Here is a 288358-nt window from a genome sequence, read left to right on the forward strand (position 1 = left end):
AATATATCACAAGTGTACCAGATTATTCTAAATATATTAAGTGTACCAGATTATTCTAAATATATCACAAGTGTACCAGATTATTCTAAATATAATAAGTGTACCATATTATTCTAAATATATTAAGTGTACCAGATTATTCTAAATATATTTAGTGTACCAGATTATTCTAAATATATCACAAGTGTACCAGATTATTCTAAATATATCTCAAGTGTACCAGATTATTCTAAATATATTAAAAGTGTACCACATTATTCTAAATATATCAAAAGTGCACTAGATTATGTTAAATATATCAAAAGTATACCAAATTATTCTAAATATATCAAAGCTGCATGAAATTATTCTAGAAGTATTCTTTCAAAATTGTCTCACAAGGTTATATTTAAGCAAAGGTGTAAAAAAGACCGTGGCAACCACAAAGGCCTTTCCTATAGTCAATATCCAAGCAGACACCCTCATAAATGCTACGTGACAGAATGAACGTAGGGCTATGCATATTGAATCAGCAGTAAAGTGAGTCCTAAAAACAGTGAAAACTTAGAAACAAGACCTACCTCCAGGATAACATCAGGGGCATACAAAACTTACATTAGTGATTAAAATTAGTTTTTGTGACGAGTATAGGGCTATCTTAAACAAATCAACAGACAATAAAAAATTAGCGTTAAATTTTTAGTTGTGATATACGGGGCATCGTAGCAGTTTCTTTGTTTACAGCTAGCTTAGAGTCTTGACATCTTTAATGGAAAACCGAGGAATTTTTAGCATTACTACAAATATTTCTAATGCTCCTTCTGATCTCACCGGGACTGTCTACGTGAATGTTTCAGTACTCATGGTATATTCTAGAATGCATTCTTGCATATTCTTGCCAGTGGTCTATCTGACCTTAGAAACTATTAGAAACAGACTAGATTCAAGATCTCAATTTGTAGGGTTTGTCAAAACACTCAAAGCTTGTATACTAGCTAGAGATTTTAACGTTGTTCTAGAAAGACCTAGGTCTCATTTGCTTAACATCGTGAAAGAATGTGTTATTGATGTTTGTAATAATAAAAACTGTAGAAATGAATCATTGCAATCGGCGACTAATGAAGTGAAGAGGATCACTGGCAATAAAACTGGTTATAAACCTAACCATTATAGTAGCAGAATTAGAACACCCAGTAAGGGAAAATTTTGAATGATTACGATAAGGCGGAAAAGGCATTATGTTATGGAAATAGTATAATTCACGTGAGCATGGTAACTATGGCAGAGACCAGTTCTTGTCTGATTTTAGTAGGAAAAGTTATAGAAGAGATGAACCTAGAGCAGAAGAGATGACCCTAAAGCAGAAAGGATGACCATAGAGCAGAAGAGATGACCATAGAGCAGAAGAGATGACCCTAGAGCAGAAGGGATGACCATAGAGAAGAAGGGATGGCCCTAGAGCAGAAAAGATGACCCTAGAGCAGAAAAGATGACCCTAGAGCAGAAAAGATGACCTTAGAGCAGAAAAGAAGATCCTAGAGTGGAAGAGATGACCCTAGAGCAAAAGAGATGACCCTAGAGCAGAAGGGATGACCATAGAGCAGAAGGGATGGCCCTAGAGCAGAAAAGATGACCCTAGAGCAGAAAAAATGACCTTAGAGCAGAAAAGATGATCCTAGAGTGGAAGAGATGATCTCAGAGCACAAGAGATAACCCTAGAGCAGGAGAGATGACCCTAGAGCAGAAGGGATGACCTTAGAGCAGAAGGGATGGCCCTAGAGCAAAAAGGATGGCCTTAGAGCAAAAAAGATGACCCTAGAGCAGAAAAGATGACCTTAGAGCAGAAAAGAAGATCCTAGAGTGGAAGAGATGACCCTAGAGCAAAAGAGATGACCCTAGAGCAGAAGGGATGACCATAGAGCAGAAGGGACGGCCCTAGAGCAGAAAAGATGACCCTAGAGCAGAAAAAATGACCTTAGAGCAGAAAAGATGATCCTAGAGTGGAAGAGATGACCTTAGAGCACAAGAGATAACCCTAGAGCAGGAGAGATGACCCTAGAGCAGAAGGGATGGCCCTAGAGCAGAAAAGATGACCTTAGAGCAGAAAAGATGATCCTAGAGTGGAAGAGATGACCTTAGAGCACAAGAGATAACCCTAGAGCAGGAGAGATGACCCTAGAGCAGAAGAGATGACCTTAGAGCAGAAGGGATGATCCTAGAGCACAAAAGATAACCTTAAAGCAGAAAAGATGATCCTAGAGCAGAAAAGATGATCCTAGAGCAGAAAAGATGACCCTAGAGCAGAAGGGATGACCCTAGAGCAGAAGGGATGACCCTAGAGCAGAAGGGATGACTATAGAGCAGAAGGGATGACCCTAGAGCAGAAGGGATGACCCTAAAGTGGAAGAGATGACCTTAGAGCAAAATAGATGACCTTAGAGCAGAAGAGAGACCCTTGAGCAAAAAAGACAGATATACGTCCAAGCTAGACTTAAATGGAAACATAAACTCACGATGGCTCACCAGTGAGAGACAATATAAATTGGAAGAGCCGTTTCTCTCCTAAAGGATATTATGATTGTTATCCGTGTGTTAAACTTAAAGGTTGATTTGCAACAAAATTCACATTACAGTTATTTGATGTCAAAAGATTCACCATGTCTTACTCTGTTGTGTTGTAGGTGCCAAATATAAGGGAATATGATTACAAGCTCTTAAAAGCTAAAAAACGAACAGTTAATCGCAGCCACACGAGACTGCTGCAGATTGGATTCTCTTTTCAAAACGGCTCAAATGTGACGTAGCTGTGGTAGATGGTTTCTGTTTACACTTTCATGCAACCTTATTCGTCGAAATATGTTCACAAATATACTTCAAGCGTTCAATAAAACCATGTCTATTGTTCTTACGCATCTGTTTTATCGTCATTGTAATGCTGTCACTATTAGCAGTGATATCTTATAACTTACCGTAAAAATGCATTTAATTTTTTAACCTTATCTCGAAGGAGTACATATCATTGTCTGATAATCATGATGAGCCTGTTGGTCACCTGTGATAATCGAAAAGTGCTGCAAAAATTGTTTGCGAAGTATTAGGTCACATGATCAGATTACGACTTGCCGATTAGACCAGGCCGAAACAAAACTGTAAAGTAGCGAGCATCTATATTTGATACGGGGTCTTCGGTAAAACCCGAAGTGTTTGTCATAAACTAGTGCTACGATAAGTTTATATTGAGCTTTTTATTGGCCTTTCAATTCACGTGAGAACATTATGTGACAAGACAATAACCAAATTTCCTGGCAACGTCATCAAAATAAAGAGATTCCAATCTACGGCGGCTCTTCATTTCTGAGCTTTTAAGAGCTTGTAATCACATTTTCACATATTTGGCACCTACAACACAACAGAGTAAAACATGGTGAATCTTTTGATGCCAAATAACTGTAATGTGATTTTTGTTGCAAGTCAACCTTTAATCATAGAAATAAGCGTTGCCCTGATGCACATCCTATAATCGGGAGGAAGCCGACTGGCTTATCAAGCAAGCCAGCCGATTTAGAAACAGAGCCAACCGGATGTGACCCAACCGGCCCTCTAAAGAGGAGGAGAGAGATGGAGCCAAAGGATATGTGTGGCAAGTAAAGGACTGCGGTGCCGTCACTCAATGTACAGTTGCTAATAAGAGCATAAAAAAAAATACACAACCACCTATATTATACTTATATTCTTTATTGTAGCGTGACATCTTAGGAATAGTAAATACATATTTTTAGTGAGCTTGAAAGTGCTGGCTCTTCTGGTGCGGAGAGGTAAAGGATTGGATGGGATCCTTTACACTGGTGGTAGCAGTGGGATCAGCTATATCCCTGATCAACACCAAGCCAGTGAACCTCTGGATAAACTACCCATCTCTGCCATAGAAGTGGTAGTGAGAAGAAACCAGGATTGGAAAAAACCACGGTTTTTATGAAAAAACCAGGTTTTTTTGGTTTAAACCAGTTTTTATGGTTTAAACCGGTTTTTATGGTTTTTATAATTTTACCAAGGTTTTTGCAATTATAAGTCTAATTAACATCACCTACTATAGCTGCATGATTGAGTATTGAACATACATATGTGGAATCATCTGTTAAAGATGGTACTGTGGGAGTTGTTATGGGAAAAAAGAGAGAAAACATGGAAATTTCAGAATAAGTCTTAAAACAAACATGATCGATGAAATACAGAGCAGAAATCTTATCACATACAGTGAATATTTTACATACAGCTCTATGTATAAGTAGGAACTTTAATCCAAGTGATTAGTTGTGTGGTAGTGTAGAACAGAGCACAATGCAGATGCATTGCTAGTGTTTGGAGCCGTGGCAGATGACTCAACTTCTATCACCTGAATATTAGCATCACCGTCTAAATTGGTGTTTTCAGCTTGACATTTTGCTACGTGAGCTTTAAGCCTATCTGCGTGACCTCGCGTTACGACAGCACACCTATTACGTTTGGCCTTAAAACCTTTGCAATTTGCAGTTCGAGTGAAAAACTGCCAAATGGGATCCTGTTTGCGAGGCATGTTGGAAATTTGAGGCATAACTTTAACTTTCCAAAACACAAAAAACTTGATAAACTGAATTCTAACAATCTAACTACTTTGGCTTGTGCCCAATAAATGAAATATTAGTTTGTAAACTTGAGGCTTTTGCCCAAAAGGATTTTATTGTTTTAATTTCTAGTTATAAGTAGTCCTTTCTCACTGGCCAGACTTGAGAAAGTATTCATTCATTATTAGAGACGATGATTGGATTAGTATATTTTACATGGTTTTTATATTTCATCAGTAAAAAGATCATCATATCACTTAATAAAACCAATTGAAAATGAAATTCACTAATTCATTGTTGTGGTAGGATTTCATGTAGTTTCAACTTGAGCTCTGCCATCAATTTACTACTGTGTCCTAAATAAACTTCCACAGCTGATAATTACATATAATTGCATTTCTACCGCACATGAACCACTAGGAGCTTAAAATATTGTTTTTCACAAAAAATAATAAAAAAAACGAAAAAACCATAAAAACCGGTTTTTTCGGGCTGGTTTAAACCACTCGGCTTAAACCATTGGTTTAAACCAAGTGTTTCTTCCAGGGTTGGCTCGGTTTAAACCATTGGTTGGCTCGGTTTAAACCATTGGTTTAAACCGAGCCAACCCTGGAAGAAACACATGGATATTATCAAGTAATCAAGTAGTCCTTTCTGAAAAACGACAGGACTAAAGGCGAGGCATGAGGCTACAGGTGTATCCATACATCTCAAGACGCACTGTTTGTCAACTGCAGTCAATAGTAATGGATACCCAGTACTCAAAGCCGGATAATTGAAACTTCTGCCTCTCCAGCTGGTTGAAAGACTATTTAGAGTGGCTACTCATTTCTCATGGTAAATATACATGCAGATGATTTTCGGTCAAAGGCATCCTTGCATGGCAAGTAACTAAACTAGTATCAATAACATACTTTACTCTGAAGAACAAGTGCCTCTCTAAAAATCATAGGTATAAAAGTTTTATATAAATTGTATTTTATGCATTTTTAGATATTAAGGGCAACTGTTATAGTGAAAAATTTTTAGTGAGATGATGTTTCTCTTGTTAGTCCACATTCTGCAAACATAAAATTGGCTATCATAGACAAGGAGACTTACATAAAAATTTGAATAAGTTTTTTTTATGAAAAATCCATTGTTTAATTTTAGCACATGTAAAAACTTAGTAAACCCTGTCAAACTTGAATCACTCCCAAGATAGTATAAGTTGGGTACAATGTCCGTGTGATTCACACTTGAAATGTCATGTCTGTTAGCATTCACAGTCATTAACTATTCAAGTCAATAGGCCAGGAGGAAACGATAAAGAAATGGATTTTATGTGTTACGTTACATATGGTGACGTAAGATAATTCAATGTCAAACTTCATAAATACCTGCGTTGTGATTCCTTCCCCTTCAATAATGCTGAGTCGGTAATAAACTCAACTTTGAACAATTGTATTGTAAGACAATCGCTGTATTGTGTATTCAGTCAGTTCCACGGTCATTATAAGCTGCTGCAGCATTTTTTAAAAGTTCATCGTCAAAGCTTTCGCCGAGCTGACCGGCTTATAAGCTCTCAATTCAATAAAGATAAACACGAATGAACGAAAATGAAATTTTAAACTTTTAAATCAACAAACAGGAGAACGTTTGAGTTTGCAGCTTTTTGTTGTACCATTTGAGATGACCGGTTGTTTTTGATATTTATTGGTAGTATGTTTCAGCTCATCATACAGTACTACAGAGCTGTTCTCACTTGAAAATGATAGCACCAACTTATCAATGCTTCCATCCATTACAGCAAACGATAGGCGGCGGTGGAGAACTGCAGCTGATGAGCAAGTCAAGGCCTATCCATATACTGCATGTGGTAACCATGGCACCTGCCACTATTATTAAAACAAATTTAGCTTTTGGCTTGTTCCCTCCAAAGAGCTAGACTGGGAGTTACATGACCTGAGCCAGATATTGAAGGGTGCATCCTCATTTCAAAAGATCAGCAGGTGTAACATGTATCAAAAGAAAGTATAAAACTAAGGAGCCCTTTTTCATCTAGTCGGTTCAACGCTGTTACCCGTTACTGCTAGTCGGTTACACTGTTACTACACAGACAACTAAAATCTTAAAACAATTAATGCTATAATTACGCTCTATTCAAGTACAATGATGAGTTAGTAGTTGCTCAACCATAACCTATACCAGGAGTAAACAACTTCAATTATATTTTCCTTAGCTTATTTTGTAGCTTCGCAATTATTTTCACTGTTATCTTCATCTAAGAGTTGCCTCATAATTGCTCTAAGGTTTCTATACCTCTGTTGGATCCTCTAAAATTAAAATGGGATAGCAATTATGCACGGCATTTTGTCTACACTCCAATTATGAACTTCTGTTCTTATTAGATTAATGCTATGAGAGTGTCCAGCTCAAAGAGCTATCTTTGTATTAGCAGTGTAAACAGCGGTGCAAACAGAGAAAAGCGGATAGACTCAATAAATACAGGAAGATAAAAGCTCGACAATAGAGATTACAAACCAAATAGTAGACATACTACTACACAAGAGCCAAGTATGCCTTTGCGTACAGGTGACAAATCTAAAAATCACTTTGCTTTAGTGTTAATCGTTAGCAATTATTAACCTGATCGATTAATGTATGTGTGTAGTCAAGCGAACAGACTGTAAAACAGACGACCTCTACCAGTCATAGCCTACGATACCAACAAGCATTTTCTTGTAGTCACCACTTGTATCCTGTTCAATGAACTTGGCTAGAGTCTTCTGATACTTTTCAAAGAAGACCTTCTTTATTTGCTTCAGATCAATCTGCAATACGCGCAAAGTTGTCTTCTCTATTCACGTACTGGCGAAATATATGCAAAGTTCTCCTCTCTATTCATGTAATAGCATAAGATATAATAAGTTATATTTTCTATTTACGTAACATAATAATAGCCTTTCATACCTAGGTCAAGTTTGCTGCATGCAACCAAACACTCTTCTCGACCACAGGTACGGTGTCAGTAAAGATGAATCATCTCCAGAAATATTTTACTTAACCATGCATTAAAACCAGTAAGCAAAAACAAGTTATATTTATTCGAAACAATTTTCGTTTTATTTTATACCCAACAGCAATGTGTCTAATGAGACCATAGCAGTATTGAAGAAATTAGTTTGGGTAATAAAGAGTTGTCATTCCACTCACCTCTGAACGAGAGACGACGATTCTGATAAGGGTAGAATCATTGGTACCAGCGCCTTTCATAGACTTGTAGAGTTTGTCAGCAAAGTATTCTGGCCTATTTCTAGCACTCATCACTACAAAAAAGATAAAGACCAATATTGCCTAGTCAAGAATTTAAATAAAACAGTAGGATTAGACTGGTTGAGTGAGATTCCACAGCTACGGAGTTGAGAGACAAAAGCTGCATTGGGAACAGCCAATTAGCATGATGTAGAACAATAGTTGTGTTATCTAGAGCGGCGCTTTCTATAAACACTAGACTAAACATTTGTCAGCAATGTGCAAGCTAATCAGCATGGTAAACATGGATAATAGGACTGAAAACACCAAGTGTAACAGGAAGTGAGTGATATTAAATCATTGTCATAGATGGTATGAATAATCCAGTTTTCGCTGAAACCATGCAAAACACACAGCGCCATAAATAGATTGTAGCTTTGTATATACACCAACAATATCCTTGGGGATAAAGTTCAGCCTTGCCCGATGAGCGAGACACGGCCTGAACAGTATAGTATGCCAGGCCCTTGATGACAATATATACTTCATAATTATGCCTATATTGAAACAATCTGCATGAAAGCCCTCAACATTTTAATTTTTTTGAAGGAAAGTCTGTTGTTTTTTCTATCATGTTTTTTCTACCAGAATATCAATCCATCATCAGTAGGTCAAATTTGGAGTTGTTTGTACATGAGAGTAAAAAATGATAATGATTTGGTCGGATGGCTATGAGTTTAACATTTAGTCATACATTGATAGTTGAAAAGACGAGCTTTGTTTATAATTCTACAAATATAACCAATAGCACCAATATAAAATAATAGTTTAAAAAACTTCTAAACAAATAAAATGCTACACAAGCAGTACAAATGTTGTTTTTAAACATTGGTGTTTAGGTTCAGAGAAGAATATTACTTAATAAATTTACAAGGAAAGTGACACATTTAATAAATATTTCCTTACTGAAATGCTACAGCTTTAACAAAACTTTCAAACGTGCTGGAAGTAAGACAACTCCATAATTACATCCTTAACGTACGCACACACAATGCTCTCTAATTGAAGTCTAGCTAGCTAGCTATGTATTGTTTCTGGAATATAGCCACTGGCTGGCGCTCGCTGAACAACAGGTAAGATCTCTCAAGAGAATCCATGCCAGACGACAGCAATGGATTATTACGCAAGATGGATTCTGCCATCCTAGCGAATGCTCATAGAAATAACACAGGCATGCTGATGGGAACATTCCGACTGTCATAATTGTCACCAACCAGTGTAGTCTATTTATGCCAAAAAGCTAAAAGCACGCAAAAACTATTATTTGTAATGTACATGTCAAAACCACAGAATATCTCAACCAAGTATAATCCAGCCAGGTCTAGCGAAGTTACGTTTGTTTACTGTAATGTACAAGTATTTTATTAACATTTCAGAGCGACCTCTGGAGGAGATAGAAAATTACACAATCAAACATCAGCTGCTAATCACGTAGCAGTTGCCTCAAAGCAAAGCCACTACTAAAGATGAGAGAAAACAACTCCTCGCTTTACAGGCAAATTCTGACATGTTCAACAGTGTAGTTGGTTACAACGTTGAAATGATTCTAAGTTCAACGAAAGCATCGAATAACTATAAATTGGCGTCCCTAAGTTCTCAATCATTAAAGCTGTGACAAGTCGATTGCAGGCCTTCACCAAACATTGGTTAATAGAGTTACTCACAGGTAAATCTGGTACTTAAGATGTCTAAATAGTTACACATCTTACATGCACACTAACAGTGAGCGCCTTGGATTTTTCTGAAGTTATCAGTATTGCGATAAGCTGAACAGTTGCATTACATCAAACGCACATGTTAAAGGATTATTGAAGATAAACAATTAGATGCATTTTCATTGGGCTATTCAGGCAGCTCTGACCACTAGGAGCCGACCTTGCCATTTAAAATGCTTGTTACAAGGCAAAGACAACAAAGGATGGCATTTCAATACTGCCGCACGGGTTCCAGATCAATATATTTAAAGGAAATAGGAGGGAATTTAGACCTTCTATGCTCTATGGAATATGTGAATAATTGTGCTAGCAGAGTTAAATTTTCTTCGGAATATGCAATTTTTGACGTTTTTTGTGACTTATGCTTTACTAGAGAAGAGCATAGCTTGGGTGTATACAAATATGCATTTGAATTACGAGCGGAACACAAATACCTCTATCAATGGTGTCTAAAGATATTTTATTGCAGGTCTACTATCTTTAACAAAACATCTAATCTAATGCACAAAATTATAACCGACAGGCTTCTCCTGAGCATTTGTAACTGACGGGTTTTGCTCTAATTTATAACCGACAGGCGAACAATGGCACTTATAACAGACAGGCTAAGATCACATGGAAAAGGTTTTCCATAGAGTATTCTAGAACAGAAGCCTAAGACTAGCACCCGGTTGACCTTATCAAGGGCGTCGGACTTGAAGCCATGATTGGACGACAGATGCAGCTAAAGGTACATAGGCCTAAAAGAGCAAAAACTCTGATTAAAAGCAAAGGGGTTATTACAACGAGACTTCTCTCTACTATTATAGACAACAAATCAGTGTATTTAGTAGATGGGTTACCAACGATATAAAATTCTGAATTGATACATTTTCCCCCACAATTATTATTTACATATCCCTAGCAGCAGGCTGAATTGTAGGTAAATTTACAACATCCATATGAGACCAATGTTTCTGTTTTATACCGTGTACAAAATCCAAACCAACTGTACAAGTGATACTCATAATGGGAATGTGCTTAAAGTATATTTGAACACCTTCATAAAACAAAGCTAAATTCTCTGTTTTTCCTCAGTTGCTTATTGGTTGTATAAAATCATACAAGTTTAAATGGTATTGGCATCGGTGAGTGGGGTTCCGTGTGGTACGATTATATATAGCCAACGCTTTGTGTGAACATCGTTAGGCTAATATCAGTTGTTCAGCGGTGAGGTCTGCCTACCCAATTGTCCTGTAGAACTCTGGGAATATTTCTCTTATAAACAACTGCTTTTTGGGAATACTTTATTAGTGTTTACTGCGTTCTGATTTATTACTCAAAATGCATAAGATATTTTTCTATGGCCCAGTATATTTTAGTGACTGAATGTTCCTTCCAGTAATTTAACAAATTGCACATATATAGCAATTGTTATGTAAAGAATATTGAATCCATTTCATCACAGAGTGTGTGAATATGGCTAGCACTCCAGATGTAAATGAAAAAAGGGAAATAACAAGTTTTTTGCTCCGAGCATCAGAAGAGCCTGCATGTGGTGCAGGTACGCGACGAAAAGGTCAATACAGAAGATGCTGATATACTAATGCCTATAGGTTTTTGATCAGTACACCTTTCTCACTTAATACAAAACCTAGGTTTTATTCAGAGGCTACCATGTGATGCCTGGCATCACGTGGTAAACATCTGGTACACATAACCACTCCGCGTAGCACCCAACAAATGTCTTCTTGTCGTGACATCAGATTCAGTACAGAGTTTTTCAACCTGTGCTGGGCCAAGCTTTCATGAATAAAATTAAAAATCATTTGTTCTAGGCATATCTTACCAAGAGCCTTAAAACCAGACTCGAGATCGCCCGACATTTCCCGTCCTATCGAGTTGAGAATGTCTCTCTGCGAAACCTGAAAAATACAAGTAACGATTATTACCAGGGGGGCGCGATGTCTATGAAGTGTTTAGCCAGCACACAACAAGAACTTGGGCTATAAGTGAACAGGTAATATCGGTTGCTGGAAAAAGGCTATGGTATATATGATCATATGATATTGTAAGGAAACTAGTAGGTAATGCTGGCTCAACCAGTTAGCTAAATGGTTTTGTTTATCCACTTGAGTTCAGGCGAAGAAATGAAGCCTGCATCTCAGATGCCCCAGAATCTTAAGGTTAGCCATTGAATAGAATGCCTAATTAAACCACAATGGAAGCAGTCAAGTAGATATTGTGGGATTGGTAGAGGGCCCCCGAACTCTTGCAACGAGAGAGTTCATCAATGTCTGACAAACAGGAAGTTATCTCCCAACTCAAAATAATGTCAAATTTAAAGATATCCTAGAGAGAGGCAGTAAAACTTGTGCAAGTCGTATTGGTTGCATATGAACAGCATATGATGATTTACAAAGTAACGAGAATGACCTGTGACATATAATATATGTGGGCTATAATATACATACTCATGTGTGTGACACAAGTGCTACCAATGGCGAGGTACCACGAAATACCTCTATATGATGGGGTAGTTGACAAATTGAACCAGCTTGAGGTTTCAATCTGGTGGAAATAAAAGACAGCTTCCAGTTTAGCTTGAAGCTCGATAAAGGCTGAGTAGAGCAAATGTTTGTCATTTTAACTAATGTATACGCTTGTAGAGAGCGATGGTCAAATACCTCTATAGAAGAGCGGATATGAAGCACTAGCTAGGCTTCGTGAATCAATGAAATATGTTGCTAAGATAACAGTTCAAGAGAAGCTAAAAAGTCATCTTCAACTTGCAGGGTTTCCGATTCATATCAGACAATATTGCTCTGGCCCTGTACTCAACTCGTGAGCTGCGAGTGGTTACACCCAGGTTCAATTGCGATGGAGTAGTCCTGGTATATAGGTAGGTATGTCAATAGGTAAGCACATCTCTAAGCGACTACGTGGGAGGTCAAATATGGCAAGGAGTGTGTGGGTGCGACAGGCGTTTTGTTGGAGTGAATTGAAATAATATGCACTGTGTCTAACTATATGAATGAGTATTACAGCTGCTAGAAAACAGATTTAATAGAGAATAACACTAGATTAAAAGATTTAACAAAAAAGTTTATCTAATCTGGAAATAGGTAACAATTGGTAGCCATAGGTAAACGCCAATTGAGCAATGCGTTACAGTATAATAGTTACAGTATAATAGTTACAGTATAATAGTTACAGCATAATAGTTACAGCATAATAGTTACAGCATAATAGTTACAGCATAATAGTTACAGCATAATAGTTACAGCATAATAGTTACAGCATAATAGTTACAGCATAATAGTTACAGCATAATAGTTACAGCATAATAGTTACAGCATAATAGTTACAGCATAATAGTTACAGCATAATAGTTACAGTATAATAGTTACAGTATAATAGTTACAGTATAATAGTTACAGTATAATAGTTACAGTATAATAGTTACAGCATAATAGTTACAGCATAATAGTTACAGCATAATAGTTACAGTATAATAGTTACAGTATAATAATTACAGTATAATAGTTACAGTATAATAGTTACAGTATAATAGTTACAGTATAATAGTTACAGTATAATAGTTACAGTATAATAGTTACAGTATAATAATTACAGTATAATAGTTACAGTATAATAGTTACAGTATAATAGTTACAGTATAATAGTTACAGTATAATAGTTACAGTATAATAGTTACAGTATAATAGTTACAGTATAATAGTTAGAGTATAATAGTTAGAGTATAATAGTTAGAGTATAATAGTTAGAGTATAATAGTTAGAGTATAATAGTTAGAGTATAATAGTTAGAGTATAATAGTTAGAGTATAATAGTTAGAGTATAATAGCTACAGCATAATAGTTACAGGGGTTTGGGGAAGTCATGATGTTCAAGCTTTTGCACAACAAAACTTACGGTGTTAACTGAGTTGGAAAGTAAAAAACACAACCAAAAAATCTTTTGCAAAAAGTGACTGTCCAGACCAAATTATTTTTATGTTTCACCCTAGGTTTGTTGGAGATTATTTCTCCCGGAGCGAGGCATACTACTAACAGAGCAATGGTGGATGTGTGGTCTATGTACCAGCACTGTTGATAGGGTAACAGGGAGCGCCTGTCTATGCAGTCTCATCAGTTTCATACTAACCTATCCTCTATGGTCATCTGCCAGATGCGGAAGCACTTTGGAGTGTCAATTTGTTTTTGGCGAAACAATTTTATCACTAGGTACGAACAACCACTGCTAAATCTGGTAGCAACAATGCTGCGCACAACAATGTTATATGATTAGCTAAAAATAAAAAGCTTCAACATTACTATAACACGGCAGAGGTTTTCTGTTTGGTACGACAAATAATATACAGCAGTTGCTAGTCCACAAATCTCACATGACGTATATGCGTGACTGCTTTTGATCCTTGGTACGACTAGAACGTGTCCTAGTAACCACTTATCATCGTCATGATATTTTGCTACAAGCAATGATGCAATGGTACTCCTCCATAAAAGTATATAGACACCAAAATTTACCCAAACGGTTTCCGTTAACTTGAATAAATACATCTGGCTTTAAACCTATATTTTTAGCAGTACAATTAACAGAAACTCAATTACAAGTGATTCAATTAATGTTTAAGCTGCTCCGCAAGTTTTAAGAGTAACTTATGTTTACTAACAGCTTTTGTGTTAGTAGCTGTGTCTCTTGTGACACTGTTAGAGCTGAAATTGATTCATGCAAACCTACGGCTTATAGTATTTAGTATTTACTAACAACCTCGTAAAAAGCTTCATCTGGATAATTTTGAGAATTTATCTGCATTACGGAATATTCATTTACCAGTTTGTGAGGGTTGTCCATGAGCATTTAACTAGCATTACACTGTGATTTTAGCAAATGAAATCTCCAATATCAATTAAATGCTGGAGTTTGATAATATTTTAGCTTTTATAAAGGCCATCTTAACAACAATTTTAATGAGTCTATAGCTACTAGCTTTCTCTAAATCGTACGTTGTAAAAATTCAAGACACCAGATATAATATTTGTATCCCTTTCTGGACCTAATGCTTAGTATATATTGCAGTTCTATCTAAAGAGCTTCAAACAGTATTCAGTAGGTTAAGATTTGATAACCTCAAAGCTTGTTATTTAGAATACATTATTATTCGCAACGGACCACCTCTTATCTATAATAATATGTACTTCTTCACGGCCACGATAGCAGCTGTGGCTAGGCGTCTATGTCATTCTTCCTTTATTCATTCTAAGTAATGGAAAATTCCCACTTGTAATGTACGGTTTAACCGCAGGTTGTCACAAACGCCAGTACCGTAGTCTTTGAACGTCGTTAGCACTCGTCTGATTGGATAAGGTATAAAGTTCGCAGACGATAACGCATATAAACAGTGCGAGCGTCTAACAATCATGCTCATTGCTTCTTCAGCAGTCGTATCGAAGTAACGAGATGGCGCTATCAATTGGCTCTTTCGCTAACGTCTACCAGCTTGGAGGACTTCTATGCATCATTTGTAAGTGCGCTCATTCAAGCGACTTATCATACGCAGGATATTCATATAGGGTGTCAATCATTCAATATTTAGCACTTTAGTTTTTACTGTACTACACAAGTCCGTCAATTATTTGTTTGTCACCAGCTTATTAAAGCTAGTGACTAGCATCAACTTGTTGCCTTTTAAATAATAAATTTACATGTAATTTTAGATGGTACGATGAGTCAACCAATGCTCGATGTCCAAAGGCAGCAGCTACCATTCGGCGCGCTAGTGTTTCCTATTCCCGATAGGTTCCACTCAGGAGATCTGAATGGAACTTACGGAGCTGACACGGGCGCTCAGTCTAGTGGTCTCCGAGTCGACCTCCCTAAAATCAACGCTATGGCTGACTGTCACACTGACGATGGATCGGTTATATCAAGACATTACAGCGCAACATTGGTCGAGTCTGCATGGAGAAATCGACTGAATAATTCAACTATGGCATTTTTGTTGGAAAGCAGTAGCGTAGATGTTAGTGTGCTGTCGTTTTTTGCTGCCACATATTTGTCATCGATTATGTTGATGTCAGTAACGAGGACTCATTGCGTTTGAAGTATTCTTAAGTCCATGTGAAGCTCAGTCCATGTGAAGCTCAATTGCTGCTGGCAGTTTTATTTATTGTGAGAATTAGTCTCGATAGGCTGACATCTTGGTGTGGCAGACCAAGAAAAACATGCTAGTCAGGATTGATACGCTACCATGCTATACCAAAATTATGGCGTAGAGGTCTAACTTCGATTAGGTTAGTGCATTGAGAAATGTTCTTGAAAAATAATCTAACGTATGTTATGGCTTATCCTAGTCTTGCCCGCTTTTTCATGTTACATACTGTAAACATATCAGATCTCTTTGGAGCTCGGAAATGTATGTTTTGAGGCAGCTTTTATCAGTACATGATTATTGTGTAAAATTTCATGTGTGATGTTGAGAGGAAATCCGGGCAGCCAGTTTTTGTTGTTCATAGCTAGTAATGGCAACCTCTATTGTTATTTCATGCGAAGCTATGCAAAAATTGAATAAATTTATTCAATTCACTCACAACAAGATCTCATGTGTCATGATTAAGTCAGCTAGTCATTCGACTGTTAAATGATTTGTTAATACACTATACATGGGTAACATTTGCTAATGAGCACATGCTCCTCCTGCGACGCTTTGCAATTGGCAATGGTCCATCTTTTAAGCCTTTGTTCGCTGCAGAAGCTATATGTAAACTACTGCGTAATTACGCGCAGCGGTCTGAGCCAGTGTTCTCGTAAGGATACTAACACACGCTTGTTTACAACTCATCGAGTCGGTCCTTTTGCGGTTTGATAGTATTTGCTAAATACTACGCCAGACGGTTTCATTCATAAGCTTCTATTCTTAGCCAATCCCACTGCGTCCCTCAATTAATACTAAAGCATGACAATGCTGAGTGTCTATTGAATTAGTAGGCAAATGAATGTATACTACAAAATATGTGAAACTTTATACCTGCGCAACCATCCTAGTCAAAACAAGCAGCCTTCTTAGTCTAATGGTGTGTAAGGATAAAGTCAACCAGATGACTAAAACGTAGATAAACTAGAACAGCATGCCTACAAGCTAGATGTGGGCAATAATGCATCCAATTTGCATTACTGCTTGAACACCGATGGATGGTATAGTAAATGTTTATACGACCAAAATATTTTGTGCACATGAATTCAAAAAGTAAGATGCAAGTTAAAATGATAGAAATGCAATCTCATGGTACATTAAAATGATCACATGAATATGACTGCAAACCCGTTTTCAAGAAATGGAAATACTTGAAAGTTACTTTTTTATGACTTTAGGACCCAAACTCCACTGCATTTTCAGAACTCAAGTTGGCGTGAAACTTGGTAAGTGTCCAGCTAGCTAATTGGTTCATTTATGGTAAAATTTGGCTGATTACGCAGTAATCTCAAAACAATTGATATTGAAAGGTTTGATAAATTGGTGAGAGCAATTGGTTTATATGATCGCCCACCAATTCCCACTACAAAAATACTTATAACATTTAAACATTTACATTATATATTTGGGTTTTTAATGACTCTGTTATACCATTTTTTCACTTTAAATGTGGAACATGTTTTTTCGCCCTCGCATACAACATCGTTTTGCCATACGATATCAAAACAACTTTTTCTCGAAGTTTAAATTTGGCAGTTGGTATGCTAAATACGTGGGCATGACGACGATGCCGATAGTAAAATACAAAGTGAAACTTAGCTTTAAGCCTTAAACTATGTGCTTAGTAAGCTAAACTCATTGAAGTTAAATTCAACATTATTTTATAGGTTTAGTCTGAAAAAAGGTAAAAGCTCCCTACGGTACTTACTGCACGTAGTACTATGTAACGTTACATTTCATTGCAGATCCTAACCACTAAACACGCTAAAGTTACTGTAGGTAACGATAGTTGCCAAAGTTAACATATTTTGTCACTAATTTTTAATATGCACACATAAAATTTTGATGGTTTTTACTAAAGGGTGTTTGCATTAAATAATTACTATGGGTTTTATACTCCTTTATACGAAATTTTCGCCTTACATGCCAATACTGGAACAAGTTAACATCGTATGATGAGGGACGCCATCACACGCGATGAGGGACGCCATCACACGCGATGAGGGACGCCATCACACGCGATGAGGGACGCCATCACACGCGATGAGGGACGCCATCACACGCGATGAGGGACGCCATCACACGCGATGAGGGACGCCATCACACTCGATGAGGGACGCCATCACACGCGATGAGGGACGCCATCACACGCGATGAGGGACGCCATCACACGCGATGAGAAGGCAGCGCGGCACATCATCCTAATCATTGTGAGATTCTTTGGACATCTTTTGATTCAGCTTATTTCCAGTTACAGTTTGAGGGTGAGACTCCATTGTATGTGCAGAATACATAGAGAGATACTAAATGATGAGTATAGACTACAAAGATAGAAGAGTAAAAAAAACCGATGTTGCATTTGGAGCAAAATGGGGCAGTAGACCTCCCTGTTCAGCGCATCGGCAAGAGTAACAAACAAAAGCCAACTAATTACATGTTTGTGGCGAGCAGAATGTTTTCTGGCTTTTTGCGACCTCATTAGCTGTTGCATGATGCTATTCCTATCATTCAGATCAATTATGGCTCATGCTGTCTCTCTCATACACGTGGTCGCAATCATGTGCAACCAGAGACGATTTAACTAACTAATCAGCCAGGTTTGAGAATGTCGTTGCCAGAAAAATTGGTAGAGATCTGAAATGACTATGTTACATCAAATACTTCAAATAAATTGCCTAAGCTATTGGGGCCTCATTAAAAACATTGTGTTCAAAGGCTCTATGGAAACCGTTCCTGCTGAAGATAAACTTCAACTAACAGGCTGTAGTTGCTTTCAACATACTAGTGCAAACTCTAACACAGTCCTTAGAGTTGGAATGTGTATAGGCAATCCTAACAAAGTATCTACTAAAAATGTATTAAACAATTTACAAATGCGTAAAATTAAAAGGAAGCTATGACTAATAATAATGTATATATTATACATAATCATTATAAGTTATTTTTCATTTCTCAAGGTAACCACACTTTTTTACCATGTTAAGAAGTGTGATTATTTATTTTTTCCTGGTGCCACGAGAGGCAGCACATTTATGTAAATAGAACTATACTCAAGAGGTAGTTAAATATAAGACATGTGTGTTTCCTTCTTCTTTACTGTGACATGATGCTTGGGGTCAAACTTATAACTGAAAATAGCATCAAAACCGCCGATATTGGATACAATATATTACTTGCTTTTATAATTCAACAATTGAAGTAATGAATCAAACATGCATAGTTAGTAAGGATTTAATGGATAAAACAGTAAAAAGGAAGAATAATAGGAACCACATATCAATTTACCGTAAAACCTCTAATTGAACGCCACCTCTATTCGAATGCCACTATGAGAAAAGGGTTGAAACAGAGCACCACCCTCTATTTGAATGCCACCTCCATTTGACCGCCCCTTTGACTATCTTTGATCTTTATGGACCCAAAGTATCAAGTTACCAGTAGAAGTGTCCATAAAATCATATTAATAACGAATCGTTTACATTAATAACAATCAATTCTCTCATTGTCCAACTCCAAAGCTTTTCACGTTTTTCCGTTACAACTTTGAAAGCAACACCATAGAAATAATCAATAGGCTAATAGTAGTTCCTTGCTTAACGCAGTCTTACTACTTAGATGTTTCATATATAAAAAATGGTTTGCAAGTTTTGGGCTAAAGGTTACATTTAGCGAGCAAAACTTTTACGCTTTGCATTTGTGCTAAATGCACAGCGTAAAAGTTTTGCTCTGCCAAAAAATTGTTTGGACGCTAATTTGACTAGTTCAGCAGTGCGGAAGAAGAGTTGAGGTCAGAAAACATTGTGGAAGGTATCGGACAACTACATGTAGCAGGTGTTCGTTCCATCGAAAGCACCAATCAGAACGTAGCTATCCGAGCAAACGAAAAAAATATTTTTGTTTTCAAAACGCTAATTTTTGTTTCTGCATGTAATATAAATGTGATTCGTTTATGTCACTTGTTAATGAATATATATTTGTAGCATTTGGTGGATTATCATTATATAGCTTTTAAATTTCTAAATTTGTAGCATATTATTTGATAGCATATTATTTGATAGCATCCTTGCTGTTATATAAACTCAGCTTGAATGTAAACACAGCAATGCATCGATGCTCATACATGTAACTCCTCTTCTATTGCACATAAAAAGCTAGTTTTGGCTGCAAACTGTAGCAAACATATCAATGAGTACATGAGCTTTTATGAAACATTGTTAAATATGAATATAAAACGAAAATATGCCTTTAAATTTAGAATGAATTGAAAATTGAAAGTGCTTACAAATTGCAAAGAAGGACACAGGCTATAATATGAACGCAGATCAATTGCAAGCAATAGATACCAACTGGTAGAGGTATTTCTCTGTTTCTCAATGCATATTTATTAAAAGATCTTTGACAAGTTGGAGGTAAGTTAGCAGATTGATTGCACCCAAAAGGTTTAATATCGTCCACCGGAAAAAAGAAAGCAAAATATAGGCGACATTTGCTTCGTCTGTAATAGGGGGCCTAAGGCTAAATTTATCTTGCGAACGTTTTGACGAGCCATTTTCCAAAAGTCAAAATACACCGCCAGCCTGTATTTGAACGCCGCCTTCAATTGACCGCCACTATAAAGGAAGGGTTGAAAAATAGAGCATCAGCCTGTATTTAAACGCCGCCTTCAATTGACCGCCACTATAATGGAGAGGTTGACAAATAGAGCGCCATGGCGTTTAAATAGAAGTTTTACAATTAGAAGTTTTACGGTAATAACATTACATCATTAATAAAGTTCCCTAACACTCCTAACATAATATATATTATAATTAGGCCTACTACGATATGGCTAGAGTTGTCGACTCATCACTTCTTCACTTTTGTAACACATTGATTACCAGGAACCAGTTTTCAATGTTTGAGGTGATCCTGGCAATCGGATCACCTCAAACATCAAAAACAATCACGATTGATAGAAAAATATCGACACTTTCTGATGAATTCTACCAAAAACTGTGTAAGATTATTTTTTATTACTAAACTAAATTTTATAAATAACAATAATTTATTATTTAATGCTTAATCTGTGCTTAAAACTTGCTAACTGTAGATGGTAACTGTAGATGGTGAAGCACGTGTATATAACATTTTATTGCCATCAGTTATCATCAACAAAATGGTGTTTTTCGTTACTTGTCACAAAAAATGAAAAGACAGAATTTAGAAAATATTGAGTGAGTTGAACAAATGTGTTTGAAGAGCCAAAGGGCTGTGCTTCAGAAGATGTTGAAATGGATTTACATGTATTTTACGCTTCACAAAATCCCTATAATATAAATGTTCTCATATGGGTGATTTACTACTATATAGTAAAGCAAAGACTGTTACTTTTTAACAATTGATACCAAAGTGGTTTGAGTTAAACTTCATACTAATTTATTTAATACGGTTTTAAAGAATGAGTTTATCTGAAAGAACAGCTATGGCGGCTATGGCGGCCATTCAGATTATCACAGTAATATCCAAATATTGTTACTGTACGCACAACATAGCATTGTATTAATCACAGTTGCAGCATGGCCTCAAGGGTCGCACATCTAGGTTTAAAGGCTATAGCCCCATCCCTCTCCAGCCGTCACATCCCTGTTTAAATAAAACACTCTCAAGTCATTTAGAAGGGCCATCGGCTAAAGCATCCTGTTATGGAGTAGACAATGAGAGAAACGAAAACTCCTGTTGGGCATGCTTTGAATAGACTGTGGCTTCAAGTATGGCCGGATTAGAGTATTAGTGAAGATGCCAAGTGGAGGCCATGACGGAAGGGCAGACTGTGAGAGGGATATTAGTGATTAGCTCAGAGCTTGTAAGATGGAAAATTTCCAGATGAGTCTGACAAACAATGGCTTTATGGATGAGAAACGAAGTGATTTGAAATGCTGCGGTTGAAACATAATAAAGGAATGTTAGATAAAAAGAGGTAGGAATCCATGAAATCAGCATAAGCAGATATCAATTTTAATCACAGGCCAGTTCTGAGATGACATAACCATGCCTAGCATCTACCTAGATGTACATCTTCATCGTTTGTTAACAAAAACCAATACATCATGCGGTTGACCGAAAGATTTGATCCTCGATAAACATAATCTCGGATACATTTTATCCATTTTCAACTAATACATCTAATTGCTTTCGTCAAGATGATGCCAGGATTTAACACCAACAACTAGTGCTAGGACGATATTACGATATTTCGGTATACCGTCGATATCACTTTCTGATACCGACCGTACCAAATACTTTTTGCCCATATCGAAATATCGGATATCGTCGATATTTCACGATATCGTCAATATTTATATCGTCAGACTTCAATTGAATCCAACATCTTGCAAGCATGGCGACAGCAAAGAAGATGAAGAGCCCAGTCTGGGCTCATTTTTCCAAAGTAACGAGATTGAGGTTGTGTCTATGCCATCTGATAAGGTGAGCGAGTTCCCTATTTGCTGGTTCGATTGAATCTGTCGATGCTTTGTGTGGTGAATAAGCAATAGTTTAGTAGTCGTTGTGAGCAAAAAGATTATTATTTATTATTATCAGATTTTATTATTTACTTTTCTTTATTTCCTCGATGGATTGATTCCTCATCATTATGTTATTAATGATGAGGAACCAATTCATCACCAACTATTGCTACTCATCGTCTGGTTTGCTCATCATATATATACTACCCAGTACTCTGAATAACATACCCGATATTTCGATATATCGGTTGGCTACGCCATCATATCGTACCAAAATGAATTTTTGATATCGTCCCAGTACTACCAACAACTAGTTGAATATGAGCTCAATTTTTCTCACTTGTAACATTCTTGACAAGACTCCTCCTATATATTGAACCTGTACATACAAAACTAATCCTATATATTGAACCTGTACATGCAAAACTTTACACATTTTTGGAGGCAAGTAAATCTGTTAAAAGGCAAACTTGTTCAATTCATTTCATTAACTCAATTTATTTTTTCTTCGCTGATTTTTTGCAAACATGCAATGTTTTTGTTAAGCATAAAAATTCAATGCAAATATTTGTTATGATATTACAGACTAATTTTGGAAATTTTTGAAGCGTGAGGAATTTGGAAGCACTCCAAAATAAACCACAAGGGAGTAGGTTATATATTTATAAAATGTTAGTTTATAGATGTATTGTGTGGAATAAGCCGCTACACAGACCCTTCGGAGACCTGAAGCTTAGGATTAAGAGATATATTCCTTAATAGTGGAGACAACTTCTTCTGAGACATTTTCAGATATCGGAAGCTGAATGGCAGTTCTAGCCATTACTACGCCATGTCAAAAACCTGACGCTGCCTGGTTACAAAATTAAAAAAAGGGAGTGTTGAGGTAGTACACAGTTCATTCAAATTAAACAGGAAACCAGTATATCATCATAACAATATCAAAAAACAGCACAACTCTTTACTATTCCTTATTTCTTCGGTCTTACGGTTCAATTTTTTTAATGGGATTGACCGGTGCAAAATAAAGCTTGTATCATGTCAACTTCTTACATAGGCCTTCTCAGTTTCATTGTAATTTGTAACAGAGTGTATTTATGTACTCTGAAGACTGATTCAACATGCAGCCTGAGGTGCACAGCACTATCACTAGCGTTACAAAGTTTTGTCGTATTTTTCATCTTCGTAGCATGTGACTGGTTCAAAACGTCGCATCTTTAATTCTTCGAAGCGATTAAAACCTCCGTTTTAAGGGGGTATTTTGAAAACATCGTATGAACAACGAAGTACTGCGTATCATGTAAACATCGATATTCGTATTATTACACAAATCTTTGCGATTAGATGTTGGATTTTCATAGTTTTCATTAGTGACGTCCTTACAACATCTCTGTTTCTAATGCACGTGTTTTAAGAACATTATCTTCAAAATAAAAGAATATTAACTCCGAAATTTAAAGACAAATTTCTTACACGCTTTGACATTGACGTTTGACCTTAGACGCATTTTATGAGTGCCAGCCGCGATAAAAATTATACGCCCCATTGTGGATAAAAGCGCAACAGACTAATATAGAAAACGTGGTGTTGTACGACAATTTCTTTGTAGCACGTAAACTCATCAGCTACGAATAATTGCGAGCTGTGCGACCACTCCTGCGTATCATGTAAATTCGTCCTCCTCATTCCTACGATCGAAACGACAACTTCAAAGCTCAACAATTCGTAGCGCGTAACACTAGTGTATGACAAGTTTTATCCTTGACGGGATGTTTATTCTTCTACGAATGTGTGCTGCAAAGGAACCCTCGACAAATCGAAATGGTCATACTTAAGCGCTCTACTACTCCCTATCCAAGAGCACTGTTGTGATTTCAAGGTGTTGCTAGGGTCATTGCCTGCATGGAAACTTGCCCGAGTCTATGAAGGACTCTTACGAAGCGTGGAAGTGGATCGGTAACGAGAATAAAAAATTTGCGATTAACGAGTTGCACGCCTTAAGGCAGACAACACGTACCAGGAGAGTTGGCAGATGTTTTACTCAAGAATAAAGTGTATCAACACGCTAGTTGGTAGGACTTGTACCGTTGTCGATGACAATAGCTGATGTTTTACTATGAATAGTTCGTGGAACTTCAATCTATGTCTATGGTAATAACTCACAATCCGAATGATAGTTGCGACTCTTTTCTTTCACAAACCCTCATTGACAAATAATTTATTTATATTTAGTTGGTTAGAATGAGTGTTCCTCATTGCATAAAGTACAATTTCTATTGTAAACCGTATCTAAATTCTAAATAATCTAAATGGATTCGTTTAAGAAAACTCACAGATTCACAGCTAAAAAGTGACTTTTAAATCAATATTATATTGTCAGAAATGATAAAGTACAGTATGATGTCAAAGCCTTTTTTGTGTTCCCGTAGTAGTTGTATAAATGTGTCGACTTTCACTCATCACAAGTCCTGTACATGCAATCAAAGGGAGACGACTGAAATGTTGACCAATACGAGGTTCAAACCCATGACATACAGCTTATCAGACTGACGCTCTACCAACTGAGCTAATTCACAATCTTCAAAATAATTGTGCCAATCAGAGAATAAAGATTGTTTTGTGACAGAAAAAGTGAACAGACGCAGAGACAACGACTAATAATACTATTGATGGGGAAATGAAGCAGATGTGGTAAAAAAGCGCAGCTATTGGCAGCACACGTTAAACTAGCCGATAATTTTCTAATAGATCTCCTGCGATTTTTGTGTCAACCGCCATGCAAGCGAACGCATAGACAAAAAACGTAAGCTAGAAGCGTTATGCAGACTTTTCCTTCTTTCTTATTGGTTACATAATTCAAGTCTAGTTAGGAAGACAAGGGCATACATTTGAATAGAATGTTTTCAGTTGACACAACGCTGCAGGGGATGAAACAAACAAACAAGCCGCTCGAATATGTGTGAATCAATGAGCTGATGATTGTTGCCAGGAACTGGCATGATGAGCAGGATGAGGTTATTGACTTTCTCATAGATATCTGTGTATAGGAGCTCAACCAGTTTAAAGTGGTGGACAGAACTATGTTGGGCAAATCAAATGTTGCAGCTCCCCTTTTAAAAAATAATACACAACAAACTTTTTATACTATGCATTGATGAACCAACCAATCAACCATAGAGTTGAAGCAACTTCCTGCTGTATGTGTCCTTCGTTTGTTGACAGATATTATTAGCAGTTATTGTTTACAATTTGCCGAGTTTGTATTTTTTGAATTTTTAGCAGATTTTTAATCAACCCTTTTTGCTTTAATTCAACCATTTTCAGATTTTTCCTCTTTAATTTTATTATGATGGCCATAATGCGGGCAACCTAACTTTGCTGTGGAAGGCTGGTATAAAGAACTTTGTACCATAATTTGTAGCGGAACATGTTTGGTATTATATAAAACTGGATTGTAACGTAATAACAGACATCTGATTAACTCTGTGGATCAAGTGAACAACAGATGAGTCATTTCTGTTAAAAGAATAACGCTTGTGTTGCCACATCCTCACTGATTACTAAGCAGTAAATAAATCTCTTTTTATTTCATGGAAATCAAATAGTTCACTGAAACTGTAGCTATTCAACCCAGTTGAGCATTATGAGGAATTTATACAGATAGAATCAATACAACTGATTCTTACCTTGAATAACCATAAAATCCTATTAAAATCCTATTAAAATCTACTGCAAATAATTTGAAGTAAAATATCAATACATTGCTATAAGTAGTGAATATTCTCTAGTATAAAGCCAGGCTATTGTCAGTTTTAGCCACAATATATTGCTATAAGTAGTGAATATTCTCTAGTATAAAGCCAGGCTATTGTCAGTTTTAGCCACAATATATTGCTATAAGTAGTGAATATTCTCTAGTATAAAGCCAGGCTATTGTCAGTTTTAGCCACAATATATTGCTATAAGTAGTGAATATTCTCTAGTATAAAGCCAGGCTATTGTCAGTTTTAGCCACAATATATTGCTATAAGTAGTGAATATTCTCTAGTATAAAGCCAGGCTATTGTCAGTTTTAGCCACAATACATGGCATAAAATAAAACAGTGAAGAAATAAATCCCTGTTGCTCTATGAAACATATTTAAAGGTTGACTTGCAACAAAATTCACATTACAGTTATTTTGATTAAAAAATATGGAAAACAAACTTAACAAAAACTTAGTTTTGTTGCAAAATATTAGTGTAGTTTTTTATGTTGTTTCTCATAGAAAACTGCTATCAATAGAATTATCTATGAGTTGTGCTGCAGTAAATCCTTGACATATGAAGTTATAATCCATTCTGATATTTCCTTTGTAGCCTATGTCAAAACCGTCAGATTTGAAGCAAATATTTTTATGAAAAAGCATTTTATTTGTTTAATTATTTTAAGACTCCAAAAAACAATGGTGAGCGCTTCAAATAATTACATACAGCAGTGAGACAAAAATTAACCACTCAAAACTAACTCCATATTAATAAAGCACACTTCGTCATTGTCTGTCTGTTTGTAAGTCTGCTATGCATTTCCAAATTTTTGGCCAATTTTATCAAACTTCACGCATATATGCTCCATGCCTTCCCCCCCCCTCCCGGGTTGTTAAAAATATTTGGTTTCAAAATCTCATCTGGTTCCTGTGAATCAACCTCCTAAGCACCCACCTGCAGACTATCTGATCAAAAATGAAAGCAATTCCATGCATGGCCAGGCTTACTGCTATGACTACGAGTCATGCCAAGAGCATAAGAAGAGAAGACGATAGAATTAATCGAGCAATAATCAGTAGAAAAATGTTTCTATTGTTACTTGGCTATGGAGACTCATCCCCGGAAGTCTAGGTACAACGATGAGTATGTTGGTAGGTACAGTGATTGTTGGGAATGTGTCATATGGTTTACTATAATTTACACTAGATGTTAAGTTATTTTATGTATGTTTATTGTTTTCATATCTTACTTTTAATTCCTATAGCTTTTATTCTTTCATTTAAGAACTGTTGTTTCAGCAAACTTTGGACGTCACGTGTTGGAAATGACTGAGACAAATATTTGCTCATATCGTAAGGTTATATCTCATACCCATAGGTAGAAAACTGGTGAGTAGAGGTGATCATAAGTAGAGGTTTGACTGTACTTCAAAAATTCTCAAATAGCTTCAAAAGAACTAAGCATAGAAATATATGTATCGAAGAATAACCATCATTCATAGTAGATTATGCTTACTAGAACACATTCATAGTTCTATTGAAATATCTGGGAGTCACCTGGAAATATCCAAACAAACTTTTTTATTTTTTAACCTTCAACCAAACAAAAACTAATACTGAAGAGTTGATATGTCCTTATGAAAGGTAAGGGTGAAGGCAAGGTGACATGAGGCACATTCCTTGTATCATCATTTCAAGTCTTTATTTGTATTGCATAATAGCTGGTATAGTGATTGGCGGAAGTGTAATAACATACAATATGCTGGTGTGCACGTTGCTCGACGCCGAATCTCGTCATTCATCAGATAGGAATGTTGATGAAATTTTGATAGAGAAAGTAAATTTCGTAAACTGTCAGCTAGCTACCTGTATTAACTGTTGCGATAAAAACTTATTTTATTACTTGGAGCACATCCTACCCTGCTGCAAGCACTACACTCTGAGGCTCCGGGCCTCATAAAAGGTTGTATGAGGTGTTTCCAAACTGAAAATGAACTGCAGTCGACCTTTGCCATACGATTTTAATTCGTTCCATTGTTGGTGAGGACGAAAAATATCACATATCATATCGTAAGGCAGAAAAATCATATAACAAGGACATCGTATAACAAGGACATCGTGTAGCAAGGACATCGTGTAACAAGGACATCGTATAACAAAGACATCGTATAACAAGGACATCGTATAACAAGGACATGGTATAACAAGGACCCAAGGGCAACATCGTAACCCGAGGGTAACATCGTAACCCGAGGGCAACATCGTAACCCGAGGGCAACATCGTAACCCGAGGGCAACATCGTAACCCGAGGGCAACATCGTAACCCGAGGGCAACATCGTAACCCGAGGGCAACATCGTAACCTGAGGGCACACTGTATTGTCAATACTTTTGTTAGATTTTTGCTAGGTACATTTTTTGTACTGAACAAAACACATATGCGCAAACACAGGTCAATCAAAAAATGAATTTCCAATTGATGTATACTACATGTTTCTGATTTAAAATGGCTGTTAGTATATTTACACAAGGTAAACTCCATTTTTTAGTTTTGTACTAAGTAACGGTATGTGTAAAGAGACCAATCTGACAATTACAAGTAAAAACTCACAAAATCTACACTCTAGTAAAATTCACCGAAATTTTACTCAGGAGTGACCCTTTAGGTAGCCTGTCTTGACAAGCTGTTGTTTTTGCGTAGTTGTCCCCCCGTCGAGCGGCGAGCAACAACAGCTTGTCACAAGACGTACTGCACCTGATGCATCAGCTGCACTTATAGGGAGTTGTTCTCTTCAGTCTACGCGGCTTGGCTGCGATGTTATTCAGGTCACTCCATTGGTAATCATAACGGATTTCACGCAAAAATCTATGTAAAAAAATTAAAATAAGAACGTTTAACTGGCGACCCCTCTCTCCAGTAAACTTTATTAGAATTTGAGAACTTAGGCAACAGCAGCGACTAAACATGTCGTTATTTGTGCGTTCAGTCAGTTTTATTTCTATTTTTGTATCAGTCAGTTTTATTTGTTCTTATGGATTTTATTTTGAGTTTATTTTATTCTTAAGATCTACTAAAGTTTATCGCAGAAACTGGTCTTTGGTTAAACGTTGTAATCTTGTTTTTTTCTACAGAAATTTTTGCGTGAAATCCGTTATGATTACCAATGGAGCGACCGACATAACATCACGGCCCAGCCGCGTAGACGGAAGAGAACAACTCCTTATAAGTGCAGCTGATGCATCAGGTGCAGTACGTCTTGTGACAAGCTGTTGTTGCTCGCCGCTCGACGGGGGGACAACTACGCAATAACAACAGCTTGTCAAGACAGGCTACCCTTTAGGGAAAAGGTAGCACACTTTCACGCTTTTCGTTTAGCAGGAAGATCTAAAATAATTATGAGACATTTTCTGCTTGAAATTCCAGCTAAGAGCCGTACAAAACATTTATGATGAAAATAGCTACTATGGTTTTTCTATTGGGTCAGTAGCTGTTATACAAACCAATATTTGAGTGCAACTTGACTCACACATAAGCCTGCGGGATTCAACACATGACAGCTTACGTTGCATACACGTTACATACAGTCAGAGTTCAGACTGCTGGTAATAACAAGGTCTCGTGACTCTGGTAACAAGGTCTCAGGATGTACATGACTAATATCAGCTAGGTCTTTTTAAATAATTAGTTTGCCAAGAATATAAAATATAAAAAGCTACGATGTATGAAGTGACGATATATGTAGATTGGTCCATGACACTTGGTAAGAACATACGTTCATTAATCAGCTCTTGTACATCTCACTCTAGGCTTTGCTTCAAGCTGAAGTAATATAACTATATGGCCTTGCTAGAGATTGTTTATAACTATCACTTACAAGAACATTGAGTTCTTAATTTGTATTCACTATACTTATTGCTGTCCTACATTATGTTTTCCAAAGAATCAACATTTCAGTGTTGAATCTCTTCCCCAAGTAAAGTTTTCCATAAAAAAGGAATTTTCAAAATGTATAGTAACGATTCTCTATAAATCCCTATAGCAACTGACCCTATAAATCTATAGATCTATGTTGGTGTCTGTAAATCTATAGATATATATTTACTGATCTTCTAATGGATTGACCTTCCGTCGACTCAATTTGTCTGATGTCCCTGATTTACATAATCTTAGTTGTCACGAGTTACGGCTATGCCTCTGACTACGCACAACAGGAATGTAAAGCGCATACCCGAGCATATTCTTCAAAAGTAGCTCTCAACTGGTAGAAATGCCTGAGAGCCATAATTTTTAGGAAGGCAGACTCATCCGTCCCGATCTTCTTCTCTCCGGCCCGGTAGAGTTCCTCAGCTTCTTTCTTAGCGAGTGCCCTGTCAACCACCGACTCGGGTCCCTTTGTGAACACATCATTCCACTGCTGCGGTGTCAGCTCTGCTCGGTTGGCCTGGAAACAGTTTTAGAAAGCGAGTATTAGTACCATTTCCTAAATTATAATAGCAAACAAAGTGATGTGATGCAAGTTTTGTATATGAATAACAGTTAAAGTATTCCTGCTACAGCCTCCAGAGACAGTCTTCCACTAATCAAACTGTTAATTGACCGTGCTCAGTTCACTCCAGAACTTACAGATAATGTATATTATATATTTAGCAGTTAGGCTTCTCTAATAGCTCATCTCTGAGTTACCAGGTAGCTCCGCAGCGCTGTAAGCTTTCTTAACAAACTATCAAGATTCAAAAGATCATACAGTAAGTACAGCTTTTCACAAACCTGTCGGAGTGAATAAAGCCAAGTATAAATACATATTCAACAGTTTTGAACAGTTTCTCCGCATTCCCAATAGTGTTCATTGAACAAAGTAGATATGGCCACTTTCAGTAGAAGTCTAGCAAACCTGATCACTGGTTACCCCTTTTGCTACGGTATAAACTGAAACACTTATTGACATCGCCATCTCTTACTTACCTGAAATGTGTAACATGAAACTGGTACAAACCTGCTATAATTGTAAGAGAACAGTTAATAAACCCATTTAGAATAGTTAGAAGCTGTCCGACCACTATTCCAACAGTAGTTGGTAAAAAGTACCACTATTCGCTAGAAAAGTTTGATGTCGATGTCCTTCTGGTATGTGAAATGTGACCTAATACTCATCCTAAGCCTCAGCAGGTTACAAATGTCTTTTCCTTTAATCACAAAGTGAGCACTTAGATTGTGGCAAACTGCCTTTGCAAAGATTGGACAATTTTATGTCTTATAAAAACACTCAATGGGGTTTCACTGTAACTATTTTTACAAGTAGTTGAAACCTTATAGTTCGGCATAGAGTTACTCTCAGCGACTATAACAAAAAAGTATTACCATAATTATTAGCGGATAAAAACTTAATGTTTTGCACAAGTTGTTAGGATTTCATTCAGACTTTTGATTTATTTAAATCCCTCGAAGATTGCGTTGCACACGCATTTTAATGTCTTCTATAAAATTTAGCATTTAAACATTATTTTGCTGCTATTATTGAAAGTGACACACGCCTTCGATTATAGCCAAATAGAGTGTTGGTTTCAAGAATGTTTATACACTATTTTCTCTATGCGTGTAAATCCTACCCACATCTCAACTACATGTAGTACCAAACATAAGTTATGAATAGAAGATATGTGAATGTTGGGTGAAGTCATATCTGAAGAATGTCCAAGCTGTGAAGGGCTGATGGTATGTGAAATATAGGTAACTTAGACTCGTGTTTAGCATTTCTGGAGTTGCCCTCCTTGCTAATAGAACCAACCTTACATTATGTGGCAACATTGGTTACACCCAAGGTTTCTGCCAGAGCAGCTGCATTGTTGGTGATCTTGTGTTTATTTTCTCAATGAGCAGGAATGGAACTCCCTAGTACAAATGTCTTTATAATGTTTAGTTTCAATAAAAATTCTGAAATTCGCTTGGAAGCATTGGCAGTAATTAGCATTGTTAATGACGTAATGACTTCTGCTGCGTAGAGTGTTTATAGAAAACAGCAAAATATAAATTAAATTAATAAAGTGTATAAGATAAGACCTGACTACCTGACGATGAATTAAATTAAATACCTTAAATAAATGTCTGCTCACGTATCAGCCACAGTAAGCCAAGGAGTATGAGTGCAACGAATACGAGTGCTTTTTATAGTTGTTCACATATATTAACTGAACTTAAGCTTTTCTCAGTATGTTGTACAGTCGTAGCATTTTAAATAGTGTAAATAAATAAAACAAAAATTTAAAAATGCTGGTAACAACGATATGTGGCGTTGGGAGGCGTCCATGTTGCTACTGAGTAGTTTTGATAATGAGTAGACATGGGATAACCTGCAGTGTGGTAATGTAATACAGTCATACCTCAACAGGCGAACTTGATGCATATTGGGATGGAGCTCGTATGTCAATTGACTCGCATCTCAAGGCACTATTGTCCATATATAATAACTATGTACAATTTAATCCGTTACCACATTATGAAAAACTACCTAAAAAGGATATTACAATGAAAAGTGTGTTTGTAATCGTTATAATTCAGTACTTGAACTAAAATAGTAACAAATACTTATTTAATTGTTATGATCTGCAATTAAATGTGACATCACCATGTACATTACCGAATGGAGTTTTTTATCTTCGAGACAGACATTAAGGATCTGATTATGGATGTGGTCTGAGAGAGACTTGAGAGCGACTAATTTGGTACACTAAACTTTTGTGACCCTTTTGTGACCCTTTTGTGACCCTATGTGATGGAAACTTTGAATTTAACTTCAATAAATCTAGTTTACTAACTAATCTAACTACTAGTTTACTAACTAATCTAACTACTAGCTTACTAACTAATCTAACTACTAGTTTACTAACTAATCTAACTACTAGTTTACTAACTAATCTAACTACTAGTTTACTAACTAATCTAACTACTAGTTTACTAACTAATCTAACTACTAGCTTACTAACTAATCTAACTACTAGTTTACTAACTAATCTAACTACTAGCTTACTAACTAATCTAACTACTAGCTTACTAACTAATCTAACTACTAGCTTACTAACTAATCTAACTACTAGCTTACTAACTAATCTAACTACTAGTTTACTAAACTGGAAGTTAAGTTTGAACCTTTTATTAAACTTACTTTAATTTCATCTTAATTTTTTTAGTATCTGTTTCTGGTTCTACGCTTTTGCTTCGCATTCACTATAACTTTTAGCCAACCTGTTAAAATCCTTTTTCAAACTGATTCGAGCAGAAAGACCGAGCGATGCTGCTCTACATATACATATTAGCCATTGAGAACCGGCTCGTATTTCAAATATTACTCGTATCACAAGGAAGAAACTTGCTAGAAAGCCAGCTCATATCTCGAGTGTCTCATATGTTGGAGGTTCTCATATATCTCACAGTCGTACCTCTACTCGTATGTAGAGATACGACTGTACTCGTATTTTATAATGCTATGGCTAAACGCAGCTGTTATAATATATAATATTATTATTACATGCTGATGATATGAGTGTTTCTTAAAGATGCTGATTTCGGTGCTGTCTGTGTTTTGGTCTGTATAGTAGAAGAAATGACCTGTATGATAATGTGTAGCTGACAGATAACACACCCGCATAAGAGAAAGTGTACAACTCACGTTGAGCCTTTCACCGCAAAATCCTAAAACTATATACAGTGAAACTCGGATAACTCGCCCTCGGATAACTCGAAAACACGGTTAACTCAACGTATTTGTTTGGTCCGTTTCCACGCAATGATAAATGGCTTTAGATAACTCGACTGAAACTCTGTTAACTTGAACATTTTTTTGCCAAACGGCTACCGAGACAGTTGTTACTATCGCTTTAGAATATCACTTTATTCCAAGCCATAGAGATAAACATCGACTTTTAGTAGTTTTTAGGCCTCGTTATTACCAACATCGGCAAAATATTTTCATTAATGACTTTTCTAAAGGTTTGCAAAAATCAAATTTTACCAAACATCCGCTTAGCGATAACCCTCCGAAAGCAAGAAAAGCGAGGTAAAATTCGGATAAATTTAAAGTAAAATCGGCAAAATTGATAATGGGTTTTTAATAGTAAAGCAGTTTTGTAATAACTGACTTATTGCAAAATTGATCTTGGTTAAAACTCTCGGTAGAAAAATACGTATGTATTTTTTCTGAGCGTTTTAACCGCGATCAAGTTTTGCCAATTTTAATCTGAGAACCTCCTGGCAGTCACATCACCTAAAACAACAAACAAATCTGAAGTGATAGAAAAATATTTATACTTTCTGATTAAAAATATTTAAAACTTCACACGAGAGACCCTTTAACTTGCAACAAGCAATCTATGCTTTTGATTTATATATAGTTTGTATATGTACATGTATCTACTGATAAATACGTGCACTTATGACTGTCCTGATAACTTGAACACTCTAATAACTCGAACACTTTTGCTCGGTCCCTTGAAGTTTGAGTTATCCGAGTTTGACTGTATATGCACGTGAGATAAGATTTTTACCGCAAAATGCTAAAATCACATCCTTTGGGAGATACAGACTTGGAGTCACACTCGACGATACTCGAAAAGAACATGCCAGAAAGACGTGTTCATGGTGCAGCTTTGGCAAAAAAAGACTGTCGTGATGCTGAGATCTGACTGAAATGGAATGCGTCTCAGTTTTAGACACTAATGAAACACATAATAGGACAACACGCGCAGCGTGAGTGAAAGAATTTGAAACATGTGCCAGTTTGCTGTGGACAGCCGGCACTCGACTGGCAGTGGATTATGTTATTATGCTGTTTACCCGACCTCCAGCACCTAGGTAACGAACGCACGAAGCTCTGCTGACATGCATTGGCAATAAAACTTCCTACGTGTTGTTTAAGCAGGCAACCAGAACAACAAATGACTGGCAGCAAATGAGACTGAGCCCAATCTGAATTGTAAATGAGAGAATGAAATTTTGAGATAATTTGATTCCAATGGAGGAATTCAATAAACAGATGTCATATCCATGAATTGGAAAGCAAACAAACAACACATAGATAAATGAGATAAAAAAACATGGTGACGCAAGGAACCTTCAGCTGAGTTCAAGGGAAGGACAGCGAGAACATTTGAATTCGCCTATGGTCAAGGCATGACTGCGAAGGGCTATGTTTGATACATACTCCCATCTCACATCTTACTGCCTTATCCAAGCACACTTGAATTGAACACTCTCTGTGTAAATAGATGATTGATGACTGAGAGTGTCTATTGATGGATTAAAGGACAATAACTGTTGTGGTCAGAATTTATTGTAAATTTATATAATACTTCATAGATATCTGAACAAGTTGACTATTACGGAGACAGGACTATCTAAGACTTCATAGACATCTGAACAAGTTGGCTATTACGGAGACAGGACTATATAAGACTTCATAGACATCTGAACAAGTTGACTATTACGGAGACAGGACTATCTAAGACTTCATAGACATCTGAACAAGTTGGCTATTACGGAGACAGGACTATCTAAGACTTCATAGACATCTGAACAAGTTGACTATTACGGAGACAGGACTATCTAAGACTTCATAGACATCTGAACAAGTTGGCTATTACAGAGACAGAACTATATAATACTTCATAGATATCTGAACAAGTTGGCTATTACGGAGACAGGACTATATAATAGTTCATAGACATCTGAACAAGTTGGCTATTACGGAGACAGGACTATATAATACTTCATAGACATCTGAACAAGTTGACTATTACGGAGATAGGACTATATAATACTTCATAGACATCTGAACAAGTTGGCTATTACAGAGACAGAACTATATAATACTTCATAGACATCTGAACAAGTTGGCTATTACGGAGACAGGACTATATAATACTTCATAGACATCTGAACAAGTTGGCTATTACGGAGACAGAACTATATAGTACTTCATGGACATCTGAACAAGTTGATTATTACGGAAACAGAACTATATAGTACTTCATGGACATCTGAACAAGTTGACTATTACGGAGACAGGACTATATAATACTTCATAGACATCTGAACAAGTTGGCTATTACGGAGACAGGACTATATAATACTTCATAGACATCTGAACAAGTTGGCTATTACGGAAACAGAACTATATAGTACTTCATGGACATCTGAACAAGTTGACTATTACGGAGACAGGACTATATAATACTTCATAGACATCTGAACAAGTTGGCTATTACGGAGACAGGACTATATAATACTTCATAGACATCTGAACAAGTTGGCTATTACGGAAACACAACTATATAGTACTTCATGGACATCTGAACAAGTTGACTATTACGGAGACAGGACTATATAATACTTCATAGACATCTGAACAAGTTGGCTATTACGGAGACAGGACTATATAATACTTCATAGACATTTGAACAAGTTGGCTATTACGGAGACAGGACTATATAATACTTCATAGACATCTGAACAAGTTGACTATTACTGAGACAGGACTATATAATACAAATTTCAAGTCACCTGAGGCTACGGTGAAGCTTAAGTAAAAATTAATAACTGTTCGTTTTTGAGCTTTTAAGAGCTTGTAATCACATTTCCACATATTTGGCACCTACAACACAGCAGAATAAGACATGGTGAATCTTTTCATATCAAATAACTGTAATGTGAATTTTGTTGCAAGTCAACCTTTAAAAAGGCAGCCATTACAGACCCCTACCGTATTATATGTTGTTGTCATCATTTCATGCTTTCATGCAGTACTTTAAAGTACTTTCCACGCAGTGGAAATAGTACAAACCTATCAGATAGACTTGTAGATGAACCGTAGATCAACTACTTGAGTTCTCACATACCAAAAACATTAGAACTCTTAAATCCCACTAGCAATGAGAATAATGTAGAGCTTTAGTTGAAAGTATTCTTTAAGTGGGTGCACTTGATTACCTCCATCAGAGAGGTCTGCAAACACCGCCCACAGACATTCATGGTACAAGTCTTATAAAAAAACACTCTCATTGATGTCTCGCTCAAAGAACCGGAAGAGGCTAATACTTACAGCCAGACAGAATGCATAAAACATTCCCCTTACCAAGGGCACGCATGAGTCAAAACAACAGGAAATACTTTAATCCACAGAGGTGAACCAACTCCCTCAAAACATCATCCAATATGTAATACACTAGCCAGCTGCCCAGAGACATAGGTTGGTTCACTGTAGAACTAATACTGTTCTGACAGGCATAAGGTGAAGGCGTTGTGGCATGCACAAGGATATAGAAGATGATGATGCAGAATGGTAGAACATGACATATATTTGGTAAAAACTGCAATATTACTAAGACGTCAGCTCCGGAACAGAATACTTTTTTTGCATATTATGTTGAAGATGTTGATAGTCTTTGAAAAATACAGACGACTCTGTAAACTAAAGTCAATTATATTTGTATTTCCTTATCGACATTAGATTGTTTTTTTTGGTTCTAATCATGATTGTGATCGGCAAGACACTCAGAAAGACCATCAGGAACTTAAAAGAGCAAACAAAAGTCTACCCAAATCATTCACACATCCACCTTCCTCACCGCTGATCGTGGTATCCAATGCTAAACTTGTGACATGTTATTCTATTGCTACTAAACACATTACATAGGTACAGTTCATTACAACTGCATTCATGTCAGTCAAATTATGGCCTCTGACCTGTCTGATGCCATAATACAGGCCTATTGCAAATATAAACTCCTAAAACTCTGGCTAATATACGAAACCTGATACAAGTTGGGCATGTAGTTGTATTGAATACTCTAATTTTCTGTTAAAGCAAACACTGAAATAAATTTACCAGCCAATCATAATACATTACGGATTACAGATTACATTACATCCAACATTACAGATGCCAGCCAATAACAAGCCCATTACCAAGGCGTGCAACCATGGCTGGGTTACAACCATCTTTAGTTGAGAAACCTTGTCAGATAATGCTTCGGCGAAAGAATCTGAGGTTTTCAAAAAATGACAAACTTTAAAATGGTTGGCAAAATAATAGTTTGTGTAAATTATTGCTTGGAAAATTGATTTTTAAAAATTTGTATAGCTCTCAATTAGCTCTTGAAATGCGGTATTTAACCTGATAAACGTGTAGGCACCGACCTGGCTAGTTATAAAAAATTGACTTCATGAGTAACTATATTGTTTGGAGTAATTTCATTATTCATATATTAATACTCTATAAATGTAGGTTGCAGTGGTTTAAGATGATCACAATGAAAACTGGGCAGATGTAAGATAAACAGGAGTGGATACAGATTAAGGTAACAGATTTCACAAATTGTTCAAACACTGAGATGTGATGCTGCCATAAATTTAGCATACAGCAGAGTGTCTTGCACAATTACAGTGTCACAATACAGCACAATTGACAATGAAGTGAGTTTTACTCAGATTATCTAACTCAGTGTGACAAACCTGAATTTCCCATAAAAACATGGTAGTCAGGTAATATAGCTTTTTACCTTGGGGTATCAAAGTAAAAATTATGCGCACTAATAAAATATACAGATGTAAATTGTTTTTCCTAATTTAACCATTCCTGTAAAACCCAAAAGCAAAACAGAGTTAACACAACAACAAACAGGTGCTGTAAATAATGCGAAGTTAATAAAAAGAGCATTCTGTATTAGTAGAATCTGAGTTGGAGCAAGAGCAACAAGAAGAGAGTGCTGTTAAAGAAGGGAGAAAGAAGGTTTGTTCAGACCTAAAAGCTGTCTTACAGTATTTTTATAATTTAACATCACAATGTCTGATAACAGACCTCAACAGTTTAACATCACAATGTCTGATAACAGACCTCAACAGTTTAACATCACAATGTCTGATAACAGACCTCAACAGTTTAACATCACAATGTCTGATGACAGACCTCAACAGTTTAACATCACAATGTCTGGTAATAGCATTAGACTTTACTAATTGCCAATTCAGGAATTTCTGCAGTACAAAGTAGAATATGCAAAGAAGTTGACAAGACTTGCAGCATGCTGGAATGTAACAAACCCTTGACAACCCTTGCGGTAAATAGTATTTGACATGCAGTTTTACGGTCTTGAATAAACTGGAATAATCTCGTTCTTAAATCAAATTATTGGCATGAGTGGCTTCGGGTACATTGCCAAGATTTTAAACATTAAACCCCTACCGGTTTCAACAATCTACACCTGGTAAAACAGGATGGCAAGGTTTATTACGTGTCAAAAAAAGCGAGTGAGGCTGAATGCAATTTCAAAAGTTCGAAGTTCTTGCCTAATTTACTTATGGGAGTAAAAAGCTCATCTGCAAGAAATAATAAAAATAATAGTGTCAACATACGTCATGCATGCTTATTTCTGTTTGAAAAATTGTAATGTGAAATCGCCTAAGCAAAAGGTAGTTCTAACGCTGGTTGTTATAACTACCTTTTGATAACTACCTTTTGGCAAGCTATTTTTCTAAAACTGCCAACAGAAAGTTGGTAGTAACACTTTTACCTTACGCTGTTAGTAACATAAACCATCATATCATGGTGCTATTATAGTCCACACCTTTGCACACCCAACACTGCAACAAACCAGTACAATCAACTACCTAACCTGTCCAGTATAGCCAACTCACCTGACAACAGGAGACAAGTAGACGCTTGAAGTGCCCACTTGTGTCATCTACTATATCTCTCTCTAAATCCCTACGAAAGTCTGCAATACAACAGAGTCAGCAGCATAACACCAAGTGATGCCAGCATCTCTAATGTGTGTGTTCTACGAAGATACTGAAGTCTGAGGGTTTTCCAAATAGCCACAGACGGCGAGCGAGTGACTTAACAGGGTAAAACTTACGTTGCTTGTAGCATGAAACAATCTCCTTGATCTCAGCATTCGTCCTGGTGCAGAGAATTTCAATGAGAGGAGCCTCCTTGGTACCCAGACCCTACCAAAGTTCAAGAGCTGAGTTTACCATGCAAATACAGCGGTATATCTACTTACGAAATTAATTTGTACTAGATATCATTTCATAATGTGAAATCTTTGTATGTAAAAACAAGTTTTTTATTTTATAAATGTGCCAATCAGTTCCACGCCCCTTAAAAATGCCATTACAAAAACATCTCAACGCCTGTAAAAAATACATGCTAGAATTAAATTACTTCACTTTTAACAGCAAACTGAAAGTGTAGAGAATAAAGTTCTTTGTTTATCGTTTCTTTTGGTAGGTCTCTTCTTTACTTTAGTTCTTCTCTTATTTTAACCGTTATTATTGTTGTTATTGTTGTCACCTGTCACCTGTCTCATGATGCTTCTGAGTCAACGTCTACGTTCAGTGGACTCAGGGAGCAGTGAGTGGCAGTGAGTAGCAGCGCGTATTTGAAAATTTTGTCTATTTATCCTGAAAATTATTTTGTAACACAAAGCAATATTTTTCAGAAGAAGTGCTTTTGAACCTGAAAATTTTGTATAAAAGAAAAGGCAATTCTATGTTACAGGCAGATACCGAGGAGAGCTAGCAATCGCTCTGCTTTCATTCAGAGTAAGAATATGGGGCAGCAGTCATGCGATGGTGCAATGATCTATGAACTGAAAAGCCTTGCTCAGAAGCAATTTACGCTTAGCAGCAGGATAACTAGCATTTATTGGCATAATGGATCGGTTTGAGATTGGTTTAAAAATGGATATCATTGAAGTAAAGCATTATGTATTAAAATGCTGTGACAGTGGAGTCCATAGAAGCACTAGAGCAACTGTTTCATTTATAGCAATGCTCAGTGATCTAAGTGCAGGCGGTTACTTACAACCATAGCCTTATTCAGAGTCCAGGCATCATAGTAGGTGGTTGCCTCAAACAGTGCCATAATTGTCTCTCTGAAGTCACCGCTTAGCTCCCCATGGAGATCTTTGATCAGGTCCTTTAAACGAACCAAAAAGTGCACACATTATGCCAATGTCCGTGACAAATTGAATCGACAAAAGGTCGATACATTACAAGATCGACAAACATAAAGCCAAGGCTGACGGACTGTAAACGTGTCAGCAATGATCAGCATAAATTAGATTGTCACAATTTAAAAGATATCGTGAAAATACTGCTCATAAATAATGTAAGCTTTAAAACAGTCACCTTACAGTGCTAAAAACTAGCTGTAACTTTGTATAACAATAAAGATGGCTGACAATTTTCGAACACTCAGGAATATATATTTTAAGCATTAAAATGTTTTGATAGACGATAAAAATGGAAAATAATCAAGAAAAATAAATGCCTATAATTTCTGAGGTTTGCGTTACATGTTACCGACCTTGACATAGTGTATGCATGACTGCTACAAATGTTACTCCGACATTCACCAATACACAGAATGAGACATTATGGATCGTACTAAAATGATCGATCTTGCAGAGTCATGACCCAACGCGTATCGCCACTTTACATTTTTGTAAGATCAATCTTTTAGAAAATCTATCAAAATTATGTCAAGGACAGTGGCTTATTAATAACCACCATGCAACTGGATAGCGCTCATAGACCTAAACACAGATGTAACCGGCGCACAAAATAATAGTTTGTGTATACACAGTATTCAGTCTCAGCGATGGCGGCTATTGGAAGCTCTAGCAACGTCAGAAAATGATAAAAGTTTGTAAAGTCAAAGAAGAATATGACCAGGGTCAAGGGCCAACTACTAAGAAATAAAGTTGACATGGAACATTCTATAAGATATAATTCATGTGAACTTCCTTTCGACAGGGTTCTTTAGGACATAACCCACTAATTATAGTGAAATTGCTCAACAATATCACTAATGTGGCATTCAATGCCTGATGTCATTATACCACGAGAAGTGGTTGATATGAAGCAAGCCCATCAAAACCTTAAAGTGGAACACTATGATAGTAATAAGAACAGGTAAGTGAGGTAACCCAGCAGGCAGCTGTGACACAAGGCTATTGTGAAACGCTGACACATCTCCTAACACTTCAGACTGATTACTAAGTTTATTTGTATATCTACACGCACATGGCAAAATTAAAAAAAAATTCAAACTTCGGTGAACTATGGCGATACATTACAATAATGATATTATTACGGTTAAACTAATTGATAGAGAATACATTACAATTGTGATATTATTGCAGTTAAACTAATTGATAGAGAATACATTACAATTGTGATATTATTACAGTTAAACTAATTGATAGAGAATACATTACAATTGTGATATTATTACGGTTAAACTAATTGATAGAGAATACATTACAATTGTGATATTATTACGGTTAAACTAATTGATAGAGAATACATTACAATTGTTATATTATTACGGTTAAACTAATTGATAGAGAATACATTACAATTGTGATATTATTACGGTTAAACTAATTGATAGAGAATACATTACAATTGTGATATTATTACGGTTAAACTAATTGATAGAGAATACATTACAATTGTTATATTATTGCAGTTAAACTAATTGATAGAGAATACATTACAATTGTGATATTATTACGGTTAAACTAATTGATAGAGAATACATTACAATTGTGATATTATTACGGTTAAACTAATTGATAGAGAATACATTACAATTGTTATATTATTACGGTTAAACTAATTGATAGAGAATACATTACAATTGTTATATTATTACAGTTAAACTAATTGATAGAGAATACATTACAATTGTTATATTATTACGGTTAAACTAATTGATAGAGAGTATTTTATAGGAAGTGCTTAGATAAAAAAGAAATATAATGGTTTCAAGCAAAAGAATTCTGAACCGGAAATATAATGTGCCATGATTTGCATGACGCCGAAATATGTTTGTCCAGTTAAACTTTCTCAACATGATCGAAAGTTTATTTGTTTTGGACTGATATATGCAAAATGAAGAATAATGTCATAGCATAACAGATCTTCTGTTGATATAAACTAACAGATGCACTAAAGGAACATAGCCTGATCCATGGTAGAAGTTGGGGATTGGAGATAATTTGTAACTAACAACAGACCATAGATGCTATACTGTACCTATTGTATTATAAAGTGTGCGACTGTGCGTGTTTCTTGTTGGGATAGGTGAGCATCCTAATGCTCGGGCAATGATGAGATAAGCTTAAATGTAATTCCTTTAATAGATCGAGACTTGATTGAGACATTTTTGTATTTATAATCGATATCTGAAACATATTAGTTCATGAAGGATGAAGGTATCTAAACAACACAGTTTTTAAGAATCCAACAAAGTGAATTGAATCAAACTAGTAGAGGAAAACACTAAAGCTAGAATTAATCCTCCAAAATTACCGCAACAAACCAGATGATATGGAATTGTCCGCTCCTAGGTTTATACCATTACATGATGTGAGATTACAATAAATAAATGTAATGCGCTTGCATAAGAATAGAAAGGAAAACTATCTTTTGCCATATAGGACTAACTCAATGTGTTAGAAAGGGTAACAACATAAACCTCTTTTTATTTAATACTTATATCTTTGTTTTATTGTAATGCATAGCTATATAAACAGTATTTATTCAGGAGTTAGTGAAGGTTTCCAGGATATGAAACGAATTTAAGGAATTACAGTATGGAAGACTAATGGTTTATGGTTCGTAATGGTCTATGGTTAGTAATGGTCTATGGTTCGTAATGGTCTATGGTTCATAATGGTTTATGGTTCATAATGGTCTATGGTTAGCAATGGTCTATGGTTCATAATGGTCTATGGTTCATAATGAACTATGGTTCATAATGGTCTATGGTTTACAATTGTCGATGGTTTATAATGGTCTATGGTTCATATTTCATAATGGTCTATGGTTCATAATGGTTGATGGTTCATAATGGTCTATGGTTCATAATGATCTAATGGACTCTCTGTATGGAAATATTTGATCAAACATTTAACAGTTTCAACATAGAAAAAAGTCACTGAAACGAATTCATATCGTATGCAGTTGTTTGACTATAGTTATAGTCTAATAAATATCTCAGTTCAATAGCGGAGGTATATTATATTAAAAGAGTTTTTAGTTGCTGCATACTCTCTCTTGTCACGTTGAGCTATTATTGCTAACATGTCTTTATACACAATACACCTTTAGAGCAATTACCAAAGAAAGCTTCTCTACTAACAACATAACATTAGTTACCAAAGGCTACCAGTTTAACTTGGAAAACATTTATCAACTGTGCTTCCGACAGGTGAGGGAATGTGCTTCAGGTAAGGCATGTTCATGAGAAGGTCAGCAAAGGTTGCTAATATAGTAGCCTCACATGCCCTGGTTAGTTATATTTATCTGTAGTGCTCAAAGAATTAACATGAAACTGCATAACTGCTGGGCAAATGCTCACATTTACCAATGAGCATATACAATATAAGCCATGTCTTGAACCAGTCACCTCAGGACAATCTATTCTTTTCGACTGCAGCAGTTTTTGGCCCATTGCAATTGATAAGATATGGTCAGACAAAGTAATTGCTGGACTTGGTATGGATAGCTTATGGTATTAGGGCACGGCAGTTCCATCTTACCAGTACATAGCGATATTGCTATAGCTGTACTATATCATAGATATACCAATACTGCTCTAGTGATAGAGTGTGCCCTAAGGTCATGATGACCCTGTTATACAAATTTTTCACCCTATGATGTGGAACACGATGTTTTTTCGCCATACGGTATCAACAGAAATTTCTCTCAAAATTCAAATTTGGCAGGCGATGTGCTGAATATGTCGGAATAAAGAAGATTTTGTCGTATTCAGCTCGGCGAATATGCTGTTCACCAAAATCCCTCCCACAATGCATGAAAGAGATACGATGCTCGATTTCTATCAGTTCAACGTTATTTGTTAGTGTTAAGTTATTTGTTAACATTGAACCAATTGAAGCGAAAATGAAACCAGAAACAGATGGGTGCTAAAAGTTTAGTCAATGACAAAGTTGAAGCTTAGTAAAATACATACAAAAACTTAGCTTTCAGTACGTATTTAGTAAGCTAAATTCCTTTAAGTTAAATTCAACGTTATGTTATACAGCTGTTTCGAAGGTAGGAACTCTCTACGGTATATACTGAACATATTACATTGTAATGTTACATTTTATTACAGATCGTAGCCACTAAATAAACTAAAGTTACTGTAGGTAACTATAAATACTAAGGATAACATATTATTTTATTCTAATCTTTAATATGTACAGAACATGTATAAAATTTTGATGATTTCACCAGGAGGTGTTTGCATTAGAAAATTAGTAAGGGTTTCTAATAATACCCCTCTAAATAATATTTTTGCTATAAGATGGAAACACGGGAACAAATTAAAATCGTATGTCAAGGGTCTGTTGTAATACAGTAGCAGCAGGCCTATCCATCAGGCAATAGAACCACTATTGGTATGTCACATTGAAAACAATTTACATATATGATTATTTCTGCTACAGGTGATAAATTTACATGCATGTGGGAGGTTGCATTTTAATAGGGTCTTATTCACATTTTGGGCATGTCACAAAACACACCTTAAGTTATGAGTCACGCTGTGGTGCCAAGCTTGTCTCAAAAGAGGTGTGACAAGAACTTTCAGAAACTTCAAGCATTTATAAATTTTTTCAATCGTGATTTATGGCGAAACTAAATTTAGGTCTGCCTCTTTTTTTGTGACGGCTTCAAACTACCTGACTCGATGTAGCAGATACAGACCTGAGTTATTTATCATCACTGCGAGCTAGCATGATCCAAATACATGTACTTATTCAAATACTTTGTAGTTGGTTTTAATTACACAAAAATATGTGATATCAAACTATTCACATTTTTTGTGTGTTAAAATAATTAAGATCGAAACTACATGACAACGCGAACTCTCCTACTAATCATCACCTCAACATACAAACTACATGAAAACCCAAACTCTCATACTCCTACTTATGATCACCTCAACATACAAACTACATGATAACCTAAACTCTCATACTCCTACTTATGATCACCTCAACATACAAACTACATGATAACCCAAACTCTCATACTCCTACTTATGATCACCTCAACATACAAACTACATGATAACCCAAACTCTCATACTAATACTTATCATCACCTCAACATACAAACTACATGACAAAGCAAACTCTCATACTCCAACTTATCATCACCTCAACATACAAACTACATGAAAACTTAAACTCTCATACTCCTGCTTATCCTCACCTCAACATACAAACTACATGTCAACCTATCAGTAACCTACAGGAGTTGAGAGCCACCACATACTACGGCCTGACTATCCACTCTATCATCGCTAGACTATCCTGCAATCCTGGTTCTAGACTTTATGGCCAGATGCTAGATCACGACCAGATGCTATAGTCAGATCATCTAAGTGTCTTGCTTCCGAGAGAGATCTTTTGGCAGAGGGTTTCTGACAGAGATCTTACCCGGTAGCAATGCATTCTCAAATATACTGTGTACTCTATCAATACTAAATCTATCGTATCGCAGCATATTTCAAGATGAAATGCGTTGCAAAATATCCTGAAGGTAAAATGTGCACATGGGAGTGCTGGAAGTTCTGGTAATACCAAGTATAATAACAAAATCTAACGCACTTGGTAAAATAAATTATATAATATAGATACATAGACCGCTTAACAAAGAATATTCTACAGTCATGTACAATTTATCCGTGGTAAATACTGTAACTGATATAACAAGAGAGACAATTCCAAACATTAAAGAGGCTCGCATCAAAATAAAAACTTTTATACATTACTATTTTATTGATTTAATTTTTACAAATTATGCCTACTTTGTGTTTTACTCTTTTACATAATTTTATATAATGCATTTGTTTCAAGACTATATAATATAGACTATAGAATAGTTTTACACCCAGACGCCTGATTGTATATCAGTTGTAGTCTAACGTTTGGTTGTCTCAAACAAGGTTTTAAAATACTCCTATATGAGAACAATGCAATAATAATACATGTTGAATCTCCTTGCGTTGCTGCTAGCAGAGTTGATAATTGACTACACAACTATAAGGATAACTGACTAGTGTTTAAATACTATAAATTGTTATATGAAAAATTGCTTGTGATTATTTTTTCGCAATGGCTGTACGGTTTCCAAACCTTTCAGTAAACCTACATTAAACAATTTTGTAGTATTAAATTAAAAAAAAATTCATGTACACACAAAAGTGTGTCACATCGAATGCACCTGAGATAATCGCCAAAAATCCATCTCCATTGAGGTGACAGCGATTTATTAATGAGTTAACCAAACAGAGCGCAGTTGGTTATCATGCTTTACCTTTGTGTTTTCTCTTTATCTTCTTAACCATTACGTTTAAATCACCAGCTAAAGTGTAACTTTATTGACAGCGCTGAAAGTAAGTTGATCAACAACTAAAAATGGCTGCTGAAATAAAAAATTTAATGATTTTCTCAGGAGATTTTACTTGTTAAGTAATGCATCTAAACTACCTTGAGTAAGCGAGCTTGTAATGTAATACTGAGAGTAGATAAGATAGAACAGAAGAGGAAACCTAAAAGGCATAAAATTATGGGCTATCCCAAAAATATGGGCTGTCCCTAAAATATGGGCTGTCGCTGAAATATGGACTGTCCCAAAATATGGGCTTTCCCAAAATATGGGCTGTCCCAAAATATGGGCTGTTCCTAAATATGGGCTATCCCAAAATATGGGCTGTCCCAAAATATGGGCTGTTCCTAAATATGGGCTGTCCCAAAATATGGGCTGTCCCAAAATATGGGCTGTTCCTAAATATGGGCTGTCCCAAAATATGGGCTGTCCCAAATTATGGGCTGCCCTAAAATGCAATAAAAAGCAAAATTTATGACAAATGTGGAGTACTCTGCAGACATCGATAGAAAAAATTTCATTAAAAGTATATTATAGATTAAATAATACACCAGCAATCAGTCCCGCATTCCCTGGGGCGGCCGGCCGGCTGCCCCAACTTTTTAGGAATTTTTGGCGGCTAAGTACAGTCAAACTCGAATAACTCGCCCTCGGATAAAATGAAAAATTGTGCCTTTAGCAGATAGTTAACTCTAATGGATTTGTTTGGTCCGTTCCCGCGCAATGATAAATTGCTTTAGATAATTCGACCTCAACATCATTAACTCGATCAGTTATTCGTCCAATGGCTACAGGGATGGTTTTTATCGCTGTAGAATATCACTTTATTCCAAGCCATAGAGATATTTAGTAGCTCTTAGGCGTCATTATTATCATCATCGGCAAAATATTCTTGTTAAAGAATAGAGAAAGCATAATATTATTATGCTTTATTATTCATCTTGAGGTGTTGACTGATGTTCTAAAAAAAGAATCAAGGAGATTGACCAACCAGAAGCTGAGATATAGCCAGCCAAACACAGGTCTACCAAAAAACAAAAGTGTTTTGGTAATCATCAATATATGACGTATGAAATTGACTTGTGTGCCATTGGTCAATTAAGCCAACTAATGCGCTCTCCTATAACAATCACGGCGTTTTAATTGGTTTAATCCCTGGAAGTATAGAACAATCAAATTGAGCCTAACAATCATCGCTCCTAGAATTCCGAACCAGTCCCTCTGACGTGTAGATTAGTTTTAGCATAAAATAATTACACGCATCTATTATTTCGCAACATTTCGCTATCTTGCTAGTTCAGCTCAGTTTTGTTGTCCTCCTACTTAGCTTCCCTATTCAGACTCATCTTTAGCGTTGTTCAGATTTTTTAACTATAGCTAATAAATAGAATCAATTAAATCAATCATCAATCTCGGTTATCATTTGGAATTTTCTACAAATTATATTAGTTACATCATTTATTCTATACGCAGTTATATTATTATTTTGTATAATATGCATTATGAATATTATATAAATCATAAAAAATAATCATAGATAAGATAATAGATCAATAGAAAAATCAAAGCAAAAGTTATCGTTTTCTTTTCTTATAGCAAGAGCAGCACGGTCAAGTTAGTCTTTTTAAGATTATGGCTGTAGTGAACTTCCAGTCTGTTAATAGTGACGATAATCATGAAAATCAACTGAATGCTGCAGTAGATACACAGTAGAAAAATGATGAAGGAACAAAAAGTCCCATTCCTATTTCTTATTCTAAACAAACTGCAATCGCGGATATCGCATATAGACTATACACGCGCCGTTCGTTGAACAGATGATCTTCGGAGCATATCCGTGGAGATCGAGTTAAAATTTGAAGCACAATAGTCAAAATCTGCTCTTCTGCTTTAAAAAATCATGGCGAGGGATTGTGGGCAAATGCCTTTACCACACAATGTTTGGATGATTTTCCTGAGAAACCAGAGCTAGTATGTAAATTATTTACTATCGCGAGAAGCGTTTCACATCTCGTAGCCAAAACAATCATTATAAGTAACGGCGGTAAGGGTGCGCAACTCCGGCACATGACCATTAAGTCGATTTTACACGTCACAGTTTTCGGGATTTTCGAAGGGTTTTCCTCTGATTCTTTATTAGGTAGACCTGTGTTTGGCTGTCTATATCTCAGCTTCTAGGGGGTCAATCTCCTTGATTCTTTTTTTAGAACATCAGTCAACACCTCAAGATAATTAATAAAGCATAATAATATTATGCTTTCTCTATTCTTTAACGACTTTTATAAAGGTTTGCAAAAGGTCAAGTTCTACCCAACATCCGCTTGGCAATGGCCCGTCGAAAGCGTGGAAACCTCCGGATGAACTTAAAATAAAATCGGCAAAATTGATCTTTGTTAAAACGCTCAAAAGAAAAAGATGTCTTTTCTCTGAGCGTTTTAACTGTGGTCAAGTTTTGCCTATTTCAATCTGAAAACGTCTTGGCAGTCACATCACCTAAAACAAACAAATCTCAAATAATAGAAAAATAATTATACTTTCCAATAAAAAATTTTAAAACTTTACATGAGAGGCCCGGTTGAGGCCCTACACGAGAGAAACCTGTTGGGGGGCTCACATCGCCCCCCTCCAAGCCCCCAGGTGTTTATTACTAGTCACCTAACATTTTCCGCCCTAACTTGCAACCAGGAAATACAGGCCTGCCAGCAATGCATCTGTTTATATCACACATTACTGCTACTTCAGTACTATCTTACAGTAAACAGGCATAAGATTAGCTTTAGATCTCCTATGGCTTATCTAACAGCTATTGTTATTATTATTACTATTATTATTGGTGTCATTAGTATGATATGACATCATCTTAAACAGAAAGTAAAAATGTGCTTTTAGCCAACAATAATAAGAGCAATAAGAAGAGTAATAATGTGAAAGTGTAAGTAAACACTCCCTATCAGTCTTTGAACAACTGCCAGGTGTTATCATTATTCTACAGCATGAGTAGAAGGCAGCAAACGTGAGGCAACAGCGCTCGCGTGTTATATAACACCTAAAGGTACAAAAGCCAGACATGGCCCAGACAGCGCATGCAGTGCTTTGAGCAGACGATTAAATGCGGAGCCTGAGGGCTCCTGGTGCGCATTTCTTTGACGCTCTGGCAAACTGCCATGAAATAGTTGAAAATTTTGAATGAAATTCCTCATGAGCAGTAGGTGTAGTGAGAAAAGGTTTCAATTGTAATGTAGTCTGAGGAGTTGGTCTGCTGGCACTCTGCCTATTACAGCCATTATTCAATTAGATAAGTCATGGTTGCAATCAAAGATCGGTGTTCAGAATTATGGCATGGTAATTTATCTCACCTTGCCTTGGATAGCTGCCAATGCAGTTTACCCGCCTCTCCTTATTCATCTGTCAGTGGGTTTTACAAACTCACTCCTAGATTTTTTGATTTTCAAACAAGTCTCAGACAAGTCTGAGGTGTGTTTATAAAACTAACAAGCCGGACTCTAGGATACTATCGCATAACACCATAACATACCGATAGCTGTGGCAGATTTGGCAAAAGAATGGAAATCAAATATTGATTTTTTTATCAGTCAGTTCATGTGTAAAATTGGGCGCCACCAAGCGTAATACTGTCATCAATGAACATCCTTTTATTTACAGTTTATGTATACCTAAATACCAAACATGTCTGCTGAAATTTGGATTAAAAAATGGAAAACTTGTCACCGTGTGTAACCAATATTAGTCCTAAAATACTAAATACCATTGTATTGCTTCAACTGACAATCTACATAGATGGTTACGACTCAGTTATACATGCACCGAACGCTATCTCACTATCTCACGACCTGATCATAAGTATTTGAACTGCGTGCTTGGAGTTCTATGGCCTCTACAAAGTTTTGATGGCTATTTTGAGGACTGGCACGAGATGAGCAAACATTGTAAATGTGTCAGCCAACTTAGGGGTGACACCCTCAGCATTGCCTACACACCAGGGCTTGCAGTCTTTGCAGTCTGCTCTCGCGGAGTTCTTTAGAGTTTGTTGCTGGGGAGGAGAGGGGGAGCGGTTTTTTCAAGTTTTAGCTTGAAATAAAATTTACTGTAACCCTAACGAAAATAAATTATTACAAACATCAGAAAAGCGCTGGATGTAGCCTCTTGTATAGCCTGTCTTGACAAACTGTTGTTTTTGCGGAGTTGTCACCCATTGATCGGAGCGAGCAAAACAACATCTTGTCACAATACGCACTGCACCTGATGCATCAGCTGCACTGAAAGGGAGTTGTTCTCTTCCGTCTATGCGATTTGGCTGCGATGTCATGTCGGTCGCTCCATTGGTAATCATAATGGATTTAGCTCAAAAATTTATATAGAAAAAAATTGGATAAAACATTTAACCAGAGACCAGTTTCTGCGGTAAACTTTAGTAAAACTTGAAAATAAAATGAATCAAAAATAAAATCATTAAGAACAAATAAAAATGAATGATACAAGAATACAAATAAAACTGACTGAGCGCATTATTAACAACATGTTTAGTTGCTGTTGTTGCCTAAGTTCTTAAGTTCCACTAAATTTTACCGCAGAGACTGGTTTCTGGTTAAACGTTGTTATCTTATTTTTTTCTACATAAATTTTTGAGCTAAATCCGTTATGATTACCAATGGAGCAACCGACATAATATCGCAGCCAAGCCGCATAGACGGAAGAGAACAACTCCCTTTCAGTGCAGCTGATGCATCAGGTGCAGTGCGTATTGTGACAAGCTGTTGTTTTGCTCGCTCCGCTTGCCGAGGGACAACTCCGCAGAAACAACAGTTTGTCAAGACAGGCTACCTCTTGTACTAAAGAATTCAATCACGCCTATCTGAAGGAATCAATGTTGCTCTGCCTGCCAGAGACCTGTTCTAGAGGCTCTCCTTGCTAAACCCTGCTATTAATAAAACAAGGAGCATTAGTGAATCATTCTAACCATGCATATGAATACTTATACATCTGTTAATATCCCAGTCACATGCATGTGAATAGCCAGGATTACCTTCACGAGAGGATGACTTCGAGCTATGAACCTTTAAACAATTTATTGGTGACATAACTAAGGCTGTGTCATTACTGCTATGTCTGACCAGACCATATGTTTTATGTTCACAACCAGGAGTTTATACAAGTCATATGAGATGGTAAATTAATTACTATTACCATACAGCGATTGGATGACTGTAGAATGTACTTTATCATATGAGGACTACACCAGACCGTAGGAATGTCAGTGATCATTGGTATGAGTGTGAGCAAATCAGATGCAATGACTTGATTACATATTAAACTAAGGCGGCAATCAATGATTTGGGAGTCGCCTCACCCCGAATATATAAATAGGCATCTTTTCAAACACTTTTTAATTAACGTTGCTGGTATATGGAAAACATGAAGAGGTATTAATGTCGCAAAAAGTGAGACCAAACATGGCAGACCAAACATGGTAGACCAAACATGGCAGACCAAACATGGCAGACCAAACATGGCAGACCAAACATGGCAAAATGAAGAGAGAATCAATCTCAAAATCTGTTGCGATTGCTAGACAAGAGTTTTAATAAATAAAGGCAGCCTTCATTTTGGTAATTGCGGGAACCATTTTGGGTAGAAAGGCAACCTGACAGCATTGGCCCTTTCTGATATTTAAATATCTGGAGATAACCAACCCATTTCACGCCCTGTTCAGTAGGTGTTTATTAGCGAATAAAAAAATTTTTCCCCAGACATTTTGCCTGCCTAACAGTGGGAGTATTATCAGGCAATGTTTCTTCAGGAAATAAATCTTTGTTGAAAGATTCAGTAACACCTGTCACTGAATCTTTATATAACTATTGATGACAGACTCCTTATATAACTAATACAAGATTTGTCAAGTCCACAAATTGAACTTCTTCTTTAACAAAGCTGCTCACACACGCAAACAGTATGGAAACTTCCCATGTTGCTGACACACCGGGCAAATGTTTTGGTGGAGGAACCTATTTTGACTATTGCGTAGGCAGGCATGCAATGCTTAGTCAACAGAAATAAAGCAATAATTGTACGATTATTACACTGGTGTGCCAAAGAAAGCAAATCCATATTTGGTTTCAGTAGGAATAGGGAAGTAGAAGATTACACGTGATGACTACAAGAACGCGACACACGACTGAACTATAGAAGTATTGTGTTTCATGAAAACGCGACACACGACTGAACTATAGAAGTGGGTTTCATGAAAACTACGCCTGGCCACATAAAACACCATAGAAAACCTTTATTTATCAAAGTTTAGTAACCTTTTCTTGACCTTGCGAGCTTGACTATGGCTCCACTTACCTTTCCATACATGGTCTTGAAAAGCTTTTTGATCTGTTGTCTCTGAACATTCGATCTGTTCTTGACAATTTCAATGATGGCCTGTTCATCAGTGCCTGCGGTGATCAATGTAATCATTGGTAATAAAGTGTGATGGAAGGTCTCAGGTAAAACAATACATAATTATCACGTGATAAACCAGATATCTATGACGAGAAAAATAACATATCACATATTTTTTTAACTGAATGCATCAGAAGTATTGGTCAGAGCAGATATCTCTAATAAAACAGTGAATAAGACAGGACAGATATCTCTAATAAAACAATGAATAAGACAGGACATATATCTCTAATAAAACAGTGAACATGATAGGACAGATATCTCTAATAAAACAGTGAATAAGACAGGACATATATCTCTAATAAAACAGTGAACATGACAGGACAGATATCTCTAATAAAAAAGTGAATATGACAGGACAGATATCTCTAATAAAACAGTGAATATGACATGACAGATATCTCTAATAGAACAGCGCATATGACAGGACAGATATCTCTAATAAACAGTGCATATGACAGGACAGATAGCTCTAATAGAACAGTGAATATGACAGGACAGATATCTCTAATAGAACAGTGAATATGACAGGACAGATATCTCTAATAGAACAGTGAATATGACAGGACAGATATCTCTAATAAAACAGTGCATATGACAGGACAGATATCTCTAATAGAGCAGTGAATATGACAGGACAGATATCTTTACTAAAATAGTAAATATAACAGCGAACACTTGATGACTATTATGCTGACACCTGTTTATCCAGTGGGTGTATAAGGAATGACATGGGAAAGGACTTATCTAACAACAATGAGTAAATTTCCACGGCTAAATAAATATTAACTTTACCGCAATGTACAGAGATAACATACATAATATTGGGCATCTTGCCAAAACTATTTATACCAATAAAAAGGTACAACTATACGATGTTGGTACCACAACTTTGAAGAATAACAATGTAAGGTCTCTTCTTCCATCCTAAAATGCTGGAGTAAAACTAAAAGTAATTTTTTGAAAAACTCTGAGTTTCAACATTCTTTAGATTTTCGATTTGCGCGAATTATATGAATTATACGAAAACATTCTAAAACATAATTTTTCTTCCAGGTTTGTTAGACAGTGAGAAAATCAGAAATGCTTGGTCAGTTTTTATCTTGCTCAGACACAATGAAACATAATTTAGCTGTCGCTGGTCAAAGGTTGAGGGTGGTGATGTCTAGCAAGGGACATCTGCCAACATTAGAGTGACCTACTTACACATAATCATCAAGCATGATGATAACTTCTTTACAATGTTTTACCCTACAGGATGAATTTATTCGCGGAGTTATATTTCGCGAAAATTGCCATTTCATGCATATTCGCGGACTGATTTATTCGCGGCTGAAAACTGTCACTCTCTATGAAGAGTTAGCTCTATTACGTCTAGCAATAGAGTTAACCCTACGCATGCGCACATTGCGTGTTTCGTTTTCTATTTAGCTAAATTTTTTGCTGCGTTCAGAGGTTTTCACGAATATTCATAGATTTGGAGGCCTTTGATGAACCAACAAGTTGTGGTAAGTAATGAGTTTTTCACTTTTACTAAATTAGTTGAATTTTACTTTGGTTCTTTGGTAAAACGCAATATTTATTTTTTCCATCCTTACCGCTTCATTATTTGTTTTAGTGTGCGAGAGAGATTTTTCATCATACACAGAAGCACAATGATTGCAAGGGTGGTAGATGTCATTCTTAGAAGATCACCAATCATTCAGGGAGGTCTTGAAATTGCGGTAGAAATGACCGCAGCTGCTAACGAGGAGAATATATCTGTTTAAAAAAACAAAAAAACGCCTTTACGAGCACAAATCTTTGGCCAACCGGCAGAACTTTGCAATAGTAAGCCACGAGGAGAGTTCTGATGATAACTTCCTTACCAGTCATGTAGTAGTGAAAGAATCGCCTTTAACATCTACCCAAGACAGTGACAACGACAGAGCTGCTATTACCAAAATAACTAGTCAGAGAGCACCATTACACGCTAGTATTCACTTATCAAGAGTACCAGTTTAATTTTATTGCTAGACAACCGCCATATGGACTAAACTGTTTATATTTACTCCATTCATCGTTTGTAAAATTTTATTTGTATTTAAAATATTTTAATTGTACACTCAAGTTTGTAATAAATTATAATATATCTATACATGAAATAAAATATATAATTTAATCATGTTTGCTGCAGCGATATCAAGGAGTTGTTATCGATGAAGGGGGTCTAGGTTGACTGGTTGCTTCTCTGCCAATATTCCTGCCTTGATGAATATTACTACTTGTCTCTAGTTTTCGTAATCGGAGTAGGTTGTTTCATTCTCAATCTGCAGTAAACACAAAAAAAGAAAAAATATTAATAAGTGTTACGGAAGTACAAAAACAATAGCTGAAGTATTTAATGAAAGCGATCAGTTGTTAAACAAAAGAATCAACTAATGCAGTTAATTATGGAAAAACGTATCTGCACTGCAAATCAAATACATACCATAATGTCCAGAACAAAATCATGATCGTCCTCAACTTCGGTATTAGAGATTGATGGAGTTGATTTCAATGTAAAAAGACTAGGAGAGATTTTTTTGCAATGACGAAGCCATACCGAATAACTTGTAAAAATCTTGAATAATTTTGTAAAGTTTGATGCAATGGCAATAAAACTCGAAGCTCGGCGATGATTTTAAAGAAGTTTTGGAACTCGGCTACGTTTAGTACTTCTGCCTAGCGGCTATTTTTGCGATGACGCCATTCTGCATATCTTGGGACAACCTTGAATAATTTTGTAAAGAAATGTGATGCATTGGCAATGGTGTTAGCTCAAAGCCCAGGCAATGATTTTAAAAATGTTTTGGAACTCAACTATGTTTAGTATTTATATTAAAAACTAGCCTAGCGACTAGTTTTTAATTTGATGCAGTAGTTATTCTCCCTTGTGATTAAAAATAGAACTAATTATTCACGGAATTTAATAATTCGCGGAAATGACTGTTCGCGAAATCGCGAATTTTTTCAACCAACGAATATTTTCATCCTGTATGGTATGCACACCTGCAGTTACTAATAAGACTTGCTCCAACAATAGATAAATATTCAATCATACGGTCTGTATTCCCTAGTTGCTTCATAAATTTTAGTCGGTGCTGTACTCATTACTGATAGAGTTGCCCGAAGTGTTTTAAACAAACACCATTATGCAGGACCTACATAGTGCTACGGCCATAGGAAGCAGGTGTCAAGGACTCCAGTATCATACCAGCTTGTGTGATCATGGCTCCATACATGAATTTTTGATATTGCTGTTTTCATGTAAATTGCAGTCTTGGGCTTGTACAGATAGATAGCATGATACGAAAGACTATATTGGCCAAACTGTTAATATTGGATAACTGAAAATGTACAGTCCAACTTCAACTTATGATCACCTCTACATACAGTCAAACCTCTACTTATGATCACCTCTACATACAGTCAAACCTTTACTTATGATCACCTCTACATACAGTCAAACCTCTACTTATGATCACCTCTATATACAGTCAAACCTCTACTTATGATCACCTCTATATACAGTCAAACCTCTACTTATGATCACTTCTACATACAGTCAAACCTCTACTTATGATCACCTCTATATACAGTCAAACCTCTACTTATGATCACCTCTACATACAGTCAAACCTCTACTTATGATCACCTCTACATACAGTCAAGCCTCTACTTATTATCACCTCTACATACAGTCAAGCCTCTACTTATGATCACCTCTACATACAGTCAAACCTCTACTTATGATCACCTCTACATACAGTCAAACCTTTACTTATGATCACCTCTACATACAGTCAAACCTCTACTTATGATCACCTCTACATACAGTCAAACCTTTACTTATGATCACCTCTACATACAGTCAAACCTCTACTTATGATCACCTCTACATACAGTCAAACCTCTACTTATGATCACCTCTACATACAGTCAAACCTCTACTTATGATCACCTCTACATACAGTCAAACCTCTACTTATGATCACCTCTATATACAGTCAAACCTCTACTTATGATCACCTCTACATACAGTCAAACCTCTACTTATGATCACCTCTATATACAGACAAACCTCTACTTATGATCACCTCTAAATACAATCAAACCTTGACTTACAATCACCTCTACTTACAAACATTTTACATACAAACAGCATCACAATTGAACAAATCTTTGTCTTAAACACTGAAGTATATTTTAACAAACCATGTTTAAAGTTTCTCAAATGGTTGCAATTTGTATATCAATACATATGTATGCAGTTCTCCTTCAAATAATTATTATAGCTCATATTGAAGCCTCATACCAAAATCATAGATTCTAATAAGAATAATAAAGTGGTGGTAATGGTGAAAAAAGAAAACAATGATGGAAAGAACAGAAACTCATGAGCAAACATCTTTGGATCCGTTAACGATCCTCTAAGCAGACTGGTGGTTATCATGATGAAGAATGTCAGTGATGAAAGGAAAGCATAAAATGAGTGAAACTGGAGATGGCTTAATCTAATCAATCAGCGAAATAAATATAATTCTAAAACTATCAAACAGAAGTATATAAAAAAGTTATACTAATTTCGAGTTTAAGTATTCTATGTTAGACTAGCTCTGTGTCTCTTTCACTGCTTCTAGCCATGCGCTGCCAACTCCTAGATCATAGAGGCCACGCCAGAAAGGCCAAAGTGACAATAAAAGCATCTTTACCTATTTACTTTGTTAAGTCTCTTACGAGTAACTTTGTTGGGCACATACATGTATATATTGTGATACATAGTTGTTTACAATGATTTTGTTTCAATCCTGTATAGACCTGTAATTATGTAAAGTGGTTATCAGAAGTTTTTCATCTATGAAATTAATGAAACGAAATACAGCGTATTCTTACAATAATATTTGCTCCAAAATACATACACTTTGTAAATAGAAGTTTGACTGCCTAGTTTTGTAGTCTAGTTGCGCTAAATATGTTACACGTTTACAGGCTAAATATGTTAGGTGATGTTTAGAGGCTAAATTAGTAAAATATGAAATATTTATTTTTGATTTAAGAGCTTAGCAAACTTACTAGACTAGGAGTTTAGAGATTTACTGGCAAATATGGCACGTATGTAGCCCCCCCCCCCCCCCCGCTTCAGATAACATATCCTGTTTATAGCAAATATGGCATGTATGTAGGGCCCCCCTTCAGATAACATCTCCTGTTTACTTCATGAGCTATTTATGATCACGATGGTGAGTTTGTATTCTACAGAACATTTCTATGTTGTCATAATCAGTTGCACAGCTGGGGTGAGCTTAATCCTGCAATGACCTTTTATAGAAACACCCAATTGGTGACTGCCAGAGTACTTGAAGGTAGAAAGAGGTCGGTGGAGAGAGGAGGGTGAGTGGAGGGAAGAGGGTCGGTGGAGAGAGGAGGGTCGGTGGAGAGAAGAGGGTCGGTGGAGAGAGGAAGGTCGGTGGAGGAGGGTTGGTGGAAAGAGGTCGGTGGAGAGAGGAGAGTCGGTGGAGAGAAGAAGGTCGGTGGAGGGAAGAGGGTCGGTGGAGGGAAGTGGGTCGGTGGAGGAGGGTTGGTGGATGAGGGTCGGTAGAGGAGGGTTGGTGGAGGAGGGTTAGTGGAGGGAGGAGGGGATGGAAGAGGGTGTTACACTGCGGTGAAGACTTGAAGTAATGTAGCAAAAGTGCTGACTCACCTAGGCCCTTCATAGCCTTGCGCAAGACCTCACAATCTTGCTCGGGGTTGAAAGGACTCGCGGGCTTCACTGTACCTTCAAACCTCTCAGCAGTTCCGAAGGTGCTCATCTTAGAGAAATCCTTTGTCAGCTGTGCTGTAGCCTGCCACAGCATTACACACGTGTCAGCAACACATTCATCTCATATTGCTAATAGGTGGGATATTATTGCCTTGAAAATGTGTTACAAGTAACCCTATAATTTACGACAGTAAATAGTTATCAGCAAAAATGCACAATGAGACAATTTTTCGCTTACATTTTACCCATGATTTTTTCGAAATAGGTAATTTTATTTTGGTATCAAAATACCATAAACAAATGATTTGGACATTGATAAGAACAATAACACGCAAACAATTAAGTACATATACAGAAAATCTGCTAGACAAAGGTGAATAATTGGATGTCTAATTTATGACTAGTCTAGTGTTGACAAACCTTCACCCTTTAAACTAGTGACTCAAATTGAGATAAATCTACCTATCTACCTATCAATGCAGATAAATAGTGAAACCATAGACAGTGCAGCCACATGGAGCAGTCGTGTCTTGGCTATACAGTCATACTTCGACTTACGAGTGCCCCACCGTACGAGAAACTTGAGATACAAGCCAGCTTTTAAGCAAGTTTTAGCCCTAACATACGAGCCATGTTTGAGATACGAGCACGCGAGTCAGTGGTCCAGTATGTCAGAGGCGTCCTATGAGAACAGCATCACTCTGTATTTTTCAACTGCTCATGTTATACTTTTGCACCGTGTTTTTTTGTGCGCGCTTTTCAGTGCAGAAGTATGTGAATTGAAAGTACTGTGTGTAGACCGAAAGCCAACCGGTACAATGAAGGATAATGCAAAGAAAAAGCGAATGAAAACAATTGATATTAAACGTGAAATTATTAAAAAATATGATAAATGTATATGCGTGATTGAGCTAGCTCAGCAATATGACAGAAATACATCCACAATATGCACAATTATCAAACAGAAGGATTATGTTAAAGGCATTAAGTTTGCAAACAGACCAAGAATAGTTTCTAAACTGCGCAGCGATATTCACGACGAGATGGCGATACTGCTTTGGCTTTGGATAAAAGACAAACAATTGGCCAGCGACAGCGTAACTGAAACGATACTATGTGAAAGTGAAAAGGCCGGCTATCTATCAAGACTATAAAAATAGACACTCGAACAAGTTGGCTAGTGGTCGTGCATTAGCCCTTTGTGACGACCCCTGTGTTCGTCTTTTTCGCAACATGTTGAGAGGGCGACAAAGTCAAACGTCCTTAAATCGGTTTCTCTTAAAACGACCAGCTGATCGTGAGAGCGGAACAAAGAAAAAATTAGATAAGCCGCGAGAAACTTAAAACTATAAACGACAAAGAAATTTTAATTACGTTAAGTTTAAAACGAAAGTTTGCTTTCAAGTCTGTGATCAGAATACAAATTTATCCGAGTCAACTGTTGTAACGAAGGATAACTTATCTCGTCCTCCCTGGCAAATGCTAGCGTTAGCTGCTATTGTATGTATTTAATTTTACATTTTATTTAATCACATTTCCTTGCATTATTTTTTATTTGTTGCTTTTTGAAAGCATGTGGTAAATTAGGACAATAACCAACACGTTTTTCCTGTTACAATATCTTGTTTTAAGTGTTTTTGTTTGCGTTTTTTAGAGTATGGAAACCAATCAATATATATTTAATTGTTCTATATATAAATAAATTGCACCAACATGTGAGCAAATCGACATACGAGCTCAGTCCCAGAACGCATTAAGCTCATAAGTTGAAGTATGACTGTACATAGCCTACATTGGTAAATCTTGGGAAAAGATTTATAAATTTTGACTTTCGATCACAGCCTAGCTGGTGAGTTGAGTTGTACATGACCTTGACAGAGTTACTGGTAAGTCTTGACGAACAGAACACAATGTGAATAAGACTAAGGATCTACTAAAAGCTTTTGGAAAACAATAACAGAGAGGAGATAACTTCATAAACATTTGCTGGTGGTGTACTACATATGTATACAGTCACAACTCTACCCGTGAAAGCTTTAAATACAAATCTTTCAACATACAATGTGGAATTCCAGGAAACAACCCGATGTAAATTTCAATATATGATGTTAAGTTTTTACAAAGCTTCACTGTTTTATATGTGAAGGTAAAGAGGCAGAAAAAAGTTAAAAATGAAAAAATATAAAGAAAAAATGTGTAAACAAAGACTGTTAATTCAAACTTCACCAGGGCTAAATGAGAGAAAGTTACTCTAGCTATCTCTTTCACACCTCTACCTCCAAATCGACAAATCGTTCATCCAACACATGAGCTCACATTTCCTTTGAGTCAAGTATCACTAAAACCTCTTTTATTGACCAGTACTTTATTAATCTAACTCTCTATTTATAATTTAGTTATTAGTTTTATATAATATATTCATTTTACTGCCCATATACCTACCTGCAGGAGTTATTCAAGAGTTTTTGGAACAAACTAAATGAAATACATTATATTATTATAAGAATAATTGCTTCAACACTCGACGGCTTTACCAAACAAAACATATCTCGGAATGAATTAATTGCATATTTTCAAAGTTTGACAGTATTAGGAAGAACCGAACAGGAAGGGCGAATCAAATAATTGATAAACCATTTTGAAAATATTGACAACGGTGACAAGCTGTACATCCACAACAAAGAGTTAATTGACAGCCAGCTTGGCTATAAAATTGTCACATTGCAATAACTAAAACATACTATGAAACAAATTTGTGCAAGACAAAAAGAGCGCTAACAAACATGAACACCAGCAGCAGGTGGTTGGACAAGTGAAGCGTCTTGGGAAAAATTAGATTAGAACAATCGATAAACTCAAAAGAGGACTGTCAAAGCATTTGCCCTCATTAGAAACTCATTTCGAAGGTTCCGTTGCCCGCTTTATGCCAAGTTTGCTAACCATTGCATGTTCATCACAAGCTAAGCTCTTTTTTGGGATTTCTCCAGCTTATTCACAAGATGAGAAACTGCCCAATATTTACTCTTTTGTCTATCAACAAGCTGCCAAACTCTGTGTATCACCAAAATGAATCATCAATTTATAATTAGCATAGCGTTACGGCAAACATATGCAAAGGTGCGTAAAATATGTCAGACAATAACTAGGGCTGAAAAGAGAGAGTGATGTTGACAGCAGATGCCGACAGCAAAGATGCCGAAAAAAATGATGTCGACAACAATGATGCCAACAGCAAAGATGCCGACAGCAACGATGCCGACAGGAAAGATGCCGACAGGAAAGATGCCGACAGGAAAGATGCCGACAGCAAAGATGCCGACAGCAAAGATGTTAACAGCAAATATGCCGACAGCAAAGATGCTGACATCAAAGATGTCGACAACAATGATGTCGACAACAATGATGCCAACAGCAAAGATACCGACCGCAAAGATGCCGACAGCAAAGATGCCGACAGCAAAGATGCCGACAGCAAAGATGCCGACAGCAAAGACGCTGACAGCAAAGATGCTGACAGCAAAGATGCTGACTGCAAAGATACCGAGAGCAAAGATGTCGACAACAATGATGTCGACAACAATGATGCCAACAGCAAAGATGCCGACAGCAATGATGCCGACAGCAAAGATGCCGACAGCAAAGATGCCGACAGCAAAGATGCTGACAACAAAGATGTTAACAGCAAAGATACCGAGAGCAAAGATGTCGACAGCAAATATGTCGACAGCAAAGATGCTGACAACAAAGATGTCGACAGCAAAGATGTCGATAGCAAAGATGTGGACAACAAAGATGTCGACAGCAAAGATGCCGACAGCAAATATGTCGACAGCAAAGATGCCGACAACAAAGATGTCAACAGCGAAGATGTTGACAACAAAGATGTCGACAGCAAAGATGCCAACAGCAAAGATGCCGACCGCAAATATGCCGACAGCAAAGATGCCGACAGCAAAGATGCTGACAGCAAAGATGCTGACAACAAAGATGTTAACAGCAAAGACACCGAGAGCAAAGATGTCGACAACAATGATGCCGACAGCAAAGATGCCGACAGCAAAGATGTCGACAACAATGATGTCGACAACAATGATGCCGACAGCAAAGATGCCGACAGCAAAGACGCCGACAGCAAAGATGCTGACAGCAAAGGCGCTGACTGCAAAGATACCGACAGCAAAGATGTCGACAGCAAAGATGTCGACAGCAAATATGTAGACAGCAAATATGTCGACAGCAAAGATGCTGACAACAAAGATGTCGACAGCAAAGATGTCGATAGCAAAGATGTCGACAACAAAGATGTCGACAGCAAAGATGCCGACAGCAAATATGTCGACAGCAAAGATGCCGACAACAAAGATGTCAACAGCGAAGATGTTGACAACAAAGATGCCGACAGCAAATATGCCGACAGCAAAGATGCCGACAGCAAAGGCTATCACAAACATTGAGAAGGAAGTATACTGGGAAAAGGTAACTACATCAACTGATCAACTTAGTAGAGAAGTGCTATTAATAGTGCTCACCATCAACTGATCAACTTAGTAGAGAAGTGCTATAATGTTCACCATCAACTGATCAACTTAGTAGAGAAGTGCTATAGTGTTCACCATCAACTGATCAACTTAGTAGAGAAGTGCTATAGTGTTCACCATCAACTGATCAACTTAGTAGAGAAGTGCTATAATGTTCACCATCAACTGATCAACTTAGTAGAGAAGTGCTATAGTGTTCACCATCAACTGATCAACCTAGTAGAGAAGTGCTATAGTGTTCACCATCAACTGATCAACTTAGTAGAGAAGTGCTATTAATAGTGCTCACCATCAACTGATCAACTTAGTAGAGAAGTGCTATAATGTTCACCATCAACTGATCAACTTAGTAGAGAAGTGCTATAGTGTTCACCATCAACTGATCAACTTAGTAGAGAAGTGCTATAATGTTCACCATCAACTGATCAACTTAGTAGAGAAGTGCTATAGTGTTCACCATCAACTGATCAACCTAGTAGAGAAGTGCTATAGTGTTCACCATCAACTGATCAACTTAGTAGAGAAGTGCTATAATGTTCACCATCAACTGATCAACTTAGTAGAGAAGTGCTATAGTGTTCACCATCAACTGATCAACCTAGTAGAGAAGTGCTATAATGTTCACCATCAACTGATCAACTTAGTAGAGAAGTGCTATAGTGTTCACCATCAACTGATCAACTTAGTAGAGAAGTGCTATAATGTTCACCATCAACTGATCAACTTAGTAGAGAAGTGCTATAGTGTTCACCATCAACTGATCAACTTAGTAGGGAAGTGCTATAGTGTTCACCGTCAACTGATCAACTTAGTAGAAAAGTGCGATAGTGTTCACCATCAACTGATCAACTTAGTAGAGAAGTGCTATAATAGCGCTCTCAAAGTTTTTTTAGGACACTAAACTTCTTCAAAGGTTGACTTGCAACAAAATTTACATTACCTATATTGCAGTTATTTAGTATCAATGTTCATCTATGTATCAAAGGAGCTCCTTTGTTATACGTGTAATACCAATGGGGCTCCTATGTTATACGTGTAATACCAATGGGGCTCGTATGTTATACGTGTAATACCAATGGGGCTCCTATGTTATACGTGTAATACCAATGGGGCTCCTATGTTATACGTGTAATACCAATGGGGCTCGTATGTTATACGTGTAATACCAATGGGGCTCCTATGTTATACGTGTAATACCAATGAGGCTCCTATGTTATACGTGTAATACCAATGGGGCTCCTATGTTATACGTGTAATACCAATGGGGCTCGTATGTTATACGTGTAATACCAATGGGGCTCCTATGTTATACGTGTAATACCAATGGAGCTCCTATGTTATACGTGTAATACCAATGGGGCTCCTATATTATACGTGTAATACCAATGGGGCTCCTATATTATACGTGTAATACCAATGGGGCTCGTATGTTATACGTGTAATACCAATGGGGCTCCTATGTTATACGTGTAATACCAATGGGGCTCCTATGTTATACATGTAATACCAATGGTCAAAAGTTGACTTCTACGCATAGCTAAGGATCTAATGTCTAAAACAGCCTTTTTGTGTCTCCATTTAAGTATACACTTTAGATAGCCTGAACAAATATATTCATCCTTTCACTTATCACTGTATGTAATAAAAACTAATAATGTTCTGACAAGCAAAAGCAGCCAGTTGCAGTAATGCATAGTTTTATACCCAGAGAATAATCATAATCCTACAAAATCAAACCTTTGTCCTAACAGTGCAATGAACAACGTACAGAGAGAGAGAAGATTACTGCGAGCATTGTCCTCCCCACGCATCGAGCTTCACATGCTATAACATCATTGCGTGACCTGTTCGTGTGAGTTTGAGGAACTATGGCAAAGTAAAACGTGAGTTGTTAGTTCTTTGTGAACATGAGTTGTCAATTTTTTGTGAAATTAGAGAGCAGACAACTCTTAATTACGTGATTGCAACAAAATCTTCATAATTCTAATTTTTTCATCAAAATTTTTCATCCTTCTAAATAGCACAGAGACAATACATATGCTTGCTGTGGTTAGACATAGAAATGAAGAATGAAGTGCTCCTGTCATCCACAGTTATCACATATAGTACAAATCAAAGTAATGTTGTGTTACTGTGTAGACTTTAGTCCCATAGCAATGATTTTCCATCTCTTGTATCAAAGACATTTTTCAACACCACATAAAAGTTGTTGCGGTGCAGTCTGGACAGCTTTTATACAGCAGAGCAGAAATTGAATACAAGATTTTTTGGCCAGATTGTAGGGCATCAGTGGTTAATATCACAAGTCTACCTTGGATCTGTCTTTTAAAAGAGCCAAGGAGAAACTGTTCGACTAAAAGATTAACAGCCTTGTCAACTGCAGCATTGCACTAGCTTACCTGCAGCATTGCACTAGCTTACCTGCAGAATTGCACTAGCTTACCTGCAGAATTGCACTAGCTTACCTGCGATGGTGCCGAGCCGTGTCCAGCCGGTTGCTGAAAATTGCCTTGCGTCGATGCTGAAGGTTGATATCCGCCTTGAGCCGGTGGTTGCTGATACCCACCTTGAGCCGGTGGTAGTTGATATCCACCTTGAGCCGGTGGTTGCTGATACCCACCTTGAGCCGGTGGTGGTTGATACCCACCTTGGGCTGGTGGTTGCTGATAACCACTTTGAGCCGGTGGTGGGTAACTACCTTGGGCAGGTGGCTGCTGGTAACTGCTCGGACCAGGAGGTGGTGCGTAACCTAAAATCAATGATAAAGTCTTTCAAATGAGAGGAAGATGGAGGATTGTATCACAGATAGACAATGAGCAGACCTTAAAGGTTGACTTGCAACAAAATTCACATTACAGTTATTTGATATCAAAAGATTCACCATGTCTTACTCTGTTGTGTTGTAGGCGCCAAATATGTGGAAATGTGATTACAAGCTCTTAAAAGCTCAAAAACGAAAAGCCGCCGTAGATTGGAATTCGTTTATTTCTCTGACGTAGCCATGACAGTTTGGATATTGTCTTGTCATGTGAATTGAAAGGCCAATAAAAAGCTCTATATAAACTTATCGTAGCACTAGTTTATGACAAACACTTAGGGTTTTACCGAAGACCCCGTATCAAATATAGATGCTCGCTACTTTACAGTTTTGTTTCGGCTTGAACTAATCGTCAAGTCGTAATCTGATCATGTGACCCAATACTTTGAAAATAATTTTTGCAGCACTTTTCGATTATCACAGGTGACCAACAGGCTCGTCATGATTATCAGACAATGATATGTACTCTTTCGAGGTAAGGTTACAAAATTAAATGAATTTTTACAGTAAGTTATAAGATATCGCTGCTAAAAGTGACAGCATTACAATGACGATAAAACAGACGCGTAAGAACAATAGACATGGTTTTATCGAATGCGTGAAGTATATTTGTGAAAATATTTCGATGAATAAGGTTGCATGAAAGTGTAAACAGAAACCATCTCTCACAATTACGTCACATTTAAGCCGCTTTGGAAAGAGAATCCAAACTACGGCGGTTTCGTGTGGCTGTGATTAACTGTTCATTTTTGAGCTTCTAAGAGCTTGTAATCACATTTCCACATATTTTGCACCTACAACACAACAGAGTAAGACATGGTGAACCTTATGATACCAAATAACTGTAATGTGAATTTTGTTGCAAGTCAACCTTTAAGTTGAAAAAGAACTCTGCAAGTTGCGTCTATTAAAATTAGACGATTTTATGTCTAAAATTTCTCGTGGCAGCTACAAAGCTGTTTCACGCTTGGCGCTCGTCACGCTGACGAGCTATAATAGGAGCCGTACCAGTCCATCCGTCGCCAAGCTGAGAGTGTTAGTAAAAATATTGCCCACCCGTGATCAAACCAGAATACTCAGACTCAACCACCTTGCCACAGCTAGGAATAATTGTGCACATAGTTATTACACATGACGATTTCTCATGGCATACGGACTGCCGGCGTACTAGTATAATAACAATATGGGTGAAAAACAAAATACTTAGCTAGAATCACTACAAAATTGTTTTGCGCAAAGCTCATCTGAAGAGCTTAGGTCTTCAGATGACAATGCTCGCAAGCTCTCGCTTTGCATGACCAACTCCTGCTTGATGAACTAAGGAAAGTATTACTAATGAATGCGCGTGATACTTTCTTAAAGTTCAAGTTGGACAGACACACGACACGGACACCGAGTCAAGTAAATCAGCTACAGAAGCGCTAGCCAAAGCCTTCAAGTTCACAAATTAACACATGAGAGTCTATCATAAATAATAATACAAGTACAGCAGACGTCAAGTTCACAAATTAACACATGAGAGTCTATCATAAATAATAATACAAGTAGAGTAGACGTTCCTACAACATAAGTAATTCATTGAGAGAATTGTATGTTATATAAACAGTAAAGTACATGTAAATTGCCTAATCTGTTCTAAGATCTTCCTAAACCCACTCCTTTGGCCTTTCCAAAAGGAAAAAACTAGACTTAGCTTTTTAATTTAATGGCTGTACAGTAACTGTGGTATATTTGCTTTGCGTCAACTTTTCTCTTTTTATCACATTCACTTGGTTTATGGTTAATAATTACGGTAATTTTACATTAAATTAACGCCTTGAATGTCAATTTAAATTCTTTTTTATATATTAAGATCCAGGCTGCAAAGGAAACAAATTATTATTTAACACAAAGCAAAAAAATCTTTGCTATCATAAGAGTCTGTCTGTCTGTCCAAAGCTAGAGGTTAGGATGAAACATTGCTTTTAATGACATTCCAACTCGTGACATTCAAATTGGCAGACCGACACCTTATTATCTGCGCTTTATCCGAACACCTGATGATCTCTGACGGCGAGCTACATGGCCAGGTTACTAGTACATGTATATTTAATAGCGATGCCCGTATATGTCTCTTTCTCCCCGAACTGTGGCAAGAGAGAAAACGATATTTTTATGCCTAACTAGGAGATTCATTTAGTTCGATTCGTTTTCGTTTTTTAAATCAAATTGGAGCCCTTGCACCGGCTTGACGCTTAACATTATATGGAATTTCTTACGCAATAAAGTTTTTTATTTAAGTAAACTTACATAATAGGAAGTTTAAAGTATAGAAGTGTCTACTGTAGTGTTCATTTAACGCTAAATTCATTTAATGTCAACTCGTGGCAACAGCGGACATCAGAACTGCTGCAATATTCGTTAAACGCAAATCCATTGTAATTGCGACGGTGCAATGGCTTTAAATTTAATGAATTTCATAGGTTAATAAAACAATGAAGGAAGTTTCAGTACGTACAACATACAGGAACATATGTACAGTACTATGTCAGAGAGAAAAAAACTAAATGATAAACACTATTGTATCGGTGGGCTATTGAGTCCTGAAAATCTAACACAGCCTACCGTAGGTCCACAAACCCTTAAATTATTCGCAAAAATAATCCATAAATACTACTAAATACAGATGTTATGATATATAATACATGTACATATAATCTATAAATACCACTAAATACAGATGTTATGATATATAATATATATAATCCATAAATACCACTAAATACAGATGTTATGATATATAATATATATAATCCATAAATACCACTAAATACAGGTGTTATGATATATAATATATATAATCCATAAATACCACTAAATACAGGTGTTATGATATATAATATATATAATCCATAAATACCACTAAATACAGGTGTTATGATATATAATATATATAATCCATAAATACCACTAAATACAGGTGTTATGATATATAATCCATAAATACCACTAAATAAAGATGTTATGATATATAATATATATAATCCATAAATACCACTAAATACAGGTGTTATGATATATAATATATATAATCCATAAATACCACTAAATACAGATGTTATGATATATAATATATATAATCCATAAATACCACTAAATACAGATGTTATGATATATAATATATATAATCCATAAATACCACTAAATACAGATGTTATGATATATAATATATATAATCCATAAATACCACTAAATACAGATGTTATGATATATAATATATATAATCCATAAATACCACTAAATACAGATGTTATGATATATAATATATATAATCCATAAATACCACTAAATACAGGTGTTATGATATATAATATATATAATCCATAAATACCACTAAATACAGATGTTATGATATATAATATATATAATCCATAAATACCACTAAATACAGATGTTATGATATATAATATATATAATCCATAAATACCACTAAATACAAGTGTTATGATATATAATATATATAATCCATAAATACCACTAAATACAAGTGTTATGATATATAATATATATAATCCATAAATACCACTAAATACAAGTGTTATGATATATAATATATATAATCCATAAATACCACTAAATACAAGTGTTATGATATATAATATATATAATCCATAAATACCACTAAATACAAGTGTTCTGCTGTACTATAAATAAAAGAATAATAGAAAGTAAAAAATACCGTATGCACAGTTGTACTCGACCATATTTATTGTCAAATAATGACCAAAACGCTAGGTCTGTTCACTTCCAATATTCTAGTCTACCCTCGGTTTCTAAAACCTTAAAATTTATCCCAAAAATATTAAACACGACTTTAATATACTATCAAAGAGTAAATAAGGCTTTAATATATGAAAGAGGAAAAAAGTAAAAGATACCATATTGCCGAATGATGATGAAATAATCTGACCTAGTTTTTACCATCTTGAGATTTATTTAATAACGAATTCGTTTATTCACATAGTTTCTAGAACGAATTTATGTCACTAAATGTGGACTACCTGTACCATGACAATCTCTCATCTGTTTATTAACAACAATGACTGCAACTGATAACATTCGAAAGTATCAGAACAGGATATAGCGGTTTTAAAGCAACAATACAACTCATTGCTACCAGCCACTTAATGAAAATATACGTACTGTTTCAACAGTATCATGCCATTTACTCACTTCTTTACTTATTTTAAATATCAGTTTAAAAGTAGATAGTTTTTCACATTATTGTTTAAAAACAATTTTATAGACTCAGTGCTAGGCGTCAATAAAAATAGACAGGCGGTAGACTGATAAGGATTGATAAGGACTCATCAGCTAAATAAGAGGAGTCGGGATGGTGAGATACAAGACTAATAGATGGAAGCAGAATAGAAGTGAAGAGGTCATATGACATATACTACAACTTGCGCATAAGTTGACTTTTGAGAAATGGCCTGGAAATGAAGTGTTTTGTAAAACCCTATATGATAACCAAAAAGTTTAAAATTCTTAATTTTGTGCTTTGTAACGAATTCTGAAATTTTTTCCTCAAACGACCACATAACTAACTTCAGTGTGTTCAGTAATGAGGGTGCTAAGTCACAGTGCATGTGCATATCCACGGCGCACTGCTAGGGCTAATCGCAACAGATTATTGATAATTTACTTCTACTAACCCAAATAAGCTGATCGGGTGATTGAAAGAGCAGATTGACTTTTCCAGGGTGAACATGATATAATTGCAAGAGTATAACAGGAGTATATTGCATTTCATTAAATATAAAATTAATATTAAAATTGATTTGAGTTTTGTCAGAATTACATGTAACTTTCATTTCAAGTCTCACAATTTTTACAACTGCAACTATTAGTGATTTTTATAATTTTTATTTGATCATAGTTTAGCGGTGCGACACAACTTCATCTGAGAAGTCTTGTCTTGTCAGTTTGTTTTATGTGAGAGCCGCATGCCCGGCGTTGCACGGGTATTAAAAACAGCTTATAAATAGTGGCAGATATTGTAGTTGCCATTGGCTGATTTGAGTAAGCTAGTATCTGTATTGCTAAACTTAGTAATAAGAACCGTGAGAGCAAGCTTTAGGGACGTTGTGCATAATGCAGAGCCGCTATGCGTATTTTAACCCACATAATGACTCATATCGCCCAATGAATCCATTGCATCCCATGTAGCTGAATGGGTTAGTTTGTCACCTTGTGAATGAGAGGTTCCAGGATCAAAGCTTCTGAGATACGGATTTTCATTGCTAGATTTCAATATCTATAGCTAGACAGACTATAGCTATAGCTAGACAGACTATAGCTATAGCTAGACAGACTATAGCTATAGCTAGACAGACTATAGCTATAGCTAGACAGACTATAGCTATAGCTAGACAGACTAGAGGTGGAACGAGACGTCTCGAGTATCGACCTGTCTCGTCTCGTATCGGTCTCGTCTCGACTTAACTATTGCCAAACTTGAGACAGGAAATAGAACTAAAGCGCCTGCGCACAGTTGTTAAAACATGGCTTCTTGCGGTAGCAACAACTCCATATATTGTAATGGATTGCGGGCAACTGCCTTTAAAGTTATACCTGGTCCGTTACTACCTGTTGCTATTGATTATGTTGGCCACTGAGTCTAATCATGTAGTCCGAACAACGGCCCTGTTATATTTTAGTTCGGTTCTGTGTCCTTAAAACAGATACCGGGTCGTATCTAATTACTCTTCGGATAATCCAATTTAATAAATAAGACTTGCGGGTAAAATGTCTGTATTTTATCGTTTCGTGTCTAAACACCAACTGTCCTTCATAAAATTCGGGCCTCTTTTACGTATATACTACCAATCGCGGGTAAAACTTGCCCGGACACGGAGAAACGAACGAAAGGCCGTGTCGACCATAGTCCGTGTTCGGTTAACAATGACGTTTTGTTAGCTCAATATAAGAATATACATGTGCATGTATACAGTAATTAATATATATTCATGAGTACAATTTAAATATAATTCACATACTACAGTTAATACACAAACAACGAATACGAATACATGAAACGATAAGAATGAAAGTGTTATCGTGTGTTCTTTTAGTTGCGGTATTTCTTTGTAGAGCGATGGCTATCGGTTTCATTACATCAAAAAGTAAGAACTATTCAATAGATGGTAAAAATATACATGTACAAAGCAATATGTTTATAATAATTATGATCAATCAAGCTCAAAATTCTTAGAATATATAACTTTGGTATTTTAGAGCTGTTTGTGTCACTTTTGTTTACAAAAACTACATGCATATCACTATTAAAATGTTGTATTTAAATCGTTTACACCAGGTGAAAATTCAATTTAAAAATAGTTTTTTTAATTTTATATATACCAAGTAGCTAGTACTTGTGTAGTGAAATCATCACCAAATGCTCATTATTTTACTGTCTCGTGTCTCGAATTTTTACAAGACAGTGTCTCGAGTCTCGTCTCGAACTTAAAAAACCTGTCTCGTTCCACCTCTAAGACAGACTCTGAACAATCACTGATAGATGAAAAATCTGAGATTTATATATATATAGATTCAAGTATTGCGTGTTTGCTCGAACGTATAAGAAGTTGCTTTAGTTTTGAAGTGGGCTAACATACGAGTATGTACGATAGGTCAAGAGATTTTGTACTTGGCTAGTATGTAAGTATATGTCTAAGTCAAGGAAAATGGTAAAACAGAGACTGAAGAGACCAACTGACCAGCATATCATAAGCGATAATTGAATCCTCGTATATTGAATACAATGTAAACCTGCCAATCAGCACTATGTCTATCTTTGCACAGACACAAGGTCCATGGATGACTCACCAGACTGTGGGTAGGCACTGGGTTGAGGAGGGTAACTACCCACACCTGAATCAAAACCAACACCACCGGTCATGGAAGCGCCAGGCACAGCTCCGTAGCCCGTTTGAGGTGGGACAGAAAAACCACCAGGCTGGGGGGCTGCAGCTGGAGGGCCACCGAAGCCCAAGTCACCAGCAGCATCTAGAAACACGTGATCGTAATAAGAGAAAAGCTAAGTTGATTCTCCTTTAGTTTATTCACAAAGGCAGAAGTTCCGATATAACCTTTATATTTGTAATTGTTATTTTATTGCAATGAAATCAGGAAAAAAAAACATTATAAAAGACAGATTATAAGCAAAAGGGAAGGAAGTCAGTCTATCTTGGGCTACAATCTTGGGCTGCATAAACTCACCCTTTTATGTCAACTATTATATAAAAATAAAATAACAAAGATGAGAAGACTATTGCGAAGCGAAGCGATGCTCTGCCATCCTACAAGTGAGTGTTCAGTAGATGGTTAATATAAATAGCCCTAAAACTAATGACTAGAGTTAGTATCGTGGGGGCTGTTGGGGATAACCGCCAGGGGCAGGGTAGCTCCCAGCCGGGGCACCGGGCATCCCTGGAGCAACAGTTCTTGGGGCCGCTCCAGCGGGTGCAGGATATGTAACAGGAGGTGGAGGAGCGTATTGTGAACTACCTACAAATCAAACCACTCAGGCAATGGCTTAGAGCAAGAAACCAGCCTCCATGTGTTTTAAAAGACCAGATGGAATGAAACAGGCCTAGATCTAATTCCTATACCGTAAATAAATGGTTTTGTAAATAACAATGGTAACACGACTCACCAGGTGTTGGGAAACCTTGGCCTCCAGGAGGGTACTGGCCAGGCGCTGAGAATGGTGGAGCACCACCTGTAACCAATAGGATAAGGAGAAATTCTAAGCTATGTTATAACCCTCTAGACATTTGAGCTACTCCAAGGTTTCACTAGAACAATATTAAGTCACCTAGACTACTCCGTATACTCAGCAACCATCAACTAATAGAGTGTGAAACTATCTAATTTACATGTGAACTAGGTACCACTCAACTCTTTACAAATGAAAAGACAACTCCATAAAAGAAAGTTTGTGCTATTCAATTTTGTTACAGTGCAAATCCTATTAGTAAAAATCATTAAATTATATTAATGCGTTAAAAATTAAGCTATTGAGAAATATTGGGAGTAGCAAATGACCACAAAGATTATTAATGGCGTAGTAAGATACATGCTCCACATCTGCAATTGTTCATAACACTGATAAAGCGAGTCTAGACAGGAAAATCAATTTATTGTGAAGAAAACCCTAGATGACAATAGCAAATGACTTTTCCAAGATTCCACCATGATTTAATTGATACTTAAAAATAATATGTGCACAATGCTGTCAAAAATGGAAGTCTTTCTTCCAGAATCAACAAAATTTAATGCACAGCGTATACAAGCTACCTTTGAGTGCGAATGATGAATCGCTATTTGTCAATTGTGATAAATTTATTCTTTCCATAACAAACTATCAAGTTGAAAAATGAAAAAAATCTCAAAAACCCGCTCAATTTATTATTTGCAACTGTCACTTTTGGATTAGTTTCTACCTACTTGTAGAAGTCGATTTATTAAACCGCTCAAGTTCAAAGCCTTTTCAGCAGCATTCATACATAGCAATATTGCACTAAAATGCATTAATATATAGCAATATTGCACTAAAATGCATTCATATAGAGCAATATTGCACTAAAATACATTCATATAGAGCAATATTGCACTAAAATGCATCTATATAGCGCAATATTGCACTAAAATGCATTCATATAGAGCAATATTGCACTAAAATGCATTCATATAGAGCAATATTGCACTAAAATGCATGCAGCGCAGATCTGTTCTTTTAATGGAGTGCACTGACCACTAGCAAAGCAGGCCATCATCTTTACCCCCTGATTATTCGTTTGGCATTTGATAAGAGAGCAGACCAAAGTAAGGGGTTAACAGCCAAGACAATCACTAGTGTTACATGCTACAAATTTTTGAGCTTCGAAGTTGTGGTTTTGATCGTAGGAATGAGGACATATTTACATGATACATAGCTGATGAGTTTACATGCTACGAAAAAATTATCATTTTCTATAGCCTGTTGCACTTTTAGCTACAGCGGGGCGCATATTTTATATCGCGGCTGACACTATTAAAATGCGTCTAGGATCAAATGTCAATCGGCTCCTTTCAATTTACAATAACTATTTACGGCATCTGCCAGTTGGTTGTACACAGCCGTACTCTTTTCTCTTCAACCATCAATCTTTAACAAAATGTTTAATGCAACCGCTAGGTAGACTATTGTGATAACTCAACCGAGAACAGAGCATTCGTCATTCTAGAAAAAAACTCCGAATTTGAAAAAAAATTTCCTACACATTTTGACATTTAAAATATTGTATTTTAAAAGTTACAATTTATGTGTTTTGACATCCTAAAATAAATGTGTTTTAAAATATTTTTACAACACATGCGTTGAAAACAGAGCTGCGTAGGGATGCTATAAGGACGTCACCAATAAATACAACGAAAATCTAACCTCTGTTCGCAAAGATTTGTGCAACAATTTAATACATATAATATATATTATATATATATTATACATATATTACATGATTATATTATATATAATATATATTATATATAATATAATAATGTAATATATGTATAATATAATATATATAATATATATATTATATATATAATACATATTATATATATATTATACATATATTACATTATTATATTATATATAATACATATTATATATAATAATGTTTATATCATGCACACTACTTCGTCGTTGATGGGATGTTTTCAAAAGTACCCCCCTTGAGTCAGATTCGAATTGCTTCGAATATGCGACGTTTGAAACCATTTACATGCTACAAAGATGAAAAATACAACAAAAATTCGTAGCGTGTAACACTAGTGAATGTTAGAATTAAGTAAAGTAAAAGGTCTCACTGAATGTCCTTGCACGAAGGTAAAAAGATGGGAAAACCTCAAAAGCCTATAATCTCTGGCAGCAGCGGCAGAGAACTGCTGGTATGACAACGGTAGACAGAGGATACTAGTGAATGTGCATTGCATGCAAATAAATCTCTGCTTTGATATCACAACAAACATGGCTGATGTCTATGATTCTCACCAGTTGGAGGATATCCTGGTTGAGAGCCAGGATATCCTCCAGTAGGAGGATAGCCCATTCCACCTGTCGGAGGATAGCCACTCTGAGGATAGCTTCCTGGCTGCTGGCCAGGATAGGCACCTGGAGCAGGTGGGTAGGCACCATATGGAGCAGGTCCCGTCCCTACTGCAAACTGGCCGGGCTACAAGAGATGAAGGGCTAAAAATGTATAAAAACTAGTCGAGAGAGAGGTGTCGAGAGAGCAGACGGCCGACCGTGTTGTTTGTTGATGGGAAGCAACAAACAGAAAGAATACCAAATTATTTAGATGTTTGAATTTCAACTAATACATGTGAATCCAAGGGCAACACTTCTTAACTTTAATACAAGTTGGCAAATGAAACACTTGCTAACACTTGCTAACTGTAAAATATTTAATGTCTGTGAAAGCCCTCAAAATAGTTGAAATGCCTAGCTAGACTGATGTCTAGCTAAGTGTCCAGTTAGAGTAATACAACCCTATGATCAATACAGATGTCTAGTTGGAGTGATACAGATGTCTTGGAGTGATACAGATGTCTAGTTGGAGTGATATAGATGTCTAGTTGTACTGATACAGATGTCTAGTTGGACTGATACAGATGTCTAGTTGTACTGATATAGATGTCTAGTTGAACTGATATAGATGTTTAGTTGGTCTGGTACAGATGTGTAGCTTGAGTGATTAGGGAATAATGTTTATATGTGCAACTCCAACAGATGCAGCGCTTTGAAAACAGCACTGGTAAGGAGCTTTTGGATGTCCCACCTCGACCTGCCTTCTGGGGGTCAAAGGACAAATGAAAAGATAAGCAATTGTTCAGGCCTGCGAGTATCACTATACTCAGAGTTTTCTATCACAGTAATTATTCTTAATCAATTACTGAATCAATTACTGAATCAATGACTAGCAGACGAATCCAATAAAAATATTTTAGCATTAGTTGAACATCTGTTATACAGCAAGCAGTCAGTCGGTTATTATAACCAACAAACATGAACTATTTACAAAGATCTTGGGCCACAGTTTTTAATGACACATTAAAAGGGTTAAACTTACCTACAGCAAACTAGACTTACTCGACTCAGTTCTTACATACTATCATGTACCCCAATACAGCATATTCCCTATAATCTTATGCAATTATGACAAGAACACAAATAAAATCTGGATACCCTATGTATACCCCCTATGCATATGTTTAACCCTGTGCGTACAAAGGGGAAAGCTCTTCAATAACTTTACACCAACAACGATAACTTCAATAACTTTATTTCTTAACAAAGAGGCTTTTGATAGTTTAACTTTATCCCCTTTGGGTATATCTGCTTGGTGATATCTATAAAAGAAACGGTAGTAGCCATGGTCTGAACTTGTCTGAATGTGTTAGAAAACTATACTTACAACACCATGGCCACCGTGCTTGTGCTTTTTCCCGTGTTTCTTTGGTTTGTTGTCATAGTAGCCAGGTCCATACTTGGCCTAAAAACAACAAGCCAACTATTGAAAAGAATGTACCCAGACATATATGTATAAAAAAGATGGACGTGTATTTATACATATACTAGATGAACGCTCTTCGTCGCCCAAGTAATAAAAAGTATTTGCGCATATAACTTATTTTTATTTAACACATACAAAATTTACCGTTCTAAATTTTAAAGGTTGACATGCAACAAGATTTACATTACAGTTATTTGGTATCATAAGGTTCACCATGTCTTAATCTGCTGTGTTGTAGGTGCAAAATATGCGAAATGTGATGACAAGCTCTTAAAAGCTCAAAAATGAACAGTTAATCGCAGCCAACACGAAAATGGCCGTTCTATTCAATGTAGAACTAAATGAAAAAGTAGGCAGCCATTGAATAAGATATTGCTGTACACTTGGCTCTCCACCACAGAACCACTTACCAACTTCTTTTGTCTCTTCTGCTGCTTCTTCCACCTTTTCCTTTCATCATCAGACGAGTCTGAGGAGCTACTGCTGCTACTACTGCTTCTTCCCATATCTGTCATTGAAGATGTGAATCATAAAAAGGAGTATTTCGCCACAGATATGTATGCATATACAAAAATAACGTAAAATCTCTATTTGAACACCATGGCACTCTATTTTTCAATCCTTCTCCTATAGTGGCGCTGTATTAGAAGTGAGGTTCAAATAAAGGGTAGCATGGCATTTTTTAAAGAGCTCATCAGAATTTTTGGAAAATCAATTTAACCCTTTCATGGGCGAAGCGAATGTCGCAAATATTTTGCACTCTCATTCGGGCGGAGCGACCTTAACCCTTTTGTATGTAAGAAAAATGGCTGTAATTTACCTCCTACTTGTTGTAGATGTTTATTGCTTGTAATTATCTGACAATGATCTTATAGAATGCATTGCAATTTGTTAGGGTTTTCAATTTTTTACTTCATTCTAAATTTGAAAGCATATTTTATAACTGTGTTTAACAATGTTGCATAAAAACTCATTGCACCCATTGATATGTTTGCTACAGTTTGTGCAATAGAAGAGCAGTTATGAGTGTAGATCCATTGTAAGTCGAGTTTAGATAACCACAGTGATGCTAATCACTGTGCATATCAAATAATATGCTATAAATCTGCCAATAGCTATACAATAATTAAAATCTATCAAATATCACAAACATATGTTTAAAAACAAGTGACAAACCATATTTATAAAACATGCAGAAACAAAAATCAACATTTTTAAAACAAAAATATTTGCATCGTTTGCTCGGCCAGTTGCGTTCTGACTGTTGCTTGCGTTTGAAACTATTTAAACTTCTGGCTGTTCCATACCTTCCAGTGTCTGCTGACCTCAACTCTTCTGCACGGCTGAACTAATCGATAATCGATAGGGTCCAAACTATTTTTTTAGCAGCACAAAACTTTTACGCATTGCGACTTATAATGCTATTCTTTGCTCAAATAAAGAGAAACCACAAGTAATCTTGCACATACATGCTTAGCAGAGGTTTTAGCCTCAAAATAGTCATACAGATTCTGTTGTAATCGCTAAACCGACTTTCACATATGTGAAAGTATCAAGACTGCATTAAACTAGGAACTAGTATTAACCTCATGCAGTTATTAATTATTTCTATGGATTTGCTTTCAAACAAAAATGTTATGGTTTCACAAATTCTCTGAAAGTTATATAAATGGACAGATTTAGTTGTTAATAGAATTATTCACATGGGTATCAGATGAACTGTTTTAAACCACGCAAAATTTTGGGCTGCAAAAAGTGAAAAAACCGTATTTGTCTGAATATGTGGCACATAGGTGTTTTGCTTTTGATGAGTGCAGTGTGGCTTTTCTTGATCATATTCCAAAGAAAGTTCAATGCCTTCACATATGCATTTAAAAAATAGTTTGAACCTGCCTACTCATCGTGTCTTTTTAATGATAAAATATCAGTATCTTTTCTTAGTAAAAATAATGATTCTTTTGATCTTGAGAATGAATCGAAGGGCCGTGTTCTGCACCATTTCAACTTTTTAAATTGATTTTGTTGGTAAAGATCGTACACCTGAGAAGCATATGCTAAGGCAGGTCTCATTATAGAATAATATACAATTTTACGTGTTGGTAGATCCAGATACTTGCAAAACCTGGAAAGTAAGAATAGTAATTGATTTGAATGAGATACTTTTTGTCAATGTGCCTATTGCATTTTAGGTAGATTGTAATTAACTCCCAAGGAAGGATGCAAAGTAACTTTAGAATGGAGTTTACTACAAAATGTGTATACAGGGTGATCTTGTATCTGTTTACCTACTTGAAGAAAAGCACATTTAGCAACTTTAAATTTCGTTTGCCACTTATTTGACCAATTTGCTAAACATGTTATATTGTTATTTATCAAGTTACTATTGTGAGTTGTGTTGTATATATTGTATCATCAGCAAATAAATGACAATGCGATTTATCGAATTTGACAAATTTATTTATACATAACAAAACAGTAGTGGTCTCAAAACTGACCGCTGTGGAACACCTGATGCCACTAACTTAGTGCCAGACCATGTCTTTTATCTCAACAAACTAATACCTATCTTTGAAAAAATTTTCAATCCAAGATATAATTGATGCATTCAAGCCAATGGTTTTTAGTTTTTGAATAAGTTTGCAGTGGTTTACAGCATCAAAAGCTTAAGAAAAGCCAAAGATAATTATACCTATTGTATGTCCTTGGTCAAAAAAGTAAAAAATGTAATCTATAGTGTGAACAAGCTTAGTCTCACACGATCTATGTCGACAAAGGCCGTCTTGACACTCTTCACAAAAGTTGCACTGTTTAAAAATGTTATATAAATATGAAGCAATGATGTGTTTCATTTGTTTGCAAATTAAAATTGTTAAAGAAATTGGTATACATAAAATCTACTAATTGCTTTCTTGCTTTCTTATGAATAAGCAAAATTTTACCTAGCTTCCAAACTAAAGAAAGTGTACCAGTAGACAATAAATAAGCAAATATATCCGTCAAGTACTTTGATATGGAAAAAAATTGGAATTTAATGGGAGGAAAGGTTTTTAGCATGCTGATAGTAATGTTATTGGGTGCGCATGTTTTCTTAGTACCAAGGTCATCGAGTAAGTGTTGAACCCCTATATTATCAAAAACAAGATCATTAACACAAATACCAGTTCTTGTTTGATTTCTGCATCAGTGGACTCTAATTCCATCATCAGCAACAATAGTTGACTCAAAGAAGATATTGAAGCATTTGGCTTTAACTTCAGGTGTTTTTAAGACAACCTTTTTCTCTCAAATTTGAAATTATATTAGAGCCATTACTTTGACAAAACTGATGGTGTTTGAAGAAAAGCTTTGAATTGCCGTTTGAAAGTGGCTTGTACAACTTTTTATGCAAATAGCTTTTCTTAGCATATCTAACTTTTAACTTATTTATTTTTAAAGTCAACTCCTACCTATTCATGTTATGCTTCCATGTAGATGGTAATTTTATAATGGTGTTGTACAACTGTCATTGTTTAGCAAGCTTCTCCTGAGCTCTTTGATCATTCAAAATGGCTCTTTACATTGCTTACTCAAAGTTACCTTAGGTACACAACTGTCTATAGGTTCAATATTGCATGGACAAAAAGATTGTAAACTTCATCAATAAGCTTTGAACTTTCAATAGCAGATTTTAGAGCTCTTTTCATTTTGAATGTGATACAGATACAAATCACAATACAGGTAAGGAGCTTTTGGATGCCTCTACCTACTCTCTGAGGTAGCATAAAAAGATATTGATTGTTGAATGAGTGTACATAATAAGCAATTGTTTAGGCCTGTGAGTATCACAATGCTTGGAGTTTTTTACCACAGTAATTATTCTATCAGCTACTGAATGCTCGGCAGACGAATCCAATAAAAACATTTTTAGCATTAGTTAAACATCTCTGTTATACAGCAAGCAGTCAGTCGGTTATCATAACCTATAAACATAAACTATTTACAAAGATCTTGGGCCAGTTTTTAATGATGCATCAAGAAAGTTAAACTTACCTACAGCCAACTAGACTTACTCTACTTAATTATCACATACTATCATGTACCCCAATACTGCATATTCACCATAATTTCATGCAATTATGACAAGTACACAATTTAAATCTAAATACCCGGTGTATATCCCCTATGCATATGTGTAACCCTGTGCGTACAAAGAGGAAAGCTCTTTAAGAACTTTACACCAGCAAGAATAACATCAATAACTTTTTTTTTAAAACAAGCTTTTGATAGTTTATCCCCTTTACTTTATTCCCTTTGGGCATATCTGTTTGGTGATATCTGTTAGAAAAACGGTAGTAGCCATGGTCTGAACTTGAGTAGTCAATTTCAAGGACACTGTTATGAGAGCAAGATTGTTGAATAGAAAGGGTGAAATAATAATATATTTTATTATTATGTTTAAACTAAAAATAAGGTCCAGTATGCTGTCACGAATATGAGTAGGCTGGAATACATGCAGACTCAAGCCTGAATCAAAAATAAAAAGCCTAAAACTGGAAAGGTTCAGAACAAGATCCGGTGTAGTGTCTATGAATAATCTGTGCCAACCAAAGATGCAACCTTTATATTTATCATTGCCTATATAATGTGCATTTTAAATAACAATTATAGCAAAATATGCAACTCCGTGAAGCGACATTTCACACCTTTGCATTGACCATTCATCTATTTTATTAATTATATTATTGTCCAAACCTTTACCTGCTAACTTAGGCATATTGCACCTATGTTAGCTAGTTTTTGACATGAACTCGCACATAACGACTTAGGTAGTAAAATAAAAGATTATATTCTTAAGTTACGGCATAAGGCTTTGTCATGGTTTTATAATTAATACAGATGCATTATAAGGTTATATTTGTGTTTTATTTTCTCAAAATATTTTAAAGCATTGAACAACAGTATTTTAAGTAAAGCACGTATGCAGTCATCATATAACCAATACAATTAACTTTACAAAAACATTAAATAATATAATCATAGGCTGACTGCCCTTGACCCAAACATTCTACTTCCGCAGCGGATTCTACAGCGGAAAGCTGCGACAACCTAGCTTTTTTTCTTGCAGTTGATGTCTTTTTCGGTAAAATCAAACTCCTTTGCGAACCATGTAGTAAAACCCATCAACAATTTTAAGGTTTTTCTTTTGGCAACTTTTACAATGAATCTATTAACAATCCAAATTAAACAAATTTGAGGAAAACAGATTTCATGTCTGAATCTCCCAATCTAAAAAAAGAGATTACGTGTTAGCAATGATATACAGCCCCCACTGTATATCATTGGCGTTAGACAGTGTGATATAAACACGGAGAAGACAACTCCGAATTTCATGTTTTGACACACTACTACAAATTTGATGATGTCATGATTCAAGAAGGCAAAGACATTAATCCATAAAAAAACTGAAAAAAAGCTAACAAGACAATTCCTACAATAGAACTGTAGCATTCCAATCAAAGCATCACAAAGAGCACAAACATTCTTCATTTCGTTGGCCAGGTAACTAGTTAGCAAGCAATATTGTCTGAGTGTGAGTGGGTAGCTCTTCAACTAAGAATAATGAGAGGTGTTCGGGAGTTTAGTTGTAAACCTAATATATGCAAAAGGAAGTTACTACCATACAATCAGTTTAACAGTGTGGGAACTTTGATTCCCAGTTTTTGTTGTTTTTATACTTTGTTAAAGTCAGAAGCCCAAAACAAGACGTCATAGGTTTCATTTGGCTGAGAACAAAGCAATTAAAAATATTAAACACTTTCAAGTCTCATTAGAAGTTTTAGACTCAGAATAGTCGTATAAATTCTTTTGTAGTTGCCAAATTGTTTTTCACATACATGTACATCAAAGTATCAAGACTGCATTAAACAAGTAACTACTATTAGCCTGATAGTTATTAGTTATTTCTAGCTTTACACGATTAACTTTTACATGATTAATTTGTATATACAAGTGTACATGTATATATACAAGTGTACATGTATATATACAAGTGTACATGTATATATACAAGTGTACATGTATATATACAAGTGTACATGTATATATACAAGTATGTATACAAATGTGCATGAATATGTGCAAGTATGTATACAAATGTGCATGAATATGTGCAAGTGTACATGTATATATACAAGTGTACATGTATATGTAAGTTAATCATATCAGAAACCATATCAGAAGCTCTGTTCAATAACTTTTCTTGATTTTAAGAGAGAGAAAGCTCCAGAGATGGCCATAGTAAACAAAGTGGAGCACATCGGTGTACCTCCCCAGCTACGTAGCACCTTAATAGGCTTGAACAGCGTCTTGACAGACTTGGGCTTTCCTAGGTGGATATTGGTCAAATGGCAGGTGCCTCCTCTGCTGACATTTTGGCTGCTGCTTACTCTATTGCTTTCTGGCCTCCGATGGTTCGCCCTTTCACAAATAGCATTTACCCTTTACAAGCTATATGAAGAGTATGGGGAGCCTGTCTCTGATTGGGTGAATGGAGCTAATGGTGAGTATGGCTTGTGGTAATTGAAGGAAAAAGTTCGATGTCTATATTTTACTATTTCTTACTCTCCAGACAGTCTTAACAGATGTTAATGGTCAATTGTTGCACAGGTTATAGAATCCAGAGGCATCGATCTGCTTCACAGAACGGCTCTACGAGGAGCAGCTCAAAGCAGAGAACCGAGTCTACTCCTAAGACAACATCTCCGACATACGAAGACGAGGAGGGTGAATACTCAAGCTGAACAACATAAGCATGTGATTCATCACGTAGACACTGCAATCTTTCCTCAAACATTTTCCAACACAACCTAATGCTCTGCGGATACAATAAGATCGACAGAAAATATAGAAAATTTGTATTGCGATAAAATCATACATAGAATACATGTTTTTTCTAAAAGCGAAAAACTACAAGATATTTTAAGGGCAATGCATAGATAGTGACGAATAGTCAAGAAAAAGGAATAGAATACACAATAACTACAATGTTTGTAGTGAGGAGCATTCATTCTGCTAAAAGCAGGTTGTATACCAGATTAGTTGATGTATGAACCTTGATAAGAAAAAAAATAATGTTAAAATGTTGCATCGCTATAGCGATCCAAAGAAGTAGAGTTCATAGGTCATTGTTTCGAATGAAGCGATTTCCTTCTGAATGTCTGCCATGATAACTGCTCCTTGCTTTTTTAAGTGTACCTACAAATACAGCAAATAGCTGATAGTAACAAGAAAATGCCTAAAAACAGTTGTATTGATGTGCATGAACAGCAGTGCCTTTGGTGCACAAGTACTCGATATACAGTAATGCATGAAAATTTTCTCTCAATTGTAAGTGCAACTTGAATTAGCAAATCTGGTCATTCACTGTTCGCATGGACTACAAAGCTAAAGAGCAATCGGCTGGCAATAATAACATTAAAACTGGTCTGATAAACTTCTAGTCTAGATATAAAAGATAAAGTGTTATTAATTGGACAACGTCTCTCTATATATACCACTCCGCTATCATAGGTACCCATACACAAATTTATGCCTTAAAACGACATGACCTACATCTAAACACAACATGTTAACTATAGGTGACAAATCACAGACAAACAGTTTTTTTGCGACATCCATCACCAATTCGTCTAGGATTTCAATGGTGTGAGAGCGGCTGTCTCAAGGTATTAAAAACAATTATGACACAGGCCAATTTGATTTAATTAAGAGTCATGCCCCCATGAAATAGCTTTTAGTGAGTCAACATATGTGCATGTACAAGCTAACTCATAGTCATTCTGTTGTATCCAGTAAGCGGATAAAAACTGCGCGGCGCTTACAAAATACCTTAAACCATGAATATTGATCCAAATAAGGAGTCGAATTTACTAGTTGCGCCTTGATAAATATTTCAGTCTATGATGGGAGATACACTTGCAAAATTACCGAAACTTCTTTCACTTTTCAGTAATTTTTCAATGGAAAATGTTTAAATATTATGCAATCACCAAGAGAGAAATACGCTACTTTATACCTGTCTAGAAATATGAAGGCTTATATAAAATACAGCATAAGAGAATGTATGAATACAAAGTCGGTAGCATTTCAATAAATCATTCATTGCCTTAAAGGAGACAAATCCAAATATAAAAAGTGGTTACAAATATTTCTTAAACATTGTTAAAGGTATAGTAAGCAAATACGTATATAAGTATATAATACGTATATATACGCATTATATACGTATATATATACATATATAGTACGTATATATACGTATATAAGCAAGAGTGTGTATTGTGTGTATACGCATCTAATGAATCAGTTGATATGCACATACAGTAGGCACTCCGACAATGGAAATAATTTTAAATATTCCATTCCAAAAAGGTTGCATTATAAGGATTTTATGTTATTCGAACTGTAAGATACATGTAGATTGACTAATCCGTTCCAAGATTTTTCTAAACTCACCCTTTGGTCATGCAAAAACAAAAAAACGAGACAGAACTTTTTAATTTGTGGGCTTGTACCGTAACTGCAGTATTACTGGTTGGCTGTACCGTAACTGCAGTATTATTGGTTGGCTGTACCGTAACTGCAGTATTATTGGTTGGCTGTACCATAACTGCAGTACTATTGGTTTGTTGTACCGTAACTGCAGTATTATTGGTTGGCTGTACCGTAACTGCAGTATTATTGGTTGGCTGTACCGTAACTGCAGTATTATTGGTTTGCTGTACCGTAACTGCAGTATTATTGGTTGGTTGTACCGTAACTGCAGTATTATTGGTTTGCTGTACCGTAACTGCAGTATTATTGGTTTGCTGTACCGTAACTGCAGTATTATTGGTTTGCATCGACAACTGTTTTCCTTTTTCTGATCAATCTCACTGGTTTTATAAATCATGATTGCGGTAATTTTACAATAAGGTGACGGAGAGCGCACATCTTCAACGTTCATTCACAACAAACGATTTGCTTATTTTTACTAAACAGCAAAGTCTATTGCGCAGTAAAACTAATTATATATAGTTTATACATCGACAATAAATCAAAAAACAAAAGTATTTATACTGTAAAAAGAGTGGTACTACCCACTCGCCTCCATCTACACCCAGGGGTCAAGGTTAGGAAAAAAGATAACTTTGCATGATACTCCAACTCGTGACATTTAGATTGGTAGACCAACACTGCGATACTTGCACCAATCGGTCCCCTGTAAACATTGACTTGCAACAAAATTCACAGTACTGTTATTTGGTATCAAAAGGTTCACCATGTCTTACTCTGTTGTGTTGTAGGTGCAAAATATGTGAAAAGGTGATTACAAGGTCTTAAAAGCTCAAAAACGAACAGTTAATCGCAGCTACCACGAAAATGTCGTAGGTTGGAATCCCTCTCAAAATGGCTTAAATGTGACGTAGTTGAACACGATGTGCTTCTGTTTACACTTTCATGCAATCTTATTTGTCGAAATATTTTCACAAATATACTTCAAGCATTCAATAAAAACATGTCTATTGTCCTTACGTGTCACTGATATCTCAAAACCTATTTGTATTATTTGTATTTGTATTATTTGTATCTAAAACCATATTTGTCCTCAACTCTTACTAATGACGTTAATGGTCTCCCATAGACCTATTAACTATACATATATACATATGTTAACTATTAGTATAGTTAATAGGTCTATGGCCTCACCTCTAGTTGATTTGTTAGACTGTTGTGAGCGTGAGTCCTCTGGAAGGGGTCTGTATATTGACCTTTCTGATCTCTCAAATTCCTCCTCAACCTGTAGCAATCATTATACAGAATATATATACATGTACATACCTATATTCATATATATACATACCTATACATATATATATATATATAAATTGTTTCCTCACCCCGGATACCCCGTATGGGTGGTAAAGTCTGCTCTAACTCGGGTCTCCTACCAGAGACCCGAGTTATAGCAGAATATAAAGACCCGAGCTATATATATATATATATATATATATATATATATATATAGTATATGTGGTTTACACTGTAAAGTGCTCAATAATCGAGTCAATTAGAGCGGTGTATGAAGTTTATTAAAAACTACAGGTTAAAATCATTACTACTATTAGTTTTATGCAATCGTGTTGCAATCTTCAGGTAGAAGATTCTACCTTTCTAAGATTCTAGATTCTACCTGAAGATTGCAACACGATTGCATAAAACTAATAGTAGTAATGATTTTAACCTGTAGTTTTTAATAAACTTCATACTATATATATATATATAAAGTACAGTCACACCTCGACATACGAATGCCCCAACATACGAGAAAATTGAGATATGAACAGTTCTGGGTGAGTCTCTTCCTCGAGACACAAGTAATCTCGGAGATACGAGCATACGAGACGGTTCTTAATGGCCTCTATATGGCTAATATGTATGTGTATACTACAGGTATAATTATGGCCAAGTACGCGAGAGGCCGCTTTCGAAAACAGCATCGCTTGGTCTTTCTCCTCAAATCAGTTTGAAAAAAAATATTAAAAGGTTGACCAAAAGTTATAGTGAAAGCGAGGCAAAAAGCGCCAAACTGGTAACAGATAATAAAACATTAAGACGACAAAAGTAGAGCAAGTTTAGTAAAGGTTTGTGTGTTTAGTAGGTTGTATTCGTTTAACGTAAGTTATATTCGTTTACTGTAAGTTATATTCGTTTACTGTAAGTTATATTCGTTTAACGTAAGTTATATTCGTTTACTGTAAGTTGTATTCGTTTACTGTAAGTTATATTCGTTTACTGTAAGTTATATTCGTTTACTGTAAGTTGTATTCGTTTACTGTAAGTTATATTCGTTTACTGTAAGTTATATTCGTTTACTGTAAGTTGTATTCGTTTAGCGTAAGTTGTATTCGTTTACTGTAAGTTGTATTCGTTTACTGTAAGTTGTATTCGTTTACTGTAAGTTATATTCGTTTACTGTAAGTTATATTCGTTTAGCGTAAATTATATTCGTTTAGCGTAAGTTATATTCGTTTACTGTAAGTTATATTCGTTTAGCGTAAGTTATATTCGTTTAGCGTAAGTTATATTCGTTTAGCGTAAGTTATATTCGTTTAGCGTAAGTTGTATTCGTTTAGCGTAAGTTATATTCGTTTACTGTAAGTTATATTCGTTTACTGTAAGTTGTATTCGTTTACTGTAAGTTATTTTCGTTTACTGTAAGTTATATTCGTTTACTGTAAGTTATATTCGTTTACTGTAAGTTGTATTCGTTTACTGTAAGTTGTATTCGTTTACTGTAAGTTATATTCGTTTACTGTAAGTTATATTCGTTTAGTGTAAGTTGTATTCGTTTAGCGTAAGTTATATTCGTTTACTGTAAGTTATATTCGTTTACTGTAAGTTATATTCGTTTACTGTAAGTTATATTCGTTTACTGTAAGTTATATTCGTTTACTGTAAGTTATATTCGTTTACTGTAAGTTATATTCGTTTAGCGTAAGTTAAATTCAAAGTTTCTATTACGTAGTGTCACAAAAGGTTTAGTGTACTGAACGCGTTGCTGCCAAATCTCTCTCAGACCGCTGTTCACCAGTCAACCTCGAAGGTAAAAACTTACAGTAGTGTTCATAGTAATGTTACATTTTATTGCAGGTTTTAACAACTACATCGGTATTTGTTACTTTGTTAGTGTAAGGACTGAATTACGACTACTAAAAACACATTTTCCTCCATAATATCGTGTTTTGTGTTTTTTGATAGTATGGTAACAGATTAATTTGTATTTAGTTATTTTATATAGAAAATGATGGAGTAAATTGACAAATGACGCGAGCTCAGTCCCAGAACGAATGAAACTCAGATGTCGAGGTATGACTGTATATGTACATACACAAAAATACAGAATAACCATAAATACAAAATGTATATGCATATACCCACATAATTTATATAACATATACATAGACACAGTATATATACATAAATACGAAATATACATCCATACATAAAATATATACAAAGTATATATATATATAAATATCTATGTGCCATATACATACATAGCCTAATTATATATAGGTATATACAGATATATTATATATTTATATACATGTATATACATACCTATATATATAGTATAATGTATAGTATGGGAGCACTTAATACCTAGTAGCCTACTTAGTTAGTGCTTTCAAGCAGATCTATGTCTGCTTGAAAAGACCTGTCATGATTAATAACCAACAGTCAAGCACTCCCCATACTATACATTATACGTACTATCATTCTCTCTGCGCATAGAGTATCGAGTGCTTTTTATTATATTATATTTATATACATACATGTACAGATACTTGTATATATACACACGCATATGTACATATATGTATATAGATGCATACGTGTACATGTACACGATATATATTGTTCCTTTTTACCATACAGAAGTTGTCTAACCTTAGTTATTATTTTGCAAGCATTTGACATCAGCTTCAAAAGCTTGCTACATGACGCATCCAAAAATCGATGATTACAATTTGGATGTTTGACCATTTGCTATGAAAACAATTAAAAGCATGTAACATTTAGAATAACAATAACAAATACTATTTAATAACCACAATGATTCCAATGGAGAAGGCACCTGCTTTCGTGTGCCAGAGGAAACAGCATTATAACAAAGATACTTGTAGCTAACAGCTCAAGCAACAGAGATAATACAAGACTGCAGGTTGTAAATTTAGCTAATTTTGGTTATCTATGGGCTTTGCTGTTCAACAACCCAAAAGACTCAGTTTGGACTTGCTAGCCACCAATTATGGAAAGATTTCTCGGTGTATCACGTAATATCAGGTATGCAGTATTTCTGTTATATTATGGAAACATCCGTGCTCTCGGAACAGCACCCTGCAGTATTCAAGCGTAGATTCTATGCAGGCAATGTCAACCTCGTGACAACCAGGCCAGATCATTGGCAATGAAAGTGACCAGGAATATTTTGGTCAAGATAGCCAAAGCTTTTGGCACGCGAGCCATTTACAAGGATAATGCAATGCTCAAGGCCAGCGTTACCGCGCATGCACATTATTCTTTGGAAGCCTCAGGGCCTTAACAATGCATATACGTAAGGGTATCACCGATAACAGGCCGACATTGGATTAACGGACATACAAAACCAGGATATGTGGTGCAAGCGGCTAGGCCATTAGATGCAAATGGTATGCAAGAGGGTAAACTTATGCCACTCTAAAGAAAATTAATATTAGAAGATATCAACCAGAGTGGACTACACAGGTTACTAACTGCTGCTTGCGGACTTCACAAATAGTGCTTAGTTCAATTTAATCTTCAGTGTTACGTACAGTGAGGGCTTTCTGACCGGCAACTGGATGTGCTGGTCTCCTAAAGCAAAGAGTCGCTACTTACTGATGTTTGAGGCTTGATAACCCGCATGTATTGTCCAGCCCTCTTCGCTTCCTTCCTCTCCGCATCCGTCACTGGCTTTGAGTCAAGGAACTTGAGACCAGGAATTTTGTATATTACGTATTTTCTACAGAAGCAGAAAACCCGTAGTAGTGGTTGGTATAATAAATTAACCACGTAAGAAACTAGATGTTTAAAGACCTCAGGCCTAGACAGAGTCAAGAAGAAACATTTTATCACGTGCACGAGGGCGCATGCGTTTGCCTCACTATATATTTTGCTATGCTGCACTGCTATATGAATAAAGGGGGTAGATCCTAACCGGTCGATCAGTAAATGACCTACCATAGAGCCTCTATTTAAATAAGGCCATCGTACTCTATTTTTAACCTTTCCCTATAGTGGCGTTCAAATGAAGGCTGTATTTTTGGAGTTGCTGTCTAGAAGTTTTGAAAGATAAATTTAACCCTTTAACGGATGAAGCGATGCTAATGTCACTTGTATTTTACACTCTCCTTCGGCCGAATCAACATTAATACCATCGGCCCCATCGACCCCATCGACCTCACCAAACTGTTTTTCATATACGTCGAAGTATCAGACCGAGTTAAACAAGGAACTACATGTACTTTGATTATAAAATACCGGTATTATCAGGATTAGCAGGATTAGCAGGATTAGCAGGATACAGTTACTTATTATTTGGACTGTGTCGCTTTCAATGTTTCAAAGAACAAACCGTAAATCTTTGGAGTTAGAAAACGAACATAACATTTTAATTTTTTAAAGAAGTTTTTAACATTTTAAAGTTACAATCGCCATAACAATGGCCGTCATACAGTGTTCCTGAAGACACGGGTACTCCGAGCGTTGCGATAGGCGAAGGTGAGAAGAAAGAGAGAAGGGTATATTACAAAAAAACACACCATCTCATTTACCTTTAGAAATGCTCTCAATTAAAAATATACATCAAATAACCTAAAAATCTAAAATTTTACCAATTAAAACACTCACCTTTTCTAATAATATACAACTTTCAAAAGACACTTTTCTACGGATCACTTTCTATTATGGGTTGGTAAAAATCCAAGAATGTCAAAGTGGTGGTCAAACAGAGGTGGCGTTCAATTAAAGGATGTCGCCGCATTTTTCAACCCTTCTCCTATAGAGGTGGCGTTTAAATAAAGGTGGCTTTCAAATAAGGTATTACAGTATAATGATAACAAAAGTACACTGTGCAGGCAGTTTCAAGCAAAGAAAGTACAATAGATAGTACATTATATTTGTGTTCTGGATATTCAACGACTGTTAATTTGATTCCTAAATAAAAATCATGCGTCAATTAAAAATAATTCAAACCAATGTTGATCAATAATTTTTAAATATGATAAAATATCCGGATAAATAAAAAGGTATTTGGTTTGTTCAAAAACCTCATGATGACGCTGAAATCATAAATGAAGATGGAAAGAGATTTATTATACAGAGATTTGGCAGTCATCCATCCGGGGGCGAGTTGAACAGAAAGGCGTGACTATACTGGAGCACGTGCATAGTTAGCAGCAAGAGCATAGCTCCTAGTAAATGACCCTTACATTACGTGTATGTACAGCAGTTTGATATAAATACCATGGCCTTGTCAACCAAGGACAACATATATTTGACAGCCTGGGAAAAATCCATATGGCTTATGTAGTGCATAGCTAATGGGCCAGAATAGTCAAGCTACTCAATTCAAATGGGATCTTCCAAGTTTTAACCACTTTTGAATACCCCATGTGAACTCCTCCCTTGACAGGGTACCGCCTATATCCTTTCTTGACGGGTACCCATAAAATTGTGGACTGGAGAAATGACTCAAGCCTTGACAGCTATTGTGGAGTTCTCCTCTAGATATTGAAGCAGTAATTTTTAGTATTCAATGGTGTTTAATGATCATGCCTGATCTGCTTGTCAAGCAGTCAGTTATTAAAGCCTACAAACATTTAACTCCCTAACAGACCCCCTCCCAGACCCCCTCACAGACCCCCTCCCAGACCCCCTCACAGACCCCCTCACAGACTCCCTCCCAGACCCCCTCACAGACCCCCTCACAGACCCCCTCACAGACTCCCTCACAGACTCCCTCCCAGACCCCCTCACAGACCCCCTCACAGACTCCCTCACAGACTCCCTCACAGACCCCCTCACAGACTCCCTCACAGACTCCCTCACAGACCCCCTCACAGACCCCCTCACAGACTCCCTCACAGACCTCCTCACAGACCCCCTCACAGACCCCCTCACAGACCCCCTCACAGACCCCCTCACAGACCCCCTCACAGACCCCCTCACAGACCCCCTCACAGACTCCCTCACAGACCCCCTCACAGACCTCCAGAACACACCTTAACTCACAAAATGAACTTAAATACTTCTGTAAACCTGACATCATATACACAGCAACAAGTTTTTAGTTAGTTAAATCAAATAGTCTACACTGTCACCATGTTTGTGAAATCTATCAATCGATCATGTTTGTGCCTTATCAATCAGACGCACCACTTGTTAACTTATTAAATAAAATAATTTGTGTGACATAAATTATATCACACACATCAATTGAAATAAGTAATAATAATGATAAATTATTATTGATTATTATAAACACGTAATATATGTATATAATCATATTATAAATGCATAATATAATAAATTATAGTATAATTTATTATATTGTAATAAATTTTCATTATTGCAGTAAGTAAAAGTAAACTCGGGCTAAAAGCCCGCTGTAGACACCTGCTGTAGACACCTGCTGTAGACACCCGCTGTAGACAACCGCTGTAGACAACCGCTGTAGACAACCGGTGTAGACAGCCGCTGTAGACAGCCGCTGTCACACCTTGATTATTCAAACACAGGTTTTTGACTTGTATAACTATCGATGACTTACGAATGTGTTAGATTTGTAAGCTGACAGGTCTGGACATGAGTTGAACTGTTAAATATAATATCATTTATACAGCTCCTTAAAATTTTTTCTACTGTAGGCTATTATATATACATACCGGGAGTTTATATTAAATTTATGGTACTGAACAAAAATTTATAATCTTTAGATTATGTTGTTATGTTACTGTAATTTCATCAGATTTTCTTTAGAAAACGTAGTCTAAGCTTTCTGTCATTTAGTATATGCTACATACATGTACTGTATATATCATATCATCGTCGAGCTGGTTTTTAACCTTTTTAAAATGTAATAAGATTTCCTTTGAGAAATGCACGTAAAATATAGCAACACTCATTTTTTTAATTTTTTATCGACAATGGGCAAAGCTGAACCTAGGCTATGCATCGGTTTACTCCTAAAGATATTTTGTAGGTTAAAGTAAAACCGTTGTATAATTTACATTTGATTTATTTACAAAACATTTATGAAATTATACTAAATGCAATACAAAAATATAATCCTATTTATTTTCAAAGCAGTCATCTTTTTAGTTACTGCAGCAAACAGCCTTATCGTCGTTACTATAGACTGTTGTGAGAATAAATAAAACTTACTGTTACCATACTTTGGATTCAGGCTACGGAAAATAATGGTACATGTACTGCACTGCCAGGCATGAGGTATCTACTCAGCATTCTAATAAATATTCAATTTGAAATAAGTGTATGCATTATAAAAATACTATAAATTGTGGTCATGGCTGTAGATAAGTCACGTAGGTCAATGGTGACCATTGATATATAAACCATAGATATATAGGTTTATATATTTATGACGGTGACCCATATGCCAGCTAATGGATGACTGACCCATTACATCTAGGCACTCACCATATGCAGGCCTAATGACGTCACCTAATATAACCACGCTCACAACGCTATGCAGCCCTAATAAAGCCGGAACTCCATGCCAACTGACTATATGCTGGCTACATTCATGCACCAATGCTGCAAGATTAGAAGAAACAAGTGATAATGACACCCTGATCAGGTCAGCGCTGCCGCTAAAGGTGAGATACCGCAATGGGTTTGAATACCGAACTGAGGTCGTTAATGGCATTTGAAATTTAGTTGAGCAGATGAATCCCATTATCTTTATTTAATGCAACCTTGCAGATTGCTGAATGCAACTCCTATCAGACACAGCCTGCAGTATGTCGCCCTAGGTACTCATGACGTACGGTAGCAAGACCACAACTATGGTTTAGTATTTATCCTGGATTTGTAGCCAGATCCGTGAATACACAGTACGAGAGGAGATGCTTGCGTATAATGTACATACAGAGTGCAGATTGTAGTGTTCAACCTTAGCTATTTTTGCACGCCTGCATAAGCTACAATACGCTTGTAACTCCCAAAACAGAGGGAGGGAACAGAAATATTCATGATTAGCTATAATAACTGACGGTTGAGATTGTAGTCCAAACTGAAGTTTGCATCTTTCACCGAGTCAAATGTATCAAGACAATGGATATTATCATATGACTGATTTGAACTCCACTCTAACTGTCAAACAGGGAAAGGCAGGCATTGAAGAGCATGACCATGACTCGGTGTGCTACATAGCTAAGTGAAAATGTATACTCCTCGTGACCAAATTTACAGCAACTCATTGTAAACAAGCATTTTAAATTGCTGTAATATCCAATTGCCACTGAACAGCGTACAGGTACCAGGCTATAGAAAGATAGGAAATGCTTGTAAATAACTCATGACTCATTAGATAATCTTCAAGAGAGCTCCAGGGCTCTAGAGGAATGCAAAACATTACAAAAGCTGTAAAAATGTTCATAAGGATCTCTTGGAACTTGATGTATGACGAGTTAGATCAGATGACACACCAAGTAGAAGAACAACAAGATACATCAAGAACAACAAGTTAGATATAATGCACCAGGTGATGACAACCATTGTATCGGTTCATTCAATTCAGTTCTGCCTCAATTTAGTACTTAATTGAGAGGACTGGGATATCATACAGCCACCAACAATGGCAAAATTCATCGACAAATGGTCGCAATATTAGAAGACTAGCTGTGCTACCCGGCGCTGCTCGGATAATAAAAAAGTCTTTCGACAGAAAATTTATTTGTATTTAATAAATAGCAACATTTGCCATTCTAACTTTCAAACTACATATCATGAGAAAAGTATTTTGTGTAATTGAAATAAATTAAGAGAGGAAATAAAAACACTGTAAAGGTTTTCAAACTTTGTCAAACAACTTTTCAACTTCATACCATGAGGAGAATGTTTTGTGCAGGTCAAATAAATTTGAAAAAATAAAACGATTATAAAAGGGTTTAGATGTAAATGTGAAATAATTAGCAAGCAATAGCTAAATTAAGTCGGTTTTGCTATGATTACAATAAGAGATGATTCGGTAATGATACAATTAATACAAACTGAAAAAACCAAATAAAAATGCTGAGTACGTTGAATTAATAATAATAATTATTGCATAGAAGTGTGTGTGTGTGTGTGTGCGTGCTTGTGTGTATAAAAAAGGTTACTGTTCCACCAGAAGCTATCCACCAAAACTTTGAATACGACGATACGGAGAAAATATAATTGTCCGTGTGAGAAGAATTGGCCTTGACCCCAGATATAGTAATCGAACATAATGGAAAATATTTCTTAACAGGGGCATCGTAACGAGTGGCTGCATCGGTAAAATAATCCGCGTGCGCTATAACTAGACGGACCTAGAGATGACCTGCTTTGAGAAATATATATATATAGATTGGTAAAGGTACAGTAGATGCTTCTATAACGTATACCTCGTATAACATAAATTCCAGATAACGTAAAAAATAGTGTAAAGTTTCTGCGTCGCACCATGTAAAAAATTCAATATAACATAGCGTCAAGTCGGGGCAAGTTTTTCAATTCGATTTGAATAGCAACATATCTCGTCGCACTTGTGAGAAAAAACGAAATACGTATAGGGTAGTATCTATTATGCACGCAACTTCCATGACCATTGTAGATGTATGAAATATTTGTTTTAATTTTTACTTGGCAGAATAGACATCTCCGAAGTCCATTTGAAAACCATTGTAAATGGACTTTAAAGATGTGCGCTACCCATCAAGTTAAAGTAAAATAGATCGGTCGGAGATCGATCATGAAACGGAGAGAAGTGGTTGATGCAAACAAATAATACTGCAGTTACGATACAGCCAACAAATAAAAGAGTTAGATCTAATTTGTCCATTTTGTTAGAATGGTAGATGTTGTATATGTTTATTAAAAGAAACCTTTTTGTGCAGAAACCTTTTTATTACCCGTGCAACGCCGGGCATTCACCTAGTAACGGATAAAGCTAAAAATTAAAAAGCGAAATATAAGCAAGTCAAATGTTTTGCTGATATCAACCCTCTTGCCGCATACCAGTTGACAGCAAACTCTGTTACAGCAACAGCTTACATTCAATACACGAACTCATGGCTTTTAGAGACGTCCCTTGGTTTTGCTGAATATTAAACAATTTACATACACTATTTCAAACTTTCAATAATTCTGTGGTAGTCTCTTACCATATTTATAGATCCTCTAAAATTCTAGCATACCAAATAGAATGTCATTAATCTGATTTGAAAAAGGCATTTTCCATGGCGGGCTATTTATAAGAACGGCAGATGCCACACACAACCTCACTTGTGTTTTAGATTTGTACATCCATTTCCATAGATGGTTCTAGTAGGTTTTAGGTAGGTGCACCTATCCCATATCCCAGTACAAATAGAGTCTGCCTCGATAAAATCTGTATGCGCTCTCTTCTGCGTATTTTTAGTCCCTACATTTGATTTAAATGCACTCTTTCAGCAAACATGCCTTACCTTACCTTAAACTGCCATAATATCCTATATCTATGTACTCACATGCTCTGACGCAATCTTGGTTTGGGCAAAAAACTAGGCTTTCTGAGAGCAGATATTTGTTATAATTATAACCAATTATAATTAACAACGGGTACTTGTTACGCTGACAAACAGGATGCGGAGAACTATGCGCTCTGCAGGTATGATGTGGTTTGTTTTGATTGACATTGAACCTTTTCTTGTGAAACTTGTGGCCTATTCTCAAAGCGTACAGCATATTTTTTACCTTCGCGAAGCGTCATAAATGTTTGTGTAGCAGCAAAGGAATTTTGGAGTGGCATCTGATTACTACATCCTGTAACAAGTCAAGGCACGCCAGCTTTTATGCAAAATGAATGAAGAACGGTGCCACGCTATTCTCTGAAGTGAGATATACCAGCATAACCTAGTCCTATGTTGCGATATATATGCGGTAAATCGATTATCCAGGATGTGGATTGCTTGTTGTTGTGTCGTCATGGAAACGGCGATGCAGCTACTCAGCAACTGAGTGACAAATGTAGCTGCTGTGCCAGGCCTCTAGGTGAAGAAAGCGAGCTACCATGGGATTGACTAATCACTTCCAGATCTAACTGCATGCAGATGGCCAGGTAAATATGATCTTGCCATTTACTTTTCTTCAGATAAATTGGTCTAGGAGCCATCTCGGAAGATAAGCGGAAGAGATGACAACTACTACAGCTGCAATACAGTCATACATTCTACCTCAGCGTATGAGCTTTATATGATTTGGGGCTGAGCTCGTATGCCAATTCTCTCGTATCTCAAAGCAATATTTTCTATATAAAATAATTAAATAAAAATTAATCCATTCCCACCCTCTGAAGAAAATGCTTAAAACAGGACATTACGACAGAAAAATTTGGATTTAATCATCCTAATTCACCACCTTCGCTCAAAAAGTAACAAATACCTATCTATTGCTTATGATCTGGATTAAAATGTAACTTTATTATGTACAGTACTGTATGGAGTTCTTATCCTGCAGACAGAGTGTGTGAGACACACAGGAAGTCTCGTACGCTCGTATCTCAAATTTGTCTCGTGTCTCAAGGCCAAGATTTTCTCGAATCTCAAATTTCTCGTATATCGGAACACGCGTATGTCGAAGTACGTCTATACAACCCAAACCACCTGAAGCAAGACTTGAGCCATTAAAACAAACAGCCTATCAGTTAGCGAGCTATATTGAACTGACTTACCTATATCTAGCGTAGTCGACCTCATCGCAGTCGGACTGTGTAAGTGAGTCTGGACATGCCTTGTTTCCCAGCAAACTAAGGTACATAAGTCGGGGGAGTTTAGATGCCACACCGTCTATGAAGGCGTACAGGTCAGTAATCTGGGTTACCATAAATTAAGGAAAGACTTTTGTAAGCCTAATTTAGACAGCGCTATGGCATCCTTGATGCAGCTTGATAAGCCGTCCTTTGATGCAACTCCATAGCAACAAATTTAGATAAAATCTCTATGTGTGATTTATTTATAGATATTATTAAGATTATTATTATTAAGACGAAGATTATTATTAGATCATTAAGATATACACACACCTCCAACCTCAGCTGTGGAACTAATCAATTCATCGAATTATTTGAGTATTTCAAACAGATAGGTAAGTTTAGGCAGACTAATGATTTGTGATTTGAGTACTTCAGGCCATCTACTTGACCTAAATTGATTTAAGAGATAGGGCAAACAGTAGATGATAATCAAGCATTTGGCATCAGGTAGGCTGCCAAAAATATGATTAACCACTTCCCCATCACACATCTGACTCATTCAACATCACGAGCAAACTTGCAACTGCAGAGGTAGACTATGAGAGGAGAGAGAGTGAAACAGCATTGTTAGTCTTATATATGCAGGCCGGAGAGGAGGTACAGGTCACCTCCGTGGAGACAGTCATATGATAGGGATCAGTAAAGTACTTGGATGTTAAGGAGCCAATTGTTGAGAACGGTAATGAATTTCTAACGAGTCAACAAGGAACTAGTTAGATCTGAAAAAACGATTATTTGTGAGGCTGTCAATGTTGATGAAGTCTAATTCACAGTGGAATTCACAGTCTGATTATGAAATGTCGTTTTTGTTACGAAGGAATTTTCAAAATACAAACTGTGCATAACTTTTTAAACATGCATCTTCTTGGTGTCTCATCGGCCATGAAAATTATTGAGGAATAAGTTTTGTCGAAATGCATTTAATACAAAAATAAACTTGACGAAAAATGGTCAGATATGCTTGGAAAATCTGTGTCACAATACGGTCGTCCGGCAGATATTTTACTAGATTGCAGGTCGAAGAGCAAGTTGATAAATGTGTTTTGTTAAAAATGAACACAGGGCTTGAGGACATAGATGGGTGGATTCAGAAGCAGGGCGAGGAACTTCCAATGTAGGCAACTACTAAACTACTAAAGACTACTACTAGGAGACTACTAAACTACTAAAGACTACTACTAGGCAACTACTAAACTACTAAAGACTACTACTAGGCAACTACTAAACTACTAAAGACTACTACTAGGCAACTACTAAACTACTAAAGACTACTACTAGGAGACTACTAAACTACTAAAGACTACAACTAGGAGACTACTAAACTACTAAAGACTACTACTAGGCAACTACTAAACTACTAAAGAATACTACTAGGCAACTACTAAACTACTAAAGACTACTACTAGGCAACTACTAAACTACTAAAGACTACTACTAGGCAACTACTAAACTACTAAAGACTACTACTAGGAGACTACTAAACTACTAAAGACTACTACTAGGAGACTACTAAACTACTAAAGACTACTACTAGGCAACTACTAAACTACTAAAGACTACTACTAGGAGACTACTAAACTACTAAAGACTACTACTAGGCAACTACTAAACTACTAAAGAATACTACTAGGCAACTACTAAACTACTAAAGACTACTACTAGGCAACTACTAAACTACTAAAGACTACTACTAGGAGACTACTAAATGCCCGGTGTTCCATGGGTAATAAAGAAAAATTTACATAAAAAATTCATTTTTAATTGGCTAAATTTCTGTACCCGATAAATTTAAGTTACTTAAGCTAGTCCAAGTCTTTACTATAATAAGAGCCGTTATTATAACTTAAGGCAGTGGTAGGAAAAAGATTGCATCAAAATCTCTTATGCAACCATGATCTTCAAGCATGCTAGATGAAGGGAAGCATGCTATTTTAACCGATCGCCACTAAATATGGGCAGTTGTAATAGCTATATGCACAATTGTTCCATAGTATGGCAGGTAGTTCGTGTGGGTAGTAGATAGGCACACCAGTCTGCAGAACTGGGGTTCCAAGTTCAAATTCAGAATGAACAGGTTTTTCATTATTAAAACTATCACTATAAGTGGACATACGAACGACAGAGAAACACTGATATAGATATATACACAGAAATTAAAGCGATGCAACAATCCCCAGTTTAGGAGGGCCTGATTACAGATTACTAGGAGAAAGAACAGTAATTTTTTAAAGTCGAAACAAATAGGTTTTATAAAATTTTTAGTTTTTGAAAGAGAAAACACACACATACGCAAAAAGGTTTCACAATAACAAAGTTTGCCTAGAAAACTTTCGAACGATTTTGGAAAGCTGGCAAAAGCAAATATTCTTACATTGGTTTCATACACTATGGAGAAGTTTAACATGAGCTATAATATTAATTTTTAGCAGTAAGTTATAACTAGCCTGACTTTTGTTTGCGCATGAACATTTATTAGTTTAATCTACCGGTAATCCATTTCCATGACGTTTAATAAAGATTGTGTCCAATTCTTGAGGGATTGAAACTGATTGATGTATTTATAGTATAAATAGAGCCACTAAAGCCTCTTTCATTTTGCAAATGGAAATATTACTGTGCATTGGCATCTATACTATTTATATATGTATCGCGTCAACAGTATGAAGTTATACTATGCATAACTTTATATATCATTAACCCTTTATAAAACAACTTTATATAACCATTTGTATAACTATTTTCAAACAGCTGGAATTTAAAACTCAGTTAAACCAAAAATGTACTTATAATGCAACTGCATTGTTCACAATAATCCTAAGGAACAGGATCTCCATTAAGCAAATGCTCACACCCAAATATCTCCATCTTTCTGTAAGTACCATATTCAAATAGTGATGAGGGCGAAACAGGATTAAAAGGAGCTATTAGCATATGGAGACTAACATTCATCAGCATTCATGACAAGCTTTAAATGAGAACTCCATGGAAACATAGAGCAAAGGTGAGAGAATGAAGACTGATGAATGAGAACTCCATAGAAACATAGAGCAAAGGTGAAAGAATGAAGGCTGATGAATGAGAACTACATGGAAACATAGAGCAAAGGTGAGAGAATGAAGGCTGATGAGAAGAAATGAGAGCAAATATGGAAAAGGACCACTAAGTGTAAAGAGAGAGATAGAAGGTATAACAGGTTGTCACAGAGAAATAGCTTAGAGGAGGAATGACAGTAGAGAAGGAGGAATGAGAGTAGAGAAGGAGGAATGAGAGTAGAGAGGGAGGAATGAGAATACAGAAGGAGGAATGAGAGTAGAGAAGGAGGAATGAGAGTAGAGAAGGAGGAATGAGAGTAGAAAAGGAGGAATGAGAGTAGAGAAGGAGGAATGAGAGTAGAGAAGGAGGAATGAGAATACAGGAGGAATGAGAGTACAGGAAGAGGAATGAGAGTACAGGAAGAGGAATGAGAGTACAAGAAGAGGAATGAGAGTAGAGAAGGAGGAATGAGAGTAGAGAAGGAGGAATGAGAGTAGAGAAGGAGGAATGAGAGTAGAGAAGGAGGAATGAGAGTAGAGAAGGAGGAATGAGAGTAGAGAAGGAGGAATGAGAGTAGAGAAGGAGGAATGAGAGTAGAGAAGGAGGAATGAGAGTAGAGAAGGAGGAATGAGAGTACAGGAAGAGGAATGAGAGTAGAGAAGGAGGAATGAGAGTAGAGAAGGAGGAATGAGAGTAGAGAAGGAGGAATGAGAGTAGAGAGGGAGGAATGAGAGTAGAGAAGGAGGAATGAGAGTACAGGAAGAGGAATGAGAGTAGAGAAGGAGGAATGAGAGTAGAGAGGGAAGAATGAGAGTAGAGAAGGAGGAATGAGAGTAGAGAAGGAGGAACGAGAGTACAGAAAGAGGAATGAGAGTAGAGAAGGAGGAATGAGAGTAGAGAAGGAGGAATGAGAGTAGAGAAGGAGGAATGAGAGTAGAGAAGGAGGAATGAGAGTAGAGAAGGAGGAATGAGAGTAGAGAAGGAGGAATGAGAGTAGAGAAGGAGGAATGAGAGTAGAGGAGGAGGAATGAGAGTAGAGGAGGAATGAGAGTAGAGAGGGAGGAATGAGAGTAGAGAAGGAGGAATGAGAGTAGAGAAGGAGGAATGAGAGTACCATAGGAGGAATTGAAAAACAGATGAGTAGAAAGGTCATAAACTGGGAGCATCTGTGTTTCTAAAAGAGGGCAGGCAGTGAGTTTGACGAAAGCCAAGTATGCAACCTTCAGGCCCTATATTGGCCAGGTTCAGCAGCTACAGGGATCAGCAGTTGCAGAAGTACCTCACATTTTGCTCTTAGTTAATTAAAAGAGCTTATTTTAACGGCTGAATAGCATTCATAGCCTTCAGAGCATGCCCTTAGTATAATGTTGGTTGTTACCTTGTAATTCGCATTAATCATAGCCTAATTGTCAAGCCAAGAGCAATCTAATGCCAGCTCTTCAAAGCAAGGCTGATCCTAGGACAAAGACTAAATAAAACTTTGATAGCTGTTTTATCACAGGATGCATACTATACTGCAACAACTTAAACCGGAAATATAGTTTTTATGCACTCCTACAATGACCTCTAAATTTTAAAATTGAATTTTAGATAGGAAAGCAGTGCTAACGCATTGTCTCTCTTATCACAGCCCTGGATATGAAGTTGTAAAAATAATGGTAGTTTGAAAGGAGGAAAGGTTGTTACAGAGATACAGAGTATGTCAAGGATATAAGGTTGGTACAGAAATACAGAGTATGTCAAGGATAAAAGATTGTTACAGAGATAAAGAGTATGTCAAAGTTGTTGTAAAGGATACAAGGTTGTTGCAAAGAGAGAGCAGCTGTAGCTGAGGAAGCTCTTCAAATTCTGTGGTTTCTGTGATTTCATTGTTATCAAGGATGAGAGCCTCCAGGCTGTCTGAGAAGTGCTCGAGGCCTTCTAGGTCTCTGAAACAGATGCGCGTGTGAGTTCATTTCCTCCGCAGTTCACCACGGAAGTGAATATTTATTAGCAGTAATGAGCTTGTCATACATTATATAAAAACAGCTATTGATATTGGCTAAATTGTACGATGCAATGGAATTTCGCTGCTTGGATGAACTGATTAAATTTAGGTTAGACCACAAGTAGGTAATAGAGTGATAATTCACCAGTACTTCCATTGAGTTGTTAATTGAAAGATTTTCTTGCTTGAATGTACAAAGGTGCAGTATTTAAAGCGCAACATGTGCTACAGCAGCGGAAGGAATGAATTCCGATACGGCTAGAGACATAAAAAGCTTGCCAGTGATAGGTTAGACTAGCTGGTGAACGACAGACATGCTCATACAAATCATGCACGAGAGGTGTTTGCTATGCGATAACAAAGTATCGTTACAAAGATAACTAACTAGAGTTATTGAAGTTTAGTTTAGACTAGTCATTAGTGAACTAAACTAGCAGCGTAGAACAACAGAGTCATACATAGACTAACTTAATAGAGTTATACAAGAGAACTATACATAGACTAACCTAATAGAGTTATAAAAGAGAATTATACATAGACTAACCTAATAGAGTCATACAAGAGAACTATACATAGACAAACCTAATAGAGTCATACAAGAGAACTACTATACACAGACTAACCTAATAGAGTTATATGAGAGATCAAGGGTTTTGACTTGCTGAGCATAGGAATATAACTCTTCGGGAATCAGATAGCAGTCTCTTCCAGCGTAGATCAACTGCAACATACATTTCGTTAAGAGATAATTATGTTTTAACAAACTTGAGTCTTGTTTAATGTGATAGCATTAATTGATGCTGGTTTATAAAAGTTAATGCAGTTATATTATAGGTAAGTCTCTATCAATAAGCTTAGGAAAGAAACAACATGCCTTTAAACATACACATCCTCTCAGTTTGAAAGCTAAGCCTATACACAGTTATAAATGGTTTTTTCCCTATATGTATTTTGTCATAATGAAAAGACGAGTCAAGTTAGGTTTTACCGACGTAACATCAATCATGGCTAACATGAAACTTGAGCTCTGAGCTACTCCAACCCATATTATGATATAACCCCAATTATTGACTGTAATATACTGGAAGAGCGAAACAACTTGTTAAATAGACAGACATTAAGATGGTAAGGCGTTAAAGCAAAAGGAAGACAATATAATCTTAATACACTGCATATAAGTATGTTTGTCTGGGCGAGCAGGCAGTCACGACTCGCTGTCACGACTCGCTGTCACGACTCGCTGTCACGACTCGCTGTCACGACTCGCTGTCACGACTCGCTGTCACGACTCGCTGTCACGACTCGCTGTCACGACTCGCTGTCACGACTCGCTTTGAGAAGCACCATATCTTTATGTGTTGATGATTTGATGTTTATAAAATCCTTGAAAGATGGATGCCAGCAAATTAAAAGACTTTCTTTTTCGAAAAAAAGCTTACTCACTGATGAGCACTCCATGGTATTCTTCTAACTCCATGGTATTCTTCTAAGGTATCAGCTATTTAGAATTAAAAGAATTTTTTTTAAATGTCGTGTATTAATTATGAAAAACATTAATAAAACAATATAAACTATCGTAAGTAATGAAATAAGTGAATCTATAGAATATTCCCAATTTAATGATAAAGAAATCTATGTGATGCAAGTCTCAATCATAAATAAAAATATTTTGACCAAAAATAAAGCTCTGTTCATCACACAGCTTATTTCTTGAAATCGCTACAAGACGCTCAACAAAGTTATTAAGTTGTAACTGGGGGTGCATTAAAAATTGTTTTCTACCTCGGAAAATTACATAGATTTGTGCTTTCCTTTGAACATTAAATTACTATTATACAAACAAATTGTTTGCTGTAGCAGGTATTTGCAAATACAGTAGATGTTCCTATAACATATACCTTGAGTAACGTTAATGTCTAGATAACGTAAACAAATATTTTGCTTCATACCACATAAAAATTTCACATAACATGAAGTGTCAAGTAAGGCAACTTCTCAAATTCGATTGGAATGGTAACATATCTCACTGCACTTGTGCGATAAAAGATAAAAATGACGTAAATATAGCGTTATAGGTATCTATTATAAAACTCCCATGACATTTTAGTTAGTCGTAATAGACCGTACGATGTGTCGACAAAACAGAGAATAGGGAGCTGCGCAATTGGTAATAAACACTTGAAAGCAATCGACTGGTGCAAGTGTTACAGCGCCGGTCTACCGATCTGAATGTCACGAGTTGGAGTATCGTCAAAAGTCATCTTGCATCCTAACCTTGACACCTGGATATAGGTAGACGACGAACAGTTAGCCACTGGTATTTTTATAGTAAAATATATTTTTGTTCTGCCTTATTGTATGTAGGCGTATTAAATATTTGTCATTAGTTTTACTTTCCAGAATAGACTTTGTTGTCTACAAAAAAATTAACAAATCGTTGTAAATGGATGTCGAATATGTGCGTACCACATCAACTTAATGTAAAATTACCGCAATCATTATCTATAAAACCATTGAAATTGATAAGAAAAAAGGAAACAAGTTGTCGATGCAAACTAATAACACTACAGTTACGATACAGCCAACAAATTAAAAATTAAGTCAAGTTTTTTTCTTTTTGTATGGCCAAAGGGGCTAGTTTGAAAAGATTTTGGAACAGATTAGACAATTTTCATGTATTTTACGGTTTGTACAAAGCATAATCCCTATAACGTAAACATTTCTGGAATGAACTATTTTTGTTGTAGGAGCGTCTACTGTATCAAAAAAATTGTTAAATGACTGTATCTAGATAATGATTATAAGTATAGCAGAGTATAGTATATATATACCAGCAGAGTAATCACAAACCAGTTGTATCTAATTTAACAGTTATAAGTATAGCAGAATAATCCCAAACCAGTTGTATCTAATTTAACAGTTATAAGTATAGCAGAATAATCCCAAACCAGTTGTATCTAATTTAACAGTTATAAGTATAGCAGAATAATCCCAAACCAGTTGTATCTAATTTAACAGTTATAAGTATAGCAGAATAATCCCAAACCAGTTGTATCTAATTTAACAGTTATAAGTATAGCAGAGTAATCCCAAACCAGTTGTATCTAATTTAACAGTTATAAGTATAGCAGAGTAATCACAAACCAGTTGTATCTAATTTAACAGTTATAAGTATAGCAGAGTAATCACAAACCAGTTGTATCTAATTTAACAGTTATAAGTATAGCAGAGTAATCACAAACCAGTTGTATCTAATTTAACAGTTATAAGTATAGCAGAGTAATCACAAACCAGTTGTATCTAATTTAACAGTTATCAGTATAACAGAGTAATCACAAACCAGTTGTATCTAATTTAACAGTTATAAGTATAGCAGAGTAATCACAAACCAGTTGTATCTAATTTAACAGTTATAAGTATAGCAGAATAATCCCAAACCAGTTGTATCTAATTTAACAGTTATAAGTATAGCAGAATAATCCCAAACCAGTTGTATCTAATTTAACAGTTATCAGTATAACAGAGTAATCACAAACCAGTTGTATCTAATTTAACAGTTATAAGTATAGCAGAGTAATCCCAAACCAGTTGTATCTAACTTAACAGTTATAAGTATAGCAGAGTAATCACAAACCAGTTGTATCTAATTTAACAGTTATAAGTATAGCAGAGTAATCACAAACCAGGTGTATCTAATTTAACAGTTATAAGTATAGCAGAATAATCCCAAACCAGTTGTATCTAATTTAACAGTTATAAGTATAGCAGAATAATCCCAAACCAGTTGTATCTAATTTAACAGTTATAAGTATAGCAGAGTAATCCCAAACCAGTTGTATCTAATTTAACAGTTAAATCCTAAAATCACTCTATAAACTGGCTAATTTATTTTGAAATAAATAAGTATAGTGGATTACATGTAAGTATGGATATATTGAACTACTAATTATGATAGCAAAACAGGAGCAAGTCATCAATCATGTCATTTTGGTACTAAAATAATATTAATTGAACAGCTGATGCCAATTACAAGATGAAGATTAAGAAGTATTTAATGACCTCAGTGGTTGTTTGTCTCATATGCTTTCAGTGCCCAAATAATAAACATTGCATAGCAGTTTTAGAAAATTGGGAGTAAAAGAAATGTAGTTGAACAGGTGTTTTATTTATCAATATAAAACTAAAGTTAATAGATGAACTCTATTACAGGGTTCACACAATACACTATCATCTTAGTACCACAAGCTATAAGCAATAAGTTGCAAATTGAACAACTAACTAAAATTAGCATTACATTCAACTGGAACTCATTGATTCTTGTAAACAGTTGAGAGCCATAATGCTTGAACTTTATGTCATTTCTTCAAGTTCCTCTCCCATTGCTGTTCATTCACCTCTATCTCCCATTCGCCTCTCTTTTGCTGTGGTATCTATCTCTCCTATTGGTATCTACCTCTCCCCTATCGGTATCCAAACCCCTCTCCCGATGGAATTACCATCATTTCCCTTTATAATTCACCTGCCGCTCAGTTTGACATTCACCTGTCTTCCTGTTTGACATTTCACCTTGGCTACCCTTTGATATTTCTCTCCCCATTTTCTTTAACACTCATCCAACTTTCACACTTAGCGTAGACCAGCTGTTTACGGTTTACTTTTTTATCCTATTAATGATCAAAACATGCTTAGAACAATAACATGGTAAGTCACGCATAAGGTTTGCACAACTCATGGCACCTAACTTAATATCTGGGCACGAAAATGTTACCGCCATTTGACAGATCATTAAGTTGCACAAGCGCACCATTCAATGCCCTTTGACGATGCCTGTATCCCTTACTGTAAGTTTCTGGAATCTAGCAGTCGGCTTTTGCAAACTGACTAAAAACCTATGGATTTGTAAGACTACTAAGATTTTATAATTAACAATGATCAAATACTCAATGTTACAATTATGTCTGGAAACAGTAGCAAGGCTAGCAATCAGTGCTATTTGCCACAATATGTTGTGTTCGAGCCTTCCTAAAAACCAACAAGTTTAGCCTACATATACGGTATCTACCAACTCACCCACCAACCGCTTCACATAATAATATTATCCTTATCCTTATCAGACCCTTCATTATCTGTCAAATTTCATAAAAAACCGTAGCAACGCAACGTAAGCTATCATTATATAAACAAATTATAGAAAAGCTGCTGAAATGAATAAAAAGTACTTGCATGTAAGCTCAACATCACATCTAACATTGACAGTCACACCAAACACTAGTCGCCTGCTGCAAAGCTATACCTTTCTACTTACTCTACGTCTATCTTACCTCAGAAAACAGTATTACTAACTGGACACCGCTTATACGTCATTATATGACATTAATGAGTTAATAGAAAAACAACAAATGCATAGTTCACTACTTGATCCACAAATAAAGAAAAAAACTACACAGCCGTTAAAATGCTTTCTGATTGTACATAATAATTTGAAACAAACAAATCGCAGCAAACTTCCAACCCCCAAAAATAATTAATAAGTATGATTACACCCAACACAATCTTAAACCGGAAGCCCTCTACCATTTACGCGATATCTTGCAATAAGTAAAGCATATTGGGATTTATTTGCTGGTTATAAATTATTAGGACTTACCCTATCACCTTCCATTATTGGAGACTGCACCACTAAGTCATCAACGTTCGAATGACCAGACTTATCGTACCAAACTCCTTGAACATCCATTTAAATTAAACAGGTAACTATTAGTAAACAAAAATCATTAATTGGGAAGTACTGCCGATGCTGAACAGACTCGTAATACTAACAGAATTCTACTAGTTCCTTAATTATATGGAGTCCACATGATGATCACGTGATACACGTTCTGATAACTTTTGTTTACATTCGGAATTATCCTCTCGCGTTATTTTTCGGTCAATAGCATTGTGTAGTCCCTCCTACACGTATAATAGTAATAATACATACCAGTCCAATGACCTAGTATTTTTTTGTCAGTGTTACTATGGTGAACACTTCTGAGGCCACAAAAACTTTTGGTTGTGCAAAACGCAATAACGATTACAAACTAAGTCCTAACCTGAGAAATGAGCCTTCTAGCATCCCTCTAGCATAAACAAAATGCCCAAATCACCAAAATGCTATCTTGAGAAATTTAGAGCGTGGCAAGCATATCAATGCTAGAACAAATACAGTTTTTGCAAAGCATTAACAATTATTTCAACCTTTTTTCTTTTGTGCATAATTTTAGTTTATCAATGATTAACTAACATTGCATAGAACGCCTTTTTTGTGATGGTCTGTAGAAACAGGAGGGATTGAGCATATGAACTACTAACTTACTAAAAACTCTAAAGGAGTGAATGTTAATGCAACAGATTCAGAATGTATGAGCTAAATATATCTCCCATTTAATCGTCATACAGTAAAATAAATATACCAATAGACCAGGCAATATCAGTTTTGATAGTAGTGAAACAAAATCCTTTGAAGCAGAAGTGATCAAACAAAGATGTACACCAGAATCACTCACCAAAAATTAGAAAACAAGAGCATGAATACAGCAATAAAATAGCCTAACATCATATGCATGCAAATGGTGTATGTGAGCAATACTATAACAATTCAGTGTACCAGTGTAACAATTCAGTGTACCAAGGCTATATGTATATACATATCTATATATACAAAAATACCACATCGCAAAACTTTTTAGAGAATCGATTTATTAGAGTTTAATAAAAAAATAATGAGAACTATTTTACATAATTAATGTTCGTATAAGACAATGAGCATCAGATGATATACCAATACAATGGTCCTCGTTGTGTAACCATATATCTGTGACATCATATAAAATAGCGGTGATCTCATTACGCTGCTAAACAATATCTTCACCGTCAAAGACTTTTTCAGTAATGAGAAGTCCTCGGTTACGACAAGGGAACAACCATTTAATAACATTTTTGGTCCCGCAGAGAATGTCATACCGGTGCTTCATAGGACGTTCAGGTCTGGACAGCATCAGCCTGCAATAGAGCGGCAAACACTGATGTGACTACAGGGCACACTATGAATCGCATCAACTAGCATACCTCTGGTCGCGTGACTAACTGGAAGATTCTCACATGACACAGGCTATGCTCCAAAAGAGCATAGCTCTGCATAACACAGAGCTATGCTTTCTATTAACTTGAGGCGTCAGTCAATATGTCACGATTTGTTTATATCAATACAACACAACATCGTTATTTTACTCTTTCTCTCGACTGGTGAGAATGTGTGAAGCCGTCAACAAAACTACCTTACAAATTAAAGAGCAGGCGTATGCATTCCTTGTCCTTTGTTACATCAAAGGCTAGTCACAAACAAGCCAGATGGTTGGCTCGCTCTACGAGCTATTCAGACAAGCTTTCTATTCACATGGTACGGTTAGTGACTCACCAAAATCTGGCTCATCCCTGAGAGGGTCATGTAACAATCGTATAACATAATGCTACCTGCCTTAGATGTCAGGTGCTCAACGGGTGACAAACATGAAGTGTTTTATAGAACCATGAGCAACAGAGGGCTAAATGTGTAATGTAGGCGTAACCAACAGAGGGCCAGATGTCTAATGTAAGTGCGACTAACACAGCACTAGGTTTGTAATGTAAGAGGGATTAGCAGAGGGCTAGGTGTGTAATATAGGTGTGACCAACAGAGGGCTAGGTGTATACTGCAGGTGAGACTAACAGAGGACTAGGTGTCTAATGTAAGTGTGACTAACAAAGGGCTAGGTGTGTAATATAGGCGTGACCAACAAAGGGTTAGGTGTGTAATGTAGGTGAGACTAACAGAGAACTAGGTGTCTAATGTAAGTGTGACTAACAAAGGGCTAGGTGTGTAATATAGGTGTGACCAACAGAAAGCTAGATGTATACTGTAGACGTGGCCAACAGAGGACTAGATGTATACTGTAGGCATGGCCAACAGAAGACTAGGTGTCTAATGTAAGTGTGACTAACAGAAGGCTAGGTGTGTAATATAGGCATGATGGGCAGAGGACACCAAATCTTGACTTATCATGACTAACAGGACTAGAAGCCTATAGCAGAAATGACGAGCAGAAGACGAGGGAGTCTAATTTATTTATATTATGACAGAAGGTGAGGAATCTGTAGACAAGTCGAAACAAAGGTCAAATGTCATCTTCTAGCGCCCTTTTCAAAATCTTGCCCGGTAGTAACCAGCAAAAGACTAATAGTTCGGTTCTTTACCATTTGCCATCCGCATTACAGCATATTGACAGCCAGCATGTTCTTTAACTGAGGAATTTTCATTGGCATAAATAGGCAGTTTTATCACTCAATCACACTATAATTATAGATGCAATGAGATGCCAGCTCTTTGACCTGTCAGATCCTGTTACTAAACCAAGCATCTCATAAACGTCAGACTCATGTTTAACATGGGCACCTGCTTTATGCTAAATTTAGGAGTAAAGTAAATACGAAGGGATGGAAGAACAATAACAGATAGAAGTAAATAGTTAAAGAAGGGATTGGAGTCATGCGAGCGCTAGCGATAGAGAGCTTACAGTACCAGCGATAGAGAGCTTACAGTACAAGCGATAGAGAGCTTACAGTACCAGTGATAGAGAGCTTACAGTACAAGCGATAGAGAGCTTACAGTACCAGCGATAGAGAGCTTACAGTCCAAGTGATAAAGAGCTTACAGTACAAGCGATAGAGAGCTTACAGTACAAGCGATAGAAAGCTTACAGTACAAGCGATAGAGAGCTTACAGTACAAGCGATAGAAAGCTTACAGTACCAGCGATAGAGAGCTTACAGTACCAGCGATAGAGAGCTTACAGTACAAGCGATAGAGAGCTTACAGTACAAGCGATAGAGAGCTTACAGTACAAGCGATAGAGAGCTTACAGTACAAGCGATAAAGAGCTTACAGTACAAGCGATAGAGAGCTTACAGTACAAGCGATAGAGAGCTTACAGTACAAGCGATAGAGAGCTTACAGTACAAGCGATAAAGAGCTTACAGTACAAGCGATAGAGAGCTTACAGTACAAGCGATAGAGAGCTTACAGTACCAGCGATAGAGAGCTTACAGTACAAGCGATAGAGAGCTTACAGTACAAGCGATAGAGAGCTTACAGTACAAGCGATAGAGAGCTTACAGTGCAAGCGATAGAGAGCTTACAGTACAAGCGATAGAGAGCTTACAGCACAAGCGATAAAGAGCTTACAGTACCAGCGATAGAGAGCTTACAGTACAAGCGATAGAGAGCTTACAGTACAAGCGATAGAGAGCTTACAGTACAAGCGATAGAGAGCTTACAGTACAAGCGATAGAGAGCTTACAGTACAAGCGATAGAGAGCTTACAGTACCAGCGATAGAGAGCTTACAGTACAAGCGATAGAGAGCTTACAGTACAAGCGATAGAGAGCTTACAGTACCAGCGATAGAGAGCTTACAGTACAAGCGATAGAGAGCTTACAGTACCAGCGATAGAGAGCTTACAGTACCAGCGATAGAGAGCTTACAGTCCAAGCGATAAAGAGCTTACAGTACAAGTGATAGAGAGCTTACAGTACAAGCGATAGAGAGCTTACAGTACAAGCGATAGAGAGCTTACAGTACAAGCGATAGAAAGCTTACAGGACCAGCGATAGAGAGCTTACAGTACAAGCGATAAAGAGCTTACAGTACAAGCGATAAAGAGCTTACAGTACAAGCGATAGAGAGCTTACAGTACAAGCGATAGAGAGCTTACAGTACCAGCGATAGAGAGCTTACAGTACAAGCGATAGAGAGCTTACAGTACCAGCGATAGAGAGCTTACAGTACCAGCGATAGAGAGCTTACAGTCCAAGCGATAAAGAGCTTACAGTACAAGCGATAGAGAGCTTACAGTACAAGTGATAGAGAGCTTACAGTACAAGCGATAGAGAGCTTACAGTACAAGCGATAGAAAGCTTACAGTACCAGCGATAGAGAGCTTACAGTCCAAGCGATAAAGAGCTTACAGTACCAGCGATAGAGAGCTTACAGTACAACAGATAATCGAGATCTGAAGTTACAATGCAAACTGGTTTTACAAATTCAAGAGGTGTTGTACAGGCCTGACCAACAGAGGGCTAAATGTATACTGTAGGCGTGACCAACAGAGGGCGATATACCATGATTATCAAAGCTTGAGGGCAAACAAGAATGGTAAACGCTGCTGAGTGTGCCATTCGAAAAGAACCTTTTTTGTTTGCTGTCAGAGGGTATGAGCCATATGGCTTGCAAGTGATTTGATTCGTGTAAATAAGAGTAGTACGTATTTGCTGTTGAGATTTGATGGCATTAGGGTGGATTTATATACTCGCTGAGACTTACGTAACGAGGTCTTTAGATATCATTGTTTCCAAAGTTGTCACATCCTGTAACATAATATCCAGCTTTAGGTAACAGTCTCATGGCGTTGTGCAATACACAAACATATATGAACCTGTGCAATACACAAACATATATGAACCTGTGCAACAAGCAAACATATATGAACCTGTGCAATACACAAACATATATGAACCTGTAGACACACGCAAACATACGCCCAACAAATGTAAACTGGTGCGCTGCCTTCAACGCAGATAAGAAAAAAATTGGATAATCAGGTGAAAGTTCCAAGTGCATATGGGGCAGGACTTACTAAGGCAATTCCAAAGTGCTGGCCACAAGAGAGGCCAACCATAGATATAGACATGATGGCAGACATTATATACGCTGCTATGAGTAGTGGTCTTTCGTGTATCACAAACCAGCTTTCCTGTAAAAAAACACCAGATGTTAAAGCACATAAATTACATACTTTTTTTATTGTATATTGCAATACATCAGAGTCTTGGCTTTCGAATGAGCTATTGTTTGCCATGGTGAGACAGACATTGGTTAGTGTTTATAGGATTTCCCCAGAGCTCTACTACAGAAATTTTTACTGGCTTAAGCTCGGAAATTGTGACGTCACAATTTTCATATGCGGTGTTATGTGCTCTTACCGCCTATTTTATTGCTTACCGCTTATATTTATCAACTACGATAATGACGCTAGTGTCAGGCGAAGATAGGACAACTCCAGAGAACCAATGAAGATGACAAAGGAATCAGTGTCATTAGTTCTCCATGTACAGATTATTTCTATGATAAATAACTCAGATTCCAAGCACCATACTATGTTTTCCCGATGATATTATGCACTAGCCCTCTCAGTTTATTGTGAGGTTGAGGGTCGCGACTGAGACTAATTAGTTTCAAGCATTGCGTGATCTCGCGAAAGTGCGATTGACATATAGTCCAAGGGCCACGCAACCGCAGGTCACAATTTAATCGATGTGATTTCATTACCTTCATCAACGACAGTACATTTATTGAAGCATAATTAATTAACCCAGAACATGTGTTTGTATTGGTCGGGCGTTAGCACAATCCCGGGAATTGTTGATTATCTAGAATCCTAGTTTATTATTAGCGCTCTCTGGGTTTAACAGCACCGATGGTCACAGAAAAGCGCAGCGAAAGGGATCGACGATCTAAGGCTAAATAATAATTGTGACATCACATTTTGAGAACTTGAACCAAGTGTTTTTTTTGCAGAACATACTTTTGACACGCTGTTTTTCATAGTTCTATTATTCTTTGTGTATTGAATATAGGCTCATTTGAAAGCCAAGACTCTGATGTATTGAAATATATAATAAAAAAATTATGTAATTTATGTGCTTTAACAAGTACAAAAAAGTGTGGGGGTGGTTGATATGAACTACATGAGACATGGGCGGAGTTACTTTATACAGTCTGAGACAAGGGCGGAGTTACTTTATGCAGCGTGAGACAAGGGCGCAGTTACTTTATACAGCGTGAGACAAGGGCGGAGTTACTTTATACAGTCTGAGACAAGGGCGGAGTTATTTTTATACAGTGTGAGACAAGGGCGAAGTTACTTTATACAGCGTGAGAAATGGGCGGAGTTACTTTATACAGCGTGAGACAAGGGCGGAGTTAATTTATACAGCGTGAGACAAGGGCGGAGTTATTTTTATACAGTGTGAGACAAGGGCGAAGTTACTTTATACAGCGTGAAACAAGGGCGAAGTTACTTTATACAGCGTGAGACAAGGTCGGAGTTACTTTATACAGTGTGAAACAAGGGCGGAGTTACTTTATACAGCGTGAGACAAGGGCGGAGTTAATTTATACAGCGTGAGACAAGGGCGGAGTTACTTTATACAGTGTGAAACAAGAGCGGAGTTACTTTATACAGCGTGAGACAAGGGCGGAGTTACTTTATACAGCGTGAAACAAGGTCGGGAGTTACTTTATACAGCGTGAGAAATGGGCGGAGTTACTTTATACAGCGTGAGACAAGGGCGGAGTTAATTTATACAGCGTGAGACAAGGGCGGAGTTATTTTTATACAGTGTGAGACAAGGGCGAAGTTACTTTATACAGCGTGAAACAAGGGCGAAGTTACTTTATACAGCGTGAGAAATGGGCGGAGTTACTTTATACAGCGTGAGACAAGGGCGGAGTTAATTTATACAGCGTGAGACAAGGGCGGAGTTATTTTTATACAGTGTGAGACAAGGGCGAAGTTACTTTATACAGCGTGAAACAAGGGCGAAGTTACTTTATACAGCGTGAGACAAGGTCGGAGTTACTTTATACAGCGTGAGACAAGGGCGGAGTTACTTTATACAGTGTGAAACAAGGGCGGAGTTACTTTATACAGCGTGAGACAAGGGCGGAGTTAATTTATACAGCGTGAGACAAGGGCGGAGTTACTTTATACAGTGTGAAACAAGGGCGGAGTTACTTTATACAGCGTGAGACAAGGGCGGAGTTAATTTATACAGCGTGAGACAAGGGCGGAGTTACTTTATACAGCGTGAAACAAGGTCGGGAGTTACTTTATACAGCGTGAGAAATGGGCGGAGTTACTTTATACAGCGTGAGACAAGGGCGGAGTTACTTTATACAGCGTGAGAAATGGGCGGAGTTATTTTTATACAGTGTGAGACAAGGGCGAAGTTACTTTATACAGCGTGAAACAAGGGCGAAGTTACTTTATACAGCGTGAGACAAGGGCGGAGTTACTTTATACAGCGTGAGACAAGGGCGAAGTTACTTTATACAGCGTGAGAAATGGGCGGAGTTACTTTATACAGCGTGAGACAAGGGCGAAGTTACTTTATACAGCGTGAGACAAGGGCGGAGTTAATTTATACAGCGTGAGACAAGAGCGGAGTTACTTTATACAGCGTGAGACAAGGGCGGAGTTATTTTTATACAGTGTGAGACAAGGGCGAAGTTACTTTATACAGCGTGAAACAAGGGCGAAGTTACTTTATACAGCGTGAGACAAGGGCGGAGTTACTTTATACAGCGTGAGACAAGGGCGGAGTTAATTTATACAGCGTGAGACAAGGGCGGAGTTATTTTTATACAGTGTGAGACAAGGTCGGAGTTACTTTATACAGCGTGAGACAAGGGCCAAGTTACTTTATACAGCGTGAGACAAGAGCGGAGTTACTTTATACAGCGCGAGACAAGAGCGGAGTTACTTTATACAGTGTGAGACAAGGTCGGAGTTACTTTATACAGCGTGAGACAAGGGCGGAGTTACTTTATACAGCGTGAGACAAGGGCGGAGTTACTTTATACAGCGTGAGACAAGGGCGGAGTTACTTTATACAGCGTGAGACAAGGGCGGAGTTACTTTATACAGTGTGAGACAAGGGCGGAGTTACTTTATACAGCGTGAGACAAGAGCGGAGTTACTTTATACAGCGCGAGACAAGAGCGGAGTTACTTTATACAGCGTGAGACAAGGGCGGAGTTACTTTATACAGCGTGAGACAAGGGCGGAGTTACTTTATACAGCGTGAGACAAGGGCGGAGTTACTTTATACAGCGTGAGACAAGGGCGGAGTTACTTTATACAGTGTGAGACAAGGTCGGAGTTACTTTATACAGCGTGAGACAAGGGCGGAGTTACTTTATACAGTGTGAGACAAGGTCGGAGTTACTTTATACAGCGTGAGACAAGGGCGGAGTTACTTTATACAGTGTGAGACAAGGGCGAAGTTACTTTATACAGCGTGAGACAAGGGCGCAGTTACTTTATACAGCGTGAGACAAGGGCGAAGTTACTTTATACAGTGTGAGACAAGGTCGGAGTTACTTTATACAGCGTGAGACAAGAGAAACAATAACTTATTAACGCTCATCAATACGATAAATAATTTAGTTACCGTCTATGATCACAAATTAGATGCAAAGTAACAATGGCATGTACACGTAAGTAGCAGCACAGAGTCACTAGATCAGAAATTGCAATTTATTTGTTATTTGTTATTTGCTGACATCCAAACTACTCGTTGTAATATAACATACCTAGTGGCTGCTCAGCCTTTATCCCACTCATCTCTCACTTATCATCTGTTAAGAATTCACCACACACTGATACTAAAAATGGCTAGGTAACTAGTTCAATAAAAGGAAACTAGGTACTTACAGGGCTACAGAACTCCGATGGACACGGCGGTAGTTTGTAAGACTTGGAAAGGCAAAAAGCAAATGCAAATATGCTCAGACCAATAGAGTAGAATATGAGTTGTATAAATGCAAAGTGGTTGTCTTCTCCTACACAGTTGTTTATCCTACAATTGAAACAAAATATTTGGTGAGGCAAAACTGGGTTGCGATGAACACGGTTACAAAATGAAACGGTATGGACGTTAGCGGCACAGACGGTTACCATAGTTATGTAGATAACAATGCAGAGTTTAGCTGTTTGTAGTGAGAGTGTAACGGTGCCTGATGTAACAGGAAATAGCCTACGGTAGTCATCATTGTAGGAAACACTGAATCAGCATGCCAACCATAGTTCACGGATGTTAGACTGAGAGTGAATTTCAATTACAAGGAGGTCTCTCTTGGCTGTAATAGCTGTTCTAGAAACATGCCTACCACGGACAGTGATGATCCATTCGAGTGACACAATGTCTGCACCTCTTACAATGGTGGGATCTTGGCGGCCGCTTCTGGTTGCATTTGGAGCAATACTCCCAGTCAGCCTGCGCTGCAAGTAGCATTCCTTGTTCATAGTAAAACTATTCCTAGTGCTACTCTAGACAACATATCTACAGCCCGATCACTCGAGTAAGTTTGACTCAAGGATAAATTACAGTGAGTGCAAAAAAAGGGGAGGGAAAAAGCTAGAATACACAAGAGGGATCCATGCATGTACAGAGCAGGAGTCCTACATTGTTGCAGCCAATAGATGAATGCTAAAATATCTTGCTCAAAAATAATATCATACAGCTACAAACAGAAGTGCTCGAACTGTTCTGGAATTAGATTCACCCATAAAAGTTACCCATATTATATTCTATAAATTGTTCATAACAATTTCGGAATATTACATTCTAGTAAGTCTAATCCTCAACTTGGACGGAGGCCACATTTAACTGGAAAATGGAAAACTGTTTGTACAGCGAGTGTCACTCCACTCAAGGCAAAGATGGCTACAGATAGCAAATATGGCGACAGATAAGCACCAGATACAGTTTTGATAAACAGTCAGCAATAAACGAGTTAAAAATGAAATAACTTCTGTAAATATAAAAGCATAAAAGTGATGAGAAGCGATAAGGATTTAAAAGTTATGAGGAAAATGCAGTCATATATAAATGGGTATAGTTGCGACAGTTATTAAATCTATTTAACTTGACTGATTCCTGCCAGTAGTTTTAATTTTTTTAAATAATACAATTATAATAACAACCAAGTTTAAATTAATTTAAATGTTTATGCATTTTTAAGACACTTCGTATACTTTGTTCACTTGAAAACGGCGCACCTGTAAGCCCACGACATTTATTTTGCTGTGACTTTGAGATATATGACTAAGTCACCTCCTGGCCCTGACAGAGTTGATATTTAAAAACTAGTTACAGTCCAAGAATTGAACTTAAAATTACCAGAACTCCAAAATAGTAGCTTTTAATGTTGAATTGAGTTTAAGAATGGAGAGTGAAGTGATTACGACTGAGAAGAGAGCAATGTAAAAGAAAAGAATACTGAGAATTGAGTACATGGAAATGAGAGGACAGAATGAAATTATGAACTGTAGACAAGAGACAATATCGAGTGCAGGAAGAAACACGCAGAGAAATGAATACTTTCAATGTTTAGATATGTTATGGCACTTCCTAACTCGAATTAGATGGTCAATCTTACCCATGGAGCCAGTGTATGTTGGGATCTTGCCAGGGTGGAAGAAAGCGGATCGTATCAAGCTTGCTATTGTCATTATACTGAAGAACATGTAGACTGAAAACAATGATACAATGCGCTGGTTATACACCTCAAACTGAGAACATATGAAACTGACAACCAAATGTGTAAGCGCTAGCATATGCATGTAAAATTAACAATAAGTTTCAATGAAAGCAACTGTCATAGAGATAAACTGAAGCTTGCAATGATGACACTCTACCCCTACTTATAGGAAATATCAGCCTATCAAAACCTTGCAGACGGCGGGTTCAGACATCCTTCAGTTTTAAAGTTTGTTTTAACAGTCATAGCTTGTTTCAAGATTCTCTACCACTTCTGACTGAAATTTTATTAGAATAGTCTTAATCATAAAATAGTTGCAACTGTATATCAAGTACATATCAAATACATATCAAGTAAATATCAAGTACAATTCAAGTACATATCAAGTACAATTCAAGTACATATCAAGTACATATCAAGTACATATCAAGTACAAATCAAGTACAAATCAAGTACAATTCAAGTAAATATCAAGTACATATCAAGTACATATCAACACTGATTATTTCTAATGAGAAAGATAATCCTATACATACACTAATAAGTTGAGGAAGTGTTATTACATCGTTTCTGTTTTTTATGGAGCCGATTGAAATCACAAAAATGTTTTGATTAAGGATCTTATCAGATGCTTAAAGAATGGTGCTTGTGTAAAAAAAGAGGTTATATGAGTTGAATCAATGGTATGTCTGTTAGGGATAATAGTACTTGTGTAAAAAAAGAGGTTATATGAGTTGAATCAATGGTATGTCTGTTAGGGATAATAGTACTTGTGTAAAAAAAGAGGTTATATGAGTTGAATCAATGGTATGTCTGTTAGGGATAATTATGTAGCCAATGGAACAGAACCACATCAGATAGAAGAGTTACAGCAGTCTGTTTAGTGAATGTAGAAGGAATGATATAAGAACACAGGAGGATAAGACTCATTTTTAGTAATAAAAAGTGGGAAAACTACTTATGCAAACTTGATTCTTGAGAAAAAACAAGATTCATGTTGGTTAAGTTGGAGCTGAAACTGATGCACATTTTATTTAGACATGGCTGGGATACTTTCAGGTCAAGCAATGAGTCTACTCAAGGTTCAAGGTCATGGCAATGAGCTACTACATAAACACTACACGACTGGCTACAAGATAACTTTTGATATGATCTCAGTCAAAGCGATCAAACTTTTGTAAGGAAGAGCCATAGAGGCCAAATGTGAATTAAGAAACGTAATGTCTACTTAGCTACTTCCTGTCCTACAGTTTTGTGACCCCATTTCTTGCACTAAGTGAATCTAATGTTTGTGAATAAATAAAATAAATGTATTTGATAAGTTGTCCAACCAGGCCTGAATTTCAGTTGCATTGAGTCAAACCTAATTGAGCATGTCCAAAGGTTTTGCGCTTCAGTTACTTCACTACTTATCTCACCTCAAGCATCAGTTTGGTTGGCATGTGCCCACCAGACCCACCCCCACCAGACACAGCATATTTTCAAGATGAACTACTAATTAGAGAAGCTTACAGGCTACAGCGTGTGTCTTCATTACTCCCATTTGGTAGTAGGGTAGAAGGATAATCTTCATTGGGACAATAGTTCCGTAAATCCAATATGCAAATACAAGTGAAAGACACACGTATCCTGAGAGATCTTTCACACAATGAACTTTCATCTTGCACTAAACTGTATGATCCTGTTGCAGTGCTATGGTCTGCAATGAAAATAGACAAATGAGTGTTTATGGCAATACAAACGATAACGTAACCTACAGTAACGTTAATGTAATATCTGATGAGTCATACATAGTTACCATAAAACCTCTGATTGAATGCCACCTCTATTTGAACGCCACCTCCAATTGACCGCCACCATAGAGGAAAGGTTGAAAAATAGAGCGCCATAGCGTTCAATTAGAGGTTTTACAGTAAGTAATATAGAAGTTCAAGGTGAAAGTAACCGATGTAAGCCTTCACCTGGCATAAAAAATAGATGAACCCCTAAAACAGCAAAAAACTTTTACCTAGACTGAAGCGAGAAGCCAATAATAGCAGAACATATTCCTTTATAAATGCTGTTCTCACTGACCACTCTCATGACATAAATCACCTGAGAAGCTTTTCGTCAAACAGCCTACAACCTGTTGTAAAAGTGTTGTCAAAAGCTACCGTACTTTTCGGCCTATTAACCGCACCCCTAAATAACCCGCGTCTGCTTTATTTTCCAAAAACCAATAATAAAACAATACATAAGCCGCACCTTTTGTATAGGCTGCAGAACTTATGACGGTGCTTTTCAACACGACAGCAGCTTTGCTGGTTAATACAGAACAGTGCCGTTAGGCACTTCCGTATTAACCGATGCTTTTTAACCCAGTGCCCAACGAAACAGTACCATAAGACATTGTTTCGTTTTTTCTTTCACCGCTAGAAGCGCACTAACCAGAGATTTCGGTTAATGGCCCTAACGGTCCTAATTTCGGCCCTAACGGTAAACAAAAAAACGACAGAATAACCGCCCCCTTATATGAGCCGCATGGCTCATAACATCAGAAAAAAGTAGCGGCTAAATTATAGTCTGAAAAGTATGGTAAATACATTAATGCATTTAACAAAAACATTTGATTTCCACCTTGAAAGAGCTAGAAGCATTTATGAAGTAAGATATCAAGTACCGTTGTTGAAAGTTTTTAGTTTCACTTTTAAAGCTGATTGAGGAAATATGCCGAACAGGCTCAAGTCAAAAGTACTCCTTATGCATCACTGTGTGTAAGTGAAGTGTTCACATATTACTAGAGCCAAGAGCTTACAATTCATATTGCAGAATTGCAACATATTTATAAGCAGTAAGCAACTAGGACAATCATATAGCTAAAAATGTATGTAAAGTTGTAGAAAATTGTCAAACAAGCAATCCAATGATTTAACTAAAATAAACCCAAAATTTTTGTTATATATAATAAAAATCAATAAAATACAATTAGAGTTTCTTTGTGAATATTCTTGTGGATTTGTACACGATATCACACGTAACTCAACATTAAGAGTTTAAGAAGTCCTTGAGCAAATGTGTTCATGCATATAAACTGTTGTTTGTATGTTTGTAAACAAGTACACAGCACTGTTGTTTGTAAAACACAGCACTGTTGTTGATAAAACACAGCACTATTGTTTCACTTTCAGTTTGTACATTTTCATCCTTTCAATGGCGTTTATATATATCTTCTCGTCTCACCATATCAACAGCAAAACGAATGTTCCTCATACTTAGTTCTTGAATATAAAAAAATCTAGACTAAGTTTTGTGTACTACCACATATTCACATATTCCACCTTACCACACTTCCACCCATTATATTCCCATTATATTACATTCTCCACATATATCACACTTCCACCCATTATATTCCCATTATATTATATTCTCCACATATATCACACTTCCACCCATTATATTCCCATTATATTATATTCCCCACCTTACCACACTTCCACTTATATAACAAAATCTTTGAATATTTTGCCTTATTCCACACTTGCTCCTTTCTGTATTCGTGTTACAGATTTCAATATCCTGCATAATCTATGCCCAGATTATTTGTATAAGATTTATCCTTTCACACATGTGACAAACATCGTTTTTTATACCTTAACACCAACATACTACATCTACCATCGTATGTTTCAGTTTATGAACTTTCTGTAAATACAACCTTCAGTTCGCTATCCTATACCATCACAACTATGAGATTACAAACATTCAAACAACCTTTGTTCACATCACTTAATATTTTTCGATTTCTGTCTGTTAATTTTGTTAATCATTTTTCATTTTGGTTGATGTCTACCAACGCCAATAAAAAGTTATACACACATACAAAACTATAAACTAGGTAAACATATAAACACTATAAACATATAAACTAGGTAGCTAGTTGAAATTCAGAGCAGCAATTTCATGATGGGGATGGCGATGCAGATTGTGTCATAGCAGAGTGAATTAAGAGATGACTGAGAAAGCGATAAAGAATAAACATGCAAGGCGTTCACACAAATCATAACAACTGTAGTACATAGTAAAAACTTAAACTGTAAATCATAACATAGTAAAAACTTCGCAGAGGTCTGGCTGCTGAAAATTGACAGAAGCTGAAAGGTTGATAAATTAAGTATATATATAAATTAAGCCTTGGGCCCTTTGTTAGAGTAGTCAGGAAGAGATCAAGCCAGGAGAGAGCTATAGCAAGGGAGAGGAAAAAAAGCTATGCGAGATATACACAGACAGCATATTACTCCTAATCAGCAAACTTGCCATCCCTAACAATTTGAATTAGCTATCCAGTAATTTCTTTTGCTATCTAAAAGCAGAGGTTTTAACTTTGCACTTCAGAGAAACTACACAAATGGGATGAACAAACTTTTGGGTATGTGACAGGGCTAACTCGGTGAAGCAGCATGCTGCCATTACACATTTCATCAAAACATTGCTAGCCTACCAAGCCTAGCATAGAGCAATTAACTAGTGAAGATATGAGCGCTGAGGCATATTTCCCTTAAGTTATACTTTATTTGCTCTACAATTTCATTTAGATTTTGTTTTGGAATATTTTGGTTTTGCAACATTACATTTTGACATATATAGATGTGCAAATAATTTACTAATACAACCTTACCATACCTTACATGATACACCTACTCTTCACATTAACTCATATTTGTGGATGCTAGTCGGTCTCCCTTGTTACTTCCTTATATACACGCATACTCATTCATACCACTTCAGTTGCCAAAAAAAATCACCAACAATAAACTTGTAACCCTCAACAGCTTATTTAACTTTCTTTACATAAATATCTTCCGTTAATTATCAATAACGTATTTGCAAAATAATATCATAACAGCAATGATACAAACCCTCCCACATTGTGGGAGGTTTTACATCATTGATAATAGTGGGGTTTTCGAAAGGGAAGTAAAAAAATACGATGTTACGGTCACTTAGTTTTGTTTATGTCGGAATGAAACTGAAATTAAAAACTAAATAAATTTATACTGATTTGGACTATACGGTAAGCAAACCCTTTATTAAGACCATCTCCTTGGAGTGGTGTTTTGAAATATTGAAACAGATTATCGGCAAGCAAGCATTATTAGGAAATGTCTAAGCTATAGACGCTACCAGTGCTGTGTATGAGACACACGGCAACATGACACAAACTCACACACGGCACGGACGCTCCTAAGAAATCGGCTAAATTTTTTACTAATCGAATTGCCCATAGCAGCGAGCATAATTTGGCTGTTTGTTCATGAGTTGGAAAATGTTGTGGCAAATGGTGTTGAGGAGCTTCCACTGTCATAGGAATTCCACTAATACTGCTCTTAATGTACACCGTTTTTATTGTTTCAGTTTTTTAGGCTTGGTTAATTAAACTGGACAAAAAGTCTTTGTGATTTATGGCATAAACTCCCTATCATCTCCGACCATACATACTACATACGTTTGAGAAGCAGTTTTGTAGACACTTTGTCTGCTCCAAAAGTATTCTAAAAAGATAATCTATTTATTAGCACCGATTTTATGCTATCAGGTTAGTCTAGTCTCATGTTTGCACTGTAATCCTTTCGGTATAAGAGATTTTCAATCTTTGTACAAAATTTGCCAGGTATTTTTCATAATTATGTTAAAACATTCACGACTGTGTTATATTGTGCGTTTTGCAGCACACAATAACGTGGTAAAATGGTATACAGTGCTGCTGAAATTTTGATTGCTCATTTGCAATTTGAGTTAAACTTAAAAATGCCTGCACATCTCTCTAAGAAGAAGCTAATAACAAGCACTCGCGCAGTCAGGCCTGCCAACCCTGGAGTGGGAAAAGGAGGGAGAGTCTGTTTTGGGGGCAATGAAAACGCGAAGATTTGATAAGTGGGGTAAATTTTCATAATGTATAAAACATCACAGCGAAAGATATTATAACTCCATATGGCTACTTGATGATTAGGGAAAAAAACAGGTTTGCTTGAGTAAAAACAGGTTTGCTTGAGGTTTGCTTGACACGGGTGTGAGGCATGGGGCAATTGTGTGTTTCTCACGCCCAATGCGTGAGAGTTGGCAGGCCTGCGCGCAGTTGTGAAGAGCTATTGCAAACAAAGTTGGTTGGACCATGAAAGAAGTTCTGACCACTGTAAATCATTGGAAGCAGACTGAAAAGTTGGACAAACAACAGTAGAGGTTCTAACACAAGATCTACGGAGTATGTCACTTGCATTTTAATCAGACTCTCGTTTACCAACTGACATCTTATTAGCTTTTGTCTGAAGAGTGAGCTTAGAGAATCTACTCAAACTCTGCTGGCACCATTTACGGTTAAAAGAGTTTTGCGTGATAATGGTTCTTGAGATGGCGTTGTCAAAAAATGTCAGAAAAAGGCATGATTGGCATGGGCTAAGGAGCACCTGGATTGTATACCTCAACAGTAGCAAGAAGTACTGTACAGTAATGAAAGTACTTTTAAAATTCAAGAAGTGATTGCCACAACTATGTGAGATGAAGGCTTGGTGAAAAGTTTCTTCAGAAGTGCATGCTTTTCACTGTTATGCATCCAGCATCTGATATGTTTTGGGAGTACTTTGGCGAATGGCCTTGGTAGACTTCATATTGTTGAAGATACAATGAATGTTATCAAATATTGTGACGTTTCGGAAGAGGTACTGCTTTCATCTGCAAGCGGTCTGTTCCTCGAGACTATTGTTGTATCAGCAGGACTTCTCACTTTGCCATACTACTAAGAACGTCAAAGGATGGATGAAAGATCACCATTTGAGATTATTCAACTAAGAATTTATGGTGTGAAATTGGTCCACTGATAGCCAAATACAAACCAACAACAAGGAAAAAATTAATGGAGCTCATCTCGCTATCATGGTTTTGTGCGGTATCTCCAAAACCGCTTTCCAACCCGGTTGCCAGCATGTCAAACGCTGTAAAGCTGTGATTGACAGTAACGGCCGGCCAACTAAATATTACGACACTACCAATACTATAGAGACCACCAATTTACTTTCATATAGTTGCATGGATACACAGATTGTATGTTCAGAGGCCTTGTTAAAGATATGGTTGCGTCAAATTTAAGTTGATCTTAAAAGAAAGCATTTTTTTTCTCTATCAGTTGATATGTTGTTTGTTGTGTTACGCGATCGCATTGCCAAGATATTTGAAGATTAAAACCGAAAAAATCGGATCGCCGTAAAAACGCTCAGGCCACAAAAAACGTGCCCAGACTTGCCCAAAATGATGTCACGCGTTAGGCAACCTGTCTCTATCTTTCGTATTCACATCGGCTATTTGCGATAAAAGTCTAGTCTTACGCGGCTCTATTGGCATATATCTTATTTTGTATTTGCTCATGTTGGCTAGAATAAAATTTTAAATCCTGCTACAGATGCATTATTATGAATGTTTCAAAGGCCTCAAATAACAAAAATTGAAAATTTGTTCTACTCACTTTCTCCAAATGTTGTGTAAACATTTGGGTACCGACTACCAATTCTACCGGTCTACGGTAATTCTGTCAAGTCACTTATGTAGAACGCGGTCTTTGTATCAGCACAGTTCTGCAGCTACCCATACTAACGATATACTGCCTCCCATAAGCCCCGCCCACATTATGTCTGTCCCCTATCCTTGGGGCGGGGCTGTATATCATTGCCTACATCGTCTACGTACTAGTTTCTTACTAGTAGCATTCTTACCGAATACTACCTAAGTGAAATAAGCAAGCCACGTCTTTGAAAAGAATATAGACAGGGATAGAGTTTTAAGGATGAGAAGTCTGCTGCAAACTGGATTTGAACTCACATTCTCCAGTTTTGCGGACATCCATATACCATATCCAATTCACTACAATATTCTGCAAATCATGTTTTGCATTATCTTCAACAATATTATTTTATTATATAATTTTTACAAGCAAAAATATTTTCATCTCGGCATAAAGCTTTTATTAAAAATATTCATCAAGTCATGGCCACTCACATAGTATTAGCTGATACAATAAGACAAATTCATCTACTGCAACAAACTCAAACAAAACATCATGGCTTATGCAGCACGCATTCAAGTCTCTCTTTCCCCTTTATGGCAGTTTCCACTCTGACAAAGCTTCCTCGGCTGGTGGGACGACATAAACATTCTGTAATCAGTAAAACAAATGCAATAAATATGTCATTCATAGATATGTCATTCTAAAGTGTATTTATTGACAGCTTCCAAATTGGGAGTTAAATAGATTGCGAGTGTAATTTTAAAAACGAATAAACATTTAATAAAGGCACAAGTACGCCAAGCCAACGATTCGAAGCTTTGGTTCTGGAAATTAAAGATTTGCAATGATCAATCGATTTTACCCACTTCCTACGAGTGAAAATAATTTGTAATCATGACTCTAATTTACCAAAGAAAATTCGAAAAAAATATTATAGCTAGGTAAAACGGCAGATAAGCTATGAAACGATGATTGGAGATAGCAAAGAATTATCATTTTATTAATTAGTATAGGCCTATGTATTTATGACTATAAAAATATTACATTTACTTAAGTATAGAAGACTAAGTTAATTTACCTCCATTCTGTCTTCCTCTGCAGCAAAACGCTGCTGACGCCTGTCAGCTTTGACCATAGAATGTCTACTCCAATCTTTTACTAAAAGTTGCTCAGATAACTCTGAGTAGCAGTCGCTCGAACTTGAAGCCATTTTAAAACTATGTATAACTTAGTAATTGTTGAAACGCGTTGAATCAGTAACGATGAGAATGAATTCTCTAATTATGAGAATCTTCGAGATCACAGACAACGCGTTTTACGAGTGATAACATCTATAAGGCCTATATAAAAATTTCGCGCGCATGATTGGCTAACGAAGCGACCTCATATTTATTGCTCGTGGTTTCGTTTCAGATACCTTGCTTGTGACGTCACGAAAGAAGCACCCGCTGGAACATGAGCTTTTTAAAAGAGGGTCTCATTCAAACGCATATATCTCTGGACAGGGTTGGTCTACAAAGACAAAAATGGCATCAAATTGTAGCTGATGTTTTAGCCTTTTATGGGTCTTAATTTCATTAAATTGAATTTTTTGACGCAACCACATCTTTAAATTTGGTTACTTTTTTGAAAGAAGAAACGTAGTTTTTAGTGGATTTTTTGCCATAATGTGTAGATAGCACTGAGTTACACTACACATAATGTGTAGATACCGTTGTGTTACACCAAAACCAGGCGTAAAAGTCAAATATTTGTTAACATTTCACAGAATTTACATGTAGAATATCCTTAGCTTTCATTCGACGTTTATATTGCCATAATTCATCTAACAAAGATCAAATGTCATCTTCTAGCGCCTTTTTCAAAATATTGCCCGGTAGTAACCAGCAAAAGACTAATAGTTCGGTTCTTTACTATTTGCCATCCGCATTTGCAGCTTATTGACAGCCAGCATGTTCTTTAATTAAGGAATTTTCATTGGCATAAATAGGCAGTTTGATCACTCAATCACACTATAATTATAGATGCAATGAGATGCCAGCTCTTTGACCTGTCAGATCCTGATCAAGTATTTATGAACTAAGAATTGATAACCACACATTTATTATTTATATAAAGCACATTTATTTTAAGCGGTCTCATTACGACCACTAATGCATGTCCTTGAAATAAGGCAAGAATAAATAATAAATAATAATGAATAAATAATGATGAAGCAACTAGCTTAGCTACTACCAAATATTATTTATATGTTTATGATGCTTTTTCCTTTAAAAGTGATGCCAGGTTTATACTAGTTGGTTAGGAAAGTAAAAGTTGTTTTGGAAAACAAATCTTGTTACATGTTAAAGTTGATTTGTTGCCAGTCACCCATGGCATAGTTGAAAAAATGCTTGTTTTGTTCATGGCTAGCATAGTAGTTAGGTGTAGATAGTACTTTGATAGTTGTGTACGTGCGTACTAAAGCACAAAATCTATTATATACGCAAAGTTATTTATATTTTTCCTTCTTTAGTGTTCAAATTCTATTCATTTTTGGTAATACCACCTATTATGGTATAAGCAGGAAGCTTAAACTTGTCAAGTGTTATACATTTTTTGGAAGCAGTTCTACCAAGGTGTATTAATCTACTGTATATTAATCACTTTGCTGCTAATTCCTGTTTATCTTCTCATTTAAAAGTTTACTTGCAACAAAATTCATATTTCAGTTATTTGGTATCAAAAGGTTCACCATGTCTTACTCTGCTGTATTGTAAGTGCACAATATGTAGAAATGTGATTACAAGCTCTTAAAAGCTAAAAACGAACAGGTAATCGCAGCCATCATAAAAATGCCGTAGGTTGGAATCCCTCTCCAATACGGCTTAAATGGAACGTAGTTAAACATGATGTGCTTGTGTTTACACTTTCTTGCAACCTTATTCGTCGAAATATTTTCACAAATGTACTTCATGCATTCAATAAAACCATGTCTATTGTCCTTACGCGTCTATTTCATCATCATGAATTGTAATGCTGTCACTTTGAGCACTGTTATCTCAAAACTTAGTCTAAAAGTTTGTTTAATTTTTAACATTAGTTCGAAGGAGTGCATATCATCCTCTGATAAACATGACGAGCCTGTTGGCCAACTGTGATAGTCGAAAAATGCTTCAGAAGTTGTTCGCGCCATTTGGTCGGAAATGTGGGTCACATGATCGGATTACGACTAGATGATTAGACCAAACTAAAACAGAACTGTCAAGTAACGAGCATCTATATTTGATAAAGGTTTGCCGGTAGAACCCGAAGTGTTTGTCATAAACTAGTGCTACAAGATGTTTTATATTGATTCACGTGATAACATCACGTGTCAAAACAATAACCGCGCTGGGTTGAGTACGTCATTGAAATAAAGGGATTCCAACCTGCGTTTTCATGATGGCTGCGATTAACTGTTCCTTTTTGAGCTTTTAAGAGCTTTTAATCACATTTCCACATATTTTGCACCTACAACACAGCAGAGTGAGACATGGTGAACCTTTTGATACCAAATAACTGAAATATGAATTTTGTTGCAAGTAAACCTTTAAATGAGAAGATGAACAGGAATTAGCAGCCAAGTGATTAATATACAGTATATTAATACACCTTGGTAGAACTGCCTCCAAACGGGTGATTTAATGCTTTTTACTCAGACAAGAAAGCAATTTTTGCGTGTCCAAGCCATGTTACTCATCCCTTTCAATGTCAAGATTAGCCAAAGTTTGTGAACTATCGAGTAACCCATTAGATAGGGACATAATCTCACACTTTATTGACTGTTTCTCACAAGGCTTAGCATCCAAAAAGCTTGAGATGTTCTTTTTAATTAGGACTAATGAGCCCTGGAAATCAATCAAAATTAGGGTAGAGTACATTGATACTTTTTGGACCACATTTTGTAGCCTGTGACCCCAATACACCAAAGTCTGTTTCAAAGATGAACACTAAAAATTTTTGTTAGCACATTTGCTCAAATAACTAGTGTGTGTCTGGGTCTTTTATGCTTGGATGTTTTACTGCGCATGAAATTGAGAAAAGTGTATCCATCAAAGTAATAGGAATAGAAGATGAGATTACGTTACACATGATGTCAAGTGATGTGAGGCCAGCACAAATATTTATGTAATAAAACAGCAACATAACAGGTTAAATAGGTTTGCATAGGTCTGCATGTTTGCTATCTAACACGTATTACCTGAAACGTCATTATATCAATTTTATTTCAATATGAGTCCTTTTTTGTACAACAGCATAAGGTATTTATGAATGACATTATGTCAAATGTGGAAAGGATTGCAGAGCCGTTCTAGAGTTTTTGCAAGCTCTCTGCCTGAAGCTACTGTGTTCATTATCAGCCCTGTTGCTGTAGACTCTTCTGTATATCTTAGTAGAAAGTAAGTAAAGTTATAATAAAGTTCAAACAGATATCTCAAACTTTTAAAGGCTTTTGAATTTAGTCAAAGGTACCTTTCAACTTTAAGAATTGAAGCCCTAAATACAAATGTTAAAGTTTTCATCAAGAATAAAGGTACTACTAAAATATAACATGTAATATAATTTAGTGCTTATATTGGAAATGTTTATTTATCAAAAATTTACCAAAATCATAATACACTTGTCTTGAGATAGGCGTCTGTCGTTCTATTCGAAGCTTTAGGAAGGGTGAGCAATTTAACACTGAAGGTTACATCAAGTGTCAGTACTTGTTTTTAGCGGCAGCATGTGGTGAATTTGCTGACTAAGCTTACAATTTTTCAAATCATATATTAACTCATGAAAGTTCAGTTCTGAAAGTTTATCATTACCCTTATTGTTACACTTTTTATGGGGTACTTATTGAGAGTTGCAGTGAACTTATGGATTTTAGTAAACTTGTATTTTTCAACTTATACATTGATTAATCTATTTGTGCTTTGAGTAAAATATGTTATGAAAGTTATGCTGAATTAAGTTGAATATTTCTTTCTACCATTTTTTTAAGAATAGCAATAAATGTTTGAGAAAAATTGGTTTATAGATATAAATTATGGTCACCAAGTTTTTAAGCTTCTCAACGAGAAGTTAGAAATATCAACAAACTAGCCCACCAACTCAAACTAGCCCACCAACTCAAACTAGCCCACCAACTCAAACTAGCTCACCTACTCAAACTAGCCCACCAACTCAAACTAGCCCACCAACTCAAACTAACCCACCAACTCAAACTAGCTCACCAACTCAAACTAGCCCACCAACTCAAACTAGCACACCAACTCAAACTAGCCCACCAACTCAAACTAGCTCACCAACTCAAACTAGCCCACCAACTCAAACTAGCACACCAACTCAAACTAGCCCACCAACTCAAACTAGCTCACCAACTCAAACTAGCCCACCAACTCAAACTAGCCCACCAACTCAAACTAGCTCACCAACTCAAACTAGGTCACCAACTCAAACTAGGTCACCAACTCAAACTAGCTCACCAACTCAAACTAGCTCACCTACTCAAACTAGCCCACCAACTCAAACTAGCCCACCAACTCAAACTAGCTCACCAACTCAAACTAGGTCACCAACTCAAACTAGCCCACCAACTCAAACTAGCTCATCAACTCAAACTAGCCCACCAACTCAAACTAGCTCACCTACTCAAACTAGCTCACCAACTCAAACTAGCACACCAACTCAAACTAGCCCACCAACTCAAACTAGCTCACCTACTCAAACTAGCTCACCAACTCAAACTAGCACACCAACTCAAACTAGCCCACCAACTCAAACTAGCTCACCAACTCAAACTAGCCCACCAACTCAAACTAGCCCACCAACTCAAACTAGCTCACCAACTCAAACTAGCTCACCAACTCAAACTAGCCCACCAACTCAAACTAGCTCACCTACTCAAACTAGCTCACCAACTCAAACTAGCTCATCAACTCAAACTAGCCCACCAACTCAAACTAGCCCACCAACTCAAACTAGGTCACCAACTCAAACTAGCCCACCAACTCAAACTAGGTCACCAACTCAAACTAGCCCACCAACTCAAACTAGCCCACCAACTCAAACTAGCCCACCAACTCAAACTAGCTCACCTACTCAAACTAGCTCACCAACTCAAACTAGCTCATCAACTCAAACTAGCCCACCAACTCAAACTAGCCCACCAACTCAAACTAGCCCACCAACTCAAACTAGCTCATCAACTCAAACTAGCCCACCAACTCAAACTAGCCCACCAACTCAAACTAGCTCACCAACTCAAACTAGGTCACCAACTCAAACTAGCCCACCAACTCAAACTAGCTCACCAACTCAAACTAGCCCACCAACTCAAACTAGCTCATCAACTCAAACTAGGTCACCAACTCAAACTAGCCCACCAACTCAAACTAGCTCACCTACTCAAACTAGCTCACCAACTCAAACTAGCCCACCAACTCAAACTAGCCCACCAACTCAAACTAGGTCACCAACTCAAACTAGGTCACCAACTCAAACTAGCCCACCAACTCAAACTAGCTCACCTACTCAAACTAGCCCACCAACTCAAACTAGCTCACCAACTCAAACTAGCTCACCAACTCAAACTAGGTCACCAACTCAAACTAGGTCACCAACTCAAACTAGCCCACCAACTCAAACTAGCTCACCTACTCAAACTAGCCCACCAACTCAAACTAGCCCACCAACTCAAACTAGCCCACCAACTCAAACTAGCCCACCAACTCAAACTAGCTCACCAACTCAAACTAGCTCACCTACTCAAACTAGCCCACCAACTCAAACTAGCTCACCAACTCAAACTAGCTCACCAACTCAAACTAGGTCACCAACTCAAACTAGGTCACCAACTCAAACTAGCCCACCAACTCAAACTAGCTCACCTACTCAAACTAGCCCACCAACTCAAACTAGCCCACCAACTCAAACTAGCCCACCAACTCAAACTAGCTCACCAACTCAAACTAGCTCACCTACTCAAACTAGCTCACCAACTCAAACTAGGTCACCAACTCAAACTAGCCCACCAACTCAAACTAGCCCACCAACTCAAACTAGCTCACCAACTCAAACTAGCTCACCAACTCAAACTAGCTCACCAACTCAAACTAGGTCACCAACTCAAACTAGCTCACCAACTTAAACTAGGTCACCAACTCAAACTAGGTCACCAACTCAAACTAGCCCACCAACTCAAACTAGCTCACCTACTCAAACTAGCCCACCAACTCAAACTAGCCCACCAACTCAAACTAGCCCACCAACTCAAACTAGGTCACCAACTCAAACTAGCCCACCAACTCAAACTAGCCCACCAACTCAAACTAGCTCACCAACTCAAACTAGCTCACCAACTCAAACTAGCCCATCAACTCAAACTAGCTCACCAACTCAAACTAGCTCACCTACTCAAACTAGCTCACCAACTCAAACTAGCTCACCTACTCAAACTAGCTCACCAACTCAAACTAGCCCACCAACTCAAACTAGCTCACCAACTCAAACTAGCCCACCAACTCAAACTAGCTCACCAACTCAAACTAGCTCACCAACTCAAACTAGCCCACCAACTCAAACTAGCTCACCTACTCAAACTAGCTCACCAACTCAAACTAGCTCATCAACTCAAACTAGCCCACCAACTCAAACTAGCCCACCAACTCAAACTAGCCCACCAACTCAAACTAGCCCACCAACTCAAACTAGCTCACCAACTCAAACTAGGTCACCAACTCAAACTAGCCCACCAACTCAAACTAGGTCACCAACTCAAACTAGCCCACCAACTCAAACTAGCCCACCAACTCAAACTAGCTCACCTACTCAAACTAGCTCACCAACTCAAACTAGCTCATCAACTCAAACTAGCCCACCAACTCAAACTAGCCCACCAACTCAAACTAGCCCACCAACTCAAACTAGCTCATCAACTCAAACTAGCCCACCAACTCAAACTAGCCCACCAACTCAAACTAGCTCACCAACTCAAACTAGGTCACCAACTCAAACTAGCCCACCAACTCAAACTAGCTCACCAACTCAAACTAGCCCACCAACTCAAACTAGCTCATCAACTCAAACTAGGTCACCAACTCAAACTAGCCCACCAACTCAAACTAGCTCACCTACTCAAACTAGCTCACCAACTCAAACTAGCTCATCAACTCAAACTAGCCCACCAACTCAAACTAGCTCACCAACTCAAACTAGGTCACCAACTCAAACTAGCCCACCAACTCAAACTAGCTCACCAACTCAAACTAGGTCACCAACTCAAACTAGCCCACCAACTCAAACTAGGTCACCAACTCAAACTAGCCCACCAACTCAAACTAGCTCACCAACTCAAACTAGGTCACCAACTCAAACTAGCCCACCAACTCAAACTAGCTCACCTACTCAAACTAGCTCACCAACTCAAACTAGCTCATCAACTCAAACTAGCCCACCAACTCAAACTAGCTCACCAACTCAAACTAGGTCACCAACTCAAACTAGCCCACCAACTCAAACTAGCTCACCAACTCAAACTAGGTCACCAACTCAAACTAGCCCACCAACTCAAACTAGGTCACCAACTCAAACTAGCCCACCAACTCAAACTAGCTCACCAACTCAAACTAGGTCACCAACTCAAACTAGCCCACCAACTCAAACTAGCTCACCTACTCAAACTAGCTCACCAACTCAAACTAGCTCATCAACTCAAACTAGCCCACCAACTCAAACTAGCCCACCAACTCAAACTAGCCCACCAACTCAAACTAGCTCACCAACTCAAACTAGCTCACCAACTCAAACTAGCCCACCAACTCAAACTAGCCCACCAACTCAAACTAGCTCACCAACTCAAACTAGGTCACCAACTCAAACTAGCCCACCAACTCAAACTAGGTCACCAACTCAAACTAGCCCACCAACTCAAACTAGCTCACCAACTCAAACTAGGTCACCAACTCAAACTAGCCCACCAACTCAAACTAGCTCACCTACTCAAACTAGCTCACCAACTCAAACTAGCTCATCAACTCAAACTAGCCCACCAACTCAAACTAGCCCACCAACTCAAACTAGCCCACCAACTCAAACTAGCTCACCAACTCAAACTAGCTCACCAACTCAAACTAGGTCACCAACTCAAACTAGCCCACCAACTCAAACTAGCTCACCTACTCAAACTAGCTCACCAACTCAAACTAGCTCATCAACTCAAACTAGCCCACCAACTCAAACTAGCCCACCAACTCAAACTAGCCCACCAACTCAAACTAGCTCACCAACTCAAACTAGCTCACCAACTCAAACTAGCTCACCTACTCAAACTAGCTCACCTACTCAAACTAGGTCACCAACTCAAACTAGCTCACCAACTCAAACTAGCTCACCTACTCAAACTAGCTCACCTACTCAAACTAGGTCACCAACTCAAACTAGCTCACCAACTCAAACTAGCCCACCAACTCAAACTAGCTCACCAACTCAAACTAGGTCACCAACTCAAACTAGCCCACCAACTCAAACTAGCTCACCAACTCAAACTAGGTCACCAACTCAAACTAGCCCACCAACTCAAACTAGGTCACCAACTCAAACTAGCCCACCAACTCAAACTAGCTCACCAACTCAAACTAGGTCACCAACTCAAACTAGCCCACCAACTCAAACTAGCTCACCTACTCAAACTAGCTCACCAACTCAAACTAGCTCATCAACTCAAACTAGCCCACCAACTCAAACTAGCCCACCAACTCAAACTAGCCCACCAACTCAAACTAGCTCACCAACTCAAACTAGCTCACCAACTCAAACTAGCTCACCTACTCAAACTAGCTCATCAACTCAAACTAGCCCACCAACTCAAACTAGCTCACCAACTCAAACTAGCTCACCTACTCAAACTAGCTCACCTACTCAAACTAGGTCACCAACTCAAACTAGCTCACCAACTCAAACTAGCCCACCAACTCAAACTAGCTCACCAACTCAAACTAGGTCACCAACTCAAACTAGCCCACCAACTCAAACTAGGTCACCAACTCAAACTAGCCCACCAACTCAAACTAGCTCACCAACTCAAACTAGCTCACCAACTCAAACTAGCCCACCAACTCAAACTAGCCCACCAACTCAAACTAGCCCACCAACTCAAACTAGCTCACCAACTCAAACTAGGTCACCAACTCAAACTAGCCCACCAACTAAAACTAGCTCACCTACTCAAACTAGCTCACCAACTCAAACTAGGTCACCAACTCAAACTAGCCCACCAACTCAAACTAGCTCACCAACTCAAACTAGGTCACCAACTCAAACTAGCCCACCAACTCAAACTAGCTCACCTACTCAAACTAGCTCACCAACTCAAACTAGCTCATCAACTCAAACTAGCCCACCAACTCAAACTAGCTCACCAACTCAAACTAGGTCACCAACTCAAACTAGCCCACCAACTCAAACTAGCTCACCAACTCAAACTAGGTCACCAACTCAAACTAGCCCACCAACTCAAACTAGGTCACCAACTCAAACTAGCCCACCAACTCAAACTAGCTCACCAACTCAAACTAGGTCACCAACTCAAACTAGCCCACCAACTCAAACTAGCTCACCTACTCAAACTAGCCCACCAACTCAAACTAGCCCACCAACTCAAACTAGCTCACCAACTCAAACTAGGTCACCAACTCAAACTAGGTCACCAACTCAAACTAGCCCACCAACTCAAACTAGCTCACCTACTCAAACTAGCCCACCAACTCAAACTAGCCCACCAACTCAAACTAGCTCACCAACTCAAACTAGGTCACCAACTCAAACTAGCCCACCAACTCAAACTAGCTCATCAACTCAAACTAGCCCACCAACTCAAACTAGGTCACCAACTCAAACTAGCCCACCAACTCAAACTAGCCCACCAACTCAAACTAGCTCACCAACTCAAACTAGCCCACCAACTCAAACTAGCTCATCAACTCAAACTAGCTCACCAACTCAAACTAGCCCACCAACTCAAACTAGATCACCAACTCAAACTAGCTCATCAACTCAAACTAGCCCACCAACTCAAACTAGCCCACCAACTCAAACTAGGTCACCAACTCAAACTAGCCCACCAACTCAAACTAGATCACCAACTCAAACTAGCTCATCAACTCAAACTAGCCCACCAACTCAAACTAGCCCACCAACTCAAACTAGGTCACCAACTCAAACTAGGTCACCAACTCAAACTAGCTCACCAACTCAAACTAGTCCACCAACTCAAACTAGCCCACCAACTCAAACTAGCCCACCAACTCCAAGTAGTTTGTGCCAAATCATCTGTCTAATACGCTCATTCATTTATCATATTTATTTTTCATCTTTACAGTTACTCATTTGCTGTTGCATAATATACTATGATAATGCATATATCATGATAATGCATAATATACCATGATAATGCATAATATATGATGATAATCCATAATATATAATGCATAATATATCATGATAATGCATAATATATAATGATAATTCATAATATACCATGATAATGCATAATATATCATGATAATGCGTAATATACCATGGTACTCCATAATATATCATGATAATATACCATGATAATGCATAATATACCATGATAATGCATAATATATCATGATAATGCATAATATATCATGATAATGCATAATATATCATGATAATACATAATATATCATGATAATGCATAATATATCATGATAATGCATAATATATCATGATAATACATAATACAGTAAAACTCAGATAACTCGCCCTCGGATAGCTCGATAACATGGTTAACTTGAACGGATTTGTTTGGTCCTTTCCCACGCAATGATAAATTGCTTTGGATAACTTGACTTCATTAACTCGAACAGTTTTTTGCCCAACGGCTACCGAGACGATTGTTATCGCTCTAGAATATCACTTTATTCCAAGCCATAGAAATAAACACCAACTTTTAGTAGTTCTTAGGCGTCATTATTACCACTATTGGCAAAATATTTTCATTAACGACTTTTCTAAAGGTTTGCAAAAAATCAAATTTTACCAAGCATCCGCTTGGGGATAGCCCTCCGTAAGCAAGGAGAAGCGAGGTAACCGTCAGATAAACTTAAAGAAAAATGGGCAAAATTGGTTTTTGTTAAAACACTCAAAAAGAAAATATGTCTTTTTTTCTGAGTGTTTCAACCGCGATCAGGTTTTGCCTATTTTAATCTGAAAATGTCCTGGCAGTCACATCACCTAAAACAAATAAACAAGTCTCAAGTAATAGGAAAATATACTTTCTGATAAAAATTGTTAAAACATTACATGAGAGGCCCCTTAACTTGCAACAAGCAAACAGTGGTTTTGATTTATATATAGTTTGTATATGTAGGCTACTGATAAATACATGCACTTGTGACGGTGTTCTCATAACTTGAACGCTCTGATAACTCGAACACTTTCTCTCGGTCCCGTCAAGGTCGAGTTAGCCGAGTTTCACTATATATCATGATAATCCATAATATATCATGATAATGCTTAATATACTATGGTAATGCATAATATATCATGGTAATCCATAATATATCATGATAATCCATAATATATCATGGTAATGCATAATATATCATGATAATGCTTAATATACCATGGTAATGCATAACATATCATGATAATCCATAATGTATCATCATAATCCATAAGATATCATGGTAATGCATAATATATCTTGATAATCCATACTATATCATGATAATCCATAATATATCATGGTAGTGCATAATATATCATGATAATGCTTAATATACCATGGTAATGCATAATATATCATGATAATCCATAATATATCATGATAATCCATAATATATCATGGTAATGCATAATATATCATGATAATGCTTAATATACCATGGTAATGCATAACATATCATGATAATCCATAATATATAATGATAATGCATAATATATCATGATAATGCATAATATATCATGATAATCGATAATATATCATGATAATCCATAATATATCATGGTAATGCATAATATATCATGATAATGCTTAATATACCATGATAATGCATAATATATCATGATAATGCATAATATATCATGATAATCCATAATATATCATGATAATCCATAATATATCATGATAATGCTTAATATACCATGGTAATGCATAATATATCATGATAATGCATAACATATCATGATAATGTATAATATATGATCAAATAAATTTCTTACTACAAAAACACTAAAAGAAGAGTTGCGTATGGCTACTGTTGGCTCAATCTTCTCTTTCTGTGGCCAGGATGCTTTTTGTCCATCGCTTAACCGCAGGCCATTTTTTAAAACCCCGAAATGATTGCACAAAACTAATTAGTTTTTTACTGCTGAGTACATCTTTAATAAGTTATGGACAGTCCTAAAAGATGGGTGATGCTTAGATAACACTATGATTATGTGACACTCGCTATCAATTCTGAATAATTACTAGGTATCATTCAATAAATATTCTCTTTTTCACAAATTTGCTGGAGGGAGATTACCAGAACCTTTCGAAAATGCTGCAACTGTTTTACCCACACAGCTTTCACTCCTGTAGTAATCAGGGGTGGAATTAACTATTGTATTTTTCCGGAATGATTTGTCGGCATCTTTTACAGACCTGTCTTTGACTATGGAGTCTTTCTTGAACAAGCTTAAAAGTACAGTTTCAGAGGTGTTGCCTGGGAACCCTTTAGGAAGTCATTATGACATACAAGACAGGCTACTAGGTTCAGCTGGTCCAAACATGGCTTGGAAGATTTATCGAGCTACTAAGAAAACTACTAAAGAGGTGATAGATTATTGTTTTATATAATCACCTTATTATAGGGAATAAGAGAAGAGGGAATGATAGACAGCCTAGATGGGAATGATAGTAAATTTTATCTAGAAACTGCTCCAGATGACCCGCGAATTAACTGTGATGCTCTATTTGTGTTGCTAGCAGTTTTTGCATTGCTAAATGTCTGTCACTTGAGTTTGCCTGGCTTTTCAGTTTATTGTCACTGGCTCATGTATATTTCATCTGCAAATGCTTGTTAGTATTTTCTTTGCAGAATGCTTGCGTCTTTGTCTTCGACAAGAGGGACATTGAGAAACTTACAAAAGATGATAAGAAACAAATAATTTCGAGTTTGAGGAGAGGAATTCAGCAGCTGACTAAACTCCGGCACCCTAAGATACTCTCTGTTGTACATCCCATAGAGGAAAACAGGTAGACTTAGCACTCTGTTGTAGATCCCATAGAGGAAAACAGGTAGACTTAGCACTCTGTTGTACATCCCATAGAGGAAAACAGGTAGACTTAGCACTCTGTTGTACATCCCATAGAGGAAAACAGGTAGACTTAGCACTCTGTTGTACATCCCATAGAGGAAAACAGGTAGACTTAGCACTCTGTTGTACATCCCATAGAGGGAAACAGGTAGACTTATCACTCTGTTGTACATCCCATAGAGGAAAACAGGTAGACTTAGCACTCTGTTGTACATCCCATAGAGGGAAACAGGTAGACTTATCACTCTGTTGTACATCCCATAGAGGAAAACAGGTAGACTTAGCACTCTGTTGTACATCCCATAGAGGAAAACAGGTAGACTTAGCACTCTGTTGTACATCCCATAGAGGAAAACAGGTAGACTTAGCACTCTGTTGTACATCCCATAGAGGAAAACAGGTAGACTTAGCACTCTGTTGTACATCCCATAGAGGAAAACAGGTAGACTTAGCACTCTGTTGTACATCCAATAGAGGAAAACAGGTAGACTTATCACTCTGTTGTACATCCCATAGAGGAAAACAGGTAGACTAAGCAAACACACTTCTGCATTACAATACTACAATACACGCACGTCCCTGTACAGACTCGTTACAAACTCACTAGAATGCAGCTTACCTTAAAACCTGAAATTGAATGCCATGGCGCTCTATTTTTCAACCCTTTTATAGTGGCGGTCTATTGGAGGTGGCATTGTATTTCTCAAATGGCTCGTCAGAATTTTGGGAAGATAAATTTAACCCTTTTCTGGTAGAGCGATATTAAACCTTTTGAATGCTATAAATCTGCTAACTTACCTCCAACTTGTCAACAATCCCTTAGTAAATATGCATTGAGAACTGCGAAATATTTATACCAGTTGATATCTATAGCTTGCAATTAACCTGCCTTGATATTTTAGCCTGTGTCCGGCTTTGCAATTTGCAGCCAAAACTAGCTTTTTATGTGCAACAGAAGAGGAGTTACGAGTGTTGATCAAATGTCAGATCAGATTATCGCAATGATGCTATTAAATAATATGCTATAAATCTGCAAATTTATAAATTATATAATGGTAATCTATCAAATGCTACAAATATATATTCATGAACAAGTGACATAATCGAACCATACTTATATTACACGCAGAAACCAAAATTTACGTTTTTGAAACAAAAATATTTGCATCGTTTGCTCAGCCAGTTGCGTTTCGATTGTTGCTTTTGTTTGGAACTTTGCTTTCTGGCTGTTCAATACATTCCAGTGTCTTTTCACCTCATCTTTTCTTCCGCACTTCTGAAATAGTCGATATTACTGTCCAAACAATCTTTTTAGCAGAGCTTTTACGCGTTGTGATTTAGAATGCTATATTTTGCTCAAATAAAAATACATCGTGTGTAATCTTGCACATTCGGGCTTAGCCGGAGTTTTAGCCTCAAAATAGTCATTCAGATTCCATTGTAATTTCTAAATCATTTTTCACATACGTCGAAGTATCAAGACCACGTTAAACTAGCAGCTACTATTAGCCTGAGACAGTTATTATTTATTTCTATAATATTGCTTGCAAAGATTTAACGAAAAAAAAACGAAAAGCTTCTGAGTTGGACTGCGAGAGAATTGATTGTTATTGATGTAAACGATTCATTATTAATCCGATTTTGTGGACACTTTTCTACTGACCACTTGATATTATGGGTTTATAAAGGTCAAAGTGGCGATCAAATGGAAGTCGCGGTCAAATAGAGGGTGGCGCTTTATTTTTCAACCTTTTTCTCATAGTGCTGGTCAAATAGAGGTGGCGGTCAAATATAGGTAGCGTTTAGTTAGAGGTTTTACGGTATATGAATTTTCATGCGTTGCTAACACATGATGTTGGCATATTATAAATCTCAAGTGGATTTTATAAATGTACCTGCGCTTGAGGTGTCTAACTTCTGTTACACATGTCATATTAACACACAGCTGCCCTATCATACCTGGTCTTATAGATACAGTTGCCAGGTTGACCTGCACCTAAAGTTTATATGTGCCTTCATCTAGGTCCATATTCAGACGAAAATAGACAGAACCCGGGCTAATAATGAAATCCATCGTCATAGTTAGCAATTCTACCTGTCCCACCTTGTCATCTTGTGCTATTTGCTTGTAGAGACTGTTTGGCGTTTGCTACTGAGCCTGTCCTGATGTCGCTTGCTAACCTTCTTGAGTTGCATGAGACAGAACAGTCTGAAAAACTCGATGAATTGGAAATAAAGTATGGATTGACACAGGTGAGCTTGTGGAGTTGTCTGTCCATTGTGGCTGGTTTAGCTGACTTGGAAGTTGAAATATTTTAATAAAATGTTAATATGTTGTAACATAAAGAGTCTAGTTCGTTCTTATCTGCTTTTGTTTGAAGGTAGCGATAGGGATTATCAGCCTGCTAGTAGGTTCTCATGCTACATGTTTTTCAGGTGCTAGAGGCTCTCTCCTTCTTACACGGTGATGTCAAACTAACTCATGGAAATATTCATCCCTCCTCCATTCTTCTTAATGACCTCAGATGCTGGAAACTTGCTGGTTTTGATTTCTTCACTTGTGACTCTCCTCAAGGTCACAACCAGGTCAGCTCTACCAGACTACACTTTTAGTGTTAATGAATTTTAATATTTTCATAAAGTGACCACTTTTTATTTTTCAATTTAAATCTTTTTTACCACAAGCCGTGCAGTTTGGCTCCGCATAGCGTTTACATATGGCCAAGAGCCGCATGATGCAGCTTCAGTAGGCTTCGTACAAAATGTTTCTTATTAGTGAGTAGTTAATTATATAGCCTGTCATGTCTGTACTTAAAGGAAGGGAAACAATTATCTGTACGCCTTGAGCCAATAGAAAATATGTTTACAACCAATCCTCATCGTAGTTTCGCTTTGCGGAAACTATTTTTTATTGCAATGTTTTCTTAGCAATGACCAGCAATGTCAGACACATTACAGCTACGGAGGGTTTACTAATTGTAGATCAATGGACTTTAGGTGATTTATTTTTAAAAGTAGGTCTAACTGAGAGCGATTATTTATTTTTAGCAGTAATAATAATATTTTAAGTTGTAATAATATATAACTCGTCCGGGCCGGACATGCTCACATTAGTAGCAAGATAGGTCGAAAAAGTGTCCGAGCTCATTCTGCAACACATATTAGGTACATACAGTGTATGCATAGTACCTGGTACCGGTACATAGTATCGTAGCTAGTCCTATGTACTGAGTAGCATGTACTGTCTACTATGTACTGAGTAGTATATACTCACTGTATGAGGTACATACAGTGCATACATAGTACCTGGTACCAGTACATAGTACCGTAGCTAGTCCTATGTACTGAGTAGAATGTACTGTCTACTATGTGCTGAGTAGTATATACTCACTGTATGAGGTACATACAGTGCATACATAATACCATGGTACCGGTACATAGTACCATAGCTAGTCCTATGTACTGTCTAGTATGTACTGAGTAGTGTCCTCTTGCTCTGCCTACTGGGAATTTGTATCACTAATTGTAGATTAATTTACATAGACTGTGACATAGTCTTACTCTCGTATAGAACATTAACAAATTTATTTGTTTGTTATCTCCAATTTCATCAAAAATGAAAACCCTGCATTTCTGGTTTTATAACATTTAAATGTAATAATTACACCAATAGCATTAGTCAGAAACTTTGCTTACCTTAAAATGCTATAATGCTAGCGACAGTCACAAAACACCGGAATTATTTAATAATACGCAAGTAAATAATTATTGGTCAATTAAACACACTCAATATGATCAGTATTACAAGTTCAACTATCAGGTTATGGTCGTAGATAAGGCTTGATTACAGCATCATATAAGGGAATAGTCTAAACCTTGTACCACTAGTAATTTACTTCTTGTACCGCTAGTAAATTACTTTTTGTACTACTAGTAAATTACTTGTTATACCACTAGTAAATCACTCCTTGTAATACTAGTAAATTACTTTTTGTACCGCTAGTAAATTTACCACTAGTAAATCACTCCTTGTACCGCTAGTAAATTACTCCTTGTACCGCTAGTAAATTACTCCTTGTACCGCTAGTAAATTACTCCTTGTACTACTAGTAAATCACTCCTTGTACCGCTAGTAAATTACTCCTTGTACTACTAGTAAATCACTCCTTGTACCGCTAGTAAATTACTCCTTGTACCGCTAGTAAATTACTCCTTGTACCGCTAGTAAATCACTCCTTGTAATACTAGTAAATTACTTTTTGTACCGCTAGTAAATTACTCCTTGTACCACTAGTAAATCACTCCTTGTACCGCTAGTGAATTACTCCTTGTACCACTAGTAAATCACTCCTTGTACCACTAGTAAATTACTCCTTGTACCACTAGTAAATTACTCCTTGTACCACTAGTAATTTACTTCTTGTACCGCTAGTAAATTACTTCTTGTACCGCTAGTAAATTACTCCTTGTACCACTAGTAAATTACTTCTTGTACCGCTAGTAAATTACTTCTTGTACCGCTAGTAAATTACTCCTTGTACCACTAGTAATTTACTTCTTGTACCGCTAGTAAATTACTTCTTGTACCGCTAGTAAATTACTTCTTGTACCGCTAGTAAATTACTCCTTGTACCGCTAGTAAATTACTCCTTGTACCACTAGTAAATTACTCCTTGTACCGCTAATAAGTCACTCCTTGTACCACTAGTCAGTTACCCGAGCCGAGATTAACTTTTTTCTCTGAACAATTTACATAACTTCATATAATTTTCTGCAGTTCTTTTTTCTCTATATCACCTACAATATTCCTATTGTTTTATCAAACTCAATTCAAAATGCAAGTAGTTCCATCACAACCTAAAGGAATAATATCAGCAAACACTTGAATAAGCAAATGCATTCTTGTGTTTCCCACTGGTTTTTTGCGGTGGTCTCGGGAGCCTAGTTGAACTGCTGGTGTTTGTTATTAGTATAGATACCTTCTGTTACCTTGATTTAGTTGACTTTATTTGGGTTATTATTTCAGCCAATGTCTCAAACCAAAGAATGGTGCTCCGGTCTATCTCTCTATCTCCAGCCAGCATTGGACTATCTGGCACCAGAATATGGCAGTGGTCAAACCAACAACAGTAAAAGTGACATGTATAGCTTAGGAGTTACTGTTCATGCGCTATACAATCAGGGTAAACCTGTCTATCAGTGTCATGACTCTCTCACCACCTTCAAAACTCGATCTGCTGAGGTATGGGCCACGTTATTTTATGCGTCAACTCATATTATTTATTCCATGAATATATCCTAGCAGTCTCTTGCGTCATGAGAGATCATCACATGTAATAACTGTGTGCACAATTATTCCATTATTCAGCAAGTTGATTGAGTGGTGCAGACGGTAATATACTTAGCTTGGGAGCTGGATATCTGGGTTCAATTCTTGTGCGGTGCATTCATCTTTCTTAATGCTGTTAGTGTGGATTTTATCATATTAAAGATCGAACAGTTTTGATGCACATTTGAACTTGTTTCTGTTCAAAATATAGTCATCGGAGCGTTGGAATATAGCGCTGCCTGCTGCAGAAGCATATTTCTCATGGTGACTAAATATGGTTATTATAGTGATTAAATCGTCCTTCAACCTTCACGACTGCTTTAGATGCGAACATTTCGTCAGTCGCTGCTTAGGAATATTCCTCAAAGTTTCCACGAGTCCTTCAAGTCTCTTCTCAGCTATGATTCTTTGTCAAGGCTAGATGCAAAGTCGCTGCTTAAGGTAAGTTACACCAGTGCTGGCCTCAGTATGTGTATTTTGTAAAAGAATAGAATGCAGTGTTAAAATGCTAGTGCTGTTATTATCTTTCCAGACAGATCACCTGCAAGGAGTGTCAGTCATGACACTCGTTTATCTAGACTCTCTCGTACAAAGGGATAACCTTCAGAAATCACAATATTTCAAGAGTCTGCCAGCTGGTCTCAAGCAGATGTCAGTGGTGAGTGGTAAGAAGGACATGTTTAAGTCTATGATCGGTTGTAGAGAAAGGATGAGTAGCGTATAGAGCATTCTTCACACGATTATGAGCTGATAAGAAGTAGTCCAGCCAATCGCTGAACATAAACAGATGAGCTGCGGTCTGCAATCACTTGACTTTTAATTTCCATTTTGGAAAATTGTTAAATAAGATATGTGCAGCATTTAATTGAATATGTGTCTAAAATCTTTACTAAAGAGAACATATTTTCACTATTTTATTCATTAATTTCATTTTTTATTTTATTATTTTTATTATGATGGCTTCTGTTTCTCACTTTGGTAGGCTAGGAAGCCAGCCAATGAAAGACCTTGTTGAATCTATACATCATCTTATAGTCAATATGGTGGAGGGGAACAAACAAAACAGTATTTATTCCTCATAGTTTTCTATTGGATGGCTTTGTTCTGCTCCTCGTCTGACTCGCGCGTGGCTGGCCACTTGAGCCCAGATTGATTTGTGGTTGAACTTTTTATACTTTATACAGCCCCTAGCACCTTCTATAAATAACTGATAAGGTATGCTGTGTGCGCTGTGAACATACGCATGCCTATACATTGGTAGCCTGTCTCGACAAACTGTTGTTTTTGTGGAGTTGTTCCCCCGTCGAGCGGGCGAGCAACACAACAGCTTGTCACAAGACGTACTGCACCTGATACATCAGCTGCACTGAAAGAGAGTTGTTCTCTTCCATCTATGCGGCTTGGCTGCGATGTTATGGCGGTCGCTCCATTGGTAATCATAACGGATTTCGCGCAAAAATTTATGTAGAAAAAAAAAGATTACAACATTTAATCAAAAACCATTCTTTGTTGTGAACGTTAGTAAAACTTGAGAATAAAATAAATTGAAAATAAAATCCATAAGAACAAATAAAACTGACTAATACAAAAATAGAAATAAAACTGACTGAGCGCACAAATAACGACATGTTTAGTCGCTGTTGTTGCCCAAGTTCTCAAGTTCTACTAAAGTTTACCGCAGAGACTGGTCGCTGGTTAAACGTTGTAATCTTATTTTTTGCTACATAAATTTTTGGGCGAAATTCGTTATGATTACCAATGGAGCGGCCACCATAACATCGCAACCAAGCCGCATAGACGGAAGAGAACAACTCCCTATAAGTGCAGCTGATGCATCAGGTGCAGTACGTCTTGTGACAAGCTGTTGTGTTGCTCGCCCGCTCGACGGGGGAACAACTCCGCAAAAACAACAGTTTGTCAAGGCAGGCTAATACATTGGGTGTGGCAACTATTTATTCTGGCTATTACAGAGTCTATGCCTACACAGAGTGTTACCAGTTCTCTTCTCTGAGTGTGCCAATCGGGAGATGATTCCATTTGCACTACAAAACATCATCATTATAGCAGAAAAGTGTAGCAAACAACAGTATCAGGAGCTGCTCTTTCCTAGGCTCATCCCGATACTGAGTATATCAGAGCCTATGCAGGTGAGGTGGGCTCATCTCTACACTCAGTATATCAGAGCCTATGCAGGTGAGATGGGCTCATCTCTACACTCAGTATATCAGAGCCGATGTTTTTTATGCTTGTACAGTTGTTATTACTCGATTGACTTAAATAGTATCCTAATGCAATGAAATTATCTCTTAGATACCTCTGATACTGTTACAGCACATCAATTACATAAGTACTGTTTCAGCTTAGCTTGTTCAGGTTCTTCAATATCTTGGCTTTCAAATGAGCCATTGTTTGACATGGTGAGACAGACATTGGTTAGTGTTTATAGGATTTCCCCAGAGCTCTACCGCAGAAATCTTTAATGGTATAGGCTCGGAAAATGTGACGTCACAATTTTCATATTTGGTGTTGTGTGCTCTTACCGCTTATTTTTATCGCTGACTGCTTATATTTATCATCTACGATAATGACGCTAGTGGCAGGCGAAGGTGGGACAACTCCAGAGAACCAATTAAGATGACAAAGGTATCAGTGTCATTAACTCTCCAAGTACAGACTATTTTTATGATAAATAACTCAGATTCTAAGCACCATACTATATTTTCCCGATGATATTATGCACTAGCCCTCCCTTTTTATTGTGATGTTTAGGGATATGACTGAGGCTAATTAATTTCAAGCATTGTGTGATCTCGCAAGAGTGCAATCTACATATAGTCCTAGGGCCACGCCACTGCAGGTCACAATTTAATTGATGTGATTTCATTACCTTTACCACCATAGGTGGTTAACAACCAGGTACAGTCAAACATGGATAACTCGTCCACGGATAGCTCGAACACATGGTTAATTCGAACATTTCCTTTGGTCCGTTCCCACGTAATGATAAATTGCTATAGATAACTCGAGCTCAACACTGTTAATTCGAACTGTTTTTTTGCCCAACGGCTACCGAAACGGTTGTTATCGCTTTAGAAAATCACTTTATTCAAAGCCATAGAGGTAAACTTCATCTTTTCGTAATTCATAAGCGTCGTTATTATCACCATCGGCAAAATATTTTTGTCAACGACTTTTCTAAAGGTTTGGTGAAATTTGATTTATACTGCTATACGATGAGTAGCACGGGCTAGCCGGGTCACGCGCGCAAGGATTTTCGCCACGCACATACAAAACAAAAATCGCATGTTGTTTTTGTTTTGTATGTGCGTGGCGAAAATCCTTGAGTGCGTGACCCGGTTAGCCCGTGATGAATAGTTTTCCGACGTTGATTCCGTGTTGAATCAACGTCGGAATGTTGAATGTTTAAAACGTCTTAAAAATTGTTGTAATTAAACTTTAACGTTGTCTGAGCTACAAAAAACTATTCATCGTTTGACCTAAACACAGAATACGTGTGTACATTCAATAAGTATCTATTAAAAAAACGTGAGTGATATAGAATGTATGTAAAACCTCGTAAAACTTCTAATTGAACTGCCTCGGAGTGTTGCTCTTAACGAATCCCAGGTAAAGTAAGATAATCTTTGCATAAACTTCAAGAAAAAACGGCAAAATTGATCATGGGTAAAACCCCAAAAGAAAAAAATGTCTTTTCTTTTGAGCATTTCAACAACAATCAAGTTTTGCCAATGTCAATCTGAAAAACGTCCTGGCAATAACATCACCTCAAACAACAAACCAATCTCAAGTGATAGAAAAATCTCTATACTTTTTCATGAAAACGTTTTAAACTTTACATTAGAAGCATTTAATTTGAAACAAGCCATTTGTGCTTTTGATTTATATTATAGTTTGTATATGTACATGTATCTACTAATAAATAAGTAAATATATGGACTTGTGACAGTGCTCTGATAACTTGAACGCTCTGATAATTCGAACACTTTTGCTCGGTCCCTTGAAGTTCGAGTTATCCATGTTTGACTGTATGTTGTTAGTAGTCATTTCTGTTTTTGTTTAATTTTGTGGTAGAAGTCAATTGAGTTAAATCAATCGTTGGGGTTGACTCACTGTACTCCAGGACTGTTCAAAATAGAGAAGCCTACTGTAAATAACTTAATCTGCCTATTAGCTAGTACTATACACAAAGTGATTAATTTAATTGTCCAATACACCTGTTTTCTATTTTCCATATACTGTAATTTTTTCAAATATAATATAAATATTTTAATTTTTATATTTTTTTCTTTTTGATATTTTATTACTAATTAGCTATTAATCAAGTTATTAATCATTTCTGTATGGGACAAACAATGCCATTATATATAACGATGAGATAATAATTACTATAAATGTTTAAAATGAACAAAAGGATAAAAAAAGTAAACTCTAACAATCACCCGAAATCTATTAACCCAGAACGTGTGTTTGTATTGGTCAGGCATTAGCACGATCCCCGGGCATTGTTGATTATCTAGAATGCTAGTTTATTATTAGCGCTCTCTGAGTTTAAGAGCACCGATCGTTAGAGAAAAGCGCAGCCTCAATGGCAGCGAAAGGGATCGACGACCTAAGGCTAAATGATAGTTATGACATTACATTTGCTCATTTCCTCATTCCTCATTGCTATGGAATCTACTACCGGTTACACAGCGTAAAATTGTAAATGCTAATTCTTTCAAAAATGAACTGAAGCGTTACCTCAGACAACCAGACTAGACTAAACTTACTAGACAGACTACTGCTGACTCTACTTTCAGGTTCCGCGCCTTAATTAGCCTTGCTATTGCGCACAGGGACCTCATCATCACCTTCCCTGCAGTGACATTTTTTTCTATTTCTCTTGACCTTTTATACTGTAAGAAACACTCTTCATATTATTTTTTGTAGTTATATTATAGATGAAAATAAACAAAACAAACATTGTGGGAACCAAGTGTTTTTTTATTGCAGGACATACTTTTGCTACCCTGTTTTTCATAGTTCTATTATTCTTTGTGTATTGAATGTAGGCTCATTCGAAAGCCAAGACTCTGATGTACTGAAATATATGATAAAAGTACTCATGTAATTGATGTGCTTTAAAGGTTGACTTGCAACAAATTTCACATTACAGTTATTTGGTATCAAAAGATTCACCATGTCTTACTCTGTTGTGTTGTAGGTGCAAAATATGTGGGAATGTGATTACAAGCTCTTAAAAGCTCAAAAACGAAAAGCCGCCGTAGATTGGAATCTCTATTTCTCTGACGTAGCCACGAAATTTGGTTACCGTCTTGTCACATATATTCTCACGTGAACTGAAAGGCCAATACAAAGCTCGATATAAAACTTACCGTAGTACTAGTTTATGACAAACACTCCGGGTTTTACCGAAGACCCCGTATCATATATAGATGCTCGCTACTTTACAGTTTTATTTCGGCCTGATCTAATCGGCGAGTCGTAGTCTGATCATGTGACCCAATACTTCGCAAATAATTTTTGCAGCACTTTTCGATTATCACAAGTGACCAACAGGCTCATCATGATTATCAGACAATGATATGTACTCCTTCAAGGTAAGGCTAAAAAATTAAACGAATTTTTACGGTAAGTTAAAAGATATTACTGCTAAAAGTGGCAGCATTATGATGACGATAAAACAGACGCGTAAAAACAATAGACATAGTTTTATTGAATACGTGAAATATATTTGTGAAAATGTTTTGACGAATAAGGTTGCTTGAAAGTGTAAACAAAAACCATCTTTCACAACTACATCACATTTGAGCCGTTTTGGAAAGGGAATCCAAACTATCATGGAAAGGGAATCCAAACGGTCTCGTGTGGCTGCAATTTTCTGTTCGCTTTTTAGCTTTTAAGAGCTTTTAATCACATTCCCATATATTTTGCACCTACAACACAACAGAGTCAGACATGGTGAATCTTTTCATATCAAATAACTGTAATGTGAATTTTGTTGCAAGTCAACCTTTAAGGAACACACTCCTACTCCTTATACCTTAGATACCTCTGATACTGTTAAGGAACATCATCCTACTCCTTATATCTTAGATACCTCTGATATTGTTAAGGTACATACTTCCACTCATTATATCTTAGATAACTTTGATACTGTTAAGGTACACACTTTCACTCATTATATCTTAGATACCTTTGATACTGTTAAGGTACATACTTTCACTCATTATATCCTAGATACCTCTGATACTGCTAAGGAACATGCCTCTACTACTTAGCAAGACCAGTGACAGAGACACTAGGAAGCACATTCTGCCTATGCTATTCACATCCATAGAGCTCCAAAATCCTCAGCTGCAGGTATGTTTGTATGAAACTGTTTACATTTCTGTTTGCACCTTTGTTTATCTATGAAATGCAGAAACTGGCATGACTTGGTGCATTACTTTTCTAATTATGCATTCAACATTAAAGCAAAGTTGGGTATATTGCCGTATGCGTGAATCCTTACCTGTTTTTGCCGTCACATCCTCCATAAGAACTGTCCTATAAAACACTGATCCGTCTCAAACCTTGCTAGTAAGCTGTTATTGTCTCTCTTCATTTGAGAATCTTACAAGATAGTTAGGAGGTGGTATAAGGTAGATGTAGGTCTAGCGTTGTTCAAGGTCAACATGCTTTGAACTGCCCATTTATCTTTACACGTTGTAGCGTGTGGTCTAAGATATCATTCAAGCAATGATACACTAAACAATATAAGTTCTAATGCAGCATATTTGAGTCGTTTTAAAAAAGTATCAAATTTTTATAATATTCCTCAAACTCTTACATATATAAACACCATACATGTCATGTGAAGCTGCTAATATTTTGAGATGTTTAGAATGCTGACAGCTACCATGCCCTAGTTTGGCTTAAGAGCTGCATTCAATTCTGTAGTTTTAACCGGAACAGAAACACAGCAAATATAATAATGAGAATTATATTAAAGTTGATGTTATCGATTCAGCTCCTGTCTATATCTTATAGGAACTCTGCCTTGACATCCTGCCTGAATTCTCACAGCTAATAGACAGAGAGTTGATGAAGTCATCTCTTATACCAAGGATAAAGAAACTGTGCCTCTCTACCCAGTACCTCAATGTAAATCTTCTTCTATTCTATCAATTATTAAATATTCATTCCTACTCTATCTGCTGTGTTTTATGGTGAAGGCACATGTGATGCATCGCCAACGCTTTTAAAGTTTTTTAAACTCATGGTCATAGGAAGTTATGCCTGCATTGCGTGTCAATTTAAAGTTATTTTCAGATTCGGAAGGTACCAGCTTTGGCCAAAATGGACTTGGTAACTCTGAGGAACTACCAGTGCCTTTACAACTAATAACAACACACAAGCACTAGATTATACAATGTTTATCATTTGCCTCATACCAAGTTTGTTTGTAAGCTAAAGTTTGAAACAGAATTAGTTCATCAGTACACTTCCAAGTCTTTTAAAAGCGAATAACGTCCAAGCTGTTGGTACCATCTATAATCATTTTTATCTTGCCTCTGTTGTACTGCGCATGATACTCGAGTATATCCCACGTTCAAAATATTTTTTGTTGCATTTTTGGTGAGATTTTTAAATAGGTATACATAAAAAAGGTGTTACAACCCAGCAGAGCAATAAATGGTTAGCATCGTAATTATTCAATAGGAATAGCTCCGGTCACGAATCTCATGCTTTTTTTGTCTGTCTTTGGCTAGTATGGTGCTGCATGAAGATTGTTTTGTGTAGCTGAGGCTCAAATGTCTGATCAGTATTGGCAAGATGCTCACACACTTGGACAAGTGGTTTGTACTCGATGAAGTTCTGCCCTTTGTCCAGCAAGTACCATCTAAGGAGCCGTCTATTCTCATGGCAATTCTAGGTGAGCGCTTATATTCCTCTGCCAAGGGAGCCACGTCTTAGTGCTCTAGTTGTAGTTACGGCTATAGTAAGAAGTTTAGCTAGTTCTAGAGTTGAGTTTAGCAATTTGCTATCATATCTCACATCTTATAGCAAGATCAGTAGTATAATGTAGCTGACTCTCTCTCTCTCTCTTCTCTCATAGGTACCTTCATTTTTTTCTGTACTAGTTTACAGTACTTTCAGCCAAAATATGAATACAAGTACCGGTATATCTGTCCTTAACCGATTGCTTCTGTCAGTCTTTGCTGTGGTTGGCACCGTGAAGATACCTCGAAGACAGTGGCAACCTCACTCAAACACATAATACCTCGCATTATGTACAGAGTGAAGCTGGTTTGGAAGGTTGTTTCAGCGTGACTGTTGCCTATAACTCTAGCTAAATGTGTGCATATTCTTCTTGTGTAGGTATCTACAAGATCACCTTTTCAAACAAAGATTTAGGCATTCCAAAGGATCATCTCGCCCTTAAATCTTTGCCATTTCTCATCCCACTTTCCGTCGACCACACACTCTCTAAGCAACAGGTGAGTGACCTCGCTAGATATTTATTCTAATCACTAATGGTTCTAGTCTAGCCAATGGCTTGTCTCTATGTTATCCACCATTGCTGGCTTCGCCGCGAGATCTGCGCTGCTACTTACAGTCCTACATCAGCTTACTCTATCTTGTGGCAACATGACAACTCTTTTTTTGGTCCAGAGACCGGTATTGGGTTCATTGCAAAGGTCAAGGTAAAGTCATGGTCAGGTATGTTACAGTAGACAATTCTTGTAATTTTACAGTTTACCTCATACATGGATGTTATAAAGGAGATGTTGTCTACGGTGCAAAGAGATCATCTGTTAAAGCTAAAAGATTTGGAGCTGCAACAGAAAGATGACAGGTTCATTGGCATCTCTACTAGTTATATTACTATTGTCTGTACTCTAGTTATTAGTAATAACAATGTTTACTCATCTTGTCGCTTCATGATTAACCAGGTCGCTTCTATATACTCATTTTCTTCTTTCTATTGCAGTTCTCTCCAGTTCAGCGCCGGGAAGTCATCTGAAGATAGCGCTGTATGTATTGCTTTCTATAGAACTCGTTAGATTCTTCTTATTTGTTTTTGCATTTCATGTCTAGCGCAATGGGGAGCCATGATAGTTCCTTGTTTTCATTGAGGAGAGAATTTACCTGCATGACTATCAAGGTGCCATGCAGGTAAATGTTTTACAGTGCTTTTAAAGTCGCTTGTGATAAAAATACTAAGTGCAAGCGGTAAATCATGTAAGCGGTGTAAATGAATCGTTGGTGTAAGTGAATCGTCGGTGTAAATGAATCGTCGGTGTAAGTGAATCGTCGGTGTAAGTGAATCGTCGGTGTAAGTGAATCGTCGGTGTAAGTGAATCGTCGGTGTAAGTGAATCGTCGGTGTAAGTGAATCGTCGGTGTAAGTGAATCGTCGGTGTAAGTGAATCGTCGGTGTAAGTGAATCGTCGGTGTAAGTGAATCGTCGGTGTAAGTGAATCGTCGGTGTAAGTGAATCGTCGGTGTAAGTGAATCGTCGGTGTAAGTGAATCGTCGGTGTAAGTGAATCGTCGGTGTAAGTGAATCGTCGGTGTAAGTGAATCGTCGGTGTAAGTGAATCGTCGGTGTAAGTGAATCGTCGGTGTAAGTGAATCGTCGGTGTAAGTGAATCATCGGTGTAAGTGAATCGTCGGTGTAAGTGAATCGTCGGTGTAAGTGAATCGTCGGTGTAAGTGAATCGTCGGTGTAAGTGAATCGTCGGTGTAAATGAATCGTCGGTGTAAGTGAATCGTCGGTGTAAGTGAATCGTTGGTGTAAGGGATTTGCGTGGCAACTTCCATGGTAACGTATTAAAATTTTACTGCGACTGTCTCATGACATCATAACTCTCTGCAAAGAAGCTTTAAAATGTACCATCTGTCTACCAAATGTTGAAAGAATCTTACGGATTACTGAATGTCTGCATAGCCATAAAATCAGTTAATGGACTTGTCCTCCCCTACATGTAGAAGTTTTTCTTTTCAATTCCAACTTGTAACATGTTTTAATGTCGAAATAGCATTTTTTTACACATTGCGTCTTCTATACTCGAGTTCATCTTTCAATGCTAGGTCAGGCAAAGCCCGCACACAGCTATATAGATATACTTCACACTGCACTGTGATGCCCTTTTTACCAGTTTTAGCATTAAAAGCGATGTTCAAAACAAAGCTACATATATAGGTAGATGTAGAAACAATGACATCGATGCAAAAAAATCTTGCTGACTTGTTGCTGAAAGCATGGCTTCGTCGACCCGGGTGTAATTAGGTCATTCTTTTCACTCACAGATGCAGAGCTTCTTGAGTGAAGCAGGCGTAATGACGGCGGCTAGTACAAAAATGGCATCCAGTATTCTCCCTAAATCAAGCAGCAATGGCCCAATTCAACCCCTTACTCCACCTCAACAGCCTCAGGTGAACATGATCTGCTTGGGTTCAGTTTAGATTGACTCTAAGATATGGTAGAAGTGTTTCTTTTAACCCTGTATGTTTTATTGCAGGTGAAGAATTTGACTAGCACACTCACTCCATCTCTACAACCTGTGAAGCCCTCAAATCTACTAAACAGTGTGCCCCTCCGGCCTACTAGCTCGCAGTTTCCGCTGTCAGCCTCACCGCTGTCAGCCAACTCAAACCTTAACTGTAAGACAGCCTCCTCAGGTTCCATATTAAGGCCTGCATCCAGCTCCTCCACTGCTTCATTTAACAGTTCAACAGTAGGAGGTTCTGGGGCAGGTATTTCTTTCGCTGGTCAACCGGCATTAAACTCTGTGAAACCCCTTCATGCCTCAACTCAAATAAGACATCCAATCTCCATCTCAAATGTTGGCTTTAGTAGAGGGGCTGAAGGAACGCACGCTCGTACAAATGTGAACACTGGTTGGTCCTTCAATTCCACCAATTACCAACCTCAGGCAGCACTCGCTTCCAATTGTCAGACACTAGTGAATACATCCCATGCACACACTCCTAGCACACAAACATTGCTGCCACCCAAAACTATGACCTTGACAGAGAGTGATATTAATGACCTACTTGGGTGAGGAGTTATTTAAAAAGATTGCGGTGCCTGTCTGTAGTAATGCTAGCAAATGTCATGACATGTCCTCTCGATGTCCCTTATCCACATATCCATATATTTTATCTTCGTTCACCTGTTGGTGATTTAGTATTTATTCTATTTATATTTTATGTAAACAAATATAGCATGAAGGGCAAGTCTGCCACTAGACAAGTATTTAATAATACCACCATCACCACATAGATCCCAGTAACAACAAATATATCCGCACAGCAATAGCATTTTTCAAAGGACTCGCAGATCTCGTAATAAAATCCTACTTGTATAATAAATCAGTAACGTAACAAAGTGTGTTTAAGTATTGGGCTGCAAAAGTATAAAGGTTGGTCCAAGAAATACATCAGCGTCTGAAGTAGCAGCTAAGAGAATAATAATGGCCTGTCAAACCTTGAGGGATGGAGACAGGCGACGGCAGGAGTTGTTAAGCGTTCTAGCTTATCCTCAAATTATAGCAAAAATAGAGGCTATGAGCACATGAATTGATATGTTTGTGATACAGATGTGAACTGCCTGTTAAGAGCAGTTGACAGACAAGCACTTGAATCGAGTCAGGTCAAGGTCACTCGCTCAACTTCTCTATGAGCTCCTGGAGAGGCGCAAGTTCTCTTTTGTCAATCAGATTAAACTCTTGTACAAAGAATATAAAATGCTTGAAGGAGGTGTTTAGATGGGCCTCCTCACTCAGCTGTACAACTTCTCCAAAGTGCTGATGGTAGATATGCGCGTAGACTCGGAATAATCTCTTCAGTATAGTCTTTGCACTCTGTATGAAAGTCTTTGGAAATGGCACCCCTGAGGTCAGACAAACGTATATCTTATCATTAGATGATTAGAGGAGAGAAGGCAACAAAGGGTAGTAACTACAGATATGTAGTTTGGGAGCAGGGACAACCTCAGAGCAGTGATCCTGGAGGGACAACCTCAAGTCATCATGGAGGTAAGACTTGACAAAACAGATCTTCCTTACAGAATGCCAACTTGGATTTTATACTATTGAGAAATGATATGGGTTCAATTTTGTAAGCAGTTTCTGTTCATGTTAGCATAATTTCATAAATGACATTAAAACAACTTGTTTCATGCTGCTCATGAAATTTACGAAAGCAACAAAATAGATACTGGTATGTTAATTCTATGGTATATGTTAGAAACCTTGTGCTTAGTCTGTCTAGCTATAGTACCAGTTACTAACTTATCTGTAACTAGTCGAGTATTAGTACATAGCCTTAGTACAACACACCAAGACGTAGTAGTTAATACATCATTAGTACCAATTACTAACCTATAATATGTAGATAGTTTAGCCTTAGTACTATATTTAGTCAATCAAGGTAAGTAAAGGCTACCAACCTATCTTAGAGGGGAAAAGGGCTTCATCATCGAGCTGATCCTGAACCCAAGTCATGAGATAGTCAATATACTTTGGCGCAGAACACTTGATTGGCTTTTTAACAGTTTGTCCATCCGCCCAGTGGTACTCGTACTTAGGGCCAGCTGACATGACGGCACAACTCCTTTCTGTGCAAAATTCTGTTATCGTGCCATACAACATGTTGATCTGATTGAAGAAGTCCACCGCTGCAAACCAATCACATCAAATGTTCTTTATCAACATTTGAAACATTGTCATAGTAGAACCAGGAGTAAAAACTGGTCAGGAATTCATGAAAATCGTGGGAGTGACTGCCCAGGAATCAATTATTAAAAAGTTGTAACCCCAAGTTGCCAGCGCTTTTATTCAGTAGATCCTAGCAATAATAACCATGGATGATTCAACCATACGGTTACACTAGTTTAGCTAAGGTTGTTCATAAGCTGCATCAGCTTCAATCTGACTATTAACCAGTCATACATGTATATGTGGGGGCTGTCCACTAAGTTGGCTTGAAGACATCGATTGTAATAAGGATGACTCAACCACGTACTGATAGCTATTACTAGCACATATCTGTATGCATACTGATAGCTGTTACTAGTACATATCTGTATATATACTAATAGCTGTTACTAGTACATCTCTGTATGCATACTGATAGCTGTTACTAGTACATCTCTGTTTTAAAACCAAGTATCATTAATTTGCCTCAAAGCATGTGCCTGAAAAACACATCTTTTTGGAATACCTGAGTAAAATGGCATGGCAGGATAATGGTGGAAATGCTTGTAAAATGACACCAAAAACTGTGTAGGCAGCAAAGAGTGACCAAGCGTGACTGTTTAGCCACGCACAATAATGCAAATATATGCAGACGAGCCAAACGCGGTCATCGGATGGCTTTAGAGAGAGAACAGCAGCTCATCAAGCTACCTCTCAGCAACCGCAGCTCAGGAACTTGTGAAATGTCAATGATTCCCTCTTACGATACTAGTGTCATAATAGCTACCAATCCTTCCTCCAGTACCTATTCAGCTAATGCCTTGGAGTATAAAGTAATAACTGCTTGTAACATGAACTCCCTGAAGCGAATCTGTCGATTACTTTTGTTCGTTTTAGGCGTATTGCTGGTTGAGTCACACAGTAAATGTTTAGCTTTCTATTGAACGCTGTTTCATTACTCCTTCACAGATCCATCAACAGACATGCAAACGCCTAATAAAAACTTCTTGGAACTTCTGGTTTAATTTAAAACGTTCCTCACAACTTTAAACTCGACGACAGATTTATGTCGGATTTATGTCGGACAATTGTCTGCACCTGATTTAAAAACAGACTATAATTAAGATACCCATGTTTGCTGTTGCATGCAGTTTACATATATGTATATATGCATATATATATACATATATATATATACATATATGTATATATACATATATATATACATATATATATATGTATATATATATGTATATATACATATATATACATATATATATACATATATGTATATATACACATATATATATACATATATGTATATATATATACAGTCAAACATGGATAACTCGAACTTCAAGGGACCGAGCAAAAGTGTTCGAATTATCAGAGCGTTCAAGTTATCAGAGCACTGTCACAAGTCCATATATTTACTTATTTATTAGTAGATACATGTACATATACAAACTATAATATAAATCAAAAGCACAAATGGCTTGTTTCAAATTAAATGCTTCTAATGTAAAGTTTAAAACGTTTTCATGAAAAAGTATAGAGATTTTTCTATCACTTGAGATTGGTTTGTTGTTTGAGGTGATGTTATTGCCAGGACGTTTTTCAGATTGACATTGGCAAAACTTGATCGTTGTTGAAATGCTCAAAAGAAAAGACATTTTTTTCTTTTGGGGTTTTACCCACGATCAATTTTGCCGTTTTTTCTTGAAGTTTATGCAGATTACCTTACTTTACCTGGGATTCGTTAAGAGCAACACTCCGAGGCAGTTCAATTAGAAGTTTTACGAGGTTTTACGGTACATTCTATATCACTCACGCTTTTTTAATAGATACTTATTGAATGTACACACGTATTCTGTGTTTAGGTCAAACGATGAATAGTTTTTTGTAGCTCAGACAACGTATACGTTTAATTACAACATTTTTAAAGACGTTTTAAACATTCAACATTCCGACGTTGATTCAACACGGAATCAACGTCGGAAAACTATTCATCACAAACTAGCCGAGTCATGCACTCAAGGATTTTCGCCACGCACATACAAAACAACATGCGATTTTTGTTTTGTATGTGCGTGGCGAAAATTCTTGCGCGCGTGACCCGGCTAGCCCGTGTTATTCATCGTATCGCAGTATAAATCAAATTTCACCAAACTTTTAGAAAAGTCGTTGACAAAAATATTTTGCCGATGGTGGTAATAACGACGCTTATGATTTAAGAAAAGATGAAGTTTACCTCAATGGCTTTAAATAGTGATTTTCTAAAGCGAAAACAACCGTTTCGGTAGCTGTTGGGCAAAAAAACAGTTCGAATTAACAGTGTTGAGTTCGAGTTATCTATAGCAATTTATCATTACGTGGGAACGGACCAAAGGAAATGTTCGAATTAACCATGTGTTCGAGCTATCCGTGGACGAGTTATCCATGTTTGACTGTACATATACGTATATATACATATATATATATATATATATATACATACAGCCAAACATGGATAACTCGTCCAAGGATAGCTCGAACACATGGTTAATTCGAACGGTTTCTTTGGGCCGTTCCCACGTAATGATAAATTGCTATAGATAACTCAAACTCAACACTGTTAACTCGAACTGTTTTTTTTCCCAACGGCTACCGAAACGGTTGTTATCGTTTTAGAAAATCACTTTATTCCAAGCCATAGAGGTACACCTCAACTTTTCGTAATTCGTAAGCGTCGTTATTACTACCATCGGCAAAATATTTTTGTCAACGACTTTTCTAAAGGTTTGGTGAAATTTGATTTATACCAAACATCCGCTTAGCGATCGCCCTTCGGAAGCAAGGTAAAGTGAGGTAATCTTTGCATAAACTTCAAGAAAAATCGGCAAAATTGATCGTGGGTAAAACGCTCAAAAGAAAAATATGTCTTTTCTTTTGAGCATTTCAACAACGATCAAGTTTTGCCAATGTCAATCTAAAAAACGTCCTGGCAATAACATCACCTCAAACAGCAAACCAATCTCAAGTGATAGAAAAATCTCTATACTTTTTGATAAAAACGTTTTAAACTTTACATTAGAAGCATTTAATTTGAAACAAGCCATTTGTGCTTTTGATTTATATTATAGTTTGTATATGTACTGATGTCTTTTCTTTTGAGCATTTCAACAATGATCAAGTTTTGCCAATGTCAATCTAAAAAACGTCCTGGCAATAACATCACCTCAAACAACAAACCAATCTCAAGTGATAGAAAAATCTCTATACTTTTTGATAAAAACGTTTTAAACGTTACATTAGAAGCATTTAATTTGAAACAAACCATTTGTGCTTTTGATTTATATTATAGTTTGTATATGTACATGTATCTACTAATAAATAAGTAAATACATGGACTTGTGACAGTGCTCTGATAATTCGAACACTTTCGCTCGGTCCCATGATGTTCGAGTTATCCATGTTTGACTGTATATGTATATATATACATATATATATACATATATATATACATATATGTATATATATATACATATATGTATGTATATACATATATGTATATATACATATATATATGTATATATACATATATACATATGTATATATGTATATATATACATATGTATATATATACATATATACATATGTATATATGTATATATGTACATATGTCTGGTCCCTTATATGCATATGTATATATATACATATGTATATATATACATATGTATATATATACATATTAGTTGAATGCCCGGCGTTGCCCCGGGTGATAGAAGTCTTTGCAAAGAAACTTTATTTTTGTTTAACATATAATAACAGTTACCATTTTAACTTTCTAACTACATATCATGACAAAAGTGTTTCGTGCAGGACAAATAAATTAAAAAAACACAACTATAAAAGGGTTTAAATGTAAATGTAAAATAATTAGCAAGTAATAGCTAAATTGAGTCTATTTTGTTACAATTACAATAAAAGATGATTTGGCAATGATACAATTAATACGAACAGAGAGAAAATAAAAATTTGAATATGTTGAATTAATAATGAAAATTCATGCATAGAAGCGTGTGCGTATAAAAAAGGTTACTGTTCCAGCAGAAGCTATCCATTAAAACTTTGAATTTGACGATACTGGTACCTCTCGATACTGGTACAAATGTAAAAATGAGATATTGTACTGTCTTTGTCTGACCAAACGGAGAGGCTATTTCTACTCAAGATAATACAATTGTCAGCATGAAAAGAATTGGCTTTGACTGTGATTTAGCAATTGAAACCTTACGAAAAACCGGAAATAAAAGTTTACAAAAACTCGAAAAAGAGTTCATAGAGTTTCAATTAATACGTCATTTCGGGTGTGAAACCGAGAAAAGAGTGTATATGTTATGTAGTAACAGCTATGAATTGTAAGAGCTTTCTTAGTCTCGTGGTTAGAGAATTGGACTGCAAGCCTGCGGTTGCAATCTTTGTGAGTTCAAGTCAAGCAGAATGCAAACTTTTAATAGCTATAGCTGGACATACCACATGACAGACAGATGACAAACTTTGAGATATATACATATATAGATGTGTTGCAAGGGTTGTGACAGTCCCTGATGTAAAGGCAATGTTGCCGCCTTGCAGTAATGATAATTTAAGAATAGGAGAAAACTAACTCCTCCAAGATGCTATTGAGGTCTAGCATAAACTGACAACAGCCACATAAATCAGCAACATTTCATTGCTTTAGTTTGGCAACAATAGGCAGAAAGTACTATCTCTTTGCAATATTACTACAAATCTTAAATTATCTCACATGTATTTTTTTCTCAAGTCACAAATCAGATGAGTAGGTGATATCTGGATTGAGCCTGATCGTCATAGTCTCTCCATGACTATAAACACCTTGTAACTTCTTACAGAAGCGAGTCTCCACGACAAAGCAAAACGAGACTGTGATGCAGTATCTCCCAACCCATCAGACATACTTACATTGTCCTGTTTCATCAGGTAATAGTAAGGCCATTCCTAGTACAGTGCACCACACGGGTTACGAAGTTCCCGTTTTACGGATTTTTCGCCCTACGATATGGAACACGTTTTTTCGTCCCTCCATACAGCAACATTGCACCATACGACATCAACAAAAATTTCTCTCAAAATTCAAATTGGGTGGTCGGTATGCTGAATACGTCGGAATAATAAATATGTCGGAATAATAAAGATGCCGATATGCTACTCGCTTAACCCTTTCGTGGGCGAATTTTCAAAACTAAATCAGACTCCCATGGGCGAATTGATTTTCCAAAAAATCAATTTTTTCCAAAAGGTTCATACACTTTTCTGTGTGTTATTATGTGCATATCTCTATGTTTAAAGGTGCATATGTATACATGTATATGTCCATAGACATATATATATATATTATAAACAAATAAAAATGTATAACATAAAATATATGCTTTTCATAATAATTGTCTATTTACGAATGATATTTTCGAAAGCATTCTCTTTTACAAAGGCCCACATCACAGTCTTTGCACCATGTACTTATTCGTGTAACAAAGAGCTCCCACAAAAATGTACTTCCTGGATTGACAGGCTCAAAAAACTTTTCAAAATACTCTACTGGTTGAGCATCTACTGGAGTAAATACTGGGCCTGTCACTGCTATAAACTGCTGAATTGTAGGAGATTTATCTCTGTTTATGTTGGTTATATTCTTCCAGGCACTGGCATCACTCCTACTCACATCCTCATCATTACTGCTACCAGCCTTTTCATCACTGTCACTTCTAGATGTAAAGTCATTACAATCACAATTCAAACCTAATTCACTGTCATCTCTTGCTACTAAATATAAAAAGTCACTGTCATCTCTGAATCTCTTAGTAATTTCGGTACTAGTACTTGCTTTATGAGAATAATCTCGGGAGGTTCTTTTAGAAGTCGCCATGACGGTAAACTAAAGTCAAACTCTCGAAAAATTCGGTAAATAAAAGCTAAAACCGAAGCAAGAAAAATAAAAGTTGATAAATTATTTAGAACAATTTTCTAATTTTTTTCGAAAGTTTATTTATTAATCACTGCTAAAAACGATCGTTTTTTTTCAACCTTGAAGTCAATTTTTGAGGCTAACTGAAACTACTATATCGTAGCTTGCTATTGGTAAAAAAAGTAAACAAAAAACGGCATTTAGCTAACCAGAAACGGCAATAATAAAATACGTTACCGAAACGACAAAAACGTCGCACTGCCCATTAGCAGCCGTATCGCAAAGCGACAAAAACGTCGCACTGCCCACGAAAGGGTTAAGTCCCTCTCACAACATCTGAGAAAGACACGATGCTCTCCCTTTCTCTCAGTTCAGCATTATTTGCTATTAGTTATAGCGAAAACAAAATCGGAAACAGGTAATACAAATCAAGACGATGCCAAAATTAATGTTCAGTTTAGCAAAATACATACTAAAACCTAGCTTCAAGTGTATGTTTAGTAAACTAAATTCATTTAAGTTAAATTTAACGTTTATGTTATACATCTGTCTCAAAGATAAGAGTTCCATACGATTCACACTGTACACGGTAATGTGGCATTTTATTGCAGACCATAACGACTAAATAGTAAATGCATTATAGTTTCCGTAGGTAGCTATAGCTATTAATGTGAATATATGTACAGTATGTATATAAAATTGTAATGCTTTTTACCAGAGGGTGTTTGCATTAGACAGTTATTATGGGTTCCTATACCACTCTATATGACACTTTCGTCTTACAATGCCAACACTGGAACGAATTAATGTCGTATAATAGATGGGTCATGATCTCAGAAACCATGGTTAAGTCGGGTGTGTGAGATTTGGAGTTAGCTAAACAAACAGAAGGAAGAAATTTTCACAGTTATTTTGCAAAAAAACTTTTGATTCTAACTTAATTACAGCAGATTTTATGGTCAATAAACTGAATGCATGTTTACCATTAGTGCTAAAACATAGTTCTGAGAAAACTCGTGTTAAAGTTTGAGAAACGAAAACCAATGCACAATTTTGATTACATTTAAAAACGTCATAGCAACCAATATCAACAAGTTTTGATATTTATCTAGATTTTTGTATTTATATCCAAAAAAAACTATGCTGAGATTGAAAACCTAAACGGGTTTTAGCTGGCTGTCATAAAAATAGCTGTATATCCATCAGAAAATGTATTACTTAATTTTGCAGATATTAAAAACGGCTTGGCAGTATCGCGATTTTTGACAGAGCCGTAGTACCACCAACAAAGTCTTTAGAAAAATAATAACACTAACATATTGCACACCATCGGACACTATATACTCCAATCTTGTATATTCGAATAATTATTCCTATAATTAAATATTTTAATAATCTTATAATATCAAATAATTATTATATTTAAATATTATAATAATCTTCTAAGAATTGTTAGGAAAATATCATTGTCATCCCCTTTACTTTCACTGTTTTTGACATCAGTTGGAATACCAAAGTACTCATTATAAGTGTCCAAAATGTCCGAGTTAACTTCAAAATCGGCAAAAAAGAAACGATTACTTTTATCGGACGCCATTTTTTAGTACTTTCTGTTTAGCATAGCAATGATTTTAAGGGGTTTTTCCGAGGGTTGGAGACTTTTATTGGCTAAACTGACTTCAGATTTAGAAAGATCCCTCTTTGATTGGTCAGGATGCATGTGTTACAAAAATCGTTAGGCCTACCAATATTATAAATTCAGTTAGTGCAGCTTCAGAGTCGGATAACTCAACTTCTTAATTTGCGACTTAACCATGGTTTCTGAGATTGCAACCCATATACTACAATATATACCCTACAGGATGAAAATATTCGCGGAGTTGAGTTTTGCGCAAATCGCCTTTTTTCATGCATATCCGCGGACTAATTTATTCGCGGGTGAATACAATCACTCTCTATTAAGAGTTAACTCTATTGCAGCTAGAAATAGAGTTAACCCTTCGCATGCGTACAATGCGTGTTTTGGTTTCTATTTGGCTGACAACTACGAGTCGATCATGCTAAGCTATAAATTTCTTGCTGCCTCCAGAGATTTTTACGAATATTCATCGCTTTGGAGTCCTTTGATGAACCTACAACTTGTGGTAAGTTATGAGTTTTTTCCAAACCATTTACTAAATTAATAATTGAGTTTTACTTTGGTTCTTTGGTAAAAGGCAATATTTATTTTTCCCTTCCTACCGCTTCGTTATTCGTTTTAGTGTGAGAGAGGGGCCCAGTAATCTGCTCGACCCTTTTGCAGTAAAGCTAATAAACGTAGACTGCGCAACGGATGGTCATCTACCCCGCGAAAATAGTAGAGCAAGCAGCTTTTTCATCATACGCGAAAGCACAATGACTGCAAGGGTGGTAGATGTCATTCCTAGAAGATCACCAATCATTCAGGGAGGTCTTGAAATTGAGGTAGAAGTGACTGCAGCTACTAACGAGGAAAATATATCTGTTGTAAAAAAGGAACAATAACGCCTTTACGATCACAAATTTTTGGCCAACCGGCGAAACGTTGCAATAGTTAGCCATGAGGAGAGTTCTGATGATAATTGCCTTACCAGCCATGCAGTAGTTAGAGAATCGCCTTTAACATCTGCCCAAGACAGTGATATAGCGCTGCTATTACAAAAAATAACTAGTCAGAGAGCCCCAGTACACGCTAGTATTTACTTATCAAGAGTATCAGTTTAATTTTATTGCCAGACAACCACCATATGGGCCAAACTGTTTTCGTTTACTCCATTCAATGTTTGTAACATTTTATTTGTATTTGAAATATTGTATTTGTACACTCCAGTTTGTAATTAATTATAATATATTTATACATAAACTAATTCATAAGCTAAGCATAATTCACGCTAAGCTATAAATTTTTGGCTTCATCCAGAGGTTTTCATGAATGCTCATCAATTTAGAGGCCATTGGTGAACCAACAACTTGTGGTAAGTTATGAGTTTTTTCAACGTAAAGAACTGCAGGAGATTTTTTTCGATGATTTTTCTTGATGCCAAGTTCCGAATACCATGTGTCAACCTTGAATAACTTTGTAAAGAAGTGTGATGCATTAGCAATGGGGTTAATTCAAATTTTTTTAAATCAATGATTTAAAAGTATTTAAAACTCGGTTACGTTTACTGCTTCTGCCTAGCGACTGGTTTTTAATTTGCGACAGTAGTTATTCTCTCTTGTGTTTAAAAATAGAACGAACTATTTGCGAAATTTAATAATTCGCGGAATCGTTTGTTGGTGAAATCGCGAATTATTAAAACCATCGAATATTTTCATCCTGTTGGGTATACCACTACATAATGTCATAACGTGATGTCACACAAAAAAACTTACTATTGACAGCCACCCATTCATTCAAGTCCTCCCCCTCGGGTAATGAAACGGCTAGCCGGAGATTGCCGCTGCCTAAAGTGGCAGCAGCATGCTTCATCAAATCATATTGGTGACTTCCTTCGGGAATGTTTTTCTTCGGCTTGAAAGTCTTTGTGTTGCGGGCACTACCACTGTTAAAGTCAGATGTAGAAACTTGAGTAAGAAGCATTGCATATTTTAAATCTCGTCACTACTCCAACTCACCCCTAAAAGGTTGCTACACCCCTACTCAGCCCTAAAGGTTGCTACACCCCTACTCACCCCTATAGGTTGCTACACTGCTACTCATCCCTACAGGTTGCTACACCCCTACTCAGCCCTAAAGGTTGCTACACCCCTACTCACCCCTACAGGTTGCTACACCCCTACTCAGCTCTAAAGGTTGCTACACCCCTACTCACCCCTACAGGTTGCTACACCCCTACTCAGCCCTAAAGGTTGCTACAACCCTACTCACCCCTACCGGTTGCTACACTCCTACTCAGCCCAAAAGGCTGCTGCACCCTACTCACCCCTAAAGGTTGCTATACTCCTACTCAGCCCAAAAGGCTGCTGCACCCTACTCACCCCTAAAGGTTGCTATACCCCTACTCATCCCAACAGGTTGCTACACTCCTACTCAGCCCAAAAGGCTGCTGCACCCTACTCACCCCTAAAGGTTGCTACACCCCTACTCACCCCAACAGGTTGCTACACTCCTACTCAGCCCAAAAGGCTGCTGCACCCTACTCACCCCTAAAGGCTGCTACACCCCTACCGGTTCTACAATGTTCAAATAACAATAAGTATTACTTTACAAGGTTCAAAGTTATGAAACGCAAATAGACCAGTACAAGTGGTGGTTGTACGTGTAGGAACAAATGGAAGACCTTCCTTAGAATTTATCCAGGCGCTATGGCAAAAAAACAGCAAAATCAATGCAAAAGAAAACCTGAACTGAGTGAAAGTGAAAAAACAGGCTATGATAATTAGAATAAAAATGTAAAAAACACTAAATATAAAACAAAAGTAGAAAACTTATTTTAAGTTAGACTAGTTCCAAATTTCCCACATCAGCTCCACCTTCATCGCCTCTTATCGTCGCCTCAAAAGTAATCGTCTTCTCATCTTTCATTAGAATGAAACCCTCAAGCTATTCGCTCAGGGTTATTTTACAGCAAAACAGGAAACGAGGCTGGGGTTGAGTTGTTAAATATACAGCTATACATTCCCCAGCCTAACCTGTTCTGGTAATAAAGTATGTATGATGAATTCTCAATGCTTTATATATATATATATATATATATATATATATATATATATATGTTAGCTGCGCTCTTAATGCACAGGTTATGGTGTGAAATAATGTTAAAGTACTTTAAAATGTGAGTCTCTATTCATGGATGGTTGAGAGATTAGAGTTGCCCCGATTTTGGTATCGGAATCGGTGCCGATATGGGTGTTAAGTATCTGAACCCGTATCGGCCAATCTTTTGTTAAAAAACTTCAGATACTTTTAACAAATCAACTGTTTAGTAGAAAATAGTATTTTAGTCTGCTACACTAATAAAGATCATCAGCTGCAAGTTCCTTGCTCTTACCTAATAAATTCTGGGCCTGTAACACTATTTATTTCATGCCTATAGCCTGATCAACATCAACACACCTGATGAACCTTTTTGCTTTAGTCAGGACGTGATCACAAAGTGTGATATTTCCCAATTACAGCGATGAGATTAATTGCAACCAATCACAAACGAGATAACAAAGGAAACAAGAATGCAGTGTAATATTTCTATTTAATAGCATTACCAAAGTAATTTGAGCAGACGATGCATGAAAGTTATATATAGAAGAAAGACTTCACTTCATTATCACAGAGAGAGCTGTACCACTAACAGTAATTACTATTACAAATTACAAAAAATATGGATTTTTTTGTTACTACATGCACAGTATGTCAGTATGTGAATATATATACGTATATATATACATGTATATATCTTTCCATAAATACAAACAAATAAATACATTAATATTTATATTTTTTATAATAAAATGAGCAATTATCTATGCAACACAAACAATCTGAATCGGTATCCAAATCGGATCATTTTTCAATAATAATCGGTATATCGGATCGATATCTGAATCGGCTGGTGAATTTAGAATCGGAGCATCACTAGTTGCTATTCCCTAGATTTCAGAACTCCGTTAATTTGATTTCCAAACTGTCTTTGGGAATAGATTGTGGACAAAAAACAGTTCACATGGTAAAATGTATCTTTACATTGCTCCAACAGAAAATCTCATAATGGCTTGGTTTCCTCTGTTGAGGTCTGACTACACAACCATATTATTGAAAATCACAATAAAAAATTAGCAATATTCGTAAGATAGTGAAATCGACCAATGCAGAGGGTTCAGCATTCTTGTGAGCATGATCCGAATTAGAGATCAGCCAGTTGGTTTGTTTTATTAACATTAAATCATAAAATAACAAGATGATAGAAAAAGTAAGGACCCAGTGTAAGGAGGCTTTCAAGATTCAGACTTATTTTAGACCTAAAGTTAGATGAACAGCCATAGGACAAGCTAACTACACAATCCTTCTAAAAACACTTGAGTTCCGTTTCAATTAAAGACTAATTGACACGGGCAGCTTTCATTGTTTTTTTATAAGTAAATCAGACACGCTGATTCCGATTTTGTACTCAAAATAAAGATTGGTCCACGAATTTTCAAAGTCATTTTTGTTTTTGAAGGCTTTTTTACAGCAATTCAGTATCGGTGTCGCAAACGACACAACAAGCCTCACCCATAAATATGTGACCCTAGCTTTTTAGGGACGAAAGTTGGGGATGTTTAGTCCGATTTAGAATAATAGAGATGGGTGTCTTAAAATCCATTATTCTTTAAATGTAGCCTTCAAAATAATCTCAGTCTTTTCTGAAAGGTAGATATGCTATTTAACATTGCTTGCAGCTTGTTACAGAATGTTTAATAAGCTGAACATCGAGAAAAGTGAGCTCAACAAAGCGCAATTTTATCACAATCTAGCATTGCTATCGCGCTTTTTTGAGCTCATTTTTCTCGACGTTCAGCCGATCAAACGTTCTGTAACAAGCTACAAGCAATGTTAAATAGCTTATCTACCTTTTAGAAAAGACAGATTATTTTGAAGGCTACATTTAAAGAATAATGGATTTTAAGACACCCATATCTATAATTCTAGATCAGACTAAATGTCCCCAAATCTGTCCCTAAAAAGCTAGGCTACGTCCCATATCTATGGGCTTGACTTGTTGTGTCGATGGTGTCGTTTGCGACACCAATGTTGAATTGACGTAAAAAAGCCTTCAAAAACAAAAATGACTTTGAAAGTTCATGGACCAATCTTTATTTTGGGTACAAAATCGGAATCAGCATGTCTGATTTACCTATGAAAAAACAATGATAGCTGTTCGTGTCAGTTAGTCTTTAAGGGGTGATGAGAAAAACATCTAATCACCTCTGTTTCATTACCTCAAAAACGGGAGTTGACCAACTTCAGGTAACACGCAATTACTAAAATGATCATGCGCAACATATAATTGATGTTTCAAAAAGCCTTCCAGCAGCCAGTAATAGACGTAAGAAAACTCACAAGAGAAAGCTCATTGTCACTCCACGATGGTGAGCCAATCAGTGCTATTCAAACCACAGAGATACGTCATTAGTTTAAGGATCTCTCTTAGTTACGAACTTTCTGTAAGAGCAATTATACATGGCAATTGATATTGTACTATTACTTGAAAGAATCTGGTGTAAAGTAATAAGGCCAGTTTACTTATGGGTAAAAAGTGCAGACACAGATGGGCAAAGTTGGTGTGACTCTCAGCAACCAATCTATAGCAATATAACAGATTTGAACGAGCCTATCGAGAGTGAGTATGCGTGGAGTAAGGAAATGTATGAATAAGTGAGGCACACTATGGAGAGCAAAGATGGAGACTTAAGAAACAACATTATTTTAGTATGAGTGGTCACAGTGTAAAGTTACAGAAATGGAGCATGTCTAACCAAAAGGGATGAACTCCATCTAAGAAGTATTTAAACCCAGAGCTCAGGAGACTCAAAATATCCCAAAAGCTCAAAATATCAGGTGAGTGCACGATGTCAGCAACATCTCACCTGGCTTTGGAGCCTGTTGATATAATCATTCCTTGATGATATTAACGATCCCTAAATATAAAAAAATGTTGTAAAAGAGACGTATCAAGAACAACATAAATTAAGTCAAGTTAAAACTGAATATTTTTCCATAATAATTATTATTTTATACATATGGAATGATTATTCAGCACTCTATGCAAACATTTCTTGTAGAACAGATGAGTTGACTACAAAGTAAATTGGTATAACTCGGTGTAAATCAAAGAGTTTTTTAGTACTAATAAGTTGTGTATATATATATATATATATATATATATAACACTATTGATTACTCATCACATCAGTCTGTTTCTCTGCCATACAGACTTCAAATGCGGATGGTGCCTACTGTTTCTTCAACTTGACAATTTATATTCTATGCTAAAATGTTCACTTTCAGTTTTATGCCAGCAAAGCCACAGGCAATTTGTTAGTAAATTTACTAGCACCATGCTATACACATAGATCGTTTTGACATTATCAAGAAAAGAACTTCTAAGTTAGTTTAAAAGCTATAAATTATTAAAATTACATTTAAATAAAAGTACTTCAAAATAAATAATTCTACAAATGCTGTGGAGGTCAAGAAAAAGAATGAACATAGAAGTATTTGTCAGACAGAGGGAGTGAACGGATAACAAATATAGGTTTTATTAAGCACCAGGTTGATCAGAGATAACAACTATTTAACAGCACATAAAATTGAGCCATATATACAGGATGACCCATTACGCCCGTGAGCATTACATGGACATTTACTAAAACCAAAACAATTCCTTCTCATTCTCTCACTAGAATGAACAAAAATCTATACGCAATATACCATGATAAACTTTGCACTATTCTATCAAATAAAACTCAAATACTATAATAAAATGAAAACTTCAATTGGTCTAAGCAAAAAATGAGGAGTGACAGTAATTTTTCGGGTAGAATACTATGCCTATGGCCGACACAACGCATGTGCAGCATTTTGAAAAAGGTAGCAATTTGCATCAAACCCATCTCATAAAATAGGACCTTTAAAATGTCAGTATTTCTAGATATATAATAACATTAGGAGAATTAAGTTTTCCTAATTCTGGTTAAACTATATCCTAATGGTAATTAATACTAGTTAGTAATTAATACTAGTTAGTAATAGTTAGTACTATTACTAACAATGTCTACATCTTACATCGCTGCTCATTTTATGCTAGAACCAGCTTGGCTAAAACAGGGTGTTACTGCTCACGAACATAATGTGAGTACAGGTAGGGGAAACCGGGGTAGGTTGATCATTAGGGCAGGTTGATCATTGGATTTCTTGCAGCAGGTATAATGTTTATCTCATCAATTATCCTATCTGTATAGTGAAAAACCTTTAAGGAAAAGGCAAAGGTTAACTCAGCAGATGAAGACATGAGGTAAAAAAATTGAAGCATTTTTTCGGTTTTCACACCTTTGATCTCATATTTGATGCTGACTGGGTATCCATAACTGGACACAATATTCTTTGTTGAACATTCATATGCTACAATTTATTTTAGCAAGATACATGTTCTAACATGCCAAAATAGTGCATACCTAGTTTCAATGCAGGTTTTTTAAATTATGAAAATTTTACAAATGGCACGCTGGGACAGGTTGATCATTTGCATTTTAGGACAGGTTGAGCAGTGATCAACCTGCCCTGTGGTATTTTATTTTTCATGAACAATTATAATGTTACCATCAGGTAGCCCATGATAGACTGATATGGTCATAAAGATAACTGCTCTATTAGCCATGTATATCTGCATGCAAAAGATGATTGTATCAAGACAATTTAACCACCAGATAGGGGTCATATGATAAAACCAATGAATTAGGCAAAAAAATCTCTGTTTTCAGTAACACTGAAGGCCATATTACCTGAAATAAGATAAACTAATTGTTGTTATAAGACTTGTTTGTAATCTTATAGTTCGCAGTCGGTGGTCTAGCATTTAGAAACAGCCTTCTCCCTTAATTGTTGATGTCCAGTTTTGAACCTCTTTGTTCACACAGTTGTTTGTTAGTGTTGCTTGTCCTTTTGTTAGACAATCATATGTTAGTGACTCTTCACATGTTATGGTGATACTCATTTACTTAGTCTCTCTTCTCTACCTGTGTGGTGACAATAAAGTATGCTTAGCTACAAAATAGCCCTCAAATTCTATCATTAATTATGCACTTGGTCATTATGTCAATTCTCTTGATTCTCGATAATCGCTCATCTCATGTTAGCATTCAGATGATCTCAAAGGCTAAAGAGAATGAAACAGTAATGCTCACAATACTACCCCATACAAGCCATCAACTCCAACACCTAGACGTTTCGATATACGGACCGCTCAAAGCATACTATAACCAAGCAGCTGATGATTGGATGCGCAATAACCATGGCCAAACCATTCAGATTTTCAATGTTAGTGAGTTCATCAAGGATGCTGCCATAAACGCCATGACCACTCGGAATATTCTGTCAGGGTTTCAAACCACAGGAATAGACTTTTTAAATTCTGGTATTTTTAAGGAGCCTGATTTCGTAGCTGCAGAAATCATGGACAGACCTGAGCCGGATAATGCATATATAACATCAAGTAGATGTTACAAATACGATACGCCTTTCGTCTCAACATCTAATTTTTTGAATTCTAATCTCAACATCTACTTCAGAAGTCCACGCTACCCCTCTGTGGGCATAGAGATATCGACCGGTGAAGACCAGAGCAATAAATATGTTTCTCCCTCGGATCTATTTCCAGCGGCCAAAGCTGGGCCCCCCAAAATAAGGGAGCGTAACAGAGATCGAACACCCTTACTGACTGACACCCTAATGAAGCCACAGCTAGAGGCCGAGGCAGCACAAAGGGCTTGACCAGCCAGTTGCTCAGCTGGGAAAAACAAAGTGAAGAGAAGCAAGATATCAAAAGCTCCTGAGTCATCAGATACAGAACCAGAAATAGAGTGTCGTAACCTAAAAGATGAGGAGGAGGCTGATGTTATCCCAAATTTCAATGTAAGGGTTGGCGACTATGTGTTGGTCAAGGTATACGATAAAACACGAAACCGATATAAGAAGTATTTATCGGTAGTGGCTATGATAGAAAGTGATGGAGATCTGTTCGTAACCTTCTTGAAATTCTACAACCGAAGAAGATTGGGTTGTTGGCTCTGAAGTTATGAGAGTTCTCCCAGAACCAATTGTAGGTAATCGTTTTGTGAAATTCCCTGAGGATGTTGATGCCGACTAAACTATCCATAAATGACAGTCATTGTTTTGTTACACATAGTTATTGCACGGACATGCAGAACCGTTTTAGTTTATCTGCTTACTAACCTGTGAAGAACAGGAGTACTGATTCATTAACAAACATTGAAAGTTTTCAACTCTCTTGTATCTCGATGTTTTATGTTCGCTTTTACCAATAATTACATAAATGTTGAATAAGTGCTTTTATTAGTTAGAAATTCTACTAGTTACATAGAAAGAACAGTTTAATTCTGCTAATTCCTCACTTTTCTGAAAACCACAGGGTAGGTACTTCTTGGTGACTTTTTAGTTCAATTATTTTACATTCAGTTTCTTTTTCGTTACTGAGTGAGTAGCCCTGGCTTGATTGGCTACTAAATTTTTTATGTTATTGTGTATTCTCATGAAAATGTGCAGTTATATGACTAAGATTCACTAAAATGCGCCAAAAACATAAATTTGGTTGTGAGTGTTTCAAAAATGCTCAAATTCAAGTTTAGCTCAACCTGCCCCATGTATGATCAACCCGCCCCACACCAATGCTCAACCCACCCCATGTGTGATCAACCTGCCCCGTTTTTGTCGGGCCACTTCTTTCATCATGGTTTGGTACCAGTTGATTCTTAACATCAATGACTTCAATGGTAGCTAGTCACATATACTCTGCATCTTTTTCCCAATTTTTAAGTCGTTTGATCTATTGGGTGAGAACTTATGAGACTTTGTCAAAACAGCGCTCAACCTACCCCGGTCTCCCCTACTGTGCGCGTAGTACCAGTGGTTGTACCTACTGATACCGTTACAAATTTAATAAAAAATATTAACATGATAACAATTATATAACACAATTGTTACTAATAACTCACGTATACGGAACTATTTCATCAATATAATATGGCTTCGCATACAAAGTAAGTTGCTCCCAATATCACTCGATAATCTACTGAAGCAATAAATATTCTTTTTTACAACTCGATGCGTAGCGGACCAACTTCTTATTATCTACGTAACGGGTTAGCTTGCATTTCTCCGTTTCGCGTTAATAATTGACGCTAAAATAGAACTAACGAATTAAAAGAAAGAAGCCTTCGATGTTTTGTCTCAATTGGTTCATGGGTGCTCCGCAAATGTACTGAAAAGTGCATAAGACAGTTTCCTACGTCTATGGTATTTACATTCCAATGTATCTTTTCACAACATCGTTGAGTTATGAACCGAATTTTTAAGGAGTTGTTCCTGTACGTACGCATTACAACAGATGGTAGACAATCCCTTAATTTTTCACCTATAGTATAGCTCGCGGAGTCACGATCAACCAAGGAAATAGCCAAAACAATCTAGGCATATTGTGAAGGACGGTGGTCTCTTACTGACATAATGCTTTGATATAATTTCATTAACTTTTGTCATTTTGTAATGGGATTATCTGATTCAAGTCAGGTACTCGTACTTGCTATAGGATAATCATGAAGACTGATACAACCTGCATCACAGATCTGATTGCCTGCGACTAAACTGGCAATACCAGACTGCATCTAGGATGAACTTGAGCATGCTGTTGAAACAAAATAAAATACCCAACAAATAGGTAGTCTGACTAGACTTCCCAGAAAGAGAGTCGGGGCCACACTCAATGGCGGATATAGATAAGCTTGATACTAGATGAAGACGCCAATATGTTTTGACCTGTTTCTGCCTGCTAGAGTACATCTTTGTTACTCTGAGAGAGAAGCTCTAGTAATGCAAAAGCTTGTGTTCCTTGATACTTTTTGCTTCAATTCTCATGAAAATGGCACAAATTAATAATAATCTTAGCATCAAAGATCGCCTGACCTAAAAAAGAAAATGAAAACGGAACAAACCCAATCGTAGTGAGTTACAGGATCATGACTGTGTGCTTGCCACCAAAGAGCAACACGTCCTCGTCTATTCTAAGCGTCTATGACAAGCGTCTATGCTTCCACTATGACAAATTCTGTCGAAGCCAAGGAGGGCTTTCACCATCAGCTGAGATGTGTAATAAAAAGCATTCCTGACACGGATAAGCTGCTCTTTGCAGATAACTTTAATAGAAGGGTGAGATGTGAACACCAGAGTTGGTAAATAGTTATTGAATATCAAAGTCTTGGAAAATGTAACTCTAACAGAGTAAACTTCTTGCTTTCTGCTCGGAGCATAATCTCATAATCTCATAATCTCCAACACTAACTCCTACCATCGCCTACCACCAAATCCTACAGATATCCTAATAGATAACAAGCCACTCACTCTCTGTAAAGATTTCAAATACCAGATAGTACACAACCGTGTAGCCAACTGAGCTAAGTGTAATGTACACAGAGCTGTAATCTTAAAATTCTCAATATATGGAGCTGAGACTAGGATAGTGTACCAAACGGAAGGGAGAAGACTACAAGCAGTCACGATGAGACAACTACGCGGCATAATGAATCTCATCTGGAAAGATCATAGATATAGTAAACCCTAAATTGGCGAATAGCTATCATTACAATGGAGCAAAAGTGAGGCTTATAATTGGCTGTTGTTCTCACGACGTTACGTCGCAGTGATGCGCATCACAGCATCAGAGCCTTCAATTGAGCAATGAGTTTAGCAGTGAAAGCATGCTTTTCATACTAGTTTTTAAGTCATAATCGTCACAATAAGACCAAATTCTTAGTGAAATGTCACTAGAGGTGACTACAACACCTCATGTATATCCAGAATTGCCCATAACAAGACGGAACTTGAACTGAAAGCAAGAAGTTCTAAACAATATCATAAACTCTCTATGCCAATTAAAGACACTAAGCGGAAAGCTGCTAGTGGAAAATAATAGGAAACCTTCATCATTGGTTCTGACTCGGCAGAAAAATCTGTACATGGTATTGCTCAATATCTTTTCAGCAACTACCCTTACATCAACTACTTCCTAATCTTTAAAGGTTGACTTGCAACAAAATTCACATTACAGTTATTTGGTATCAAAAGATTCACCATGTCTTACTCTGTTGTGTTGTAGGTGCAGAATATGTGGAAATGTGATTACATGCTCTTAAAGGCTATAGTCTTACAAGTCCGCCTTTAAGATCAACCAGGATCACATTGATATTCTGTTTTCCAAGATACGATTCAAGGGTGGCTATAACAATAAAGCGGATGTGCAGTGCTTTAGATCTGCACTTCGAGCACTGCTCATAAAAGCGGATATCACACCAAGTCCTAATGCTAGCTGTAATGATCTGGATGTAATCGCTATACATGTATTAAAATCAGAATACACTATGCCGCTTCAAAGCAGGAATCTAGTTCAACCAACCTTAGACAAAAATATCTCGTTTAGATATTTTCAGTCATGTTTAATGGGTGTTTAATACAGTGGTCCAGCTTAACTGCTTCTAAATCTCATTTGATTCATAAGTTTGTTATTAGTTTAATTTTTATTTGGTCACTCTTTGTATTATCAACGAGATAGAAGCTTCTAAATTATTGCTATTATCCATTACCATGTGTGTAAGATTCTTGTCTTTCTCATCCAAAGTCAGTTTTATATATTATCAATAAAGTATGCAATCTCACATGCACAAACTATGGAAAAATTTAGCAGTTTTTGGTGTTAAATCAATAGGAGTCCATAGATCAGCTAATTCGCTTTACACATCACCATGACGTTGCGTTGCGCTAATTACAGTATAGGCCTCACTTGTTTTGATTATTCGCATATCTAGGGTTTACGCATATTAGGGTTTGTCGTATAGTTTCACAGTGTCTCGCGACCAACAGAAGCGTATACGGGAGCTCGCTCGATTCCAAACAAACAGGCCACGCCTACTATTTTTATATAAGTTATAACGGAGAAGCTGCAACATTAATCAACAAAAACTACTCCCATTAGCAGCCACTCTAAAATTGATTGTTGTATTATGAACCATTTGAAAAAAAAACAAAATTTCCTACAAAACGCTGCTAATAATGTTTTTGTAAAAACGTAAAGTAAATGCAAAAAAGAGCGGTATCGACAGCGAGGTATGAATATTCCATTAGAGATCAGTATGTCGATCGGGTTTGTTTGGAATCGGACGTTTTTGTTTCCGGTTTTGGTCGCAAGACTTTTTAAAGCTATATGACTCTGACAGTACAGAGCTGTATAACTTCACAGAGTTTTGCTGCTAACGGATGCGTATATCGGAGCTCGCACGGCTCCAAACAAATAGGCCGCGCCCACTATTGTTTTATATAAGTTATAATGGAGATGCCGCAACACTAACCAACAAAAATTACTCTCATTGGCAGTCGCTCTGAAATTGATTATTGTATTATACACCATTTGAAAGAAGACAAATTTTCCTACAAGAAGCGACAAATAATTTTTTGTAATAAAATAAAGTAAATGCAAAAGCGTGAGATGTTGAGAGCGAGGTAAGAATATTTCATTAGAGCTCAGTATGTCGATCGGGTTTGTTTGGAATCAAGCGTTTTTGTTTCCGGCTTTTGGTCACGGGACTCTGTGGAACTATACGGCTCTGGGGTTTACTATATCAATGGGAAAGATAAAGTCAAAAGTACCAAGGTCTGAAGAAGAGCTGGGCCTCCCATCTATTAGATGAATAAGGCCTGAGATGAGACAAGTGCACAGAATGGCTAATGAGCGGTTGCCAAGACAACTATTACATTCACAACTCTACAAAGGAGAGAGAAATCAGGGTAGACTCAGGCTGAGATACAAAGATGTAGCCAAGTGTAACATGAAGTTGAGGGAACTAGCACGAGAAAGAGAGAGAGAGAGAGAGAGAGAGAGAGAGAGAGAGAGAGGGAGAGAGAGTGGGGGGGAGCGAGTGGGGGGGAGAGAGAGGGGAGAGAGAGAGAGAGAGAGAAAGAGAGAGAGAGAGAGAGAGAGAAAGAGAGGGAGAGAGAGAGAGAGAGAGAGAGAGAGAGAGAAAGAGAGAGAGAGAGAGAGAGAGAGAGAGAGAGAGAGAGAGAGAGAGAGAGAGAAAGAGAGGAAGAGGGAGAGAGAGTGGGGGGAGAGCGAGTGGGGGGGGAGAGCGAGGGGGGGGGAGAGAGAGGGGAGAGCGAGTGGGGGGGGGGGGGGGAGAGAGAGGGGAGAGGGAGAGAGAGGGAGAGAGAGAGGGAAAGCGAGGAAGAGAGAGGGAGAGAGGGGGAAGATAGAGAGGGAAAGCGAGGGAGAGAAAGGGAGAGAGAGAGAGAGAGAGACGTGATTAGCACATCAAATTGCTTACTAATGGAGTTTTTTAGCTTACTGTATTCCAGATTGCAGTAATATAAACTAATTGCTGTTTTATTATACATGTAGACTGCATATTGGATGTTTGCTTCCTAAGTATCAATTATAAAATACATGGGTTGTTAGAAAGCAACTAGTCTCTAAATGGTGCTCAAACATACTCAGATATTCTAGAAGATGCTCCCCTCTCAATATATCCATAGTGAGTTGTCCATTACCTGCAGGGTAGCTTTCGAGCAAGTGGTGGCTGGCTCCATAGACATGTTGGTCTAAGTCAAGTCACTGACTTCAATAAGAACTTTACTTGATAGAGCTCCCACCGCTGAAAAGTGACTGCAAAACTGCAGATTGCAACTTACTTTAGGTAAGAGAAAAAAAGCCCGCCTCATTAGTAGCCTTAGGATCTCAGCTGTACATACGTATATGACGAAAAACTATCTTCTCTCATTGTGATATCTGGGAGATTGGGCGATGAACTCCTACAGTTCACATCAGAGAATGCTGCGGTTCAATACCTGCTTTACAATGGAAGTGTTAACTCAAAAAGCCAATTCTGAAATTGCAGATATTTTCTGAGTGAAATCAGGAAAGCTCAAAACTAAGTGTGGTAGTTCAAACAAGTTTAGCGCTTACTTTCTCATTGGCTATTTTTCAGTTATTAAGCCTATCAGCACTAACACAATGTTGATATAAAGTCTAGTGGAATACATGAAAATGCATAGCGAGATGATGAACCATTTCAAAGAATAATATTTTTCATCTTTATCCAAAAATATTATTGATCCCGCAAAGAATGGTCAGCATATTGCTTGCAACTTTGCAGTTGTCTCATCCTGGCTCAGAATTGCGCAATTACACCACCCTTATCTCTTTACTAGTACCCAGTAGGGTGTGATAAAGCATAATGCTAGATATGCATCTATTCAGCCAGAAGTGCTTCAGCGGGTTTAGAGCAAATTTAACCTTTCTTAGGTTAATGACTCTTAGAAACATGAAACTAGTTATCCGTAGCAGAGAAGTGAGAACTTGTTTAGCCCTGTATAAAGTGCAATAAAATTGTAATCTATCTTTTAATATTTTCCGCAATTCTTGAATGGAAGAAACACAAATGCTTCCATGTATAAGACTTACAAATGGTCACCGGTTTGATTATCAAAATAGTACCTCACACCATATCATTGGGACCCAATAGTTTGCATGCTGTATTTAATCTTCTGTTTTACTTCAATTTGTAATGTTAAACCGTGGGCTGTATATAATCAGGATACCTCCATCTTCTCTTCTCACAAACTGTGGTCCGATACTAACTGTTCTAGCTTTTTTTTGGATCAGAGTCTATGGATATAAGTTAAAGTTTACACAGATCATCATAAAGTAGGTGGGTGCTGGCTTTACAGAGTGTGGCCAGCAGAGAATCCGCACTTGTTATAAAAACAACAAATTTTTATGAGAAATAATATTCTCCTAAAAAGCGGGTCGGAACACCTTTTGGCCCTCTTCATGGCAGTGCCTCTTATCTCTTGCTAGTTGACGATTCTTCAAGGCATTGCTGCACTTTTTCACTAACATATATAATACACCGTGAAACAATATAATATAATACAATATCATATCACATAAGATGGAATAAAGCAAGTGATTTAAATGGTACAATATAAAACAATACAGCATTGTGTAATAAAATAGGATACGTTACTACATCATATAATATATGACATGTAATATATTACATAATAAGGGCAAAGGCTGTAAAACAGTTAAAATAAAAAATTAAAAAAGGTCAAAGGTGGCTGATATCCCAATCTTATTTAATGATGGATACTTTTTTGGGTTAATATAAAATTTTCAAAAGCTGTGCATGTTTTTCTGTATTTTATATCTACTTAATGAGGTGCCTAACAATACTAAATGTTAAAAACTTGAACTAACAAAAGTGATCTCAGATAAATGATTGTTATTTAAAAAATTATAAGAATGCTCAGGCATACAACTCCAGATCACGGTAAGAATATACTTGTAATCTTGTAGTAGATAAATATTAACTGAGAGCGATGTGATAGCATTTCTGAATATAGCAGGGTTATGCGAGCAGTGCTGTAGAAATGGATAGATCTATGAATAGATCTATTCATTTAGTACTAAGGAATTGAAGTACTAAATGGATAGATCTGTGAATAAATCTATCCATTTAGTACTTTAATTCCTTTACATATAACCCTTATGATGCAAAGTACCTATACGCCTAAAAATTAATGAATGTTTTCAACATTAACAATGCAAAAAATGACGAACTATATTGTAATAAAAACTTAAAAAGGGTGCTTTGTGCAAAACAAACACCTAACAACAGAGCATTCTATTAATTTCTGAGGATTGATCTGATTTAGCTTTGCAGTGAGAGAGTGTGTTAAGTAGCTAATGCTAATTACTACTAGATGACAGGGTTGGGCTGCAGATTTAACACCACATATCTCCCATTTCACAACCCCACTCCAATGTGTCTCCCCTTTCCTGAATATTTTATTACTGCATACCTCCATCATCGCGATTACTCCGTAACCACAGTTCTCCATCTCCTTTATCACGCCATTCCTTTACAACATCTCTTTAACCAAGCCTCTTTAGCCCCATCACCTTAAGCAAACTTCTTCAATCTCATCTTAAGCCCACTTTCTCCACCCTTTCTCTACCAGACCTCATTCTTTAGACCTTCTCAAGACTTCCATATTTCTACTTTACGGCTCAACGTTTTCAAATTACCACACGTTTGCTCCACACCTCCCTCCTTGGTGGTTAACGCTCATGCTCAACATCTCCCTCCTTGGTGGTTAACGCTCATGCTCGACATCTCCCTCCTTGGTGGTTAACGCTCATGCTCGACATCTCCCTCCTTGGTGGTTAACGCTCATGCTCGACATCTCCCTCCTTGGTGGTTAACGCTCATGCTCGACATCTCCCTCCTTGGTGGTTAACGCTCATGCTCGACATCTCCCTCTTTGGTGGTTAACGCTCATGCTCGACATCTCCCTCCTTGGTGGTTAACGCTCATGCTCGACATCTCCCTCCTTGGTGGTTAACGCTCATGCTCGACATCTCCCTCCTTGGTGGTTAACGCTCATGCTCGACATCTCCCTCCTTGGTGGTTAACGCTCATGCTCGACATCTCCCTCCTTGGTGGTTAACGCTCATGCTCCACATCTCCCTCCTTGGTGGTTAACGCTCATGCTCGACATCTCCCTCCTTGGTGGTTAACGCTCATGCTCGACATCTCCCTCCTTGGTGGTTAACGCTCATGCTCGACATCTCCCTCCTTGGTGGTTAACGCTCATGCTCGACATCTCCCTCCTTGGTGGTTAACGCTCATGCTCGACATCTCCCTCCTTGGTGGTTAACGCTCATGCTCGACATCTCCCTCCTTGGTGGTTAACGCTCATGCTCGACATCTCCCTCCTTGGTGGTTAACGCTCATGCTCCACATCTCCCTCTTTGGTGGTTAACGCTCATGCTCGACATCTCCCTCTTTGGTGGTTAACGCTCATGCTCGACATCTCCCTCCTTGGTGGTTAACGCTCATGCTCCACATCTCCCTCCTTGGTGGTTAACGCTCATGCTCGACATCTCCCTCCTTGGTGGTTAACGCTCATGCTCCACATCTCCCTCCTTGGTGGTTAACGCTCATGCTCGACATCTCCCTCCTTGGTGGTTAACGCTCATGCTCGACATCTCCCTCTTTGGTGGTTAACGCTCATGCTCGACATCTCCCTCCTTGGTGGTTAACGCTCATGCTCGACATCTCCCTCCTTGGTGGTTAACGCTCATGCTCGACATCTCCCTCCTTGGTGGTTAACGCTCATGCTCCACATCTCCCTCCTTGGTGGTTAACGCTCATGCTCGACATCTCCCTCCTTGGTGGTTAACGCTCATGCTCCACATCTCCCTCCTTGGTGGTTAACGCTGGGTATTTCCTTCGTCACATTAATCTAGTGCTCGTTTATCGTGATGAAAATCTTCCTTCAGGCTGTTCTTCATCCCCACAAACCAATCACAGTTTTTATATTTATACCGAGATTAAGTTATCGTCAAAACTACTAGTAGTTGTGATCTGCATCGACTGATTCAGTTGTTGATGCCTTGAAATGATCCTTTGAGGTAATAACTCTAGGTACTGTTTGTTAATTTTTATAGGCGATGACGGCCATGTTTTTGTACGCTCTTTTGTAGTCATTTTGAAAGTTTGATGCCATTGACTACACCAACATCAGCCAACTTAAAACTTTCGTTTCGAACTGTCGGTTTCATTAGAAGCAGGTTTCAAAAAAGATCCTAAACCTTTCATATTTCTAGCTGAACTGTTGGAAACAGAATTAGCGGCTCAAGCTCTGCAAAACATAAAACCATATCTGTACAGAATAATACAACGCCAATGTAAAACTGAGACAGTCATGTCAAAATACAACACTTTCCAAATCAAAGACTCATACGCAATTTTATCTGAAAACCTCTCCGATAGGTGGTTTTTTGATTTGAGAATAATTGAATTATTTAGCAGCAAAATTATTTATGTATTCAACCATTTGTGAACAGAAGATCAATAAATTGGCTGTTTTGATTTACACCAACAAGTTGAACACTAAATCTCAGAAACTTATCTATCTGCCAACTACCATGTGAACAATAAATAAGCTGCTTGCGCTGTGCTACCTGCGCTGTGCTACCTGCGCTATACAACTTGGGCTAACCAAACTACACATATTAACTGAGTTATTATAGTATTATCTCTGCTAGCCTTATCGTATTTAAGAGGACGATTCAACATGTACAGAAACTTTTCAATCAAGGAGTGTTTAGTGGAATCATATCCTATCGTACAGTATTTCATTTTTCTATATAGGCTCTCTGCATCTTAATTCGCTTGTTCCAATGCTTTACTAGCTGATGGTACTCGGAGAGAAGGTTTGATCATATCATGAAATCTTTTACAGACAATTCAGCTGCTGGGCCAGTTGAGAACTTTTGCTTCAAACTAAAGTAATGGCGGAAGGTGGAAGTAACAAAAATGTGGTTGGTGGAGGTTACTTCAGGCGATCAAGAAAGTGTGGGCCTAAGGATGTTGCTGGCAACTTGTCTATGGATCTGCAGCATGAGCCCGAATGGTCAAATGAAGAAGGTGACGGGGAAGGAACATTTGCTTCTGATTATCAACAAGCGGAGCCTATGGAAGAAGGTAACGGTTATTCATGGATACAAAATTATGAACGACACTCATCACAAGTGGATAATTTTTACTGTAAAGTACGTGATTCTCTTACTAGAGCTGTCAGTAACTACAGACACCCATGACAAGTAAATAATTGTACCTGGATATATACCTATAAACACTGTGGATCATGCCCATTTGAAGGCGTTTTCACATTTTTATTTAAATTCAAAATTTAAGCATTTAACTTGAGCACACTATAATTGTCATGGAATATATAGCTGGTGATATAGGTGATGATATACGTAGAAGATGATGAAGCTGATGATATAGGTGACAGTTTGGGTGCCAATGTAGGCGATGATATTAATGGCCCTAGCGGCGATAGTATGGGTGCAACATGAATAATGATATCGATATTCACACCGATATTAAGATCAGTTTATTTTATACACTAATAACAAAACTGATTCAACTCTACCGAAATTATTGAAAATTTGGCAGCAGCTTTATAAAAACATGAATACGGTTGGCAATTCACTCTGCCATTTAGCTACTGTAACACCAGTCACTTGTTTGAGTAATTTCAAAAAGAGAGACAGAGGGAGAGTGAGAGTGCGTGAGAGAGAGAGAGAGAGAGAGAGAGAGAGAGAGAGAGGGAGAGAGTGAGAGAGAGGGAGAGTGTGAGAGAGTGTGAGAAATTGAGTGAGGAGTGGCTGGGTTAGAGAGTGAAAGAGTACAATCGTAAGTAAGTGAGGATGGGTGAGTAAGTGGGAGAGCAGAGAGTAAGGGAGAGACCATCATTTCTAACTGCTTGGCCAAGCTTTGGCTACCTTGAGCATCATGGTAATCCTCTATTTGCGCATGAATTTGCGAGTTGTAAAGATTAGCTGTAATTGTAAGTAAAAGGAAGACTCAAAACTCAGTACCAACAGTAGAGATGCTAGTAGAGCAGGTGATTTAGTAGTGTAAAGGAAGCCGGACGACCTCCTTTGCAGAGCATCACACCAATATCGATCCGCTACGCCGTTTTGGTCAAGATGTATATATGTATTTGTATAAATAGATATACAGCCATGCACATAGACATTTGAGGTGCAAGGATGCTCTGTTTTTGATCTGCATTCCTGCCTACTTATATACGTGTAGATGTTTCTTTCGACTAGGCTCCGCCCCTTCCATACGGCTCTCGGTCCGCAGCTTGGCCAAGCCGAGTCAAAAAGCCAGCCCAGGATACTTTACAGGCCCTACCATCGTATCTAGTACTGATCGTTGATGCAGTTGTTGGCATAACGAAGACACTCACCTCAAGACTGCATCACGTGTCTGATCTTTCTTTATAGATTCAGACTCAAAGCGGAGTCAATGGGATTATCGTGTGAGGAACAGACTAGAAATAGCAGTAGAAGCGAATGAAGATTCTCTGTTGAATGCAATTCTGTACCAGATGCAAGACTTAACCCTGCAAGGTATGAAGGATGAGATTTACAACTATGTAATGCGAAGACGAACAGAAGTGGAAAAAAGGCAGTTTACAGAATGGAAGGAGAAAAGAGGAGATCAAATGAGAGATCATGATCTATTGCCGAAGATTGCCTACGCTCTCGGAAGACAAATTGTCATATGCGATGTAACAGAAAAGCGTTTACATTTCTTTCCCGTCAGCAACAAGCGAGTAACAGACCGCAGTATTGTAGTTAAGAAAGATAATGGTAACTTTACCGCCATGGCAACAAGATCTTACGGTACGTTTTCTAAGCTTGCCTAGGAGCTTGTGCTATTACTGATAGTTTGAACTGACAAGTTCATGTTGGCTCAGATTGTCAGTTCAATGTAGAATGGAAGTTAGTGAGACAAAGTGTGATGACAGACTTATGATTGTGCTCAAATGTTCACAAAAAAATCTTTGGATTCATTTGCATTTTAATCTCAATTAACTTTGTGTTACAAAACGAAAAACTTTCGAATCGTCTTTGTGAAATTAAAGTTCTGAACCTGCTTTTATAAACATTCTGTTTATTATGTTTAGCCAATATGTGGGTGTTTTTAAAACCGAGGCTAGTTTTGTGCCATCACTTGAGACCCATCGATCATAGAGGAGCAAAAGAAATTCTATTTTGTGCCCGTGACCATTTCAAAGAATTGAAAATATTGGGTAGTTATATAGGCTGTCGAAGGTAACAATTAGTTTTAATAATTGTGGCTTCGTCAAAGCTTATATATATGAAAAAATATTATCGAATAGGTTTTTTGAAGCAACAACCTTTTCATATTTTGACATATTACTAAAATAAGTTGGAAGCTTTTTCTATGGTTTACCGTTTGACCAAAGATACATATTGTTACCATATATTAAAAGGCAATGAATGCGTATTTCTGCAGCTACTAAAAAAAGAAAACGATAAAAAAAAAAATAGTCTGTCTATAACAGCACGTATATAGCCAAGACTATTTGTCAGATTTTGGCCACTAGCCAAAAATATATTTGGCAAGGAGCCAACTTCTGGCAGTTTTATTTGCGTTAGTGACATGAGTGGCAAATATTTAGGAATAAAGCTGGCCATGGCTTTTTTTCATGGTTCTGTTTATGTCGGTGATCACGACCATAGAGTTATCTCCCCCTAGAGTGATAACTACACGAGCGTTTCCGGTGCCAACAAGGAGCGTTTAGGCCACCCCTCTTTTTTGTGCTAGTCAGTCGTAGTGATTGACTAGTTCAATAACATCAGCCATAAGAAGGGTTAAACAAGGATCATGAATTTCCAGTTGAGATAGTAATTAATGCTCATATTAAAGAAATGATGATTATAGTTTATTACTCTAATATGTGCTTATTATTTAAAGCAATTCAATACCTACCAGGGATTGCTAAACATATTATGGAAATGTTTACTTTTTCATTTCCATAAACATAAATATTTCCATAATTTTAGGGGAATAGATATGGAAATTTTATTTTACAAGTATGGAATTGGTATGAAAATGAAAATAATATGGAAATGAATTATGGAAATGCTATGGAAATGGAAATAATATGGAAATGAAGGAGGGTAATGTTATGGAAATAATATGGAAATGAATTATGGAAATGGAATTAATATGGAAATGAATTATGGAAATGGAAATAATATGGAAATGGAAATAATATGGAAATGAATTATAGAAATGGAATTAATATGGAAATGAATTACGGAACTTTTATGGAAATGGAAATAATATGGAAATGAATTATGGAAATGGAAATAATATGGAAATGGAAATACTATGGAAATGAAGTAGGGAAATGGAATTACAATGGAAATGAATTATGGAAATGGAAATTGTGACATACACGTAATCCCTGATACCTACATGACTTGCCAAGGCACTGAATAGATAGTGAGTGAAAGTGAAGGTAATGCAAGCAGTTACTCATAGATAAGATAGATAGTCATTCTGGGGTTGTATTACATTGGTGTGATGGGAAGCTAATCAACTGCCATCAACTATGAGCTGTACTACCCGGTGTTGCCCGAGTAATAAAAAAGTATTTGAACAGAAAATTTATTGTTATATAACATTTACTATTCTAACTTTTAAACTTCATATCATGAAAAAATATTTTTAAGCAGTTTAAATGAATTAAGAGGAAAAAGAAAACAACTCTAAAGGTTTGCAAGCTTTTTCAAACAACTACAACTTTTAAATTTTAGATCATGAAAGAAATGTTTTGTTGAAATAAATTAGAAAAAAAAAAAAACTGTAAATGTGTTTAAATGTAAAATAATTAGCAAGTAATAGGTAAATATAATCTGTTTAGCTATGATTACAATGAAAAATTATTTAATAAATAAGGTAATAAAAAAGTCTATTTTATTTTTATATAATTATAGTTAGTAGAATTAAGTATAATTTATTTTTATTTAACATATAACAAAATTTACCACTTTAACTTTCAAACTACATATTATGAAAAGTGTTTTGTGTAATTGAAATAAATGAGGAGACGAGAGAAAATAAAAACACCTGTAAATGTTTTCAAGCTTTTTCAAACAACTACCACTTTTAAACTTCATATCATGAAAGAAGTTTTTTGTTAAAATGAATTAAGAAGAAAAGTAAAACTGCAAATGTGTTTAAATGTAAAATAATTAGCAAGTAATGCTAAATATAATCTGTTTAGCTATGATTACAATAAAAAATTATTGTAATCATAGCTAATTTTTATTACTTTATTTAATAAATAAAGTAATTCACAACTACTTTTTATTACTTTATTTAATAAATAAAGTAATAAAAAGTCTATTTTATTTTTAAATAATTATAATTTAGTACAATTAAGTATAATTTATTTTTATCTAACATATAACAACATTTGCCACTCTAACTTTCAAACTTTTTGCTTGCTTACATCAAGCAAAGATGTCCACTAACTAGTGGACATCTTTGCTTCAAGCTAGTCTATGTATTTGATTGATATGTATTAAAATCTAATATTACATGCAAGGGCTGTTTGTGAACTGAGGTGTCAATGAGTCACTCTATCACCATACAATGTCAATACTTTCAGTTGATGGCAGTCGATTAGCTTCCCATCACACCTATGTAATACAACCCCAGTATGACTATCTATCTTATCTATGAATAACCAATGATATACAGCCCCTCATGTGTGGGGGCTGTATATCATTAGAGTAACTGATTGCATTAACTCACTTACTTAACACCATCTATTCAGTGCCTTTGCAATGCATGTAAGTATTGAATTGCTTTAAATAATAAGCATATATTAGAGTAATAAACTATAATCATCATTTCTTTAATATGAGCAATAATTACTATCTTAACTGGAAATTCATGATCATTCTCATGGCTGACGCTATTGTTCTGTCGATTACTACGATTGACTAGCACAAAAGAGGGGCGTGGCCTAAACGCTCCTTGTTGGCACCGGAAACGCTCGTGTTGTTGAATGCACAGTTATCACTCTAGGGGGAGATAACTCTATGATCACGACTGACTGATCCACAACAATCATGTGACATAGGACTTTCTTTTTACACATGGCTGATTGTCATTGGCTGCCATAAGGCATGTCGATGAATAGTTTCTATGACGCACTTGTTAGAACTCCAAATACCTGTAAATACCTATAAATATGTGAAAACACTTTAAAATACTTGCAAATATCAACAAATACCTGTAAACACAGTGTATTTGCAAGACAGGGTTATATACATGCATATTGGTTATAGGGCAAACAAGACCTCCAGGGAAATCGGAAGATGTTCAAAATTCTCCAAAGACAAATACAAAAGGTTGGTGAGAATTAAAAGATGGAGTTGGCATATGATGGCATATGTCATATGATTTTGCTGTAATTAGAGGTAAACCTAAGAATGTACATTTCCCAGACGAGTTCATGTCGGCTCTAACTGGACATACTTGTTACAGATACAGGTGATACGTGGGATCATGCGTTTCTTGTTATGACGAAAAAAGAGACGCTGCAGTACCTACAACTAGAAGAGGTTCCTACACTAGGGTTAGGAGACTGCTTGTTCTGGAGCATCGCGATGCATTTGCCAGGAATGACACACCAAAACCTGAGAAGACGTCTTGTTAATTTTATATCTGCCAATGAGAGTGTAGCTAACGAAATAATACCAAGCATTGATAATTGCAATGAGTTTCTCAGAACATATCGCCAGCTCAGAGAACCAGGTACATGGAATTTGAGAGCAGCAGACTATGCAGTTTATTTTCTAGCTAGAATGATAGGCATAACTATCACAGTCCTGCAGGATGGCCAAAAACCATTAATATTTATACCAGCGATAGAGGCTACAAAGACAGGACTGGATGACATACAAAACAGCATTGTAATTTGGTATAATGGAATTAATCATTATAATGGAACTCGAAAATTGAAAAATGCCTCGAGAATATTTGGAGAAGATCTTGCAAGATTTTGGTTAGATGATGGAGACAGGAATTCTAATGCGAGGCTTTATTCTGGAGAGGAAGTCACGCAGCTGATAGCTACAAAAAGTGAGTAGACAGCTCAAAGTTCAGTTGAAAATTTGCCAGAGTTCTTAGTTACAATGAGACTTTTTAAAAGTATGTTTTCAACATTTGACAGTAATCTATCTATCTGTCCCAGTAGTTCCTTATTAAATGAGTTTATCCTGGCTTTCCGCTGCCAAACTAATCAATACTAAAAGAAAACTATGTCTGTAGCTATCAGAGATAGCAAAACGACATAGCAAAACTTTTTGCTATATCGGAAATAATCTCTTAACCTATTTAGTTTTCAAACAGTATGAAAAAACTATTAGAATAGTTATAAAATAGTTTTGAAAAGTTTATAGCAAGCATTTTGCATGATCTTTTACAGCAAACTACAACAATTGCTTTTGATTCATGCCATAACCAAATTTAACCTTGCATATTTAAAGCTTCATTTCGTATGCTATTATGTTATTATATTATGATTTTACGCATGATATTACATTCCTTAAAATATGTTACTACTAATTTATCTCATTATAGTTTGGTAGACTAATTAGCATGTTTTGTAAACATCTCAGCAGAGTATAACGTACTGAACCATTCAGCAGCGCATCAATAAGACAGACTCTATGGAAGCGAACATAGTACTAGCATTGATGGAGTAATAGTAGTAGCAATATTAGTAGTGCTGGTATCAGGATTAGTACGCCGTACCGATGCTACTAATAGAGCTACAATTGGGTGGTTTTAATGCTAGAGATAGAACGTCTTCAACAATATCACCTTAGACTCCAACAAACCTCTATGCGCTGGTATCAGCTTTTCAGGAAGCCCAGTCTTAGCAGTTATCGCACTTTTTTTAAAGCTGGTCTAATGTGTGAAGCAGAATTATACTCCAGTAGATGAACATACCAAGTGATTTTGGTAATCAACCTTTCTAATCTCTTTTGTAGGACCGCTAAGCATCGCCAGTCAGCTCATGCAGTTTGGATTAGATCTCGAAAACACCCCTGAAGACAATGATAGTTTTTTCTCTAGTGTTTGCGAACAGATGATTGCTAAAGGCATTGGAAATATGCCAGTGGCCACTTTGCGAGCAGTTGTCTATGCTGTTGGCACAGCAAACGACCATGCAGACAAGCTGTTTGACCCAAGTACTTACACAGCTATGATCAATGCGGTATATCACACAGGCCGCTGGGATCGCAAGTGGGAACGCGCCATAGTGAATATTTTGAATAGCAATTTCCACAAAGTTGCCGTTCTACAAGACTATAAAGCTGCAATTGTCTCAGACGAACAAACGGTTGACATTCAGCAAGACATTGTCATAGTTAGAAAACCTAATGGGTATTACTGCTCTACTACCGCAGCTCCTGTCCAAGGTAGGTGCATCAGTAAACTCATGATGGGTGAACAAGTATACTGTGGTATCAGTCTCGTAAAGGTATTGAAAATGTATACTATTCTAGAAATTCCCCTGTCATACAGCCCACGACCAAAGTGATATTGGAAAAAAGAAAGTCTACTGATGGTTGAGAAATGCAATATTAGCAGTCAAATGACGCTGCAGTGCAATAGGATAACTGCAATGGTAGCTGTTATGTACTGTGTGTGGATGTTATTATGTACAACAAACAGCAATAATGAAAGGAAAAGATTATATGTTTATACCTCTCCCCCTGCAATAGGAGAAATGCAATATTAGAAGTAAAATGCACTGATATTATTAGAATAACCAATATTATTAATATAGTAGGCCTAATACAGTAATAATAGAAAACCAATGCACAATTTTGTTTACATTTCAAAACGTCATAGCTAATAATATTAAGAAGTTGTGACATTTATATAGATTTTTAGAAAATCTATTCAACAAAACTATTTAGAAAAAATAATAACAGTAACATATTGCCCATCATCGATGTTGTTAGTGTGACTATAACACTTTAACCGTCATTTCTTTTACTTTCACTGCTTTGGACATCAGTTAGAATACCAAAGTACTCAAAAGTGTTCAAAATGTCAGTTACTTTGAAATCGGCAAAAAAGAAATTATTATTTTTCAGTACTTCTACGTTAATTACAGAAACCTTCGGCAATTCGACAATGCTATAGACTGGTAAAATTTGCACGTTATTTTTTCGTGAAATGCGCACGACTTAATGATTCTATTCTCTGTCGCTTTGCGTTTCGTTTGCCGGTCTAAAGGTAGGGCCACACGAGACAAAATTCTCACGAAATCGGCGAAATTTGGACAAAACGATTCGTACGAATTGACATTTGGACGAATTCGTCCATCGTTGGTTGCGCACGAAGAACGAATCCTGAATTGGATGAAACGTCAGAAATTCCTACGAATCGTTGTTTAATTGGTCGGTTGAAAAGGTTAGTTGAATGTTGAAGGTCCTTTTCTTTGGCGCATATCCAGAAAGATTGAAATGAATTCTGATTGGCTAGTTGAAAGTTAGTTTCGTACGAATCCGTGGTGGGAAAACTTCGTGTGGCAGGTCAGAAATTTCGTACGAATGGAATTTCCCAGATTAGTTGAAATTACACGATACGTGTGGCCCTACCTTTAGTTTTGATAAAAATAAGGCTTGGCAAATTTTAATAACGATTTTCGGCCAAATTAATCTGTCTATTTGTGTATAACCCGATCAGATGGGTAAGTTTTAAGATATTGTCGACAATTTACAAAGACTTGGTAACATATTTAAATAGGTTTTTGTGTGTTTTGTATCGTTATTATACTTAAACAATTCCATTGAAAAATGGTTAAATTTGTTGATGAGATTTCGGTACAAGGGTTTGCGACGGTGCTGATGAATAATCTTCGTGAGTTGTGTGCACATGCATTTATCATAAAACTCTTAAACAATCGCTCCGCTCGTGTTTGGTTGTGGGAATATCAGTCTTGTAAAGGTATTGGAAAGGTTTGTGGTAATATCAGTCACGTGAGCATTGGAAAGGTTTACTGTAATATTAGTTAAGTGAGTATTGGAAAGGTAGATTGTGATATCAGTCAAGGAAGTATAGGAAAGGTATACTGTAATATCATTCAAGTGAGTCCATGTGTCACAAGAATGATATTAGCAGATATTTTCATGCAAACTCTCCTTAAAAAGTTTTGTGCAGTCTAAAACTAGCAAAAGTTTATATCACTAAAGCAAAAGAATTGAGACTCTTATAGATGTTATGAAAGTTGATGTAGTGTTGTGGAATCTGATTTACCGAGAGCCGAGCTTAGGGCTGAGCTAAGCCGAGCTGTGCTCAGTCATGCAGAATAATGATATGAGGAGAGCTAAGCCATTCAAAGTTGAGCAGAGCAGAGCCGAGCCAAGCTGAGTCTAGCAAAGTAGAATGAGAGGCGGGGCCTCTTACTATATAATAGCACGCGATCTGATGAAAAGGCACAGCTGATCTGCGCCTGTTATACGACTTGTTGCATGCTATTCTTGTAACCACTGTATACTAAGCAGTTAAAATATATGTATGAACTTTTGCACTGAGTTTTGTACTTTGGAGTAGTAGAGGGCAGAACGCAAATTCTTTACACTGGTGGCAGAAGTGAGATCAAGGCGATCTCCAACAAGCTCCATCACAAGGCTTACAACGCTGAATGAACTTTCTGCTGCTTTTAAAGTGGCAGTAGAAAGAAACCCAGGAAACACGAGATAGTACTTCATTGCTCGCTTCCTGGAGGTGGCTGACGCCAATCACTGGATAAAAGGAGCAACTCTACTACACCTCCTAGAGGCGGTAAGCGAACAGGACGAGGATTGTGGTTGGGCAGAGAGCCCGGAGGCCGTGTTCAATACACTTTATGCAATGTTTAGACTATCTGCCAGGCAGGCAATGAGCTGGCTCAACGGCCTCAGGCGACACAAAAAAATGTCGCTCCAGAACATGCCATGGAAGTGAAAAGGCTGGTACGCACTGCGTACGGAGATCTGCCAAACCCCAACAGGACAATATAGCCATGAAGGCATTCTGCAGCTCACTGGGAGATTCGGCACTCCAGCGGCACCTCTTGGTCATACCTACTCCCACCTTGCCAAATGCCGTGCAGTCTGGCAGTGATTACCTCCAAATACAGGGAGAAGAACGCCAGTCCGTCGGCTCCTCAATCCGCACGGTAGAGGAAAGGCCCCCAGCCAAGTGAACTCTACCGAGACAGAGATCGTTGGCCGACTGGCTCAACTGGTCGAGTTGCTCACACGGAAGGTTGAGCGACTTCAGGAACAGATGAAACCCCGAGGTAAAGGGAAGTGGTCCCAAACCACCCTTTGCTGGGGATGTGGTAGACAGGGGCACGTCCGAAAGAACTGCCTCAGTCAACCCAAGCCGCTTTGGGCAACGGGAAAAGGCCACAGCATTAGCTTCGGCTGTTGACTGTACTAAGGCCAAGTATTTCCGGAAGCCTGCCAAAGTCAACCGGGACCAAGGAAAAACTGACGGATGGTCTCGTTCAGCAAGGACTAGGCTAAGGGAGCTTCGTGCGCAGGAGGAACCTGTGGAGACAGAACACTACTATCAGTCCTGGTGAGGCCAGCCCCAACTCTTTCTGGGTCTTGGACATAGCCTATGCCCCTTTGTGCAAACGACAGGGATGTAGGCAAAAACGTAAGGGAGTGACTACCAAATTTTCCCCGCCCAAGACATCGAGGACCATCTCCACAGAATGAGACAGTCGGAAACCTGCTTTAAAAGCGGCCGGGCCGGCACCTTTTCCGTCTCAGAAGCAGAGGCTGATGGAGCCACAGGTCAACCCCGGACGACCCAAAAAACTAACTTTGCTCCGCTGCAAAGGGAGGGTAGTCCAAGTCCCTCAGAAGATACCCTGGAAAATACCACTATGGCACAAGCCCTCTGCTTACCCTACTCAAACAGCTATTTCTTTCTCAGAAAAGTAAAAGGGCGGCCTATCCAATTTTTCCTGGACACTAGATACACCCCGAACCTGTTGAATAAACCGTTCTTCGATCAAATGCCAGGAGCCGCAAAGAAGCAACCCGAGAAGAGTGATAGCCACGGCCTGCTGGCCGACGGAACTCGGCTTCCCTTCCATGGAATAATCTGGCTGCCAATTCAGCTGAAGGTCGTAATGATGGAAAAAGTCTTTGTGGTCAGTCGCCTGAGCAAAGATGCCATACTAGGCATGTCATTCTTTGTGAAGCACCAATGCTCCCTGGAGTTTGAACAGCCGGTGGTCCGAGTGGATGGCAGGCCACTGGTCTGCATGGACCAACATAGAAGGTTGCTGCAGAGCAAAGTACAGGTGGTCAAAGGAGTGGTGGTGCTGGCTTGGACGGAAATGGCACTGCATTGCTGTATCACCACAAGGAATTATTGCCCATGGGATTAATCGAAAGATTCCCAGATGGGCCCCAGATGGCGAGCAGCTTGAATCATCTCGGGCCCAAAGGACAGGTCATCACCCAATGCTTGAATATGGCAGAACAGCCACTGACCTTCTAGTTCAGTGCCACTATTGGCATGTACACGGGAGTAGACACCCAACAAGTTGAGGAGAATGACTCCTTATTGTGTACAGCCTGTCCGACTTCAACCAATGGAGTGCTGGCTCACATTAAGTGATTGTTCCAGGCGGCGCAACCAAATTGTTCCAGGCGGCGCAAACCTGAAAAAGCAGGCCAAGCGGCAAGGCTAGCCTCGCTGCTAAACCGGTATGCCACCATATTCAGCACGGGCGATGGCAATGCGAAAAGGACCTCCGAGGTGAAACACTCCACCCCGCTTAAAAAGGAAACCCGGCCGATTCGGCAACTCATCACAGACTAGGACTGGAAAAAGAGGCGAAGGCCAAGAAGCGGGTGCAGGACCTGCTCAAGAGAGGCCTTATTGAGCCAGCTGGCAGAGTTTGGTGCTCCCCCGGAGTGCTAGTCAGGAAGAAGAATGAGAAGTGGCAATTATGCAGAGATTACCGGCGCCTAAACGTCGTCACCGAGTAAAACCCCTACCCCTACCTAGGATCGACAACAGTCTGTGCGCTCTGTCTGGCAGCCGATACTTCAGCACACTCAATCTGTCGTGCGCATACTAGCAAGTGCCACTGGATGCAGAGGTTAAAGAGAAGTCAGCCTTTTCCACCCAATCTGGACTGTGGGAATAGGTGTTGCCCTTCGGTCTGACTTCTACTTCGGCCGTCTTCCACCGACTCATGGAGCGCGTCTTGCATCGTCTTCACTGGAGGACACTGCTGTTATACCTTGACAACATCATAGTCATCGCACCAGACTTTGACACGCACCTGTACCGCCTTGGGGAAATCTTCCAAATACTTCACAAAGCCAGACTAAAGCTGAAGCTCTTGAAATGCGAGCTACTACAACCCCAAGTACGCTACTTAGGCCATATGGTAAGTCAGGACGATGTTTCCATGAATCCCGCAAAAGTGCAGGCGGTCATGGAGTGGCCGGACCCACACGGGGTCAAGGAGCTTCAGAGAGTTCTCTGGACAGTCGGTCACTACCGGCAGTATATCCTGGAGTTCGCTTCAATAGCACACCCTCTGCACTAGATGAGGGCAAAAGGAAAGGCCTGGAGCTGGATGGAGGGCAAGTAGACTGCTTTCAACCGGCTGAAGGACAGCATCAGCTCCACTCCGGTCTTGGACTATTTAGACCCCTAAAAGCAATACATTCTGGATACTGATGCCAGTGGATACGGAATAGGTGCCGTGCTGTTCCAGATGCAAGAGGGCCGCAAGAGAGTCATTGCATACTACAGCAAGATTCTCACCCCCTCGGAGCACAATATTTGTGTCACCAGAAGGAAACTGCTTGCAGTTATCAAGGCTGTGAAGCATTTCCAGCCCTACCGTACGTATAAACGGGAGTGCCTTCTCCTGACAGATCATGCCTCCCTTCAATGGCTGTGCAGAAGAAGGTAACCCTCTTGGCACTTGAAGCTCGGTGTTATTGACTGACGTGTGGAAAGTAAAGGAACTGTGGCACACTGGTGGCGACCGCTGAACTTGGAGATTCCTGCTCCACACAACCTAGTCAAGAAGCAAGAGCATCCCTCATTACTGAGGGCTATGTGCTGGAGAAAGCAGCACTGTCTTCTGGTAGTTGGCGAGCACTGCTTAAGTAAGCAGTAGAAAAAGATTTCTCTGAACTCGATAGGTCGTGTTGCGGTAGCAGCGCCACCCTCGAGTTTGATGAGCTTTTTCCAGTAAAAAAAGATTTCTTTGAGTTTGGTAAGCCATGCTGCATGAGCAGTGCTACTTGGTGCTTGGCGAGTTTTTCTGATTAAATAAAATATAGATGGCCGACGCTCAAGGAGCCCAAAGCAAAGAGCGGACTAGTTAGTGGAAGTTTTTGAACAACTGGCAATGTCACCCCAAGTTTACGCCCTAGTCCATTTGTTCAAGGCACTTCTGTACTCAAAATCTAGAGATGGAGAGTACATTATCAACTAGTTTCAGGAGGTAGCCAGAGCCAATGCTTAGACTGAGGAAGCTGGCCTACTGCACTTTCGAGAGGCTTTGAAACAAGAGGCTGATGACTGCTGACAGGTCGACCACAAGGAAGCTGCCTTGGGGCCCAGTTTAGCCTTTTGCTCAAGCAGGCTCACAATAGGCTGTGCACCTTAATGCGGGCCGCAGCAGTTTCCTTTCAGGCCCATGTCTGTTGAGTATTAAAGCTGGTCTAGATAGCATCCGGTGAATTGCCAGGGCCCTACATGACTGACATGGCCAAAGAGCTGTTTTGTTGCTTGGTCAGCCATGCCAGCCTGCAGCAACACTAGCTGACCATGTACACGACCGTTTCAATTAAGGCCATGTGCTCCGAGACAGATTTTCTGCAGATTAAGCTTGAGAACAGGAGGTCGACTGGCGTTCAGGCTATAAATGAAGTCTGGAGAAATAGGCAGCCGTGGTGCAAGACCAGGCAGTCATTCAGCTGGACCAGCTCATGCAGCAATTAATACAACAAGTGCGGCAGCTGCAACAAGAAAGAAACCAACTCTAAGGGAGAAAAGAGCAAAAGCTTCTACAGTGCATAGGCTGTGGGGCATCAGGACGCGTGTGAAGTCACAGTCCTAAGATGCCAGTACACCGGAAAAATGGCAACGGGTTGCCACAGTAGTGCTGACTACTAGTTTGAAAATTCGCATTTCTCTAGCAAAAGGAAACCAGTTGATCCTGTGTCGGAGGCTCGTCGTAACGGTCAGCTCGATTAAGCCACAACTGAGGAGATTTGACCAGGGGAGAACAGTGCACTGTTTTGGCACCAGAGCTTCCATCATAAAAACGCTAGTACCAAAACGAGAAACCAAAGAAGAGGAGTCACCAAAAAAGAGCCAGGCTGACAGTGGAAGAGATTTTCTCCGTAGCTCTCCAGAACTAATATCAGGTCCTAGAAGATCTGGAGCCCTGATTCCGCAAGAATGGGCCTGACATGTCAACATGCTCAAGCTACGCTGCCACAGGCTGCTCAGCCAAGAGCCCGCCCGAGAATCAGTAAAAAAGGAAATTACCAGTACAGCATTGGAATTCCGTCACCTACTTTCAATGATGATGCACTTCAGGAGCCTGCTCCAAAGGTGTGGATACCTGGACCACGCCTAATGTGCGGTAAAAATGCGACAGCCTGGTACGTCTACAGTATATGGGCTAGTCAGACTTTGAGAACATTCCAAAACAACGCCTTGGCAGCCTCAAGAGTGCCTGAAAAGAATAGGCTTGTTTGACTAAAACTTGGTTCCCATATACTTTGCAAAGCACCGACGACAGCACCACAGGCTATTAGCGGTGAAATGCAAACCTATGCGCCGGGTACCGCCAAGGACCGCCGGTAGTTGCTGGCGGCATCGCAATAGTTCAGCGCTGTTCAAATTTTGCAAAAGGCGAAAATGCAATGTAAGGTGAAGGTCACCATTATAGCAATGGCATGGTCAGCAAACCATTTATTTGATTTTGATTTGATATGTAAACAGATGCCGCCAATCCTAGCGTCGTAAATGTTTTGCTGCACAAGTTACCGCTGGAGTCTTGCAATCGATATGGGAACCAAGCTTAAGTGGCAGTAGCATTAAGACCACTAGGCCCAAGCACTGAGCTTGTTCCCTTCCACTAAATACTTCCTTATTAAGAAATTGGAGGGGAAACCAGTTCAGTTTCTGCTTGACACCAAATGTACCATAAACCTGCTAAGCAAACACTTTCTGCCATACCTGTACGCCATGCAGTTCTTCCTATGGAAAAATCTTAACTCCTTGCAGTGGCACCAGAAGAATCTATTCAACCAAGTAGCCAGGTAGTTACAAATTCTGGCCAAATTTCAGTTTACATTACAGCAACAGGGCTGATTTGCATCAAAGGATTGCTGATAGATTCAGTCAATAGACTTTTGCAGATTTCCGTCAATTCGAGCTCAACAAACTGAGAGATGGAGGATCGACTTGTAAAGAATTTGTTCTGAAAAACCAGCATCTCTCAAAAAAATTTGAAGAGAAGACACTCACTATGCCGAGGTATGCCAAAACTGCGCTTGAGCCGGTCTGTTGAATGGCCCGTTCAATGCTATGGCAGTAGATAAGTTGGCCCAGGATCGACCGAGGCTTCCTTAAGACTTTGCAGCATGGCGTGGGTAAAGACTCGAGACATCATCAAAAAAGAGCTGGTGCAGATGCAAATCACTAGCCAAGGACCGATGGCCACCATGTACCATGCTGTCAAGCGGGATGAGGAGCTGACTCGAAAACAGCTGGAACTATGAGGCCAAGGACTCCAAAAACTGCATAAAATTTGTTTGTTCGTCAGGTTACAATCCAGCGGAGTAGTGAAAGCCTGGATCTCCCCCATGGCCAGCCTTATATGGTGCATGGTATACCCACCAGCCATTCGGGAGACGGCTGTCTGGCAGACCTTTGCCCTTGGTCACTCTGGGGTGGGTAGGACAATCACCCAGCTCCTACTGACCTGATACTGGCCAGGGATGACAGCCACAGTGAAAAGAATGCTCAAAGGCTGCAAGGTGTGTAGCACAAAAATGGCCGGCAGCAGGTATACCTTATGGCGTAGATTCTGTCTGTATGAACAGAATCGCTCAGAAAACCTTTGAAAAGTGGCCTTCTAACCGAGGAATTATAGTATTAAATGCCAGAAAGTTTTTTGGAATAAAAAGGTGATTGAAGTAACCAACTCTGTGAGATTGACAACTGACTTGTTTGAAAATGATTACCTTGTTATTTACAAGCAGACATTCATGTAGGTGAAGCTTACCTTGTTGATACTATGTATTGGGTGTTGACAGCAGGCCAAGTTATTGTGAGCTGTACATCTCTCTGCGAACATCATCAGGATCAGGTTGAGTAGATCTCTACGTAGATGAGCAAAAGTAGTTAGCCAAAGGCTTGAAATACTATACTTGTTAGTGGTTAGCGATGTAATACTATAAAGCGGTACACTAGTGATGCTCAGTAAAACCTGATTTTACCTGATACAAGGCTATTGTAAAGAAAATGTTATGTATTCAATCTGTTTGAATGTTTAGTTTTAAAAACTGAGTTCAGCTATACCATTAGCAATTTTGAATAGCAATTTGCCGATTCTTGCACCGCTAGTAGCTATATACCTAACATATGTTGAAATTACTAAGCTATACATGGACTATTTCATTTCAGTGTGTATCAGTGTTTCCCACAAAACTTCTTTATGTTTCGTAATTCTCTCATTTTGTCAATTGCTGTTGCATTTGTATATTTGTAGGATGGGCAGGCGAAGCAAAGACCACAGTGACAGGCAAAGATATAGATGGTCAGTGTTTATGATAATGGAAGACTTGCGTTCCGCAGTCGCTATGGGTGGTTTCAAAAATCACATATGATCCTAAATGCTTTTGTACATTATCGGTCGCTTCTTCTGCTCCTTGTAAATGAATAATATGTATCAGACCAACTGCTGTAATTACGTGTAGCAATTAAATCAAGTGGTTAAAAGTATGTTACTCGTGGCTTTGCATTGTCAAGGACATTGCGGGCATTCGAATGTTCATGTACAGGTTATGAAAACTAGACCAAAGCTTATGCGGACCCTAAATAGGACAAAATTATGCATGTTATGGACTTTGTAATTACTGGTATATAGTGAATCTCTAATAACTAGCACATTGTGAATCTCTTTAAATAGTGTACTGTGACTCTCTAGCACTTAACGTGCTACAACTCTCTAATATTTGGTATAGTGTGAACTCGTTATTAATTAGAGCATTGTAAATTTGCAAATAACTAGTGTATGACGAGCTTTGAAAAAACCTATCTAGTTTTCCATACAACGAATGCTATTTCAGAGTACTAACAACAACAATATCTCAAAGTATTGTTTCCAGAGACCATGAAAATTGTGCAAGACAATTTGGGTGATCAATTTATAGCTTACTCCAAATTATTTCTTTAATTTAAAGCTGAAGATGGTCAACAGTCTGTAAAAGAACAGATAAGAACACGTGGCTTAATAATACGACAGCCTGGAAGAGGGCTTATTCATGTGTTGAGTCAGTGCCTCAGGGAGAACGCTGACCAGCTTTTGCAAGACTGTGTAGCTGCTGCTAGAGAGTCTGAAGCTGAATATGAAATTCCAATCAACTCAACCCTAACTCTTAAGGAGATCTTTGAAAGCTTACAAGAAGGAATAGTTTTTCAAGAGTGGGAAGAGCTCATTATTCAAATAGTCAGTGCAAATTGGAAAAGAATGAATGTAATGCTGTTGAGAGACCATAGAAGGCCCCTGCTTTACTGCAGAGAGAATCAAGTGCAAGTAACCATTGCAAGAATAAATGGCCGGTACCACAAATTAGGTGTGTAAGGCTTTTGTTAAAGTTGTTGTTAAAGTTGCAAAAACCTTTCCTTCAGCTTGCTTTCCTTTTTCTAAAAAAATAATTATTTTAGAAGCCATCCGAGCTTTGCGTCCTCGTTAGATAACTTTGCGCTAATAACTCTGTACTAATAAGTCTGTACTAATAACACTGTACTAATGACACTGTACTAATGACTCTGTACTAATGACTCTGTACTAATGACTCTGTACTAATGACTCTGACTCTATACTAATGACTCTGTACTAATCCCTCTGTACTAATCATTCTGTATTAATCCCTCTGTAGTAATTACTCTGTACCGATGGCTCCGCTTTGATGACTTTATGCTAATGACACACCACTGATGACTCTGTAGTAATGATTTTGTACTGGTTGCTCTGTACTGATGACTCCATAATGATGACACCTCACTGAGGACTCTAAATCAATGACTCGGTACTAGCTACTCTTTATCGATGATCTCATTCTGACAAATCTGAGCCAATGACTTAGTACTAGTAATTATTCAGTACCAGTGACTCCATGCTGATGACTCTATGCTAATGACGCACCACTGATGACTCCGTAGTAATGATTTTGTACTGGTTACTCTGTACCAATAACACTGTTTTGATAACTCTATGCCGTTGATCCATCTATTTAAGGTTCGATCGAATGCAGGAGCAGATTTGTAATAATACTTAAACATAAGCTGTGACTTTAGTTATCGAATAAGTTTCATGTTCTCGTTCAAGTTACATGTAGTAGGGAAAACTAGGAGAAGCCTGCCTCACTAATCTTTGTAGTAGAAACAATATTTTATGATTTGGTGCTCAATCAAATAGACTTGCTCAAGTAGATAGAAGTGAAGATTCAGAAGATAAGAAGAGTGAAGATGATGGCGGTGATAACATTGAAGATTGTGAGCCTGAAGGGGATGAAGAAGAACAAACTGATGGTTCAGAAAGTTCTGGTTAGTCTATAATGTATAGATGTTCTTTGGAAGTTGGTCACAAATAGAACAACTAGCAATGGATTGTTTATATACAAACGTTTATCTTGATATAACTAAAAGACAGCTCTCATGATACTACAAAGATAGATGACAACTACTAATTTACATAGATGAGATATACTAATATTCTATACATAGATGAGATATACTAATATTCTATACATAGATAAGATATACTAATAGTCTATACATAGATGAGATATAGTTATATTCTATACATAGATGAGATATACTAATATTCTGTACATAGATTAGATATACTAATATTCTATACATAGATGAGATATACTAATATTCTATACATAGATGAGATATACTAATATTCTATACATAGATCAGATATACTAATATTCTGTACATAGATGAAATATACTAATAGTCTATACATAGATAAGATATACTAATATTCTATACATCGATGAGATATACTAATATTCTATACATAGATGAGATATACTAATATTCTATACATAGATAAGATATACTAATATTCTATACATGTACGAGATATACTAATATTCTACACATAGATGAAATATACTAATATTTTGTACATAGGTGAGATATACTAATATTCTATACAAAGATGAGATATACTAATATTCTGTACATAGATGAAATATACTAATAGTCTATACATAGATAAGATATACTAATATTCTATACATAGATGAGATATACTAATATTCTATACATAGATGAGATATACTAATATTCTATACATAGATGAGATATACTAATATTCTATACATAGATAAGATATACTAATATTCTATACATAGATGAGATATACTAATATTCTATACATAGATAAGATATACTAATATTCTATACATGTACGAGATATACTAATATTCTACACATAGATGAAATATACTAATATTTTGTACATAGGTGAGATATACTAATATTCTATACAAAGATGAGATATACTAATATTCTATACATAGATGAGATATAGTTATATTCTATACATAGATGATATATACTAATATTCTATACATAGATGAGATATACTTATATTCTATACATAGATGAGATATACTAATATTTTGTACATAGATGAGATATACTAATATTCTATACATAGATGAGATATACTAATATTCTATACATAGATGAGATATAGTTATATTCTATACATAGATGATATATACTAATATTCTATACATAGATGAGATATACTTATATTCTATACATAGATGATATATACTAATATTCTATACATAGATGAGATATACTTATATTCTATACATAGATGAGATATACTAATATTTTGTACATAGATGAGATATACTAATATTCTATACATAGATGAGATATACTTATATTCTATACATAGATGATATATACTAATATTCTATACATAGATGAGATATACTTATATTCTATACATAGATGATATATACTAATATTCTATACATAAATATAGCTATATAAATATAGCCTGTACATAGACGAACTGTAGTAATATTTTACATATGGATTGTCTGTATTATTATTTTATAGATAAATATGCTTTAAGAATATTCTATAGATGGATGAGATAAATTATTACTACAGCTCTAGTACATATGAATTATCACTATAGCTCTAGTACATATGAACTATCAATACTGCTCTAGTACATATGAATTATCACTATAGCTTTAGTGCATAAGAATTATCATTATTGCTATAGTACATATGAATTATTGCTATAGTATGTATGAATTGTTACTCCTTTTTTCAAAACCGAAGATGATGATAAATATGAAACCAGTAGAAGCTCTTGTCCCTCCCTTCCAGCACTCAGTTTTTCAACTAGTCAAGATATGGATCCATGCTAAAAACAGTAAGATGATTGAGAGCTTTCCTCAAGAATGAACTAACCTCAAACAGAGATAACGTTCAAGTTACATCATTGATTATTTTTACACGGCTCCTATGGTTGAGAATAAATCACATGTTTCTCATTGTTATTATTATTATTGTTGATAGCGTTGAAACTCAAGGTTGTCAACAATTACTTACATACATCCTGTCTGTTGCAAGTAAAAAAGCCAAATATCAAATACAATTTGTCACTGCAGTGTTTTACACAGCACAACACTTTGAGACTAGTAATTTACATTTAATGTACACAATACGTAATGATTGCGGTAAAGGGCCACTTCTTACTAGCTAAAACAGAATTCCATTACAGTACCGTTCAGATTTTAATACAGACATACAAGTAATGTACGTCAAGTATACATGTAGCCTGTATTGACTAGCATTAATAGAAGAAGAAGATAATAGTAGTCAGTGAGCATACTGGGCAAAGTAAGCTACATAGATAGGCATCTTATACAATCTAATCTTATTGCCTAAAATTATAACCACATCCATTAGCAGTGAGACTCATCACAAGATATGATATGAATACAAAACACAAGACAAGATATAACATGAATACAAAACAGAAAGCAAGATATAACATATATACAAAACACGAAACAAAATACAACATGAAAACCAAACACAAGACAATACATAACATAAATACAAAACGCAAGACAAGATATAACATGAATACAAAACACAAGACAAGATATGACATGAATACAAAACACAAGACAAGATATAACATGAATACAAAACACAAGACAAGATATAACATGAATACAAAACAAAAAGCAAGATATAACATATATACAAAACACGAAACAAAATACAACATGAAAACAAAACACAAGACAATACATAACATGAATACAAAACAACAGACAAAATACAACATGAATACAAAACACAAGACAAGATATAACATGAATACAAAACACAAGACAAGATATAACATGAATACAAAACACAAGACAATATATAACATGAATAGAAAACACAAGACAAGATATAACATAAATACAGAACAAAGGACAAGATATAACATGAATACAAAACAAAAAGCAAGATATAACATATATACAAATCACGAAACAAAATACAACATGAAAACAAAACACAAGACAAGATATAACATGAATACAAAATGCAAGACAAGATATAACATGAATACAAAACACAAGACAATACATAACATGAATACAAAACAACAGACAAAATATAACATGAATACAAAACACAAGACAAGATATAACATGAATACAAAACACAAGACAAGATATAACATGAATACAAAACACAAGACAAGATATAACATGAATACAAAACACAAGACAAGATATAACATGAATACAAAACAAAAGATATAACATGAACACGAAAACAAAGCTAAGTATGACATGGATACAAAGTCACCAGTCATTACAAACTGAAAGTTAGGTAGTTCGACCAAAGCAATACTTCATGAACTGCCCATTCAGTATAAATTTGGTATAGCATGACCTAGTACCCAGAAACACCTCTATTGCCATTCACAGTTATATTCTTCAATATATATAATATATTGAAGAATATAACTGAGTGTCCTTCACTTGCTTGATTTAAAGATGAGCAAAGTACGTGGTGACTCATCTCCTTCGCTTGGTTATGATATGGCGCTTTTACCTTCTGTATGTTTTTTTGCTGCTCAGAGAAATTCTGCAGTAGATTGTTTAGAGTATATATGGGGGGGGGGTGGAGTTCGACAGCCTAATCATTGCGGTCCATCGGCACAGATAAACGTTGCTTTGAGCGTTATGCGTTCATGGTAGTGCTGCACAATATCTTTGCATGTACGTTTGATTATTTGGTCTCTAAAAATATCGAATATCGAAAAATATCGAACATTGCAGTTGTCTTCTTTCGATATATAGTGTTAGGCTTTAACATGAATGATATGAGAAAATATTGGTTATTATCGGTTGAAAAACAGGAGTTGTCCCCTCTTTACAATAAGGAAACTGGACAGCTCTAGTTTTGCAAAATAAAATAAGCCAATATTTTCGATATTCATATCGATTTAAAAACTGACCAAATATAAAATCATCCAGTGAAATAAATTGTCACATCGAATTATATCGTTTTATCGTGCAGAATTAGTGCATGGGCCTTAACTAAAACTGTTAGAGCCTGAACTAAAATGCCAAGAGCAGACAGGATTATGCTTTGTCATCATCCTCTGTCTTTCTTATGCTTCAAGTTTCTTGATTTTTATCTTCATATTATTTATATTTAAAATACCTTCCATAAAACACAACAGTTACAGTTTTTGTCATTTTCTTTTAAAACTTTAAGCATGTCTGTGTTTTATTAATTATTCGCTATTATAGCTAAGAAAAAAATAAAGACATGCGGAAATTGCTTTCTCGTCAGCTAGCCAAGTTACCTGCGCACAATATCTGCGCACAATCTGCGTTATATGTCTAGTTTTCTTAGTTTATTAATTTCCATAGTAGATATGTACAACTTCATCATTGTCTGATGTATATATGTAAAACTTCATCATTGTCTCTTGTACATATGTACAACTTCATCATTGTCTATTGTACAACTTCATCATTGTCTCTTGTACACCTTCATCATGGTCTGTTGTACATATGTACAACTTCATCATTGTTTATTGTACACCTTCATCATTGTCAGTTGTACACCTTCATCATTATCTGTTGTACACCTTCATCATTATCTGTTGTATAACTTCATCATTGTCTATTGTACACATTCATCATTGTCTGTTGTACACCTTCATCATTGTCAGTTGTACACCTTCATCATTATCTGTTGTACAACTTCATCATGGTCTGTTGTACACCTTTCATATCCAAGGAACCTCAATTAATACAATTTAAGTTATAGTTAATAGCAAAATATCAAATCAGTCTGGATGGTTTTTATTTAAGCTGAAACAAAAGACCTCTTTCTTTCAATCTTGTAGTCTTCAGCGAATCTGCTAAATTCTACTGAAACAAAAGTTGTGTCTGGTCCTTTAATGAATGTCTGGTTAAAAAAGTGTACAGAAAACTGCTGGTTCTATTTACTGCTCCACAAGGGTAAAGAAACCGACTGTAAGCGACAAGCAACATAATCGACGATGAACGCCGAAAGAGAAACACTGACAAACGGCGACATAGTGTGAGCTGGCCCTAAACGATGACCTAATCATCAGCCTTGACAAGACAGTTCGACCATGGCATCAGCTTTGGGATTGGCTAGGCAGCCGGTCCAGGTCTCAGTGCGCTGCCACCACACAAAACAAAATTGAAGCGAGGTTCAATTGGTTACCATTTGCATATTGCGACTTGAAAATAACCATTTAGTATCTCCTGTTACCATTCGAAAAACTTTAGAAAAAAACAGACTACCTACTTCTTCCCTATATCAAATAGAATATGTTGCTGTACATAAGAAACTACTCTGACACTTAAACCTTCTTCTTAGACTTGTGTAAAGGAACTTACTTTCCAACTTGAAAGTCTAGGCACTTTACTGGAGAGCGTTTGCCCTAGTAAGTGGTCGTAGCGATCATATGATACATATATTTGTACACAAATATATGTATCATAGTACAAATGTACACCACAAGTATTGTTACTCTAAACTTGATGGTCCATTCATGTCCCTTTTGTATTCTTGGCTCTGTGGTAGGTTCCGTCCTTCTTCAAGCTCAGCTGCTCACATGCCAGCTTTATCCGTGCTAGCATTATGACGATGCTATAAAAAATATGATACATGCGTATGCGTGATTGAGCTAGCTCAGCAATATGACAGAAATACATCCATAATATCCACAATTATCAAACAAAAGGATTATGTTAAGGTACAACCACACGTGTCGATTTTTTTGTTGGTTTTGACCGAAATCCCGAAATGAACTAAATACAAAATTATTCGGCCAAAACTTACAGAATTTCAGAGCTGTGCATGCAGACTGAAATCGTCGACGAAACGCTTTTAGTTGGCAAAACAAATTATTAGCGAGCGTGATTTTAGCAGCATTCGCAACTGGTACATGTATAGTCCAATTGTCAGCTCATCTGGCAGGCTGACCTCCACCACACTTGTTAGTTAGTTTTCAAAGTCACATTTGAATCTCATGTTATTCAAGTTATTCAAGTGCCTCGAGCATTCAAGTTTTAATGTTCAAGTAGCAGGAAGTAGTTAACAGCTTTGGCTAAGTTTTGAAGGACTGGATAATAGTTTATAATTGGTTGATATGATCCTCAAACGCTACTTATGTTTAATTGTTACGATATTACAAGTTATTATTATATCATATTACTGAATGCCCGGCGTTGCTGAAGCAATAAAAAAGATTTTCCTCGGTTAAATTATTTTTCATTAATGTATACAACATTTACCATTTTAGTTTTTCAATAAAGGTATTTATTTGTTATTTTGTTTGCTATAAGTTTAATTAAGTTTAAGCTACAAAAATACTTAATATTTATATACATATATATTTATAGCATTCTAGCAATATACATATATATTTATAGCATTCTAGAAAAGTCTGGGTATGTATTTTTCTTTTAGTAGTTCAAGCGTGCTAATTGAAGGGTGAAGCGAGCGTATTTTAACCAATTGCCATTAAAGATTGGCGAGTGTAATAAGTATGTGCACAATTATTCCATAGTACGGCAAGTAGAACATGTGGAGTATTAGAGAGCAGGCCTGTCTGTAGAATCGGAGTTTCCAAATTCAAATCCATTGCAAAGCGATTATTTCGTTCTTAGAATTTTCTCGCCATAACTAAACATACAGATGAGAGACAGACAAACACTTAAATTTATATATACAGGTTCAGAGTAAAATAAAATTTCTGTTTAATTCAGAGTTGAGTGCAATGAGCAAGACATTCGCTGTGTGGGAAGAACCTAACAAGGGATTTTCTGGCACACCTGTTTAGTAGTGTCAAGTTTATACAAACTGTAGAACCTTTTAAGAGTTAGTGTGAGTACGATTACATATGGAAGCATTTAGATTTTTCTTCTGATTCGTAACTAATTCTAACCGTGAAACTGACACAAAGTTTGATACTATCAATTCGGTAAATCACAACATAATAACCAGCCAAGTAACTAAGAAAATTCATGTAAGTGCATAATTCTAAAAGACACTACGTAGACACTACGTACAATGTAGGTATTTACCCTGGCTATAACAGTTTACAGGCATTGCGAGTATTTACTGGCTCCCACATAGATAAGCCAAGCACTTATTCAGGTACAACCATCACAAGGGCTAGATTTTATAAAAGCGTGATTGACTCAACCAGGTGCGAACTTACCAAAATTTGTAAGGAAATAGGTGTGCGGTCTTAATAGGCTTACCGAGGTCCCTTCTTACACAACATTGATTCCAAGCTTTATAGAACATTGTGTAATATTATATGTCACCAAAAAACTTAGCTTTGTGTCTTTATCTATTAGTCTAATCTCATCAAAATCCACAATTCATCAGATAGCTTGCTTGTGATGTCATGGTGGGACAACTCCATGCAACTACTTGAACAACTGGCGGTATCTAGAGGTGATATCAAGACACATCGTCTAATTACTGAAGTGAGCAGAACAGATTTTTTAATACTTTCATGTAGAGTTGTGTATGTAGATTCACAAGATAAGCCTCTTCTGGTGAAAAACATTGCATTCCGCTAGTTATTTATATTATAAACTCCTGCCCAGTTGTGACACAATGGGCTTATGCTCAACTCATGCTGGGTGTTTAGTGCACACGTACTTGCACATAGCGCTCTACATACACATACCTGGCTCTTCCTATGTGTCTGTAGACAAGGTAGACAAGGTGTGGCTAAAGTTTGAACTACCCGCCTCTCCCTTAGTGTCTGTAGACAAGACAAGAATGATGTTTGAACTACCCTAGATGTTTCATCAGACAATCCTGTATTACTAGTTAACCAGCCATTGCTTCTACTTCTATCTTAATCTAGTGTTTTTAGAACACTTAGTATTTCTCTCTTCAGGTTTTCTTTGCAAGATTTGTTATCATGTAACTGATATCCGATTCTGTTCAAATTTTGTGCCGACGGACATTTTAGATTAAAATGGTGAAAGTTTTAGCGATAGACTAAAAGAAGACTTTCAACTGTACAAGCAAAGTCTCAACCATAAATAAAAGGTCTCAACTGTAGAAGAAAGGTCTCAACTGTAAAAGAAAGGTCTCAATCATAGACGGAGGGTCTCAATTGTAGGCGACGAGTCTCAACCGTAGACGAAGGGTCTCAACCGTAGACGAAGGGTCTCACCTATAGAAAAAATGTCTCAACTGTTCAAGAAAGGTCTCATCTGTAGAAGAAAGGTAGATCTCAACTGTAGAAGAAGGGTCTCAACTGTAGGTGAAAGGTCTCAACTGTAGAAGATGGGTCTCAATTGTAGAAGAAAGGTCTCAACTGTAAAAGAAAGGTCTCAATCATAGACAGAGGGTCTCAATTGTAGGCGAAGAGTCTCAACCGTAGACGAAAGGTTTCAACTGTAGAAGGAGGGTCTCAACTGTAGCAGAAAGGCCTCAACTGTAGACTAAAGATCTTAGTTAAAGATTTTTGCAAAAATATATTTAGCAAAGATACTCCACTGGATAATATGCCAATTTAAAAAAAATAGCCTCAATTGGGAAATTGGAACTTGGGTTAGATTAGTTAACATGACAAAGCTATAATATAAAGGTTCATACAGCATCTTCTTTTAATAGTTTGTTTAGAGGTTATGGCTTATAGCTGTGCATTTTGGCTAATGATACATGGATCAAAGGTTGAATTTTACTTTAAAAAAGATTTTATAAAACCTGGTTGAGACATCAATGCATCAACCTTCAGGCGGATCCATCCAAGTGCTTCTCAGCTTTTGATGATGTCAGACATGACTAGCAAATGCAGGTGTTTCTTTCAAAGTCACTAAAGCATTTCACAATAGATAAGTGACTACCACTGGTAAGTAGCAAAATGCTTTATAAGCATATCTGAAAAGGAGACTATGAATAGGATCTAGTGCTTGAAATTGCATTGTTCTATTAGATAATACCATTTTAATTATTGACTCTATGAATAGGGATTTGTCTGCTCGCAGTAATACGTGTCAGCCATTTTAACCCGGCAGCAACACAGGCATTTCAATATAGGTATATCTAAAGATTAACCTACTGAACACCAAATGTCACAGTTAGGATGAAAAGTCTGAAACCTGTATACTTGTATTGGGAGTCGGAGGGTCAAGTCTACAGTTACTAGTGAAACTAAAAACAGATGACAAGATAGAACAAAATGAGCCTTCTTTCTTCATTTCTAATAATCACAATTTAGGTATATTTAATTAAAAAATACTTTTACAAACTTGGGAAGGAACAGTGTCATGATAGATACAGCTATTGACATTGATATATTTCATATCCTTTTTCAACACCTCATCTCCTACATCAATGTATGCTATCAAGTTTTTCTACCAACTAGTTGACAGCTATTAACTGAATTATACTAGTTACTACCTACTAAAAATAGCAAAGTACAGAAAATGCTAACATGTCTACTCGTTACATTCTTAGGATATTCCAAAAAAGTAAAGTTGCCATGGACTGTGCAGGGAGACCTGAAGTTCGGAAAATGGATGGCATATTCAGCATGATGTATGGTAAATAGCCATTACAAACTTATACGTAAATGTTGATGACAGCTGAGGACACATTACTGAGTTCAGAGATTCTGTATCAAACAAAGATGACCTAATATCTCCGGTCTCCGTCAGACCTGAAGTTAAAATGTATGAGTAATTATCTGACTGTTTTATAGGGTATTCCAAAGAAAGGCGCTGGCACTGGGTAGATCCTCCAATGTCGACTGGAACATGCGAAAAGCAGCCGAAACTTAAACCTGGCCACCATGTATTTTCGTACCAAGGTAAGGACACCGTTTCGTTAATTAAAACAACTTATATAAGCCAGAGTGCACAGCATTTCATAGGCTAACGTACAATGGTAAAAAGTAGAAACACTTATACACAGTCTGTTTATCTGTTTGTATAGATAAACTAGCTTGACTGAATATAACTGTCAATGCATCTGATACATGAGAATATTTGTAGATATGCGCTCGCGTCTGTTCAAGTGTATTTTATAAACTTTGAACTTCAAGTCAAACTGAATGCGCTAAAAATAAGCAGCGTGCAAAAGCAAAAACCGGCCTATGAAGAATCATGTCATAGAGGACCACACGGTCTACTGTCTTCCATTTGTTTTATAATGTGTATCTTGTTGGTACTAGAAAGTAAAAGATACGATACATTCCTGATAGAGAAACCTGTTTACAAGAATGTGCCGGTGTCAAGTGTAGGGCCTACTGTAGAGATGACAACTTCAAAGTTTCCACGGAGCGGTAGTGTAGGACACCTGGGTGACAAGCAGATCATGTTTCCGTAAAGCACTGTAGTAGAGTGGTTGTGTGACCAGGTTGTTCCACACAGCCTTCTCTTCTGTCATTTTCAGTTTACAATAAAGACACATACATTAGAGCATTTCAACATCAACAATTTCTGCATATAAAATGCAAAAAAGCAACAGGAAAGCACGACCTATGCGCACGATAAGTGTGACATCGTTGATCATTAAAGCCATTTACGTGGCACAAAGAAGGCACATCGCGGGCATGTTTTGCTACCAAACAGCAATACCGTACCGCGATGGAATGAGGGCGACACGGCTACTTCCATGATGGCACTGCAGTGCCACATACAAGCATGTCGTTATGACATTCCTGTATGGAAACCTAGTAAAGTGTGCTGAGTCAGGTGCCATCAGCACTGACTAGCCTCCACCTGAGTAGTAGTTGTACCAAACTAGTAGAGTCTGTAGAGAATTGAACCGCTGAAGGAAAACATTCTTAGTTAGTTCTGAGTAGAGTGGATTTACCGGAGGCAGATAATGCTCTCTCGCAACCCAAAGAAATAGCAGCTGAAGATTTTAATGGTAGTAATAGAAAAACTATTGAACAATTGACAGTTATTTTTAACCAATAGCAATTAGTTCGCCGATCCTTATCACACAATTTGATGCACTATACATGAGCTCTTAGTACATGGGAGACAAATAGAGATAATGAAATTGTTTGTAAATCTGCCGAGTACAAACCCACTATGAGAGATGGAACTGCTCACTTGTTAACACTCATCTCTGTTATATTGAAATAACGAGTTTATTTTTAAATTTAAAACCCTACCTTGTCGTAGATATATCTGTATCAAGTATGTAATAATCAGAAACTTTGCTTAACCCTCTATGGTATGTCGTATAATCTACCATGGTATGTCATGTTATCTACTAGGGTATGTCGTGTAATCTACTATGTTATGTCGTGTAGTCTACAATGTTAGGTCATGTAATCTTCTATGGAATGTTGTGTAATCTACTATGGTATGTTGTGCACTCTACTATGATAAGTTGTGCACTATTATTACTATGGTATATGTGTAATCTACTATGGAATGTTGTGCACTCTACTATGGCATGTCGTGGAACCTACTATGGTATATTGTGCACTCTACTATGGTATGATCTGCACTCTACTATGGTATGTCGTGGAATCTACTATGGTATGCTGTGCAGTCTACTATAGTATGTTGTGCACTCTACTATGGTATGTTGCGCACTCTACTATCATGGTAAGTTGTGCACTCTACTATGGCATGTCGTAGAATCTACTATGGTATGTTGTGCACTCTACTATGGCATGTCGTAGAATCTACTATGGTATGTTGTGCACTCTACTATGGTATGTTGCGCACTCTACTATGGTATGTTGCACACTCTACTATGGCATGTTGTGCACTCTACTATCATGGTAAGTTGTGCACTCTACTATGGCATGTCGTAGAATCTACTATGGTATGTTGTGCACTCTACTATGGCATGTTGTAGAATCTACTATGGTATGTTGTGCACTCTACTATGGTATGATAATGTTATCTGTGATTCCATTTGGTGTGTCAGCAGCATAAAGTTAGTACAAAAATAATCGGGATTCATGACTAAATGCTTATTAGAATATGAACCAGTCTTTTTTAAAGTTTATCAAACTCATGAAATACTGCACAGCACACTGTCTGCTTTTAGTTTTTAGTAATAATTATTGTAAAACACTGGTGTCAGGGTGTCAGTATGGCCTAGTGGTAGCATCTTTGGCTGTTAACCATGGTGTTGGTGGTTTGAGCCCTGCTTAATGCTGATCTGACACAAAGCTCTCAGCAAGCTTTCAACCATAAATTGCTGGGTTGTTTGGATCTGGACTCACGTTATCAAACGTGTTGCAAAATGCATCCCTTCGGGTTAATCTGGCAGTTCCAGAAGAAGCCCTTGACAAATGTTAGGACCACCCAAGGTAGCTTATAAAAAACTAGTCCTGGCGGTGTTTTTCTCTACTAGAGAACATGCGAACATTTCCAAGCATTGTCACCACTTGACAGAAGCATGCCATTACTTTACTTTAATTTTAGTGAAAGAGAAAATGGTTTACAATTTCATGCATGATCGTTGTTAGTGATATAAGCATTATTCATTCACTGAATTACAGTCTGAAACATTGTAACTGCCTGCTAGAAAAGCTGTAACATACCCGCACTTCATACTATTGTTTTGTTTAATGTAAAATAAATTATGGTAAACTTCTCTACTAATATAACTTTTCTATTTCTCTCATTCCCTTTTACCTCAGTGATCTGTCAGGTACCCAACACAGCTCTCTGCCGTCTTGCAGTCAGCCAACTGGTTATATTCTCAACAGTAATACAACTAGCAGAATGTAATTAAATCGTATTCAGGCACCAAAGGAATCTATTGAGCTTCGATACACCAAAAGTCTTTGTACTCTTATAAGAGTTACGTACACAGAACCTCTGTATTTATTTAGATAGGGTACATTGCAGAGCTGTGAAACATAAATAATTATTCGTTTGCCTACCAAAATATCTCTTGCTTGCAATTAAAACATATAACAACCGATTAGCCGCGCTTGTTTCTGTTTGCTTATTATTCTTGAACTGTACAAACTCCCACCATGTGTAGCATCTATCATATTAAAAAAACTGAGCAATTGATTTCTAGGTAGACTGTATAGGGAAAACTATAGGCTACCTTGGCACCTTCATAAAGCGTTGTAAATGTCATCACACTGTTTAATGAGAATTAAAAAGAAGTATGACAACTCCAGTCTTAGCTCTTACCATGGCAGAACAATATTTCTGGTTGATGAGTGGATTGAAACATTCATCTATATATAGAGAATTCTAAATGGAAATGTGGTCACATAGGTAAGGAAGGTTTACCACTGATTGTATGAGGGAGAGCAGTAATAATGGAATCTGTCTTTTACGATCAAGGGTGTCTCTATCACTATTGGGACTCGGACATGTCAAGCAGTGATAAAGACAAGCAAGTTTGTAAAACAAAGCCTACATATCCGAGTGCAAATAAAGGATCTCCTACTTCAGGTATGTTGGTGCTGCCCGCATTCAGGCTAATATTGCTAGTCTGCAAGACTTTAGTCTATCATCAGCTGAATGATACCCTTATCCATGATATCCAATGCTGACCATCTATATTAATCCTTTGCCCCTCACTCTTCCTTTGCCTCTCACTCTTCCTTTGCCTCTCACTTTTCCTTTGCTCCTTATTCTTCCTTTGCCTCTCACTCATCCTTTGCTCCTCACTCTTCCTTTGCACCTCACTCTTCCTTTGCCCCTCACTCATCCTTTGCCCGTCGCTCTTTCTTTGCCCCTCTCTCTTCCTTTGCCCGTCGCTCTTCCTTTGCCCCTCACTCTTCCTTTGCTCCTCACTCATCCTTTGCCCCTCACTCTTCCCTTGCCCCTCACTCTTCCTTTGCCCCTCACTCTTCCTTTGCTCCTCACTCTTCCTTTGCCTCTCGCTCTTCTTTCGCGACTCGGTCTTCTTCGTGCGTCTCTCTCTCCTTCGCTAACTTCGTCTCTCTCTCTCTCTCTCTCTCTCTCTCTCTCTCTCTCTCTCTCTCTCTCTCTCTCTCTCTCTCTCTCTCTCTCTCTTTCTCTCTCTCTCTCTCTCTCTCTCTCTCTCTCTCTCTCTCTCTCTCTCTCTCTCTCTCTCTCTCTGCCTCCCTCCCTCTCCTCCCTCCCTCCCTTCCTCCCTCTCTCTCTCTCTCCCTCTTCTTTGCTCCTTTTAGCAATTTTTTGCCAAAAGCATGTAAATTCAATTGACCAACAATTCCCCAGAACAATTAGAATTCAACTGAAGTGTCAAATCAATTAAGAGTTGTCAACTGTGAGTCTAGTCTTATAGAAAAGTGAATTAGCAGTCAACAAGAGTTGTCCTAAGTTATGTTGAATTTTAACTTCAGTTGATTGTCTTAAGGAAGTTGATTCACTCCGTCTCTAACTAAACATGGTAAATTTTACCATGTTTAGTTAAAGACTGATCTAGAAAGATACAGACAACTTTATTAAGGTGAATGTCTATACTTGTTTGATGGCTAAAGTTAGCTACTTACAAGTGTTGTTGATTGTTATCATGTAGCAAGAATTTTTTTCACTCAGCCACTTACGGTATTACTCAGGTTCATTTGCGGAGTTCTGGGGCGCACCATCCGACAAATCTGGTAAACTCGATAAAAATAAACAGAAGAGGAAAAAAAATAGTGAAGCATTGACTGGAAAAGATTGGGCTAATGATTGGCTACCTTGCGCTAATGGTAATGGACTCCTATCACTTTCTCTAGTAAATGTCTTTTTATGTAACAAGTAGATGCTGTAGATAAGTTGAAATCTTTAAAATGCGTATGTTATATTTCCATGTGATCAACTTGAAACACATATTTGTAATAATGCTGTGGAATATTGCAGAAGAGCAGAAGAAAAGGCCTTGCAAGGTATTACGAACCCGGCAGGAGCAGCTTGATGATACAAAAAGGATTGTTCTGGAGATACTAGAGAAAGCCAAAAGAAAACTATGTAAGTCAACTATAGTAGCGATCACTACGATAGCGACGACTACAGCAACGATGATTATGGTAGCGACGATTATGGCAGCGATGACTACGGCAGCGATGACTATGGCAGCGACTACGGCAGCAACTATTAAAGCAGCGAAGGCTACAGCAGCGACGATGGCATGGCACTGATGATGCCGTAGCAGCGGCGATGCTATAGCAGCGATGATGCCGTGGCAGCGATGATGCCATGGCAGCAACAATGCTGAAGTAGCGACGATGCTGAGGCAGCGACAACTATATGCCATGGCAGCGACGACTATGGCAGCAACGGCGATATACATGACACTTTCAATGCTTGTCATGGTGCCACCCAAGAAGTGTGGCAACGAAGTAGTTAACTGGAATGGCCCAAAACTTGCTAGCCGAGCTAAGAAACAGCCTCTGTTGTTGCTGCCATTTGTATGAAGCATACCCATAGTAACTTGTCTGCCGGACTATGACAAAATTTGCATGTGTTACCAGGTATCACCTGACTTACGTCAGGGTTCTAGTAAATGGCCTGAGGCAATAAAGCTTAGACTGAGCTGTAAATTTGTAGGCACTATTTAAGTTGCCTACAACTTTACACATAGGTTACAATGTCAGCACAGTTATCCATGAAGCATAAAAAAGCTTTATTTACTGATAGGTAACAGAGGTTTTGACGATTCTGACCAAGATGAAAACTATAAGGGTGAAAGCTGCCGAGAGAAGACCGATGAGCTGACTGGAATGAGCAGCAGCTGGCTGAAAAGATGCTGAGCTGAGGATATATAACACAAGTTTCACTGCTCATGCATATTAAGTTCTGTACATGTAGTATAGTTCCTAACCTCAGCAGATAATTTCTACATTGCTTTCAATAAAAAGGAAATAAAACACGAAAGCAACAACGCAGATTTTATATTCTTTGATATATAAAAATTCAATGAGTACTGAATAACTCTATGAAGTATTCTGAGAACATTAGTATAGTACTATAAGTTGTACTTCTAGTATAACTTATAGTACTCTAATATATCAGAGTACTATTAATAGGTGTACTTCTAGTACAACTTATAGTACTCTAATATATCAGAGTACTATTAATAGGTGTACTTCTAGTACAACTTATAGTACTCTAATATATCAGAGTACTATTAATAGGTGTACTTCTAGTACAACTTATAGTACTCTAATATATCAGAGTACTATTAATAGGTGTACTTCTAGTACAACTTATAGTACTCTAATATATCAGAGTACTATTAATAGGTGTACTTCTAGTACAACTTATAGTACTATAATATATCAGAGTACTATTATAGTTGTACTAGGACACAACTTCAACATCTATAGCTGTACTTTTAGTACAACTACCTATAGATGCTGAAGCTGTGTCGCCTTGGTTTCTTAACTAAATTAGCTTTAGCTTCTCTCAACCAATCTTATCGTAGTTTTTTAACGACCCTCAGCACACGCTTCAAAGTTAAACTAAACCTGGTTACTTGAACTAGACTAGCCTAGTTTTAAAGAGCTACTGTAGTAATTCCTATGTAGAACTTATAGTTGAGTGTGTGCAATGGGTAGGGCTGGCTGGTCAGTAATTAGGAATCAAACCCTAATGATATAGAAATGTATGGTAATTACTGCTAGCTGGTATAATCCTATTATACTTTATCAGAGTGACAGTATTACAGTATGATGACTAAGGGAGGCAACCTACTGCGGGTGTATGAGAGCATCCTAAAGGAGGAACTAAATAAATGGCCTACAAAATTAGGCTGTAATACAATAAAAGAAAATGAAACATAACAGTTGAAAGGTCCTCAGAAAATTACCAAACAGAACAGGGCTTGATGTGATTTAGAGTACACAAAAAGAGCTTTGCAATCTGCTGGCTCGCTTCTCTGACTCGTTTGATGTGGTTAACTGCGTCTCAGTTTTTTGACCTAAAGTTGACGACTTCCCGTTTTTAAAGTTTTTAGTAGGCCTTAAAATGAAGACTAACTCACGATATACCAGAACCAGAGATTGAAAGTAATCTATAGACGTTTATATCCATAGAAGTTGCTAGGGTGTCAGGGTGGCCTAGTGGTAGTGCCTTTGATGTCAACCATGGGGTTGGTGGCTTGAGTCCTGCTTAATGCTGATCTGACAAAAAGCTCTCAGCAAGCTTTCAAACCTAAAACTGCTGAGTCTTTCAGGTTTAAACCATAACCTGGAGGCCCTCTGTACCACACTGACAATGTGGGTGCGTTAAATATCCACCTCTGTCCTTCGCACATTGGGCAAGTAAAATGGCTACCTGGCTCTATCAGACTGGACCTGTTGCAAAATGCATCCCTTCGGGTTCATCCGACAGCTCCAGAAGAAGCCATTGACACATTTCGACGTTGGTAGAGTTTTTCTATTCATAGAAGTTCTTAGGGGGTTTATACCCAAAGAAGTTGCTAGGGGTTTTATATCCATAGAAGTTGCTAGGGTTTTTCTATTCGTAGAAGTTCTTAGGGGTTTTATATCCATAGAAGTTGCTAGGGTTTTTCTATTCATAGAAGTTCCTAGGGGGTTTATATCCATAGAAGTTGCTAGAGTTTTATATCCATCGAAGTTGCTAAGGTTTTTATATTCATAGAAGTTCCTAGGGTTTATATATCCATAGAAGTTGCTAGAGTTTTTAAATGCATGAGAGTTGCAAGGGTTTTTATATCATGAAAGAAGATTTACATTCCTCAGAGCATCTATCTTATTCACATCTCACCATTTTCCTTTAGATTTCCTATAGATTTAGTAGTTTTGAATGTAAATATACGATCCATTTAAACCAGCCACAACTCAACTTTTTTAGCGTGCAGCGCCTTACATTGCCATTCATAGAATACTTGAGGGAAGTTTCAGACTCTCTGTTATAAGATAGCTCGGGTTCTTAACAGCCCCAAAACTTAGTGTAAGGAATTGCTTGTCTCTGTTAAATTTCCTAATTTGATAGTGCACTTTACAATCCGGACACCCTGCATGATTCACTGCTCCTGCCCAGAATGAGTACCAGTTGATTTGTTGATTTTGGGTGGTCTGTGGGTCTTGTGTGGTCTGCCTGAGTTGCCATAATGTTATACATTTGATTAGGTGTGCTTGAAGTTATTTTTTGTCAGCCTTTGAGCCAACAACATGTAGTTTTTAAGCTCTATTTATAATGCTGATACATTCTTTAAATGGTACATAAGTTTTATCGTTACGCCAATACCATATACATATGTAATAAAAAATTAACCAGAAGGAGAATCACATACTATTTAGCAATCTCTTGAATGTGTTATTAAAATAAATGTTATATCTTTCATTTTATTTGTTTTATTCTATATGTTAGCAATGGCTTCACCAATGATCAACTGCATAATCAACATACTTTCAATAACCATTTATCAACAATCAAGTTATTGTTTTATCAAATTTTCGCAGTGTTGACAAGCAAAAATAATAAATTTGAATAGAAAGTACACTACTCCTCATCACCCGCATGTGACAACATACCGTAACTACAAACCAGGGGATTCGCTACACTTGGTTTAAATCTGTTGATATGAGACTTTCTACTAATGCTAAAAACCTTAACTATATACACTTAAAAGACTAGGCTTGGTGACAGCCTAACCAATGCTTGGAGAGTTACTAAGGCGATTTGGTTATTCTAAAGAAAAAGGAGACATTCATAAACATTTGATAAGAGATTAGGACGTTTGCGAAAAAAATAAAATGAGCTGCGAGTCTTGCAATGAAATCTTTTATCTTCTGCCTGATATACACTTATAAAGAATGATTGTTTAGTAGAACACGGCCTCTGTCAATAATTGGAAAAAACTGAAAAACTCTTTAATGAATGACTGATGCGATGGCCGACGAAAAAATGACATGTTTTGATTAGTGCATATAAAAGACTGTTTGAGACTGAAGGATTTTCTTAGTATGTGTACATCAAAGTAGTAGAGTACTTTAAACAGTGAGATAATACCAGTACAAGTAGACAAAAGGAAGTTGTCAGGGCTGATAGTGTAAATGCGATTCACAGTTTTTGGTGATGTCATCATTGCTCTGGGCTCAAGTAAACTATATTGGAGAAGAAAACTAGGTAACTACAGTATACTAATTGTATTTTTTATTGTTTAAGGAGTCTCCTCTGATCTCATATACTTAAAAAAATTATTTAAAGCCGTTATTACAGCTCCTTTACACGATACTGAAAACCTTTTTAATAACGGTAGTTTGAAAAAAAATTTGTTTTGGGGGAAAATGAGGTTGTTGTCTTTTAGGAACAGGATTTTTATAAAAATACATGATTATGGTCGACATAAAACTCTGTTTCTGTAACAAACCTTCTTGTATTTAGTCAGACTTCTTACACATACGTACAGTAGTACGCATACATAGTACGCATACATAGTACACACATATAGTACACACATATAGTACATACATATAGTACACACATATAGTACATACATATAGTACACACATATAGTACGCATACGTAGTACACATACATAGTACACATACGTAGTAAACATACAAAGTACACATACGTACTAATAAATACATAGAAACGCGTTTCATGCTACTAATCCTTGAACTCTGCCTACTGTAGGCCCTACCCGTTTTTACTCTTGCTTGTTCTATATTCGCAATAAGATAATGATTACTGAGAAGCCGGAGTGAACTTGTCTAAAATTCTTATCACTAATCAGAGAATAAACACACCTACTTTAAACTTACAGCATTATTTTATAGCTGAACTCTTTGTGAAGCTGGAGATTAGCTACTTTTTGTGCTAGTTTGATTTCTATCATGCATAAAAATGCCCGATAGAGTAACAAGAAAGTTACCTTTGATATGCAATAAATGCTGTGGGCTGTCTTCAGGTCACTCTGAGGAATTCATTCGTACTGCTGGCGCAGTAGTATATAGAGAAGCCAAGGGTGAACTCGCCTAAATAGTGATACGGAAAGATGGTAGCTACTGGTAAGTACCAAGTTGTCACCAGCATTCTCATAGTACATTACTTTCCTAGACAGGTTAAAGAAAATGGCATCTATTAGATGGATTTGCTACTAACAAGAACTGATAAGGGGCGGCTGCCACAACCCTTCGATTGGTAGTCAATTGACTCGAGTAGACATGCTAGTTATTGTGTTGTCGACTTATATACTGTAAGAATAGTACTTGGCATATTCCGTATGATCTTCTAACCTAATCCAAATTGTGTTACGGACTGTGTTCTAGGCGTTGAGAAGGTACTCACGGCTAATGGCAGAGAACGGTGTCAAACTGCTGGAGCTGGCAACTGCATATTTGAAGCTGTGGCCATGCAGCTTCCTAGCTACAGCACAGAGCAAGTACGTTCAGCCACCTGTGACCATCTCGCTGCCAACAAAACTCACTATCAGCAGTTCATGAAGAATCCAGAAAACTTTGAGAGAGAATTAAACTGCATGCGTTGTCCAGGCAAATGGGGGCAACAACTGGGAGATAATGTTCCCTATGCAATAGCGCAAGCCCTTAATATACATTTGATGGTTTTGAGTGAAAAGTGTTCTGTGTCATATCCCCAAGTGCAAGAGATAACAGATGCTAGCGTTGTCATAGTATTTGAGGATATGAGTTACACCGGCACTGCAAAGAAACAAGGTAGGATTTGGCCGACAAGTCAGTGCGTGTGCGAGAGCTCCTGCAAGTTTAGAATAAGGTAGACCATAGCAGTTCAAGATTAGGTAATAAGGTGAACCATGGCAGTTCAGAATAAGGTAGACCATGGCAGTTCAGAATAAGGTAGACCTTGGCAGTTTAGAATAAGGTAGACCATGGCAGTTCAGAATAAGGTAGACCATGGCAGTTCAGAATAAGGTAGACCATGGCAGTTCAGAATAAGGTAGACCATGGCAGTTCAAGATTAGGTAATAAGGTAGACCATGGCAGTTCAAAATAAGGTAAACCATAGCAGATCATAATTAGGTAAACCATGACTGTTCAGGATAAGGTAGGCTGACTTAATGAATTAGGAGCTGGTGCGACAGAACAGACATAAATGGAAGGAAGTACGCGCCTCTGAACCAAAAGCAAAATTGTAATTTTATGTTTAAAAACAGACAATGCATAATTACTAGCTCTATATAACTTACATTCATACTCCTATTAGTTGAATGTAATGCTACATGCGTATTACATTGAAACATGAAAAGTTGATAGAGATCAGTTTTAATCAGTCCAACAATTAAAGTAAAGTGCCAGGATTGCTCATGGCCAGCTCATCAATATTTAAACAGTGTGTTTATGGGTGTGAACTTACTAATTTTTGAGTGAACCTTGTGCTGCTTTCGTAACGCAAACGAGAGGTTCTGTGGGCTACTAACTGTTGGCGTTCTCCCACTCTCTACTCTATACTTATTTACAGCCCATTCTCCTGGCTAGTTAGTCCGGCACTCGTTTGCAGCGAGTCAAATTTATATGCTACAGCTTCTGATTAGTCAATATTTATATGCTACAGCTTCTGATTAGTCAATATTTATATGCTACAGCTTCTGATTAGTCAATATTTATATGCTACAGCTTCTGATTAGTCAATATTTATATGCCACAGCTTCTGATTAGTCAATATTTATATGCTACAGCTTCTGATTAGTCAATATTTATATGCTACAGCTTCTGATTAGTCAATATTTATATGCTACAGCTTCTGATTAGTCAATATTTTTAGTTTTATTTAATGGTTTTATTTGAAACTCAATTCTCTCTTTAGCTGAAAGTCGCAAATGGTTTCATCTTTACGCTCATTGTTATCGTTTAGTTTGATTATTTTTATAGGAAGTCGACAAGTTGAGCTGAGATGTTTAATTGGTAGAGTATAAAATGACTTATTCTTTAATAGCACGCATTAACATAGAAAAATGCTAGCTCCCACCTTTTAGGTTTGTACCCGGTCACTTTGCGCAACTATTCAGTAAGAGATTCTTGCAGGCAACTTATAACTTCAAAAGAAATAAGGTAAGAGATCATAGTCAGCCTTAACCTGCGAAGTCATGTAACTAGGGCAAATAACTAGGCCCCTTAACTAGGCCACTTATCTAGGGTACATAACTAAGGGACACAGCTCGTGCACATAACTCATGCACATAACTCGTGGGCATAACTAGGACACGTTACTAGGTTACATAATTGAGGCACATAACTAGGGCACATAACTGGCGCACATGACTAGGTTACATAACTAGGATATATAACTAGGGCACAAAACTAGGGCACACAACTAGGGCACTTAACTCGAGCGCATAACTAAGAGACAACTATGGTACATGACTCGCGCACATTGCGAGGGCACATAACTAGGGCACATAACTAGGACACATAACTAGGACACATAGATAGGGCACATAACTAGAATTCATAACGAAGACACATAACTAGGACACATAACTAGGACACTTAACTTAGGTACATAGGTAACTAGGACAGATGAATAATTTATCTGCTCTATTATAGAGCACATATCTTAGACAGAACTAGGTTGCTTAACTAGGCCAGATAGTCTTCTTATAATGAATGTGCTAAGCTCATCGTATAAGACCAGTAGCTGCGCTACCCGGCATTGCCCGGACATTAAAAATCAGCTTATAAACATTGAGAAGTATTGGGAGTTGCTTGCCTTTTGCTATTAGCCTGGCACGTTGCCAATGAAAAACTTGAGTGAGCTTACTAATAAGAGCTACGGCTTCTACGGATCTACGCTATGAATTTACGTCATGACATAAAGTGCTAGCCTATTTGCTTCCATATAGGGACATATATAATTGCCTAGTGAATTGAGCAAGCTCTGTGGCTCAGTTAGTAAGGCTGTTGAATGGTAAATGGGAGGTTCTGAGATAAAATCTTCTGCTTTATGAAGCCTTTATCCCAAAATTTTAATAGTTATAGCTGGACACTCACATACCCAAACTTTGAGAAATATGTACATATAAAAGACTGGCATTGAGCAGGTTACGCTTGGATATAAAAATCATTCAATTTTGTTTGCAGCCTCTCAACAGTTGCAACAAACTGCTGCGCTACGATCAGAGCCTGCGTTTGATCTTCCAAAGGAAACAACACAGTTAAACAATAAGGGTCGTCATGGTATGTAGTGTAAAGTGATTTATTCTGTACTACAGTATCACTCAACTGGCATGAAACTAATGTTTCATACTTTTCCCGTTTTTAAAAAAGCTTAGTGAATTCACACTGGTCATTTGGGTTGAAACTATTTTGTATTTGCCTCTCTTCAATGCGAAGCACATATGAGATAAAAATCAATAGCACTAGATGGCAAAATAATTTCAACTAAAATGTTCGTTTCTATACTATGATACAAAAGAACCTTGGCTTATGATCCTTTATACAACCAAATCCCTTGACATATGGTTCCTTATAATCCCTTATAGAATCGACTCCCTTGACATATGATTTCTTATTATCCCTTATACAATCAACTCCCTTGACATATGATTCCTTATGATCCCTTATACAATCAACTCCCTTGACATATGATTCCTTATGATCCCTTATACAATCAACTCCCTTGACATATGATTCCTTATTATCCCTTATACAATCAACTCCCTTGACATATGATTCCTTATGATCCCTTATACAATCAACTCCCTGGACATATGATTCCTTATGATCCCTTATACAATCAACTCCCTTGACATATGATTCCTTATGATCCCTTATACAATCAACTCCCTTGACATATGATTCCTTATGATCCCTTATACAATCAACTCCCTTGACATATGATTCCTTATGATCCCTTATACAATCAACTCCCTTGACATATGATTCCTTATGATCCCTTATACAATCAACTCCCTTGACATATGATTCCTTATGATCCCTTATACAATCAACTCCCTTGACATATGATTCCTTATTATCCCTTATACAATCAACTCCCTTCACATATGATTCCTTATGATCCCTTATACAATCAACTCCCTTTACATATGATTCAAAATCAAGCAAATATTTGTTTCAATAGTTAAAAATTTTTAAAAATGAGATGTTTGGAATTTCTCAAAACGTTACAGTTTTGCAACTAATTATTGGAGACAAAGTTAACAATAAAAATAAAATATAAAAACATAAATTAAATTGAACTGTGTTTAGTGTCTCCAGTCTAAGTTAGAGTAAATTACCATACGTCCATATTTTTACCCTTCATTTGACCAGCGGGCTCAAGCCTGGTTAAGTTTTAAACTGGCTTATGAAGTTAACTCACTAGCAAATCCTGTGAGTGATCATTCAGGGTCAACTATGCTCATATCCATGTGAAATTTCACATGGATATGAGCATATTTCTCATATCCATGCTCATGTCAAATTTGCTCATATCCATGTGAATACTTCCATCACTCTTTGCTTACTGACTACTCCCATCACTTGATGTTTATTGACTACTCCCATCACTTGCTGTTTACTGACTACTCCCATCACTTGATGTTTACTGACTACTCCCATCACTTGCTGTTTACTGACTACTCCCATCACTTGCTGTTTACTGACGACTCCCATCACTTGCTGTTTACTGACTACTCCCATCACTTGCTGTTTACTGACTACTCCCATCACTTGATGTTTACCGACTACTCCTATCACTTGTTGCTTATTGACTACTCCCCATCACTTGATGTTTACTGACTACTCCCATCACTTGCTGTTTACTGAATACTTCCGTCACTTGATGTTTACCGACTACTCCCATCACTTGATGTTTACTGACTACTGCCATCACTTGCTGTTTACTGAATACTCCCATCACTTGATGTTTACCGACTACTCCCATCACTTGCTGTTTACTGACTACTCCCATCACTTGCTGTTTACTGACTATTCCCATCACTTGATGTTTACCGACTACTCCTATCACTTGTTGTTTATTGACTACTCCCCATCACTTGATGTTTACTGACTACTCCCATCACTTGCTGTTTACTAAATACTCCCGTCACTTGATGTTTACCGACTACTCCCATCACTTGATGTTTACCGACTACTCCTATCACTTGCTGTTTATTGACTACTCCCCATCACTTGATGTTTACCGACTACTCCTATCACTTGTTGTTTAATGACTACTCCCCATCACTTGATGTTTACTGACTACTCCCATCACTTGCTGTTTACTGAATACTCCCGTCACTTGATGTTTACCGACTACTCCCATCACTTGCTGTTTACTGACTATTCCCATCACTTGATGTTTACCGACTACTCCTATCACTTGCTGTTTATTGACTACTCCCATCACTTGCTGTTTACTGACTACTCCCATCACTTGCTGTTTACTGACTACTCCCATCACTTGCTGTTTATTGACTACTCCCATCACTTGCTGTTTACTGAATACTCCCATCACTTGCTGTTTACTGACTACTCCCATCACTTGCTGTTTACTGACTACTCCCATCACTTGATGTTTACTGACTACTCCCGTCACTTGCTGTTTACTGAATACTCCCATCACTTGCTGTTTATTGAATACTCCCATCACTTGATGTTTACTGAATACTCCCATCACTTGATGTTTACTGAATACTCCCATCACTTGATGTTTACCGACTACTCCTATCACTTGATGTTTACTGACTCCTCCCATCACTTGCTGTTTACTGACTACTCCCATCACTTGCTGTTTACTGACTACTCCCATCACTTGCTGTTTACTGACTACTCCCATCACTTGCTGTTTACTGACTACTCCCATCACTTGATGTTTACTGACTACTCCCGTCACTTACTGTTTACTGAATACTCCCATCACTTGATGTTTACTGACTACTCCCATCACTTGATGTTTACCGACTACTCCCATCACTTGTTGTTTATTGACTACTCCCATCACTTGCTGTTTACTGAATACTCCCATCACTTGATGTTTACTGAATACTCCCATCACTTGATGTTTACCGACTACTCCTATCACTTGATGTTTACTGACTACTCCCATCACTTGCTGTTTACTGACTACTCCCATCACTTGCTGTTTACTGACTACTCCCATCACTTGCTGTTTACTGACTACTCCCATCACTTGCTGTTTACTGAATACTCCCATCACTTGCTGTTTATTGAATACTCCCATCACTTGATGTTTACCGACTACTCCTATCACTTGTTGTTTATTGACTACTCCCCATCACTTGATGTTTACTGACTACTCCCATCACTTGCTGTGTACTGAATACTCCCGTCACTTGATGTTTACCGACTACTCCCATCACTTGTTGTTTATTGACTACTCCCATCACTTGATGTTGACTGACTACTCCCATCACTTGCTGTTTACTGACTACTCCCATCACTTGCTGTTTACTGACTACTCCCATCACTTGCTGTTTACTGACTACTCCCATCACTTGCTGTTTACTGACTACTCCTATCACTTGTTGTTTATTGACTACTCCCCATCACTTGATGTTTACTGACTACTCCCATCACTTGCTGTTTACTGAATACTCCCATCACTTGCTGTTTATTGACTACTCCCATCACTTGCTGTTTATTGACTACTCCCATCACTTGATGTTTACTGACTACTCCCATCACTTGATGTTTACTGACTACTCCCATAACTTGTTGTTTATTGAATACTCCCATCACTTGTTGTTTATTGACTACTCCCATCACTTGCTGTTTATTGACTACTCCCATCACTTGCTGTTTACTGACTACTCCCATCACTTGCTGTTTACTGACTACTCCCATCACTTGATGTTTACCGACTACTCCTATCACTTGTTGTTTATTGACTACTCCCATCACTTGCTGTTTATTGACTACTCCTATCACTTGTTGTTTATTGACTACTCCCCATCACTTGATGTTTACTGACTACTCCCATCACTTGCTGTTTACTGAATACTCCCATCACTTGCTGTTTATTGACTACTCCCATCACTTGCTGTTTATTGACTACTCCCATCACTTGATGTTTACTGACTACTCCCATCACTTGATGTTTACTGACTACTCCCATAACTTGTTGTTTACTGAATACTCCCATCACTTGTTGTTTATTGACTACTCCCATCACTTGCTGTTTATTGACTACTCCCATCACTTGCTGTTTACTGACTACTCCCATCACTTGCTGTTTACTGACTACTCCCATCACTTGATGTTTACTGAATACTCCCATCACTTGATGTTTACTGAATACTCCCATCACTTGATGTTTACCGACTACTCCTATCACTTGATGTTTACTGACTCCTCCCATCACTTGCTGTTTACTGACTACTCCCATCACTTGCTGTTTACTGACTACTCCCATCACTTGCTGTTTACTGACTACTCCCATCACTTGCTGTTTACTGACTACTCCCATCACTTGATGTTTATTGACTACTCCCATCACTTGCTGTTTACTGAATACTCCCATCACTTGATGTTTACTGAATACTTCCATCACTTGATGTTTACCGACTACTCCTATCACTTGATGTTTACTGACTACTCCCATCACTTGCTGTTTACTGACTACTCCCATCACTTGCTGTTTACTGACTACTCCCATCACTTGCTGTTTACTGACTACTCCCATCACTTGCTGTTTATTGAATACTCCCATCACTTGCTGTTTATTGAATACTCCCATCACTTGATGTTTACCGACTACTCCTATCACTTGTTGTTTATTGACTACTCCCCATCACTTGATGTTTACTGACTACTCCCATCACTTGCTGTGTACTGAATACTCCCGTCACTTGATGTTTACCGACTACTCCCATCACTTGTTGTTTATTGACTACTCCCATCACTTGATGTTTACTGACTACTCCCATCACTTGCTGTTTACTGACTACTCCCATCACTTGCTGTTTACTGACTACTCCCATCACTTGCTGTTTACTGACTACTCCTATCACTTGTTGTTTATTGACTACTCCCCATCACTTGATGTTTACTGACTACTCCCATCACTTGCTGTTTACTGAATACTCCCATCACTTGCTGTTTATTGACTACTCCCATCACTTGCTGTTTATTGACTACTCCCATCACTTGATGTTTACTGACTACTCCCATCACTTGATGTTTACTGACTACTCCCATAACTTGTTGTTTACTGAATACTCCCATCACTTGTTGTTTATTGACTACTCCCATCACTTGCTGTTTATTGACTACTCCCATCACTTGCTGTTTACTGACTACTCCCATCACTTGCTGTTTACTGACTACTCCCATCACTTGATGTTTACCGACTACTCCTATCACTTGTTGTTTATTGACTACTCCCCATCACTTGATGTTTACTGACTACTCCCATCACTTGCTGTTTACTGACTACTCCCATCACTTGATGTTTACTGAATACTCCCATCACTTGATGTTTACTGAATACTCCCATCACTTGATGTTTACCGACTACTCCTATCACTTGATGTTTACTGACTCCTCCCATCACTTGCTGTTTACTGACTACTCCCATCACTTGCTGTTTACTGACTACTCCCATCACTTGCTGTTTACTGACTACTCCCATCACTTGCTGTTTACTGACTACTCCCATCACTTGATGTTTATTGACTACTCCCATCACTTGCTGTTTACTGAATACTCCCATCACTTGATGTTTACTGAATACTTCCATCACTTGATGTTTACCGACTACTCCTATCACTTGATGTTTACTGACTACTCCCATCACTTGCTGTTTACTGACTACTCCCATCACTTGCTGTTTACTGACTACTCCCATCACTTGCTGTTTACTGACTACTCCCATCACTTGCTGTTTATTGAATACTCCCATCACTTGCTGTTTATTGAATACTCCCATCACTTGATGTTTACCGACTACTCCTATCACTTGTTGTTTATTGACTACTCCCCATCACTTGATGTTTACTGACTACTCCCATCACTTGCTGTGTACTGAATACTCCCGTCACTTGATGTTTACCGACTACTCCCATCACTTGTTGTTTATTGACTACTCCCATCACTTGATGTTTACTGACTACTCCCATCACTTGCTGTTTACTGACTACTCCCATCACTTGCTGTTTACTGACTACTCCCATCACTTGCTGTTTACTGACTACTCCTATCACTTGTTGTTTATTGACTACTCCCCATCACTTGATGTTTACTGACTACTCCCATCACTTGCTGTTTACTGAATACTCCCATCACTTGCTGTTTATTGACTACTCCCATCACTTGCTGTTTATTGACTACTCCCATCACTTGATGTTTACTGACTACTCCCATCACTTGATGTTTACTGACTACTCCCATAACTTGTTGTTTACTGAATACTCCCATCACTTGTTGTTTATTGACTACTCCCATCACTTGCTGTTTATTGACTACTCCCATCACTTGCTGTTTACTGACTACTCCCATCACTTGCTGTTTACTGACTACTCCCATCACTTGATGTTTACCGACTACTCCTATCACTTGTTGTTTATTGACTACTCCCCATCACTTGATGTTTACTGACTACTCCCATCACTTGCTGCTTACTGAATACTCCCATCAATTGCTGTTTATTGACTACTCCCATCACTTGTTGTTTATTGACTACTCCCATCACTTGCTGTTTATTGACTACTCCCATCACTTGCTGTTTATTGACTACTCCCATCACTTGATGTTTACTGACTACTCCCATCACTTGATGTTTACTGACTACTCCCATCACTTGTTGTTTACTGAATACTCCCATCACTTGCTGTTTATTGACTACTCCCATCACTTGCTGTTTATTGACTACTCCCATCACTTGCTGTTTACTGACTACTCCCATCACTTGATGTTTGCCGACTACTCCTATCACTTGTTGTTTATTGACTACTCCCCATCACTTGATGTTTACTGAATACTCCCATCACTTGCTGTTTATTGACTACTCCCATCACTTGCTGTTTATTGACTACTCCCATCACTTGCTGTTTGCAGCAGAATTGTCAGTATTTCAATAATCTAGGGTAGAAATTGCTTTATGTTCTTTTAAGTCGACTTGAAATACCTTTGTGACTCCTGGCATATTCTGTTAGTTGTACCTGTTAGTAGTACCTGTTAGCTAGGCTCAACGGCAGCAAATGCTTTTGAATATCCATCTTTTGTTACCAGGCTGCCCGCCTACTTCCTCTGGACAGACTTCAAGTCAACAAACCAGGTCACCTACGACTCGATATGGACAAAAATCCCCTAGCAGACCCCACTCTCCCGTTCGAGCTGACACCTCTCTAAATCGATGTCAACAGAAACAATCTGACTATCCCCAGCCTCCTCCTGGCACTCTCACTAAAGCTCCTAGTTACCTGCCTACTCCTGAAACCGGTAAGTCAACCTTGGGCTGTGAAATAAACATATCTGGTAGATCATTCTTATGGTCATCTGTTACATGCTATATCATTTATTATTGCGTACATATCATTTATTATGTACCTAGAAATTCATACTGAAGGACAATAAACTTGCCCATTTAAAAAATAATATAGTAACTCGACCATGATAAACGAATATTGCATACAATATAATATTACATACAATACAATAATTGATACAATCTTACGTATAGTACTATATTACAATATTACATACAATACAGCATTACGTATAATACTATATATAGTACAATTTTATGTACAACACATAATTACATTTAATCATACAATCACCTATCTTGTATCTACATATATTTTTCAAAGTTTGTATGTATGTGTGTAGTTCCAGCTACAGCTATTGAAAACTTGGAATTGAAATTTCGCATTTTGGTGGGTTTGAACACAAGACCAATGCATTCGCAAGATTTTTATCCAAGCGCTCTACCACTGAGCTATATAAGGCATATCCGTAATCTTATCATATTCCGCATACCGTATGCACACGCTAATTATTTTAGCACAGCACCCACGCGTTACGATGCCCTTGTTGAAAAACATTTTTCGTAAGATTACTTTACTATATCTGCGGTCAGGGCCAATTCTTCTCACACGAACAATTATATTATCTCCGTAGGAAGAGCCTCGATATTCTCTCTCCATTCGGTCAAACAAAGACAGTACAATATCTTATTTTTACATTTGCACAAGTATCGAGAGGTACCAGTATCATTGTATTCAAAGTTTTGATGGGTAGCTTATGGTGGAATGGCACCCTATTTTATACACACACTTCTAGGCAAGAATTGTTATTATTAACTCAGCATATTCAAGATTTTTATTTTGTTTTCTCAGTTTGTATTAGTTGTACCATTACCGCAATCATCATTTATTGTAATCGTTGCAAAACCGATTTAATTTAGCAATTACTTGCTAATTATTTCACATTTACATCTAAACCGCTTAAAAAGTTTATTTGACTTGTACAAATCATTTTCTTCATGATATGAAGTTTGAAAGTTACAGTTGTATGAAAAAGTTTGAAAACCTTTACAGCTGTTTTTATTTTCTCCTAAATTATTTCAACTACACAAAACACTATTCTCATGATATGTACTTTAAAAGTTTGAATGACAAATGTTGTTATATGTTAAATACAAATCAATTTTCTGTACAAAGACTTTTTTATTACTCGGACAACGCCGGGTAGTACAGCTACATGCAATTGTTTTATATGACTGAAATAAAGCATTTATATTATATAACAAATAGCTCATATACATTATATCTATATTGCTTTTCAAACACTTCTGCTAACAACAGGTAAACAGTAACGTTAACAAAGTAACTAAACATGCATCTTTTTTTATCCTTGTATGTTATTCAGAATTTCCAATCCATGAATACTTGAGATCACCATCAAAAAAGGCAAAGGGAGATATAATACAGCCTCAGCATTCATATGCAGCAGACAGATCAGGTACGAACACATCAGGGCTGCTGATGTTTGATTGTAGCCCCAAACTAGCACCTGCTACACATGGTTAGAGATAACCTCGTAAGAGTCTGTCTCAGAGCTGCCACATCTACCATCTTTAGTCTATAGATAAGTTAAGGTCATTGCTAATCACATCTATGTCTATGTCTATGTTTCCACAGCGATTAATTTACAAGTTTGTGCGATCTGCAAGATGAAAACGGCAACAATTTGCGAGTCAAGCGAGTTTTATTACTAGCTTATGTTACCATATTTTATTACTAGCTTATGTTACCATATTTTATTACTAGCTTATGTTACCATATTTTATTACTAGCTTATGTTACCAAATGTTTTACGCTTGTGAAAGATGAAAACAGCTTTTGATGATTTTGATGAATGATGCGCAAGCTATTCCGTTTAAATCATTTTCCACACTTCTGTCATTCCTGATCTAACAGCGTACTGCTTAGTGAGACAACAGTGCACCACTACAACTTGTGACCTTGAAATCCTTATCTTTTTCAACAAAGCATTAATCAGCAACATGGGAATGTCCATTTAAACACTTATACGGTAGGTACCGTAAAACCTCCAATTGAACGCCATGGCGCTCTATTTTTCAACCCTTCTATAGTGGCAGTCAATTGGAGGTGGCGTTCAATTAGAGGTTTTATGGTAACTCAATGTGCGCACGATTCCAAATCAGCATAATCCGCATGATAGAAACATTGTGTATTAGTGACTTGATCTATAGCAGCCGGAAGAAAATTTCATTTAAAGAATTATGCAAGTTATTCACTACTGCTTAGCCTTTAGGTTTTTGTATTTGGCTATTTATATAGCGCAAGTAACACGCGTTAAGTAGTGCTGCACGATAAAACGATATTGAACGATGGGTGTCGATTTTGTGTGGTACGATATCATTTTGGGCCGTTTTGTAGGTCGATTCTGTAATTGGATATATTAATGTTTTTGATATTATGTCAAAATTATAAATATCTTTGTTTAATTGACAGAACCAACATCGATTACTGCCGACTTTCGTGACTAAATATCGGCACAGTACTAGTTCCTGAAAACTTATTTGCGAGCCGGGGGATTTCCTTTATCTTTGAGAATCCTTTAGAAACGGGCCGGCAAGGTAGAAATAAAGTTAGAGAGAAAAGACAACTCCTATTTTTTGTATTTGGACAAGACTATAGCCCTTGTATTTCTGTTTTTTTGGTGAAACCTTACAATAATCTATATTGAGAGAGCATAGCTCCAAAGCTTCAAAACTGAACGATATCGATAGCTCACAGGGCCAATATATAATTTTGGCATGTGGTGTCATATCACACAGCACTAACATTAAGTCAGCCATAATACTCTATTACAGACAAATCAGCAAATAGAGGCAAATCGACTTCTCCCAGTCGTCCCAAACCATGTCCTGAGCCAAGACGGTCTCCGACTAAAGCCACGCCAATTTTGCCTGGTTGTCCCAAGTCACATGATAGGCCTGATAACTCTCCTAACAGATGTCGACAGTCTCCCAAATCAACTCCTTGCACCTCAACAAAACCTATGCCCAAAACAGGTATAACGCTCTCTGGCTCTCAGAAAAAACATCGAGATTTTGTATAATACTTGAGAACAATTTTGAAATGCGCTGTAGTAAGACGTTTCCAACATGTTGGCTATTGTGTAAAAATTGTAAAGATTGCTGGCTATTGCGTGTATTGCATCTAGATATTTATTTTAACTTTTCTATATAATTATTAAAATATAAAACTCACCTTATAACGCTTGATATACAGCCACTAACATATAACACCACAAATATAACAGATTTTATAGAAATGTCATATTGTGGTGGATGGTGTCCACCTGCAGTAAAGTCAAGCCGAACCAAGCCAAAGCCAAGCCAAGCCAAAGCTGAGCCAAGTCAAGCCGAGCCGAGCCAAAGCTGAAATGAGCCAAGCCGGGCCGAGCCAGGCCAAGCTGAGCCAAGCCGAGTCAGGCCGAGCCGGGCCTAGCCAAGTAGAACAGAGGCGGGGCCTACCCGCGATATAAGCATGAACATTTGAGTTAGAGAGCAAAGCTGTTCTGGGCCTGTTCATTGCATGTGCTTGACTATTCTTGTACTCTTATGAACGAAGCAGAAAATATGTGTATAAACTCATGCATGGAGTCTTGTACTAGTGGAGGAAAGTAAGGGTGGCACAAAACCTTTACACTGGTGGCAGCAATGGGATCTCTGACGATCCCAAGAACTCCACCACGAGACTCGCATTGTATAACAGGATTTCTGGATGAATTTTCTGCTGCCTTAAAAGTGGCTATTGGAAGAAACCCAGATGACACCGAATAGGGCCTACCTGAAAAACGGCAGTGCTGCTCTTAGTGGAAGAACTTCCTGGCAACAGGAAAAAACCCAGAGAGAGCTGCGTAACACCCTACCTCAAGCAGTGAACTCATTAGATGAGCTGCTCTAGGAAAAAAGCAGAAACCTACTGAAAGCTGCCAGGGCCTGCCTGAAAAACGGCAGCACTGTTCCTACTGGAAGAAATTCATGGCAACAGGAAGAAACCTAGAGAGCTGTGTAAAACCCTGCAGGAACGGACCTAGTAGATGCACTGCTATAGGAGCAGAAACCTACTGAAGACTCCGACAGGACTTGCCTGAGAAGGCAGCACTGATCCTACTGAAAGAACTTCCTGGCAACAGAAGCAAACCCAGAAAAGAGTCAACAGCCGCGGACTCAGTAGATATACTGCTCTAGAAAAGGAGCAAAAACCTACTGAAAGCCCCAAACATGGCCAATGGAAGGGCACGAAACGCCAACCCGGGACCCGACCAACTAGTCGAAGCACTAGAACGGGTGCTATTGATGCCAAGGGCTCGGGAGCCGGAACCACACTTTAGGACTCCTCAGTACAGAGGAAAAGAGGGATGTAGAATATTTTATTGCCCGCTTTCTGGAGGTAGCCGATGCCAACCAGTGGACGGAAGGAGCAACACTGTTGTACCTTCGAGAAGCACCGGACAAACAGGCTGAAGATCAGGAGGCCATCTTCAATGCCCTCCGGGCAAGATTTGGGCTATCTGCCAGACAGGCACTAAGCCAGCTTAACACCCTTAGACAAAAGAAAGAAACGTCACTTCAGGAGCATGCTAGGGAGGTCGAAAAGCTGGTACCTGCTGGCCATGTACACGCCCACACTAGTTGATGCTGTATGGGCCGGCAATGACTACCTCTAGATTCAGGGGAGCAAGCGCAAACCCGCAGGATCTTTGATGCGAGCCCTAGAAGGATGATCCTCTAACCAAGTAAACTGCTAAAGGCACATAACTAGGCACATAAAGTTTTACCCCTGCCCTTATAAAATATACTACAATCAAAAAATGTTCTGTTACTCCAGCGTCTAAAATTGCTGTCACAAATGAATTGTCATCTGTCAACTGTCGTCTGTCGGCCGAAACCGATGTTATTGGACGACTAGCCCGGCTAGTCCGATCCTCATGAAGAAAGTGGAACGGCTCCAGGAGTGGGTCCACACTCCAACCGAAAGGAAGAACCCGCCAGCTACCCTTTGCTGAGGTTGTGGCTGACCAGGGCCCGTATGGAAGAACTGCCCCTGCTACTCAAAACCGGTTTGGGAAACGAGGAAAAGCCACAGCATTAGCTCTGGCTACTGACTGTGCCAAGGGCAAACAACACCGAAGACGTACTAAAGCCACACGGGACTCGGTGAAAGCCGACGGATGATCTCAACCAGCAAGGACTAGACCGGGGAAAATTCATGCACAGGAGAGACCTGTGGAAACACAAAATTACTATCAGTCCTTGAGTGCGGCCAGCCCTAAAAAATTCATGATCCCAAATACCGTCTACGCCCCTCGGTGTGAGCAGCAAGGACGTAACCTAAAAAAAAGAGAATTACCCTCAAATCTCCTCTACCCCAGACATTGAGAACCATCCCCATCGAACAAGACAGTCGAAAGCCTGCCTTAAAAGCGGCAAGACCGGCACCTTCGCCACCTTGGGAGTAGCAATCTCAGGAATCACAGGTCTACCACAGACATGAGACGGCCCAAATGACTGATTTCCCCCCGTCGCGGAAAGAAAGTCCTCCAAGCTCCACGGAAAATGTCTTGGAAGACACCACTAAGGCGCAAACCCTCAGCCGACCTCACTCCACTAGCTATGTTTTTTACGGAAGAGTAGAGGGGGCCCATCCAGTTTCTCTTAGATACGCGATGCACTACTAACCTGATAAATAAGCAGGTTTTTGACCGACAGCCGGGAGCTGTACAAGACCGGCTCGAGGAAAGTGACAGCCATGGTTTGCTGGCTGATGGGACATGGCTCCCTTTCTATGGGATAATCCGGTTGACAATTTGTTTGAGGGACGTGAGGACGGAATGATTTTTTGTAATCAGTCGTCTGAGCCAGGAGGACATACTGGAAATGCCATTCTTTGTGGCCCATCAGTGTTCTCTCGAGTTTGGAAAACCAGTGGTCTGAGTGGATGGCAGACAGCTAGCCTGCATGAACCGGCATGGACGACTGCTACAGAGCAAAGTGCAGGTGATCAGGGAGGGGGGGGGGGGAGTGGTTCCAGCCCGGACAGAGATGGCAATACATTGTTGCATCACCACACGGCATTACTGCCCCATGGTTCTGATTGAAGGATTTCTCGACGAACCCCTAGTGGCAAGTAGCCTAAATCAGCCGAGACCCTAAGACAGGTACTCACCCGCTGTATGAACATGATGGAGCAGCCATTGACCTTCTGATCTGGAGCCAACATTGGCACATACACAGGAGTAGGCACCCAACAGGTCGAGGAGGATGACCCCTTACTGTACGAAGCCAGTCCGACATCAGCCAATAAAGTGCCGGTTCACCTTAAGGAGTTGTTTCAGTCGGCCCGACCGCACTGTAAAGGAGCAAGTCAGACAGCGAGGTTGGCTTTCTTGCTGAGTCAGTATGCCACCGTGTTCAGCATGGGCGAGAACGACATGGGAAAGACCTCTGAGATGGAAAACTCCATCCCACTCAAGGAGGGCAGTCGTCCGATCCGGCAGCCTCCACAGGCTCGGGACGGAAAAGGAGGCAGAGGCCAAAATGCAGGTCTAGGACCTACTCGAGAGGGAGCTCATCAAACCAGCTAGATGTGTCTGGAGCTCGCCAATGGTGCTGGTCCAAAAGAAGGACGGGAAATGGCGTTTCTGCTTCAAATATCGGTGGCTGAATGCCGTCACCGAGCAGGATGCCTACCCTCTAGCTAGGATCGACAACAGCCTGGACGCGCTGTCTGGGAGTCATTACTTCAGCACATTGGACATGGTGAGCGAGTATTGGCAAGAGCCCCTGGATGCGGAAGCACAGGAGAAGTCAGCCTTCTCAACACGATCCGGATTGTGGAAGTAGAAGGCGTTACCCTTTGGATTGACGTCCACGCCAGCCACCTTCTAAAGGCTCATGGAACGCGTCTTACATGGCCTCCACTGGAGAACGCTGTTGCTATACTTCAACGACATCATAGCCATCCCACCGGATTTCAACACACACTTGCACTCGCTGGAGGAGGTTTTCTAGAGACTCCACAAGGCCGGATTAAAATTAAAACCGTCCAAATGTTAACTGTTGCAACACCAGGTCCGCTACCTGAGTCACATAGCAAGCCAAGACAAAGTCTTTATAGACCCCGACAAGGTAAAGGCAGTCACGGAGTGGCTGAACCCGCGCGGAGTGAAGGAACTCTAAGGGTTCTTCGGGACAGTCGGCTACTACCGACAACATATCCCGGAGTTCGCCATTATAGCGCATGTCTTGCACCGGCTGCCTGCAAACAGAGAGTCCTGGAAATGGACGGAAGAGGAGCAGATCGCCATCAACAAACTGAAGGACAGTATCAGCACCGCCTCGATTTTGGGCTACCCAGACCCCTGGAGGCAGTACATCCTGGACACAGATGCCAGTAGATGTGGAGCAGGGGCCGTGCTGTCCCAAGTGCAAGAGGGCTATGAGAAGGTCATTGTCTGTTACAGCAAAACTTTCACCCTCGACGAGAATTGCTCGCGGTGGTCAAGGCGGTGAAGCACTTTTGGCCCTATCTGTATGGACAAAAGTTCTTTTTACGGACAGATCACGCTTCACTCTGGTGGTTGTGTAGGAGGAGGGAACCTTCGAACCATGTGGCCAGGTGGCTCGAGATCCTGGCGGAGTTCCGCTACAATTTAGAACACCAGTCAGGAGCTCGCCACGAAAATGCAGATGGGCTGAGTAAGCAAACCTGCGAGGACTGCCGGCAGTGTGCAAGCATTGAACGGAGAGACGGAGGCCCCTCACGGAAAGAGTTGGCAAGGAAACAAGGGCCGTTAGTCGCATGGGTACCAACCAGTTGCCTAGATGGGACTCCCATCCTCGACAGGGTGAGATCAGCCGTTGGCAACGTTGCATTTCCCGGGTGACTGGCCGGCAACTCGTGCAGGACTCCTGCCTCAACAGTGGCAAGATTGAACCTGAGTACCGGTGGTTCCCCCTAGGAGCTACTAGCCCGCCTGAGAAGCTGGGCTTATAACCTTGCCAGCCCTGAGCTGGCAAGGCTACAGGCCACCGAACAGGGACCAGTGGCCATCATGTACCGGGCAATTGCCACAGGAGAGGAGGTATCGGCGGAACACCTGGAAGTCAGAAGCAGCGAGCTGGCTATACTGCATTTCATACAGGGCTCTTTACAAATACGACAGGGTGGCATGCTGGAGGCACGCGTGGCCCCGCAGGACCATGCTAAATGGTGCGCCATCTGCCCGCCGGCCATGCGGGAAACCACAATGTGGCAAACACACAGCCTGGCCCACTCTGGAATGGGAAGGACAACAAGCCGCCTCCAGCTGACTTGGTACTGGTCAAGAGTTGCGAGGTGTGCCAGGTCGCAAAGCATGGAGGGATAAAGGCGGCCGGAGAAAAACGAAGGCTCTACGTCGGATGACCCTGGCCTTCGCGGCCGGGTCACTGATCACTTCACCTGATGGCAGGACGCACTCGCACTGCCTGACGCCACGGCACTAGTGGTCGCAAACGCGCTGGAGGAGCAGGTGTTTTGCTACCTGGGGTTGACAAAGCAGATCCACACGGACCATGGGTGCAGTTCGAAAGCTAACTAATGGCTGAACTGTGCCAAATCTAGAAATTGGGAAAGACACACAAAACTCTTTACCACCCACAGGCCAATGGAATCGTAAAATGGAATAACCGATGGTACTAAATGATAAATGGTACTCGAACACTCCTTGAGGGCATTATTCATAGCCTGAGGAAAGAATGAATGGGATCTGTTGCTTCCCCAACTAATGAGGGCATACCGAGGCACCCCCACTCCGCAACCAGAGAAACAGCCAACATGCTGATGTTGGGACGAGAGCTGAGGTTACCACACCAGCTGGAGAGCCAACCCTAACCGACCGAGTTCTTTCCTGCCCATGAGCACGCCCTCCAGGTGCAATGAAGGCTACAAACGATGCACGAGGCACTCCAGCAGAGTCAGATAGAGGTGTGACAGAAAGACCGGGAGGAGCCAGTGCTGTATGCCCCAGGCGACTGAGTATGGCTCACAAACAAACGCCGGAGACGGGAGAAAACCCCAAGTTACAGGCAAAGTTCGTGGGATCATACCATATCCTGAAGGCCTGGGGCAACCACACATATCTGGTGAAGCGACAGGACTAGTCCTCCATCCAAAGCGAAGTAGGGCTGAAGCCCTACGATGCTTGTCCAGAGAGGCTAGGACAACCCCGGCCACTCTGGAGCCAAGGAGGGGCCCTAACATGAAGGGGTCTCAACCCAGCAGGCCAAAGAGAAAGCCGGAGGAAGTCAGGAACGACCCAGTGCCAATAATGCCGCCCGACAACTGGGAAACATTGTTGATGGAGGCCGCAGAAAAGCAAAGGCAGGAGACAATTCCAGAAAAAAACTCGGCCGGACCGAAGGAAGGAGAGCACCAAAGACCGAGTTTGGTAAAAGTCAATCCGGTCTCACTAGAAGAAGTTTCGGGAGAACCGCAACTTCAGAAATCTCATCAGCTCCAGTCTGGCACAATCCGAGGCTGGCCCGGACCACTACAAAGCCGGAACAGTACAGAGATGGGGTATGCTACTACATGGAATTGCCGGAAAACGGTCCGGAGGTCACACGGGAAAACAGCAAAACGGCTCTCACAGACACAACCGAAGCTTTCCTTTAAAAGCATCCATTTTCTTTGGATAGCGTTTAAGCACTCGAGAAGATGGACAGCGAAGAGAACTCTTCACTACAAGATCTACTGACTTTGGTCACAATTAGTTTGAAAGAAGCTGGAGAAGTGATGGATAGGCCAACACCAGCAAATGTGATGGCCTACAGGGGAGATAACGCAGAGCTCAACATGGCACAAAGACCGGACTCAGTCGTGTTGGAAATCACAGAAGAAGGAGCAGAGGCACTGCTGAATGAAACCCTGTCGGGGGAAAAAAAGGAGGAGTGCCGAGTGGCTGTCATACGAACCAAGGGAAAGCGGATCAGCCCCTCTCACCGGAGTTGTCCTTTTCTCCACCGGCTGCTGCGATTAGGGAGAGTATGCCTGTTAGGAAACCGGAGCCAGAGGAGAGTAGACCACGGAAGAAGACAGTGGTGAAGATGATTAAATATCTGTCTGCCCGGACTGCCACATGGGTGGAAAAGCCAGTGGATTTGCCAGTTCACGATCAGCACCCAGTAGATCCGTTTTCATGTGCTGCAAAATTACGCAGTATTTGTTTGCCCTTGCACTTGGCAACACGTGTCACGGGACCAAATGCTGATACACCACGCTACACACCAGCAGGAAGGAGTAGAGCCGGTGGTGTATCTGGTCGACCAGGATACCTGGGAGCAGTTCTGCCAGGAGAACATGCGGGGCTCCCTGATTATGGCTGTATGTATTCCCACTACTCGAGGAAGGAGACTCCGCAGCCCACGAAGAGGAGCCCAGCAGCCCAGGATGCAGCCCCGCTCCCCGGCCTGGATTCGCCCAGCCTCAATCAGGAGGAGCCAGATCGCCTTGGACCAATCCAGACACCGCATGCTGGCTGAGATACTGGGACAGACCCCGGCTAGCCAGACTCTACTGCAGACCCTAGCGTAGCCGAGCCCGACTGTTAGCCAAGGAGGCACGAGATTGGACAAGGGCTGCAGAAACAATGCAGGCTATCCTGAAACAAGGACACCTGGAGGGCCAAAAGCACCAGTTGCTATTGGACGAAGTGGAGCGCCTCCGCTACAGAGCCCGCCAACATGAGGCGCTGGCCCAACTGGTGCTCCTCAAGACGTGAATTGGAAACCCTAGTCGCCAATGGGTGGGGGAGTGTGTGGTGGATAGCCTCCACCTGGAGTAAAGCCGAGCCAAGCCAAGCCAAGCCAAAGCCGAGCCAAGCCAAGCCAAGCCAAGCCAAAGCCGAGCCAAGTCAAGCCGAGCCAGGCCGAGCCGGGCCCAGCTAAGTAGAACAAAGGCGGGGCCTACCCGCGATATAAGCATGAACATTCGAGTTAGAGAGCAGAGCTGTTCTGGGCCTGTTCATTGCATGTGCTTGACTATTCTTGTACTCTTATGAACGAAGCAGAAAATATATGTATAAACTCGTGCACCGAGACTTGTACTAGTGGAGGAAAGTAAGGATGGCACAAAACCTTTACAATATATAATACCTACTATATCGCACTTAATAAATAACACATTACATGTTACACTGTGCAGTTTAATAAAATATGGTATGGCCAGCTAACATTGTTAGGAATTCTAAAAAAGATTCTATAATTTTTTACAGCAGAATTGTTTTGTAATCACTTGTTTTAGCAGTTCTCCAAAAACAGGAAAACGCAGTGCCATTCAATGAACAGTAAATGGCTGTTAGAATAGGATAATTGTTGCAGGTGAAAACTCTGGAGAGGAAATGTTTGCCAAAGCTCAACGTCAGTGTGAAAATAATGTACAGAAAATAATTACCAAGATACTCAGCAAAGCCATAGAAAGTGTGCAAGAAGGTAACAAATCTAACAACATTTTATATACCTCATTGAGCTAACATATAGGATGAGAGAGTTCTTCAACCCGTACAGCAATTATATACGCAATTCTGTACCACCCAAGGTCTTACAAGCTCTGAAAAGGATCAAACTGTTGACCTTGTGTGCTCAGGAGTCTCAAAATATTTTAACAAACCCAACATTTAGTTTATTCATAGCTGGTGAGTTTACTGATTTAACACAAGCACGATCACATACAGTTTTGTGTAGAGCAAATGGCCAGCGTGTCAACAAGAGAAAATAAAATGCTCGATTTTGATTTTACCCATATGCAAAAATACATAAGTTCTGGCTGATTTTTCTACTATGTATTCCTGCTAATGAATATCTGGCGATAGATGTACTATCTAAGAATCGCTTTACCCCTGCCCTTCCAAAATAAACTACGATCAAGAAATGCCTTGTCACACCAGCGTCTAAAATTGCTGTCACAAATGAATTGTCATCTGTCAACTGTCATCTTTTAATTGTCATCTGTCATCTGTCAACTACATTAAGGTATATACAGCTGATTCAGTAGATGCAAAGGTTGACTTCTTAGAAGACAAGTGACTAGTTTCTTGGGCAGACATTGTCTAGAGCAGAGTACCCGAGTACCACAAGGCCAACCATTAATCACCTCACCACTCACTCGCAAATCATCGAGGGCTACCAAAAGAGCCCAAAAAAGAAATGATCCCACTTGGAAAATTTTCTCGAAACTGTCACATGCACTTAAGGAACGCTTAGCAGAGCAAATATCAGATAAAATTAACAATACTATACACGATAGCAAAAACTGGTGAAAAAATGTAAAAGATTTAATTGATGAAAACCATTATACACAGTCAGCACAACTGATGTTCATGGATGGATTTAAATGAATTCTACACAATTTGTTGAGCAGCTTAACTCCTACTACCTCACTGACCATAAACATTATATACCCTCCTATTCTGATTTGTGGAGTAAATCTGTTACTGTAATGTTGACAACCTTACAGTTTATAAATTTTTGAACAAAATTGACTTCTAAATAAATTAACAGAGAAGATTTCTCCAGTTGGGCGAGCAAAAACAATGCCCATTTCGAAACAACTTGCCGACTCAATGAGAGATACCATAAATATAATTTTTCATGATGGTATAACTCCAGCATTTGGAGAAAAGCTGAGATGGTACCAGTGAATAGATTGAAACAATTACGATCCATATCTCTTTTTTTTCATGCTGAAAGTGTTGCTGGAACTATCTTTTCCTAGCTCATTATAGCAAATCCTTCTGCGCTAGATAATCAAGTTACTTGTACTGTATCATGAACCGTAACGCTCATTTGAGCGAAGTTCACATCCAATATAATGTTATGATCTTGATAGCGAAGAGACATTGGCAACACAAGCTTTATTTTCAGATTTCACCAGGGCGTTTGACAGAATGTGGCACCTTGTAGCTGTTGAAAGATTGTTTTTGCTTAGTAACAAACCATTCCTGGTGAAAATTGTAAAAAGATTTTCACAAACCATGCGCAAGGAATAAATATGGAGGCTCTACCTCATCACAGGAACACTGCAAGAACGGAGACCCCAAGGAACCATTTTGCGTCCTTTGTTATGGAATGCCTTTGAGCATGACCTCAAGCCGAGTATCAACATATTCCAATCAGCATTAATGAGAGGTAATCAGCATTCCAATATGCTGATTACCTCTCATTAATTATACTGCGAAACAATATGGAGCGTCAGTCACTGAATCCCCCAAAATTGATTAACAATATTATTTACTTGTTGAAACCTACTACGACATACGGCATATTATGCATCACTTTGGTGTAAATGAAACTCCATATCTCTGAATACTGCCAAGTCATAAACCATCACTTTACATCCAGAAAAACTTCATACGGCCCTTCTATCACCTTCTATCATCTTCTATCACCTTCTATCACCTTCTATCACCATACACAATTTGAACATAACAATACTGACAATGTATAAAACCTCTGGGCATACAAATAGACAATCACGACTATATTATTTCAAAAACTAGACCATCAAAGTATGCTCTAGCTCAGCTCCGATAAATAGTTGTAAAACCAAAATATGCTCTTTTCTTTTACAAGAACCATATGTTGTCCATTCTGTTTCATACTGCTTTAAGCTGGCATCCCTTTGTCTAACAACATAGAGGCATAGACTTATTACCTGTAGTGTAGCTAATAGGTCTATGTCTGACAATGACAAATTAAGACACCTTCAAAAGTTTATGTTTTAAGCATATGATGCATAATATGGACAGTGATGATCAGTGTCCATATTATGTGTATAAATACCTTTAATGCTGATGAGTTAACTTTGTTATTAGATATTTGCTGTCTAAAATACTTAGACCGAATCTCCAATCTGCATCTTCATCTCAATCTGTCTGACTATCCATTACATTTCTACTTAAATTCCAAAAAAGTCTCCACACCTCATACCAGACAAGAAGACTTTGCCAGTCCACATTATAGAACAGAATATGCAAAACGAGCTTTTTATTCAATACACATAATTTTACGCTACTATTCTTTAGTTTTGTCTCATGGTCTATTTTGCTTTGAACGGCCTTGACCGGTGATACTAAAGTTGATATTTAATACTTAATATAGGACACCTTATATATAGCATTTAATATATAATCTGTATACATACAAATCTCAGAGTTTGTCTGTTGTCTGTGTGGCTAATTGTAACTATTAAAATATATAAACAAAAAATTCACTTTGCACTCGATATGAACTCTGAACTATCAGTTCTGCAGATATGATAGCTAACCTCTACACTACTTTGTCTTTGCCATACTTCGAGATATTTGTGCACATACCTTTGCGGCGCTTGCAAAAATAGTTACACTAATAATGCTTAGTCATGATGCACAATGTCAAAATGGCTGCACGGTTCTTATTATAGTAAGGATTAAACTAGCTTAAGTTACTAGCTTAAGTTACTTAAAATCTGTTAGGTAATTATTTTATTACCCATGCAACGCCGAGCATTCAGCTAGTGCAAAATATATAATAACTTATTATAGTAACACCAAATATATACCACATAATATATAACTTCTTATATTTAACACTTATTATATAATACCTAATATAGTAACACCTCATATATACCACATAATATATAACTCCTTATATTTAACACTTAGTATATAGTACCCAATATAGTAACACCTAATATATACCACATAATATACAACTCCTTATACTTAACACTTATTATATAATACTCAACTTGTTATATCTAATACATATTAGAAAATCTTTGTTGTCTAATAAACTTTAAATAGAAACAGAAATATAATAAATGTTGCAGAACAGAAATCTGGAGAAAACATGCCTGCTGAAGCTCAAAGCCAGAATGAGGAGAGTGTGCAGCAAATAATTGACAAGATACTCCACAAAGCCAAAGAAAGTGTACTAAGAGGTAATCAACAAGTATAACCAGATATTATCTGTACCTATTTGAATTAAAATGCAGGATAAAAGTACTTCATAGAGTCATGGCTTAAACGTACCATAGAACTATTATACTCAGAGTGTACCAAAAAACTGTACTTTGAGTGTACCATTAAGCTAGAACTTGAGTGTACCATAGAACTATACCTAGAGTGTACCATAGAACTATACTCTGATTGTACCATTGAAGTAAACCTTGAGTGTACTATAGCACTATTATTACCTACATGCTCAATATAGCCATGTCATGAGTAGACTTCACATGTAGCACTTGTAGGACTATATGTAGCATTTATAGAATTACATGTAGCACTTGTGGGATTACATGTAGCACTTAAAAGACTACATGTAGCCCTTGTAGGACTACATGTGGCACTTGTAGGCTTACATGTAGCACTTGTAGGACTACATGTAGCACCTGTAGAACTACATGTAGCACTTGTAGAATTACATGTAGCACTTGTAGGATTAACATTTAGCACATGTAGAACTACGTGTAGCACTTGTGGGAGTAAATGTCGTGTGTGTCTCCTTTTAGATTCGAGCAGTTCCTCAGATGATGACATCGATGGTGATAAATATGATAGAGGATGTGACTATCAGGAAGAAGATGATGAGGTGACGGGAATGAATCCTACTTGGCTTGCATAATAAGAATTAGCCTTTCGCAGCGGCAGCATGCTGTTATGCTTGTTTTGTCTTGTAACCTTCTGTAATAAAGTGCTATACATTCGAAAGTGTCGTATCATACCAGGGATGCTTGCAGTAGACATGTCAGGGAATGTAACGCAGGACCTATTGAGCATAGTTCATTTTTAGTTTACTGCAACTGTAACCAAACAAACTACAGTAAAATATAGATACTCTGTTGGTAGAATATAATAAAACATCAAAAAATGACCTTTCTTTTAAAAGATGTGACCAATGGTATACGTTATACACAAACTATAGTGAATATTTTTGTGTTGATAACAACAACCAAGAATTCATGCTTCACTTGAAATAAGGTCTATTTATGGGAAAACTCTTACTGTGGGAAACTGGTAAAAAATTAGCACTATCTTTGTGAGCTCGAGGGTTCTCAGTTTACCTAATGCAAACCTAGCTCAATGCTTGTAAAATCTTTATAAGTAATTTTTTGTTCCACATGACATAGACAGGAAGCACTGTGCTAAGTGGCTTTTTTGTGACATAATGCAGCAATAGTTAATAGGTTTTACTAGTTGATACAAACCTCATATGGCAAATATACAAACTTTACGATTGCCAGAATAAATAACTTACAGTATGTAGTTCTTGATGTTTATTGAAGACTTGTATCTCTTTGTGCCTGTGCGTGCGATAAGACTAAAGAGCAACATTATAAATGTAACATTTTTTTACATTAGCTCTCTTAGAGTTACCAAAATCATTAAGTGATTGACACTGTTACTTCTAACGAAACAAGGAATTATAGTCTTGATAGACAATATCGATTATTTACTTAGCTAATACTTGGAAGAGTTGAAGCATACACAGTGTTAAAGTCAAACATCAGGAGAGTAATGTTAAAGCTACTGCTACTGCTAAGCTACTATAATTTGAGATAACCAGAGAATGCTTGTCTGAACAAGCTCAATCCCTTTAGCTAGTAAGGCAAGAAAAGATAACTATATAATGTAAAACAACAGATAAGAGAAAAACCTAGCTATGAACTTTTGCTATCTCCTTGACGTGTCTCCATGTCATTGTCAGCGTTAATCTGCAGCTTCTTTAAGTTGTGAGTTTGCTTCATGAGAAAGACTTGTACACAGTTGATAGTATGACCATGTTTCACATACAAATAGTTTGCTCTGTTTGATTCTCAGAAGCTTGATAAACAAGTAAGACCATGAGGGATCAGGCTGGAAGCTGGCAGCCTACATATGAGTGAAACAATTAATTGTTATTCTACTTATGTTCAAAAAGAACAGCCCAGCTACATTAGTCTGTTATACTATCAGCTACATAAGAGGTGGTTTAAGAACCACATTCCTATAATATGAATGGTAATTAAAACCTTTCAAATTAAATTTATGCCGTCCTTACAACGCGTTGTTATAGCTTTGAGTACTTTCGACAGGTTGACAAATGTTTTCTGCTGTACAGTAAGTTAACAAGCTGTTCAACTTAGTAACAATCTTCTGACTGTAGGTATAAGTTGACTAAGTCAGCTTATATACCTACTTACAGTCTAGGGAAACGTTATTATTGCAAGAATCTAAACATATATATGAGGCTAGGGTTAGTATCGGAAGAATCTATATCTCAGGCTAGGGGTATATATCGCAGGCTAAAGTTATATATCTCAGGCTAGTGTTAAACATCTCAGGCTAGGGTTATATATCTCAGGCTAGTGTTATTTAAAAATGATTAATACTCATCAGAAATTAGACATAATATGCCAATCCACACCTTCTGGTGATGTCATCACATCAACTACTAGAAGTAAAGCCAGATTTATGGTAACTATACATTTACTTGCATGTCCTTTATATGAGTTAACATAGATTAAAATAAGCCTAGAAACACTAATGATTATCAAAACTGTTTGACAAACATGGACAAGTTGATTCTCAGTAATATCAATGTGAGGCAGCAAATTAAAGAGCAAATGTAGAAGAACTCATACTGCACCTTCCTTGACAGAATCATAAAAATGTCATCAAATAGTATTTATTGTTCTTATAGAAGGCTTTCAGAACCGACGGTAAAAAAACTCATTTTACCTGACAGTCCTACCAGCAATTATGGTCTACCGTAATTTTAACCACCTGTGTCAACAATAGCACAAACATTTACATTGCATTGTAAGTTTGGCCGACAATCCCGCATCTGTATGGAAACAGCCTGTTGCCTATGAACAATGAGATGTCGAATGTAACAAGGCAACCGTAACGCGAAATGTGAGCATGTTTTGCCCTGGAACAGTCCCTATAATTAGGCTACACGCATTACATGTGCACTAAATACACTGAGATGCACGAGTTCATCGCATTCATTGCATCATATTTAAAATGGTTTGCTTGCAGATAACACAACTGTCGATTCAGTTAGCGGATCTGTATCACAAACTGAGGTAATGGAAAGAGAAAGCAGGAACCGAAGTTATGGTTCTGCAAGTAAAACACCATCTACATCTTCTGCTTCTCAAAAAATGAATACATTCAACCGATCAAAGAGGTGTGGGCCTACTGAGGTCGTAGGAAACTTGTCTATAGATCTGTGGCATGAGCCAGAATGGCCAGATGATGTTGAAAAAAGGTCAGCGCGTGTTAGTGCTGATCCTCGACATGGAAAGGGTAAGAGTTATGCCTGAAACTAGTATGTGTAATACCTGATAAGTTTGTCAAGATCTTTGTATACTACTAGATAAATATATCTACTATTAAATACCTATATCTACTATTAGATATTTATATCTACTAATAGATACCTATGTGTACTACTAGATGCCTATATCTACTACTAGATACCTATGTCTACTGCTAGATACCTATATCTACTACTAGATACCTACGTTTACTGCAAGATACCTATGTCTACTACTAGATACCTATATCTACTACTAGATACCTATATCTACTACTAGATACTTATGTCTACTACTATATACTTATGTCTGCTACTAAACACTTATGTCTACTACTAGATACTTATGTCTACTACTAGATACCTATGTCTACTACTAGATACCTATATCTACTACTAGATACTTATGTCTACTACTATATACTTATGTCTGCTACTAGACACCTATGTCTACTACTAGATACCTATGTCTACTACTAGATACCTATGTCTACTACTAGATACCTATGTCTACTACTAGATACCTATGTCTACTACTAGATACCTATATCTACCACTAGATACCTATATCTACTACTAGATACCTATGTCTACTACTAGATACCTATATCTACTACTAGATACTTATTTCTACTACTAAATACCTATGTCTACTGCTAGATACCTATGTCTACTACTAGATACCTATATCTACTACTAGATACTTATGTCTATTACTAAATACCTATGTCTACTGCTAGATACCTATGTCTACTACTAGATAACTATGTCTACTACTAGATGCTTATCCTACTATATATGTCTACTACTAGATGCATCTCCTTCTATATATGTCTATTACTAGATGCATCTCCTACTAAACATGTCTACTACTAGATATGTTTGCTATTAGACATGCCTACTATTAGAAATGTATTTTTGTACACTTTGATACCCATACTTACTAGCATAAATCTTAGTTTGTACCAAGCATTGTTGTCCGCTATATACTCATTTTACTAACAATTGTGTCTGTGTACCGCCAGGTAGTACTTTAAAAACACACCTACATGTATATGTATAGCTTGGTACTTACATTTATGAACACGATTAGATAATCTATGTTTACTGTTAGCTACCTGGTTTTTATTGTACCATTCCAAGTGTTTTATAACTATTCAATTATTTAAAGCTCATCAGAAGACAAGTCAACAGGGGAAACAAGTCTTGATTCATCCTTTGAAACCTCAAAAACCTGATTTGCAGAAACCATGTTGTAAGAATTCCCTTTCATGTCTTAGTAACTTCATATTAACTTCACAAAAGTCAATGCGGCATTTGGTGTTGTTTAATAACTTCATTCATAATAATTTAAAAAGATGCTAACAAATTTACTCTCTGAATAGCTTATTTTAGACTCTCCAGTACTATAAGAGCCAATAACTAAATGTAGAATCTCTAAAAAATGAATACTGGCTCTGGTTAATTATAACCATAAGAAGGAAAATTCAGCAGGAAGGTTTATCAACATACGCATTGAGGCTTGCGCTTACAAGTATCTGATGGAACTTATATGTAGGGTTCAAAGCAAGTAGCTCTGATGAACTAACATACTAGTAATAAAATGAATAAAGTAGGCCAACTCTCTAGATGAATCTAGGACACTCATGAAATACTATAAAAATACATGTATATACTTAGCTTATAACAGTTAGACAATGTTATCAGAACAGGACAGCTGTTATTTTTATAGTACCATCTTTAGAGTAATTCTCTCTTGAGCAATATGATAGGGTGCTGAAACTTTACACTGATATTCGAAAAAACTGATGATGCATTACTTGAGTTTTTAGAATGGATAGAAATGATGAAATTTAATACAGTGTAGCTTGTGAGAGCGTATATTGTATAGCCAAAATATAGCTAAAAACAATTGGAGGATAGCTAAAAATAGCTGCTAGATAGCTGTTGAACAAAATCATATAGCGTTTGTATATTTGTATATTGTGCTAGTTTGTATGAAAACATCTAATCAACTTTCAGACTTCATACCCCCTGAGGATAACAGAGGGAAGAAAAGTACTATGAAGAAACAGGTAGTTACAGATCCATGCGAAGGAATAACTAACATGCATGCGGGCAAGTTTTACTGGCTTTGTTTTGTTTGTATATAATTTATATCGCCTCTGCTTAGACACAAATATCCAATCTTTACTGTAATAAGAGCCATGGCCATCCTTACATCCTAAGGCTTGGTTGAGACAAAAATTTGTTTACTACGGGATTCGAACTCGTGTGACATGGGGCTTACTATTTTGATACTCTAATGACATCCTTACAGAATTTCAGAATAATTGTGTACATACTTATTCTCTGTGCTTTATCAACACACCTGATCTCTTATGGCAGACCTTACTTGAAAGAAAGGCGTAATAAAATTTACACCCATGTGGTTGCTGTTGTTGATCAACTGTATGTCTTAAGAATTAAGTTGGACCAGAGTCAGTTGGGTCTGTTTTGAACACCAATTCTGAATGCCTGGGTATTTTGGCAGGATGCTGAGAGAGACACACAAGGATCAATTTGTTTAGTTAGTTACAGAGACTTGTTCCCATTTACCAGTGAATCACTTTCCATATACATTATGTTGATGTCTTCATTATATACATGTTTGATGTGAATGGGAGATTTCACAAATTTTCATTACAAAAATAATGTGACAAATACATACGGAATAACCAAAGATAGTTAGAGAGTGGCTAAAATAATATATGAGATTATAAACAATTTGTTAAAATTTCTTCAGGCGAGTCAGAAGATTGGAAACCAGTCGATAGCATAGATTATAAAAGCGAAAAGAATGACATGGATGAATTAATATTAAACAGGCAATTTATGTTTGAAAACTCAGGTATGTAGGTTTATGCTAGCAATAACTTGTTTAAATTTGTACCAAGATTGTTTGAAGCAGTATTTCATGCGTTCCTTCTCATTTTTTCAGCTAATCCATAAGTGATTGTGTTGCCACTTCTGAATACTTATGTCTACCCCTGAATGCTTAGACCTACTACTATATACTTTTGTCTACTATTACATACCCATATCTACTACTAGATACCCATGTTTACTAATAGATACCTATGTCTACTACTAGACACCTATGTCTACTACTAGACACCTATGTCTACTACTAGATACCTACGTTTATTACTAGATACCTAGGTCTACTACTAGATGCCTATGTCTACTACTACAGTAGATACCTATGTTTACTACTAGATAGCTATGTCTATACTAGATACCTATGTCGACTACTAGATACCTATGTCTACTACTAGATACCCATGTCTACCACTAGATACCTATATCTACTACCAAACACCTATGTCTACTACTAGATACTTGTCTACTACTAGATACCTATGTGTACTACTAGATACTTATGTCTACTACTAGATACCTATGTGTACTACTAGATACTTATGTCTACTACTAGATACCTATGTGTACTACTAGATACTTATGTCTACTACTAGATACCTATGTGTACTACTAGTTGCCTATGTCTACTACTAGATACCTATGTCTACTACTAGATACCTATATCTACTACTAGATACTTGTCTACTACTAGATACCTATGTGTACTACTAGATACTTATGTCTACTACTAGATACCTATGTGTACTACTAGATTCTTGTCTACTACTAGATACCTATGTGTACTACTAGATACCTATGTGTACTACTAGATACTTATGTCTACTACTAGATACCTATGTGTACTACTAGATACTTGTCTACTACTAGATACCTATGTGTACTACTAGATACTTATGTCTACTACTAGATACCTATGTGTACTACTAGATACTTATGTCTACTACTAGATACCTATGTGTACTACTAGATGCCTATGTCTACTACTAGATACTTATGTCTACTACTAGATACCTATGTGTACTACTAGATACCTATGTCTACTACTAGATACCTATGTCTACTACTATATACCTATGTTTACTACTAGATACCTATGTTTACTACTAGATAGCTATGTCTATACTAGATACCTATGTCGACTACTAGATACCTATGTCTACTATTAGATACCCATGTCTACCACTAGATACCTATATCTACTACCAAACACCTATGTCTACTACTAGATACTTATGTCTACTACTAGATACCAATGTGTACTACTAGATACTTATGTGTACTACTAGATACCTATGTCTACTACTATATACCTATGCCTACTAGTAGATACCTATGTTTACTAGTAGATGCCTACATGTATATCTATTACTAGGTGCTTACATGCATGCATACTGGTGATTCTAGAACCAACAGAACTGCACAAGTTTTTAGCAAAAAAATTGACGAAACACAAAGACTCCAAAGAAGATTTGGCAAGGGCAACTCCAAAAAATGAAGGTTCTTTTATTCCAGCTGCTGGGGAGCCTCTGATAGGTAAGAATGCATCAGTAATTTACAAACTTATCTTCTACTTATTAAGAGTTATGTTCCATTCTGGGTCGGCTACGTGATACACTTCTCAGTAGATATCTGTTTCGCTTGTCCGCGTTCAGGTTATGATAACTGGAAGACTACCAGAATTCCATGGTATTGACCATGAGACACACGGTAATGTTTTCTGTGCATGATTGTTTAATCTTGTACTTCGCAGACAAATCTGAGGCAGCAGAAGAATCTGATAATCGGCGGGTACGGCGTACCGACTGGCTTAAAAGCCAAGAGTGTAAAGACTTGATGCAGATTGAAGATGAAGCCTGCCATGCTCGCAGTATGTTTATTAATTTGCTCAAATGCGTATTGTATTATTGCATTATTGTATTATTGCATTATTGTATTATTTGTATTGTATTATTTATATTGTATTATTGTGCTACACAGTCATGAAGCAATACTTTGCCTGCCGTGTCACTAAATATTATTCAGTTAAATGAGCGCTTAAACTTTCAAAATGATTGTATTTATGCTGCCAGAAATTTAAAAATGACAAACAATTAAGAAAACTTGAGCAAATTTAACGCAATTAGTTGAAAGAAAAAATTAATTTTGCCAATTTTTCAATAATACAGGGCGGATATCAGTGAGAAAAAGTATTATTTAATTAGAGGGTTGAGTTCTAATTTTCAATTGATACAACAACAAAAAATGTGTCCATGTTGACGATTAAACCGATATGTAACTGTTTACATTTAAGTTGATTATATGCAGCTTTTTGAGTCAATAGATTCAAGTGAATAGAAACTGTATTACCAAGAAATTACCAGGCGGCTCCTTACTTTTGGACATGACTGGAAAACAAAAGTTGTCCTAGTTTCCAGTTTTTAATCAAATATCTATCAAGTGCCATTAGCATCACAGGATATCACAAAGAGCCTCATCTGTTTTTCTTTTTGCCAGCCTGCTGTATTCCAATATGACAGACACATGTATTATTTGACAGATATTATGTGACAGATATTATGTGACAGATAAAATGTGACAGATTTATGTGACAGATTCATGTGACAGATTTATGTGTTAGATTTATGTGTCAGTTATATGTGACAGATTTATGTGGCACATATGGGACAGAATTATGTGACTGAATTGGATGACGAATTTATGTGGCGGATTTATGTGACAAGTTAATGCGGCAGATATTGCTGCTTTTCTTTTCCTCACCAAAACTAGACTCAATAGACAATTTAATATGCAAATCGCAATGATTTAGTTTTTGTCATACTCTCCCGAATAAATAGCTACAAATGATGGTAAACGGGTATCGTACATAAGACCCTTTATTTAGACGCTACATTTATTTGATAGCCACCTTTAATAGGAAGCAAATATTGGAGAAAGGTTGAAAAATAAAGCGCCATGGTATCATATATGGATTTTATGGTAATTGGGCACCAATAAAGCAAGAAGATTATGAAGAGATACAAATATGAGTTAGAGTGTATTAATAGACATAATAAACAAGACTGTTTTTACCTTAGATATACCCAAATGTACATGTAGGTTTAGGGCTAGTGCCCAAATGTACATGTAGGTTTAGGGCTAGTGCCCAAATGTACATGTAGGTTTAGGGCTAGTGCCCAAATGTACATGTAGGTTTAGGGCTAGTGCCCAAATGTACATGTAGGTTTAGGGCTAGTGCCCAAATGTACATGTAGGTTTAGGGCTAGTGCCCAAATGTACATGTAGGTTTAGGGCTAGTGCCCAAATGTACATGTAGGTTTAGGGCTAGTGTCAGCAATAAACAAGGTGATTTGGCAAGTTTGGTTTTGTGTATTTTATGATTTGTTTTCCCTTTACAGTGGGCTAAAGGAACCAATTTTTGCTTACATTTTAAGTGCAAAGTTAAAAGTTTATTATATGTTAGGGTGATCGTAAATAGCATAACATTTTACTAGCACCTTGTGTCGATGTGCACCTAGTCAAGCATTAGCACCCTGTGTTGATGTGCACCTAGTCAAGCACTAGCACCTTGTGTCGATGTGCACCTAGTCAAGCACTAGCACCCTGTGTCGATGTGCACCTAGTCAAGCACTAGCACTCTGTGTCGATGTGCACCTAGTCAAGCACTAGCACCCTGTGTCGATGTGCACCTAGTCAAGCACTAGCACCCTGTGTCGATGTGCACCTAGTCAAGCACTAGCACCCTGTGTCGATGTGCACCTAGTCAAGCACTAGCACCCTGTGTCGATGTGCACCTAGTCAAGCACTAGCACCCGGTGTTAATATGCACCTAGTCAAGCACTAGCACTCTGTGTCGATGTGCACCCAGTCAAGCACTAAAACCCCGTATCAACAGAAATTAAGTTGCGTCTCATCTACGAAATGAGAGATTATCTGGTTAAAGATGTGGTTGCGTCAAATTTAAGTTGATCTTAAAAGAAAACTTTTTTTTTTCTCTATCAGTTGATATAATTATTGTTTGTTGTGTTACGCGATCGCATTGCCAAGACATTTGAAGATTAAAACCGAAAAAATCTGATCGCCGTAAAAACGCTCAGGCCACCAAAACGTGCCCAGACTTGCCCAAAATGATGTCACGCCTTAGGCAACCTGTCTCTATCTCTCGTATTCACATCGGGTATTTGTGATAAAAGTCGTCTTACTCGGCTCTATTGGCATATATCTTATTTTGTATTTGCTCATGTTGGCTAGAATAAAATTTTAAATCCTGCTGTAGATGCATTATTATGAATGTTTCAAAGGCCTCAAATAACGAAAATTGAAAATTTGTTCTACTCACTTTCTCCAAATGTTGTGTAAACATTTGGGTACCGACTACCAATTCTACCGGCCTACGGTAATTCTGTCAAGTCACTTATGTAGAACGCGGTCTTTGTATCAGCACAGTTCTGCAGCTACCCATACTAACGATATACAGCCTCCCATAAGCCCCGCCCACATTATGTCGCCTATCCTTGGGGCGGGGCTGTATATCATTGCCCACACCGTCTACGTACTAGTTTCTTACTAGTAGGATTCTTACCAAGTACTACCTAAGTGAAATAAGCAAGCCACGTCTTTGAAAAGAATATAGACAGAGATAGAGTTTTAAGGATGAGAAGTCTGCTGCAAACTGGATTTTAACTCACATTCTCCAGTTTTACGGACATCCATATACCATATCCTATTCACTACAATATTTTGCAAATCATGTTTTGCATTATCTTCAACAATATTATTTTATTATATAATTTTTACAAGCAAAAATATTTTCATCTCGGCATAAAGCTTTTATTAAAAATATTCATCAAGTCGTGGCCACTCACATAGTATTTGCTGATACAATAAGACAAATTCATCTACTGCAACAAACTCAAACAAAACATCATGGCTTATGCAGCACACATTCAAGACTCTCTTTCCCCTTTATGGCAGTTTCCACACTGACAAAGATTCTTCGGCTGGTGGGATGACATAAACATTCTGTAATCAGTAAAACAAATGCAATAAATATGTCATTCATAGATATGTCATTCTAAAGCGTATCTATTGACAGCTTCCAAATTGGGAGTTAAATAGATTGCGAGTGTAATTTTGAAAACGAATAAACATTTAATAAAGGCACAAGTACGCCAAGCCAACGATTCGAAGCTTTGGTTCTGGAAATTAAAGATATGCAATGATCAATCGATTTTACCCACTTCCTACGAGTGAAAATAATTTGTAATCATGACTCTAATTTACCAAAGAAAATTCGAAAAAAATATTATAGCTAGGTAAAACGGCAGATAAGCTATGAAAAGATGATTGGAGATAGCAAAGAATTATCATTTTATTAATTAGTATATGTAATTATGACTATAAAAAATATTACATTTACTTAAGTATAGAAGACTCTAAGTTAATTTACCTCCATTCTGTCTTCCTCTGCAGCAAAACGCTGCTGATGCCTGTCAGCTTTGACCATAGGCTGTCTACTCCAATCTTTTACTAAAAGTTGCTCAGATAACTCTGAGTAGCGGTCACTCGAACTTGAAGCCATTTTAAAACTATGTAGGTATAACTTAGTAATTGTTGAAACGCATTGAATCAGTAACGATTAGAATGAATTCTCTAATTATGAGAATCTTCGAGATCACAGACAACGCGTCTTACGAGTGATGAATTTTATTACGGCCTATATAAAAATTTTGCGCGCATGATTGGCTAACGAAGCGACCTCATATTTATTGCTCGTGGTTTCGTTTCAGATACCTTGCTTGTGACGTCACGAAAGAAGCACCCGCTGGAACGTGAGCTATTTAAAAAAGGGCCTCATTCAAACGCATATATCTCTGGACAGGGTTGGTCTACAAAGACAAAAATGGCATCAAATTGTAGCTGATGTTTTTGCCTTTTATGGGTCTTAATTTCATTAAATTGAATTTTTTTACGCAACCACATCTTTAAAGGGTTTTGTTCCTCAATTTGAAGCAGCTGGATAGAGTAGATTATGAAAAATGTCAGTCACAAATGTCCCGTTTTTAGGTTAACAAAGAAAATGTTGAATTATTTGAGGGTCTTGACAACAATAATTAAATGTTACATACACACACATGCAGTTATCCTTTCACCATGTTCATTAATAACTCTTCCATGAGATTAACATAAATTGTGGCTGTATATTTAACTATACTTGAATCTGAGCTTAGTTTATTGGATATAAGAATTATTTACTTATTCATGTGTAGAATATAACAAACACATTAATATGTAACATAAAAAACACATTTACGTGTAACATGAAACACATTCATTTGCAATAGAAAAAACATTTTTGAGTAATGTAACAACACACTGACATGTAATGTGAAAAACACATTCATGGGTAATATTAAAAACCCCAAGTGAAAATAAATTTTGCAATACATTACTTTTTGGATATATTTTTCCAAGTTTTGTTGCCACCTGTTTTTCGGAAATTGCCATTTTTTCACGCTTAATTACTTCTTTGCTTCAGAGCTTGAAAGAGTTGCAGAACAACTGAGAAGATATGGTTTAGAGCAAGAAACTGTTGGAGGAGGTGCGGACAGCTTTTTCGAAAGCGTAGCTCAGCAGTGTAGGCTGCAAGCCTTCCAGTTTGATGAAGGAATAGACCCTAGCGGAGACGATATACGAATGAGAGTTCACCAAGAATTGTGGGACAATGAAGATTACTATAGACACTTTTTGAGAAAAGGTTACAAAGAAGCTCTGAAGGAGATTACAAAAGAAAAGACTTGGAACAAATCATGGGAACAAATGATTATTCATGCCCTTCGGGAGCTTAAAGTGTGGGTGGTATTATTTCGTAATTTCAAGCCTCCAATCAGATGTGACCCCGAGAAATACATACTGTTTGGAGAGGACCACGCAGTTATATGCAGACTAGATGATGGAACTTACTGCGCAACAAAACGACTAGACAAACAATGTATGTCACACAGTTACTTTGATCTCTGTGTTCACACTCTATCTTGCTATGTCTCTCCTCTACACATTTAGTTTTTTTTTTTCTACTTGGGTGTTTTCTTTTTCCTTTGCTTCACTCTCCGAATACTTTCAACTTACATTTTATACTGTTTTTCCTTCAACTCTTATTTAATTTCTTTTTTTACAATCATTTACTTTGCTTTATCTTGTTTCCTATAAACCTTATTTTTTATCTTAGTAAAAACCTGACTCCTCATCCTAGTGTAAACCTGACTCCTCATCCTAGTTTAAACCTGACTTATCCTAGTGTGAACCTGACTCTTTATCCTAGTGTAAACCTGACTCTTTATACTAGTGTAAACCTGACTCCTTATACTAGTGCAAATCTGACCCTTCATCCTAGTTTAAACCTGGCTTATCCTAGTGTGAACCTGACTCTTTATACCAGTGTAAACCTTATTTCTTATCCTAGTGTAAACCTGACTCCTTATTCTAGTGCAAATCTGACTCCTCTTCCTAGTGTGAACCTGACTCTTTATCCTAGTGTGAACCTGACTCTTTATACTAGTGTAAACCTGACTCCTTATACTAGTGCAAATCTGACTCCTCATCCTAGTGTAAATCTGACCCCTTATTCTAGTGTAAATCTGACTCCTTATCCTAGTGTAAACCTGACTCCGTATACTAGTGTGGACCTGACTCCTCATCTTTATGTAAATCTGACTCCTTATCCTAGTGTAAATCTGACTCCTTATCCTAGTGTAAACCTGCCTCCTTATCCTAGTGTAAACCTGACTCCTTATCCTAGTGTAAATCTGACTCCTTATCCTAGAGTAAATCTGACTCCTTATCCTACTGTAAACCTGACTCCTTATCCTAGAGTAAATCTGACTCCTTATCCTAGTGTAAACCTGACTCCTTATACTAGTGTAAATCTGAATCCTCATCTTAGTGTAAGCCTGACTCCTCATCCAAGTGTAAACCTGACTCTTCATCTTAGTGTAAACCTGACTCCTTATCCTAGTGTAAACCTGACGTAATGCAATAAGTATCACCTGCTACTTATTGAATTATGTAAGTAAGGGGGTCTTGATACATGTCTGTTTTCTTATCCAGTTCATCAATTGGTCTGCACGCCAAGCAAAGCAGAAGAAAAATATGATAGAGAGAGACCTATTCCAGACATTGATGAGCTAATTAAACATGAAGTCAGTAAAGAACTAGCATCTTGTGGTAAGACAACTTTTTATATTTCTGACAGCAACTGCTTCCTTCCAGCAATACTCTCTTTATGTCTCTGACAGCCGCTGCCTCTTTTCAGCAATACTCTCTTCATACCTCTGACACCAACTGCCTACTTGCAGCAATACCCTCTTTTTGACTTTGACCAGACTGAGCGGCTAGTGACCAGAAATTATTATAAAGGCTACAGAAAGCAACTGTACATAAAATGTACATTATTTGTATTTTAGAACTAAAAAAGATTGACGAAATTCAAGTGGATTATTACGGCAGGATAGAACAGCCTGCTAAACGAGTGGCTCCTGACCCAATTGATGAGGTAGTCTGCGCACTCCCTCAATGGCTCTGTGGGAAAAGAAAATAATCACTCGACTATTTTATGAAGTTTTGACTAAATAAATTTATGATCAGCCACTTTTGGCTGTCTGTCTTTTATGTAACCTTCATAGTCAATATTATCGGGCAATATTAATAATTATTCAATCATGTCAAACAACCTTTCACTGTTGAACCATTCGCAGGTGTCATCATGCTGTGTGTATATGTGTGAGTGTAAAATGCATGTATATGAAGTTGTGCATTTATATGTTGGTGTGCATGCTGTTCAGGGTGTTTACACATATGAGGGTTGTGTGCGTATGATTGTGATTGCAATGTATGCTTCATTCATTACTGAGGTGGTCCAGGTGCTATAAGCCAGATGTACTTAACTTTATTCAAGGAGTTGATAGTTGGTACCCCATACTTTAGTTGTCTACTAGGCTGTGAGTTAACAACTCTTAACCTCATCTTCAATGTCTCCGATAGTTAATACCTGAGCTGACACCTGTAACATAAAAAGGATAGCAAGCAGCAACATTGGCTAGACAACTCTAACCTGATTTGACAAAACCTTGTTCTTATAGCTACCTAATAGCTTGTTAAGCTTAATTGCATTTCAGCTTTGGTACTGCAGGTGCTGCATACCCTGCTTACAAGCAAACCCTTAATTGAACGACACCTATTTGAATGCCACCTTTATTGCACCACCACTTTGACATTCTTTGATTTTTATGAACTCATAATACTGTAAAGGTCTGGCCCCGGTAGCTGAGCCAGTTTTACTTTTTCTAACAAGGCAGTGCAGTCTGAACACTGGGCCTTCCCCTCGTCGGCCTGCCTGACACACCTAGTGGTCAGATCAGGCCGCGGCTGGTTGTCCTCAGTTCAGGCTCACTTGGAAGGCTAGCACCGCCTGCCCTCTGAGACTCTATCTTGGCTAATTCAGGTCTCGGTTAGCTTACTGGAGGGCCTGATCTCCAATGCTATCGCATTTCTGATCAGGTCCGATCGTAACACAGCCCACCCCTAGCCTTCCTTAGATGTCTCCCCAAAGCAGTTCGCGCCTGAAGCCAGATCAGTTCTGGCAGACGGATCCTTATTAAGCCGACCAGGCAGGCATCAAACGCAGGCAGTTTGTAAGAATAAGTATAGTGTATTTAGCGTATATCAGTACATGTATAACTTCGTCTTGACAGTATCAAATCCGTAAGCAGAATCCCAAAGAGTTGGCCTATGCCTTTTCCTTTTATACTATTTACTCCGCCAACAATTATATAATATCCATTGTGTTATATCAGGCCTGTGAGGCAGGCCCAGACAATAGGTATAATGGTGTGCTAGCAGGCCTGCGAAGCAGGCCCAAAAATGTAGTATTACGTAACAGGTTCACCAGAGTATTATGTAATCGGGTAAAGAAATATACATAAAGTAAACTAGGAATAACGTTGTCCCAAGCACAAGCACAAAAAGTAGTGTTAAAAATATGGTTAGTATAGTCTCGTCCTCCACACTCTCCCCCCCAATTGTTTAGCCTGGGGTCAACAATTACATGAGGTGGAGTCATAGGTGGCTAGTTATATTGGTTGGCGTCGTTCCTAGCTGGATCACTCGCACTTTTATCTCATCGTCCTGGTTTGGTTTAGTCCCTTTGTATGCCATCGGAATGACTTTTGGATTGGTTGAGGATACGCTGGCTCGGCGCTCTGGATCTATACCTGTCTGTGTGGCTGTTGTCTCCGTCTCCTCAAGTATTCCATCGAGTTCAGTTAGTAGTTGCTGCGACTCTTTATCTTCGTAATTGACACTTCTTGGGTCCATGTGGCTAACGCAGTTCCAAACTGGTTGGAGCAGAGAGCAATCGTGAAGTGGCGTGTATGTGAATTGGCTAAGAGCAGCGTTGTGGTTGACTGAGCGTAATAGCGGCCAGTTTCCGGTGAAGCCTCGTCCTTGACCCGGATCAACTGTGTCGCCAATAGTCATCGGTCCAGATTGTCCCTGGCCGGAAAATCTCTCTCTGAGATCTCTCCGGCCTCTGCGATCTTCACCCCTTCGTTCCAGATCGTTTGTCCTTTTTCACTTGTTCTTGTAGTTTGGTTCTCTGTGGTCATCGCCCTCTCTAACTCCTCCATAGAGTCCTTCAGCGTTCTATATTGCAGCTCTCCTTCCTCGTCGAGGATAATGCTTCCTTCTTTAAGCAGCTCATCTATGTCCTCCAAACGGCTCCTCAACACCTCGTACCTCTCTCTGGCCGCCGGGTTACTCCTCACCTCTTCTGAGAGCGGGAAGCTTTCCATCTGTTCCTTTTCTCTTGCTCCCGTGTTCTGGCTGTTGGTGGTCTATGTCGTCTCTAACTCTTCCATTGAGTCCTTCAACGCTCGGTACTGTAACTCTCCTTCTTCGTCGAGGCTAATGCTCCCTCCCTCGAGTAGCTTCTCTATGTCCTCCACCCGTGCTCTCAGTATCTCGTACCTTTCTCTGGTTTCTTGGTTATTCCTAATCTCTTGCGAGTATCGGCAATGTTCTTCATCTTTCTTCTCGGGTTCGACCTGGTGACACACCGCCTGCCCATACCGTATGGGTGGTCCTGTGGTTCTTTGAGGCCTTCCATCTTTTCGAAGCTCTACATGTCTGTCGGTTCCAGTGGGCTCCGCCTCCACCTGAGTCTCTCCCCCGGTCGGAACCGGTCTAGAGTTCATGGCGGGGGTCAGTTCCACGAGTTCAGTCTCCGCACGGGCCTGTGGTTCTGTTGTCGTTTCCTCTCCCCGCTCACCCGGTCTGTTAGGATCGATGGGGGCTATTGGACCGGACTCGGTTCCCAGGTCATCTTGTCCTAACTCTGAGGGGTCTGTGTGTCCTGGCACATCGTCGGGTTTCCCCCAATACTGCTGTCCACAGGAAGGGGATGCTCCTCCTCTGTCAGGGCTTCCAGTATTCGTTTCCGGAGCGTTTCTCCCTTACTCGGTGCGGGAAGAAGGTCCATGTCCCTATGCTGCAGGGGTGGTTGGAAAACGGGTTCTCTCTCGTGGAACTCCAGGGTAGGCAACAACTCGATCGGTTCTTCCCTACTTCTCCTCTTATTGCCAGTAGCTCCTCTTATGTTGGGGCGCCGAGCCGGCTCCCTGGTAGCCGGGGCCCTACCATCCGCTTCTGGGCATGCAACATAGGGCTTCAGGCGTTCCTCATTCTGAACGGATACCTGACTCTGCCGCTCTACTTGATAGGTATTATTAGAGTGACACTTGGTAACCGTATACGGCCCCACATATTTGGGTTGGAGTTTGGGGTTTTTACCCCTCCTTTGCCGCTTATTCACTAGCAACACCAGATCTCCTACTTCAAACAGGGGCGGCTCTTCCTCATCCTCTCCCCTTACTTTCATCTGGCGCTCCCGGAGAATCTCGTGTGCTTCCTCTAGTCGATTGGCCAACTCCAACACGTAGGGCTGGATGGCTTGGTTGTCCGTGGCTACTGGTTCGGATAGCTGGTCGGGCAGACGCAGCTCCCTGCCCATCATAAAGTTCACAGTTTCTCCGGCGGCGGAGTGAGGTGTGCCTCGAAACGCCCTAATGATTTGGGCTAACAACAGGTCCCATTCTGTTGGTCCTCGGCGGAGAAGTAGGGCCCTCGACGAGTCTCCTAGGCTACGGTTGTTCCGCTCTACGACTCCATTTCCTTGGGGTTGGTACGGGGTGGTCCGTGTCTTGGTTACATTCCATAATCCACACAACTCGCTCATGAGTTTAGACTCAAACTGGGCTCCTTGGTCCGAATGCAACTCCTCCAGCAGGCCAAAGTAACAGAACACCCTCTCATCCAGGGTCGTGGCCACTACCGGGGCAGTTGCATCCGGAATGGCTATGGCGTCCTGCCATCTTGAGAAGTGATCACTGATTACGAGAATCCACTTGTTTCCCTTCTCGGTTTTTGGCATTGGTCCCACCAGATCCACTGCCAACTTCTACCAAGGTCGCCCGGCATAGAGCCGGTGCCGGCTCTTGGTGGCGTGGTTCCCTCCAGTCTTGGCTACCTGGCAGACCTCGCACGTTTTGATCAGGCGACGTATGTCTGCACTTAGGCCTGGCCAGTACCAATTTAGTAGAACTCTCTTCCTAGTCTTGTGCACTCCTGCATGAGCCAGCCGATGAGTTTCCCAGATTACCCGGATCCGGTCTGCTGGGGGGCATAGGGTGCACAATCGAGAGTGGCCGTTCGTTACTAGCCTGATCTCCAGGACACCGTTGGTAGATAACCACATGGCTTCCCGCCTTCTGTGCAAAATTTGGAGCTCATTGTTCCCCAAGGTCAATTCTTCTTCCGACAATTCCTGGTCATTTTGTACGGCCCAGTACATTCAGGCCACGGCCTGGTTTCCTTCCATCTGGCTTTGTACCAATTGACGGAAGTTCCGCTCTCCGGGCAATTTGATGGCTGCCACCTTGTTAGAGTCTTCCTTCATTATAGCCTGCTTACTTGGACCTCCATCTCTCTCTTCTATTCGAGTGCATTGCCGGCAGTCCTCTGGGCAGGCTTGCCGACTCAATCCGTCGGCGTTCCCGTGTTTGGCCCCGGGTCGGTGCTCCAGTTGATAGGTGAATTCCGACAGAATCTCCAACCACCGGGCCACCTGAGCCAACGGTTCCCTTCGTTGGCACAACCATCTCAAGGAGGCATGGTTCATTCGGAGTAGGAAGCGCTGTCCATATAAGTAAGGTCGAAAGTGTTTTACGGCCTTTACCACCGCTAAGAGTTACTTACGGGTTACACAGTAATTCTGTTCTGCGAAGCTGAGTGTTTTACTGTAGTACGCTACTACTGTCTCCCTACCATTCTGGTTCTGAGACAACACCGCCCCCACTCCCACATTACTTGCGTCGGTATCCAAGATATACTGGTTCCCGGGGTTGGGATAGCCCAAGACCGGTGCCGTGACCAACCCACGTCGGAGTGTCTCGAATGCCGCTTGCTCCTCGTTACCCCACTGCCAGGCTTTCCTTTTTCCTGTCAGAACTGTGAGTGGCTTGGCGGTAGTGGCGTAGTCCTTCAGATACTGCCGATAATATTCAGTTGTCCCCAAAAATACTTGTAATTGTTTCACATTCTGTGGGACTCGCTATTCTGCCACTGCCTTGATCTTCTCTGGATCCGTGGACACTCCTTGCGGGCTCACCACATGTCCGAGATATCTCACCTTCTTCTGGAGGAGCTCACACTTTGAGGGTTTTAGCTTCAACCTGGCCGTTGCCAGCCTCCGGAAGACTTCCTCCAGGTGAGCCAGGTGTGTTTCAAAGTCGGGGCCGATGATGATGATGTCATCCAGGTAGAGCAAGAGGGTTTTCCAGTGGAGTCCTTGCAACACCGACTCCATCAACCTCTGAAAGGTGGCGGGAGCTGACGTTAGTTCGAACGGCAGTACTTTCCACTTCCATAGCCCACTTCGGGTGGTGAAAGCAGATCTTTCCTGGGCTTCCTGGTCCATTGGCACTTGCCAGTATCCGCTGGTCAGGTCTAGCGTGCTAAAGAATCGACTTCCCGCCAGGGCGTCCAAGCTCTCATCGATTCTTGGGATTGGATAAGCGTCCTGTTGTGTGATGGCATTCAGTTGCCGGTAGTCCACGCAGAACCGCCACCCGCCATCTTTTTTCGAACCATTACCACTGGTGAGCTCCAAGCCCCATTTGCAGGTTCGATCAGGCCCTTTTCCAATAGGTTGGTCACCTGTCTGTCCGCCTCTGCCTCCTTGAGGGGTCCCAACCTATGGAGAGGTTGTCTAATGGGCCTGGCTTCTTCTATCAGTAATATGCTATGTTTTACCAAATCGGTTCGCCCTACATCGCCCTCGTACGTACTGAAGACATTCTGGTATTTAGCCAGCAGGGCGGCCAACTTCCGCCTTTCCTGGTCATGAGAGCAACCTCGGACGACCTGATTGTAGAGCTCGACTAGATGCTTGGGCACTGCTTTCCCAGCGTATACAGCTGTACACCCTACTCCGGTTACTTTGGTGTCGAAGTCTTTTTGTTCCGCCCAGGGCTCGGCCTGCACATCCTCTGCCTTGATGGCAGTTTACAAGCCTATCACTTGTCCAGCTGCCAGTTTGATAGGGTGGTTACCCGGGTTTAGGCATTGCACGGCCACGTCGCCCTGGTCTCTGGGCTGATTCAGGCTACGTGCCACCGGAAGGTGCGGGTCAGCTCCCTCTATTATGCCTACGGGTACATAATTTCGGGCTGATATCTTTCCCGCCACCATTACTTCAGACAATGGTGGAATGGAGACCTTCTTCCAGGTGTGTACCTTCGATACCATCAGTCTGCTGTATTTATCGGTACAGGAGAGTTTTCTGTCCGCGATGGAGATGACTGGTTGGTCGAAATCCATGTGACATTGGTGCGAGATCAGGAAGGGCATCCCCAGGATGGCGTCCTCGCTGATTTGACTCGCAATAAAGTTCTCCTCGATCGGTACATCGCGGACTCTCCCGGTTAGTCGGATTAGTCCGTAGAATTGGAGCTTACTCCCGTCTGCCATCAGGCCGTATCGGTCATTTTATTCCAGTTGATCTTTAATCCTGGCTGGCATTCGGTCAAACACCTTCTTTGACAACAGGTTTGTATTGCAGCCGGTATCTATGAGAAAGAGCAGGTCCTATCTCTCCTGGGCAGGAAGTAGCTAGATTTGTGGGGCTTTTCCAAGGCTCCGATTCTTGGTAATTCCTTCCTTTCGCAGGTGTTGTTAGGCGCCCCTTCGGAATATATTTTTCGTGGCAGACGCCGAGGCCTGTCCGGTGGTGGACTCTCATCGAGCTGGTCCGCCAGGCTTTCCTCGGTAGTAGCTGGCCTTGTGCTCTCCCCGTACCGGCCTGTCGGACCCGACACCGGACTCAGGCGTTGGCCTGGGTCTCCACCCCGGAACGGGTCAACTTGGTTCGACTCTCGTCCTTCCTCCCCTCCTGCCCCTGGGGGGCAGTAGGCGCGATCCCAGCCCGACCTGTTCCTGGATCTGCGACCCCCTGGTCTTTGGAATTGCTCCACCATAGCTGGTTCCTCTTCCACTCCCGATCTGGAGGGCATAGATCTCTGGAGAAGCTCTGCTCCGGATGAACTGACTCTCGCTCCTAATCTACCCTGTCCAAATCTCTGGGAAGGATCAGCGCCGGCTGGGCTCTTTTCCCCCGACCTAGGTCATCCTGGCTCCTGGAAGCGTTCGCTCGAGATTAACTTCTCCCTCTTTCCCGATCTGCGCTTAGGTCTCTCGAGAGCTCCAGCTGGTGCTGGATCAGCTCTCTGTTCCGACCTTCGCGGTCCAGATCTCTTGGAGTCGCTTTTCCCGATTGTACCTTCCTCTAGACTGCCGACATTTCCTGATGGCGCTTTTGGTTTAGCCTGCCTTTGGATTTGGCGGACATACCGCCTCTGGGCCTGTCGGGCCTCCCGCGGCGATACTCGAGGATCCATCTCCATGTCCTCTTCGCCTCCATCTAGGCCTTCTAAGCTCTGGTAGTGGTTGTAGGTGGGAACCTTCCCTACCGGAGACCTCTGCGTGAGAGCTACCGAATTTGTGGGGTGTAACCAGCTTTCCGGGTCCACCTCCGCCTTCCTTCGGCCTGCCCCTCTCACCTTTTTGTGATTATTGGTTCTTTGCGCCTTATTGCAGCCAGCAGGTTGTCCTACTGCTGCGGGCGGTAGGGGTTTCCCTGGTTCTGTCCCTGGGTAGCGCAGCTACTGGGTTGGTTCTTGGGGCAGTTCCCCTTCTAGTGACCTGCCTGATCACACCCCCAGCATCTCCTTACTCCTTTCTCTCAAGTCACTTGCTGTGGAGGACCTTGTGGTTGACCGACTTGTCTCTTCAGATCTGCCATTTCCTTTTTTAGATCTTCCACCGTGGTCAGGAGTAAACCCAGCAAGTCAGGGGCAGCACGGACAACCACGGCCCGCTCTACCTCTGCCTGCTCTTCCATGGTCTGTTGGAGCCCTTCTGGCTGGACTGCCCTTACTCCGGATCTCGTTGGGTGGTTCTGTCGGATGGTCATCTCGGGCCGTATCTGTAGGTACTCATTCCCTGCTCTCACGGCGGCCTCCAGGGTGGGGGTGGGTACTGCCAAAAGGTGTCTTTGTAGGTATATGTTACCCAAGAACCCGCAGAAGGTATCCACCGCCATCTCCTCCCTCATTCGATCGGACAACTCCTCGAACGCAATGCTCGTAAGTCTTTCTATACGAGCAGCATGCTCGAACAACGTAGTGTGGGTTTCCTTCCTCAGGCCCTGCAGTTCCGACCTTGCCTTCTTGGGGATCATGCCAAACCTTGCCCGGAGGGTGTTGAACACCGCCTGTAGTGTATGTCCATGCCCACATTCCTTGGTCTGCTCTTTCAGCCTTCCTCGAATGCGTAATAGGGCGGATCTTGCTCCCCGGTCCTTGGCGACAGCCACATCATTGAACTGCCCTATGAAGGCCTCCACATCACCGTTCCCATCGTACTCAGGAGCCTTGAATGTCTCTCTGGGTACCGGTGGCTCTCGATTCCTTTGTGCCTCTTGGTTCACAAACATCCTCTCTAACGCATTCGTTAATCGCTCTAGACCCTCTAGTCCTTCCCTTTGGGGGACTCCCGGTCGTTTCACGCTACGAGTGCGTCTTGCCATGATTGTGCCTTGCTAGTTATCTTTGTGGATTGATTAGATCCCACTGCTGCCACCAGTGTAAAGGTCTGGCCCCGGTAGCTGAGCCAGTTTTACTTTTCCTAACAAGGCAGTGCAGTCTGAACACTGGGCCTTCCCCTCGTCGGCCTGCCTGACACACCTAGTGGTCGGATCAGGCCGCGGCTGGTTGTCCTCAGTTCTAGCTCACTTGGAAGGCTAGCACCGCCTGCTCTCTGAGACCCTATCTTTGCTAATTCAGGTCCCGGCTAGCTTACTAGAGGGCCTGATCTCCAATGCTATCGCATTTCTGATCAGGTCCGATCGTAACACAGCCCACCCCTAGCCTTCTTTAGGTGTCTCCCCAAAGCAGTTCGTGCCTGAAGCCAGATCAGTTTTGGCAGAAGGATCCTTATTAAGCCGACCAGGCAGGCATCAAACGCAGGCAGTTTGTAAGAATAAGTATAGTGTATTTAGCGTATATCAGTACATGTATAACTTCGTCTTGACAGTATCAAATCCGTAAGCAGAATCCCAAAGAGTTGGCCTATGCCTTCTCCTTTTATACTATTTACTCCGCCCACAATAATATAATATCCATTGTGTTATATCAAGCCTTTGAGGCAGGCCCAGACATATGGTATAATGGTGTGCTAGCAGGCCTGCGAAGCAGGCCCAAAAATGTAGTATTACGTAACAGGTTCACCAGAGTATTATGTAACAGGGTAAAGAAATATACATAAAGTAAACTAGGAATAACGTTGTCCCAAGCACAAGCACAAAGAGTAGTGTTAAAAATATGGTTAGTCTCGTCCTCCACAATACAAGTATTAATAATAAATCGTTTACACCAATAAATCGTTTACTAACAATTAGTTTTCTTGTTTTTTAACTATAAGGCTTCACATTTTTTTATTAAACTTTGAAAGCAACTCTGTAGAAATAATTAATAACTGTATCAGGCTAATAATAGCTCCTAGTTTAACATGGTTTTAATACTTCAAAGAATGTGACAATGCTTAACTTTTACGATGGTATATGAATGGATAGTTTTAGACTAAAAGTTGTGCTCATTGAGCAAAACTGTTTTATTTACTCTATTTATCTCTATTCAACTTTATTTATCAATTTTTATATATTTGAATGTAAATGTATAAATGTATAACTGAGTGTTGGTTCATCGACGTACATGTATGTCCAGTTATTGCAACAAAATGATTGAAAGAAAAAGCCACTTAGCACTGGTAATGAACTCTGAAACTCTGGTTTTGTAGGCAAGCACACTCACCACTACACCGCATGACCACCTTGCCATGTAGTGGACATACTTATTACACCTGCCAATCTTGAATGGCAAGCGGCGATTGCCAGTGTACTAGAAAAGAAATACATGCCTAAACTTTTTAAAAATGCTATAAATATATGTATATATAGCTACCGTATATAAAGATACTGGTATATGTAATAGAGATACTAGTATACACGTATGTAATATAGATACTAGTATATGTAATAGAGATACCAATATATGTAATGGAGATACTAGTATATGTAATAGAGATACTAGTATATGTAATAGAGATACCAATATATGTAATAGAGATACCAATATACGTAATGGAGATACTAGTATATGTAATAGAGATACTAGTATATGTAATATAGATATTAGTATATGTAATAGAGAATACGCAGAAGGAAGAAGCACCCTACTTAAAATCTTTTTATTGTTTGTTATTTAGCGTGCAAAGAGCGAGTCATGGAAAGTGAGTAGTTGTCTTGATACATGTATTGCCTCAGAATATTAGTAAGAATGTTTGCTACCCACTTCCATAGACATAATTTAGCTGTACATACAGGCTCTTCACATGAGAATAATTTGCTTATTAGACTCAAGGAAAAGAAAGCAGAAAATGTGACTTGATGTTACTACCCAGAACTAGCAATCCTAAAATATTTAAATATGTGTGCTTAACAGCTTGCCAATGATAACCGTGGGATATATTTTACTGAAACTTATGAGATAGCGCTGTGTAGCATACTGCCAGAAAAATATGTAGCCCAGGGTTATTACACACGAGAATTATGGCAGGAAAAGGCCCTGAATTCTACTACCCCTGGAATGGCCAAGGTCATTTATCCGCATAACAATTTGAGCGCCATCATAGTCCATTCTACATGGTCACGCTCCCTTTTATAGTAACCTAGCAACATTGTACAACATTTAACCTCAATAAGCTTGTGGGAGCTTTTATCCATCCCCAGTTTTAATCAACCTATATACCAAAGTCAAGATAAAGATCTACATATTCATTCAACCTATATATCAAAGTCAAGCTAGCTAAAGATCTACAGATTCTAGGCTATAAGTTTTTGTTGTAGATGGCTATTGGCATGGTTTCAACAATAGGCAGACAACTCTATATGGGCTCTATATAATTTGAATTTCTTATCAACAGATGTTTCCACTGGATTTAAGGGTATCATTGGCATCGCTCGCCTTACCAGCCCAGTGAACTTTAGCTTTAAAACTTATTGACTATCTACATGTACATGTAATAAGAGATCACAATAGTTGTTTACATCACCAAGAGCAGAAAACTGACCAAAACTGTTGTATACATTTGACTAAAATCTTGCAACCTACACTGCTTTGTTCGAAAGGTGGTTGGATTGGCCTCGAGCCTAGATTAGCTTTAGCTATTGCGACAGTCAGTAGGTCCCAACACTCAATATATCTTGATTTGTGTTATATTTATATGTGTTATTCATTGATATAGACCAAAAGCAAACTATAGATCTTAATTACATTATACTTGACCATCAAACTTGATTTGTGATTCAGAAAATAAATGATCAATGCATAAAAAAATTAATGAGCCAGATCATCTGATGATCCTAATATAACGTCTAATAGCATTATAGTATATATAAATTATATAATAAATTGTACTACTACATGCCTGCAAACTGTACTATTTGTATGCTTATATAAAGAGAAGTCTTAAAAATAAGTACTAACTTAAACCGGCTAGAGGCAATTTATGTCACGGCGACATAACAGTTCACTGTTCTCGAAATAATATGATTTTTTGTAGCATTATGTCTGATGTTCACTTTATGTAAATCTAGGTTTCTTAAGTTGGCAAAGTGGTGCTGTCTTAAATCAAAGTATGTTTCAACCTCTAAAGCTAGTAGTGAGAAGTGATGATTATAAATTCCTACAGAAGTGTCAGTACAATGTTGCTTTAATTCAAATATATCATAGCGTGCAATCTCTTCTTTTACACACTTTAGAATCTTGGGATATTTTAAACATTGATTTGCTGATGTAGCCGCTGTCAGATACTTTTTGGTGCATAGAACAGTTGTTCTAACACCATCATAAGAAGAGATCAAGCCACCGTTGTTCTGAACTCTTAACAGAACATGAATATCATCATATTTGCTAACTTCCTTAGACTGAATTAGGGAGAGTCTAAATGGCTCACAACGCAGCTTTTTAAGCAGTTTTCTGGCATGCCAACCAGATGAAGATACAGCAATGTTACTAAAAACAGGATGTGATGTAATGTTTAGCATTCCTTCAGGAAGCATAGTTTGTCAATAACATTTTCAACATAATCTTCACTACCAACAGTTGGTGACACATAGGTAATAAAAGCTTGTAACAATGCAGTTTCATCCATAGATCTGACATTACCAGTAGCTCCTGGTGTAACACCACATCTTGTAATCAAGCGCCTAAAGATATGCTGGAGCTGCTGTACTGATGGGTTGTTGTTCCAGCCTCCTGAAATAATAACAGTTATCCTTTGATGCAATTGGGAATAAAATAAAAATGGTGCTAAAATATGGACTGAATAATAATGATTTATCAGTTTTATCGATCATAGACTCATTGAAGTGGGCACTACATAATATTTCATTTTTGCTGGAGACTTCCTGCCACCTGGAAACAGTCCACCAAGTATGCCATTTTTCTGGCTCTTTTACTTTGCTCAGACAATCTAGTGATGAGAAAACTAGGTAATCAAATTATTAAAAAAACATACAGATTAGGATTTGTGGTCTTATAGTCAGTTATAATTAGGGGAAACTTTTATTGACAAAGAAAAAACTCAAAGATTGAATTTCAACCTTTTAGAAAAATGTACCTTTGATGTTCAGGATGTTTTTTGTGTTTTAAAACATTCTTATCAACTAACAGAAGTTTGTTTTATTTGAGAAAAACTTGCTCTAGTGTTAATGATAAGGGTTGCAGTTACTAACAAAGTTTGTTTCATGTAACTGGCACTCCTGATCTATGAGAACAGTGACTGTTGTTATTTGAATTTAGCAGCACCAGTACTGACCTACTTTGTCTCCAAAACAGGCCAAGATGAATCAACCAGCTGTAAAAATTAATTCTAGTAAAACAGTCAATGATAGTGATGTGTAAAATAATAAAAATCAGGTAAAGGTTCCCTAAAGGCGGGCTGTGGGTAGTAACAGAAGCAAGCTACTAACCAGCTACTAGCAAACTTCTTCTAAACAGCTACTGCTGTACTAGTGCTACTAATGCAGGAATAAAACGCTCATCTCAATTGTGAAATGATATATCATTAACCCTCCGTGTTTCAGGGTTGTCGTAGTGGTAGCAATTAATGGCAAAACACTGATTTTCAGCAGATAAATGAGTTTTTTTCTTGGAATAACTATGATTCGCCATTTCACTCATTACAGCCGGAAGCCCATGTAGTAGTAATCAAAATGGCGCTCAAATCGTTGCACGGAAGTTCATTGGTTTAGATAGGCAAATGACATTCCAGGGGTAGTATAATTCAGTAGAAAAAGGAGTATGAAATAGGTAGCCCATGTACAACTACGACCTAGTAGTTTAGACTAATTGACCTATGAACTGAGGGTTAAAGTTTAAATCTTAGATAAGGGTAGTATTGGTGAGAGGATTTGCTTCTTTTCACCAATAGTAACAATTGAATACTAGGCAGCTTCACCAACTGGGCATGTCTCCAGTTGGTGAAGTCGCCTTGTTGCTAGGCTTAATCATATCTAGCAAATATCACACAGACATTGTTTGTGAAACAACGCTTTTAAAACCAACCCTAATCCCAGCTGGTAGTAAGTGAAGCCCACAAGCAAAAGTGCACCAGCATTGGAAATATTTGCATTCTATAGCTACAAGATTCACAAGATTGTATATATATATATATATAATATGTATATATATATACATATATATATATATATATATATATATATATATATATATATATATATATATATATATATATATATATATATATATATATATTGTTTCCTCACCCCGGTTAACCCGTATGGTTGGTAGTTGCTGCTCTAACTCGAGTCTCCTACCAGAGACCTGGGAGTTTGAGCACTCGCCTCAGGATCTTAGCTGTTCCCAATAGCGCACTTTTCTGCAACTCACCTGAGTTGATTGCTGTTGGTATCTGGGCAAGCCATATTTTATGTGCTGGTGTTATTGCACCCAGTGCCCCAATGACTACTGGGATTACAGTTGTTCTTACATCCCAGCATTTTTCAATCTCTTCTCCAAAAGGGAGGTATTTCTCTTCCTTTTCTTTTTCTTTGCTGGCTATATTGTAGTCATTGGGTACTGCTATATCTATTATAGTAGCGCTCTTGTTCTCCTTGTCCACCACCACTATATCTGGTTGGTTTGCTAGGACATGCTTGTCAGTCCGGATGTAGAAGTCCCAGAGGATCTTAGCGCGGTCATTTTCATTGACCTTACCAGGAGCTTCCCACCAGTGTTGTGGTTTATTAAGGCCATACTCGTCACATAGACTTCTATACACAACACCTGCGACATGATTATGCCGCTCAGTGTATGCGTTTCCTGCTAGCTGTCTGCATTCACTGATGATGTGTTGGATAGTCTCAGGTGCATCTTTGCACAGTCTGCATCTAGGATCGTCTCTAGTGTGAGAGATTTTTGTTTGGAGTTGCCTTGTTGGGAGCACTTGCTTCTGGTCTGCCATGATTAGCGACTCTGTATTGGCCGTTAGGTTTCCTTTGTTCAGCCACATATTTGTCTGGTGAAGATTGCCAACCTTAGATATTTGTCGGTGGTAAGCACCATGAAGAGGTTTCGTGTGCCAGTCAATTTCCTCATCATCAGGGCGAAGGTCCATTGTAAGAGCAGCCGATTGAAATTCAGCTAGCAACTTACGTATTTGAAGTGGCCATTGAGGCTGCATAGGTTTTGATGCTTTGCTCTTCCGCTTTCGCTGTCTGCTGTACACTTTTTAGTCCCCTACCGCCATCTTTCCTAGTGAGATACAATCTAGTAGTATCAGATTTTGGGGGAAGTGCTCCATGCATGGTCAGCAGTTTACGAGTTGCTATATCGTTTCCTTAATGACTTCCTCAGTCAATTTTATTATGCCTGCTGGATATCTTATTACTGGCAGTGCGTAGGTATTTATTGCCATGACTTGGTTCTTGGCATTGAGCTGGCTCCGTAGGACCTGCCGAAGGCGTTTCTTGTATTCAGTAATGGCTTTGTGACGTACTTCGGCTTCGTGGTTGATGTTGCTTTGCATAATCCCCAAATACTTGTACCCTTCTTCTATATCTTTGATGGTACCATTTGGCATTCTTAGGACATCTGTGAGCATAGAATGGTCTTTCTTAAGAATTAGCCTTCCACATTTCTCAATACCGAAGGTCATTCCAATGTCCTCGCTGTATACCTGAGTGAGGTGTATTAGCGAATCAATGTCCCTTTCTTTGTTAGCGTACAGCTTGATGTCATCCATGTAGAAGAGGTGGTTTATTTTGGTGCCACTCTTAAACTGGTACCCATATTGAGTCTTCTCCAACATATTGCTTAGAGGGTTTAGGCATATGCAGAGGTGCAGTGGTGATAAGGTGTCACCTTGATAGATGCCTCGCTTAATTTTTACACTCGCCAGCTTTTTGCCATTAGCCTCCAGTTCCGTCTTCCATTTGGTCATTGAAATCTTGATGAATGCCACAAGAGCAGGGTGAACATTGCACATACTGAGGCACTCAAGTATCCAACTATGGGAAATTTAGTCATAGACCTTTTTGTAGTTGATCCAAGCCATGGCAAGATTGGTATGCCTTCTCCTGCTGTCTTGACAGACTGTCCGATCCACCAGTAACTAATGTTTGGCCCTTCGAGTGTTGCGCCCAATTCCTTTCTGAGCACTGGTCATATAGTGACTCATGTGCTCTTCCAGTTTGTCTACAACTATTCCTAAGAACAGTTTCCAGGTGGTGGGCAAGCACATTATTGGTCAATAGTTTTTGGGAATTGGCCCCTGCTTTGGATTTTTTATCAGAAGTACAGTTCGTCCTTTGGTCAGCTATTCCGGATGGTCGCCTTCTTCTATTAGGCATTCCATCTGCTTAGCCATTCTAGTGTGAAGTGATGTCAATTTCTTCAACCAGAAGGCTTGAATCATGTCATGGCCAGGTGCTGCCCAGTTCTTCATCCGCTGCACTCTGCACTTGATGTCCACTTCGCTGATGGTGAGTCCTTGCTGAGCCACAGTGTGTTGGTGGCTCTGTTTAAGCCTCTTCAGCCAATTTGCAGTGGTGTTATGAGTAGTCTCTTTCTCCCAGATGTCCTTCCAGAACTTTGAGGTGCTGGATCGGGGAGGATCTGACATTGGCCTCCGCAGTTTACCTTTGAACTGAGAATACACTTTAGATGGATTATTGATGAACAGTTTGTTCATTCTCTTGTTATCCCGCTCTTTGGTGTACCGCTTCAGTTGTGCCGAGAGTGCTACTAGCTGCTGTTTGGCAGATTCAAGAGCTTCTATTGTGGCTTCCCTTTTTGGACGCTCCAAACTGTGGTTAGATCTCTCACTGAGCCTACTAACTTTTTTGCGCAAGTCTTTGATCTTATTTTGTAGCCTCAGCTGCCAAAATGGAATGGCTTGAAGCTTTTTTGACAGTGGCCTAATACCCATCTCCTCCAAAACGATGGTTGCCGTACTGTAGATTAAGGCATTAGTCTCACTGATCGATCCAGTTGAAATCGACTCCAGCGCCAAGTTAATGTCTTCTAACAGCTTCTTGGGTATGGTCTAGCTAACTCTCCATAGTGGTACCTTGCTTCCATAATCATTAGCAGCTGGCATCTTGTTGATGATATTTTCCGCAAGCTCCTTCACCCTTGGGTCAAGGTCAAAGTACATGTCTTCTTCAACTTGTGCGTCAACACAAGATCGTGTATGTGTGACGGTGTGTGATGATATGCACTCCTCGTTGGTTGAGGTTACTTAGGTGAACTGTTCCCTAATTTCATCTACCTCAAGTTCTGATATGAGGTGCCGCTTGATTATGTCACTCCTCTGAGCTACAAGTTGCTTAGCGGTTAGTGGCAATTCAGGGCGCATGTTTATCTACAGTTGACGCATCCTTCCCATATAGCCCCACTTTTGAGGTTCACTCATAAAGTAGCACTGCATGAGGTCCGTGTTATCAGTCTGAGTCCATTTCGTCCGTTTTGAACCAGTAGCCCATTTTCCACTGCCTTGTCCTGGTTCAGCTACAGGCAGCGCAAATCTTGTTTGACCGGGCGAAGTCCGAGCCGGCATGGCTTTGGTTATTGCACTCATCATTGAGGTTGTAGACGTTATACAAGCAAGGGTCTTGTCTAAGGACCATCAGAAGGGTGCAGTTGTTGGGGTTTGAACCTAGGATCTAATGATCACTGTCCCAACACCTTACCAACTGCGCTATCCGTCCTGTTTATCCTTCCTATATATCCGTCCTATATATATATGTATATATATGTATATATACATACAATACGTATATACATACAATACATATATATATATATATGTATACGTATATACAATATATATACATATATATATGTATATATATATATATATGTATATATATATATACATATATATATGTAAATATAAATAATATATATATAATATAAATATATATAAATACATATATATATGTATATATATATATATATATATATATATATACAATCTCTACATCTAGTGTGATACAAAAATCTATCACCCTGGAGACGATCCTAGATGCAGACTGTGCAAAGATGCACCTGAACCCATCCAACACATCATCAGTGGATGCAAGCAGCTAGCAGGAAACGCATACACGGAGCAGCATAATCATGTCGCAGGTGTTGTGTATAGAAGTCTATGTGACGAGTATAGCCTTAATAAACCACAGCACTGGTGGGAAGCTCCTGGTAAGGTCAATGAAAATGACCGCGCTAAGATCCTCTGGGACTTCTACATCCGGACTGACAAGCATGTCCTAGCAAACCAACCAGATATAGTGGTGGTGGACAAGGAGAACAAGAGGGCTACTATAATAAATATAGCAGTACCCAATGACTACAATTTAGCAAGCAAAGAAAAAGAAAAGGTAGAGAAATATCTCCCTTTTGGAGAAAAGATTGAAAAATGCTGGGCTGTAAGAACAACTGTAATTCCAGTAGTCATTGGGGCACTGGGCGCAATAACACCGGCGCATAAAATGTGGCTTGCCCACAAACCGACAGCAATCAACTCAGGTGAATTGCAGAAAAGTGTGCTATTGGGAACAGCTAAGATCCTGAGGCGAGTGCTCAAATTCCCAGGTCTCTGGTGGGAGACTCAAGTTAGAGCAGAACTTACCACCCGTATCGGTTAACCGGGGTGAGGAAACAATTTTATATATATATATACATGTATATATACATGTATATTTATATAAACTATATTAAGAACTAAAACTTTCAAAAGAGTTTACTACTTAAAGTTTCATGGTTGTTACCATTCATCAGGTAAAACTAAAATGTATATATGATATATAAAGTTAGTTTGATTGTGGTGACTTCATGTATAAGTACGTGCATGCTAGAGGAGCTAAGGAACGCAGTACCACATATAAATATAGGATTATATAGAGATGATGGTTTATGCATATGCCGTGGAACACCCAGGCAAATCGATGTAGTAAAGAAGAAAATATGCAATGTTTTTCTGGAAAATAAGTTGAAAATTACGATCGAAGCCAACAAGAGGACCGTTGAATTTTTAGATCTCATGATTGACATTCGCACCGGACAGTTTAAGCCCTTCAAGAGTACCAACAAAAAAATAATGCATGTGAATAGAAGCAGCAATCACCCACCTGCAATTATTAAAAATATACCCGAGAACATAAACGAAAGGCTATCAAACATATCGTCAAGCAAGGCAATATTTGACGAAGCATCGCCGCCATACCAAAAAGCACTTAAACAAAGTGGATACAACTACTTACTAAAATATAAACCTCAAGATGAGAAGAGATAAAACAGGCAAACACGTGACAGAAGAATTACTTGGTACAATCCGCTGTACAACTCAGGCTTTAGTACAAAAATTGGAAAGAGGTTATTTCATTTGTTAGAAACCTGCTTCCCCAATGGTCACCAATTACACAAGCTACTCAACAAAAACACTGTAAAACTGAGCTACAGCTGCATGCCAAATGTTAAACAACAGATATTCGCACACAACAAGTTGCTGTTACAACAGAGCGCTGCAAACAAAGATGGGAATGGAAGAAAACGCAACAGTGGAGCGGGTGAAAGTCAGTGTCCCCTTGATCGAGAATGTCTAGTTGAATCAGTCACATACCAGGCCATCGTAAAAACACAGTGTAACACACAAGAAACTTATGTCGGTATAACAGCTAGTACATTAAAAAATAGGTACAACAATCATATGAGCTCTTTTAGAAACGAGAATAAAAGGAATGTTACGTCGTTAAGCCGATTTATATGGAGCCTGAAAGATGCAGGAGAGAGGTATGATCTAAGCTGGAAAGTGATAAGAAAGGCAAGGCCATACTCTGCAACAAGCAAGCAGTGCAATCTTTGCCTGGCGGAGAAGCATATTGTGGCGGATGGTGTCCCCTTACATTTAGTTAAGCCAAGCCAAAACCAAGCCAGAGCCGTGCCGAGTCAAGACCGAGCCGAGCCGTTCCGGGTACAGCCAGGTAGAACGGAAGCGGAGCTTACTAGCTATATAAGCTCGAACATTTGTGTAGAAGAGCAGAACTGTTCTGGGCCTGTTCATTGCCTGTTACTTGAGCATTTTTTTACAACTTATGAACTAAGCAGAAAATATATGTATAAACTCATGCGCCGAGTCTTGTACTAGTGGAGGAAAGTGAAGGTCGCACAAAACCTTTACACTGGTGGCAGCAGTGGGATCTCTGACGATCTCAAGAACTCCACCACAAGACTCGCATTAGGATCACTGAACTCTGGATGAACTGGGCTCCCTAAAAAATGGCGACACTGCTCCTACTGGGAGAACTTCTTGGCAACAGGAAGAAACCCAGAGTGAGCTGTGGAAAGCCCTGCAGCATCGGACCCAGTAGATGCACTGCTCCGGGAGCAGAAACCTACCAAAGGCTCTGACAGGACTTACTTGAAGAGGCAGCGTGCTCCTACTGGAAAAAATTTCTAAGGAAGAAACCCAGAGAGAGAGCTGCGGAAAGCCCTGCAGTATCGGACCCAGTGGATGTACTGCTCCGGGAGCAGAAACCTACTAAAGGCTCCGACAAGACTTGCCTGAGGAGGCAGCGAGCTCCTACCGGTAGAACTTTCTACAAGAAGAAACCCGGAAAGGAGGCGACAGCCACGGACACAGTAGGGGCACTGCTCTGAGAAGAGAGCAGAAATCTACTGAAAGCCAGACATGGCCAATACGAGAGCAAGAAGTGCTGACCCGGGACCCGACTGACTAGTCGAGGCACTAGAACGGGTACTACTGATGCCAAGGGCTCAGGAACTGGCA

General features: G+C 38.0%; 8 protein-coding genes across 10 annotated transcripts; 4 read left to right on the forward strand and 4 right to left on the reverse strand.

Annotated features, from left to right (window-relative positions):
• Positions 1-6994: 6994 nt before the first annotated feature.
• On the reverse strand, positions 6995-79226 carry LOC137395160 (annexin A7-like). Its single transcript, XM_068081985.1, has 15 exons — positions 79110-79226; positions 78601-78678; positions 77178-77358; positions 74796-74861; positions 73967-74146; positions 66747-67030; positions 59684-59825; positions 53860-53954; positions 40889-41002; positions 39939-40029; positions 39718-39797; positions 30263-30475; positions 11418-11493; positions 7776-7888; positions 6995-7393 (listed from the first exon to the last, which is right to left on the reverse strand). Exons 1-15 carry the CDS (start codon positions 79212-79214, stop codon positions 7265-7267), a joined length of 1947 nt encoding a protein of 648 aa, XP_067938086.1. The 5' UTR covers positions 79215-79226; the 3' UTR covers positions 6995-7264.
• On the forward strand, positions 62908-64197 carry LOC137394898 (dentin sialophosphoprotein-like). Its single transcript, XM_068081677.1, has one exon. The coding sequence runs from the start codon at positions 62908-62910 to the stop codon at positions 64195-64197; it is 1290 nt and encodes a 429-aa protein (XP_067937778.1).
• An 8-nt stretch (positions 79227-79234) lies between the features above and the next one.
• Positions 79235-85478, forward strand: LOC137393148 (uncharacterized). The gene is made up of 3 exons (XM_068079574.1): positions 79235-79256; positions 84949-85237; positions 85345-85478. The coding sequence occupies exons 2-3, from the start codon at positions 84967-84969 to the stop codon at positions 85476-85478; spliced, it is 405 nt and encodes a 134-aa protein (XP_067935675.1). The 5' UTR covers positions 79235-79256; positions 84949-84966.
• A 97-nt stretch (positions 85479-85575) lies between these two features.
• On the reverse strand, positions 85576-111146 carry LOC137393818 (leucine-rich melanocyte differentiation-associated protein-like). The gene is made up of 7 exons (XM_068080525.1): positions 110965-111146; positions 105941-106038; positions 105129-105258; positions 100217-100356; positions 92140-92263; positions 88426-88516; positions 85576-85932 (listed from the first exon to the last, which is right to left on the reverse strand). Exons 1-7 carry the CDS (start codon positions 111052-111054, stop codon positions 85853-85855), a joined length of 753 nt encoding a protein of 250 aa, XP_067936626.1. The 5' UTR covers positions 111055-111146; the 3' UTR covers positions 85576-85852.
• Positions 111147-111717: 571 nt separating this feature from the next.
• On the reverse strand, positions 111718-126821 carry LOC137394600 (palmitoyltransferase ZDHHC21-like). Its single transcript, XM_068081335.1, has 8 exons — positions 126779-126821; positions 123228-123414; positions 121614-121706; positions 120342-120453; positions 119887-120031; positions 116026-116142; positions 115713-115756; positions 111718-112358 (listed from the first exon to the last, which is right to left on the reverse strand). The coding sequence occupies exons 2-8, from the start codon at positions 123373-123375 to the stop codon at positions 112211-112213; spliced, it is 807 nt and encodes a 268-aa protein (XP_067937436.1). The 5' UTR covers positions 123376-123414; positions 126779-126821; the 3' UTR covers positions 111718-112210.
• A 16118-nt stretch (positions 126822-142939) lies between these two features.
• LOC137395018 (SCY1-like protein 2) lies at positions 142940-160000 on the forward strand. Of its 2 annotated transcripts, XM_068081802.1 has the most exons (16): positions 142940-143098; positions 143364-143521; positions 145716-145836; positions 146020-146169; positions 148610-148825; positions 149237-149353; positions 149445-149570; positions 150883-151059; positions 155174-155296; positions 155966-156079; positions 156719-156851; positions 157298-157416; positions 157675-157775; positions 157911-157953; positions 159231-159356; positions 159443-160000. In XM_068081802.1, the coding sequence occupies exons 1-16, from the start codon at positions 142940-142942 to the stop codon at positions 159983-159985; spliced, it is 2526 nt and encodes an 841-aa protein (XP_067937903.1). In that variant the 3' UTR covers positions 159986-160000. The 2 variants fall into 2 exon arrangements, with proteins under 2 accessions (XP_067937903.1, XP_067937904.1); XM_068081803.1 differs by lacking the exon at positions 155966-156079.
• A 145-nt stretch (positions 160001-160145) lies between these two features.
• Positions 160146-179475, reverse strand: LOC137395020 (MOB kinase activator 1B). 2 transcript variants are annotated; one of them, XM_068081805.1, is made up of 6 exons: positions 179316-179458; positions 175173-175223; positions 174646-174747; positions 170982-171151; positions 161374-161601; positions 160146-160815 (listed from the first exon to the last, which is right to left on the reverse strand). In XM_068081805.1, the coding sequence occupies exons 3-6, from the start codon at positions 174657-174659 to the stop codon at positions 160583-160585; spliced, it is 645 nt and encodes a 214-aa protein (XP_067937906.1). In that variant the 5' UTR covers positions 174660-174747; positions 175173-175223; positions 179316-179458; the 3' UTR covers positions 160146-160582. The 2 variants fall into 2 exon arrangements, with proteins under 2 accessions (XP_067937906.1, XP_067937905.1); XM_068081804.1 differs by lacking the exon at positions 175173-175223 and having other exon boundaries at positions 160147-160815; positions 179316-179475.
• A 79704-nt stretch (positions 179476-259179) lies between these two features.
• On the forward strand, positions 259180-268009 carry LOC137394976 (uncharacterized). The gene is made up of 6 exons (XM_068081753.1): positions 259180-259292; positions 260729-260857; positions 261075-261191; positions 265860-266312; positions 267428-267544; positions 267784-268009. The coding sequence occupies exons 1-6, from the start codon at positions 259247-259249 to the stop codon at positions 267915-267917; spliced, it is 996 nt and encodes a 331-aa protein (XP_067937854.1). The 5' UTR covers positions 259180-259246; the 3' UTR covers positions 267918-268009.
• Positions 268010-288358: the final 20349 nt, after the last annotated feature.

The sequence above is a fragment of the Watersipora subatra genome, chromosome 4, assembly GCF_963576615.1.
Source record: "Watersipora subatra chromosome 4, tzWatSuba1.1, whole genome shotgun sequence".
In the NCBI taxonomy this organism is placed as follows: Eukaryota; Metazoa; Bryozoa; class Gymnolaemata; order Cheilostomatida; family Watersiporidae; genus Watersipora; species Watersipora subatra.

Excerpts from the sequence above, each read along its gene's own strand:
- LOC137395018 (XM_068081802.1), top strand. The coding sequence starts at position 142,940 with ATGGAGTCTTTCTTGAACAAGCTTAAAAGTACAGTTTCAGAGGTGTTG. Across the intron at positions 145,837-146,019 it reads TAAAGTATGGATTGACACAG|GTGCTAGAGGCTCTCTCCTT; the intron begins GTGAGCTTGTGG and ends CATGTTTTTCAG. Across the intron at positions 157,776-157,910 it reads CTGCAACAGAAAGATGACAG|TTCTCTCCAGTTCAGCGCCG; the intron begins GTTCATTGGCAT and ends TTTCTATTGCAG.
- LOC137394976 (XM_068081753.1), top strand. The coding sequence starts at position 259,247 with ATGGATGAATTAATATTAAACAGGCAATTTATGTTTGAAAACTCAG. Across the intron at positions 259,293-260,728 it reads ATTTATGTTTGAAAACTCAG|AACCAACAGAACTGCACAAG; the intron begins GTATGTAGGTTT and ends TGGTGATTCTAG. Across the intron at positions 260,858-261,074 it reads TGCTGGGGAGCCTCTGATAG|ACAAATCTGAGGCAGCAGAA; the intron begins GTAAGAATGCAT and ends TGTACTTCGCAG.
- LOC137394600 (XM_068081335.1), bottom strand. The coding sequence starts at position 123,375 with ATGAAAGTTCATTGTGTGAAAGATCTCTCAGGATACGTGTGTCTTTCA. Across the intron at positions 116,143-119,886 it reads CATCGGAGTTCTGTAGCCCT|GAAAGCTGGTTTGTGATACA; the intron begins GTAAGTACCTAG and ends GTTTTTTTACAG. Across the intron at positions 112,359-115,712 it reads ATATCTAAAGACCTCGTTAC|GCTGATGCTGTCCAGACCTG; the intron begins GTAAGTCTCAGC and ends GCTCTATTGCAG.
- LOC137393818 (XM_068080525.1), bottom strand. The coding sequence starts at position 111,054 with ATGGATGTTCAAGGAGTTTGGTACGATAAGTCTGGTCATTCGAACGTT. Across the intron at positions 106,039-110,964 it reads CAATAATGGAAGGTGATAGG|TTGATCTACGCTGGAAGAGA; the intron begins GTAAGTCCTAAT and ends TGTATGTTGCAG. Across the intron at positions 105,259-105,940 it reads CTCTCATATAACTCTATTAG|AGACCTAGAAGGCCTCGAGC; the intron begins GTTAGTCTGTGT and ends CATCTGTTTCAG.
- LOC137393148 (XM_068079574.1), top strand. The coding sequence starts at position 84,967 with ATGGCCATAGTAAACAAAGTGGAGCACATCGGTGTACCTCCCCAGCTA. Across the intron at positions 85,238-85,344 it reads TTGGGTGAATGGAGCTAATG|GTTATAGAATCCAGAGGCAT; the intron begins GTGAGTATGGCT and ends ATTGTTGCACAG.
- LOC137395160 (XM_068081985.1), bottom strand. The coding sequence starts at position 79,214 with ATGACAGATATGGGAAGAAGCAGTAGTAGCAGCAGTAGCTCCTCAGAC. Across the intron at positions 74,862-77,177 it reads ACCAGGATATCCTCCAACTG|GTGGTGCTCCACCATTCTCA; the intron begins GTGAGAATCATA and ends TATTGGTTACAG. Across the intron at positions 7,394-7,775 it reads TCGTCGTCTCTCGTTCAGAG|ATTGATCTGAAGCAAATAAA; the intron begins GTGAGTGGAATG and ends CGCGTATTGCAG.
- LOC137394898 (XM_068081677.1), top strand. The coding sequence starts at position 62,908 with ATGTTGACAGCAGATGCCGACAGCAAAGATGCCGAAAAAAATGATGTC.
- LOC137395020 (XM_068081805.1), bottom strand. Across the intron at positions 161,602-170,981 it reads TGAATGGGTGGCTGTCAATA|CGGTGGACTTCTTCAATCAG; the intron begins GTAAGTTTTTTT and ends ATTGGTTTGCAG. Across the intron at positions 160,816-161,373 it reads CCTTTTCCCCTCTAAGATAG|GGGTGCCATTTCCAAAGACT; the intron begins GTTGGTAGCCTT and ends GTCTGACCTCAG.